We start from the raw sequence: 288,358 nt of genomic DNA, 5'->3' as shown, positions 1-288,358 counted from the left end.
TCTGACACATTCTGGAGGGCATTAGCTTAATCCACGCTACCCAACTTTTGCCTTTAATCATCCTTTGTCTAATGTGAGGTTCTTTCCTCATGTGAAAGTTGTTAAGTCCATGCAAGGTAAAAATCAGCCCAGATTTTCTTGATCTTGATGTTCCCCAATAGTCCAACTTGAAGCTGCACTAGGCCACATTCAACATGAAGGACAGCATGATGATTGTCCCCCTCTGAGAGAAATGTACTTCAAAGAAGACCTTCTCAGAGAAGAGGAATCCCCAGCTTGATTTCTAGCTATGGAGTCCTTTATACATATCACACTGCCAACCAAACATACACACACACACACACACACACACACACACTAAATACTGAACATCTAAGAAATTTTCATCTGGACCCAAGAAAATTATACCTTAAACACACAAGGAAGAAAAAAAAAGTAGGGAAGAAAATGTGTCGCACATGTATTAATATCAAGAGGATATTTCACTATTAAATTTGTTCTGTCACTATGAGCTGAATAAATTAGTCTGTAGCCTTCAGAAATGCAGTTACCAGCTAGACTGCTAAATAGCTACTGACTATAAAAGTAGGTCTTGGGAGAATGACTTAGAAATATAAAAATTCACAGTGAAGAATTTTAAATTGCTATTGTTGAAAAAAGAAAACACATAAAAATGATTAACTTGCTCATCCTTACTTCAACATCATTTTCAAGATACAGGTGGTAGTCCTTAGAGTATTAGAACTTTTGTTTTTTATCATAGTACACACCCTGTTTGAATCATACAGTATATTTAGCCATTTGACTACTGATATCCATTTTACAAAAGGTGCTCTTTTATAGGAAACTTAGGTACTATAGAAATTGGGTTGATTTCATTTAGAGCATGATGCTAGACCTCTAAATCAATTATTCTGAATTCTATAAAATAAACTGATTCAATAGTGGCAAAAAAATATAGGAAAATATACTTGATTTGTTTGATTCACAAATGTATCCCTTGAGTTAAGACCAAACTATTTAAAATGTTTTAAAATGTTATCTATTCAATATTTGTGATAACCTAGGGACTCAACAACTTTTATAATACCAACAGTCAAAAGAAATTATGAACAAATACTTAAAAAAAACAAACAGCTAGAGAGAGGATTAAGTTGTCCAAAGGAGTCAAGTCCTCATTATACATAAAATTTTTAATTAGTTGCTGGTTAATGACCCTTTTTCCCTAAAACATTAATTACATGTAAACTGTGCTTACAAAATTATGATATTATGTTACTCAAACATGAAATTCTACTGGTTTGTACCAAAGATGTTTTCCTTCCCTTGACACCCAGTAAAACACATTTGAAAGCCTTTTTTAAATAGCTAACAGTCCCCTAACATTAAATTTTGCTCTTCACATTGAGAATCCACTTCCACTGCATTCATGTGGTGTTGGGAATCTACACTCATGCACAACAGGTTAGCCATTAACCCTAGTAGTCAATAAGTAAACAGATTGTACTCTATTGGGAATCTTAAAAAGTCAGAATTTTCTATATCGCAGTTTTTTATTGTATGACTTGTGCTTCTTAATTAATGATCCTAAAATCAATAGCTGCCTGTTTCAATCTACAGTGACAAACTTTACTGATTTTCTATAGAAAAACCCAGTGCGTCATTAGAAAGATTCAAGGTAAGATTGGTACTTTGTGAAAACTACCCAGCAACAAAGTATGCCAGTTTGGTTGGCTTAGTTAGCCTTGCTTCTGGCAGAATAGAGATTTTTAATTTCATAGAAATAAAGTTGATATTAAAGCATGCCTTGTCCTATGGTTTGGAGATACAGTGTGTCCGTAAAGTCATGGTGCACTTTTGGCTGGTCACAGGAAAGCAACAAAAGATGATAGAAATGTGAAATCTGCACCAAATAAAAGGAAAACCCTCCCAGTTTCTGTAGGATGATGTGGCAGCATGTGCGCATGTGCAGATGATGATGTAACACCGTGTATACAGTGGAGCAGCCCATGGCCATGCCAGTCAAGATGCGGAAGGTACAGAGGAAAGTTCAATGTGTTCTGTGGCTCGCTAAATTTGAATTCGTGACCAAAGTGCAATGTGAATATCGGCATGTTTATAACAAAGCGCCACGACATTAATCACTTAAAACAGAGAATCATAGACGTTATTCACTCTATTACACCAGACGTCCTTACCCATGTGTGGCAAGAACTTCACTATCATTTGGGTAGGGCAACAAATGGAGCCCACATCGAACTGCACTGAATAGGTATGAAACTGGGAGAGGTTTCCTTTTATTTGGTGCAGATTTCACATTTCTATCATCTTTTGTTGCTTTCCTGTGACCATGACTTTGCAGACACACTGTATATTTTATAGATAGGCTGAACAATGTAAATTTTCCTGTCAAGTTAAAGAGACAATAAGAGAAATGATAAAATTGATTAACACAAGCCTAAGAGATGTATATGTGTGGCAAGTCTAAGTTGCTTAAACCTATATGCTTGAATCTATTTGCATAAAATAAAATTCTAATTCTAAAATAACAAGCTAAAAGTCTGATGTAGAAATGGCATTTATGCCCATTTTCAAGGTCAGTACTTCAGGAAGAAAGTTCTAAAAATATATGTTCAAGATCATTTATTACAGAATTGTTTTTAACAGGAAAGTTATGATTTATTAAGCAGTTATGTGCACTATTTGTCACATGTCTTTTTATCACTCATAGGTATAATCAATGATTTTCATCTTTAATTTATAGAGTTAATTATATCAGTAAATTTTCAAAAAATTGAAAATTGTTAAATTATTGAAATAAACTACACTGTTGAAAATCCTGTTATTTATGTGAAGAATGATTTATTTGCTAATATAATGTGACACTCAGATGATTCATAAACATCTCATTTACTTTTTTTAAATCTACATAATTTTTACTGCCTGTCTCAGGCATAGTCACCACGCCCACCGCTACGTAGTATAGAGCAGTGGTCCCCAACCTTTTTTGGGGCACGGACCAGTTTAATGTCAGAAAATATTTTCACAGACCGGCCTTTAGGGTGGGATGGATAAATGTATCACGTGACCAAGACAAGCATCAAGAGTGAGTCTTAGCCCTGGCCGGTTGGCTCAGTGGTAGAGTGTCGGCCTGGCGTGCGGAAGTCCTGGGTTCGATTCCCAGCCAGGGCACACAGGAGAGGCACCCATCTGCTTCTCCACCCCTCCCCTTCTCCTTCCTCTCTGTCTCTCTCTTCCCCTCCCACAGCTAAGGCTCCATTGGAGCAAAGTTGGCCCGTGCGCTGAGGATGGCTCTGTGGCCTCTGCCTCAGTCGTTAGAATGGCTCTGGCTGCAGCAGAGCGACGCCCCAGATGGGCAGAGCATTGACCCCTCATGGGCGTGCCAGGTGGATCCCGGTCGGGCGCATGTAGGAGTCTGTCTAACTGCCTCCCCGTTTCCAGCTTCAGAAAAATCCAAAAAAAAAAAAAAAGAGTGAGTCTTAGACGGATGTAACAGAGGGAATCTGGTCATTTTTTAAAAATAAAACATTATTCAGACTTAAATATAAATAAAACAAAAATAATATAAGTTATTTATTCTTTCTCTGCAGACTGGTACCAAATGGCCCACGGACCAGTACTGGTCTGCGGCCCAGGGTTTGGGGACCACTGATATAGAGGGCTTGGAGCCTTGCTGAGGACCAAGGCTTCGAGGAGAGCTGGTTAAGCATTAACTGCAACTCTTTCCTGTTTTCACTGAGGCACCACAGTCTGCTTCACATACTCCCTGCAGGTCTGGCTGTGGTTCTGTGTCAAACAATGGCAAAACCAAACACTACCCAGATGCACCTCAGAGCCAGGAGCAGGGCTGCCCTGTGCAGCTCATGGAACCCACACAGTTTCATCTCCCTTTCCCTGGCCCTAGCATTGTCTCAATGGGGATCTGAGGGAAAGGTCTCCCTGTCTCTGAGCTCCTCTCAGAGGTCCTCCTTTCCTCCTCTCCCTCCAAGACCCCTGACAGATTTCCTCAATAGGCCCCACTTTCAGAAGCCAGACTTGGTTTTCCAAATTGCCACAAACTTCCCCTGAGGCGAATTGGACACCTGCTCTCTCTTGCAAAGAGGTAAATGAGAAGGAGAAGAAAAATTTTAAATTTAATTAAATAAAGTATTTGAAAAAGTCTCCTCTCATACTATTTTACTTAATATACTATTATAGTATTTATAAGGTAGACTAACCTGTAATTTCCTTGATGTGACATCTTTGTATAGTTTTGGTAGCACTGTTATAAAAAAAAAGGAATTTAGAAGTATACCTACTCTCTCTGCACTCAGAGTTATTTAACTAGAATTGGAACTAAAGTTCCTGAAAGTATGCTAAAACAAACCTTTAAAACCATCTGAGCTAGGGGAAGCCAATTTTTGAAACCTAATACATTTCATTATAGATGGTCTGAACAATATTGGTAATTTTTATCTTCCCAGAAGCCTTTCCATCTCTTCCATATTTTCAAATATAAGAGGTTCAAATAAGTTAGTACCTTAAAATTATTTCAATTTCCTTTTTATCTGTAGTCATTCCTACTCTGATTTCTAATTTTGTGAATTTATATAAAAGAATGTTTTTTTGTGTGTTTTTTTTTGTGTTTTTTTTTTATTTTATAATTTTATTTTTTAAATGGGGTGACATCAATAAATCAGGATACATATATTCAAAGATAACAAGTCCAGGTTATCTTGTCTTTCAATTATGTTGCATACCCACCACCCAAAGTCAGATTGTCCTCTGTCACCTTCTATCTTGTTTTCTTTGTGCCCCTCCCACCCCCTATCCCTCTCCCATTCCCCCCTGCCCCCCGTAACCACCACACTCTTATCAATGTCTCTTAGTTTCACTATTATGTCCCACCTACGTATGGAATAATACAGTTCCTGTTTTTTTCTGATTTACTTATTTCGCTTCGTATCATGTTATCAAGATCCCACCATTTTGCTGTAAATGTTCCGATGTCATCATTTCTTATGGCTGAGTAGTATTCCATAGTGTATATGTGCCACATCTTCTTTATCCAGTCATCTATTGATGGGCTTTTTGGTTGTTTCCATGTCCTGGCCACTGTGAACAATGCTGCAATAAACATGGGGCTGCATGTGTCTTTACGTATCAATGTTTCTGAGTTTTGGGGATATATACCCAGTAGAGGGATTGCTGGGTCATAAGGTAGTTCTATTTGCAGTTTTTTGAGGAACCACCATACTTTCTTCCATAATGGTTGTACTACTTTACATTCCCACCAACAGTGTATGAGGGTTCCTTTTTCTCCACAACCTCTCCAACATTTGCTATTACCTGACTTGCTAATAACAGCTAATCGAACAGGTGTGAGGTGGTATCTCATTGCCGTTTTGATTTGCATTTCTCTAATAGCTAAAGAAGATGAGCATCTTTTCATATATCTGTTGGCCATTTGTATTTCTTCCTGGGAGAAGTGTCTATTCATATCCTCTTCCCATTTTTTTATTGGATTGTTTGTTTGTTTGTTGTTGAGTTTTATGAGTTCTTTGTATATTTTGGATATTAGGATGGCACAAAAAAAGAAAACTACAGACCAATATCTCTAATGAATACAGATGCTAAAATACTAAACAAAATACTAGCAAATCGAATACAACAACATATTAAAAAAATAATACATCATGATCAAGTGGGATTCATCCCAGAATCTCAAGGATGGTTCAACATACGTAAAACGGTCAATGTAATACACCATATCAACAAAACAAAGAACAAAAACCACATGATCTTATCAATAGACGCAGAAAAGGCTTTCAATAAAATACAACACAATTTTATGTTTAAGACTCTCAACAAAATGGGTATAGAAGGAAAATATCTCAACATGATAAAGGCCATATATGATAAACCATCAGCTAACATCATATTAAATGGCACTAAACTGAAGGCTTTCCCCCTTAAATCAGGAACAAGACAGGGTTGTCCACTCTCTCCACTCTTATTTAATGTGGTACTAGAGGTTCTAGCCAGAGCAATCAGACAAGACAAAGAAATAAAAGGCATCCATATCGGAAAAGAAGAAGTAAAGGTATCACTTTTTGCAGATGATATGATCCTATACATCGAAAACCCCAAAGAATCCACAAAAAGACTACTAGAAACAATAAGCCAATACAGTAAGGTCGCAGGATACAAAATTAACATACAGAAGTCAATAGCCTTTCTATATGCCAACAATGAAACAACTGAGAAGGAACTCAAAAGAATAATCCCCTTCACGATTGCAACAAAAAAAATAAAATACTTAGGAATAAACATAACAAAGAATGTAAAGGACTTATATAATGAAAACTATAAACCATTGTTAAGGGAAATCGAAAAAGATATAATGAGATGGAAGAATATACCTTGTTCTTGGCTAGGAAGAATAAATATAATCAAGATGGCTATATTACCCAAAGCAATATACAAATTTAATGCAATTCCCATCAAACTTCCAATGACATTTTTTAAAGAAATAGAGCAAAAAATCATCAGATTTATATGGAACTATAAAAAACCCCGAATAGCCAAAGCAATCCTAAAGAAAAAGAATGAAGCTGGGGGCATAACAATACCTGACTTCAAACTCTATTATAGGGCCACGACAATCAAAACAGCATGGTATTGGCAGAAAAATAGACACTCAGACCAATGGAACAGAATAGAAAGTCCAGAAATAAAACCACATATATATAGTCAAATAATTTTTGATAAAGGGGCCAACAACACACAATGGAGAAAAGAAAGCCTCTTCAATAAATGGTGCTGGGAATACTGGAAAGCCACATGCAAAAGAATGAAACTGGACTACAGTCTCTCTCCCTGTACAAAAATTAACTCAAAATGGATCAAAGATCTAAACATAAGACCTGAAACAATTAAGTACATAGAAGAAGACATAGGTACTCAACTCATGGACCTGGGTTTTAAAGAGCATTTTATGAATTTGACTCCAATGGCAAGAGAAGTGAAGGCAAAAATTAATGAATGGGACTACATCAGACTAAGAAGTTTTTGCTCAGCAAGAGAAACTGATAACAAAATAAACAGAAAGCCAACTAAATGGGAAATGATATTTTCAAACAACAGCTCAGAAAAGAATGTTTTTAAACAAAACAAAAAGCCTGACCTGTGGTGACGCAGTGGATAACGCGTCGACCTGGAAATGCTGAGGTCGCTGGTTTGAAACCCTGGGCTTGCCTGGTCAAGGCACATATGGGAGTTGATGCTTCTAGCTCCTCCCCCCTTCTCTCTCTCTGTCTCTCCCTCTCTCTCTCCTCTCTAAAAATGAATAAAGAAAAAAAAGAGATTAAACAAAACAAAAATAATGAATCCTTAAGTGGAACAATTTACAGGTTAAAAAAAGAAAATTTATGATCAAATCTTAGAGGAAAGTGAAGAGAAGGGCCAAATTCTGAGTTTCCTTATATGTCCCTAAATTAACACAATGGTGCAACATTGATTTTCATTTGCATGTCAACTTGAACTCAAGTTAATTTGAGTCCTCCTTAGGGAAGATTTGTTTGTTATGTGCTTAGAATGCCTCACAGTTTAATAAGTATAAAATGTTATCTGGTCACAAAGAGATATTTGCACATCCACGGTCACTGCAGCATTATACACAATAGCAAAAATGTAGAAGCAACCTAAATTTCAATCAATAAATGAATGAATAAAGAAAATATGATATATACATAAAGTAGAATATTATTTCAGCCTTTAGAAAGAAAAAAATTCTGTCATATACAACAACATAGATGGACTGTGAGGGTATTATGATATGTGAAATAAGACCACCACAAAATAACAAATATTGCATGATTCCACTTGTATGTGTTACCTAAAGTAATCAGACTCATAGAAACAGAAAGTAGAGTGGTGCTTGCCAGGGGTTCAGAGACAAAGAATTGAAAAGTTGATGCTCAATGAGTACAGATTTTCAGTTATGAAACGTAAAAATTTTTAGAGATCTATTGTACGACAATGTGCATATAGTTAACACTAAAGTACAATACATTCAAAATTGTTAAGATAGTAAATTCATGTGTTTTTCTTTACCACATTAAAAAAAGTTATCTAGATCTATTAAGGAAATTTCCCCATTTTCTTTTTTTGTGACAGAAGACAGAGAGAAAGACAGAGAGAGGATAGATAGGGACAGACAGGAAGGGAAAGACATGAGAAGCATCAATTCTTTGTTGCAGCACCTTAGTTGTTCATTGATTACTTTCTCATATGTGCCTTGATGGGGGGAAGGGGGCTACAGCAGACCAAGTGACCCCTTGCTCAAGCCACCGACCTTGGGTTCAAGCTGGTGAGCTGTGCTCAAACCATATGAGCTTGTTCTCAAGCCAGCGTTCTCGGGGTTTCGAACCTGGGTCCTCTGCATCCCAGTCTGATGCTGTAACCACTGCACCACCACCTGGTCAGGCTTCTCATTGTTTTTTACTTCATTTTTTTTCTCTGTCTCTCTCTGCCTTCCTGTCTCCTTCTGTCTTCAGTTTTAAACTTTGGTTTGCACTAACATTTTTTATGATATTTCTCTCACCAATTGTACTTCTCTGTAAAATAATAGATTTGATTTAAATTGCTTATAACTACACTTCAAACAATAAAATCATAAGACTCTGGCTATTTTCTTTTCAATAACACCTCAGCCGTTTATTCCTAAAACAGCAAACTTAGGGTTAAAGGCAAAAAGCCTTAAGAGCAGGGCTTCTCAGTGAGTCTTCATTGAATTACACAGAAGAGAGACTTTTTACCAGGTTACATAAATTATAGGCTTAGCCCAAGCATTTTAATCCTTAATCTAGGCCAGTGATTCTAACCTTGCTTAAATATTAGAATCACCTGAGGAACTTTAAAACTCTTGCTCTTAAGCCATGACTTGGACCATTAAATTAGAATCTCTGGGGTTGAGACCAAGGCATCAGTGGTTTTTTTTAAAAAACTCCCCAGGGGGGCAGTCAAAGTTGAAAACACTGATAGACGCTCATCTGATGTACAAGCCATCAAAAATTAGAAAGTTTATTCAACTCATATGCAGTCATAAATTTTATATATCAAACAAAACAACAATAAATCTTCCAGTAAGAGCTTTCATTGAATTAGGTACCAGGCAAAAATTCTAGAATATTTTGTGTAAAATGAATGTGCTATAAAAATATCCAAGTATAGAGGGAGTTGGGAAAACAGCTGTTAGGCTAGCTCGCTTGTACTTTGCATGATTAGTGCATAAGCACATGACAGAGCCATGTGTGCATAGCCTGTGTAAGGTTACAGATGCTTTGATTCAGGGTAGTTTTGTGTGGATCACTTGCCTGCCACTGTGAGGGGCTGTTCAATTGCCTGCTGCTGTAAGAAGAGGTTTTCCCCTGCCTGATTGCTCATCTGCTGTTGGGAGAATCTAATAAATGGGAATGGCCCAAATGCTTTCCTGCTCCGCTGTTCCTCTATTGTCTGTCTGAATCCAATGTGAACCTGCCTGCCCTTAGCCACTGGCATTATATCTGGAGTAGTGGGCAGCAGGATTTAGATCAGATCAGTTAAGAGCTGTTAACACCCTTGAGGGGTGGAATAGAAGAGTGGCTGTTCTTGAGCCTGTAGTTCCCTGTGGCTACCATGTTGGGGGCCATGAGCTAAGTGTCTTTTACACCCCAAAGAGCAGAAACTGAAAGCTCTGTGCAAGAGGCTGTGTGGTGTCAAGAATTTTAGTGTAAGCTTGAGACTAACACTCACAGTGGCAGAAACTGCAATAGTTGCTGGAAAAGAAGGCTGATCACTTTCAAGAGCTTCAGTGTAAAATGCAGGCTGAACACCAACAGCGCCTGGAATTGGAACAGTTTCTTGAGAAGAAAATATGGGTTTGAGAACTTCAGTTTGCCATAGAAGCAGAACACTGGCAGTAACACTTATTAGAGAAATAACTGTGGGTTCAAGAGCTCAAGTATCAGCTTCAGGCCAAGAGCCAGTAGCCACAAGAGCCAAAGCAGACACTGAAGAAGGGGTTGCATTCATGATGGCAGAGTAAATCTGAGTCAGTGGTAGCAAGTATTTCCAACTCCTCCTCTTCTGAAGAGGAAGTTCAGACTGAAACTGCCATCTGCAGACTCAGAGTCTGGACAGTGATCACCCAGAAGGTCAAAACCCAGTAGCCAAGAGTGCCTCAGATGCAGGTACAACCCCCTCCACAAGTACTTGAGCAATCTGTGGTCCAGCTCTATACCCAGACAGAGTTGATGGAGTTAGGGGGAAAATTCAGGCAGAAATCCACAAAGTCCCTGGCAGCTTGGTTGCTGCAGTTGTGGGAGATAGGGGTGGATGGCATCATGTTTTCTGGAACAGAGATGGAGAAATTGGCCACCATTACCACACACTCCTCCTTGAGTCAGCATCTTCAGAACTTTCATGACAACCCAGGAAACCATACCTTATTAGAATGGGTAATAACAGCCATTTGTATGGTCTGGCAGAATACTGGAGACCTGCTGGGGACAGTGAGTTAGTGGCAGTCATATATAGAGCTGCAGTAGGTCCTCCAGGAACTGGATATAAGGAATACTGCTTTCAATCTGAGGTCCCATGGGCCAGATAAGGAAGTATTTATGGTAGGGATGAGGGACTTTATTCTCTGTAGCACACCATCAGCCCTTTTTGGGTCACTAGTGGCTATCCTGAGCCCCTACATGGGCAGCCCATCAACTCAGTTACACAGACAGTGGCAGATTTGGGGGAGATGGAGGCAACACAGAACCATAAGGCTATGCAGGCTGCTGCCCATGCTGTTCTCGCCCCCAACCAACAAGAAAAACAGGCCTGTAAAGGTTACCCAAACACAGACGTGGGTAGATTTGATGTGGCCAGGCCAGATAGGGAGAAATTAGATGGTAAATCTAATAAAGTTCTTTTGGAGCTTTGGTGGCAACTTAAACCAGAACAGAAGTTCCAGCCACTAAAACAAACAGCCCCAGCAGCTACCAATTAAACGTTTGATGCATGGGTGGCACAGTTGCAGAATTATATGATGGAGACAGCTGAGGAAGAAAAGGATCCCCAAGGTCCATTGTCCCAGTTTGAATAAGGGGAAAGCCAAGGGACCGATCTAACAGGGATGGGCAGGGACCGGAGGACCCAGGTGGAATTGGCAATTGACTGGTCCCCTTCTAATGTACAAGCAGGTGTTGACCTTAGAAGATAATAGGTGCTATTTTGTGGCAGCAGCTAAGAAAACTGTAAGGCAACAGAGGCCTTGACTGTGTTTGACCCCACCAGGCCCTATGAGCTTCGACTTCTAAGAGGTTTGGATGGGGCTTGTGGCAACAGACAGAGTGCTTATGAAAGGCACTGAGATCCATTATCAAAGAGCTGTATTGCTAGTTGCCTGTAATGGACCTTTACCTTGGGTGATTTGCACAGACAGATGGGCTGTCTATCGTGGACAGATCATTGAGTGATGTGATGAACTCCTGAAGAAAGGACTGTGACAAGAGGGGGCATCAGCTCCCTTCCTGGCTGGACACAACAATTGTAGACAGTACTATAAGAAATCTTGATGGGGGGGGGGGGCTGCAGCAACCGTGGAGGTCCTCCTACACTGGGAACTGCTCCCATCCAATTGCAAAGATGCACTAAGGACACTTTCTTCAATAGATATGGCCCTGGACTTCATAGGCCTCCAACCTACAATGGGTGCCCTGGTTGGCATTGTGCAGTAGGGTGCTAACCTGGGCACAGTGCTCAGGGAGACATTGTAAAGGGGACTTTTGTAATTATTCAATATTTTCATTTTTTGGAATAGCTTGTGCTTTTGTAATTCTGTTGCTGTAGTCTGTACTGTTTCTCTTTATGTAATGTAACTCCTCCCACAGGGACCATTGCAGAAGATACCTGTTGCATAGATCATGAGGATGAGGTGAGCAACCCTAAAGCGGTGAATTGTTAGGAAAACAGCTGTGTTAGTCTTCCTTGCTTGCTTGCACCTTGCATTAGTGCATGAGCACATGACAGAGTCACGTGGGTGTAGCCTATGTAAGGCTTTGACTCAGAGCAGTTTTGTGGGATTGCCTACCCGCCACTGTGAGGGGCCATTTTGCTGTTTGTTTACCTGCTGCAGTGAGAAGAGGTTCTCCCCTGCCTGTGTGCTCCCCTGCCATTGGGAGACTAATAAATGGAACGGCGCGTCACTTTCTGGCTCCGCTGTTCCTCTACTGTCCGCCCGAATCCAAGTGAACCTGCTTGGCCTTGGCCACCAGCATTACAGAGGGTAAGCCAGCCAATTTCCATTTTCCTGCACATGAAATGAAAGAGCTCCCTTCCACAGACTATATTTTAGTTGATGATAAGTAGGGCTAATTGTGGTAAAGTTATAGAAGTTGTAAAGCAGTGGTCCCCAAACTTTTTTGGGCAACAGACCAGTTTAATGTCAGAAAATATTTTCTTGGACCGGCCTTTAGGGTGGAATGGATAAATGTATCACGTGACCAAGACAAGCATCAAGAGTGAGTCTTAGACAGATGTAACAGAGGGAATCTGGTCATTTTTTAAAAATAAAACATCATTCAGACTTAAATATAAGTAAAACGGAAATAATGTAAGTTATTTATTCTTTCTCTGTGGACCAGTACCAAATGGCCCACGGACCATTACCGGTCTGTGGCTCGGGGGTTGGGGACCACTGATGTAAAGGACTTCCCATCTTTGCTGTTTCTTAACTTTCCCCAAATCAATTCCTACGCTACCCTCCCATCCTACTCAACCCCAGCCCTGTTCCCTAAAATATCTGAAAAGAATTACCTTTGCCTTAAAAGAGAATCCCTTTGATGAGTTGAAGAGATGAGAGAGTACATGTATATGACAGAGCAAGCAGAAAAAAAATCAAGGTTTATTTTCCCACCCCACTCAACCCCAGCCCCAGTCCCTCTGGAATGGAACAGGTTGAATTCTGAATTTTTGTTTGTTTTCACTCTGTATCTCATTCCCATCAATATGTTGCCTAAACTGCATTTCAGGCTTTGACTTTAAATTGTGGAACTGGAGGTACAGGGGGGTTTGATGGTGAGAGGCAGTTGTGCCTCCAGCAAGGTCTCGAGTCAGGCCTGTTTTAATGGGTTTGGGAAAATGCCTAGAGAAGTAAGGGCTGAAGTTGAGGCAGGATAGTAAGAAACTAGGAAAATTCCTGGGCAAGTGGAATGGGGAAACTGAGACAGGGTAATTAAACAATCCCAAACAATGATCAATTTACAGACAGCTGGTAAATTGCAAGAGCTTATCTTCCCTAACCAAGGACACCCGAGAACAAGTAGTTTATTCCTCTTCTCCCTAACCAGAGAACAAATAGCTTAAATCACCCACCCTGGTCAGGGAGATAAAGGACAGAGACCCAATTAGTGCCATTTGTGCCAGCCAAACCCACAGACAGATGAAGTCAGGGGAACAAATAACAAACACGATTAGAGCCAGACAGACTCAAGGGAAAAGTAAACAGTAAAGCAGACCAACAAATAATTCCAAACTCCCATACACACTCATTCTGATGCATCAGCGTATTAAAAGTGCATCTGGAAAGGTAGTGAGTGTTCCACTAGGGCTGTCCCCGAAGACTCTCACCTGCAGAAGAGAGATAAAAACCCTACTGACAAAGACTCATCACAGGCTCACTCTGCCCCTTCTCGGGCATGAACTTTTTACTTCCTTTCTCCTGAACTCTAAGGAACCTCACAAGACTTGCAACCAGGTGAGCAGCAGGCAGCAGCAGCTCATCTGGGCTAACACCCTGAATCTGTCTCCAAGGCCCCCCTTTTCTCTGACTGTCCAGTGAGCTAACAGCAGCCACGTCTTGGCTCATTTCTTTCCTATAACGATTCTAGGGAGCCAAAGCAGAGCCGCCTCCTAGGCTCTCTCCTGTTGCTTCTTCTTCCCTAAGTCCTTCCTTCATTTCACTGTCCTCCGCTTTAATGAACATACTTTCAAAAGCCTACCTGCATGAAGTCAGGAACCCACACACTACCGGCTGGCCTGAGGCAGACCCACTCCTGGTTGGCCCTCATCTGATAACAAAGTGATGGTTTGGGCCAGAGGTCCCCAAACTTTTTACACAGGGGGCCAGTTCACTGTCCCTCAGACTGTTGGAGGGCCAGACTATAAAAAACCTTGTGAACAAATCCCTGTGCACACTGCACATATCTTATTTTAAAGTAAAAAAAACAAAACGGACAAATACAATATTTAAAATAAAGAACAAGTAAATTGAAATCAACAAACTGACCAGTATTTCAGTGGGAACTATGCTCCTCTCACTGACCACCAATGAAAGAGGTGCCCCTTCCAGAAGTGTGGCGGGGGCCGGACAAATGGCCTCAGGGGGCCGCATGCAGCCCACAGGCCGTAGTTTGGGGACCCCTGGTTTGGGCTTTCCTAGAGTTAAGAGGGGCTGGTTGCACTGGCTTCTTTCCCAATGCTCCTATATCAGCTGGGGCTAGGAGCATGGAAGGCCCTAGACCTCTCTTCAATTTGCTTCTGACAATCAGCTCTCTCCAAGACAAATCAGGTATAAAAACTGTAAGCTATTAAATGTAGAGAAAAGTACACAGGAAGTCTCAACTCAAGGCTGTGAATGAGAGAGGCAGGATCTCAGGGGCCTTCCGAGTTGGTGAAGGGGAATCTAGGGCTGAGTCTTTCACCCGGATTGAATGCTTTCAAGCATACCAAATTGAACCCTCCCCACAGGAAGGGGCGGCAAGTATCATTAGTCTCATTGAAAATGAGGAGGTTGACCCTCAGAAAGATTAACTGACTCTCACTCAAGGTCACAGTTATTAAGTGCTCACAGAGCTTTATTTACATTCAGAAATTTAGAACTAACGTTAAACATAAACTTTCAGATTCTATCCTAAGCACCTAATCATGGCCAAGACCAATAATCAAAAAATTTGGTACCTAGTTTCACCTGACTTCTTTCACTCAGACTTTAAAATGCAAGACAGATTAAAAAGAAGTACATTTGTTTGCAGTTTATAATGTAAGACATTAAAGAAAAGCAATAAAAAATTTTTAAATTTATCATATTGCAAATGGTTGGGAAAAGGTGTTTATTGGTTATTAAGTCTATGGCTACTTTTAAAATAAAACCTTTTTTTTTCTTTTTGCTCTGGTGTATGCATTTGCTCTCTCATCTCCTAAACCCATCAAAAGGGTTCTATTTTAAAGTAAAGCTAATTCTTTTCAGATTTGCATATTACATTCTAAATTTTAAATTCATAAAGTCCAGACACACAGACTGTGGGCTGGTATATCCCAGGTGGATGCAGTCTCAAAAGTAAGAATATATTTGCACACTAAAATATCAAGTGTACATCAGATTTTTATCCTTAAACTTTACAAACTTGTTTGCCAGGCATATGCTTTAAAATATGCATAGCTGTATACCTGTGGAGAAAAAGAATACATAGAAAAGTATGCTCTGTCCAAATAGTTTAGAAAAATAATAAGTGTGTACATGACATTTCTGACAAGGCTGTTTTGACACAGCTGTGCACTGATGCAGCTGTTTTCATGCAGGAGATTTTTAAACACAGCCCCAAAAACACACCATTAAACTTTCAGCTGTTTCTATTAACAAGTAATGTGTGAAACAGACATTTTCTTCCCATTCTGAAATCTCTCCACAGCCTTGAACTTCACCCTGTCATAGATCCCCACCCCCTGGGGATAGAAGTCAGGGATTAAGTGGGTGTCTGGAATGAGGTGGGGTCAGAGATGGGTTGAGGATGAGGGATGGGGTGAGGTTAGGCATCGTCTGGCAGACAAACTACATGTGACCAGAAGTTATATGTTTACCACACTTACTCATCTCAGAGAAGGCCATCCATCATTCTTAGCAAAGGGCTTGCTCATTCTCTGAGAATTCACTTACATTTTAAACAGTCTGTTAAATTTACAATGGGCATACTTCTTTGCATTCATGAATGAACAGGATTGTTTGTGTAAAAATGCTACTTCACCTGTTTTACATTTGAACATTTAGAGAACTTGGTTGTGGATACTGCATTTGCAGGTTTCCTAATAATCTTGACCTGATTGAATGCATATTGCACACTGAGATGAGGGGTGAATACTTGAACTACAATATGATTCCTACACAGAAAATGTCCCACCTATTTTCTAGCTATTCTCTCAATTCTCAATGATAGTTTTCTCTATTTACAAAAACAGTGCATACCTAAAGAATTTTCAGGATTAGATCAAATAAAAAAGGAAATTGGGAAGGGATCACAGCGGCTGGGGATATCTGTTGCGCTCATACAATGTAACAAGTGATCTCAGATTCCAAAGGAGAAGTGTTAACTACCACCATGTCAAAGGGGATGAGACTTCAGACCATTGAAACAAGCTATTTCAGAAAGGCTGCATAAACATGTCTGATTTGGAGAAATGCATACATATGGCCACACCTATGTCCTGTTCTCCAAAGTAACAAAGACATATCTGACATATCTTTCTCTCTTGTACCCCCTTTGGCATTCTTGATTCAATTGCTTTACTGAAGTCTCCAATGAAGCCAAATCAGTAAATTATAACCTTGCTCCAAGAAAAGCCCTTGTGGTTGATTTTAGCTATCTTACTAGAAAGAAAGGTGTATCAGTTGCCCACTCAGTTGCAAAGGAATTACCTATCAAATTAATTAGGACTACCTTGTAGACTATTACTGATTAAAGAGATAATCCTAATTTTATTAATTGCCTAATTAAAAACACTGTTAGTAGGTGAATGGGCTTTAGCTGTCATTTAGAACAGCAAAATCTCTTTGAACTACTGTAGAAGTCAATATGTATCCATTGTTCAGTACAGAAACTATTTCTCCTGAATGAAGGATTTGGTGTTTTACTTTTGAGTTCTTTATATACCATCTGGTTTCCATTTCTTCGTGGGCTTCATGTCCCAGTGAACATGTGTGTATGTTCCTGTGCTCGGGTAAAACACATATAGTACATAACTAGCCCAAACATATCACTGTGGATTCATTTATGCATGAATATACATCCACATTACTTCAAAGTAAAGCTGTTACATTCAAGTATAGAGGAATAAGGGGGAAATTGAAACCTCAAGAGACAATATATGAGGTTATAAAAATCAAGAGTGAAATACAAATTTCACATGTTAGCTTTAAAGTAGTCCCTGCAGAACTAACAAAACGGAATTTAGAAAATGAAGTTTGTGAATATATAATTAATTCGAAGCATTGTCATTTTACATGGAGCTGCTTTTCACATAAATGTATAACTTCATAAAATATCGTTGAACCCTTCCTAAATTCCAGGCACTTTCTAAGATTAGGGATACAGTAATGCACAAGATGGACCAAGCCCCTGCCCTCAGGAAGCTTACGGTCTAGCAGGATAAACAAATAATTATATAATTTCTTTAAAGAAAGCTAAAGCAAGGTAAGGAAATTCAGCATGAGTCTGGAGTGGGGGATAGAGTAATGATATCTGACGAAAGACCTGAGTAAATGAGAGAGTTAACCATACAGATGCATGAGGGGGAAATGTCGGATGAAGGAGAAAGCCAATACAGAGGATTTAAGGCAGGAAAAGCATGGGATACTCTAGAATCCGCAAGGTTAGGATCATTGGAGGAGAAGGAAAGAAAGAGAGGTAATTAAAGAAAGGAGAATCCCAGAAGAACTGGGTGCTGTGCTCTCCGCACCCAGAAGAACTAAGCAGGCAGCAGCAGCAGCAGCAAAGGAGGAGTGGCCAGCGAAGCAGGACACTGGCAGCACGGAAGCCAAGAGGAGAAAGGGTTTCCAGAGGAAGAAGTGATGCACTGTGTCACACGATGCCGAGAGACCAGTGAAGTGAGGACGGAGAACCAGCCCTAAGATCTGGCAAGCTGTAGTTCTTTCCGTGCAGGAGTGGAGGTTCTTTCCAAGAGGTTTTTTTTAATAGGAAGCAGAGAAATGGAATATTGGCTGCAGGAGACATGGGATCTAAAGAGGTATTTTTTTCTAAGATGAGGGACATTATAATGTAATACATGGCCAATGCAAGTTAAATAACAATAACAAAGGTAAAATTAGTACTGCACTGGATTAGTGAGCAAATACACACACACACACACACACACACACACACACACATTTCCCAAACATTCACTTGTGCAGCAATGTTAACTCAGATCCTCAACTTTCTATCAATAGTTTTCTTTACCCTCAAAATAAATTTAAAGTTATAAATTCAGTCACAAATTGCATATGATCATTTACTTTTATAAGTTGAGGTTCCATCAGTGCATAATCAACGGGAATATAACTTTCTTACTCTGAGCACTATTCTGGAGGAGATATGTGTCTCCTCCAAAAACATGCAAACAGATTTGAAGAGCATTGGCAGAATACAGAAATCAGCACATATATAGAGACATGTGGCCTTGTGGAAATAGTCTAGGGAAGAAACCAGACAGAAGTAGGCTGGTCTCCCAGCTCTTCAAGTTACTAGCATGAGACTCCCTGAGCCTCAGTTTCCTTATTTGTACAGTGGAGGTAATCACGTCCAGCATATAGGAACACTATAAGAAATAAATGAGAAAAAAATGTAACTAGAGTGCTTGGCATATATACAATGTGTTCAATAAATGGTAGCACTGATTTTTATTATCAATTCAATTAGGTATGTTGTGACTTATATGTATTACCATAATTGTCTCCCCGCCCTCCAATATTTTCTCATTGCATAGAAGCATAATGACATACAGTATGGCATTTGATCCTTAGGAACTAGTTCCTCACAATGAGCTGGAGCAGATGGGACCATGAGAAAGCTATTATCTCTTGGGTGAAAAGTAATCATGCCTTTAAAATGAAGGCAGAAAGGGATGTGCCCATTAAACTTTCTACTAGAGTGAATATCTGTTTGGAAAATAATTGTATAGGAAATGATCCTTGTAAAATGCTTGAAAGGCAATTGAGCAGTGGTTTTTAAACTGGTTCCCAGACTTAGGGATCTTCAAAGGAATCTCAAAGACTACAGGGGAGGCAGAACTGGAAAGGCGGTGTCTGGTAGTGAGTGGGCGTCCGCTCTGCTTTGATCAGAGAAGTTCCACTCTCATCTGTGTATACACTGGACTCTGGATGGTGTTGCATTTGAAGAAATGCTCTTGAGCTAAAAGAGGATTTGAGATTCTGTCCTCAGTGAAGAATTGAGGCTGCAGTGATTCTCTCACTACTCACTTGTCTTTTTCACTATAATTCTACAAGTCATCAAACTAGATTTAAATAATCACTAAAACCAGACAGAAAGTTAAATTACAAGCACAATGCATAACCCAAGTTGTTAAGAGTGAGGCTTAAAATTTCATGAGCAGCAATGAGAAGGAAGTTGATAGATAATGTCAAATTGTTCATTTAGGACACACCACATCATGGAAGACACAAGTGAAAACTTGCATTGTTTTACTTCTTGTACACTGTCCCATACATTAATAGGATTGTCCCCTCTTCAATAGTCCCTATGGGAATGGTGAGTTGGAAAATTGACTCTATAAATTCCCTCCTTTCAAATGCTCATAACTCACTGATCCTAGAGGGAGAAATTCTCACACATTTTCTTAGGGTCAGAGCCATGTGATTCCCATTGCAATTTATGTATTCACATTTCCATACCCAAAGCTACTGCTTTTAATTTCCTCTGGGTGGTTTTTTTTTTTTCCATTAAAATTGATGTAAGATATATATGGTGTATATTCATGAACAAGATACTCCATAGAGCCTTCCTTTTCTCTTCCCAGTGTCTGTCCAGAGCACTGCAGTTTCTTCACTCCAGTAGTCTTCCACTTAGTACAGGAAATGTGTACTAGTAAATTCATGTTTAATAGGCCTGGTCCTACTAATCATGGAGGATTATGAAATCATGTGATTTGTTATGTCCAAAACTTTTCAAATATGGAAGCCCTTTTAACTTCAAAAATATTCATATTTTAGAGCAATTGCACTTTTGGTATCTAAACACCAAGAAAACACATAATGGCAAGGAATTACAGATTATAAAGTCTGTTAATGAAGCACAGGTTCATTAATTACAAGAATAGGTTTATGTGTGTTAATCACAGCATACATCTGAAAATAGTACATACTGTATATGTGGAAAATATATTCAATCTGCAGACAAGCTTGGCACAGACATGGATTTATAGGGCCTTCCTTCTAACTCTGGGTCCCCCAGAAATCCTCACAGTACATGTTACAAACTATTGGCAGTGGAGAAAGAACATAGTCTCTGGAGTCAGAAAATCATGTAGCCTCTTACTTTTTACACAGGGGGCCAGTTCACTGTCCCTTAGACCATTGGAGGGCCGCCACATACAGTGCTCCTCTCACTGATCACCAATGAAAGAGGTGCCCCTTCCAGAAGGGCAGCAGGGGCCGGATAAATGGCCTCAGGGGGCCGCATGTGGCCTGCGGGCCGTAGTTTGGGACACCTGATACATGAACTCATCCTCTCTGATTCCCAGCTTCCTTATCCAATAATTCTAAGTTTAGAGTAAAGGCTGTGTGTGTTAAAATATATATCACTCTCACATGCAACTATAATGATGGCTAATAACTTATTGCATGTTTACTGTGCACTGTGCATTGGGATTACACTGTTTTTATATTTGTACATTTTAAAACAAATTTGTAAACAACAAATAATTCCTTGAAGTAAACTATGGTGATCAAGGGAACACATCAGAGTCCATGCCCCTGGGCTCAAATCCAGGCTCTTAGCTCTAACATCTACTAGCAGCACGACCAACAACAAGTCATTTCACTTTTCCAATATTTTATTCCCCATCTGTAAAAGGGGATAACAATAGTCCTTACTTTATAGTAATAATATTTAGTCAGTGCTTAATATAATAATAGGAACACTGTAAGTATAATATAAGTATTAGATATTATTACCAGTTTGTAGGTGAGGCAGTTGGGTTTAGCAAATTAACTTACCCAAAGTGAAGAAAGGCAGAATAGGGCTCTAATCAGGTTTCTCTCTCTAATGCTTATTTTATAGGTGTCAAGTTCTTTCAGGCAGATACTAGCTCCTCCTCCCAGGATTCCTATCTAGGTTCAGCCCTCCTGGGAAATCGAAAGGGACAAGATACTCAATCTAAGCAGGAGGCAGCTATAACGGTTCCAATTTACACAGGCACAAGGGAAATGCACTCTGTTTTTCCAAAGGAAGCCCCTTCCAGGGAACAATGAAGATAACTAGAACTTGCTAACCCTTGGTTTATTGTGTTGTTCGCAACTCAGCCATTGGTGAGACAAGCAGCAGGCACAGTTCTCAGAAGCATCTGAACACAGACCTGATATAGCCTTCAACACACAACTCAGATCTATCCCTATGATTACTCATCTTCCTCTGATACATAAACCTCTCTAAGTTGCCCCTGCCAAATTTCATCCCAGATGAGCTAACCTAATCAGTCTTTCACAATTTTCCTAAATATTAATTTATTGATTTAAGGAAGGCTTATCTCTTTGTAATATGATTAACATAAGAAAAATGCCCTCTCACCAAGCCAGCTCATATGATGCAGGCAGTTAAGTCCTGCAGATACCTGGACTTGACTCAGTTGAAACCTACGTACCCATTCACACTATTTCTATGGTACAAGTCTCCAGAAATAGGACAGAACACTTCCCCTATCTCACTGGCCAAATTTATCTTACTGCTAAAGATACTTCCACTCAAAATTCTTAGCCCAATATACTTTATTATTATGGGGTTTTTTAAGAGAGAGACAGACAGAGAGGAAAGGAGAGAGGTGAGAAACATCAACTCATAGTTGCAGCACAATAGTTGTTTATTGACTGTTTCTCATATGTGCCTTGACCAGGGGGCTCCAACTGAGCTAGTGACCCCTTGCTCAAGCCAGTGACCTTGGTCTTCAATCCAACAACCATGGGTTCATGTCTATGATCCCACATTCAAGCTGGCAACCTTGCACTCAAGCTAGTGAGCCAGTGACCTCAGGGTTTTGAACTTGGGTCCTCAGTGTACCAGGTCAACACTATCCACTGTGCCACCACCGGGTGAGGTTATTATTATTAATTCAACAAGAAACTAAAGTTAAGATCTCAGCTCTCGCCTGACCAGGTGGTGGCACAGTGGATAGAGCATCGGATGGGGATGCTGAAGACCAAAGTTTGAGACCCCAAGGTCACTAGCTTGAGCGCGGGCTCATCAGGTTTGAGCAAGACTTACCAGCTTGAACCAAAGGTCACTGGCTTGAGCAAGGGGTCATTTAGTCTGCTGTAGCCCCTGGGTAGGCACATATGAGAAAACAGTCAATGAACAACTAAGGTTCTGTAACAAATAATTGATGCTTCTTATCTCCGTCCCTCTCTGTCTGTCCCCCTCTCTGACTCTCTCTGTCACAAAATATATAAATAAATAAATCTCAGCTCTTAATGTCTTTTGTAAGAGCATCTGCCACATCCCAGTTATAATACTTGTACTTCTATTTTAACACATCTCAGTTCTGCCAACTAACCTTGATACAATTTCTCCTCTCCAATATAATCACATCTACTTCTCGTCACCATTATATGGGACTTTCTATTTGCACTTACCATCAGAAGTATCTGAAAAACTCCAAAGCACAAACTATAGTAAACCCAAGAAGTTCTCAGTGTCAGTGAACTTATGTATATTTGTATTATGCAAATACTAAACTTGGATTATACACCCTCCAAGACGTTCATAATCTGCTTTCTCTCCAAACACTCCTAATCTCAAATATTTTGAGATTTTCCTTCTCAAAATCAAAGATTCAAATTTGAGGGTTGGCCTCAAGCTCACACATACTCCCAGAGAGCCCTCATTTTTTTAGAATATCTTATAATAGACCAGGGTTTTGATCAGTACAACAAACCTCTTGACTATGTGCCTCCATTAAACAAAACTGTCACTCAAGTACAAGCGGAGTAGATTGAAATGTCCTCAGCAAATATCAGATAAGCACTGAACTGAAAGCTAGGTTCCTATTACTACTGAGATTGTCTATATAGTCTTTTTTAAAAGTTATGATTAAAATTTCCATTAGAAACACACAAAGTCTTTTTTACCAAATTGAAAAAATGACAAAACTGGAACAAAGAGAATTTCCAAGTTTTTGAAAGGTTATTATGAACAATAAGATTTCTTAAATTATTTTTTAGAAATATTTTGGCACTACCCCTTGAAACAAGTTGAAAGACAAAATAAGCTAAAATGTGAAGCCTGTAACCAGGGTACTCAGTCAGCCAGTTCCTTGCCAAAATAGTTCCAGAATTATAATTCTGTTGCATTACTGTTGCCTTTCATGTCTGAAGAATTTTCCTTTGATTAACTAAGTCTTTTACAGTGCGGGGTTCCCCAGAATTCTGAAGGCAAGCTTGGAACTAATGACAGGGCTGTTTCCCACAGGCAGGCCCACCCTCAGGGACAGGTGGACAGATTAGCTCATGTATGGCCCTCTTCTCAAGGAGCCTAAGACCTAACAATCAAAAGAATGACTAGAAATCAACAGTCAATCTGCAAGACATCCAGTCAAAGCTATTTTCTTCTCCCAACAAAAACTCCAAACAGGTGTACCACTTTTAGCTTTTCATTTTAACTCTCTGATAAATTCTCTGAACCTTTGGCTGATATACAATGACTAAATTTAACCACTAATTCAACAAAATAGTTGATAATTAAGTCAATTACTATTATTAATTGCACAATAACAATCACAGAAGAATTTAAAAGTTACTTCCATCCAGCTGGAGACCAAAGGGTCAGGAAGCCTCACACAGGCATCTTGTAGGGAAGCTCAAGGAAGGATTTTTTTTTTTTTTTTTTTTGGCCGTCTTGTAAGGAGTCAGGTTTCCAGGCAGCTCACTTTGTGAACATTCACTAAGTCAATATGTTGGCTTGCCAGTTGCATTGATATCCTTTCCTAAAGGATAAGGAAATACAGTATGAGGAATGATAATTTTTTTCAGGAGCTAGACCATGCATTGCTTTGTTAAAAGAAAAGAGAGACATACCATCATCTGAAGGAAACTGACGATTATGAGCAAAATGGCTTCCCAGGAAGTCCCTTTCTAAACAAAATCCTATTTATATTTTTAAAGTACTGAATAATCAGCCACATAACCCCCACCAACACACACATTTTTTTCAAATCACCAGCTCTCCCATTCTACCAAATAATCATCATTATCAACTATTGAGCATCAAGCTAAATTCTTTCCAAATTTTATCTCATGTAAATCTCAGTTTCCTCAGAAGGCATATATTTTCCCTTCCTTTAGTAGATGAGGAACATGGAAAATGAGTCTTAGAAGGGTTAAGCAACTAGCCCAAGTTTGCAGTTAGTAAGTCGCAGAGGTGAGATTTGAACCCAAGTGTTTCTGATTCCAAAGCCTCCTCTGTCTACAATTAGGCAGGTGTACTATAAGGAACAACTATGGAGTGAAACCTTATAACCTCATACTTCACTTTTCATAATTTCTCATCATCTCAATAATCTATCATGAAAAAGGTGCTAGCCAGAAAATGGCATTTTTAAATGTTCAAAATAAAATATAAATTAACATTCAAAACCATGAACTGTAGGTTTTAATTTGACACAAAAACTTAAAGCTCCTAATTTCTTGACCAAACAATCTTCAGGGATGTTTCTGATTTTAAGAGAAGAGATCTTATTCTCAGTGGCTGAGTCTCAGAGGCAATGGGAGGATTATTTATTTCCTTTATTTCCTTTTCTTAAAAAGGATATAAAAACTTTCTTTCTGTGATACCTAAAAGTTTGATGTGAATGACAGAGCTCATAACCTTTCCTGAAAGCACATCTTTGAGATGAAAGAGTGAACCAAGGCCCTAGAACAGTGGTTCTCAAATTTGAGTATCTGTTAGAAACACCTGCAGAACTTGTTAAACACCCACTGATGTGTGTGCGCAATGGCTGTACTCCATTACTGATTCAGCACATCTGTTATGGGGCTAGAGAATTTGCATTTCTAGAAAGTTCCTAGATGTTAATGGTGTTGTTGGTCTCAGGTCCACACTTTAAGAACTGCTACTGTAGAACAACTGAGGCAAATATAAGCAGCTTTTAACAGAAGCTGCTAAAATGCTAGTAGCTAAATAGATTTTCAAATATTAATTTGAAAAGACTACTTCTTCATCTCGAAATACTTTACGCTTCACCAGGAGTTAAATAAAAATAGAGGATGGCTCATTTAATCGAGAATGGAAAAGAACTAAAATTCAGAAGCTTGGGTTTCTCTGGGCATGAGTGTTTGGGGTTGTGCTGTGTTTACTCTTGGAAAAATGTGGCATCCCATTTTTATTCTCAAAGGGCTTTAAATGCTTATTAAAAATGTTCTTTGAAACCAAATAGCTCTTTAAAGGCTGTATTTTGATGATTTGATTGTAAATGAATGAAAAGCATATGGATTAAGTCACACATGGTTTTAAAGAATTACAGGCAAAAGTGTTTAAGGAGACACATTGAGAATTTACCAAATTCAAATGTTTGAAAGAAAAAGGCACAGGGTAGAGAAAGACAAGCTGACTATATTCTAATTGGAGGGCTAATAGGGATATATATTAATAGCTATATGTTAAGAACTTGAGGAAAACCATTTGATACCTGCATTTATTATTTCTGCCAAAGATGTAATATATTTCTTCATAGTATTACAGTTTAAGCTACCCACTCTAGTGCACAATTATAAAGAAATTGAATAATATTTTGCCTCCTATCACTGAGACTCAGCACCTAAGATCACTATTATGTTGTCATTAGTGAATCATCTATATATACAAAATATATGTGTTAAAAAATACTTTTAGATCTTAAGTAATATTTGTTCTCTTAGAGATTTACTTTTTCCCCTCCAAAGCACATTCTAGAACAACACTTTCCTGTACTTATTTCAGAGTGAAGGGATAAGGCAATGCAAAAGAAATTCAAAGGGAGGATCTTGGCTTTGTGTTTCAAAAACAATGAATTCCAGAGAAGAGAAAAAAAAGTTTGAGGTTAGGGGTTTGAACATCTGGGTTTCTATGGCTGTGGGGTAGGAAATGGAAGATATGTAAATAGTGAAGAGAGTGGTCAGGTTAAGAGGCTGGACCTAAAAGGCATAGAGACAGAAATGCAGAAGCCATTATGAAAGCAGAGCCAGCATCTGGGCTGCACTTGAGAGAATGCTAAACATGACCTCTGCTCCATATAAGCATATCATTATTCCCTCCTGTATAGCAGTTAGAGCCCTTTTGTTTTTGGTACTCTCAATAGTACTGATTTATTCCTTCTGCTTATTTCCCATGGCCAGTCTTTCCAAAAATTTGTCTATGTTATTAAAGTGTTAATAAAGTTTTCAAAGAACCAGATTTCAGTTTTATGATTATCTCTGTTGGATTTTGTCTGCTTGCTAGCTTTTTAATGTTACTTTTGTTATTTTCCTTTTTCTGCCATTTTTGTTTCTTCTATATTCTTTTCCTAATCTTATAAGCTTAACATCTAATATTTTTACATTAATTTTTTAAAGAAATACATCTAAGCTATAAATCTCCCTCTGAGTGCTACTATAGCTGCATCTCACTAATTTTCACATGCACTAATTATATTGTTATTTATTATAATTATTTCAAAATTCCAATTTCTATTTCTTAGTTAGACCTAGAATCATGTTTTCTAGATTCTAAATTGTATAGGAATTGTTTTTTAATGTTTATTGTTGATTTATAATTAAGGATATTTTGTATAGGGAATATGGTCCCTATAAAATCAGTTAGTTATACAGTTTTTGTATATGTTCCATATTGTTCTTGAGGAAAAAATATATTCTCTAATTTTTAGCTCAATTGTATCTAAATTAAGTTTGTGAATAATTTTATTATTTTTTTCTCTATATTTATTAAATTTTGCCATATCGATCTATTATATGTGATGCCCTACATATCCTATAAGTAAGCAATTTTATTAGTTTCTGCTTTATCTCTCCTATACATGTTTTCACATACAAGCAGATATATGTTTTATTTCCTCTTTCTCTTATATACACATAAAAGATAGCATGCTATATGTAAATTTTTGTGCTTTGATTTTTTTATTTAATAATATACCCTAAAGAGCACTCTATATGAGTTCATAGGTTTGCTCCTTATCTTTTTTTATAGCCACATAGTGCTTTATTGTGTAAATGTTCCATAGTTTAATCAACTTGTCACTCATGCGTGGGCATTCAGATTGGTTAAAATACTTGTATTTACAAATAATGCTTCAATGAACAATTTTGCACATGTGTATTCTCACATTTAGAAAGGCGTATCTTTAAGTTAAATTCTTAGAAGTGGAGTAGCTAGGTCAAAGAAAAAATTCATATGTAGTTTAGTTAGGCATTGCCAATTTCTTTTCATTGGATATGTACTTTTGCATTACTATCCACAATAAGTGAAAGGAGCTGTTTTCTCACAGTGCTGCCAACAGAGTATGTTGTTAAGAGTTTAAATTTTTGCCAACTTAGTATGTAAAATTTTTATCTCAATACAGTTTTAATTTGCATATTTCTTATTATGACTAAAGCTGAACATATTTTCATATGTTTAAGACCCATTTTACATCTTTTTTGTGGATTGCTAGTTCATGTTTTATGCTCATTTTTCAACTGAATAGTTGGTCTTTTTCCTCAAATATTAATTTTGTTAATGTATTAGCATTGTATATATATGTATATATATTTTAATATATATATTTAGAATATATATATATTCTAAAATAATTATGTAACATTGGGTTTACTCCTGTGAAAACTTCTCGGCCTGGTGGTTTCTTGTTTGTTAATTCCATGATAACATTATTTCTCCTATTGTTATTGGTCTACTTACACTTTTTTTTCTACAGGGATCAATTTTGAAAAATTTAATTATTTTCTATTATCAAAGTGTAATATTTGATAAGTATTCAAAAGATTTGCCTCATTGATTATGTCCCTTAGCTCTTTTATAATATATTTACCATTTTTAGTCCACTTGATCTACTTTGTATTGTGAGTAATGTATTGAAATGTCTTATTATATATTTTCTACATTGACACTTGTACTGGGATGAATTATGTCCCCCAAAAAAAGACATGTTCAAGTCCTAACTTCTTGTACATATGAAGTAGGGTCTTTATAGCTATAGTTAATCAAGGATTTCAGATGAAATTACCCTGGATTTAGGATAAGCTTTAAATCTAGTAACTAATGTCTTGATACAAGAAAGGACAAATATGGAGATACACAGAGAGACACAAAGAGAAGAAGTCTATGTGAATCCAGAAGCAGAGATTGAAATAATGCATCTATAAGCCAACAAATGCCAAGGATTGTGAAAAGTCATCAGAAGCTAGGAAGAGGCAGGAAAATGCTTCTCTACAGATCTCAAAAAGAACATGATCAGCCAATACCTTGATTTCAGATTCTGGTCCCCAGAACAATGGAGGAATACATTTCTGTTATTTTAAGCCACCAAGTTTGCAATAACTTGCTAAGGCATCTATAAAATCTAATACAGCACTTAAGTTAGAGCTCAGCAGAATAAAAAATACTTGTTTCTTATTTTCTTGTTGAGTTTCTTAAAAATGCTGCTCAATTATATTTTGATTTGTTTTGATAAATTTGATGCCCATTTAATTTTCTTATGCTTATAAATACTTTGCACCCCCAAATTTTTAATTTCTTTAGAGTCTCATAATTGTACTAGAACAAGTCACAGACTTCATTGTTTCAAATCAGTTTTCCCCGATTCACCAGGAACTTTTTCAATATTTAGATTTAGTTTTTATTTTTCTCATTTCCATAAAGTTTTCTTGGATTATAGTTTAAAATATTAGTTTTGTTTCATTGCTATGTTTTATTTTATTTTTTCAGTGACTTCAATTATACTTGATTTGAATTTTTATTGTCTTTTAATTTAATCACTGTTGTTGGCTCTTTTATTTTCTTATATTATTTTTCTTGTTTTCTTCTCTTTTAAAATGCCTCTTATTAAATTGTCATTTACATATATTCTTCATTGGGTACCTTGTAATATAATGTTCGATTCTAAGATTGTTTACTTTTTTTAAATGTTTTCCCAATTTCAAACAACCCTCATTACGTTTTTTACATTTTTTTATAATTTCTGTTCTTATTACTTATTCTATGTTGGGTTTTTTAAATAACTCCAAATGCTTGCTTGATATAAAATTTCGTGTGGAGTATTGTATTATATTTTTCTTCAACTTACTGTTTGAGTCTTTGGGAGACATTTTTAATAGTTAAAAATAGTTTTAATTTTATGTTCTATTTTTTTCAAAGTACCTTCCTTTGGAGTTTGTCCTGGTTGTCCTATGTGAAGCATTAGAATTTCTAGTTTAAAATCACTCTATTTCCATTGTGAACAATGTTGCAATGAACATGGGGCTACATGTGTCTTTACGTATCAATGTTTGAGTTTTGGGGTATATACCCAGTAGAGGGATTGCTGGGTCATAAGGTAGTTCTATTTTCAGTTTTTTGAGGAACTACCATACTTTCTTCCATAATGGTTACACTACTTTACAGTCCCACCAACAGTGAATGAGGGTTCCTTTTTCTCCACAGCCTCTCCAGCATTTGCTATTACCTGTCTTGTTGATAATAGCTAATCTAACAGGTGTGAGGTGGTATCGCATTGTAGTTTTGATTTGCATTTCTCTAATAACTAATGAAGGTGAGCATCTCTTCATATATCTGTTGGCCATCTGTATTTCTTCCTGGGAGAAGTATCTGTTCATGTCCTCTTCCCATTTTTTTTATTGGATTGTTTGTTTGTTAGTTGTTGAGTTTTATAAGTTCTTTGTAAATTTTGGATATTAGGCCCTTATCTGATCTGTTGTTTGAAAATATCATTTCCCATTTAGTTGGCTGTCTGTTTATTTTGTTGTCAGTTTCTCTTACTGAGCAAAAACTTCAATAGAAGACTGGATAAAGAAGATGTGGCACATATACACTTTGGAATACTACTCAGCCATAAGAAATGATGACATCGGATCATTACAACAAAATGGTGGGATCTTGATAACATTATACGTAATGAAATTAGTAAATCAGAAAAAACTAAGAACTACATGATTCATACATTGGTGGGACATAAAAACGAGACTAAGAGACATGGACAAGAATGTGGTGGTTACCGGGGGTGGGGGGGAGGGGGGACATGGGAGGGAAGGAGGAGAGGGGGAGGGGGAAGGGCACAAAGAAAACTAGATAAAAGGTGATGGAGGACAATCTGACTTTGGGTGATGGGTATGCAACATAAGTGAATGACAAGATAATCTGGACATGTTTTCTTTGAATATATATACCCTAATTTACTGATGTCACCCCATTAACATTAATAAAAATTTATATAAAAAAATCACTCTCTTTAGTCAGTAGAGTGAAGTGCTTTTTCTTTAATAGATGATGTTGGTTGGATAAAAAGAGAGGCATTAGCATATTTTCTTTTCTTTTTCTTTTCATTTCTGTGTGATTCTTAAGTCTTCCCTTTTATTTCCTTCTCTTCATTCTCTTCTATTTCCTTATGGATCCCTTTTCTCTAATAACCTCTTTTCCCCCAGAAGCAGAGATTTTATGAGGCTGTTATCTCCAGTGTCACTCACATTCAAGCCCCCTCTTTGTAGCTAGCTGCTGCCATGAACTAAGCCCCAGGTTTTTTCATGTTAATTTTCTAATCTTTTGTCTCTGCTACATAATATTCTCAATTAAATCTTATAATTTATTAGTTCCCCCTTCAAGTGTGTCTAGTCTCATATTTAACTCAGGCATGAAGAATTTTTTTCTCAAATTATTTTTTCAGGACTCCTGGCTTTAAAATATATATATATATATATATATATATATATATATATATATATATTTTATACTTTCTAGATTTGTACTTTGAAATATTAAGAGCTTGTACATGGTAGGTACTCATTAAAGTTTGGCTGTTTTTATTATATATTTAAGATACTCAACTCTAGCTCTTATTTTCATAGGGCCTTCAACCTAGACTTCTCTTCCTCTGGAGACATCAAAATTCCAAACCTCAACCATTTAGATTTATATCTACTTTCCATAACCCATCATCCAATTTGATTCCAGCTTCCACACACCCCTCTCACTTTGAAATGCTTTTGAATTTGAGCATGGTGTTTGGCCAAAAATACCTTTATTGTATTTTATAATAACAGAAATAATAAAAACTAACACAACAATAGCACTCTTCGTAGCCTCCATTCAAAAGCCAAGGCAATGGTCTTTTCCACCCATATCTGATAACAAGTTCCCTACAGTGACAACTCAGAATTTAACTTAAAAGCTTCCTATTGGAATTTATATCTGTCCAAACTCTGAGAATGAGTTTGGTTCCTGTCTTTTCTGTCCATTTGGTTCATCTTTCTGCAATAACCCAGAACAATCTAGGTTCCAAGGAAGAAGGTGAAGCTACATTCATGGAGAAATAGGAGAACACACCCATGTGTGTACAGGACCAGCTTAAGTACTCTGAATATATGTAGTTGCTTTATACTATAATTTTTATAACTATACAAAAAGAATTGTACTAAGAAGGAAAAGCTTCACACTAAAATTTCTCTTAGAAATTTTTTTCATTATTTCTGAAACCTGAAAGAAAATCATCTAAGCCAAGTAATAAGTAAAAACATATTGGCAGCAAATAAGAGTTAGGAGCAAAAAAAGAAATGAAGACACCAGTTCTCACATATTCCAGTGCAAGGATTAAAGAAATTTCATCAAATCTATTGTTGGTCAGCAACCTATGCTGTAAAAAATTTTCTTAAAGCCTATGGGTCAAAGTCAGTAAGGTTCCCTGCTAGAAAGAAGCCCTGCTGTGAATAATGTGGAGGAGAAACAGAAGAGTCCTCGGGGACCGAGCACAGCGCTGAGTGAACGGAGGAGGAGAGGCTGAAGCTGGAGGCCAGGCCCCTGAAGGAAGCACTCGAGCCTTATCAGGTGGTTATGAGGTGAAATGCGAAATAATACAAAAACTACCAAAAACTATGCTTGTTTCTTTTGGTGGAACCTGATAAAAAGGTTGGGTTTTGCATCAAAATTTGTATGAAGCTGGATGGAATCCCATATAGACAGAGGGAAATTCCAACATCTGGGTTATGGTAGAAATTGAGTCTTTTAAAAGGTTATAGTAGGATTTGAATCTCAATGTAATAAAAATTTTAATGTATATAGTGGGAGGAAACAATCCTTTTTTTTTTCCAAGAAAAGATGGAAAAACTGGAGAAACAACATTACAAAAGGTTGTTTAACCAGGGACTGTTTTCATAGCTCCCCTGGTGGCTTCAGTTAGGAACGCTGGCTCGGAATAATTTTGATAAGTATTGAAGGTATTGGTCCCATCTCCCAGGACCACCATCAGTAGGAATAGAATTAATACTTGCTAATCAACCCAGCATTGCATTGCCTCAAGCAGTACAGGTGGCTGCATCGAGATGAAACGCAAAAATCATGCATCCCCTCTATTTCTGTGTGTTCTTGACTAGTAATCTATAATTCTCCTGGCTATAAACTGTTCCTTCCTAGCAACAACATACATGATTTCACTGGCCATTCTTATTCATTAATACCAGCTGCTTAGCAGCGCCTGAAGGTATCAGGAGAAATATGTGTAGATGTTTTTACCATATGGTCTGTTAAAAGCTGATGAAGCCCTTTCATGTAAAGCTGGGGTTGGCCAGGCATGATGTGCGCATAGCAAAATGAAAGAAGGATCAAGGCTTCCTACAAAAGAAGAGTTCTTTTGTCACTTTTGACTTATGACCTTCTTTATACTGAGTTACCAAGATTCTCTAAAAATATCTCAGGCAGTGTCACCACTGTGAATTTTTAAAGTGCATTACAAAGATTGTTCCTTTATTGCAGCATTGAACCCAAAGGCAAGGGTTACGATAATTCTTTCAACGCAAATAAAATCTCTTGTTTCAAAGTTGTTTTAGGTTGACAGTTATTCACACTACAATTTCTTATTTGACAGTCATGCTCAACAATAAGGTTTTATCAGATGTTTCTATTATGTAGAATTTATTCAATTATTTAGTAACTGTTAAGTGCCTATTCAGATCCAGGCACTATATTATGTTTGAGGATATGATGGTGAATAAATGTGCCTAAACTGCCAGCTCTAGGGGAGAACAAGTGCAGAGTCAATGATGTGAATGCACGGAGTCTGGTGAAGAAGACAAAAGGGTGTGCACAACGGTGGACCTGTCCTGGTTTGCAGAAACAAAGAAGATATCCTAGAGGAAGTGATATTTAAACTAAGACTTACCGACACAAAAGTATTGCAGCTAGCTAGAAGAGTGAGGAGAGAAGTTGTACATGAACAGAAGTCCTAAGTATCAAAGATGATGTCTGTTCAAGTCACTTTCAACTATTTAATATGGCTGGAACTGAATGATTGCGTGAGGGATGGTGCGTGACAACCCTGGACAAGCAGACACTGCTCTGATCACAGTAAGGATAATTTATGCTAAAGGCAATGGGAAGTAATGGAAGCAGGAGGGTGACTTTATCAGATACACATTTCAAATGATCACTGTGGCTGGGAAGGGGTGGGGGAGAGGAAGAGTGGATAAGTTGCTGATGATCTGGGCTAGATGGTAGTTTGGAGGACAGAGAGAAGCTGCAATCTGAGGTATGGGGCTGACAAAGTGCTTGCATGTTAGTTCCCAGCAACTGATTTCCCCATTCTGCCAAACATCTCCAGTCCCAAAACCACACACCTTATTCATCTCATTCTCTCTGTGCTGAGAAGGCCCTGCAGCATACCAGGAGCCATGGTTTTGATAATAGAGAGGGCCAGCGCTTCAGACACAGCTGCCAGAACAGACCAACGTAAAGCCTGATGAAATAGGGTTGTGAAACTTCCGGTAGGACCAGAATGGAGGTGACAGCAAGAAAAAAGAAAAAAGTGGATAGAACAAAGAATCACCAGTCACCTCTTAATCTGACCTATAAACAGTGAGGAGAAGCACATTCCTTTGATCGCTGTTGTGTATTCCAAGGAAGTCCTGCACAGCCAGACCTCCTTCAGCAATATAGCTCTTAAAGCTTGGTTGAATTCAGTTACCTAAGAACCACTCTCTGACATGAAGATCTAAGTAACAAAAAGCAGGAAAGCAAGTGAAAGCAGTCCCCAACAGCCCCCTAGGAGGCCACCTGACTGTGTGGCAGCTGGGTATGAAAGTGATCCCGAGACTGAACTCATGGTCTTACATTAGACGGAATTGCTGACCCTCCATATGACTCAGACCTAGACCCAGGCCATCGCCCAGTGTCTTGTGAACATTATTGATTAATGCTCAAATGGCAAGCTCAAATTATTAACAGCCGTCCTGGAATGCAGTCAGCCTTCAAGGAAAAAGCAATGTTCACCTGAACATGATTTTCTTGGACAAGGCAGGTGGAAGCTGGCTGACAACAGGATATCCATGCAGATGTTTTAAAGTTGAAGAAAGTTGATGTTAAAGTGAAGAAATGTTTTGAATGCATAATGAAACATGAAGCAAATGAGCAAACTTGTCTGTGGAGCAACATGAGAGAGCCAAAGATACACCAAGCTTACACACCTACAGAGGCTGATGAGTTTTTGTTAACGTTGAATTATTAAATTTTTTAAGAAAAGAACAATTTGATGCTGAATGTGGCAGGAAAAAATATGTTTAATAAAAAGACAACCCCAACCACTAAAAACAAAAAATTAAAACAATCATTACATATTCACAGATGAAAAACAGCACTTACATGCACAGAGTATGAAGAGGACTCTTAGTCAGAATTTGGTGTTCTTTTTTGTTTGTTTGTTTTTTGTGCTTTGTTGTTGTTATTGTTGTTATTATTATTAAGTGATAGGCAGGAAGGTAGAGACAGACTGCTGCATGTGCCCTGACCAGGATCCACCCGGCAAGCCCTCTACCAGGCAATGCTCTGCCCTTCTATGCTACTGCTCTGTTGCTCAGCAACTGAGCTATTTTAGCACCTGAGACAAGGCCATGGAACCATCCTCAGTGCCTGGGGCCAACTTTTCTCAAACCATTCGAGCCATGGCTGCAGGAGGGAAAGAGAGAGAAAAAGAGATAAGGTGGGTGAGTGGGAAGAAGTAGATGGTCACTTCTCCTGTGTGCCCTTACTGGAATCAAACCTGGGACTTCCACACACTGGGCCAACACTTTACCACTGAGCCTACTGGCCAGGGCAAGAATTTGGTGTTCTTAATAATTTTAGAACCACAAAAATGACTGAAGTCTATGGTGTTTTCTCCTCACATGAAGTTAGTCCTATGTTAAAATAAAGCCACTAAGTTTCTCCTCCTACCTTAGGTCCCCAGTTCAGTTTAAACATCATCAAAAGTCCCATCAAAAGTACAAAATTCTTTGCTGTGGTCAATCTTTGACCTCAGGATAGGCAATTAACTTACTTTATTGGTCAAGTAGAGAAGAAAAGTGGAGGCATTAGCCTTCACATTTTCTACTGGGGGTACTTAGGAAAATTTGCCACTTTACAGAATAGCTGTGGATAACTAAAAATGGTCACAGTATTTTTTGCCTCCTTCCCATCCAGAGGTAGGGTCTAGGACACCTCCTCTTTGATCTCAGCAGGCTCTGTGATTGCTCTGACCAGTAGGTCATAAAAGAAGTAATGCTGGGCCAGTTTCCATACCGGAAGAACGTGGCAGCTCCTACTGGTTGTCTCTTCAAGCACTCTGGGGGAAGCCAGACACCATGTAACAAGTTCAACTTCCTGAGACTGCCATAATGTGAGAAAACTCAAGCTTGTTACTTGAAGAGGCTCCATAGAAAGAGATGTCTAGTCAGTCCCCAGCTATTGTAAACAAACCAGTCCAGGCACCCAGGTATGAAGTGAGAAGCATTCTTAAACATTGGTCCAGTTAAGCCTTCAGATGCCTTTGGCCCCACTGATATCTGACTGAACCCACATGAGAAATTCCATGTGGCCTGACCTGTGGTGGCACAGTGGGTAAAAGCATCGACCTAGAACGCTGAGGTTGCTGGGTCAAAACCCTGGGCTTCCCTGGTCAAGGCACATATGGGAGTTGATCCTTTCTGCTCCTCCCTCCCTCCTCTCTCTGTCTCTCTCTCTCTAAAATGAATAAATAAAATCTAAAAAAAAAAAAAAGAAATTTCATGTGAGTATTGTCTCACTGAGTAGTCAACCCAATGAGTCATGAGAGAATACATTGTTTTAAGGCACTAGGTTTTGGGTGGTTTGTTACAAGAATAGGATTTTGCCAAACCTCGATGCAGTTTCCAAGAGTTACATTCTATAGACCTGTGTTGTAAAAGTAGCCCATAACCATAAGTAGCTACTTAAATTTGAGTTAATGAAATTTATATAATATTTAAAATTCAGTTTCTTAGTAACACTAACCACATTTTCAACGCTTAAGAGTCACAAGTGGCTGGTGATCACTACATTGCACAGAGCAGATTATAAAACATTCCCATTATCACAGGAAGTTCTATCAGACAGCACTATTACAGAGCAACCCAGAGCCCTGTCCATGAGTCCCTGTAGAAAGATGAGGCTGAGAGGGAACATTTTAACAATGAATTCTGTTGTCTTACACATAAAACTAATTGAAAACATAGATCTAAAACCTATATTTAACTAAACTGCAGGAAAAAATGAAAAACTAGGTTCAAATAAAAAAAACAATGTTGGTAAAACTCATCCGGGTTTAATTTTTCTAAGCACTAGTCTTAAAAAAGAAAAATGAAGAAAACTTTTTGTTAATTGCATTCTTCCAGCAATAACTGGTCTCATTTTTATCACTGAATATGGGAGAGATTCTTAAAGGGAAAAATCATCTCAAGCTTAGCCTTGCGAAGCTGAGGCAAGCATGCCGTTGTAATTGAACAGGACATTATGCAGAATTCATAAAGGCTTTTGCCTGACAGAGCATCATTAAGATAAATCAACTGGAAAAGAACAAGGATCCGGTACCTTGGCATAAATCCAGAAAAAATGTTGCTTTTCATTATGAGATTCCTTTTGTTCCTTGTGGAAAATTTTGAATCTACACAGATGTATATGTATATGTCTACATGAGAGAGAGAACAGACAGTTAGGCACACAAACCAGTTACGTGTGTGTACATGCATAGGCATGGCTTTAGAAAGGGCTACTTAAAATGTCATTTTTTCAATGCCTTTGGGGCAATTTGATTTTTTTTTTTTTTTAGGAAAAAATCAAGCTACACAATATCAAAAGTGATGACTCTCTAATGACATTTAAGATGAGAATAAACTTTAATCACGTTGTAAGGTAAAGATTCAAGACATAGGAAAATGTAAGACATGGAATATTTCATTTTATTTTGTGTTGGCCCAACAGGAATTCCTGCCTGTGCTCCCCCTCATTTTTTTTTATTCTTAAGAATGCTGCCTATCCTCATACAACAATAAGCCTCAACCACCAAAGATCTCTATTAGGGCTGCATGCTGGTTTTTTATGTTTGAATGGGGAAAAGATGTACTTATAGCTTCATTTACAGATATCTTAGGACAAAAATAATATTGGCAGAGCAGTTCCAAGTTTGGCAATATGGCTCCCAAAGCTCAACCAAAGAGACAACTTTTTCAATATATCCCTCCAAATACTTAATCATCCATATTTTCAGATGAGAAGCACTTTTGGTTTTCTAACTAACATATTTGCTACATGGAGCAGGGAGAGGAGAAAAGGACAATGAAGGCCTGAACTCATAGCCTAAGAGCTTCAGAGACAAAGTATTGAGTGTAATTATCACAAGAATCAACTAAACATACCTATCTAAATGCCATTGGAATCTAACCTCTAAGAGAAATATGTCCTACAACCACTAAGGCATACCAGATAACAGTGAGCCTGCTCCAGTTATTTTAGCAAACAAGCTGAGTAAAATGACCTTACATCTAGGCAATAAAGGTCTTTTTATGGTTCTAGTTGAGCACACAAATACCATACCCATATACTCAAATCTTTCCTTTTATTCTTTCTCATGCATACATTGAATTAAAAGAGGCATATATGACAGCAAAAGGAATTGCCCTGAAACTTTAAAAGATCATTTTTCTTAAATACCTTTGAACTTAAACCAGGTATGGAAAATTTCAACCCAAAAGATTAAATTTGGAGAAAGTTACCAGCAGATGAGGACTAGAGTTATAATGGAAACCACATTGTAGACACTATTATATGAGTCATTACTAAAAATGTTGCTTTATATACATAGTGATATATATGTATATACTGTATGCTACAAATTTATTGATCAAATCTAGACATTATCTTGAAAATGTACACTATGCTTAATGTTTGCAATGCCTTTTAACCTTTATAAGAGAAAGATGCTATCCTTTCCAATAGAAGGTATCCTATACAAATTCTTGGCATTAAATTAAATTTGGATTTTATTAGATTTTGTGATAACCCTATCAGTGCAAGAATTAAGATTATCCTTCTACAAAGAAAAGCTCTGATTTCCTTAAGTAGTGCCAGCAAGATGCTAAAAGTAAGTATGGCCATATTTAATATGAAGCCAATTTTTTAATTTAATAAATAATTTGTTTGTGAATAAATACACGTTGTTAATAACAAATACCTTTAAACTACTTAAAACAGACCAACTTTCAGAGAATTTAGCCTTCAACTTTGTGTGTTTTGAAACTTAAACCCTCCTCCCCCATCTTCAGTAAGAGGATGGGCACAGAGGGGTGGAATAGAGTAAGACGTCATCAAAAAGCTCTTCATTCAGTTGGTGTTACCCATCCAAAATGACTAAGAGCCATTGAATTTAACATAAAAACACCGTTACTATAAACCAAACACAGGAAAGATAGTGTTTCACAGTGTAAGTGCCATGAACCGAGGGATTTTTGTCCATTTATTCACTGCTATGTTCTCAGCAACTATAATAGTAACTAGCGCATAACTGGTGCTTAATAAATATTTCTTGAATTCTTTTGTGAATAATTAAACCATCAGCTTTATCCTTTCACAAGGAACAGGGTAGAAGTTTTATGATAACAAATCTGCAGTTTATTTCAGGGAAAGAATACAATATAGCAAAAAATATTTAAATAAGAACATCCATTGCAAGCAAAGGCTGTCTTACAGAAAAAGCCAGATGTGGCTCTGGTTGTTCTTCCTCTATACAGACCCCCACACCACAACTTTCTCACTCAAATCAGGAACCGCCATCATGTAGACAGAACACCTCAGAACCAAGGAACCCAAAATGAAGTTTACACCCTTCTGGTCACATAGGTACATTCCCACCATATAATCAGCCTCAGGTTTACAGTTATTTTAACAGAAGAAATTTCCTTTCCTCTAGTGCTATCTGGGAACACTCAATCATGATCTCAGAAATGAGCTTGGTCCTTGGTAACTAGTGATGAAGCAGCAACAGCTCCAGCTAGAGGGGAAGCTGAACTAGAATCAGATCCACATTCCAGGAAAGACCTCCCTTAATATTTTCAAGACCTAGGGCAAAGCTGTCCAGCCAAAAACCATCAAAACGTCTGTAGTGCATTGGCATTATTGACTCATTTTAATAAGGAAGAATTTTCATCATGGGGAACTTGGGCTTTGTTAATAAGAGAGCATGAAAAGGGACTTACAGGATTTGGGTTTATGCTAAGAGATTTTGGAAAGTTTAAGAAAATGGGACTTTGTTCAGTACTGAATTCTATCAGGAAACTGATGTAATGTTACCTTTGGGATTCTTAATAATTCTTATACAGAAAATGAGAAGAAGAGATTAAAAAATAATTTGTATCAGTAAATAAGTAGTAGTCTCTCAAGATAACTGAGAGAAGGGAATGTTTGGTTATTTTTCAGTTTGGAAAATGTTGTACCCAGACATGATTCCCAAATGATTCTGTTTCTGTCTTGTTCCATCATGGTCACAGAGGGAACTTGTCCAATGCTGGTGCTCTTAAAATTGTCTATGTTCCACCAAAAACACCACTGCCTCACTGTAAGTACTGGGTCAGCTCCCCGCCACCTGAAGCCAGCTCTCGGATGTCTGGGCTGCTTTTCTCTTCTGCAGAACAGAAAAAGCTCATACATCATTTACTTGAGTATTTAAAAGTTAAAAATCATCCTAATTGTTGAAGGAAGTATGTTTCATTCTCTTTCCTTGCTTGATAAATATTGTCATAAAAACAAAACTGTGTAAAACTATAGTCTTTACATGACTGAAATTTGGCAATATATTTTAAAAGACTGAATTAACTATTATTCTGAATGCCTTATTGATAAATCAATGACATTTTATGACTAATAAAAAAAAGACCTCTGTGGTTCATAAATGGTTATTTATTTATTTCATATAATTTTCTTCCTACATTTTAGCAAAATTGCTAATTATACTGTTATAGTGAATATTTTTACATAATTTATGTTCTACCAATAATAATAATTAATAAATTTAAAATAAAACATAATAACATTCAAAATATATAAATTTTGGATATATCTTCATTAAAAATAGGAATAGGCCCTGGCTGGTGCGGAAGTCCCGGGTTCGATTCCTGGCCAGGGCACACAGAAGAGGCGCCCATCTGCTTCTCCACCCCTCCCCTTCTCCTTCCTCTCTGTCTCTCTCTTCCCCTCCCACAGCCAAGGCTCCACTGGAGCAAAAGATGGCCCGGGCGCTGGGGATGGCTCCTTGGCCTCTGCCCCAGGCGCTAGAGTGGCTCTAGTTGCGACAGAGCAACACCCCGGATGGGCAGAGCATCGCCCCCTGGCGGGCGTGCCAGGTGGATCCCGGTCGGGTACATGCGGGAGCCTGTCTGACTACCTCCCCGTTTCCAGCTTCAGAAAAATACAAAAAAAAAATAGGAATAAAGGCCCTGGCTGGTTGGCTCAGTGTTAGAGTGTCAGCCTGGCATGCAGGAGTCCCGGGTTCGATTCCCGGCCAGGGCGCATAGGAGAAGCGCCCATCTGCTTCTCCACCCTTCCTGCTCTCCTTCCTCTCCGTCTCTTCCCCTCCCGCAGCCAAGGCTCTATTGGAGCAAAAGTTGGCCCGGGCGCTGAGGATGGCTCTGTGGCCTCTGCATCAGGTGCTAGAATGGCTCTGGTTGCAATAAAGCAATGCCCCAGATGGGCAGAGCATCGCCCCCTGGTGAGCATGCCAGGTGGATCCCGGTCGGGCACATGCAGGAGTCTGTCTGACTGCCTCCCCGTTTCCAACTTCAGAAAAATTTTTTAAAAAATGTGACAGGAATTATAATATTGAAAAGCAATTTCAAGCCACCATGTACAATCACTTCTCTGCCTCTTGGCTAAGATCAGGTGTAAGCAACCATGTACGAACTGTTAGACATGCCTTGTTGATTTCATAAATATCTCTGGATCCACAAATTGAAACATGAAGTGGAAAAATGGACTCTCAAAAGAACCCTCCTCAAAATCATGAGTTAATTAATTTATCTTTTCCCTTACCTAGCATTTTTACCATTCAAGTGCTTTCTACATGCTGAAGTAGTTTACATCCCTGATAATGACAGCAGCTCTACCCACGGAGCATGCAGATATGGTCAAGAATATTTTGTTTCAAGGACAGAAGGCAAGAGATGTAGAGAAGCTCTACATTGAGCTCCAGAACTTGAGGGACAGAGATGCCCATTCGCTCCAATAAATTTACTTTGTGTGTCTAAATTTGTGATAAACAAGGTCTTCCAAAGCGGAGGGCTTATTCCAGAGTCACCATTTGCTCATACCTCATGGATCATCCTCCTCTTTTTCAAAATCAACCAGTTGTGGCCAGAGGAGAGTATCCATGAGCACCTAGCCAAAACCAAAGCCATTGAAGATGAACACATTTCCCAGAGGAAAGAAAACATCAAGATTTAAGGGCTGAAACCAGAAGGCAACAGGAAAAGCAGCAGAGATGAGAGAGTGAGAAACAGAAACAGACTCAACTTCCTGAGTTCCTCTCCCACCACCACCAGTGAGCAGAGAGCTCCACATGAGACAGGAGTGAGGACCGGGGGTGCTTCCTAACCCAGGTTGCTCTTGAATGTAAAACACTCAATCTTCTTATAATTCTTGTCAACCAATGGTTGTTGGTGCCAATTCAGTGCAAACAAGAATCCCCCAAATGGGGTGTGGTGAAGAAGAAATTTTTATTCAGTGCAAAACAGCTCAATTGAGTTACAGCATGGCTGTGAGGCAGCCATGGAGCCAAGCCCCTCTCTGGCTAGATAACCCTTCCCCTCTCCTTGCTGGTCTGCTCTGCTTTATGCTGCACTGCTCTGGTCTGGTCCGGTCTGCTCTGCTCTGCTCTGTTCTGTGCCGGTCTGCTCTGGCCTGCACCAGTCTTCCCCATTCTGCTCTGGCAAGACATCGTCAGTGTTTCAGCTGAGCCAGGAAAACACAGTCTTCAGTGAAAAGGGCAAGTAAGCTTCCCAACCCAGAGGAGAGCTGTCTTATATACACAGAAGTCCTCGCTTTTGGTCCCTGATTGGTTGATCATCATGCAAATGAGGACTCCAAATTCTGGTGATCCCTATCTCCGTAGATCTTTTAGTACTTTAATTTTTTATTGATATTAGAGAGAGATGAAAGAGAGTGAAAAAGACATCAATTTGTTGTTCTACTTTATTTATGCATTTATTTGATTTTTTTATTCATTTTTAGAGAGAGAGAGATAAGGGGGAGGAGCTGGAAGCATCAGCTCCCATATGTGCCTTGACCAGGCAAGCCCAGGGTTTTGAACTGTCGACCTCAGCGTTCCAGGTTGACGCTTTATCCACTGCGCCACCACGGGTCAGACACTATTGTTCGATTCTTATATATGCCCTGACCAGGGATCAAAACTACAACCTTGATGTGTCAGAATGATGCTCTAACCTACTGAGCTACTGAGCCAGGGCTTTATTTTGTTTTTAAAAGATTTAGAAGATAGATTCTATACACCAGGCATTGTCATAGGCATCTGAAGTTGCAAAGATGATATGACAATCTTTGGCCCCAAGGAGTTCAGCAGAATCTATCCAGAAATGCTAACTCCCTCTACATTAAAAGCACCCACACTTAAAAGTCACAGAGTTGCTCAGATCTCTGACCTTACAGAAAACAGTCTGTTTTAATCTGAAAAACAATTACATTAAGAGGAAAGGAAACTATTTTAAATCATCTTGGTGTTAACTGAATGGTTTATGAATTTGTGGGATTTATTCCTGCTTAACGGTATTTTATACTCTCGAACTAGTGGGTATATGTTGATGTTGTTTGTAGGCATTATGCCACAGACTTTCATATGCTAACCTCCAATAGCTCCCATGTTTGAGACCTTAGTTTATTATGGGTCTATGTATTAGTCAGAGTTCTCTAGAAAAGCAGAGCCAGTAGGATGTATATATAAAGAAAGAGATTTTATTATAAGAAATTGGCTTATGCAATTATGGAGACTGGCCAGTGATGCTGATGAAATCCAAAGGCAGTGTGATGGAGAATTCCCTCTTGCTTGCATATGCTGGTCTTTTTGTTCTATTCATGCCTCTAACTGATTGGACCAGGCTCATCCACATTATGGAGGAGAGTCTACTTACAGACAATTCACTGATTTAAATGGTAATCTCATGGAAAATATCCTCCATGTAGACACACAAAATTAACCATCACAGTTCATTGAGTTTTAAAATTTGACTGTGTCATTTAGTCTTTATCATCACCCTCTGAAGCAGGCACACTATTCTCTTTTAATAGATAAAAAAAATAAATCTTAAAGATTCAGCAACTTGCTAAAGGTCACACAGCTAGTAAGTGGGGAAACTGGGATTTGAAACCAGGTCTGTTTGACTCTTATTATGTGGACAAGATAGAGGACTCTGGAAATTAGGGAGAACAAAAATAGAAAAGGAACTAACTGCATTATGAAATGACACCTGCATGTCTGCAAAGTAAAATAGCTCTTCTTCAGACCACTTAATGATTGTAAACACTCAAATAATCAGTCTGTAGTCAATTAATGACTGTGCAATTAAAATAGCATCTTGGATAATCATACTCCACAGAACATTTCCCTGGCTAATGTTTTATGGTGGAACATCTTTGGCTTTCGATACCCAGCCTTCGTGGAGCATATGCATCTTTCAGCTCATGTTTTCATAGAAAGAATTTATTTTTTGTATCCCTAAAACTCATTGTGTTAGGGCTCCCCAGAGAAACAGAATGAATATGATATATACAAAATGTGTATATCCAGTGGTGGGATTCAGCCAGTTCACACCAGTTCCGCAGAACCGATACCTAACTTTTTGTTGAGTTCGGCAAACCAGTTGTTAAAATGGCACTTGTAATCAGAGTTCTCTCTGAGGTGGGTGTCTGGGCAGCCATCCAATGTGGAAATCACACATTTACATTCCTTAATGTTTTTTAACGTTAATCTGTGCAACAGCGTATTCTAAGCGCCTGTAATAATGTTCATTCTGTCCGTAGGTGAAAAAAAAATGCAGGTGAGGATGCCAATCAAGAAGCAATATGGAAATATCTCAAATGAAAGCTGATTGTGTTCAGTCTGCATCTGAAGATCTGAAGGCGAGGACCAGGAGAACCAATGATGTAAGGCCAAGTCCGTAGGCTCAAGAATCAGGAAGCCAATGGTAAAAACCCTGGCAAGGAACCAAAGGCCAGATAATCAAAAATGCTGAGGTCAGAGGGCAGGAGAAGATGAATGTCTCCACTCAGAACAAATTTGCCTTTCCTCCTCCTTTTCATTCTATCCAGAACCTCAGGGGATTAAAAGATGCTCCCCTGCATGGGTGAGGTCAATCTTCTTTACTCAGTTTACCAATTAAAATGCTAATCTATTCCAGAAACAAGCTCACAGACACACCCAAAAATAATGTTTTACCTGCTCTCTGGGAACTCTTTAGCCAAGTCAGGTTGATACATAAAATTAACATCAAACTTACTACAACATATTAAACAAAATACTGGATAGGAAGATCCTACAATTCCAAATACGAATGTTAAAGTGTCAGACTCTACACAGACTTTTTTAAAAACTGGATTCTCACAAAGGGGAAGTACAATGTGCTGCTTCATGCAAAGCAACATATTTATTAATCACTATTTTTATTTTATTATACATGAGAAATATATAAATAATTACTGTTTCAGTTCCTTTTAGGAAACTGGCGAGGAGGGAGTAATATATTGAAAGACAGCAGAACATGCCTCCCCAAAATTTGCCACTTTAGCATATTGATTATTTTGAATTAAAGTTATTTAAGAAACAGTTGGTGCAAGGACACTCTGAGCCTCCTTTGTCCGCCTGAGAACAGGAGATAAATATCCCATGTTGCAAGTTAGCCTCCCTGTGCCAAGAGGGTAGAAGTCATTCTCATCATCACAGATAGGAAATTTAAAGCCAAGAAGGGTATATAAACAAATCTTGTTACTTCATTAATTTATTATCCCAAGCCCAAACCCTCTGTCTTGCCAATTCTTCCAAACTTGTTTCTTTGTCTAAAAAGTACAAAAGCTGCCTGCTTGGTTCACTTCGTTGAGACTCACATTCTTATGAGTTCCTGCACATTCAAAATTGAATTTGTTTTTCTCCTGTTAATGTTTTATGCCAATTTAATTATTAGACAAACCAAAAAACCTAGAAGAGAAGAAGAAAAGTGTTTTCTTCCCCTATAATACCATACTTGTATATCTTATTTAAAGTAATGGGAAATGAGCTCTGAGTAGACATAAATTGGAGCTTCAGAAATGAACTTTGGATGTTAAGAAGTTCATGTGCAATTTTATTTTAATAATTCAGGTGGCAGTGAGGTTTTACTGATACCATAACCCTTTCTTAAGGAATACAGGCTGGAAATTAGCAAATTTTAATTGCTTCCTCCTTTTGGAGGACTTGAATTCATTAAAATCATGAGCATCAGTGGATAAACAAAGTCAGAAGATTGCTCATTTTTCCCTTCAGCAAGCACCATGATGGTGAGCTGGTCTTTGTAATGTTGTGAAAACTCCTATGGAAGGTTGCAGATGCTGTAAAAAAATGTTGTTCGCACAGATGTTGTCTGGCAGGACTCAGTAGCCTAGAGTTAGAACTTCCAAATATTTGCTGTGTTAGGCAAGTACTGGGATTGTATTAATTGCTTAAATACAGTTAATTAACAGAAAGCCCTGATGCCTCTTCCCTCAGAGTCAAAAATGGACACACAAACGTGGACATGTACTAGCGCAGCTTTCAGAAGTGGATGAAGCACCTGAGATAGTCTGCAAGATCTTCTGTTTCACCACAAAGATATAGTCTCCACTTTGTGAATGAGTAAATTCACTATGGTGAACTTTGAACACAAAAATGTACTCAAAGTTGCTGGGACATTGTTAGGTGACACTTTGAATTTAGACCTTGATGCTGTCAAAAATACAAAATAATCATTCTTCACAGATACAGGAGAATGATAATAGAAGGGCTGCTATTTATTTAAATCCATCATGTCTCCATTTGGAAACACATGAGCTAAAGGAAAGTGTATTTTTAAATGCATCAGTACATAAAGTTAGATCTGCTTCTATATGTAAAGGATAAGAAAGTCATCTGCTTCAAAATCTCTGTATTTTACAAATGAAAAAGTTTGTGATTCTCTATTTTTAAATCAAATGTATACAATATAATAGATTTTCATCAGTAATCTTACCTTCCATTATCTCTGTTTGTGGGGAGGACAGATTATAACTGTTAATCTCAGTTTGCAACAAAACAAAATGAATCTACTCGTCCAATCAGCACATTAAGATATCTAAATACAGAAACATTCATCACATTTTAAAAGGGGGCTGACAATTGACTCTTCAAAGCAAACATATATTTTTCTCTCCATAAGAAAAAAATACCTGACCTGTGGTGACATAGTGGATAAAGTGTCAACTTGGAAATGCTGATGTCGCTGGTTCGAAGACCTGGGCTCACCCGGTCTAGGCACATATGGGAGTTGATGCTTCCTGCTCCTCCTCCCTTCTCTCTCTCTCTCTCTCTGTCTCTCCTCTTCCTCTCAAATGAATAAATAAAATCTTTAAAAAAAAAAGAAAAAGAAAAAAAGATTACATAGATATTCAACCAAATACACACACACACACACACACACACACACACCTCTATGACCTTGTATTTTCAAACTAAAGAGCACATATTTACATATTTAGAACATAGATTACCTTCCATATGCTGTATATTAGTAGTTTCCTTCATTGACCATGCCACATGTAAAAACTAAAGCATATGCATACAACACATTCTCTTTCTTCTTCCCCAAACATTCAGATATGGGGTGTCTAAACTAAAGTAGATACTCAAATTTTTGTTTCTTTCCTTTCTTTATAAAGAAATATAAAAATATACAATCCCTTTAGGTACTGTAATGAGAAGAGACAACAGCTCATGATTGTTACAGATGGAGAGACTTTATGGCAATGGAAATTAACTTCCCAGATGCCTGTGACAATAGGAATGAGTCCCATCAACATAAAATCGAGTGTCAGAATCCAGACAAAGGAATACACACTGTGACAGCATATATATAAAGTTTTAAAAGCAGGCAAAACCAAACTCTAAGATTTAGGGATATTTGCTTCAGTGATAAAACTATAAATAAAAGCAAAAAAGTGCCTCCCCAGGAAAAGACTGTGGTTTCCTTTGTGGAGACAGGAATAAATGACTAAGAGGACATGAAGGGCACTGTTGGAACATTGGCAATGTGAGTAAACTGGTGTTTGCCGTGCAATAAATAGATGAGAAATGAACTGTGCTTGCGGGGGTGTGCACTTTTCCAAAAGTGTGTTTCCTTACATAAAAAAAGTTAGAAAAAATAATTTATGGATCCAATTACACATCAAGAACACTAAAAGAAGACTAGTGCTCAAATTCCACCTTTAGAAATCTACTTTATAGATATAATCCTTTTAAAATGCCTTATGGCTGATGACATTCACTGTAAATTTATTAACACTTTGATAATTTATACAATCTAAAATCCAACAGTAAGGAAAGTGGATGAAATAGTGTTCTCTAATTATAAAAATAGTAAAATTGTGACTATGTTTTTTAAAAATTCAACCATGGAAATAAGACTTCAATGATATACAGTGGTACTTTGAAATACAAATTTTTATTATTATTATTAAATTTAATGCAGTGGCATTGATAAATCAGGGTACATATGTTGAGAGAAAACATCTCCAGATTATTTTGACATTTGATTATGCTGCATACCCCTCACCCAAAGTCAAATTGTCTTCCCTCACCTTCTATCTGGTTTTCTTTGTGCCCCTCCCCTCCCCCCACCCCCTCACTCTCCTTCCTCGCCCCATCCCCCCCAACCCCCCACCCCATTATCATCACATTCTTGTCCATGTTTCTGAGTCTCATTTTTATGTCCCATCTATGTATGGATTCATATAGTTCTTAGTTTTTTCTGATTTACTTATTTTACTCCGTATAATGTTATCAAGGTCCATCCATGTTATTGTAAATGATCTGATGTCATCATTTCTTATGGCTGATTAGTATTCCACAGTATATATGTACCAAAGCTTTTCAATCTACTCGTCCACTGATGGACACTTGGGCTGTTTCCAGATCTTCGCTATTGTGAACGATGCTGCCGTAAACATGGGGGTGCATTTCTCCTTTTGGAACAGTTCTATGGTGTTCTTGGGGTATATTCCTAAAAGTGGGATAGCTGGGTTAAAAGGCAGTTCTATTTTTAATTTTTTGAGGAATCTCCGTACTGTTTTCCACAGTGGCTGCACCAGTCTGCATTCCCACCAGCAGTGAAGGAGGGTTCCCTTTTCTCCACATCCTCACCAGCACTTATTCTCTGTTGTTTTGTTGATGAGCGCCATTCTGACTGGTGTGAGGTGATATCTCATTGTGGTTTTAATTTGCTTTTCTCTAATGATTAGTGATGTTGAGCATTTTTTCATATGCCTATTGGCCATCTGTATGTCCTCTTTGGAGAAGTGTCTATTCATTTCTTTTGCCCATTTTTGGATTGGATTGTTTGTCTTCCTGGTATTAAGTTTTACAAGTTCTTTATAAATTTTGGTTATTAACCCCTTATCAGATGTATTGTCAAATATGTTCCCCATTGTGTAGTTTGTCTTTTTATTCTGTTCTTATTGTCTTTAGCTGTGCAAAAGCTTTTTAGTTTGATATAGTCCCATTTGTTTATCCTGTCTTTTATTTCACTTGCCCGTGGAGATAAATCAGCAAATATATTGCTCCTTGGGATACAAATTTAATTCGTTCTGTAACCAAGCTCGTAAGTCAGTCAACTTGTATATCAAACTGCCAATACTGGACCTATGTGCCAACTCAGCAACTAGCAGCAGCTTCCTGAATCACAACTTGTATCTCGGAATTTCGCTCGGATCTCAAACAAAAATATGGACCGAGTCACGGCTCATATCTTAAAAAAAAAAAAAGGGTTTGTTGGTCTGTTTGTATTTCAAGGTACCACTGTATAATAAAATGTTAAAAATGAGTTTGGGGAGTGGGGTTCTAGCAGATTTCTTCGTCATGTTTTACCTGATTTCTCTATTTTTCTCTTGTCATCCCTTATTGATTTAATTTTTTAAATAGACTGCTGCTGTCCAGTTTGGAAAGACCTTTAATAAGATTGTGATTTAAGACTTATATTTGCCTGTGCAACATGTTGTAATGTCAAAAGCCTTAATTCTTCAAAGCCTCCTATGAAATTTATAAAGAAAAATTATCATTCCTTGGTTAGTTGAAGTAGTAGAAGCACATGGTTTATAGCACACAATCAGGAAGTAGGGGATCCAGGATTTAATCCTATTTTTCTTTATTCAAAATTCTGAAATTCATCAAATTATACCATATCTCTACATAGGGTTCCGCAAACACAATTAGATATAAATAATAACAGTAACTAAATCCCTCTAAAAAATATAGCAATAATGTCCAATAGTGAGATCCCAACTCACTGGGCAGATATCCCATAACCAGTGAGTTCAACATATTGTGGGAAGGAGGCAGGTGCCTGTAAGATTCTTCTGAAAAAAAAGAAAAGAGCACACACATGTGCACACATGTGCAGTTTTATTCCATATAATTTCAGGGGGTTTATGAAATTAATGGCATCTATCCATATCCTCCTGGTTTTAAACCCTGCCTACATGAACACGAATTTCAGAAAGCAGTAGACTAGGACTGAATATCTGAATGGCTGGGGAAAGGCAGTTTAATTAGGTAGAAAGGAATTAAAACAAACTTTCTTTTCTCTTCAAGTTTCAATAAAATTCCACAGCAAAGACAGTGAAAACAGCCCCATAGTTTGACCACTTTTCCCTCCTGCCCCTTTGTATTGTAGAAAAGAGACACCAAAGACTTTCTCTGCAATTACTTCCTGTGCATAGTCCTGGATCCAGATGGGTAAAATAGGGATATAGTAAGACAAAGCTGATGAGAAAGCTCCAGGCATGGGACCAACCTCTCTTGTTCAGATCTTCCCTGGCAAGTGGATCTGAGATACTTGAAGGCAAGAGCACAAGAGACCCTCAGAGCCCTGATGTGCTCCACTCCACGCTTGCCAGGAAGCTCCCAGCGCACCACCCTGGGCCAGATCAAGGCTCATACATGTTTGGCCATATTCTCTCATCCTCGCTCCTTACCCCAAAACATACTCATTGGGTTATGACTCAAAGCCAATTTATGTTGCCCTGTACCCCACCATCTCACCCCCAAGATAGAAATACTCAATTAAAACTTGGCAATATTTAAGGTTATAAATATAAATATCTGGAATCCCACACATCACAACAAACTGACTCCCATGTGCTGTACCACAGAGTTGGGGACCAGGTTTATAGTGCTTAAACTGGTGTCTGTTTTCTCATGCAGCCATGACCTGAATCCACACTGCCCACTCCAGTGCCACATCAGAGAGGAAGAGGCTCTGACCCAAAAATATGGGAGGACCACAATAAAATACAGAATTAACATGTATGAATCTTACTATGTGCCAGCTGCTTTCAAATAGCTTACCGAACCCAAAATCTTGTGAGATCCCCATTCAGCCAACAAAACTGAGGCTCAAAGAAGTGAAGTGACTTTCCCAAGGACACACTGGCCTTGACTCTTGCCAGGAAAACAGAGCATTTGGCTCAGAGTCTGATGGAAATAAGCTGTCTAACAATTACCAGCCATCGCATGCAATCAAGGACACTGTCAGTTTATGAGCTTAAAAATCAAGATAATACTTTGATAAAATCAAGGTAATACTCAACAATACTTTGCTAATGGATCCTTCCCAGACTTATCTTCCACCTCTCTTGGGAACTTCACCATTATGACAACTGATTGCCTGACAGTCTTACCTAAGGTTTCTATGCTTCTGTTTTATATAAAATGGGGGAGGTAATATCAGACTCTTTCTTACTTCCTAAATTTATATCAATAGCAAACATAAGTTATATGGATTAATATAAGTTATAATAATATATAATAAAGCATATAATATATAAATAAAATTTATGTAGTAAAATTTATATAATAATAAAGACTAACAAAATTTTTAAACAGAATTTTTATTTCGATGTCTTTTTTGACTCAGGCACACAAAAATTGACCTGGATTATAATCTCTGACCTGATGTAGAAGCCCTGAATAGGAACATAGAACAGGAACAGAGTTCAGTGCCTTAGGCAAAGGCCACAGTGACTTTACTGACAAAAGTACTGAACACAGTACTGTGCTGAACGCAGCACAATAAGGATAGAATTAGGAATTCTGACTGATCAATAGGTGGGGACATTTGAGCTACTTCACTTGCCCTTTAATCTTCTCTGAAGAAGTTCCCCTCCCTGACCTCCTCATTCTCTTCTCTGCTTCCTGAATTCCTCATTCTTTTCCCTGCTTCTATCTTCTGTGTATCAATAAATACCATAAGGACTGAGGGTCATGGCCATCTTATGAAATCTGTATAGGGGATTGTGGAGTGGTCTCCCCTGGCCCCTCAGTTTGATACCACGTGGTCTTTAAGAAGTCATTGTCTTCATGACAAGCCAGCACAATGAGAGGATGAATAGAGCAACTTCACTTGTACAATAAATAAGAAAAGGATTTCAAGCTTATAAAACATAAATAGTTAATACAAGATATCTCTCACTCATTTTCTCATTATCCTAATTTTATTATTCAGTTATTATTTTATTATGGTTTCTCATATGAATTCTCATAATACATCTAAATTTGGCGGGGGAAATAATCAAGATTATTTTTCAAGTTGTAACAGACACTGGCTAAATGCTCATTAGTCTCTAACATTTCCTAAGAATTCAAAGAAACTACATTTCCCAGCCTTCCTCGCCATTAGTTTGGAGTCATGTGACCAATCCTTACCAATGGGATGTAGATAAGAAGCAATAAAGGCCATTTTCATGCACCCTTGCTTGATCAGCCCTGCTCTCCTCTTCCAAAGTAATCAAGGAGGAGGTTCTCTTTAAGGAGCACACCCATGCTGTGCCTTTTCCCACCCCCTTCCTCCAGGCGTGATTTCCTTGCCTATCTCTGTAACTTGTTTCCTGAGTTAACTTCTACCTCTGTGACTTTACAAATAAATGTTCTCTAATGTAAAAAAACGTGATCAAGGACTGTTTTTGTATTATTATTGAGAGTTTGAGATTATTGTTATAGCAGTTAGCATTGCTTTTTCTGATAATATGGTAAGAAAATTTTTATTGTTCTACTTTTTTAAGGCTGGCAAATAAGAGGTAGAAAAAAATAATGTTTGAAACCCTGGTAAAGACTTATACAAACTTATGGATCATTAAGTTAAGCTCATGTTTCAGTTTTTGGCTGAACCCTTACTATGATCCTCTGTTACTCATCCTGGCTCCATATATTTGGCCTTTTCTTTTCATAAGCTGACAATATTCTTTTAATATCTTGGGGGTTTTATATGGTTCAGTGGTACCTACCCTGCCAACCACACTCCCAAAAAAGATATATTTACAATCTACTCCCCAGAACCTGTAAATGTGAACTTACTTGGGAAAAAAGTCTTTGTAGATGTAATTAAATTAAAGATCTTCAGATGACAGCATCATGAATTACTCAAATGGATCCTAAGTCTGATCCATTTATGAGTATCTTGCAAGAGCTAGAAGGAAAAGAGACACAGAAATGGAGGAGAGGGTGTAAGACCTGTGGTCATGGCCATGTATGTTCCACCTTGCCACTGTGGGGCAATGCTCTGCCCATCATCCCCATGCTGGGCCAACACTCTACCACTGAGCCAACCGACTAGGGCTTAACCATTTTTTAGTGTATATTTCAATGGCATTAAGTACAGTCACAGTGTTGTGATATCATCCCCATTATACATTTCCAGAAGTTTTTCGTCATCCCAAAGAGATATTCTGTAACTATTAAGCAGTAATTCCCCATTCCCCTCAGCCCCTGGTCACTTCTATTGTGCTTGCTGTCTCTATGCATTTGCCTATTCTAGGTAACTCATATAAAAAGAATTATACAATATATGTCTTTTCATGCCTAACTTATTTTACTTAGCTTAATGTTTTCAAGGTTCACCCATGTTATAGCATGTATCAGAATTTCTCTCTGCCTCTCTGCTTCCTTGCCTCTCACTTAATATAAATAAATAAATAAATATCTGCTGTGTAGCCATTTGCCATCACTGAAAAGAATAGCAAATTTGGAACACTCATCTTTTGTTTAAAAAAAAATGAAAAATACATCTTTAAGTTAAACAACTTTTTAGAATTTGCCATGAGAAATATAGTTAAACTGTTATGGTACAAAATATTTCCATATTCTTTTCCCATCTCATTACAAAATCTCCTATTTTATTTTGTTTCTGTAACACTAAGCACATCAGTATGCTCTGTACTAGGGAAAAGGCAATACTTCAGGATAGGGTTATAGCAAATGAATGGGGGGGGGGCACCATCAGGCCCACTGCTTGGTGGGATTCCCACTTGTGACAAAGTGCAAAAATGACCACAAGATATCTTCCTCCTTCTTTTTTTACAATCCAGGGGTCCCCAAACTTTTTACACAGGGGGCCAGTTCACTGTCCCTCAGATCGTTGGAGGGCCAGACTATAAAAAAACTATGAACAAATCCCTATGCACACTGCACATATATATATATATATATTTTATTTTTTTTGTATTTTTTTCCGAAGCTGGAAACGGGGAGGCAGTCAGACTCCTGCATGCGCCCGACTGGGATCCACCAGGCATGCCCACCAGGGGGCAATGCTCTGCCCATCCGAAGCGCCACTCTGTTGTAACCAGAGCCACTCTAGCACCTGAGAGAGAGGCCATGGAGCCATCCTCAGTGCCCGGGCCAACTTTGCTCCAATGGAGCCTTGGCTGCGGGAGGGGAAGAGAGAGACAGAGAGGAAGGAGAGGGGGAAGGGTGGAGAAGCAGATGGGCGCTTCTCCTGTGTGCCCTGGCCAGGAATCAAACCCGAGACTCCTGCATGCCAGGCCGATGCTCTACCACTGAGCCCAACTGGCCAGGGCCTCACATTGCACATACTTTAAATTAAAAAGCAGGAACAAATACAATATTTAAAATAAAGAACAAGTAAATTTAAATCAACAAACTGACCACTATTTCAATGGGAACTATGCTCCTCTCACTGACCACCAATGAAAGAGGTGCCCCTTCCGGAAGTGAAGCGGGGGCTGGATAAATGGCCTTAGGGGGCCACATGTGGCCCACGGGCCATAGTTTGGGGACCCCTGACTTCACAACTTCTTCCATCAATCAATAGAAAACTACACCCACTACCCTTGAATTTGGGCCACCTTGTTACTTCTTTTTTAAGTGAGAGGAGGGGAGGCAGATAGGCTCCTGCATGCACCCCAACGAGGAACTACCCACAAGCCCCTTACAGGGTGATGTTCTGCCCATCTGGGGAACTGTTCCATTGCTCAGCAACTGAGCTATTCTTAGCAGCTGAGGCAGAGGCAATGGAGCCATCCTCACCACCCGGGGCCAACTCACTTCAATTGATCCATGGCTGTGGGAGAGGAAGAAAGAGAGAGAGAAGCAAGAGGGGAGAGGTGAAGAAGCAGATGGTTGCTTCTCCTGTGTGCCCTGACCAGGAATCAAACCCAGGACATCCACACACCAGGCCAACGCTCTATCACTGAGCCAACTGTCCAGAGCTCCTTGTTACTTCCTTTGGCCAAGGGAGTATGGCAGAATCATTATGGTTTAAGTTTAAGTCTGGCCTTCTAGACTCTGCATGCATCTGTTCTTCCTCTTGAGACTAGGCCTCTGGGTAGTCAAGCGGGGGCTTCTTTGACATACAGATCCCCAGGCTTCTCTTCCCAAACATTCTGACTCGCTGGGTCCAGGTATTTACATTTTATCCAGCATCAGAAGCAATTCTGACTCAGGAAATCTTCAGAAAATAGAAAACCCTATGAGTCTAGATTATGGAGCAGCCTCAACTCCAAGCCTATTAAAATAATCAGAAAATATACATGAACTAGTGTGCACGTATAGCGTAAAATGTGAGCCACCCTTACAGAATTCCTGAGTTTGAATCTAGTCCTGATTTTGCATTTTACTCGCTTTGCAATTTTGAATAATTTCCCTAACTTCTCTGGGCTCCAGTTTGCCTACTTATGAGAATTTTACCTAGCTCTTAAGTCTATGGCAAGAATGAAATAAGTTGTATAAAGCATTTAACACAGAACCTGGTACATACTAGACGTTCAACTAATTATTATACTTGTCTTATTATATGGTTATCTTAACGTACCTACAGTTTTCAAAGGGCTAATTTATATTTTTGAACATTTCTAAATTCCTCTGGAAAATAATTCATACATAAGCAGGCTCTGGAATCAGTCACGACTTGGGTCCTGTCCATCAATTATTGGTTTGTGACCTTAGGGCTTTATCTCAGTTTTTGCCTCTGTGAATTGGGTACAAACAGATACATCCAGTATTTGGAGCTGACCCAAGAGAAACAAATTTGGTTTTGCTGGGCTCACCCTGTCAAAGCTCCCTGTGAGTGAACAATGAAGCTTGAGCACATGCAGCCACCAAAGAACAGGTCAGGGGGATAAGGCCCAGGGAATTGTTTGGGAAGATGGTAAAGGCATTCTATTCTCTCTTCTCCACTACCTCTTTCAACCCCTAAGCCAGGTCCTCCCCACCCCCTGTCTGAAAAAGGATGGCCCTTTTACCTTGTCCCTCTTTGTCTTGCTCTTTAGTTCCCTCTCTCCACTCAACACACCATGGCCAAGGTTACCTACCTAAAATCCTGCTTGCTTCACGTCACGCTCCTGGATAAAAACCCCTGGTGGCTACTCCTACCAGGTCAAGTGTAAACGCGTCATTCTTGCTGCAGTAGGCCTTACCCCTGCACACGCATGAAATTCCTCTCATTCACAGCACGAGTAATCCCCCAGCAGCCCCTGGTGGGGAGAGGGCAGTGCTCTCCTGAACATTCTGGTAGTCCAAGGTAGATGGCTTGGAGTCGGCAAAATTTCTCCACACAGTCACACCTTACATCTAATTTCAATGCATTCTAGCCCAAATGAAACACGACTCTTCAAGTTATTTAATTTGTAATAATAATGAATCTAGTATAGCTGAACATTTTCCCATTTCTGTTTTCACCAGTTATATTTTATTCTTATTTTTTGTGACAAGATTTTCTCAAACACTTTTAAATATTTTTCATATTTAAGCTAGCTCCCAGAACCAGAAGCTCTGGTTATTATAAACAGTCACTTGCTTGGTTAGATTCTGACTCTGACCTCCCCTAATCAGGTCCTGTGGCTGGAGTGGAGGGTGGGACTCTCCACCGATGATTCTTGGCAGCGAGCTATCTCTAGTGATAAATTGATGCCTAGACTCCACAAAAGGTGACAGAGCTGCTTTGCATTCCTCTGAGCATGAGAAACAAAAACAGAAAACCGTACCGAGCATTTTTCCTGAAACTGAAGTGATTCCTCTAATACAGTACTTTATTATCATTCCATTGTGGTAGGATTGCGATGGAGAAAGAGGGGGAAATGCAGGTGAACTGGGAGACCGGCTTGGCCCTGAAGAGAAAATGCCTGTGCTGTGTCTCCAACACCTCAGCTGAGAGAGCAACAGGAAACATTGTACCACATGGGGCTACGCCACCTCATTACCTAGTGCCGTGGTCTTCCGTGGCAGGATCCACTATGAGGGACTCTGGAGATGTCTACAGACACCTCATAATGCCTGTGCACTGTCCCTTTTTTGAAGTTGAAATCTCATTTAATTGATTATAAGCCTTTCAGCTAAGAAGCCTGGACTACCTAGAGAGTGTTTGTCAGTTCCTGGAGATAGAATTGAACTGAAAACACCTGAAAAGGTAACCTAGGATCCAAAAAGAGAGACATTAAGAAACGTTCTTATCATTATTGTTAGTGGTGGTCTTGTTTTGTTCCATAAAAAGATTATATGAAACCTTAGTATTTCAGTAATCTCTGAGAATTATTAATGGGACAGTCAATATGGGTTAACATTTTAGCAAAGGAGAAAAATCTTATAAAAGCTGGTTACGGAAGGAGCATCCCTGTTTCCTCTTCGGCTCCAGCTGAGAACACGGCAGTTACTCTCAACTGAAATATTCTCAATGTGCAGAGGAGCAGAGAGCCAAATCCAAAGCTTAGTGAAGTCTTTCATTGGAATTCATATCTAAATTAAAATATATTATAACTTTTAAAGAAAACTATTCAAAAGAACTATCCATCTCAGCTGTGTTGGCACCAGATATCAAACTTCAGGGTGCATAAGAATGGCATGCAAACACAAAGTTAAAATGCATATTCCTGGCTTCAACCCAGAGATAGCAACCCAGGTGATTGTAATACAGATGGCTAAAAATCACAGTTTGTAAAACATTTTTTTAGATATTTTTCAAAAAAAAAAAAAAACTAAACTAAAAATGAATTGCTAAATACCATTCATTGTATGTCAAAGAAGCATTCTTAAGTCTGCCTACCAGACAAAAACAAAAACAAAAAGGACCTGTCATGTGGCTAGCTATGTCTCTTTTATGAGGAAAGCAAAGCCTCCACCCCGACAAAATTCCTCTTAGTCTCCTTGGCCCGAATTGGTCTAATGGCCAATGATAGCGATGATGGAGGCTGGGAAAGCTAGGAACAGACTGTCAGGGTCAGTCTAAGAGCTTCATGACCCAGCCCTAAAGACTGGCACACTGCCAGCTGCAGCACGCCTAGATCTTGTCTATAGAGAAGGTGGGAAGAAGACCAGACACAGTGCGGCCTCAGAAAGGAAGGCAGCCAACATATCCTGAATATCTGCTACATGAAAAGTTCTGGAACAAGAGTGTCATATATTTTTAAATTCTCGTTTAACCTAATACCCCCAACTGCTGAGGAAGCAGAGCTCTTTGCTTTTACCACATTACCTCTGTTTTCTTTCCGAGTCATCACAGTGGAAGTCATCACTCCAGACCCTTTTCTATAAAGATTGCCTTTTAAAGTTTCCATGTAATGTAATTTTAATCACTCAAAACTGAGTTCTCAAGTTTGTCTCTTAGCTATATACAGTAATGCCTCAGTTTTTGTTGACTTTGATTATCATAAGCTTTGGTTTTTGTCTATTTTTTCCTCAAAAAATGTGTCTCGGTTTTCATCGGTTGCGTCGGATTTTGTCAGCGTGCCCATTTGACCTCGCTGCTAATTTTGTGAAAACAAAGGGCTATCCAGGCGTTCTCCTGCTCAGTGTGGTGTTGTTTCTCGTTATATGAGCATCACCCCGTGCATCTAGCCAAACAATTCCATTGCTTTCCAGTGTTTTTTATTGATTGCAAGTGCTAATACTACAATTACATGTAAGTGATTATTGCATATACAGTGTTCGGTCTAATGTGTTTATTTTGCGTTTTTCAGTTTTAAAATGTACATAACACATGTAAGATAAAATGACATGTGCTCAAATCTCATTGTCCCTGTTAAGTGTTTCCCTTGCTAATAAGTTAACCCTTTTCTTTTAGCTCCATCATGAGACCAAAGAAAGTTTCCAGAGCCAGCAGCCCTTCGAAGAAGAAGGCCAGGAACACAATTGAGTTGAAGAAGGACATCATTGAAAAATACAAGGCAGCTTCAAGATTGCTGAAATTGGCCGAATGTATGGGAAGTCACCATCCACAATAAGTTACATTGAGGCAAAAAAGGAAGCAATAAAGGAGGCTAATGTAGCGAAAGGCATGAATGTGCTGACAAAACAGAGATCACAAACAATTGAAGATGTTGAAGTTATTATTTATTTGGATCAAAAGCAGTTAGATGGCGATTCTGTTTCAGAGGCCATCACATGTGAAAAGGCCAAATTGTTGTATGCTGATCTGATTAAGAAAATGCCTGGGACGAGTGCTAGTGTACTTAATGATTTTAAGGTCAGTAGAGGCTGGTTCAAAAAATTCAAGAGGTGCACTGGCATGCACAGTGTTACTAGGCACGGTGAAGGTGCGGGTTCGAACAAGTCTGGGGCTGAAAAAGTTGTGTCCGAATTTAAAGATTACATAGAAATTGAAGGATTTATCCCCAAACAGGTCTTCAACTATGATGAAACTGGTCTCTTCTGGAAGAAAATGCCAAAGAGGATGTTCATTACACAGGAGGAAAAGGCACTGCCAGGACATAAGCTATGAAAGATAGGCTAACTCTTGTTGTGTGGTAATGCTAGTAGTGATGGTAAAGTGAAGCCCTTACTGGTGTACCACTCAGAAACTCTTAGAGTGGTTAGCAGAAACAATATGATTAAAAGTAAATTGTGTGTGATGTGGAGGGCAAACAAGAAAGCATGGGTCACGAGGCCAATTTTCATTGAGTGGATGAATGAAGTGTTTGGCTTGAGGGTGAAAAAATAAATACCTGCAGGATAATCAGTGGCCCCTTAAGTGCCTCTGGTAATGGACCATGCTCCTGCACATCCTCCAGGTGTCTTCCTTTGGAAGACACCTTGTTGCAGGTGTCAGTTTTATCACAGTGAAGTTCTTGCCCCTAATACCACACCACTCATCCAGCCTCTGGACCAGAATGTCATCTCAAATTTCAAGAAACTATGCACAAAGGCAATGTTTCAAAGGTGCTGAGGTGACATCAGATACAGAATGGTCCTTAAGAGAGTTCTGGAGAAAACATTTCAACATTCTCAACTGCATTAGTCTCATAGATAAGGCTTGGCAGGGAGTGACATCCAGGACGATGAATTCTGCCTGGAAGAAATTATGGCCAGAGTGTGTGCGTGAGATTTTGAAGGGGTTGAGCCTTCCCCTGATGACCCTACACACGTGGTGCAGTCCACTGTTGACTTGGGGAAGTGCATGGGTTTGGAGGTGAGGGGTGAGGATGTGGAAGAGCTGGTGGATGACCACAGTGAAGAACTCACCACTGAAGAGCTGCAAGACCTTCACCCAGACGTGCAGCAGACGGCAGATGAAGAAGTTGCTCCAGATGAGGAGGAAGAGACAGGGAGAATGTGCCTTCTTCAGAGATTAAGGACATCTTCTCCGTGTGGAATAAGGTACAGGGGTTTGTGGAGAAAAATCACCCAGACAAAGCTGTTGCAGTTTGTGTCTGCAACTTGTTTAATGATAATTTCTTGCCCCATTTTAAGCAAATCTTAAAGAGGCGGCAGAAACAAACCTCTTTGGACAGCTTTCTTTTGCGACATGGGTCCACTGACTCTGATGCTGGTTCTAGTGCCAAAAGACCAAGAAGGGAAGTGACCTCAGATAGTGCCTTGATACCTAAGGTCCTTATGGAGGGTTATTTCCCTTCCAAACAATAATATCTGCACTTTTCTCATCCCTCCTTGCATTCTTCCATATGCCAAGAAGAGTCTTCAGGAAGTAAAATGCCATGTTAAATCTTCATTTATTCTTTACATTAGTCTCTTAGATCCATTTTATATTAATTTCTTATTGTTTTTAGTATTAAACACTACATTTATTCTCTATAAAATATGTTTTGGGGCCTGACCTGTGGTGGCGCAGTGGATAAAGCGTCGACCTGGAAATGCCGAGGTCGCCGGTTTGAAACCCTGGGCTTGCCTTGTCAAGACACATATGGGAGTTGATGCCTCCAGCTCCTCCCCACCTTCTCTCTCTGTCTCTCTCTCCGCTCTCTCTGTCTCTCTCTCTTCCTTTCTCTCTCCTCTCTAAAATGAATAAATAAAATAAAATAAAATAAAATAAATAAAAAAAAATATGTTTTGGGTATGTATTTTGGATTGTCTAAAAAAATTAATTGGATTTACATTGATTCATATGGAAATAATTGCCTCAGTTTTCATCGGTTTCGGATTTCACCGATTGTTTTCGGACTGATTCACTAGGGAACATTTTTTTTTTAATCTTCTGTTGCATGAGGTTTTAGAACTGTTTCTATATATTTCTGCATTGCTGATTCCAAATCTGTTTTTCTGTGCATGCTCTAGTTTTTATGCAATTTTAATTTCTTTTTGTTATGGTTAATGGCATGCATTGGTTTTTCAATTGGAGTTAAAGGGCAACGACTCTTGGATGGAACATAACCACAAGGCAATTAATGTTTTACAAACATCACTTTTACATAATTGTAGTTGTTTTTGAATGTAAAAAATTATTATCTGATAAAAACACCCTCTTATTTTAAGATTGAATCATGGCTTCTTCGAGTAGGCGTAAATATATATAAGAATAGTCCTGACACCTTCTGTTATATATGTGGCTGTTAAATACTTTAATGTCAAAGGCGCAATATTTCATCATTTGGGATACGTGCATATTGCCTATTTTCAAGTTCCCCTTGGCAATCAAGACAAGAATTGGGTTCCTCATATTGTGTGTCATAATTGTGAGGAAATGCTTCATGACTGGACAAAAGGAAAACGCAAAGAAATGTCTTTTGGTATTCCCATGGTTTGACGTGAAATCTAAGGACCACAGCAGTGACTGTTATTTCTGTCTGATCCATAAAAAGGGCATTGGCAAGAAAAAATGGCATATGATCGCATATCCTAATATTCCTTCAGCAGTACGACCTATCCCACACTCTGAGACACTCCCGGTTCCAGTTTTCAATGGGTTTATTTCTTCTAAGGACAAAGAAAGTGAACATGGTGATCAAGTGTATTTTGAGAAGATGCATGAGGCAATAAATGGTTGTAGAGTCTGAAGGGTCTTCTTCTGATGCCAAGCAGTCATTAACCCCTCAGCAGTTTAGCCAACCCAAATTGAATGACTTAGTAAGAATGACATAAAAATTGTCCTTGACCTTCTGAAGTATGAGGAGCATAACTGAATCATTTGTGTGGATCTTAAAATGGTAAATTTCCTGCTAGGACAACAGAGAGGTTTCACGAAGTATCCTTGCTTTCTGTGTTTGTGAGACAGCTGAGCTTGGGAGAAACACTGGACACAGAAGGAGTGGCCGAAACATGAAACTCTGGGCGTAGGGATGCAAAATATTGTGAATGAACCTGTAGTTAATCAAGACAGGATCATTTTCCTCCCACTTCACATCAAACTTGGCATAATGAAGGAGTTTGTTCAGGCTTTGAATAGAGAAAGTGAATGCTTTCAACATATTATTTCTGCTTTTCCTGCCTTGTCTTTTGAGATGATAAATGCAGATGGATTCAATGGACCTCAAATTCGAACCCTCATATGTGACTAAGAATTTGCCAGGAAGATGAATAAGGAGGAGAAAGCAGCATGGCAGTCTTTTGTGGCAGTTACAAAGAACTTCCTTGGCAACAAAAAAGCAGAAAACTATGAACTTCTGCTTCAAAGGATCCTGTTGGTTTTCTGTGACATTTGATGTAACATAAGCGTTAAGATTCACTTCCTGAACAGTCACCTTGATTAGTTTCCTGAAAATCTTGGAGCTGTTAGTGATGAGCAGACTACTGCTGAAGCATTAAACAAGTTTGTCCTCAACAAGTACACAAATGCAAGAGCTAAAAACACAAATTTTTGCCTGAATAGAATTTAAGGAAGTTTTATGCAAATTTTATGATTAAAATAAGTGTTTTAATATGTTCTATTTTGAAATTATAGACAAATTCTGATGTAATATCTTTTAGTGTATTAGTGTATTTACTGCATTATATAAATTATATTTTCACAAAGGTGATGCCCAAGAAGACATTCTACTTCATTATGTTAAATTAAATGTTGAAAATTTTACAATAAGATGAAAACCCAAAATCTTGAATTGCAAAAAAACTGTAGCTTATAGAGAAAATCTAATGTCAGATTTGAGATCAGCACACTCGAATTAGGTAAGAACAAGTGTTTTTGTGGATGCAACAAAAATTTTTTTCCCCAGTGTTATCAACGAAAACTGAGGCATCACTGTATTTTCTTTTCTTTACTGAGGTTCTTTGTTCTTTTGTTTATTTGTGGCAGTAAAAGAAATAATTTTATGCAAATTTGGAGCATAATATTCTGAATCCATTAGCAATATGAAAAAAAGGAACCAAATCCTCTCCTTATTATTCCAAAGATTAAATATCATAAAAATCTTACTCCTCAATGCAGCTATTTTGTAGTATATGGTAATAGCCCTGAGAGTTTGGGAAATTAAAATTTTTTTGTTCTCATTCTTTTTAAAGGTAAGTAGACAAAAGGGAAAATGTTTAATACAATGCACAGGTTACAAATTAAAGATGAAAGTCAGGAAATGTAAAGGTGAATATTCTCATAGGAACTTTAGCTAATGTACCCTGACTACATGCATGATGATCTAACAGCACTACACATTTGGTGTTTCTACTGATGAATTTGACATTCTATTGTAGTCACCAACCTTAGTGATGCTGTAATTTATTGGACACTAATTTAAATGTAGACATGAAAAACCTACTATGGAAATTATTGCTTATTAAAATTTATATTTATTTTTATTCTCTGCATTATATCTCTGGATAATTAAAATTAAAAATCTAATTATTTGTATTCACAGATTTTTACTTCCCATTACCAGAAGAAATGTTGCTGAATCAACATGATGCTAAAAACTGATCTACTTGGTAAACTGTTCAGTCAACATAGCCCAAATTCTAGTCAGAATGGATGGCTGACACTTAATTGAATCACTGGGACATCCAATTTCACTTACTTAATCGGAGGCAATTGAGTATGTGCCACCCTAAGCTTTGACTTCAAGGGGATAAATTCAGTAAAATTTCTGGGTATCTTCTCCTTTGCCATCTCCCCTTATCCTCCCCCTATCCTACAAGTCAGAGAAGGGAACAAAAGGGTGAGATAATGCAGATTAAATATTTTGTGTATTTCACGCCGGGGTGGATGACGTCAGAGTAATGGCGTGGTAGGAAATGATACCAATAAATCTCTTCTATAAACAAAGCGGAAGTTTTTATTTGGCATATAAGGTGACTATACTTTCCTCAACATTTCTCCCCCATTTTGCTTAAATATTTTTTACTTACGGGCTTTTTAAAAGATGCTATAGGAGATGACGTCAGAGTAATGGCGGGGTAGGAAGCGATACCGATAAATCTCCCCCAAAACTCAACAAGATCTTCAACCAGAAACAGAAAAACCTATCCTTGGAGCCTCCAGATGATTCGCAATACACCCAAAGGTATGATCGAGCGAAAAATTGGCTAAATATATAACCAAACCCCGAAGGAAATAGGGAGTAAGAAATGCTCCACCTTCCTCACTAACCTAAACAGGGCAGCTTTCACTGGAAACTGAGAATATAGAAACTAAGGTGGGCAAAGGGGGTGAATAGATCCAGGCTGCGGCACAAACGGCCGAACCAGGCTGTGGCATGGAGATCCAAGCCGAGGAAAAACTGTTCCTGTGACAACCCGGGCAATACAGCTAACACTCGCGCCAAACCCAGACAAAGAAAGACAAGCGGGGCAGCCATTTTACCCGATCTCCTGGTTGGCGTGCACAGATAGTGGGCAAGAGATTCCTTCCAAAGCCCCAGGAGGGTGCGCCCGTGTTACTCCACAGAGAGGCAGAGTCAGAGGCCTTTGTGTGGGCTGAAAAGCAGAATCTCGAGACCGCCCCAGCGCTCTGGAAAAGCCATGCACGAGGAGGGAGCAAGACCTAATTCCAATACTGAATCTTTTCCGTGCGGGCGTGGGTTTCACTCTGAGTGTGAGACTGCCATGCCAGCCTGATATCCTGGTCGGCGCGCACGGAGAGTGGGCAAGAGATTCCTCCGAGCGCCTTGGGAGTGGGCGCCCGTGTTATCCCACAGAGAGGCAGAGTCAGGGGCCTTTGTGTGGGCCAAAAGCGGAATCTCCAGGCCGCCCCAGCGCCCTGAAAAAGCCGTGCATAGGGAGGGAGCGAGAGCCAATTCCAACAATGGAACTTTTCCGTGCGGGCGGGGTTTCACTCAGAGTGTGAGACTTCCGGCCTGATATCCTGGTCTGAGCTCAGATAGTGAGCGAGAATTTCCTCCAAGCGCCCCAGAAGTGGGTGCCCACATGTGTTACCAGACAGAGTGGCAGAGCCAGCGGTCTTTGAGTGGGCGGAAGCCCCGCCTGATTATGCTAGCAGCTCTGACTGACTGAGCCTTACCCAGAGCCCTGTGCTGAATGGGAATAGAGTAGGGAGTGGCCAGCTCTTCGAGCCTCCAGGCAGAGGCAGCAGCAACCCCATAGCTGGATTATCAGGCTACTAATTGAGGAAGGAAAGACTAGGAGAGAGGTTCCTGGAACACGGACTTTCTCACTGTCAGAGCCTACAAATGCTAATGAGCCTTGACTGCCAACGAGACTGAAGCCCAATACATGACATTGCCATAGAGACTTATCAACTGCAAACCTCTACCTGAGCATGCCACAGGGACAGAACCCGGGGTACACAGTCACTGACTAGGAAGAGGGAGAGAAAAGAAAAAGCAAGAAGATAACCTATCAAAATCAAGAATAATCCACAGACTTTATAACCTATCCCATTTTATTATATTTGTTCATTTGTTTCTCTTATCTTCATTCTTGATTTCTTTTTCTGTTTCCCCTTCCAATTTGGTTGTTTAATTCTCTGATGGTCTTACTCTCTCCTCTCCTTGAACTACACTACCCATAAGTGTTACATCTCCCATTATCTTTTCTTTCCTCTTCCTTTCTCTCTATGAGGGTTGCACTCCAAAACCCTTAACTCTCTCTCTCCTTTTTTTCTTTTTTCTTCTTTTAGTGGTTCCCTCTTTTTTTCTTTCTCTCTTTCTTTTCTCCCTCTATATTAGTTTCTTCCTTTCTCCTTTACTTCTCCTCTCATTCAATCCTCAATAACGAACAAATTATCTTATCTGGGACTCAAACTTATGTTTGTGGCATTTTGGGGTTTTTTTACTTCACTTTTTTAACTCACTAGCAGTGCTCCCAACCCTGGATCTCCATTTTATCTAGTTCTTGTTCCACTAAATACAATAGTAATTTTTGAATTTTTTTCTCCCCACATTCCTGTTTTCCTCTTATTCCTCTTCTCACATATCTTGGTCAACCAACACCTAAAAGCAAATCATTTTATTCTTGACCCAAATTTTTTCCTTATTTGCATTTTGTGGGTCCATACCCCCTTCTTTTCCCCAACTCAGGCCCTCCACTACAGGCATTGTTTGTTCTACTTAGTACAATATAATTCACAGTTCACCACAAGATTTTCTCAAGAAAGAGGGGAGAGGAGAAGAGAGGAAAAACGGAGAGGGGGAATAATTTTTTTTTTAATTTTTAATTTAAAAAAAAACTGTTTTCTATTTTTTATTTTTATTTTTTTTATTCTTTATTAAATCTCATTAATACTATCAACAAAACCACCCTCAGATGCCAATAAGGAAGATAAAATCGAATATTATGGATACAAAAGAAAGAGAGGTAACACAGATAGATGAGGAAAAATCTATGGAGAAAAAATTTAATATATTGGAAACCTTGGAGCTAAATGACAGAGAATTTAAAATATAAATCCTAAAAATACTCAGAGATATACAAGAAAACACAGAAAGGCAATTTAGGGAGCTCAGAAAACAACTCAATGAACACAAAGAATATATTTCCAAGGAAATTGAAACTATAAAAACAAATCAAAAAGAAATGAAAAACTCAATTCACGAGCTGAAAAACGAGGTAACAAGCTTAGCTAATAGAACAGGCCAAATACAAGGTAGGATTAGTGAAATAGAAGACAAGCAACTTGAGGCACAACAGAAAGAAGAGGAAAGAGACTCAAAAATTAAAAATAAATGAGATAGAGGAAGAAGAGAGAGAAAATGGAATGGAGAACATATTCAAACAAATAATAGATAAGAACTTCCCAAGCCTGTGCAAAGAATTAAAGCCTCAAATTCAAGAAGCAAACAGAACTCCGAGTTTTCTTAACCCTAACAAACCTACTCCAAGGCACATCATACTGAAATTGGCACAAACCAACAACAAAGAAAAAATTCTCAAGGCAGCCAGGGAAAAGAAGAATATAACATATAAAGGAAGGCTCATTAGATTATCATCGAATTTCTCAACAGAAACTCTACAAGCTAGAAGAGAGTGAACCCCAATATTTAAAGTCCTGAAAGAGAGGAACTTCCAGCCAAAAATACTATAACCATCAAAGCTATCCTTCAAATACAAAGGAGAAATAAAAACATTCACAGATACAGAAAAGATAAGGGAATTTATCATCAGAAAACCCCACTCCAGGAATTACTAAGAGGGGTTTTCCAACCAGATACAAAGAACAAAACAAAACAAAACCACAAGAAAATCTCCAACAAGAAAACAATAAAACCAAATTTAAACTGTGACAACAACAAAAAAAAAAAACAAGAAGAGGATGACGTCAGAGTAATGGCGGGGTAGGAAGCGATACCGATAAATCTCCCCCAAAACTCAACAAGATCTTCAACCAGAAACAGAAAAACCTATACTGGGAGCTTCCAGATGCTTCGCAATACACCCAAAGGTATGATTGAGTGAAAAATTGGCTAAATATATAACCAAACCCCGAAGGAAATAGGGAGTAAGAAATGCTCCACCTTCCTCACTAACCTAAACAGGGTGGCTTTCTCTGGTAACTGTGAATACAGAAACTGAGGAGGGCAAAGGGGGTGAATAGATCCAGGCCGCCGCAGCACAAACAGCCGAACCAGGCTGTGGCACACAGATCCAAGCCGAGGAAAATCTGATCCTGTGGCAACCCGGGCAATACAAGCTAACACTCGCGCCAAACCCAAACAAAGAAAGACAAGCGGAGCGGCCATTTTACCCGGTCTCCTGGTCGGTGTGCAGTTAGTGGGCGAGAATTTCTTCCTAGGCCCCGAGAGTGGGTTCCCGTGTTGCCCCACGGAGAGGCAGGGTCAGAGGCCTTTCTGTGGTCCAAGGACAGAGTCTCTGGGCAGCCCCAGCACCCTGGGAAAGCCACGCACGGGAGGGAGTGAGAACTAATTCCAACGGTGGAGATTTTCCGTGCTGGAGGGTGTTTCACTCAGAGGGAACCGCGGCCGGCCTCATATCCTGGTTTGCGCGCGCAGATAAGGAGTGAGCAATTCCTCCGAGTGCCTCGGCAGTGCGCGCTCGTGTTATCGCAGAGAGGGGCAGAGTCAGGGGCCTTTGTGTGGGCCAAAGCGGAATCTCGAGCCGCCCCAGCGCCTTGCAAAAGCCGCGCACGGGGACGGAGCGAGACTCAATTCCAACGCTGCAACTTTTCCCTGCGGTTGGGGGTTTCACTCAGAGCGTGAGACTGCTGGCTGGATATCCTGGTCGCAGACAGTGAGTGAGAGTTTCCTCCAAGCGCCCCCCAGAAGTGGGCGCCCGCTTGTGTTACCAGACAGAGTGGCAGAGCCAGTGGTTTTTGAGTGGGCGGAAAGCCCGCCTGATTATGCTAGCAGCTCTGACTGACTAAGCCTTACCCAGAGCCCTGTGCTGAGTGGAAATAGAGTGGGGAGTTGCCAGCTCTTTGAGCCTCTTACTATCCAGGCAGAGGCAGCAGCAACCCCATAGCTGGATTATCAGGCTACTAATTGAGGAAGGAAAGACTAGGAGAAAGGCTCCAGGAACACGGACTCTCTCACTGTCGGAGCCTATAACTGCTAATGAGCCTCGACTCCCACGAGACTAAAGCACAATACATGACATTGCCATAGAGACTTATCAACTGCAAACCTCTACCTGAGCGTGCCAAAGGGGCAGAACCCGGGGTACAGAGTCACCGACCAGGAAGAGGGAGAGAAAAGAAAAAGCAAGAAGATAACCTCTCAAAATCAAGAATAATCTTCAGACTTTATAACCTATCACATTTTATTATATTCGTTCGTTTGTTTCTCTTATCTTCATTCTTGATACTTTTTTTTCCTCCTCCACTTTTGCCGATTAACTCTCTGCTGGTCTTACTCTCTCCTCTCCTTGAACTACACTACCCATAAGTGTTACATCTCCCATTATCTTTTCTCTTCTCTTCCTTTCTCTCTATGAGGGTTGCACTCCAAAACCCTTAACTCTCTCTCTCTCCTTTCTTTTTTCTTCTTTTAGTGGTTCCCTCTTTTTTTTCTCTCTCTCTCTTTCTTTTCTCCCTCTATATTAGTTTCTTCCTTTCTCCTTTACATCTCCTCTCATTCAAACCTCAATAACAAACAAATTATCTTATCTGGGACTCAAACCTATGTTTGTGGCATTTTGGGGGGTTTTTACTTCACCTTTTTAACTCACTAGCAGTGCTCCCATCCCTGGCTCTCCATATTATCTAGTTCTTGTTCCACTAAATACAATAGTAATTTTTTAATTTGTCCCCCCATTTTTCCGTTTTCCTCTTATTCCTCTCATCATAACTCTTAGACAACCAACACCTAAAAGCAAATCATTTTATTCTTGACCCAAATTTTTTCCTTATTTGCTTTTTGTAGGTCCATATGCTCTTTTTTTTTTTCTTTTTTCTTTTTTTTTTTTTCTTTTTTTCTTTTTTGCCTCTTTATTACTTTTCCCCAATTCAGGCCCTCAATCACAGGCATTGTTTGTTATAACTCACAGTCCACCACAAGATTTTCTCAAGAAAGAGGGGAGAGGAGAGGAGAGGAAAAAAGAGGGGGGGAATAATTTCCTTTTTTTTAAAATTTTTATTTTATTTTATTTTTCTTTATTTCATTATTAATTTTTTTAAAAAAAACAACTCTTTTCGATTTTTTATTTTTTTATTGTTATTTTTTTTAACTTTTTATTCTTTATTAAATCTCATTAATACTATCAACAAAACCACCCTCAGATGCCATTAAGGAAGAGAAAATCGAATATCATGGATACAAAAGAAAGAGAGGTAACACAGCTAGATGAGGAAAAACCTATGGAGAAAAAATTTAATATATTGGAAACCTTGGAGCTAAATGACAGAGAATTCAAGATAGAAATACTAAAAATCCTCCGAGATATACAAGAAAACACAGAAAGGCAATATAGGGAGCTCAGAAAACAACTCCATGAACACAAAGAATATATGTCCAAGGAAATTGAAACTATAAAAACAAATCAAACAGAGATGAAAAACTCAATTACGAGCTGAAAAACGAAGTACCAAGCTTAGCTAATAGAACAGGTCAGATAGAAGAGAGGATTAGTGAAATAGAAGACAAGCAACTTGAGGCACAACAGAGAGAAGAAGAAAGAGACTCAAAAATTAAAAAAAATGAGATAGCCCTACAAGAATTATCTGACTCCATCAAAAAGAATAACATAAGAATAATAGGTATATCAGAGGGAGAAGAGAGAGAAAATGGAATGGAGAACATACTCAAACAAATAATAGATGAGAACTTCCCAAGCCTGTGGAAAGAACTAAAGCCTCAAGTTCAAGAAGCAAACAGAACTCCAAGTTTTCTTAACCCCAACAAACCTACTCCAAGGCATATCATAATGAAATTGACACAAACCAACAGCAAAGAAAAAATTCTCAAGGCAGCCAGGGAAAAGAAGAATACAACATATAAAGGAAGGCCCATTAGATTATCATCAGATTTCTCAGCAGAAACTCTACAAGCTAGAAGAGAGTGGACCCCAATATTTAAAGTCCTGAAAGAGAGGAACTTTCAGCCACGAATACTATACCCATCAAAGCTATCCTTCAAATACGAAGGAGAAAAAAAAACATTCACAGATACAGAAAAGATGAGGGAATTTATCATCAGAAAACCCCCACTCCAGGAATTACTAAAGAGGGTTCTCCAATCAGATACAAAGAACAAAAAAAAACAGAGCCACAAGTAAAAGCTCCAAGAAGAACACAATAAAACCAAATTTAAACTGTGACAACAACAAAAAGAAAGAGGGGGAGAAGATGGAGATTAACAGTAGCAAAGGACGATGGAGTGCAAAAGTACTCACAAAATAGTTCGCTACAATGAACAGGGTAGGGACCCTTTTCATTACTCAAAGGTAACCACCATTGAAAAAACCACCACAGAAGCACATGAGATAAAAAAGATAGCAACAGAGGAAAGATGTATGGAATACAACCAAATAAAAACAAAAGATAGAAAAACGAAAGAGAAGGATCAAACAAGACACAAAACTAACAGAAAGCAAGATATAAAATGGCAATAGGGAACTCACAAGTATCAATAATTACACTAAATGTAAACGGATTAAACTCACCAATAAAAAGGCACAGAGTAGCAGAATGGATTAAAAAAGAAAATCCAACTGTATGCTGCCTACAGGAAACTCATCTAAGTAACAAGGATAAAAACAAATTCAAAGTGAAAGGCTGGAAAACAATACTCCAAGCAAATAACATCCAAAAAAAAGCAGGTGTAGCAATACTCATATCGGATAATGCTGACTACAAGACAGGAAAAGTACTCAGAAACAAAAATGGCCATTTCATAATGGCTAAGGGGACACTGAATCAAGAAGACATAACAATTCTTAATATATATGCACCAAACCAAGGAGCACCAAAATATATGACAGCTACTTATTGATCTTAAAACAAAAACTGACAAAAATACAATCATACTTAGAGACCTCAGTACACCACTGACGGCTCTAGATCGGTCATCCAAACAGAGAATCAACAAAGACATAGTGGCCTTAAACAAAACACTAGAGCACCTGGATATGATAGACATCTACAGGACATTTCATCCCAAAGGGACTGAGTATACATTTTTCTCCAGTGTACATGGATCATTCTCAAGAATTGACCATATGTTGGGCCACAAAAACAACATCAGCAAATTCAGAAAAATTAAAGTTGTACCAAGCATATTTTCTGATCATAAAGCCTTGAAACTAGAATTCAACTGCAAAAAAGAGGAAAAAAATCCCACAAAAATGTGGAAACTAAACAACATACTTTTAAAAAATGAATGGGTCAAAGAAGAAATAAGTGCAGAGATCAAAAGATATATACAGACTAATGAAAATGACAATACAACATATCAGAATCTATGGGATGCAGCAAAAGCAGTGATAAGAGGGAAGTTCATATCGCTTCAGGCATATATGAACAAACAAGAGAGAGCCCAAGTGAACCACTTAACTTCCCACCTTAAGGAACTAGAAAAAGAAGAACAAAGACAACCCAAAACCAGCCGAAGAAAGGAAATAATAAAAATCAGAGCAGAAATAAATGAATTAGAGAACAGAAAAACTATAGAAAAAATTAATAGAACAAGGAGCTGGTTCTTTGAAAAGATCAACAAAATTGACAAACCCTTGGCAAGACTTACCAAGGAAAAAAGAGAAAGAACTCATATAAACAAAATCCAAAATGAAAGAGGAGAAATCACCACGGACACTGTAGATATACAAAGAATTATTGTAGAATACTATGAAAAACTTTATGCCACTAAATTCAACAACCTAGAAGAAATGGATAAATTCCTAGAAAAGTACAACCTTCCTAGACTGAGTCAAGAAGAAGCAGAAAGCCTAAACAAAACTATCAGTAGAGAAGAAATAGAAAAAACCATTAAAAACCTCCCCAAAAATAAAAGTCCAGGCCCTGACGGGTATACCAGCGAATTTTATCAAACATTCAAAGAAGACTTGGTTCCTATTCTACTCAAAGTCTTCCAAAAAATTGAAGAAGAAGCAATACTTCCAAACACATTTTATGAGGCCAACATAACCCTCATACCAAAACCAGGCAAGGATGGCACAAAAAAAGAAAACTACAGACCAATATCTCTAATGAATACAGATGCTAAAATACTAAACAAAATACTAGCAAATCGAATACAACAACATATTAAAAAAATAATACATCATGATCAAGTGGGATTCATCCCAGAATCTCAAGGATGGTTCAACATACGTAAAACGGTTAATGTAATACACCATATCAACAAAACAAAGAACAAAAACCACATGATCTTATCAATAGACGCAGAAAAGGCTTTCGATATATTACAACACAATTTTATGTTTAAGACTCTCAACAAAATGGGTATAGAAGGAAAATATCTCAACATGATAAAGGCCATATATGATAAACCATCAGCTAACATCATATTAAATGGCACTAAACTGAAAGCTTTCCCCATTAAATCAGGAACAAGACAGGGTTGTCCACTCTCTCCACTCTTATTTAATGTGGTACTAGAGGTTCTCGCCACAGCAATCAGACAAGACAAAGAAATAAAAGGCATCCATATCGGAAAAGAAGAAGTAAAGGTATCACTTTTTGCAGATGATATGATCCTATACATCGCAAACCCCAAAGAATCGACAAAAAGACTACTAGAAACAATAAGCCAATACAGTAAGGTCGCAGGATACAAAATTAACATACAGAAGTCAATAGCCTTTCTATATGCCAACAATGAAACAACTGAGAAGGAACTCAAAAGAATAATCCCCTTCACGATTGCAACAAAAAAAATAAAATACTTAGGAATAAACATAACAAAGAATGTAAAGGAATTATATAATGAAAACTATAAACCATTGTTAAGGGAAATCGAAAAAGATATAATGAGATGGAAGAATATACCTTGTTCTTGGCTAGGAAGAATAAATATAATCAAGATGGCTATATTACCCAAAGCAATATACAAATTTAATGCAATTCCCATCAAAATTCCAATGACTTTTTTTAAAGAAATAGAGCAAAAAATCATCAGATTTATATGGAACTATAAAAAACCCCGAATAGCCAAAGCAATCCTAAAGAAAAAGAATGAAGCTGGGGGCATAACAATACCTGACTTCAAACTCTATTATAGGGCCACGACAATCAAAACAGCATGGTATTGGCAGAAAAATAGACACTCAGACCAATGGAACAGAATAGAAAGTCCAGAAATAAAACCACATATATATAGTCAAATAATTTTTGATAAAGGGGCCAACAACACACAATGGAGAAAAGAAAGCCTCTTCAATAAATGGTGCTGGGAAAACTGGAAAGCCACATGCAAAAGAATGAAACTGGACTACAGTCTCTCTCCCTGTACAAAAATTAACTCAAAATGGATCAAAGATCTAAACATAAGACCTGAAACAATTAAGTACATAGAAGAAGACATAGGTACTCAACTCATGGACCTGGGTTTTAAAGAGCATTTTATGAATTTGACTCCACAGGCAAGAGAAGTGAAGGCAAAAATTAATGAATGGGACTACATCAGACTAAGAAGTTTTTGCTCAGCAAGAGAAACTGATAACAAAATAAACAGAAAGCCAACTAAATAGGAAATGATATTTTCAAACAACAGCTCAGATAAGGGCCTAATATCCAAACTATACAAAGAACTCATAAAACTCAACAACAAACAAACAAACAATCCAATAAAAAAATGGGAAGAGGATATGAATAGACACTTCTCCCAGGAACAAATACAAATGGCCAACAGATATATGAAAAGATGCTCATCTTCTTTAGCTATTAGAGAAATGCAAATCAAAACGGCAATGAGATACCACCTCACACCTGTTCGATTAGCTGTTATTAGCAAGTCAGGTAATAGCAAATGTTGGAGAGGCTGTGGAGAAAAAGGAACCCTCATCCACTGTTGGTGGGAATGTAAAGTAGTACAACCATTATGGAAGAAAGTATGGTGGTTCCTCAAAAAACTGCAAAAAGAACTACCTTATGACCCAGCAATCCCTCTACTGGGTATATATCCCCAAAACTCAGAAACATTGATACGTAAAGACACATGCAGCCCCATGTTTATTGCAGCATTGTTCACAGTGGCCAGGACATGGAAACAACCAAAAAGCCCATCAATAGATGACTGGATAAAGAAGATGTGGCACATATACACTATGGAATAATACTCAGCCATAAGAAATGATGACATCGGAACATTTACAGCAAAATGGTGGGATCTTGATAACATGATACGAAGCGAAATAAGTAAATCAGAAAAAAACAGGAACTGTATTATTCTATACGTAGGTGGGATATAATACTGAAACTAAGAGACATTGACAAGAGTGTGGTGGTTACGGGGGGGAGGGGGAAATGGGAGAGGGATAGGGGGTGGGGAGGGGCACAAAGAAAACAAGATAGAAGGTGACAGAGGACAATCTGACTTTGGGTGGTGGGTATGCAACATAATTGAATGACAAGATAACCTGGACTTGTTATCTTTGAATTTATGTATCCTGATTTATTGATGTCACCCCATTAAAAAAATAAAATTATAAAAAAAAAAAAAAAAAAAAAAAAAAAAAAACAAGAAAAGGGAGAAAGGATGGAAATTAACAGTAGCAAAGGACGTTGGAGTACAGAAGTATTCACAAGATAATGCATTACAATGAACATGGTAGGAACCCTTTTCATTACTTAATGGTAACCACCCTTGAAAAAACCACCACAGAAGCACATGATTTAAAAAAGATAGCAAAGAGGAAAGAAGTATGGAATACAACCAAAAAAACCCAAAGAATAAAAAAACAAAAGAGAAGAATCAAACAAGACACAAAACTGACAGAAAGCAATGTATAAAATGGCAATAGGGAACCCACAAGTGTCAATAGTTACACTAAATGTAAATGGATTAAAATCACCAATAAAAAGGCACAGAGTAGCAGAATGGATTAAAAAAGAAAATCCAACTGTATGCTGCCTACAAGAAACTCATCTAAGCAACAAGGATAAAAACAAATTCAAAGTGAAAAGCTGGAAAACAATACTCCAAGCAAATAACATCCAAAAAAAAGCAGGCATAGCAATACTCATATCTGATAATGCTGACTACAAGACAGCAAAAGTACTCAGACACAAAAATGGTCATTTCATAATGATTAAGGGGACACTAAATCAAGAAGACATACCAATCCTTAATATATATGCACCAAACAAAGGAGCACCAAAATATATAAGACAGCTACTTATTGACCTTAAAACAAAAACTGACAAAAATACAATCATACTTAGAGACCTCAATACACCACTGATGGCTCTAGATTGGTCAACCAAACAGAGAATCAATAAAGATATATTGGCCTTAAACAAAACACTAGAGCACCTGGATATGATAGACATCTACAGGACATTTCATCCCAAAGTGACAGAGTATACATTTTTCTCCAGTGTACATGGATCATTCTCAAGAATTGACCATATGTTGGGCCACAAAAATAACATCAGCAAATTCAGAAAAATTGAAGTTGTACCAAGCATATTTTCTGATCATAAAGCCTTGAAACTAGAATTCAACTGCAAAATAAGAAAAAAAAACCCCACAAAAATGTGGAAACTAAACAGCATACTATTAAAAAATGAATGGGTCAAAGAAGAAATAAGTTCAGAGATCAAAAGATATATTCAGACAAATGAAAATGACAATACAACATATCAGAATCTATGGGATGCAGCAAAAGCAGTGATAAGAGGGAAGTTCATATCACTTCAGGTCTTTATGAACAAACAAGAGAGAGTCCAAGTTAACCACTTAACTTCACACATTAAGGAACTAGAAAAAGAAGAACAAAGATAACCCAAAACCAGCCAAAGAAAGGAGATAATAAAAATCAGAGCAGAAATAAATGAAATAGAGAACAGAAAAACTTTAGAAAAAATTAATAGAACAAGGAGCTGGTTCTTTGAAAAGATCAACAAAACGGCCTGACCTGTGGTGGCGCAGTGGATAAAAGCGTCGACCTGGAAATGCTGAGGTCACCAGTTCGAAACCCTGGGCTTACCTGGTCAAGGCACATATAGAAGTTGATGCTTCCAGCTCCTCCCCCCTTCTCTCTCTCTGTTTCTCTCTCTCCCTCTCTCTCTCTCCTCTCTAAAAAAATGAATAAATAAAATTTTAAAAAAAAATCAACAAAATTGACAAACCCTTGGCAAGACTTACCAAGGAAAAAAGAGTAAGAACTCATATAAACAAAATCCAAAATGAAAGAGGAGAAATTACCACGGATATCATAGATATACATAGAATTATTGGAGAATACTATGAAAAACTTTATGCCACTAAATTTAACAATCTAAAAGAAATGGATAAATTCCTAGAACAATATAAGCTTCCTAGACTGAGTCCAGAAGAAGCAGAAAGCCTAAACAGACCAATTAGTAGGGAAGAAATAGAAAAAACTATTAAAAACTTCCCCAAAAATAAAAGTCCAGGCCCAGACAGTTATACTAGTGAATTCTATCAAACATTCAAAGAAGACTTGGTTCCTATTCTACTCAGTCTTCCAAAAAATTGAAGAAGAAGCAATACTTCCAAACACATTTTATGAGGCCAACATAACCCTTGTACCGAAACTGGGCAAGGACAACACAATAAAAGAAAACTACAGACCAATATCTCTAATGAATACAGATGCTAAAATACTAAACAAAATACTAGCAAATCGAATACAACACATATTAAAAAATAATACATCATGATCAAGTGGGATTCATCCCAGAATCTCAAGGATGGTTCAACATACGTAAAATGGTTAACGTAATACACCATATCAACAAGACAAAAAAAAAAAACAAAAACACATGATCTTATCAATAGATGCAGAAAAGGCTTTCAATAAAACATAACCCAATTTTATGTTTAAGACTCTCAACAAAATGGGTATAGAAGGAAAATATCTCAACATGATAAAGGCCATATATGATAAACCATCAGCTAACATCATATTAAATGGCACTAAACTGAAGGCTTTCCCCCTTAAATCAGGAATAAGACAGGGTTGTCCACTCTCTCCACTCTTATTTTATGTGGTATTAGAGGTTCTAGCCAGAGCAATCAGACAAGACAAAGAAATAAAAGGCATCCATATTGGAAAAGAAGAAGTAAAGGTATCACTTTTTGCAGATGGTATGATCCTATACATCGAAAACCCCAAAGAATCCACAAAAAGACTACTAGAAACAATAAACCAATACAGTAAGGTCGCAGGATACAAAATTAACATACAGAAGTCCATAGCCTTTCTATATGCCAACAATGAAACATTTGAGAACGAACTCAAAAAAATAATCCCCTCCACGATTGCAACCAAAAAAATAAAATACCTAGGAATAAACATAACAAAATATGTAAAGGACTTATATAATGAAAACTACAAACCATTGTTAAGGGAAATCAAAAAAGATATTATGAGATGGAAGAATATTTCTTGTTCTTGGTTAGGAAGAATAAATATAATCAAGATGGCCATATTACCCAAAGCAATATACAAATTTAATGCAATTCCCATCAAAATTCAATGACATTTTTTAAAGAAATGGAGCAAAAAATCATCAGACTTATATGGAACTATAAAAAACCCCGATTAGCCAAAGCAATTTAAAAAAAAAAAAGGATGAAGCTGGGGTCATTACAATACCTGACTTCAAACTCTATTATAGGGCCACAACAATCAAAACAGCATGGTATTGGCACAAAAATATACACTCAGACCAATGGAACAGAATAGAAAGCCCAGAAATAAAACCACATATATATAGTCAAATAATTTTTGATAAAGGGGCCAACAACACACAATGGAGAAAAGAAAGCCTCTTCAACAAATGGTGCTGGGAAAACTGGAAAGCCACATGCAAAAGAATGAAACTGGACTACAGTTTGTCCCTTTGTACTAAAATTAACTCAAAATGGATCAAAGATCTAAACATAAGACCTGAAACAATAAAGTACATAGAAGAAGGCATAGGTACTAAACGCACGGACCTGGGTTTTAAAGAGCATTTTATGAATTTGACTCCAAAGACAAGGGAAGTGAAGGCAAAGATAAATTAATGGGACTACATCAGACTAAGAAGTTTTTGCTCAGCAAGAGAAACTGATAACAAAATAAACAGACAGCCAACTAAATGGGAGATGACATTTTCAAACAGCTCAGATATGGGCCTAATATCCAAAATATACAAAGAACTCATAAAACTCAACAACAAACAAACAAACAATCCAATAAAAAAATGGGAAGAGGACATGAACAGACACTTCTCCCAGGAAGAAATACAAATGGCCAACAGATATATGAAAAGATGCTCATCTTCTTTAGTTATTAGAGAAATGCAAATCAAAACTGCAGTGAGATACCACCTCACACTTGTTAGATTAGCTATTATTAACAAGACAGGTAATAGCAAATGTTGGAGAGGCTGTGGAGAAAAGGAACCCTCATTCACTGTTGGTGGGAATGTAAAGTAGTACAATCATTATGGAAGAAAGTATGGTGGTTCCTCAAAAACTGAAAATAGAACTACCTTATGACCCAGCAATCCCTCTACTGGGTATATACCCCCAAAACTTAGAAACATTGATACATAAAGACACATGCAGCCTCATGTTCATTGCAGCACTGTTCACAGTGGCCAGGACATGGAAACAACCAAAAAGCCAGTCAGTAGATGACTGGATAAAGAAGATGTGGCACATATACACTATGGAATACTACTCAGCCATAAGAAATGATGACATCAGATCATTTTCAGCAAAATGTGGCATCTTGATACCATTATACTAAGTGAAATAAATAAATCAGAAAAAAACAGGAACTGCATTATTCCATACGTAGGTGGGATATAAAAGCGAGACTAAGAGACATTGATAAGAGTGTGGTGGTTACCGGGCTGGGGGGAGAGGGAGAGAGGAAGGGGGAGGGGGAGGGGCACAAAGAAAACTAGATAGAAGGTGACAGAGGACAATCTGACTTTGGGTTATGGGTATGCAACATAATTGAATGACAAGATAACCTGGACATGTTTTCTTTGATATATGTACCCTGATTTATTGATGTCGCCCCATTAAAAAAATAAAATTAAAAAAAATATATTTTGTGTATTTCTCCATTCCCGAATCCTGTCACCTCTTTCTAGAAGTAACTCTGATGTAGAAACTCCATACTGAGGAAACCGGTGTCAGTCTAGAGCAGCAATTTTCAACCAATGTGCTGCAGGAACTTATTTTTTTATTTAGAAAATTAATTTTAACAGGGTGACACTGATCAATAAGTGTACATAAGTTTCAGGCAAATACCACTCCATCATTTGAATAGTCAATCATGTTTTATATCCATCACCTAAAGCCAAATTATTTTCTTTCACCTTATATTGATATTTGTCCTTCCTTATACCCTTCCCTTCCCCCAATCCTTTCCCCCCATCCCCCTCCCCTGGTAACCACTGGACTCTTATCTATGTCATGAGTCTCAGCTTTGCATCCCACCTATGTGTGAAATCATACAGTTTTTACCTTTTTCTGAAGATCCATCCATGTCATCATAAATGACCCTATGTAGTCATTTCTTATGGCTGAGTAGTATTCCATAGTATATATGTACCACATCTTCCTTATCCAATCCTCTATCGAGGGGCACTTTGGTTGTTTCCATGTCTTCTGCAAGAAGTTTTAAAACATGCAATACCTATTTAATCAAGGGCACTGACCTCTTTTTACTTAGATTGTCAAATAAAAAATAACAACAGCCAACACAACAATAGCTATCCAGTGTGAATAAATCAAAATTATACCTAATTTTTGTCAGATTGGCAAAAATATTTTTTTTTGGTATGCCACAGAATTTAATTATTAGTTTATGTATGTCATGAGATGAAAAAGGTTGAAAATCACTGATCCCAAGCAAGAGTCAGCACACTGTTCCTCTAAAGGGGCAGATAGTAAATATCTCAGGCCATAGGGTCTGTCTCAACAACTCAGCTCTGCTGTTGGGAACACAAAAGCAGTCGCAGACACCACGTGGACAGATGTGTGTGGCTGTGTTCCAATACAACTTACTTACAGAAACAGGCAGCAAGCCAGGTCACAGTTTGCCAGCTCCTGGTCTAAAGAATTCTGCTTATCTGATTTTTTCTTATTTTATTAAGGTTATATTCTATTTTATAGTTCAAAAACTCAATGCTGTTTATTTTTTTTAATTTTTATTTACTTTTTTTACTGTGTAACCCACTTTAGTGCCTGCAGCCTCCAGGCAGAGGGCCAGGCAGTTGTTCAAGCGCATAGTTGGCTCTGGTATGAGGCACTATGAAATACCCAGGGGGCAGGCCTGCCATAAATCCAGTGATGGGATTCAGCCAGTTCACACCAGTTCAATAGAACCGATACCTAATTTTTTCTTGTTTGGCAAACCAGTTATTAAAATCACATTTATAATCAGAGTTCTCTCTAAAGTGGACTCCTGGGCAGCCACCCAATGTGGAAATCACAAATTTAGAATCCTTACTCTTTTTTACCGTTCATCTGCGCAATAACGTATTCTAAGCACCTGTAGTAATGTTCATTTCGTCCATAGGTGAAAAAAATTGCAAGTGAGGATGTCAATCAAGAAGCAATATAGCCTGACCTGTGGTGGCGCAGTGGATAAAGCATCGACCTGGAACGCTGAGGTTGCTAGTTCTAAACCCCAGTTTTGCCTGGTCATGGCACATATGGGAGTTGATGCTTCCTGCTCCCAGCCCCCTTCTCTCTCTTTCTCTTTCCCTCTCACCTTGCTGTCTAAGCTGAATTTTTTTAAAAAAGAAGCAATATGGAAATTGTTTTTTGTCAGGTATTGTTTAATATTTTATTAATATTTTATTTTCTTAACTTTTTTGATTAATTTTAATGGGGTAGCATTGATAAATTAGGGTACATATGTTCAGAGAAAACATCTCTAGGTTATTTTGACATTTGATTATGCTACATTCCCATCCCCCAAAGTCCAATTGTCTTCCCTCACCTTCTAAGTGATTTTCTTTGTGCCCCTCCCCTCCCCCAACCCTTCCCTCTCCTCCCTCCACCCTGTAACCCCCACACTCTTGTCCATGTCTCTGAGTCTCATTTTTATGACCCACCTATGTATGGAATCATATAGTAATTAGTTTTTTCTGATTTACTTATTTTGCTCTGTATAATGGTATCAAGGTCCATCCATGTTGTTGTAAATGATTTGATGTCACCATTTCTTTTTTTTCTTTTTTTTAAAAATAATTTTATTTTTTTAATGGGGTGACATCAATAAATCAGGATACATTTATTCAAAGATAACATGTCCAGGTTATCTTGTCGTTCAATTATGTTGCATACCCATCACCCAAAGTCAGATTGTCCTCTGTCACCTTCTATCTAGTTTTCTTTGTGCCCCTCCCCTCCCCCCTTCCCTCTCCCTCTCTTCCCTCCCCACACTCTTATAAAAAATGTCAGCATTTCTTATGGCTGAGTAGTATTCCATAGTATATATATACCAAAGCTTTTTAATCCACTCATCCACTGATGGACACTTGGGCTGTTTCCAGATCTTCGCTATTGTGAACAATGATGCCATAAACATGGGGGTGAATTTCTTCTTTTCAAACAGTGCTATGGTGTTCTTGGGGTATATTCCTAACAGTCGTATAGCTGGGTCAAAAGGCAGTTTGATTTTTAATTTCTTGAGGAATCTCCATACTGTTTTCCACAGTGGCTGCACCAGTCTGCATTCCCACCAGCACTGAAAGAGGGTTCCCTTTTCTCCACATCCTCGCCAGCACTTATTCTGTGTTGTTTTGTTGATGAGTGCCATTCTGACTGGTGTGAGGTGATATCTTATTGTGGTTTTAATTTGCATTTCTCTAATGATTAGTGATGTTGAGCTTTTTTTCATATGCCTATTGGCCATCTGTATGTCCCCTTTGGAGAAGTGTCTATTCATTTCTTTTGCCCATTTTTGGATTGGATTGTTTGTCTTCCTGGTATTAAGTTTTACAAGTTCTTTATAAATTTTGGTTATTAACCCCTTATCAGATGCATTGTAAAATACATTCTCCCATTGTGTAGTTTGTCTTTTTATTCTGTTCTTATTGTCTTTAGCTGTGCAGAGCTTTTTAGTTTGATATAGTCCCATTTGTTTATCCTGTTTTTTATTTCACTTGCCCGTGGAGATAAATCAGCAAATATATTGCTCCAAGAGATGTCGGAGAGCTTACTGCCTATGTTTTCTTCTAAGATGTTTATGGTTTCACTGCTTACATTTAAGTGATTTATCCATTTTGAGTTTATTTTTGTGAATGGTGTAAGCTGGTGGTCTAGTTTCATTTTTTTGCAGGTAGCTGTCCAATTTTCCCAAACCATTTGTTGAAGAGGCTGTCTTTACTCCAATGTATGCTGTTACCTCCTTTGTCAGATATCAGTTGTCCATAAAAGTATGGGTTTATTTCTGGGTTCTCAGTTCTGTTCCATTGATCTATTTGCCTGTTCTTATGCCAGTACCAGGCAGTTTTGAGTACAATGGCCTTGTAGTATAACTTGATATACGAAAGTGTGATACCTCCCACTTTATTCTTCCTTTTTAAGATTGCTGAGGCTATTCGTGATCTCCTTTGGTTCCATATAAATTTTTGGAATATGTGTTCTATATCTTTGAAGTAAGTCATTGGTATTTTAATCGGTATTGCATTGAATTTATAAATTGCTTTGGGTAATATAGACATTTTAATGATGTTTATTCTTCCTAACCATGAGCATGGTATATGCTTCCACTTGTTTGTATCTTCCCTGATTTCTTTTATCAAAGTTTTATAATTTTCCAAGTACAAGTCTTTAATCTCCCTGGTTAAATTTATTCATAAGTACTTTATTTTTTTGGTTGCAATGGTAAAGGGGATTGATTCCTTAATTTCTCTTTCTGACAGTTCATTGTTAGTGTATAAAAACGCCTCTAATTTCCAAATATTAATTTTATATTCTGCCACCTTGCTGAATTCATTTATCAGGTCTAGTAGTTTTTTTTGACGCGACTTTAGGGTTTTCTATATACAATATCACATCATCTGCAAATAATGATAGTTTTACTTCTTCTTTTCCAATTTGGATGCCTTTTATTTCTTTTTCTTGTCTGATTACTGTGGCTAGGACTTCCAGAACTATGTTAAATAAGAGTGTTGAAAGGGGGCACCGCTGACTTGTTCCTGATTTTATGGGGATTGTTTTTAATTTTTTCTCATTGAGTATGATGTTGGCTGTGGGATTGTCATAGATGGCCTTTATCATGTTGAGGTATGTTCCCTGTATTCCCACTTTGCTGAGAGTTTTGATCATGAATGGGTGCTGGATTTTATCAAATGCTTTTTCTGAATCTATTAAAATTATCATGTGGTTTTTCTCCTTCCTTTTGTTTATGGGATGAATCACATTGATTGATTTGCAAATATTGTAGCAGGGATATTGACCTATAATTTTCTTTCTTTGTGTTGTCTTTGCCTGGTTTGGAATCAGAATTATGCTTGCCTCATAAGAAGAGCTTGGATGTCTTCCCTCCTCTTGAATTTTTTGAAATAGTTTGAGAAGGATAGGAGCTAGTTTTTCTTTGAAATTTGGTAGAATTCACTTGTGAAGCCATCAGGCACAGGACTTTTCTTTTTTGGGAGTTTTTTGATAATTGTTTCTATCTCATTTGTTGTAATTGGTCTGTTTAGGTTTTCTGATTCTTCCAGATTGAGTTTTGGAAGATTGTATGTTTCAAGGAATTTGTCCATTTCATCTAGGTTGTCTAGTTTTTTGGCGTACAGTTCTTCATAGTATTTTCTTAAAATATTTTGTATTTCTGTTGTGTCAGCTGTTATTTCTCCGCTCTTGTTTCTAATTTTATTTATTTGAGTCCGCTCTCTTTTTTTCTTGGTGAGTCTAAAGGTTCATCAATCTTGTTTACCTTTTCAAAGAACCAGCTCCTGATTTCATTGATTCTCTGTATTGTTTCTTTAGCCTCTATGTCATTTATTTCTGCTCTGATCTTCATTATTTCCTTTCTTCTACTAGCTCTGGGCTTTACTTGCTGTTCTTTTTCTAGTTCTTTTAGATGTAGGGTCAAGTGGTTTATTTGAACTCTTTCTAGTTTCTTGAGGCATGCCTATAATCCTATGAACTTCCCTCTCAGGACTGCTTTTGCTGTGTCCCATAAATTTTGGGTTGATGTATGCTCATTATCGTTCGTTTCTAGGAATTTTTTATTTTCTTCTTTGATCTCATTGTTTACCCATTCATTATTTAATAACATGCTATTTAGTTTCCAAGTGTTTGAGTATTTTTTAGTTTTTCTGTTGTGGTTGATTTCTAGTTTCATGCCATTGTGATCGGAGAAAGTGCTCGATATGATTTCAATCTTCTTAAATTTGTTGAGACCGCTTTTGTGCCCTAACATGTGGTCTATTCTAGAGAATGTACCATGAGCACTTGAAAAGAATATATATTCTGCTGTTTTAGGGTGAAAGGTTCTGAAGATATCTATTATATCGAGTTGATCTTGTATGTCCTTTAAGTCTGCTGTTTCTTTGTTAATTTTCTTTCTTGAGGTTCTATCTAGCGATGTGAGTGGGGTATTGAAATCCCCTACTATTATAGTATTGCTGTTGATCTCGCCCGTTAAATCCATCAAAGTGTGCTTTATATATTTAGGTGCTCCTATATTAGGTGCATAGATATTTATAACGGTTATATCTTCCTGTTGATTGCTCCCTCTATCATTATGTAGTGACCTTCTTTATTTATAACTATAGTCTTTGTTTTAAAGTCCATTTTGTCTGATATAAGTATTGCTACCCCAGCTTTTTTTCATTTCCATTTGCGTGAAATATTTTTTTCCATCTTTTTATCTTCAGTCTATGTGCATCTTTTGTTTTAAGGTGTGTCTCTTGTAGACAGCATGTGTATGGGTCCTGTTTTCTTATCCATGCAGCTACCTTATGTCTTTTGATCAGATCATTTAAGCCATTTACATTTAAGGTTATTATTGATATGTAACTGTTTATTGTCATTTTATTCTTTAAAGCTGTATTCCTCTTTTGCTATATTCTTTTTCTCCTTTGATCTGTTTACAACAGGCCCCCTTAGCATTTTTTCCAGCCTTGGTTTGGTTGTAGTGAATTCCTTGAGTTTTTTTTTTTTTTCTGGAAAGCTTTTTATTTCTCCTTCAATTTTAAATGATAGCCTTGCTGGATAAAGTAGTCTTGGTTGTAGGTTCTTGTTCTGCATTACTTTGAATATTTCTTGCCTTTCCCTTCTGGCCTCAAGTGTTTCTGTTGAGAAGTCAGAAGTCATCCTTATGGGGGCTCCTTTGTAGGTGATAGTTTTTTTTTTCTCTAGCAGCTTTTAATATTTTCTCTATATCACTTAGCTTTGGTATTTTAATTATGATGTGTCTTGGTGTTGATTTCTTTGGGTTTCTCTTTAATAGAGTTTTCTGTGCTTCTTGAACATGTGAGATGTTTTCCTGCCTTAATTGAGGGAAGTTTTCAGCTATGATATGCTTGAACAAAGTCTCTATCCCTTGTTCTTTCTCTTCTTCTTCAGGAACCCCTATGATGCGGATGTTATTTCTCTTCATGTTGTCACAGAGCTCTCTTAGAGTTTCCTCAGACTTTTTGAGTCTTTTTTTTTTCTGCTCTGCCTCTGTGCCTTTATTTATCGTGTCCTCCAACTCGCTGATTTAATTCACAGCTTCATCCATCCTGCTTTTAATTCCTTCCATTGTGTTCTTCATTTCTGATATTATATTTGTCATTTCTGACTGATTCCTTTTTATTATTTCAATGTCCTTTTTTATATTTGCTATTTCTTTACTTAGGTGTTTGTAATGACCATCTATTGTTATTCTAATATCTTTGATCATCCTAACAATCGTTAGTTTAAACTCTGCATCTGGTAATTTGGTTATATCTTACTCATTCAGGTCCTTTTCTGGGATTTCTCTTGATTTATTTGTGTTGTATTTCTTTGCCTTCTCATTTTCTCTGTGTAAAAGAAGGTTTTGGCCCCTGGAGTCCACTGGGTGTGGCCTGTGTTCCCTAGGTATGGTCTGTCTGCAGGCCCGCCACCCCCTCTGCTATTGCTGCCTAGGGCATTTGAGTATGGGCATTGCTGGTGCCTGCCCACTGGGGCTGTTGCTGTGGTTTCCGCCTTTCCTTCACGGGAGTGGCTGTGATCATGTGCTCGGTGTACAAGCCTTGGTGGCCTTGGCCTTTTCCCCACCCCTGTGGGTGGCAGTATGCTCGGCCCTCAGGGCAGTAGTGAGCACCTTTGCTCAGCTGCGGGTCTCTGCCTGTTTCCAGGCTTTCCCCCTGGCCCTTGCAGGAGGAGCCCGCTTGTGGGATGGCTGCAAGCCTTGGTCCCACAGGCCAGATGGACTGTGTGCCCACGTTCAGTAGCAGGACTCTGCCTGTTCTGAGTTTTTGGCTCCATCCCCGCGGGAGGAGCCAGCTCCCAAGTCAGGCCACAAGCCTCAGTTCCGCAGGTGGGGCAAGGCTGTGCTCCTGCGCCCTTGCTCAAGGGCAGGTCTCCACCCCTTCCGGGGTTCCTGCCCTTCTCCTGCAGGCTGGATTACAGGCTGCAGGCAGCTGGGCTTGACCGCTTTTGCACGCCTACTCCTTCCCAGCAGGGCAAGACTGAGCTCACACATGAGCCCAGTGGCAGCCAGCAGGCTTCCGCCCCTGCTGACAGAACCGCGCCTACGCTTCTCGCTGCCGTCCACCCTCCAGCGAGCCCTCAGCCGTGTGGGGTGCGGGTGCTGCAGCTCAGACCCTAACACTCACTACTGTAGACCCAAAAGCTCCCTCCTTCTAAATGACTCTGCTGTAAATACCGTGAGAGAGCTTGTTTGGCTGCTTCCCTTTGCTGGTATTGCTGTTTCCAGGGGAAACATTCCCTTCAGTTTTGGGGAGTGACTTTTCCCAGGGATTAGGGTGGCTCTCTCCCAAAATGTTTCTCCCTATGCTTCCTAGATTACACTCTCTTCCTGCCACTCTGGTCCTCTCCTCTCTCCCCGTCCCCCAGAGTCCTGGGTGAGTGGTTGTGAGAGGTTTTCTGTGAGGTCCCTTTAAGAAGAATCCTGGGTTTGAGAAATCAGTCTCTTTCTCACAAACAGTATCCTGACTTGTTTCCAGCTAAATACTGTCCATACGCCTCTTCTAGGCTCTGGGGCTGCAGGCTGGGGCTTTCTTCCTGGGGCTCAGGACCCTCCCCTCTCTGCTAAACTCACTTCCCGCCACACGAGTCTCTCCTGGCTGCCATTCGCTCTGGGGAGCTGGGCAGCCCTCTCCGCGTTTCCACTTTTCCTACCAGTCTCGGTGTGGCTTCTTCAGTGTTCCTTGGTTGAAGAGTCCTTTTAGTTTAGTCCAAAGTTGGTTTTTCCAGATGATAGTACTTAAAATTAGTTTGTAATCCACTTTGGTTCTGGGAAGTGGATGTTGGTATGTCCGCCTACTCCAGCGCCATCTTGTCTTCCTTTATTAATATTTTAAAACCTTTTTATACCATAATCTAGTTGTGTGTACCTCTTTTATTGTTCTTATTTAAGTATTAAATGCATAAAATGATAAACTATCTTTCAGTATATTGTTTTTTTGTACTTAAAACAATCATTAGGGCAGAGAACCAGGTGTTACATTATTTGAATCCTACCACCGCATAAATTCAAACCTATGCATACCATCATTTTAATACACACTTTCGCCTAGTTGTGTTTCCTATCTTGCCACCTATTCTAATTGATTCTAGCATTGAGCCTGCAATCATAAAGCTCCTAGATCCTACTCCAGATTCCTTTATTTCCCTTTGAGGGGCTGCTGAGTATAACTGAGTTAGGGTACATAAGCTGTAATCCCTGTATTAATTAGTTATTGCTGTACAAAAAAGCAGCCCAAAGCTCATTGATTTAAAACAACTATTTCTTTTGCATGAATTTGGATTAGCTAGTAAGTTTAGCCTCCCCTTACTTTTCTCATAATTTTCTTGCCTATTCTTGGTATTTATTATTCTAAATAAACTGATAAAATTATCTCATCCTAATCTTCCCCCTCAAACATGTCTTGAGGTTTTAACTGTCTCAACCATTTATTAATTTTAGGAAGGCTGACATTTGTATGATATCAAGTCTTTTCCCCTAGGACCATAGTACACTGTTCTATTTACTTTCAGATGTTGATTTATGTTCTTTCATAAAGTTTTATTGCTGTATTAAAGCAGATCGTTTTTTTTTTCTTCTTAATTTTGTTCCTAATTATCTTAAGGCATTACAAGGACATAACTTGGAGGTTCCCTTCCAAGAAATCTGAAGCCTGCCCTTTGTACATGGAGGGCTAAGGAAAGACCGAAGGAAGAGGCAGGCCACTGCAGACGGGTAGGAGGTGGTTTAATAAGCAAGGGGACTGACATGCAAGGCTTGTCTTGGATGCCAAAAAATAAGTAGATCTCCACACTCACTCACCATAATCTTAAAAGTTTATAAAAAAGGCCTTACAGTTGTTCAGCCACATCTACTGTCTAGATAAGCAGTTCTCAACCTGTGGGTCACACGACCAAAACACAGGGGTCACCTAAAGCCATCGGAAAATACATATTTATTATGCAATACATTTTTAAATAAAATACGTATTTCCGATGGCTTTAGGTGACCCCTGTGTTTTGGTCGTTCTACCCCCGCCGGGGTCACGACCCACAGGTTGAGAACCGCTGGAGATGGTCCGATGGTCTCAACACAGTGCTCTCACAAGACTGTGTCCTTGATATGGCTCCCACTTTGGGAACTGGGAAGGGGGAGAAGTGTGGCATGTACATTCTAAGGACCAGTGGGCTGGCAGTGAGGGAGGGGGGTTGAGGAGCCTCTGATTGCCCAGGTCCAGCTCACAGGTCAACTGGTGGTCACATCTTCTCGATGACCTTCTCTAACAGATATTTTCATTTGTAGTCAATCATTATTAATAGAGATTTTGGTTTTTGCACATTTACTTATGCCCAACCTCTTTATCAACACTAAATTTAATTTTGTCAGAGGGAAATGTGACTATAGAAGAATGGTTAGAGAAAGGCAATGTTGCTGGCTTTGGGGATGGAAAGGGGGGGGCAAGAACCAAGGAATGAGGGTGGTTTCTAAAACCAGAAAAGATATATCGACAATATTTCATCATCAATCATTATTGAACATTCTTTGAAATCACTACTAGAGAGCCACTGTTTGGTAAGAACCACATATGAACACTAACCCTGCCTGGCCTCACTTCAGAGCATCTGAGAGGATAACTGGGCCATATACACAATTCAATTAGGAAATCTTTAGTATCACCACACATCCATTCAAACGGCCAGTTCCAGAACACTGACAACTCCAAATGTTGACAGAGATATGGAGCAATAGGAACTGTCATTTATTGCTGATGGAAATGGTACAGCCACTTTAGAACAGTCTGGCAGTTTCTTATAAAATTAAACATACTGTTACCACATGATCTAGCAATTGTGCTCCTTAGTTGTTATCCAAATAAACTGAAAATGTACACACGCACACACACAAAGTTAGTTAATTTTAGTTTCTCTTCTAAAAATATCACACTCTTAATTCTTATTTCAATCCTCATTAAAATTTTCTTTTGTTTTTTTCCAAGTATAAATAAAATAACTCATGTAAAACACTTAGTACAGTGACTAGCAAATAAAATAGTAAGCACTCAGTAAATGTTTGGTATTATTAAGATTTTGATTACAGTATTTATTCAAGATAAATTTAAATTTTATGCTATTTTTTATTGATCATCCTACTCTTTGCTCTGAGGTCTTTCAACTATATAAACAGGGGGAAAAGTCCTCTGTGGAAACTCTGGGACACATTATACAGTTTTGTATTTCATATTCCTCAAACGTTAATACCTGTTATAGTCATAGAAGATACAAATAATTTGCTAGTACATGAGCACTGCTTATAGTTTCAATTAAAAAATTAAATATAGTTACTATTTTATGCTTTGATCAGTAGTATCAATATACTGAACTCAGCTTTTATATAAAAAGTGTGACACTTGTAAAATGAACAACCTCAGTGACTAAAGTAGAGCTTCCTCATTAAACTCAATGTTGAGAATAAACTATCTTTCTCATCCCTATCTTCCACTCCTCAAATTTTAAGGTATACCTTCCACTTGATTACACTTTCCCAAAGTGTTACCAGTTTTGCAGTGATTTTTCTTTTGAATTAGTCTATGCTTGTTTTAGGGAAATGCGTATATTTTTTGTGAAATTTTTTTTGTAAAAATGTACTTGTTTTTTAAATCTAGAAAGCATATTAGTTGCACACAAGGAAAAAGTGAGAGGAAAAAATTGTGGCTGAAAAGTTTGTGGCTGAATACTGTGCTTTTAAATGCCTTCAGATTTGTATGTAATATGTCTGTATTCAGTGATTTTGCTCAGTGGGCTAGAGAACGGTATTATGAAGCAGAAATTAAAAGGTCTAATCTCATAAATGTTGGCATCAGTTTTTTGCCCAAATGATTTTATCTTTAAATAATTGTAATAATACTAGAGCAGTGCTCTGCATGAATTCCTGACTATAACTTTCTTCAGATCAGGAAATCAAGGCTGCATGAAGCTTAAGCTCACACAACCAACAAGGAATCGGTCAAGTTTGATTTCAGAGCCTGTATACTTAACCTCAAAACTATACTCTCCCTTAGCTTGTGCCTCTGCTTAAGACAAAACATCTAGGTAACTAAGCTTTTAATTTATTTTTTACTCAAAATTCTTTAGTGCCTGCCCATTGGCATTTTCCCACATCTCAAAAGTCAAATTGCTACTTACGTACCTATATAAATATGCCCCTAGTTGGCACAAAATAGCACAGCCACTCAGAGATTGAAAGTCATTTATAGCAGCTGCCAGGCAGCCAGGCAGTGGACCCAGATGTCAGACATAACTCAGGATTTCATTTGAATCACTTAAACTTAGCTGTTTTTTCTTGGGGAACTAATTGTGCAGCAAGGCCTTAGCAGTGTATGCTTGCTTTTAACAGATGCCTAAGTTCTCTTGGGCAATAGTAGTTAAGCTCTTGGAAAGAACAAACACTTCTCAAGGATAAGACAGAGCTGTTGGAGGGAGAGCAGAGGGTCATCGTCCCAGTTCATTCCTGTGGAGGTGTTTTCCTTTCCTTAACAAAAGCAGATCCTATGGATGTTCAGGGCTAGCGCAGGCCCAGCAATAAGTGTCCGTGATAAAAATTTCCATGTTTCCTATTTCAGTTCCTCTGATCTAGGCCCTAAATTCTGATACCATTTTCCTTGGAAATCTGGGGAAACAAGGCGTCAGAATAAGGTTGCTTCAATCTTCACATTCCTCTACTCAGGTACAGTCCTCAAGTACATATCTTTAGTGAGGCCAGCTTTTATCTTGGTCCAGAAAAGACTAGGAGTTAGGTGGGCAAGATGTTTTTTTGCACAACTTCTATATATAGTCATTACATTCAGAACAAGACTATGTGGAGTGGGGAATGAAATCTAGCAGAAATATAACCAAAGAGGATTGTAGGCCCTCTAAGAAACATACTCCACACATAAGAGTCCCAGTGGGCAAATACTTCTTTTGTAAGCAAACTCACCCCTGGATAAAAATATACCATATGTGAGAAGCATGACTTCCGAATTTTTCCTGGTAAAAGTAATTGAATGCTGACTTCCAAGAGATAGACATAATTGCTCCGCTCTCGGATGGCAATAAAATTCAAATGTGTGGTCTTGATTATCATAGTGGAATAGAGATTTGACAGATTTAAAACATTATATTTCTGCCAAATGATTGCAGAAATCCTTTTCTCCTTCCTTCAAAAAAAAATATTTTTTTTCCATTCACTTTTCCAGCTGATGGATAGATTAAAATGACACTGAGATTTCCAAGACCACTTGGCAAGAGGGTTTTGGTGTAAGGGTTGGATGTTTTAAAGATTGGTTTAGGCTCATTATTGTGAACTAGGAAAAGGAAAAACGATTTCTGCATGTATCAGATTTGCAGATTAAAGTCACACACACCAACCAGTGGGCTGGTGGGGATAACTGGGTGCTTGCTTTGCTCTCCCATCTCTCCGGAACACTCAAATGGTGGCCAATCCCAAGGGCGCAGGGGCCTAGAATCACGTTTTCATCGTGTCGCTTTCTGGCAGGTTGGAGGCCTGGGAGCACAGTCGGAACTAAACTCAAAAAGGACAATTACATGATAAAATACAAAGTGTTTGACTGCATTTCACCCGAATGCTATTAATCTTGATTTCATGAGTATATTTTTATAGTTTTGAAAGAACATTAAATTATCTGAGTGACAAGTTTAATTTTTTTTTTATTTTCTGTATTTAAATTTTTTAATGCTGCTGGCTATAAAAATCATCATGAAATTTAGCAGTAGCATGATTTTTATGTAAAATACATTTCTTTTTCACATCCCACCAGTTATGATCAGGGTACTTGGTAGCAAACAATAGAAATTCCACGTAATTTAGATAGCAAAGGAATTAATCGGAAGGCTGTTGGCTATCTTATGGAATTGATGGAAAATGCAAGAGAATGAGGCTTAAAAAATGGTCAGGAATGAAAGGAGGCTGGTGGCAGAGGACTCGGCCAAGGTCATGACATTGTAATGTTCTAGATAAGATACTACTTCTGTACAGGAGACCCACCTGCCACAGGTGCCACCTTGACTGGATGCTCACTGTCCCCAGGATCTCGTCACTGCCACCATAAACCGTGATTTATTCTGTCTCTGCATCTTTCCATCACTTCCTACACATTCCCCATTTCAGGTGGGAGTGTGCGAATCAGTTAAGGCGCTGTTACACCTTAGCCCTCTGTGGTGGAAGAGGGAGAATCTACGGTGGCTTTCAGCCTTTGTGGACTTATATAAGAGAGTCCTTCCTACATAAAGAGCTCTCGATACTGTGGTGCCAAGAACGTAGTATCGATGATCACCTCCAATCTTTCCCATCAACATATCTGTCCATACAGCCTCTAAATCACCCACTAATATACTTTGTTCAGTACCAAAGTGAATATATCTATCCACCAGAGAATACCCACTTATAGTCTTCACTTCTTTTCTATTTATCAACTTTCTTACTAATTGGTTCCCTCTATCATTAATTTTACCTTTTTTCCTTCTATTTCTTTTCCAAGTAGTATCTTATTCCCTTCTGCCTTAATGACAATAAACTATATCCATGTATAACCTGCCATTTCTTTACAATGCTAAATTTTTAAGACCAAATCTACAAGATTATTTCATCAGAGAAAGTATGATTGCAAGTATGAATGCAAAACAATGGCATCTCAACCAAAATTGTATATCCAGCTCCTAAATAAGCATCTTCACTTAAATATTCAATGGGTATCTACAAGAGCAAATTTGGTATGTTGCCTACCCCTCCCCTAAAAATGGACTAATTGACAACCCCCTACCTCCATCATTCTTTATTTCTGTAATCACTGTCTTAGTTGTTTAGGAATATTAGAGAGATATTTGGGGAAATGGGTTCAATATTTGAATAGGCTAAGAATGCATTCTTATTTTCCCACTTAAAAATTAATTATGAAACACAGTGTTAGAAACTAATTATTAGATTCCAGTAATAAAAGATACCTGTATTTTCCCTCCTCCATTAGAAACTCCACAAAAAGAAAGAGTATGTGTAAACAAAACAATACAAGTATCATATAAATAAGAAGTCGAAAGGTTTAATTTTATTGAATAAAGAAAGTTCATTCAGGGCTTACACAGATCATAGGAATATTTTAGATTATAACAGATAATAAATCAATAGCTGATTGGAAGGAAGGAAGAAAGAAGTTTATATTTTCAGTGTAGGAAAAAAATCTAATTGCTACAGATGTCTTGTAAAATTCCCCAAACAAGGTCTAGCCAAGTTTATTGTTTAGTGGATATTTTTTTCCCACAGGAGATGAAAAATGAGATTTAATGTGTATACTACTGATTATAACTAGTATACAGCTTAAAAAGAAATCATGAGACAGAAGCATAAATATAATATAAAAAGACAAGATTTTAAAATTGTATTATAGGAATATTAACTCTAAGAAGTGGAAAAGATATGTTAAAACCAGTAGTGGGTTACACTATTCGAAACAGAACTCCTAAGGCAGACCAAAGCTGATGCTAGTTAAGGAAAACGGTCTGTTTCAGGAAGTGTGTCCAGACAGACACCAACACACAAAGAAATGCAATAGTAACTACGTGGTCCCCTCTGGTTGCTCGGTGAAGTGTAAAGGCGGACGGGTGATGAGCAGATTAAGCCTTCTCCAAGGATTTATAGTACTCCAGCAGCACAGTCCAGGCCTTGGGAGCCATGAACCCTTCAGGAGGTTTCTGGCCATCTCGAGCAAGTTTGCGCATTCGTGTTCCTGAAATAAATTCAAAGTCTTCATGGCTGAAAGAGAAAAAAAATATTTCACATTAAAAAAACCTTATAGAACAATATTAAAAAGCATTTGTTCCTTCTATATACAGTAGAAAAACTTATTTTAAAAAATGGGTAATAGGCCCTGGCTGGTTGGCTTAGTGGTAGAGCGTCGGCCTGGCGTGCGGAAGTCCCGGGTTCGATTCCCGGCCAGGGCACACAGGAGAAGCGCCCATCTGCTTCTCCACCCCTCCCCCTCTCCTTCCTCTCTGTCTCTCTCTTCCCCTCCCGCAGCCAAGGCTCCATTGGAGCAAAGATGGCCCGGGCACTGGGGATGGCTCCATGGCCTCTGCCTCAGGCCCTAGAGTGGCTCTGGCTGCAACAGAGTGACGCCCCAGATGGGCAGAGCATCGCGCCCTGGTGGGCGTGCTGGGTGGATCCCGGTCGGGCGCATGCGGGAGTCTGTCTGACTGCCTCCCCGTTTCCAGCTTCAGAAAAATACAAAAAAAAAAAAAAAGGGTAATAGTAAAAGCTTATTTTAAAAATCTCTATCCAAAGCAATTTGAATATAATTTTATATAATGTAAGCATTGTATATTAATATATATAAGTTTATGTAGCATAACCTTTAATTAACCTGAAACCTCAATCAATCATTTGGGAACATCACCCCAATGAGAACAGATAAACAAGATGCTACTGTAGCATTATGCTTGCTTTTCTGGCCCCAAAGGCATGGTGACAGCTATTCACTCCCACTTAACTGACAGACACTAGCAGTCCTTGTACACTCCCTTTTTTTTTAAGTCTGGATTATTCGCACTAGATATTTCTGCATGTCCTTCGTGATCTCTCCAATAAGCATCTTCAGACTGCCTTCTTTCCGACCTCGCACACCTCCACTAGTCAGGGGACCCGCACACCCTTTTCCTAACCTGGCTCACTGAGTCTGTCTGTGAGCTCTTGGGCTGTCCACTCAGGAAGTCTGGGCTCCAGACCAAGAAAATAAGTACTGTGAGTTCCTCATGACCCAGAGTGCATGCCAGCTTCTGTCCCTCTGGCTTTTCTGATTTTAGTTGCCTGTGTGTTCAATAACCTGCCTGTTCACTGGGCTTCTGAACCTTGGACCTGGGTGCTACACCTGGCCAGCCCCCACGCCTGACACTGCTGTCAGTCCTACCTTAACTCCTGGTACTGGATCTAGCTCTGCCTCTTAGATTTGCTGCTCATAATTCTGGCCTTTCCAACTTCCCAGTGATGTACACAGACTTTACAGAATGTCCCAGCCCCCTCTGAAAAATATCTCAGAGTTTTATTCTAGAATGCTATACATATAGGATATGAATGTAAAGTCCTCTGACTCATTTAACCAGTCACTAGAATATCCATGTTAATAATGTTGATGATTATCAAGCAGAAGGCATGACTTCTTTAATTCAGATATGTGACATCTTCTTCCACTCACCCTGTTCGCTCTTCCCCGTATCTGTACTACCAGGAAATCAAGAAGATATATCTGTACATTCAACTCAGTATTTCTTTTTTTTTTTTAGCTTAGATTTCGTGTCTTTTTTCATTTTTAAAATTTTTTTATTAATTTTAATTTATTGTGTTAACATGGATTCAAGTGTCCCATTCAATATAACACCCTCACCCCAAACTCCCATGTCCCCCATTATACCACCTTTATTCCCCTCCCCCTAACTCCCTCCCGCTTTCCCTCTGGGATTTGCTGTCCTGTTATCTGTATCTATGTGTTATTATATACAATTTCACTAATCCCTTCACATTCTCTGTTCCCATCCCCTCATCCCCCTTTTCTCTGACAGCTGTCCCTCTGCTCCCTGTGACCTGGCTTCTGCCTCTATTCTGTTCCTCAGTTCACTTTGTTCATTAGATTCCACATATAAATGAGATCACATGATATTTCTTTTCCTCTGCCTGGCTTATTTCACTTAGCATTATAATCTCCAGGTCCATCCATGCCATTGCAAAAGGAAAGATTTCCTCTTTCACGGCTGTGTAGTATTCCTCTGTGTATATGTACCACAGCTTTTTAATCCACTCATCCACTGACGGACATTTGGGCTGTTTCCAGATCTTGGCTATTATAAACAATGCTGCAATAAACATGGGAATGCATATCTTCTTTTAAATCAGTGATTTGATATTCTTAGGATATGTTTCTAAAAGTGGGATAGCTGGGTCAAAAGGCAGTTCCATTTTTAATTTTTTGAGAAAACTCCATATTGTTTTCCACAGTGGCTGTACCAGTCTGCATTCCCACCAGCAGTGCAGAAGGGTTCCCTTTTCTCCATATCCTCGCCAGCACTCATTGTCTATTGATTTGTTAATGAGCGCCATGAGGTGGTATCTCATTGTGGTTTTAATTTGCATTTTTCTGATGATTAGTGACATTGAACATTTTTTCATATGCCTATTGGCCATCTGTATGTCCTCTTTGGAGAAGTGTCTATTCAGTTCTTTTGCCCATTTTTTAATTGGATTGTTTTACCTTCCTGGTGTTGTGTTTTAGACGTTCTTTATAAATTTTGGTTATTAACCCCTTATCAGATGTATTGGTGAATGTGTTCTCCCATTGTGTGGGTTGTCTTTTTATTTTGTTAATGGTGTCTTTTGCTGTGCAAAAGACTCTTAGTCTGATATAGTCCCATCTGTTTATCTTGTCCTTTATTTCACTTGCCCTTATTAGCAGCAAACCGAATCCAGCAATACATTAAAAAAATCATACATCATGATCAAGTGGAATTTATTCCCAGGAGGCAAGTCTGGTACAACATTTGCAAATCAATAAATGTGATTCATCACATAAACAAAAGGAAGAATAAAAATCACATTATTTTATCAACAAATGCAGAAAAAGCATTTTATAAAATCCAGCACCCATTTATGATCAAAACTCTCAGCAAAGTGAGAATACAGGGAACATACCTCAACTCAGTATTTTAACAGCTCTCATCTTCTTAGGTAAAACATCTTTCAAGTGACTAAGCAAATTTTCAAACATGATTGATGAAAAAGAAAAGAACAGATAATGATTCAAAGCAGGCTGGATTCGAACAGTTTAAATCTAGAGGGTATCTCCCACATCTATCATCTGTTCAATATGCAAGAAAAGTCAGAGCTACATTACTATACTGGCCTGTGAAGATGAGCTAGTTCCCTCAGCTGATTCAGGAAGTCAGTGATCCTTTCTCCTGCATGAATGATGAAATAAACAACTACAACTTGTAGTGAGAAAAAGAAACTGACTACATGTGAGACAGGCCTAGCAAAGAAATAAAACTATGAGAGATTCAAAAAAGTTCAGACAAGTTTGGGGTTAGTAAATAACATAACTAGTAAATTTATAACACTAAAATGAGAACTGAGAGTGAGAAAACAGATAAGCTCAGCAAAAGAGAAGGTTATTTGTCCAAGGATAGGAAGAAAACCAAGGTGAAAGTCGTGGAGGAAGAGAAATTAAAATTCTTTAAGAATTAAAGAATTAGGGCTAAGGAAGATGACCATGAAGAAGGGGGATAAAACCCAACACCCAATTTACAAACCAGAATTTAAATTTTCTTTAATCTAAGAGGTTTAGTGGATGATGAAGAAAACAGAGGAAGTGGTAAAGTGGCAGAGACACACAGTGGAGAAAAATGTGATTTTTCCTTTTCAGGAAAAAGGAGGTCTTAGTAAGTGTAGGCAGAAGAAAATACTGTATTTTTCACTCCATACGTATTTTTTCCACCCAAAAGTGGAGGGGAAAATGCCTGTGCATCTTATGGAGTGAAAAATACGGTATTTTATTAATTATTTTAACACGCCATTTGGTTCAGAGTATTTTTTTTCTTATTGTCCTCCTTAAAACCCTACGTGTGTCTTATGGTCAGGTGCACCTTACGGAGTGAGAAATATGGCAAATGGCAAGAATGAGAAAGGGAGGAGGATGAAAGCCAGGAGAGGGGAAACAGGAGAGAAATGAAAGATGGAAGAGAAGGTCTGCAAGAAAGAACACAGGGAAGGGAGCTTTGACAAGGAGGAGGGTCAAGAATGAAGAAAAGAAAAAAGAGTGATGATCTGAAGTCAGAAGAAGGCGAGGCGGTGAATATTTCAATAGACATATGGTTGACTTAAGACGGTTACAAGAAGCTGTGTGAGAATGAACTGATAACAGGATCCATCAGCACAGTCAACTTCTGACCCGGCCGGACAGGTTACACCTGAGAGGGTTAGCAAAGCTGAGCCTCAACTCAGGAGGCCCAGGGAGCCGAGGGGTCCCCATCACCTTCCAACAGGATCTCAAAATCCTTGCTCCCTTCTCATGTAAAACTGGTTACTGAGCTCAGAATCATTGGACAGAACACCGACGGAATGTTTCAGTGCCTTAGGACATTCACTTACCAGCTTCCTAAATAAGCTTCACTGAGGAAATTATGATCCTGGAGTTTTCCGGCCATGCAAATTTTAAATTTTGATTTCAAAAAAGAAAACCTGTGTCACAGGCATAAAGTGCTTTTACTGATGGCAATCAGAAAGACACCAAGCAGAGCAGCTGCTGGATGATTCTGTCTTGACTTTTTGATTAAAGGAAAAAGCCAGACCAATTAAAGTCTTTTCTTTCCCTGAAATGCCAAGCTGTCTGAAACCCCGAGGTTTGCTTGCATTCCTTCTGAAATTGCATTTTAAAACCAAGGTCCCTGGGTCCCTCTTTTCCTGACGCTATTTCACACTCCATCTGCCCTGCATGCCACAGGCGTTTCTTCATCACATGAAACTGGGAGTTCGTGCTTCCACATGGTGGTAGTTCCACACTCCACCCTGACGACGAAAAACACATTTGTACTGCCAGTGGCCACAAGAGCCAAAGCAGTCGCTGAAGGAGGAGGAGGTTTGGGCTGAAGCAGCTGTCAGCCGGCTCAGAGCCCGGCAGGTCACCCAGAAGGTAAAAACCCAGCAGCCAGAAGTGCCTCAGGGGCAGGCACAGTCCCCTCTGCAAATACTGAGCACTCTGGGTCCCACCCTACACCCAGACAGAGCTGGTGGAGTTAGGGGAGAAATTCAGGCAGAAACCTACCCAGTCCCTGGCAGCTCGGCTGCTGTGGTTGTGGAACATAAGGGGTGGTGGCATCATGTTCTCCGTAACAAAGATGGAGAAATTGGCTGTCATTACCATGCACTCCTTCTTGAGGCAATGTCTTCAGAACTTCCATGGCAACCCAGGAAACCACTCCCTATTACAGTAGATGATGGCTGCCATTTGTATGGTCTGGCCGAATGCTGGGGACTTGCCAGGGCAGTGAGTTGGTGGCAGTTGTATACTGAGCTGTAGCAGGTCCTCCAGGAATTAGGTATGAAGAATGCTGTTTTCAACCTGAGGTCCCATGGGCCAGATGAGGACGTTATTTACAGCCGGGATGAAGAACCTTATTCTCTGTACCTTGCCAACCCTTTTTGGGTCACTAGTGGCTACCTTGAACCCCTGTGTGGGGCAGCCCATCAACAGCATTACACAGACAGTGACAGATTTAGGGGAGGTGGAGGCAGTATGGAACCATAAGGCTACAGGTGCGTGCCCTCAGGGCAGATTGTTTGCCCACCACCGAGAGGAACTATTTTGCTGTCTGTTAGCTGCAGCTGTGAGAAGCAGTATTCCCCTGCCCGCCTGCTTGTCCGCCAATGCGAGAATCTACTCAAGAGGAATGGCCCACAGCTTTCAGGCTCCACACTTCCTCTATCATCTGCCCAAATCCAATGGGAACCTGCCTGGTCTCAGCCACTGGCATTATGTTTATTTTCCTCTACCTCATAACTGTACTTCTATTTCTCACATAAGCATCCTACTTTTTATCAGAAGTCAGGTTCAAAGACTTGACACAAGAGCCACTACCTGTAATCAAATCATAGTGTTTACAATTATATATTTAAATGATCATTTTACAGAAATAATTAAATCAAGGAAAAACAGACACATTCCAGGAATGATCTAAAATTAGCTCTGAACTTTACCTGTGAGGACTCAGGAATCTGCTGGAAGCAAATAAGGCTACTGAATAAAGGATGTTAGGCTTTGACTACAAAGCAATTCTAATTAGGCCATCTAATTTTATCAATACTAGTTAACCAAACTCCTATGGCACTTGAAAAAAAATCCATGTATGTTTTGTTCTTTTCCTTCTCAAAACCACTCAGTCATAGATTCTTACAATCCACAGCTGACAATGCCTGCTTTTAAAAAGGGGAGAGGGAGGGAGTTAGGAGGGGGGTCATGTGCAGGAAGGGAAATAACCAAACCACCTAGCAGAAAATGTGGGACCCTGTGAGACCAGCATCTTCTCCCATGTGGAACACACTAACCCCATGTGGCCAGCAACTTGATTAACTCCAACATACAGTAACTCTTGGCCTCCTGCTGGAAATTTTAAATCTTTACAACCTGCTGTCCTTCAGTCCACATATGAGGTTATCAGCCGAAGCTGTTCACATTGAGAAGAGCTGGGATCAGCTGATAGCTCTTTAAGTGTATTTTCTGATGGTTCATATTCAACTAGGCCAGCTTTAAAATAAAATTGCTAACTAGATGATAAACAATCAGAGAAGCAAAGGAGAATTTCTTCTGTAATATAACTATTGATACAAATAGCCTGACCAGGTGATGGAACAGTGGATAGAGCATTGGACTGGGACACAGAAGATCCAGGTTCAAGACCCCCAGGACACCAGCTTAGCGTGGGATCATAGACATGACCCCATGGTTGCTAGCTTGAGCAAGGGGTCACTCACTCTGCTGTAGCCCCCTGGTCAAGGCCCATATGAGAAAGCAATCAATGAATAACTGAGATGCCGCAACGAAGAACTGATGCTTCTCATCTGTCTCCCTTCCTGTCTGTCTGTCCCTATCTGTCCCTCTCTGTCTCTCTCTATGTCTCTGTCAAAAAAAAAAAAATATATATATATATGTACAAATAATATGGTAACTTGTTAGTAAATCTAATGGACTATTTGGGGTCTATTTAACTTTTCACCCAATTTGAAAGAAACTTATATATAATACACTGTACATCAAAAACCAAAGAACTCTTAGGAATGAGGTTAAAAAAAAATCACCTTTCAAAACCAGATAAATAGCTATATATGGCTTTCTGTCCAGGAACTTTTTTAAAGCATTGGTTGACAACATGCATGACAAATTCAATGACTTTTATTTCCAAACCAAAAACCATCTGAAACACACAAAACATTTAATTACTAGAAACTAACCCAAATCCTTAATTCATCATGTTTTTCTCCCAGCACCCAGTCTTGTAAATAAAAGTTAGAGAATAGCTTCTATCAGATATTCAATCAAGTATTGAATTGCCAGGGTTTCCTGAAGTCCTTGCCATCAACTCAACTTTCTTTACCATAAAGTGTCATGACTCTGGGTCAATCTCAGCACCATTTGGTTGTTCCGCTACGGCCCACCATGAAAGTTGGAATGCCCATTAGTGGGTGGTAGGGACCAGGTTGATCAGCACTACAAAGTGGGCAGTTTTTATAAAAAGGTTGACTACCCCCAGAAGAACAGGGTTTTTAGTTTGTTTGCTTACTTTTTTTGTTTGAGGTGTATTTAACATATTATATTAGTTTCAGGTGTACAACATAATGATTTGACAATTGTATTGATTGGGAAATGGTCACCACAATACGTCTAGTTATAACACCTGTCATCACATTCGATTACCGCAAAACAAAATTTTTGTCTTGTGATGAGAACTTTTAAGATCTACTTGCTTAGCACATTTCCAATATGCAATACAGTATTATTAGCTGTAATTACCACACTGTACATTACATCCCCCCGACTTATTTTACAACTAGAAGTCTGTACCTTTTCACTAATTTCACCCATTCCCCTGCCTCTGGTAAGCACCAGTCTGCTCTCTGTACCTCTGAGCTTAAGAACAGTGGTTTTTAACTGAGTGCCAATGGGCAAAACTGTGGGTTTCTGTGCTTTCAACTAAAAAAGATGAATCATTTTTCATCTGTTCTTACAGAAGCCTCTGCTTAGTAAAGAATGGATCTCAATTTTCAGGAAACTAATCCTAGAAGTTCCCAGATGCCCATCACCAAACAAAACTGTCTGGGGTGAGGCACATGGCTGAGCTCTCAGTAGACTGCCCTGGACTACTGTGAGCAGCAACTGACATCCATGGATGCTGCTTCCCCTAGAAGGCCTGCAACTATGACAGTTATAGAGACAGAAATCATACATTTTCAAAGGGTCTTTAAAAAGTGGTAGCTCATTGGTTCCTGAGATTAACATTAGAACAGAGAGCAGAGAAGAGAGCAGAGAAAGGCCACGTGGAGGAAGCCAGGAGAAGCAGCCAAGATGGCAGAACGCTGAGTGAGAAGCCAGTTTATGCAGAGTTTGTGCAGGGAGAAGGAAGGAGATGGGGAACAGAGGTGAATAAAGTCTGGTGAGCTAGAAACCTTTGATTCTAGGAAACTCGGATAAGTCAGTAACTTTGTGAGCACTGAATGAGTGGGTTTTGGAGCCCAGTGTGTGCTGTACTTGCCCGCCGGGTGCAAGCTAGAATTAAAGATGATGGCCCACCAGTTTTTGGCTCCGTTGTTTCTTTACTAACTGTCCAATCCAATGCGAACCTGCATGGGCAGCTGTGATGGTGGCCATGGCTAACGGCTTTACATTGGCCAAGGCAAGGGAGGGAGCAGGGCCGAAGGCTGTCCCGGAGCAGGTGGTGGCGCAGTGGATAGAGCATCAAACTGGAATGCGGAGGACCCAGGTTCAAGACCTCGAAGTCACCAGCTTGAGCGCAGGCTCATCTGGTTTGAGCAAAGCTCACCAGCTTGAACCCAAGGTTGCTGGCTTGAGCAAGGGGTTACTCAGCCTGCTGTAGCCCCACAGTCAAGGCACATATGAGAAAGCAATCAATGAACAACTAACGTGCCACGACGAAAAACTGATGATTGATGCTTCTCATCTCTTTGCGTTCCTGTCTGTCTGTCCCTATCTATCCCTCTCTCTGACTCTCGCTCTGTCTCTGTAAAAAAAAATATTTCTTAAAAAAAGTGGTAGCTCAGGCCTTGGCCAGTTGGCTCAGTGGTAGAGCATTGGACCAGTGTGTGGAAGTCCTAGGTTTGACTTCCGGTCAGGGCACACAGGAAAAGTGACCATCTGCTTCTCCATCCCTTCCTTTATCCCTCTCCCTGCCCTGCCTCCTTCTCTCCCCCACAGCTATGACTCAAATGAGCAAGATGGCCCCAGGCACTGAGGATGGCTCCATGGCCTCACTTCAGGTGCTGAAGTAGCTCAGTTGCCAAGCAACAGAGCAGTGGCCCCAGATGGGCAGAGTGTCACCCTGTAGGGGGCTTGCTGAGTGGATCCCGGTGGGGGGCACATGCAGGAATCTGTCTCTCTGCCTCTGTCTCCCCGCCTTTCACTTAATACTAAAAAAAAAAAAAAAAAAAAAGTTGTAGCTCATATAGTTTAATTTATAAGTTTATCAGAAAAACTGAGTGCATTTTCGGTAACAAAGACATTCATCTAACTATATTAAACAATTTCCTTTATATTTGTCACCAAGATTTCTTTGTTATTTGCTTTCTACTTTTGTGACACATGAGAAATCAGGATTTCTAGTACTCTCAAATGTATTGATCAGCTCCAAATATGAAAGCAAAAAGAAGTCTGGGGGGGGGAAGGAATGCCTATTTTTGATTTGTCAATAATAATGAAACAATTAAGAGAACAAGGTATCCAAATATATCAGTATTGTTACAACACTGATTCTCAACAGAAGTGACTTTGCTACCTTATCTCCCCCTCCCCAGGGCCAACGTCCTACAATAAACAGGACAGGACCTGACACTTGTGGATGCAAATGTCAATAGAGCCAAGGTTGAAAAAGCCTGCTAATTGGTATAACAGAAGGGGGTAAAAATCAATGCATGATACATACAACTTACAGCTACTTCCTCCTCACTCTGCAGTAGGCAAGATCATTGACTAAATACCGCACGGCTCTATAGTCAGGGGACATCATAGCCAGGTCTCAGCAGTGCAACCTTTGAGGGTACAGCTATAGAAAAACGGTACCCATGTTTACAAGGGAAAGGGGTGGGAAGGGGTGTGAAGAGGTGGAACTGGATGGGAGAGGCAGGTGCCACCCGCCCTCAGTGACACCTAAGGACATGACTGAAAGCCTTTCTAGCCAGTCTCATTCTGGAGCACAAAGGGCACCTTCACAAGTGTCATTCATCTGCATGTTGTACACACCCCATCAGGACTCGTAGCACAGTGTAGTGCCACGAGTGACAATTAGGAGCCAATAAAATGTGAACAGAAAACTTCTAACAGTATGGGAAGATGCTCATGAAAAGTCAATAATAAAAAGCAAGAGACAAAATATTACCATATTATACACTCAATTATGTTAAATGAATGCATAGAAAAAAAAGCAAAGCATACAAAAATGATGGGATGTGTGCTATTTTTCTCCTTTTAAATGCTTTCATAATTTTTTTAAAACTTTTTTTTACTGTTAAACTGGAAGAATTCATTCCATTCATCTTTTATTCACCAAGAATACGTCAAATCAGGGTATCCCACTCACTCACAAAGAAGGAACTTCCTAGGAACAGGGTTTTCAGAGGGCGAGCACACAGGACAAAGACCTGTTTTCCTCCCACCAGCTGGAGTATTAGCACCTTGTATGCTCGACTGGGAGACTCAGACCACTCCACCCTGAGCACTAAGGGAAACATTTCCCTGAGAACTGTCTCATTTGCTTCTTCTACTTTTCCTTTCGTGCTGATAAGTGTATCCATTCACCCCACAAGAGCAGTCAAACCTGGTCAGGGTTTGGGGATAGAAATAAGGAGCAGACCACTGACCTCTGGTTCCAGGCTACACTGGCTTCTCTGGCATTAAAACGATCAATCTTCCATGTACTACTCTATGACAGCTCGCTAGAGTTCTAATTGGGAGCCTTACTCAGTGCATGCCCCCCCACTTTCTCTCATATATCATATTATGACTGATTAAAAGCAGCACATGGCTATTGCTGGGTTTTATACTGGAAATACCACAACATCTCCTTAGGATGTCCTATCATTCATTCCTAATGTCAACCATCAGAGAAAAAAGTTTACTTTTACTTTATTTCTAGAAAACATAAGCTTCTCGCCTTTCTAGAATGTTTTGCAAACAGGGGTCTAGGAAAGGATAAAGACAGATAAGGTCCATTTCCATGTCATCTATTTCACTACTGATCAAAGGAAGTGATCACTGTCTACTGGTTGATAAATGACTCTCAATTAAGGGAGCAAAATACAGAAAATCTTTTGTTCATGAAATTTTATAAATTGCAAATTCAGAATCTTGCCATCAGAACCCTTTCAGAATCAAAATATTTGTTGTTACAGAAAGCTTAAAATGTACCTTGCATACAATAATGATGTTACTAGAAACATAATCACTATACTAATTCCATTGTACTTTTATACCTACCAATTTTTTCCATTAAAACCCCCTGCCTGTTACCTCTGGAATTCCAGAGAACGCTGAACTATTCAATAAAAATGTTTTGTTGTTTGATTTGAAATATAGGGGTGAGGGGGACATGAGGGAAGATATTAGATTTATATATTTAGTAAGAAAATAAATCAGCCTTTATTTAATATAGCAATTATATCTTAAGTCCTAATCGGTGTGTCTCCTAAAGATGTTTTGAGGCAATCCCACTGTCAAAACCTACGCAAACCTAAGCTACCATCAGCGCCTGCCTGCACTAACACCACTTCACACTGAGTTTCACAGCACAGTGTTGTGACCAAATAGCTGGACCCTCTTCCCGATTTGGTCTTTGGCTCTGTTTGTGTGACTGAACAGCTTTGCAGTGTGGACTCTTTGACAAACTTGCAGTTTGAACTCCATGGCAAACCGCACTCCCTGTATTGACTGCTTAACCATTACTTATTCTACAAATTTGTTTTGCAAACTCCAAGGGAAACCCAGGTAGTGGCCAGTGTCTTGTGACACCCTCTACTGACCTTATGAAACCAACCCTTGACCATAGCTCATGACCCTACATGCTGATCCTATATTAGCAAATATTGGAAAGCCCGGTTACTCTAACCAACCTGTTAGCAACCAATCCTCTTAAAGGTTAGCTTCCTGTGGCTTTTGCCCCTAAATACCCTGGTCCTACCCTCTCCCTCTTCAGAACTACAGACCTTGATTGTACTGGAAGCTGTGTCTCCCTGGCTTACAACCCAAGTTTTTGAGAATAAACCTCTCAATTGAAATTCTAGGATCTTGGAAATTTCTTAACAACACTGACCACCCCTCCCATCCTTTTCTTTTCTATATTGCTAAGTTATTTCTGTATGTTTATGTGCCATGTAATTTCAAACTTATCTTTGTTTTTATAAACACTGGAAGCTAAAAGAAATATGTCTGGTAATTTCCTACATGAAGTCTGCACAGGTCTGCTACTGCTGACTGTAGCTCCTCTCTGGCTTTGGTGCTCTATTTCTTTGTACTTTATCATTTTTGGCTGCAATTCTTCATCAAGCTTGGGTAATTATTTACTGGAATAAGTTGAGGCCCAAGAAAAAAGAGTAGCCCTCCAGAAGGATTTTCTGTTTGCTTCTGCTAAATACTTTCAGGCACGCCTAGTCAAGAACCACCTAAAATTCACTGTAGGGCAGGAGGACTTTTTATGTTTTGTTTTGATACCACATAGGTCGTATGTGTTTAGTCCACTGGAGCAGAGTTTTGAGCTTAAAGCTCAGCGTTCTGCTCACGTTCTCCTGGGGTAGGGGAGTAGGCTCGGTTCCTCCTTACAGTTAGGTGGGAAGAAGTCCCAGCTCAAGAGGATTGTCGGACTCCCACCTAAGTCGGGGCCATGAAAGTCAACACTCAGGTCTGTTAGGTCCACCCAGGCAAAAAGCAGCTTCGGTGCTCAGCTTACCTGAAATCTAGCTTTCACTTAATAGTTTGGCTTTACAGTTTTTTTCTCTTTTTTTAAGTGAGAGGAGGGGAGATAGTGAGACTCCCACATGCTGCTGAATCCTGATCCACCAGGCAACCCTCACCTGGGGCTAATGCACAAACCAATTGAGGTATTTCTAGCACCTGAGGCAGATGCGCTAGGACCAACCAACCAAGCTATTCTCAGTGCCTGGGGCAAAGCTCAAACCACTAGAGCCACCAGCTGCGGGATGGGTAGGGGGATGGAAGGAAGAGAGGGAGCTGGGAGAGAAGTTGATGGTCCTTCCCGTGTGTGCCCTGACTGGATGGGACCCAGAGCATCCATACTCCAGGCCAACACTCTATCCACTGAGCAAACCAGCCAAGGCCAGACTTGATGATGCTTATCATCTTATCAGCACCACAATAATTTTATGAAAACGTTTTCTTTTAGCTAGCATTTTTAGTTAATTTCTCAAGAGATTCAATCTGTATAGTCTAACTTACCTATTTACCAAAACCCTGAACTTCCTAATATCTAATGCACACTGTAACAATACTACCTTTTTAAAAATCAATATTATAGTAATTATGTACAGTGTCATGTGGGCACTGGAAATACAGGGAGAACACTTTGTAAAGTATGTGATTATCTAACAACTGATTAGTACACCTGAAACTAATACAAAATAATATTGAATGTAAACTTAATTGGAAAAAAAATGTTTTTAAATAAAAATCTATTCTAGTTCCTACCTTTCAAAGAACTACTTTATCTGGTCCCTGTCTATGTCATCATCCTCCTGTCACTCTGTTCTACCCCACCCCAGCCTTCTCTCCAAACACTCCATGCGTCTTCTCACCTCAGTACCTTCCAGAACGCTATTACCTCCTCCTTTATCAAGGAAATGCCTAGTAGTAATTTTTTGGAGCTCAGCCCAAATGTCATTTGCTCCAGAAACCTACCCCTGATAGCCCAGAGGCGGTCAGACAAGTGCTAGCAGAGCCAGTCTTCCGCAAAGCACTGACCACCCTTAAATCACTGTGTGGTTAGTGGTTTCTTATCTGTCTTCTTCTCTAGAACATAAGTCTAAGGAAAACAACAATACCTGCCTACTTCTAACTACTGTGCCCACACTAACAGCTGCATGCACATAGTCAAGACTCTCAATAAATAGTTAATAAATGAATAAAGCCCAGCAAAGTAGAAAGTTTTGTACTAATTTCAATATAACTGTTGACTTTAAAAGACATATAAAATTATAATATATAATTTTATTCTCAAAGATATACATGAGTACATCCTTAGTTAAAAATTCAAAGGTATAGTAAAACAAAGAAGACAGACGATAGATTACAAATTAAATCTTATCTATTAACTGTCATGCAGTAACTCTCCTTGGTAAAATATGTGTAAAATCTACAAACATAGGCTGAGACTCAGTAAAGTTATGCAATTACAGTCAAAACTTCTACAAGTTTTCAGAAGAAACATCAAAATTAATGAAAACAAAGTATTTTACAAATTAATGGAGAAGCAAGTTCCCTGGTACTCTAACAAAAATCCTTGTATACCAAAAAGACTATAATGGCAAGGAAGAGAAGGAGAAGAATTCACACAAGAAGAATTTTTCAGTGGTCAGCATGGCAAGACTTGGGTGTGAAGAGTGAGATGAAAGAATAAGAGACTCCCAAGATTCTACATAACGGGAGGAGCAAGTAACCAAGGATATTAAGGATTTGAGGATAGATGGACAGAGAGGTAAAGTTGCTGCTGGGCATTTAAAGTAATATCAAAAAGTCTAAGCAGAAATGCCCATTAGTGGGGTCGGCAGAATTTTAAGATAGCGTTCATGACCTTCACCCCATAGCATTACTACCGTGATATGTCATCATATATAGCAATAGGAATGTGCAGACACAGTTAGTTACTAATGTATTGACTAAAAATAGTGAAACTGAGTGGGTTTAACCTAATTATTCAAGCCCTTTAAAAGTGAAGAATTTTCTTGGCTGACAGCAGAGGGGAAGCCAGGGAGATTTGAAGCATGAGAAGCATTGGCCACGAGGAAGGTTCTAGGCTGAGAGGGAGGGGCTCACGGGGAAAGACTTCAAAGTGGCTTCTAGGAGCAGATAACAATCCTCAGCCAACAGTCAGTAAGAAGACAAGGGCCTAAATTCTAAAACCATAAGAAACTGAATTCTGCAAATAAGAGTCATCTTGAAAGTGAATTCTCTACTGGCGTCCCCAAACTACTGCCCGCGGGCCGCATGTGGCCCCCTGAGGCCATTTATCCAGCCCCCCACCGCACTCCCAGAAGGGTCACCTCTTTCATTGGTGGTCAGTGAGAGGAGCACTTTATGTGGCGGCCCTCCAACAGTCTGAGGGACAGTGAACTGGCCCCCTGTGTAAAAGTTTGGGGACCTCTGCTCTAGAACCTTCAGATAAGAGCCCAGCCTGGCCATAATCTAGTATAGCCCCCCACACCCCTCTGACTTCTGACCTACCTAAAGAACTGTGAGGTAATAAATGAATATTACTCTAAAGCTGCTAAATTTCTGGCAATTGGTTAGAAAGCTAACACAATTACCAACCTGGAAACAATGAAGTGTATATAGCTTTAAGAGTCCTGTACAGAAACCGCTTGAACAGATGAGCTCTCCTGTGGAAAGTACATAAAAGAAGGGAAGAATATATGAAAAGGCCTTGAAGGATACCTACAATTCGATTTTTTTAAAATGGTGCTACTAGCACATGATTTCAGGTATACTCCAGCATTAAAACATGTAAGAACTACTCTGTGGATAATGTGAAATAACTGAACAGCAAACACTTGCATCCACCTGACCTTCATTTACCATTTCCACACGGCACTGTCACTCACGTGTGCTCTCTTTCGGTTAGTTGCTATTTCAATCATGTGAATCATAATCTTACAACTAGCCAAATACAAAAAAAAAAAAAAAATCACTGCATAAAATAAAAAATTACAAAATAGTCTCTTTTAAACTTTGTAAAATCTGAAAGAATGGGCTTTAATCTTATAGTCTTAAAATTACTAAATTTCTGAGTCACTATTAAAGCTAATATGAATCCACTTAACTTCCTAACTGTAAACAGATGGATGTTATCATAATTCCTATCAATAATATCTTGCCTGAAATCTTTATGAAGTTGGTTTTTTCTCCTTAAGCCTTGTCTTACACTAGTATTTAGTCAAATCAAAAGCTATAAAATCATTAATTACATATAAGTTGGCATGGAATAACATCTATTAATCAAACTTACGACAACCTCACATGTACATAATTATAATTGTTTTCGCACTACATCAAAGACTATTGCCTTTTCATAAAATTTTAATCACTACCCAACATATTCCCATCAACTTAATTATATTTGAACGCAATATAAAAATTTAAAAAACTAAGGCAGTTTTAAAGCTTTGCAAGTTACAATTTATTAAGACTCACTAACTCAAAAAAATTCCAAGAAAATGAGCCACTCATGCAACTAATATAGAATTCATCATTGGAAAATCTTATGAGAACTGATGTAATTATTTAGCTTTTGAATGATTAAAAGAGAGACTTAAAGCAATACTACACAGAAAACATGAAAGTTATCAAGGGCCTTCCAGCACATCAGTCAACTAAGTACAGACAGATGGTTCTAGAGTCCTGCATGTGATTAAATCAGCTGACCATGCAAACAAGCCACAGTAATGAAACGTTTCGGCAGAAGGAACATAGTCAAGAAAAGTTCCAATTGTTTAGTTTTGTCTCCTTAACTCATAATAATGGAAACTCACCTAGGTTTTAAGTATTTGGCCACTAGTGGAATAATTTTTTCTCTCCTCACGCTGTAAGTGATTGATCATTACTTTCAAAGCATCTTGTACACAATTAAACAAATAAATTGCATGCTGGGTGCAAAGCAAAATGTTGGCTGGCCCAGCATTCCATCTCTGACACTATCTGTGTTATAAACTTGTAGAAAGGTGATGCTGGGGAGCTTTCAAAAGAATTCCAAAGTAGGCTTCTCCCCAGACTAAGCTGAGTAGTCCCCCTTTTTATGAGGGGTAGACATTCCAAGACCCCCCCCAGTGGATGCCTGGAACCTCAAGAGTACCAAACCCTATATATACCATGTTTTCCCCTATATATACATACCTGTGATAAAGTTTAATTTATAAATTAGGCACAGTAAAAGGCTAACAACAATAACTAAAAACAGAACTAAAACAATATACTGTAATAAAAGTTGTGAAAATGTGATCTCTCAAATTATATTATTGTACTGCACTCATGTTTTCACTCAAAGCTTCTCTTTGGCATATACGAATCACCAGCATCACTACTTTTGCACGTGAGGGCCATTATTAAGTAAAATAAGGCTGGCTTGAACACAAGCATTGTGATACCTCGACAATCTGATAACTGAAAGGGCTACTAAGAGATCCACAGACAAGGAACACAGCACAGGTACGCTGGGCAAGGGGATGATTCAAGTTGGGTGGACGGATGACAGATGAGATCGTGTGAGACTTCATCACGCTACTCAGAATGACCCGCAATTTAAAACTTGTCAATTGTTTATTTCTTCAAAACTTGTCAACTGTTACATTTAATATTTTCAGACCAGAGTAGACAGAGGGGTAACTGAAACCCCAGCAAGCAAAACTGCAGTTAAAGGGGGACTATACTAAGTTAGTATCTCTGTTGGTGACCCTTCATAATTTCAACCACAAAAGGAAAGAATTATATTCAAAACATATCTACTTTTCTCCACATTTAATTTATATTTTCACTGTCAACCTCACCTTTTGTGGTAATATAATTCAAGGTTTACTATAATTGCTTTTATTTTTCTTAAAATTCCGTTTTTAAGCTTCTAAGGCATCTCTCTGGTAGGAATAGTTTATTATAACTCAGCACACCACTTTGATAGCTGCATATCATTTTGACAGTGAAATTACAGTGTGCGCATGTTTACATGTAAGCACAGACAGACGGGGGGCAAAAGGAGGTTTACAGTTTACAGCCGTGAGGACACAAAACAGTTTATTCCTGCATTATTATTTATTAATTACTGTATTATTTCCTACACAAATAACTGTAAACATACTTTTGCCCTACCCTGTATCTACACTTATACATACGTGTGTGTGTGTGTGTGTGTGTGTATACACTGACACACATTTTTAGGCTAAAACAAATCAAATCATGTCACAATTCAGAACTGTTTCTAGGTGTTGGCAAACCCAAATTTTGTACTAGGGTAAAAAAATGTTCTGCTTTATTGCAAATTCTCTCATTGAGTGCTTCAGAAGTATACTGGAATCTGGGCCATATTTCAGATGTTCAGAAAAGAACAGTCTAGAACTGCTCTGGTCTTAAATTCCATAGGGCACACATAGCTGGTTTTTGCTTGCCCGCACCAGGTAAATAAGCCTTTTCTCCTCACTGACTCAAGATTCTCCTGTATTTTAGGTACAGTTCATCACTCAGAAAAGCCTATCATCTAAAATTGTGCATTTTCTCCAGAATTATTTATGCCACTAAATGAGAAGCCAACAAATTCCTCTGATAATAGTCTTTCTTTATCCAGACAGCTTATCATTTATTCCAAAGAATTTAAATGACACATTTATATCCCTTTTAGGGAAGAAAATGTTTTAATTTTTAAAAAGGTTTCCTTTTCTTTCTTGCCCCCACCAATACAAAACAGGCCGCATCAAATGAAGACACAGGGTCAGGGTTCGGTCAAGATCCTGAACATCAAGTCAGTTGTGCTCTACCATGGGAGAGAGAATGAGAGCCTTCAGAGTGAAGGTTATTATGGTCCATTTTCAATTAGCACCTGGCAGTAAAGGAGACACTGATAAAACTTGAGAAAAAAATAATTATCAGTTTTATTTGCTGAACATGAATTGTAATTTGTACTAAAAAAGCAGGTGTACTCAATTAGCAGATGTAATTATACTAAAAAAGCATCAGTCAAGAAAACAAGTCTTAGGTACAAGTGGCCACTAACACATAAAAATAACTAGGTGCTACAGACCATGGAAAGAACTCCAGATTTCGAGCTAGGAGGGAATCACCTTGTCCATGGCCACCATTACGGAGACGAAGATACAAAGCCGGAGGTCACATCAGCCTCTCAAGTCACACAGCAAGGCTGGGCCAGAACCCCCGATCTCTGATTCTAAAGTCTCACCCTGCCACTCTAAATTACCGAGTGCAGTATCTCTGATATCATCTACAGATAGAAATTAATACAAGTTCATCAAAGGGAGATAAATCCATTCATAACACTACTACCCATAATTTATACTAAAAACCTGTTGGTTTGTGGCTCCTCCTAGGACCCTTGAAGAAAGAAGCTACACTCTCAGTGGTCAGGAGCACTGGCTGTGAGGCCACCATGCTTGGGTTCCGCTGCTGGGCTGCCGTTTACTGGCTTTTATAATTATTTGACCTTTGTATGCCTCAGCTTACTGCTAATCTATATAACGGGAATCATCTCAGCACTTACCTCATAAGAGTGTTGTAGGGAATAATTAACTTAGTATCTGTAAAATATACATAATTAGGATGGTGCAGGCCACACAGTGATTGCAAGAATATGAAACTCTTTCCCACTACCTAGATGCTGTGGGCTTAGCAGAGTAATAATTAATAATCATCACTAAGTCCCTGGACCACTTCTGTATGCTCTGTAAGATAAGTAGATAAGGCAGACATAGAAATGTCAATACTGCCCTTAAGTCCTTCACAACAAAATCCCTGTAATCATGAACCATGAACCCAGTTTCAACTGTTATTTCTAACTTCTAGGATATCGAGAAATTAGTTTGCTCAGTTTGTCTTTCCCTGAAATAGGTACGACAAAGCTCGTCATCAGCCAAGTTGTTATAAAGATGAGACAACGCATTAGAGCCCTGGGAGCAGCTCAGAACACAAGGTATTTCACAGATTCGTGCAGAGAATGTAAGACTTACTGTTCAGAGTCATAGTAGTCCATACGCTTCTTCTTTTTGTTGTAAGCTGCAACTCGAAAGGGAACTATTTCCAGAGTGATTAGGCCGGGGGCCATGGTCAGCACTTTGGCACCGTGGGTTGGCTCATACAGATCCTTCCCTGTTTCGGGATGGGGCATGCCAGCGGGGTCTCGTCCAACAATGTAAAAATTGGCTCCTGCAACCATCCGTGCTCTGCAATGCCATTGGACCTAGAATAAAAGTTTTTATATTAGATAACTATGCTTTTATTACCAGTCTAGAAGTTAATATTAGATAACTATACTTTTACGACCAGCCCTTTCATATTAGATAACTATGCTTTTATGACCAGTCCTTAGAAGTTTTACCATTAGATAACAATGCTTTTATGACCAGTCCTTAGAAGTAGTAAATAATAAATGAACATGCTTTTTATGTAATCCACATCTATCAATAGGAAATCTCAACAAATTTAAAGGTATAATCTTGGAAAGCCAGAAAGAGAACTGGCAAGCCACCCTCCCCCCCAAATGAAATCTAAAAGTATAACTGTGTATGGGTGTTTATGCATACATATTTATATGTTTTTACTTAAAGAAAATATGTGAGTATGTATGTGCCTCCATGTATCATTTTTCAAAACTATTAGATGTCATTTACATGTATATATAGTTCAAAATCTAATCCAGAAGGCTAGAAGTCAAGACAGTGGTTGATCTTTGCAGGAGGCATCTGGAAGGAGCTTCTGGGATAATAGTAATAGTAATGTTCCACTGGGTTTGTTTTTTTGGGTTTTTTTGTAGTTTTTTGACAGATAAATTGACAAAATTGTATATATTTAAAGTATACAACATGATGACTTGATATAGGTATATACTGCAAAATATTTACCACAAATTAATTCACACATCTATCACCTTTCTGTATGTGGTGAAAACACTTAAGATCTACCCTCCTAGCAAATTTCAAGTATATAACCCAGAACTATTTATAAACTATAGTCACCCTACTATATACATTAGATCTTCAGAATTTATCCATCTTATAACTGAAAGTCTGTACCCTCTGACCAATTTTGGGAATAGGAGATAGTCCCTAATTCACTTTGATGTCAATTCTAGGAGTCCCTAGTAATGTTGTTTCTTGATCCAGGAGCTGAGTGTTGGCAACCAGAATGTGCTCATTGTGAAAGTTCATTAAACTGAATGTACACTGTGACTTACATACTTTTCTTATGTTACATTGTAATTGGTTAAAAAAAACAATTAAGATGAAAATGATTTAAATGTTTTTAATACTGCTATAAAATGGTACTGAGAAAATCATGTAGCTAAGTGACTATGACCCAAGATACTAGGTAAGAATTAAGGCATTTCCTGCATCCAAAACGAGCTTTGAAGCTTATACTTTCACATTAAGCCATCATTTAAAAACAAAAACTAGTCTAACTACTAGAATTTAGAAGTTAAAGTAACTGTAAAAGATTATCATCCTCATTAAAATGTGAAGAAAGTAAACCCAAGTATAAGTGAGTTGGCCGATAAAGTGTAGGAAAAAAAACAGTTTTAGAGATCTGTTTTTAGCTACTTCTCTCTCCATTACTTAGTGATTTTTACAAAACCACCTCCGTTCTATGTGAAAATAAGGTATTCGTAATGAACACTACACATCATTTTCATTTTCTCTCTCATGACCGTTTCTCACAGGTACTTGCACACTTATCGACATGTTTAGAAAGGGCAACAGCATGAGGGGCAGTCTCACCACACACCTGAACTGGTCGGCCTGAGCAGTCTGTTTTCTTCAGTTGTTTCTACTGACACCGACTCTTTATTTCCAAATGACATTCATATCCTGCCATGTCTCAACTGTTTAATTTTAGATACTATAAAATGTAGCCATAATTTTCCACATTATCTTTCCTACTATAAAAGATAACATTTGGCTTTCACTCCACCCTCATTCCCTACCCCATTTATTCAATAAATACAGTGATCTCTACACGTTTGGTGAAATCAACATTCACCTATAAAAATAAAAGTTATGAGTTACAAATATATGAAACATGTGAGGACTTAGAACAATAGCTGGTACAGAATAAGTAGACAATAAATGTTAGCTATTATTATCATCTTTATTTTATTCCCCTCCTTGTACAACTATTTGTTTTTCCTAAAGTTAATAATTGTCTTGTGTGTTTTTTTTCACTCAGTTTTCTGCATACCTATGTACCTTGTTGTAATGCTGGTAGCCGAGACCAGGCAGGTCCACATTGGATGTGGGCAGACGGTAGAGGAACTGTGGGGCTGGAAAGCAATGGACCATTCCCATTTAATAGAATCTTGCAAGGGCAGTCAAGCAAACAGGCAGGAAAAACCGCTTCTCGGGAAAATAAATAAAACAACCTCTCACAGTGGCAGGCAGGCAAGCTGCCATCTACTATGCAAGGGCAAGCACACATAGCCTCACATAGACTATACATAGCATGGCCACGTGCTCATGCACTAATCAGGCAATGCTTGTAGCTGGTAAACCAGAGAGCAAGCCTAACATAGCTGTTTTCCCAGCACTGTACTATCCTTTTTCCTGAGCACACAGTTTAAGGCAATTCCCAGCCTCCCTTGCAGTGTGACCATGTGGCTGAGTTCTGGCTAAAGGGATGAGAGCTAAGTGATATGTACCACTTCTAACTGCGTATCTTAGTTCTTCTCTCCCCATTTGCCAGCTGAATAGAGAGGACCTCAAGGTCCTATAACTACACCATTTTCTGCTACAGGATTCATTCTGTGTGCATTGAGCTGTAATAGTTCTGTCTGAATAAAACAGCAAAGCATGATGCTTAGACCTCCCTTCCCCACATACATCATTTCTTTCTCCACCCACCCTCAGATTCAGCTCTTCATGAAAATTCTGCTCAGTCCCCTCTGCCCCTCCATGGTAGTCACACAAAAGACCATTCCTAGTTCATCAGGCAAAAGGTCAGAATTTCATTGTGAATTAACCCACTCTGAAATTCTACTTAAATGAAAAATCTTTTATGCTGCATGCAAATTAATGGCTGCTTACACAGCGTTCAACTAAAAGAGGAGTCTAAGCTCTCTGAATTCAGGTGAACTTACTTTGCTCATTAAGTATGTATGTCCAAACAGTTAAATATTCAAGTACCAGAATGTCCCCATAAACTGGGGATGTATGGCTTAATTTTAATATTTAAGGAAGTTCAGATCATTTCATCTATCTCCATCCTCTTCAAACAAGAGGAAACTGCCTGACCAGGTGGTGGAAGAGTGGAGAGTATCAAACTGGGACATGGATGACCCAGGTTCGAAACCCCAAGTCCCCGGCTTGAGCGCAGGCTCATCTAGTTTGAGCAAGGCTCACCAGCTTGAGCCCAAGGTTGCTGGCTTGATAAGGGGTCACTCGGTCTGCTGCAGCCCCACCACCACCTGGTCAAGGCACATATGAGAAAGCAATCAATGAACAACTAAAGTACAGCAACGAAGTATTGATGCTTCTCATCTCTCTCTCTTCCTGTCTGTCTGTCCTTATCTTTCCCTCTCTTTTTTTCTCTCTGTCAAAAATAAATAAAACAACAAAAAAAAGGAAACCAAAGTCAAGAAAAATTCGCACCTTATAGGGTCACAGTGTATGTGATTAGTGGCAGTGGCCAGTTCTAATTTTGTCTTGTAAAATTACCAGTTAAATTGCTCTTAGACTTCTAAAGATTACATGAGTAAATTAAAGGTAAGCACGCCAAACAAGGAGTCAACAGGTGACCTGAATTATTTCAATTTACATTTTCATGAGTGGCTTCCCTAATAGAATACTTTTAAAACTGTAACAGACGTGAATAAGCAAAACACATGTAACTCTTCCAAGAATACCGGATGTGAGTTAACTTAGAATGTACTGAAAAGGTAATATGCTTTAATCAAGAGAGTACAAGTCAGTCCAGAGCCATTGCTGTATTCGGTTAAGCACACAGGCTTTAGAGTCAGGCTGTCCTAGATTTGCACTCTGACTTCGCCCTTTACTAACTAAATGCCCTCAGGCAATTTCCTTATATAAGCCTCAGTTTCTGAATTTATAAAAATGAGGATACTGATGGATGGAGACTTGACTTGGGGTGGGTGAACACACAAAACCATGTACAGATAGATGTATTATAGAATTGTGCACCTGAAACCTGGTTAATTTTGTTAAACAGTGTCACCTCAATAAAATCAATTTAAAAATTAAGGTATAAGATAAACAGAAGATTTGACAGCACTCAGAACAGCACCTGGCTCTCAATAAAGGACGAACAGTGCTGCTGTTACTATTATTCTGTAAAACACTCCCTAACAATCCCATTTGAATTAATTGCTTCCTAACCAGAGCTTCTAGAGAAAATCATTTGCTCTGTGAAAAAAGATGACACACTGCCTAGAAGATAGTAAAAAAAACCAAACAGTTGGAGCTGCCTGTTTCTCCAGCAGACTGAAGTCAAAATGCCCAGGGGCAAGCGTGATGTCTGAACTCCAGTATGCATCCTGAAGAAATACAAGGGGGTAAAGGTTTTGTGCCAGGCCCTAGCTTTCCTGGTCTCCCCTGCTGTGCAGCCCATAGAGCCCATACTGCCCACACAGTGTGGGCACCTCAGAGCAAATGGTGTGGCTCTTGGGAAGTCTATTGGCAGAATTCTAAAAAGCTTTCCTTCCCTAGTAAAATTCTCAACTCTCATTAATCTGAAATGTACTTACTTTACCTTTATTTTTGCTGGAAAACAAAATTTTAGAATAACAGGCTTCTTTGCTAATATTTGGCTTGTTTTTCTTAGTGATGCTAATTCACTGCTCGCAGTTCCCACTGCCGAGAGGTCAGACATTCTTCCTGTCGTCCCCTATCGTCCCCTCTCCACCCCTCCCTCCCCATCACTGTGCTGCTGAAGTTCCTCTTTACGTCGTTAATATTCAGCAGCCTGACCACTATGGGCTTAAGTGTGGTTTCCTTCGAATTGATTTTTTCTAAGATTGTGGCCTTCTTGAACTTATAGGTTGGTTTTTCACCAAATTCAGAAACTTTCAACCATCATTTTTTCAAAGACTTTTTCTGCCACATTTCTCTCTCCTCCTTTCAGAACTGTATTATATATTTATTATACATGTTAGATGGCTTGATATTATTCACAGTCTCTGAGGCTCTGCTCATTTTTTCCATTGATCCCTCCCCCCCCAAATATCCATTAAGCCGACTTTCAGCTCACAGACCTTTTCTTTGGCTAACTCTAATCTGATCTTAAGTCCATCCAATACATGTTTTCACTTAAGATACTATTTAGTCCTGGACTTTCCACTTGATTTTTCTTATTTTCCATTTTTTCTGAGATTTCCCCATCCAGAGACCATATTTTCCTTTAAAAAGCTTTAAGGCTCTTATTTGCTAATTCTAACAACAGCAGCATCTCAAGGTATGTTTCTAGTGACAATTTTTATTCTGCATTATAAATCACATCTTCCTATTTCTTCATATTTCCAATAAATTGTTATATATGCTGGACTTTTGGATGATTTGTTAGAAGGAGTCTGGATTGTGTTTTTTCCTTTAGAGTGCTAAAAGCTTCATTCTAACAGGCAGGTGATTTACTGACACCTCTTCTTATCTTTCTGTGCCTTGGTTGTATGCCTTGTTGGGCGGGTCCAGTCCAGCTTTTTATGCCAGCTATCAACCTATTGGCTCTCAATTCCAAATTCACCCTTCAGTAATTGAGACAACGGAATGCACTCTTGAAGCATTTCTCTTAAACAGCAAGCACAACGTTAAGTTTTATCAGCAGAGGGCTGCATAGGGACACTGGAGAAGGAAGAAGCCATCAGTGGTGTCTGTGAATGGGGATAACTGGTGGTGTTCTGGTCCATGAATAAGCGATTAAGCCCCAAGTGCACAGTTCCTCACAACTTCAAAGCCCTAGCCTGAACCTAGTGATCAGCTTGCTACAGCCCTCCCTTCTAATATAGACACGGGTACACTCAGCCCTCCCACCAGAAGGGCCTCCCTGACTCCCTTCTGTTCCCCACCCACCAGCCTGGGCTCCCCTGTGCCCAGAGAACTGTTCCCTGCATCCCTCTCAACACAGGTATCACACACTGTGCACCACTCTGGCAGCAAGTGGGCTCCCAGACACCCTGACCCACTCCGGGCACCAGGCATTCAGCCTCAGCCTGGGCACCAGAGTGTTGTTCATGTTTTCTGGCTTCTGTGAACCAGTTGTGGTCCAAGCAATCCACTGAATTTCTCCATCACCCACTGAGATAAAACCATCCCTTTTTCATTAAGTTCTGGAGCCCACCCTTTCATAAGTCTGTCCTTCCTTTGATAACATCTCTCAACCCCAGGGTACCCTTTAGAGTTCACATTACATTTTTACAATTACTCCCCAACTGAAGTTTAATGATTCCTTTTTTAAAAATTTTATTTAGACAATTAATTTTAACAGGATGACACTGGTCAACTAGAATACATAGATTCTGGGCAAACATCACATCATTTGGACAGTTGATTATGTTGTATATTCATCACCCAAAGTCAAATCATCCTCTGTCACCTCATATTTGTCCCTCTTTATGTCCCTCCTCTGTCCTCCATCCCCTCCCTTGTCCCCTTCCCCTAGTAACACTACACTCCTATTTCTGTCCATGAGTCTTAATTTTGTGTCCTACTTATGTATAGAATCACACAGTTCTTAGCGTTTTCTAATTTACTTCTTTCACTCAGTATAATGTTATCAAGGTCCATCCATGTTGTTGTAAATGATCCGATGTCATCATTTCTTATGGCTGAGTAGTATTCCATAGTATATATGTACCACATCTTCTTTATCCAATCCTCTATTGAAGGGCACTTTGGTTGTTTCCACATCTTGGCCACTGCGAGTAATCTTGCGATGAACATGGGGGTGCATGTGTCTTTACGTACCCAAGTTTTCAAGTTTTGGGGTATATACCCAGTAGAGGGATTGCTGGGTCATATGGTAGTTCTATTCTTAATTTTTTAAGGAACCACCATACTTTCTTCCACACTGGTTTTACCAATTTGAATTCCCACCAGCAGTGAATAAGGGTTTTCTTTTCTCCACAGCCTCTCCAACATTTGTTATTACCTGTCTTGTTGATAATAGCTAATCTAACAGGTGTGAGGTGGTATCTCATTGTAGTTTTGATTTGCATTTCTCTAATAGCTAATGAAGATGAGCATCTTTTCATATATCTGTTGGCCATTTGTATTTTTTCCTGGGAGAAGTGTCTGTCCATGTCCTCTTCCCATTTTTTTTATTGGATTGTTGCATTTTGTGAGTTCTTTGTATATTTTGGATATTAGGCCCTTATCTGGGCTGTTGTTTGAAAATATCTCCCATTTAGTTGGCTGTCTGTTTGTTTTGTTGTCAGTTTCTCTTGCTGTGCAAAAGCTTCTTAGTCTGATGTGGTCCCATTCATTTATCTTTGCCTTCACTTCACTTGCCTTTGGAGTCAAATTCATAAAGTGCTCTTTATAATCAAGGTCCATGAGTTTAGCACTTATGTTTTCTTCTATGTAATTTATTGTTTCAGGTCTTATATTTAGGTTTTGACTCATTTTGAATTAATTTTGGTGCAAGGAGACAAACTGTAATTGAGTTTATTCTTTTGCATGTTGCTCTCCAGTTTTCCCAGCACCATTTATTGAAGAGGCTTTCTTTTCTTCATTGTATGTTTTTGGTTCCTTTATCAAAGATTACACTGGGGAATAATTTTTTTTCATTTTCTGTTGCATGAGATTTTAGAACTGTTTCTATGTATCTCTGCATCACTGATTCCAAATCTGAAATCTGTTTTTGGTGCATGCTCTAGTTTTTATGCAATTTTAATTTCTTTTTGTTACAGTTAATGGCATGCATTGGTTTTTCAATTGGAGTTAAAGGGCAACGACTCTTGGATTGAACATAACCACAAGGCAATTAATGTTTTACAAACATCACTTTTACATAATTGTAGTTGTTTTTAAATGTAAAAAATTATTATCTCATAAAAATCCTCTTATTTTGTTTTAAGATTGAATCATGGCTTCTTCAAGTAGGCATAAATGTAAGAATAGTCCTGACACCTTCTGTTATATATGTGGCTGTTACACACTTCAACGTCAAAGGCGCAATATTTCATCATTTGGGACACATGAATATATTGCCTATTTTCAAGTTCCCCTTGGTGATCAAGACAAGAATTGGGCTCCTCATATGGTGTGTCATAATTGTGAGGAAAATGCTTTGTGACTGGACAAAAGGAAAATGCAAAGGAATGCCTTTTGGTATTCTCATGGTTTGGCGTGAAACCTAAGGACCACAGCAGTGACTGTTATTTCTGTCTGATCCATACAAAGGGCATTGGCAAGAAAAAAACGACATATGATCACATATCCTAATATTCCTTCAGCAATACGACCTATCCCACACTCTGAGACACTCCCAGTTCCAGTTTTCAATTATTTTATTTCTTCTAAGGACGAAGAAAGTGAACGTGGTGATCAAGTGTATTTTGAGAAGATGCATGAGGAAATGGTTATAGAATCTGAAGGGTCTTCTTCTGATGCCAAGCAGTCATTAACCCCTCAGCAGTTTAGCCAACCCAAATTGAATGACTTAGTAAGAATGACACAAAAATTGTCATCGACTTTCTGAAGTATGAGGAGCATAACTGGATCATTTGTGTGAATCTTAAAATGGTAAATTTCCTGCTAGGACAACAGAGAGGTTTCATAAAGTATCCTTGCTTTCTGCGTTTGTGGGACAGCTGAGCTCGGGAGAAACACTGGACACAGAAGGAGTGGCCGAAACGTGAAGCTCTGGAAGTAGGGATGCAAAATATTGTGAATGAACCTGTAGTTAATTGAGACAGGATCATTTTCCCCCCACTTCACATCAAACTTGGCTTAATGAAGCAGTTTGCTCTGGCTTTGAATAGAGAAAGTAAATGTCTTCAACATATTATGTCTGCTTTTCCTGCCTTGTCTTTCGAGAAGATAAAAAAAGGTATATTCGACCTTTCATGGGTTCCATATATTCACAGTGAGTGAGAAAGCAGACATTTAGTTGTACAGTGATCATCTACTAAAATATTACACTACCTTATTCTTATATAAATGAAAACTGGTATAAAATTTCTGAAAGGCATGTTGATCAAGGTCAAAAACCTAAAAAATTCCAATTCCAGATGGGATTGGTACAAAAACCTGGGAGACAAAGTTATGCTTCTCAGGTCAGAGGTAATTCACAGCTGTTCACTCAATAATTTTCAAAAATAACATACACACACATACACATACACATACACATACACACAAACACAACAAAACACACACACACATATACAAAAACACAACTTATGGCCCTGGCTGGATAGGTCATTTGGTTAGAGCATCATACCAATATGTTAAGGTTGCAGGTTAGATCCCAGGTCAGGGCACACATAAGAATCAACCAATGAATGAATAAATAAGTGGAACTAATCGATGTTTCTCTTTCTCTCTCCCTTCATCTCTCTAAAATCAATCAATATATAAAAACTTTTAAAAACCTCATGGACTGGCTCTAGCTGGTTGGCTCAGTGGTAGAGTGTTGGCCCGGCATGTGGACGTCTCAGGATCGATTCCCAGTCAGAGCACACAGGAGAAGCGCCCATCTGCTTCTCCACCCTTCCCTCTCTCCTTCCTATTTCTCTCTTCCCCTCCTGCAGCCAAAGCTCCATTGGAGCAAAGCTGCCCCAGCACTGAGGACAGCTCTATGGCCTCCGCCTCAGGTGCTAGAATGGCTCTGGCCGCAAAGGAACAAAGCCCCAGATGGGCAGAGGTTGCCGAGCAATTGAGCAGCAGCCCTAGAGGGAAACGCATCATCCAGTAGAGGACTTGCCGGGTGGATCCCAGTCGGGGCACCTCATGGATCAATGATGACAGTGTACCATATACCACAAATTATGATTAATCTAATTCTGAGCATCTAAGGTCCATGCAAGATTGTTTTACAAAGCAATATTAATTTCTTTTCCAACCATGTTTTACTTTTTCAAAGTAAGTGATGAAAAACTTTAAGTTTCCTATTTCCCAACAAAATTAAGTAGATAGGGTTTCTACACATTATTTAAAATAAACCTAAAAAAACAACAAGGAAACCATTTCTTAAAATGTAGCTTAAATTTTATCTAAATCTAGCCCTGGCCAGTTTGCTCAGCAGTAGAGCGTGGGCCCAGTGTGTGGAAGTCCTGGCTCAATTCCCAGTCAGGGCACACAGGAGAAAGCCCATTGCTTCTCCACCCCTCCCCCTCCCTCTCTCTACCCCCCTCCTCTTGCAGCCATGGCTTGAATGGTTCAAGCAAGTTGGCCCTGGGCCCTGAGGGTGACTCTATGACCTTGCCTCAGGTCCTAAAATAGCTTGGTTGCCGAGCAATGGAGCAGCAGCCCTAGAGGGCAATGCATCATCCGGTAGAGGCCTTGCCGGGTGGATCCCAGTCGGGGCACATGTGGGAGTCTGTCTCTACATCCCTGCCTCTCACTTAATAAAAAAATAAAAGAAAAAGAAAATTTTTTTATCTAATCTCTTTCATTGGGTTTCTACCTCACACTGCTTAAATGTGTTTCAAATTACACAAACCACAGATTTTGTATTCATTACCCAAGCTGGAAGAAAATTAAAGGATGTCTAAACTTTACAAAAATATTCACAAGAGTTAATAAAGAGCTAATATTTCTATAACACTCTTGATTATATTTTTAAGGTTTTGCTTAAACTGTGTTATTTTTTTCTTTCCTTTTATAGTTTATTGTCCTTAACTAAAACAAGAATACTCCTCTATAACAGAAGACTTATAAATTAGTTTCTTGACTAAGGAAACCCACTCATTGTCTTGAAAAGATAATATGTTCCCTAAAAAATGACTGTCAAAAACAAAGAGTGGGGGAAAAAAAACAGATGCACTGAAATTATTCTTTTTGCCATTACACAAAAGGCAAGAAGATCCTCATACGATACCTGAAATCAGTGACTTCTTCAAAGTCGCATGGAAAAGTAGGCTAATCAAAGGAAACAGCTGGAAGGAAAAAAAGACCATTTCCCTCTACCTATTTCGCACTTTCTGGAAACTGTTTTTGAGCCAAACTAAAAGAAAACAAGAACCAATCAGAAGTGACCAAAAGACCAGAAAGAAAGGGGACTAGAGGGAGGTAGCAAACGGTGAAGGAAGAATAAATGGTGATGGCAGGAGACTTGACTTGAGGTGGTGAACACACATGCAATGTACTGAGGAGGGAGCAAGCCTCTCTTCTCCCTTGAGAGGGAAGAGACCAGATGAATACAAGGGAAAGGAGCCAACAAGGATAACCGAGTCAGCCAGTTATAACTTAACTACATCCCATAGTTTTCTAAATGGTTGCTTGGAGTTGCTTGCAACACAAGCAAGAAAAGTAGGATCTGTATGTAGCTATAACCAGTGATTCGGAAACCCCTTCCTCCTTGCTGACCCCACCAAAACTCCCCCTCCCCTCTCCTTGAGTCCTGGGAAACCCTAAACAAAGGAATCACAAGCCCACTGCTTGGCTACTGTAAAGGTATATAACTTGTAAGAAAACCTAATTCGGGGAGCTAATGCTTTGGTGCTACAAGCCCCATGTGCTCTGCTGGCTACTAATAAATTCTCCTTCCTCCATTAATTAAATTGTCTGAGTGTCTCCTCTGTCAGAGTCATTTTCCTGCAACAATACAGATGATGTGTTATAGAACTGTACAACTGAAACCTATATAATTTTGTTAACCAATGTCACCCCAATAAATTCAGCTAAAAAAAAAAGAAGTCACAATGGTTAACATTTTAAGAATAATCAAAACCACTAACAAAAATTTATATACTGGAAGTAACTCAACCCTATTGAAAGGGAGATCTATATACTGAGATAATAAAACCAAGAATTTATGTAAAAATATTATTTTATATAACAAAACATTAAAACACTCTTATCATCCAAAATAGTACAATTCTTGAGTGGTTTGGAAACTGTGGTATTCTAGGACTTAAAGACATAGGTTCAACTTCTGGTCAAGATAGTGGTATTGGTAAATGCAGGACTCAAATCCTACGACAACCACATCAAAATTACAACTAGACTACAGAACAACTATTCTCAGAACCACCTGGGATCAAGCTAAATAAATAGAGGTCCGACAAACTAGGATTTAAAGAAGCCACATTGAGACTGATAGTAGCAGCAGAGACAGGGAAGGGCTGGTCCCACACCTACATGTGGCGGTTTAAAATTGGGAGGGATAACTTGGCTGTAGAGGTTCCTGCTGAGGGGAAAGGGGTCCCAGAGCCAGGAAAATAAGTCCCGTAAACAGCTGTCGGAGAGAAAAGGAAGGAGGGGACGGGATCAAAGACCGTGAAAGGATTAACCAAATTATATATACATAACATAGATACAGACACCAGGGCAGCGATTCCCAGAGGGAAAGGGGGGTAGAGGTAGGGCGAGGGGGTAAAGGGGTAAAACAGGGTAGAAAGAGACTGTGCACGGGGCAGGGGGGCACCAGGCTGTGGGTAGAGGGTGTTATATTGAGTGGGACACTGGAAAACATGTCAACACAATAAACTAAAAATAAAAATAAAAAGTCCCAAAAGTTCTGGCTGTGAGACCCAGCAGGGTTTTAAGGGGAGGGAACTGGAGGACTGCTGGGGTCCCTGGCACTCCTCCGAAAGGGACCCACTCCCTGAGCTCCAGCACTGGGCAGCAGCTTGAAAGGAACCAGGGACTCACAGGGAGGAACTGGACTGCCTGGTATCACGGCAAGCACTGGTGGGGGGCGGGGGCAGCTCTCTGCCAGACAGAAGTGCTAGACTAGCACGGCCATTGCTCCTTTTCTGAGACCCTGCCCACCCCCAGCAGTACCAGCAGGCAGGCCGCATATCTAAGTTTCCATCAACCTGGCTCACCCAGGAGATTCCCTGAGACCCCACCTCACACAACCTGCAGGCCCACTCAAGCCCTTTCCAGTGGCTTTTACATACAATGGTCTCGCTTGCCTCATGCATCAAACTTTCCTAAAATCTCTCAAACAAGCATCATCTGGCCTCTGCACACACTATACCTCTTGCTAATGGTCCCAGGACTGGTACTAGAGGCACCAACTTTGGTAGACAGCTTGTGGGCACCTCCAAGCCCAGCACAAGTAGCAGCCATCTGCACATTGCTCTGTTGCTTGTGCCGGGTGTCCCCAGGCAGGGCACAGGTAGTGGCTGACCCTGCACCTCCCAGGAGGCCCCAGAGCCAGTGTACCCGGTGGACAGCTGCAGACCACACCAGACTACAACCCTACCACCTCCACAAGCGACACACTCGAGTGGAAGACTTGGTGAGCGCCAAAGCCCTAGTGAAGCAAGTCTTGCTCAGTAAGTTCGATGCTTGCACAGCAGCTCCACCACTGTAGTCATAGCTGCTACTTGCAGACAATTGAACTGGAAGGGAGGGGGGTCAACGCTTTCCAGTAATGCCAACAGCAAACAAGGCTCAACCACAAGAAGACAGTGCACACAGCCCACACTGGGTGCACCTGGAGTGCCCAGCTCAAGTGACAAGCCTTACAGGACATCTACTACACAAGGGCACTCTACCAAGTCTGGGAGACATAGTAAGTAGCTCTACCTAATACATAGAAATAAACACAGGAAAACATCCAAAACGCAGAGACAAAGAAACATGTCCCAGATGAAAAAACAGGAGAAATCCCCAGAAAAAGAACTAAATGAAATGGAGACAAGCAAACAACCAGATACAGAGTTCAAAACAAAGTTTATAAGAATGCTAAAGGAACTTAGCGAGAACTTCAACAGCATGAAAAGGACATAGAAACCAGAAGAAAAAAACCAGTCAGAAATGACAGATACACTAACTGAAGTAAATAATTTACAGGGTATCAAAAGTAGAGTAGATGAAGCCAAGAATCAAATAAGTGATTTGGAATACAGGGAAGCAAAAAACACCCAATCAGAACAGCAAAAAGAAAAGGAAATTAAAAAATATATACTGTAAGGAGCCTCTGAGACAACTGGAAGCGCACCAATAGTCACATCATGGGGTGCCAAAAGGAGAAGAGAGCAAGAATTTGAAATCCTACTTCAAAAATTAGTAACAGGGCCCTGGCCGGTTGGCTCAGCGGTAGAGCGTCGGCCTAGCATGCGGAGGACCCGGGTTCGATTCCCGGCCAGGGCACATAGGAGAAGCGCCCATTTGCTTCTCCACCCCTCCGCCGCGCCTTCCTCTCTGTCTCTCTCTTCCCCTCCCGCAGCCAAGGCTCCATTGGAGCAAAGATGGCCCGGGCGCTGGGGATGGCTCTGTGGCCTCTGCCCCAGGCGCTAGAGTGGCTCTGGTCGCAACATGGCGACACCCAGGAGGGTCGCAACATGGCGACGCCCAGGATGGGCAGAGCATCGCCCCCTGGTGGGCAGAGCGTCGCCCCCTGGTGGGCGTGCCGGGTGGATCCCGGTCGGGCGCATGCGGGAGTCTGTCTGACTGTCTCTCCCTGTTTCCAGCTTCAGAAAAATGCAAAAAAAAAAAAAAAAAAAATTAGTAACAGAAAACTTCCCTAACCTTGTAAAGGGAGAAGACATACAAGTCCAGGAAGTGAAGAGTCCCAAATAAGATGAACCCAAAGAAGCCCACACCAAAACACAACATAATTAAAATGTAAAAGGCTAAAGACAAAGAGAGAATCTTAAAAGCACCAAGAGAAAAGCAGTTAGCTCCCTACAAGGAAGCTCCCATAAGACTGTCAACTGATTTCTTGACAGAATCTTTGCAGGCCAGAAGGGAGGGGAAGAAATATATAAAATTATGAAAAGCAAGGACCTAGTACCCTACTCTACCCAGCAAAACTATCATTTAGAATGGAAGGATATATAAAGAGCTTTCCAGACAAGAAAAAATTAAAGGAGTTCATCACCAACAAACCAGTATTACAAGAAATGTTAAAGGTCTTATTTAAGAAGAAAATATATATATAAAAAATATGAACAATGAAATGGTAATAAATATATATCTGTTGGCCCTGGCCGGTTGGCTCAGCGGTAGAGCATCGGCCTGGCGTGCGGGGGACCCAGGTTCAATTCCCGGCCAGGGCACATAGGAGAAGCGCCCATTTGCTTCTCCACCCCCCCCCCTTCCTCTCTGTCTCTCTCTTCCCCTCCCACAGCCAAGGCTCCATTGGAGCAAAGATGGCCTGGGCGCTGGGGATGGCTCCTTGGCCTCTGCCCCAGGCACTAGAGTGGCTCTGGTCGCGGCAGAGCGACGCCCCAGAGGGGCAGAGCATTGACCCCTGGTGGGCAGAGCGTCGCCCCTGGTGGGCGTGCTGGGTTGATCCCGGTTGGGCGCATGCAGGAGTCTGTCTGACTGTCTCTCCCCGTTTCCAGCTTCAGAAAAATACAAAATAAATAAATATATATATATATATATATATATATATATATATATATCTGTTGACAACTGAATCTAAAAAAACAAAATAAATAAACAAGCAGAACACAAACAGATTCACAGATACAGAGAACGTTTTGGTGGTTGTAGATGGGAGGGGGAGTGGGGGGATGTGTGAAAAAGGTGAAGTGATAAAGTACAGATTGGTTGTTACCAGAACAGCCATGGGGATGTAAAGGGTAGTCTGGGGAATACAGTTGGTAATATTCTAATAACTATGTATATGGTGTCAGGTAAGTACAAGGCTTATGAGGATGATCACTTAGGAAGTTATATAATGTATAATCACTGGGTTGTAAACCTGAAACTAATATAATATTGTATGTCAACTGTAGTTGAAAATAAAGAATGATTTTAAAAAATGGCATAGGTTCACAAATAAAAAACCTGGCTCAATAAATATGCCTCCCGCCCGACCAGGTGGTGGCACAGTGGATAGAGCATCGAACTGGGACGTAGAGGGCCCAGGTTCGAAACCCTGAAGTCACCAGCTTGAACGTGGGCTCATCTGGTATGAGCAAGACTTACCAGCTTGAGACCAAGGTTGCTGACTTGATAAGGGGTCATTCGGTCTGCTGTAGCCCCTTACCCCTGCCCCAGCAAGGCACATATGAGAAAGCAATCAATGAACAACTAAGGTATGCAATGAAGAATTGATGCTTTTCATCTCTCTCCCTTCTAGTCTGTCTGTCCCTATCTGACCCTCTCTCTGTCTCTGTCACACACACACACACACACACACACACAAAATAAATAAATATGCCTCCCTGTTTATCATGTCAGTCACAAAGAACTACAATGGGCTCCAGAGATTCAAACTCAGTGATGAAACAGTTAAGTGCATAGTAATCACCTGCCTAATTATTATACTCACTTAAAACTGGTATAAAATTTCTGAAAGGTGTGTTGATAACATAGCAAACACCAAAGCAATTCCAGATATTATCTTGAGACCTGCAAAAATGTTCATTTTAGGATTCATTGCAGGGTTATTAATAATAAAAGACAGGAAACAACCCAAATATCCTTCAATGGGATGTTGATGTTGATTAAATTAATTTTCTAACACTATAAAACTGTGCAGTGATTAAAAAATAAAGTAAGACCCTGGCCAGTTGGCTCAGCAGTAGAGCATCGGCCCAGCGTGTATAAGTCCTGGGCCCAATTCCTGGCCAGGGCACACAGGAGAGGTGCCCATCTGCTTCTCCATCCTTCCCCCTCTCCTTTCTCTCTCTCTCTTCCCCTGCCGCAGCCAAGGCTCCACTAGAGCAAAGTTGGCCTGGGCACTGAGGATAGCTCTATGGCCTTCCCCTCAGGCACTAGAATGGCTCTAGTTACAGCAGAGCAATGCCCCAGATGGGCAGAGCATTGCTCCCTAGTGGGCATGCCAGATGGATCCTGGTCGGGTGCTTGTAGGAGTCTGTCTGCCTTCCTGCTTCTCACTTCAGAATAATACAAAAAAATAAAAATAAAGTAAAATCAGTATTTAAATTTACATGGAATGATATTTATAATATATAATGTTTAAGAAGTATTTTTATAAAACAAAATACAAAATGCATAATAGAAATAAAGGCTTTTCTCTCTATCACCGGCGTGTGCATTCTACAGAGCTAGATCTTGGAAAATTGTTCTTTGAATTGTGAATTCAATGTTATTAGTGAAATGACGGCAAAAGCATGCAACTCAAAACAAAGCAGGGATCTGACTTAGGAGTCTGAATTCCAAACGGCCAAAGAGGGTCCCAGCAAAGCAGGGAGGGTTTACACTCCCGAGACAGAATAATGAAAGCCCAGGCGTGGACCTGATTCACAGTGTGGCACAGAATTTCCACACTGCCTGCTCTGAGGGAAAAAAGGTGAAGTGGACGAGAGGGAGTAATAGGAGGACCTAATACAAATGCCAAGTGCTGAGGCTCAACAACTATCTCATTCACTTTCAATTAAGACTTGAGAATTGTCTTTTCAAATTAAGTATATATTTTTATTTTTTCTTAATCAAAAATACTGAGGATAAGGTATAGAGCTATTTTTTAATTGATTTCAGACACAGAGACAGAGAGAGGGAAGCATTCATTTGTTGTTCCACTTAGTTGTGCATTCACTGGCTGCTTCCCATTCGTGCCCTGACTGGAATGAAACCTGCAAATTTGGTGTTTGGGATGACACTCGGATGGACTGAGCTAACTGCCAGCGCTGTGGATAGAACATTTTTTTTTTTTGTATTTTTCCGAAGCTGGAAATGGGGAGAAACACTCAGACAGTCTCCTGCATGCGCCCGACCGGGATCCACCCAGCACGCCCACCAGGGGGCGACGCTCTGCTCACCAAGGGGCGATGCTCTGCCCCTCAGGGGTATTGCTCTGCTGCGACCAGAGCCACTCTAGGCCCTGGGGCAGAGGCCAAGGAGCCATCCCCAGCGCCCAGGCCATCTTTGCTCCAATGGAGCCTCGCTGCGGGAGGGGAAGAGAGAGACAGAGAGGAAGGAGAGGGGGAGGGGTGGAGAAGCAAATGGGCGCTTCTCCTGTGTGCCCTGGCCGGGAATCGAACCCAGGACTTCTGCACGCCAGGCCGACACTCTACCACTGAGCCAACCGGCCAGTGCCTGGATAGAACAATTTTTAAGCCCAGCTAAACTGACCATATTTCTCTATGTATTCACACCAAAATTTGGTTTTAAGTGCAATAAATTTATTAAAGTAAATAATCCATAAGACAAAACTCATACTCAACTGGTTTATAAAAGAACTTCAGGCACAGAGATTTTTTTTTACATAATTTGTACATTTTCTTTTCCAAATTATCAAAACTGTATTTATTTTAACACTACTAAACCTCTTTAGAAAGTCATGTCCATTACCTATTTTTGTTGGGTAAAAAAAATCAATACTTCCATTAATCTCATGAATTCCATGTTAAAATCCCCTTCTCATTATTACATCACTCTAGTATTAATCTTGAAATTTCCAGATCATAACAGCCTGCCTTTTGATTTCTCAGCAGTCGGAATCATTTTAAACTCTTGAAGCTGGCTGGGAAAATCTGAAGAGACAAATTAAAGAGGAGGCTCATCCTCCCCATCACATAGATTCTGGGTACTGATGGCTTTCCATCTTCTTTGTTTTTTGTTGTTTTTTTTTATTTTTCTGAAGCTGGAAACGGGGAGAGACAGTCCGACAGACTCCCGCATGCGCCCGACCGGGATCCACCCGGCACGCCCACCAGGGGGCGATGCTCTGCCCCTCTGGGGCGTCGCTCTATTGCAACCAGAGCCACTCCAGTGCCCGGGCAGAGGCCAAGGAGCCATCCCCAGTGCCCGGGCCATCTTTGCTCCAATGGAGCCTTGGCTGCGGGAGGGGAAGAGAGAGACAGAGAGGAAGGAGAGGGGAGGGGTGGAGAAGCAGATGGGCGCTTCTCCTGTGTGCCCTGGTCGGGAATCGAACCCAGGACTTCTGCACGCCAGGCCGACGCTCTACCACTGAGCCAACCGGCCAGGGCGGCTTTCCATCTTCTTTGTACAACTGGTATTCCAAATGGTTCTGCCAATTTCTTTTACTTTGTATAGGCACTGAACAGTATTCAGTCTGCCCAAGGGTCATACTTCTGATTTGCAATGCAAAAGTTATGAAACCTATTTAGATGTTTCATTCTCCAGCTTGAAAATGAGAACTAGACACATCTTATAATTACTCTCATCATATAATCTTAAGAGTTGAAAGGCAGTTTTAGATGGTGAATCCAAATTCTTCATTCTGCAAATCAAGACACTGACTCATGCAAAGATTTCCTTACCTTCAAGCAATTCAGTCTTCAAAATCACATAACTCAAATGTAAAAGATGTATTTGCTCTCAACCCATCAGCAACCAAACTAATTTTTCCTTATATATATTACCTTGCCCTGGCTTAGCCCAACCTGGCCGAGCGAGTGAAAGCAAGTCCACTGTGGCCCAGCCTCCCCTCCTGCTCCTGCCTGCTAAGCTCAAGAGCCCCCAAATTTGTTTCTAATTAAAGCCCAAAGGGCTTGATTTTCTTCTCCCTCTCTACCCTCTCACTGATCATTATTTTAATAAACCTAGAAAAGCAACCACGGTGGTAAGGCATTAGAAAACATTTCATGAAACACTTTACTGGGGTGAGAGAACATAAAAATAGGTACCAATTATATCGAGCTCTTCCTAACATGCCAGTCAGGGTATAAAGGTGTCTTATAAATAGTATCTCATTTAATGTTTACAGCAAATCAATAAGAAAGTTACTATTTCTGTTTTACAAATAAGAAAAATAAGACTTTAGTATTTCAATAACATAACCAAGGCTGCAAGATGAACAACTGAGAGATCCAGTATTATTCCTGGGTCTCTCCAATCCCAAAGGTCATGTACACCTGTTCTGCGCTGGAGAGAAAATATAAGTCAGTGTATTTAGGGAAGAAACAATATAGATTACTTAACTACAGGAAAATTGGAAAAAACAGCCTAACAGAAAATATTAAAACTTGATGCTGCTTTAAGAAGAAACAAAAACAGATTCTGAGCTGAAAATCTATAGAAAAATTAGAAGAAAAAGGACATTCTTCCCCCATAAAAAGAAAAAAACCTAAAATACCTGTAAAATCTAATGTCTAAATTAGTCATTTCCATTCTCAAGACATATACAAGCTAAAAGTATATAAAATATCAGACTACACAAATCCCAATAATTACTTTCAAAATAAATCAGCAAATCTAAAACGTCTTAGTGGTAACTGACCCAAAATTGCTTATCCAAAAATCTGAAATCCAATCTTTTCCAGTTTTATTGAGATATAATTAACATAAAACATTCTATAAGCTTAAGGTATGAAATATGGTTTGATATATTTTTGTGAAATGAGTACCATAATAAGATTATATAACATCCATCTGAAATTCAAAAACTAGTTTTTAAACTAATTTAATAGTAAAACCTGATCAAAACTGAGATGAAGTTATTTATAGGTTTTACTGATCCCACTTAGTGTGAGAAATCACTCACTCTGCTACAGTAATTACTGTGTTCTCTATGTCCCACACCCACCAGTAGAATTAATACATGACCCCAAAGATTTTAGATAACAGATTGTGAATGTGTTGCACTACTCCAGAAAAATGAACACAATAAATGAGTACAAGACAAAAATTATCAAAGGCTGCTTGGCTGGTTGGCTCAGTGGTAGAGCGCCGGCCTGGCGTGCAGGAGTCCCGGGTTCGATTCCCAGCCAGGGCACACAGGAGAAGCGCCCATCTGCTTTTCCACCCTTCCCCCTCTCCTTCCTCTCTGTCTCTCTCTTCCCCTCCCACAGCCAAGGCTCCACTGGAGCAAAGCTGGCCCGGGCACTGAGGATGGCTCTATGGCCTCTGCCTCAGGCACTAGAATGGCTCTGGTTGCAACAGAGTGATGCCCAGATGGGCAGAGCATCTCCCCTGGTGGGCGTGCCGGGTGGATCCCGGTTGGGCGCATGCGGGAGTCTGTCTGACTGCCTCCCCGTTTCCAAGTTCAGAAAAATACAAAAAAAAAAAATTATCAAAGATCCCGGAAGGGGTCAAAGGTTACAATTACAAATTGGGAGTCCATGGCTCCCATAATTAGGCTTGGATCTCAAGAAATACGGTCCCTTTAGGTTATCAGAACTCTTGCAAGTGTTTATAGGAACAGATTTATATCCTAACAGACATTCTATTTACTGTCCAGACAGATAATGCTACAATGCATTGACTAATTAAATGAGTATACTGGCATCCCCCATCCCCAAGCCATGTTATCTGCAGCTTTGTTTCTGTGGTTTCAGTTACTTACAGTCAACAATGGTATATTAAATGGAAAATTCCAGAAATAAACAATTCAGTACTCTATTCCATTCTGACCAGCATAAGATCTCATGCTCTCCCACTCCGTCCCCCCCGGGACAGAAATCCCTTTGTCCAGATCTCCATGTTGCACAGGCCCCCATCTCAGTTACCAGATCCACTGTCTTGGTATCACAGTGCTAGTGTTCAAATAACTAAGTAAAATAAGTATTTTAGTTAATGATGGCCCCAAAAGCCTAAGAATAGTGATGCTGGCAAGTCCGATAAGCCAAAGGGAAGGTGCTTCCTTTAAGTGAGAAGGTTATGTATGTATAGGAAAAAACATAGTATATATAGGGCTCCGTACTATTCATGGTTTCAGGCATCCCCTGGAGGCCTTGGAACATGTCCCCTAACGATAAAGGGGACTACTGTATGTTCCTACCATCCCTGTGTAAGAACATCTGCTCACTTACACAGAACCAGTCTCTATTAAGGGGTCACTTATCAATGCATACACAACTTTCAAGGCAAAGAAAGATTCCTACCTCCAACAACGTGCATTCTCCAAAACTGAACTGCCAATTCTCATTTGAATATCTTAAAATAAGGTACAGCTGTTAGCTATACATATATATACACATTCCAAAATATATTTACCTTCTAAGACATACAGGTCTTAGAAAGCATTATCTGTCCTTTAGAAAAACGAATTTAGTATTCTGTAAGAAGGGACAAACACAACTTCTACAGTCAATTAATAATTCACAAAAATATAAGTGTACACATGTAACACCTTTTTAGCATTAGAAAGCAACTCTCCCTCCACATGCTGCTCCCTACCCACCCAATTCCTAAAATGGAACCTAGGAGTCAAGCCACTAAATCTTTACACACTGGAAAATCAGGGACGTCCTGCTGATAACTGAAGAGGCTTGACAGCTGCTCACTGTTCTGAAAAGCATGTGTGCTAGGGAAACAAATCTGGTACTAATGCCTTCTAAATGACCTACAGAAAATGATTAAAGGAAAATGTTTTTATTTTATTATTATTAGTTGGCAAATAAGCATTACTGGCAGATATTTTACTGATGTCACTGGAAAAGCTACAAAAATTAATTACAAAAAAAAAGTATTCACTTAAGGCTGTGAATAAGCCAAAGAAGTCAAACAAGCGAGGCTCTTGAGAAAGAGAAATGGACAGTTTTCATAAGCCACTTGGATTTCAGAGTTTAAATCCCACCAGGTCATAAATATTAAAACACTTAATGGTTTAAAATATGAAGATGTTTACTGAAGTTTCTAAAGTCTGTTCTTTCAAAGTTCAGAAGTTAAATAATGCCTTTTGCTCATGCACCAGATCTGATGCTTCTCAACAAGAACCACACCTCTAAGCTCATAATTAACACTCCAGACAGAGGTCAATAGATAGACTGTTATAACTTTAAGGTACCTTTGTATCTCTCAAAAACCTGGGCGTGGTATGTAGGCACCCATATTCTTTGCCCTTACAACACATCCCAAGGCACAGACCCCTTAGAGGCTTCCAGAGAGCAAGGAGCACTGGTAAAAATAACACAAGGCCTGAGTTCCCACCCCACCTCTGTGTCATGCTGTTGTAGGATCTGATTGACTCTCGCCTTGACCTACCTCTTGGAAGCCCTCTAGGCCTCAACCTTCAGTATGTACCCTTGCAGGGCCCAGACATACTGCCCAGCTGTAGCTTGCTAAGTCAGTTTACTGAGAATTCCCCATCCTCCATCTCTGATCCAATTCTTCATCCCCTACCATCCCCCAAGTGATATTTGATCAGACTGGCCTGCTTTTAGTAAGATACTGCTAGGTCTATTTAACCAGAATCCTCCCTCGACTGTTATTTCTGATGCTTCCTCTTAGTAGTTTTCCATCCATAACCCCTAGCCCCCTCCTCAGGTATAATTCCCCCACTAGTCTGTCCATACCAAATTCAGAATTGAGCTCAATTCTATGCTGAGATCTCTTTTCCTCTATTGCAATAGTTTCAGGATAAAATCTACTTTTAACATTCTAACTAGTGACTTGCTCTAATTTTCTCTAGCAGACCAGTTACTTGGCCTCTCTGAGCTTCACTAATCTGATCTGTAAATTGGAATAAAACCTATTATAATATATAGTAAAATAAAAATATTGTGTGAAAGTTAAATACATGGCTCTGAGACCAGACTATCTATGACTACTATGTGACCTTGAACAACTATTTTAACCTCTCTATCTCAGCTTTCTCGCCTTTGAGCATAATGGTACCTTTCCTCAGTGTCGTTGTAAGGATTCAGTTAGCTAATACATGTAAAGCACTTGCAATACACCTGGAAAATACAGTTAGTGCAATAAAAATGGGCCCTGAATCACCATTTACTGAGCACTTAACATAGCCCAGAGATGTCTAAGCAAACATCACAACCCACCTGATGGCACACCAGGCCCCCATCCGTGCCTGGCCTCCTTGACAACAGTCCTCTAATGTTTTATAGACTATGCTCTCGTGGACAACGGGAGCCAAATCTGGAGCCTCCTGCAACCAGCCTACCGACTAGTGAGCTTTGCCTTGCAAGGAGACAGGCTCTAAGGGAAGTCAACATGCAAGCACCCACGAGGTTCCTTTACATGCTCCACGTCTGAGTCTTCTTCTAGAAACATAACCTGCTCTAAAATCAGAAGACAAAACAGCAAGCTGGACCCTTTGTAGTGTTATTTCAAGAAAGGATTATCTTTTTTATTATAGCAGGCTATATTTATTGTTTATCTATTCCCCTCATTCCCATCTTTTAAAAAGCAGTTTTTAGTTTACTTAGTTAATAAAATGTACTATCTTTTCCCCTTTTAGATAGAGAATAAGAAACACAAAGAGGACAAATAAATTGTTCACTTTCCTACCTGGCTCTTAATAAGGTTATTGATCACATACCCATTTCTGATGCTAAACTCACTGGGTCATTTCCCCTTTGAAAACCATTCATCTTGTAATTCTGGAGACCTCCAGACCAAAAGGTTCCCTGATTGTGATGAAGATGATGATGATGATGATGATGACGACAGAGAGCACATCAAAAGAAAAGCTGGGAAACTACTGTAACAAAATTGTTACTTTATTTCCAAAACAATTTAGTTCCTCTTTGTGATGTAAAAACTCAAGGTCATGACAATCTTTAGGAAACTCAAAGGTCTATCACTACCCAATTCTTACAAACATTTTTAACCAGTGAAGAGGGAAGAATATGAGGAATTTTACCTGCATTAGTTAGACTGGATCCAAGAGAATTGTAAAATATATTTTAATCACTCAGCTTGCTGTGGTCGTATTTTTTGTTTGCCTGTTTTTCGTGGAAAGAGGTAAGAGAATATACAACCCCATAACTCCCCTCTAATAAAATTTTTTAGGCTTGATCTCAAAGAAGAGCCAAACATGCTTGGATTTCCTTCCAGATAAATCTAAGTAAACTTATCTCCCTTCAAGGTGGAAATGAAAAAGAATGCAATAACAATGTGCCTTCCAGCCCTGGCCAGATAGCTGGCGCATCGTCCCAGAGCAGAGAGGTTGCCAGTTCGATTCCCCAGTTAGGGCTCACTCAGGAGCGGGTAGATGTTCCGATCTCTCTCTCTCTCTCTTTGCCTCTCACTCTCAAAAATAAATATAAAAATAAATAAATAAATAAAAAGATTGTATTTTTAAAAAATGTGCCATCCATTCTTTATCGTCAGTATTCAACAAGAAGTTGGTAAGGAATTCCCCATACTGTTTTTTTAGGTCATTCATTGATTTACTAATTCATTCAACAAATATTTTTTGAAAGCCTACTCTGCTTTGAAGCAAAAACCTAATTAAGTCCTCTTTATATAGAGTTATAAAAGACCTCAAAACGCCCCTTCGGACCTCTACACAGAACTCCAGAGCCCTCTCCCACCCAGTATCAAGAAGCAATTTTACTTCCTGACACAGAAGAACAGATGAAGAATGTCCCTTGAATGTCTTTAAGATACCATGCCTTTCCTCCTACTGAAATACCTTTGGCCCTTCCGAAATTCAGAAGAAGTAAAAATTAGACCAAATCTGCTTCCTGGGAAGAGTGGCTTAGGACCTCTGTTAAAGGTAGGTCGGTGCTGTCAGAGCTGTGTCTGTAACACGGCCAGCAGTCACAAGAGGCGCCTGTGTCACATCTTTCCAAGCTCGCCACGCCCTCCGTCTACAAGAACTTACACCACAACTGGGACCGACAACTGCAATAAAATCAAGAGAAGCATGCCCCTGCCTGCCTGCCCTCTCCCAAGAAGGCTGCCCATCGGAGACCACCCCTAGAGAACAACCCTGAAAGCACAGGAGAGCACTGTGGACACACCTATGTTTGCAACAGACCTAGAGATAAGGTCTATTTGCCAACACCAGCTGAGTTAGTAAGTGCTGCAGCGAAAATCTGAAAAGCAGTCTACCTCGGTTGGTCCTGCATACATCATAGGAGATGGGAAGATGGCCACCACTGTGGTTTCAGGATTCAGCACGCCTTCTTCCAGCACTGCAGCATGCTGCTTCATCCGCCACATCAAAGGAACATCATCATCCTTGGTCCAGCCCCCGAGAGGGTGAAGGAGGAGGACAGGGCGCCGGTAGCCCCTCTCCAGAAGTTGTTTGTGCGTATCCTGCATTAACAGAGCGTGTCCATTGTGCACTGGGTTGCGCAACTGAAATGCAAAGACAGCATCTGAAAAGAGAATTTCCGGAGTTAAGAGCAGCATGTTTCTAACAGATTACCTTGCAAAGGATAAACAATTCTTGAAGGCTGAGCTTAGGATTAAGTAAATATGCATTCTCAGAATCAGAAGCTGGTGAAAACCATATACTTTTTTTTTTTTTTTTAAGCAAGAGACAGGAAGGGATGCTGGGAGGGTGGAAGGGAGAGAATGAAAAGCGCCAACTTGTAGTTGCTTTAGTTTTCCTTCTTTATTTTTTATTTTTAACTAATTGCTTCTCTGATGTGCCTTGACTGGGGAGGGGGATATTCAAGCCAAGCCAGCGACCTTGGGCTCAAGCTAGCCACCTTGGGATGATGTTAATGATCTCACCCTCAAACCTACACTCAAGCTGATGAGCCTGCTCTCTAGCCAGCAACCTTGGGGTTTTGAAGCAGGGACCTCAGTCCTGGGTTGACGCTCTATCCACTGCATCACTACCAGTCAAGCAACATGCACTGTTTTGACCATGCCAACATGATCTGTACTTCTACTACATTTTTACTTTACAAATCTGACATGCTTGAGGATGTGTAATATAACAGTGATGGATTTATAACAAATACTTTCTCCATTCATAGGAAACTTGGGAATAACTATTAGACTTCTGGGTCCCAACATCCTGGTTCTGCTGCTTCATGAATATAAATTCTTGGTCTATGTCTTAACTTCCCATCAGGTCAATCTTCCATAGGATCTAAGACACTTCTTTATTAAAAGAAGACAGTAAGGTAGAGAAATTCATAATTCAAAAAATATACTTGCTATCCAAATATACTCATTTATACTGATTACTTTGACTGGAACTCTATCTGGCTTTGTGATACCAGGTTGAGATTCTGGTTAGAGTTCAGTAACACCAATATCCCTTGCAAGGGCCACTGCTATTACCCAAGTGATGGAAATTACTAGATTTATTAGACTGATTAACCATGCATTTCCAGTTTACAACCCTGGCTTCACTCCTACATGGGCTGGCTGCTAGGAGACCTTTCTTAGAAGGCATGGTTCTTGAAGTCACAAGAAAATGTCACAGAACAGAGCAACAACCTAATTAGCAGAGCTCAGAATTATACTGCCTTCACAACACCTGGTACAGCATCACGCCATGTTATCCCAAGCGTGACTCAGAGAGACGAGCATCTTCCCCTCCTTTAATAATTTTAAGTCAAACCGTACAATGACTTCTCCAATCTGTTCTCAAGTCTAACCCTTTTCTATCCTGTGACAAAAGGCTGAGGAGGAAAACTATGTCACCCCACTTGACCAGGGAGTTTTGGTTGCGACCTCTGATATTCCAAGATCTACAGCATTATACTTCAAAGTTCCTCAAGTTACCTTTTCTTTATGAACAACATGGTTTTCACCCAAGAAATAACTGATGTGACATAAGGTACAAAGAACAAGAAAATCTTGATACAAATATATGAGCACTTAAAATTACTCTGCTTTAAGAAGATGGGAGGAGGGATAGAGACCTGTAAGTGTTTCTCTCCTGAATTCACTTCAAATTTTGTTTTCTGTATCATATAAAAAGACCATCAAGGAGAACTGCAGAACTCTGCCCCCCCAAGACCAAGAAGCAATTTTACTTTGTGACTCTACTATACTTTTGTTCTTCAAAAAATAACAGAAGAATGCCATTCTCCTGACATTAACATGAATATTAATGTCCCTCCATTAGAGGATCACCGCCTGAACTAACCTGCCGTACTCACGCTGCCCACTCCTTACAGACTGCGTTCCTGAGTCTGATGAGCATAACAGTATGGTGACAAAGGAGACCGTCCATCTTTTTAGGAAATATTAAGGGATAATGAGGTCTCATGTCTTCAACTTTCAAACAGAATGAAAAAGCAAATAAAATACAATATCAGTAATTACAGAATCTGGGTTAAGAATAGATAGTAATTTTGGTACTATTCTTGCAAGTTTTCTTAAAATTTAAAGTTATTTCAAAATAAAAGGTATAATAAAAGTAAAAAATTATGACATGAGACATATGAAACAATTATAGATCTTATTTAGATCCTGATTCAAACAAACTGTAAAAAGATGTGATTATAAAATTAGAAATTTGAACACTGACTGGTTATTGGATAATATTAAGAAACTATTATTCTAGCGTGCGGAGGACCCGGGTTCAATTCCCGGCCAGCGCACACAGGAGAAGCGTCCATTTGCTTCTCCACTCCTCCGCCGTGCTTTCCTCTCTCTCTCTTCCCCTCTCGCAGCCAAGGCTCCATTGGAGCAAAGATGGCCCAGGCGCTGGGGATGGCTCTGTGGCCTCTGCCTCAGGCGCTAGAGTGGCTCTGGTCGCAACATGGTGACGCCCAGGATGGGCAGAGCATCGCCCCCTGGTGGGCAGAGCTTCGCCCCATGGTGGGCAGAGCATCGCCCCCTGGTGGGCAGAGCGTCGCCCCTGGTGGGCGTGCCGGGTGGATCCCGGTAGGGCACATGCGGGAGTCTGTCTGACTGTCTCTCCCTGTTTCCAGCTTCAGAAAAATGGAAAGAAAAAAAAAAAAAAAAAGAAACTATTATTATGTAGGTGCAACAGTGATATCATGGCTGTGCGTTTTTATCTTTACCTGTAAGAAGTATATACTGAAATATTTAGATGAAATGATATGGGGTTTGAGATCTGCTTCAAAATAACATGCAGGTGGGGTAGCAGTACAGATGAAACCTGCAGCCAAGAGCTGATAAAAAATGACACTGGCTTTGAAATGCAGAGGAATTCAATATACCGTTCTCTCTATTTATAAATACTATTATTTATCTGCAGTTTTCCATAATAAGTTTTAAAAGAGAAGATATTTGTAGGGTACCAGAAGAAGCATTGCTTTGGAAAAGAATATTTATGGGTTCAAATCATAGGACTACCAGTTGCCATCTTCACTTTCTACATCTTTGTAATGAGGATGATACTAAGGCTATTGTTATGAAGATAAAATAATATAAAGTACACAGCATGGTTGAGATGTGCAGTGCAGTCACTCAATAAATCCAAGTTCCTTAAAACCATTCTTTAGGCCCTGGCCAGTTGGCTCAGCGGTAGAGCGTCAGCCTGGCATGCGGGGAACCCGGGTTCGATTCCCGGCCAGGGCACATAGGAGAAGCGTCAATTTGCTTCTCCACCCCTCCGCTGTGCTTTCCTCTCTGTCTCTCTCTTCCCCTCCCGCAGCCAAGGCTCCATTGGAGCAAAGATGGCCCGGGCACTGGGGATGGCTCTGTGGCCTCTGCCCCAGGCGCTAGAGTGGCTCTGGTCGCAACATGGCGACGCCCAGGATGGGCAGAGCATTGCCCCCTGGTGGGCAGAGCTTCGCCCCTGGTGGGCGTGCCGGGTGGATCCCGGTCGGGCGCATGCGGGAGTCTGTCTGACTGTCTCTCCCCGTTTCCAGCTTCAGAAAAATACAAAAAATAAAAAAACAAACAAACAAAAAACATCCTTTAAAACACACACACACACACACACACACACACACACACCCCTAAAAATTCCTGGCAGGAAACTGAATCCACTGTCCCACTGGTGGTTCAAGGTCCATTTCAGTACAAACCATACTCCCAGGGAGTGTGTCCAAGGTGAGGGTGTGTTAGCTCTGTGCTGGATACAAAGCCTGTGTCTTCTTTAATCAGGTACAAGAGTCTATCTCTGAATATAACCGTTGGTTAATACATTTCAGGTGTGTGATGAGTACATTCACAGACTTCAATCAGGTCAAATCTGATTTTGTAAAATCGCCATTTAGCAGAATTATGTATGACAGGATGTGCAAAAGGAAACAAATAAATTCTGTCTCAAGCGTACATATTTCACAGATTCTAATAATTTATCTACCTAGGCTTTCTTTCCAAAAAGAATTAATCTAGCTCCACACTGGACATTTAACAGATAAAGTTAAGATGGATGACTTATTAAAAGTTCACATTAGAAACATTTATAAAGGACTTTACTGCCAAAATTTCCTCCAGGTAGAATTCTTCCTTACTATCAGTTCTACCCAGCAACGCAATGACCATTTGATCTGTCTGCCCAGTTTTTTCTTGCCAACAGAACCAGATCTTTCTCAAATTTCTAGTCTTTTCAATTCCTTATAACTATTTATCAATGAATTACACAAATGGCTTTGACTGTCTGTATTTTCAGGCTGTCGTTTCATCCTTACCATCTGGTTCCTCCACTAGAGAATTTCCGTGAATGAACTGTAATAGGAGTACCTGACCCATTGGGAGCCACATTCCCAGGTACTGTCCCAACAAACCTAACCCAATAAGCATCACTACTCAAGTTTCTCCCATCCATCTTCCATCAAGAATAAAGAATGATGAGCCACTAGGAACCTGGGGCCACTGATATTTACAACTTTCACTAATGTCTCACATTCTCATCCCCATTTTCTAAAGAGCAGTGATTTCCCCCATTGTCACGCTGTAGTCAGTGTAAAGCATTTGCCTCTTCACTTATAATTCCTTACAGCTTAGTTTAAGCTCGCTTTACCTACGATCATGGTTTCATCTGTGTTTGAAAAAAGGAGAAAATCTACAGGACACTGAAATGTAATATTAATACTGATGATTTCCATTTCTTTTCAGCCCTCCATAACCCTGTTTCTGGGAAAGAACCAGGTATTTCATAATCCTGACTTACAGAAAGTATACTGCAAAACTGCTGAGACCATGAATGAAAGCAAACCTTTTCCTTAAGTAGCCAGAGTGAAGACTTGAGGCTTTGCATGCTATGGGGTTCATGCAGCAACTATCCAACCTGCTATAGTAGTGCATAGTCAGCTACAGACAACGCATAAACAAGTGAAAGTAGCAGTTTTCCATAAAACTCTATCTACAAAACTAATTACGGGCCAGATTTGGCCTTCAGGGTATAGTTTGCTGACCTCTGAAAGACAAATGAAATGTGGCTGATTGATAGAGGCAAAATCAGCATTCCAACCATGCCAGACCAGCAGGTGTGTGCAAAAGGGAGGACGCAGAAAAGCAGAGATGCGTCTGAGGAACACAGGACCACCCATTCTGTCAGACGGATATAAAACCTGGAACGAGATGTTCATGTAGAATAGCAAACGCCAGGTTAGGCAGGACACCGCGTACCCAACGGGGGGTGAGCTCATCAGTAGTGTCTTACAGAAAACTCGTCTAACAGGAATGTGCAGGGCTGACGTGGGAGAGAGAAGAGAGCAAGTGTGTAGAATGGAGACAGCAAAACGAGAAGACTATTACTGAGGAGCCGGTCCCCACATTTCCATATAAAATAAAACTCCCCCCAACTCTCCCATTCTCTCCTTCCACTTAGTCCATTCCTTCCCCAGCATACAGAGTCCCACCAGACAGACCACAACCTACACACCGGTGAGTGGGGCCGCACTGTGACAACCGGGCAGGCAGGCACCGCCCTCTTCCTCAGCACTCCCCCACCCTGCTCCCAGCAGCCTGGGGTGACCATAAATCTGCAGCTGCTGACCAAAACCCTCCCCTACGCTCCAGACTGTCTCCCCAACGGCCTCTTCGTGCTCCGTGGACCCCTCAGGTGGGACCCTCCCAGCCCCCCGGGAGCATCGCTGGCCTGCCCCTCCCCCTCTGGGAGCACAGCACCAAGACTCATCCCCGAGTCTTAGTTCCTTCCCTCGCCCCCGCCCCGCCCCCGCCCGCCACAGGCCACGACTCCCGACTCCCGTGCTCCCTAGCTCTCACCAGCCGCTCTCTCTTCCCTCCACCCTGCCCTTCACCACCTGCTCACAAGACATATCCACTAACTGGTCTTCCCCCCACGTCCAGCCCCCGTACTGCACCACAGCAGGCAGGGACACAGGAGAAACCAGTCTGGGGCAAGAGGAAAATTCCATTTTAGATATGTTGTCCCGTGGCAACAGTGAAACTGGTCCTGCCCCAGGAGCTTACAACCTTGTCAGAGGAGAAGCCTCCGTTCACTAACCAGAAAATAAATGCAAGTGCAAAGGAACACTATACAGGCAGTTCCTGGGTTACAAACGAGATAGGTTCTACGGGTTTGAAAACGTTTCAGTATTTATATGCACAGAAAGGTAAAAGTAAGTACTAAATTAAGACAAACATCTAAGTTGCATCTAATAGGTAAATGTACCTGCTTTAACTTACATACAAATTCAACTTAAGAACAAACCTACAGAATGCGGGGACCATCTGCTCTTCAACTGCATGCAACAGGACAGAATTAGATCTCTGCTTTCAGAAGGTAAGTCGGGCAACAGTGTGAAGGATAAAATGATAGAAGAAAAAACTGGGACTGGATTCATTCGTTCGACCAACTCCTTCCTGCTCCGTCACATAGTATGAAACGCCTGCCAAATACAAAAGGCACTTTCCTGTTCTAAATGTTCCTAACCTCTCTACTGCTTCTGACATTTAAAACAAAACAAAACAAGCCCACGTTCCTCAAGGCCTGCTAACCATGACACAAACCTTTTCTATTCCATCTGCTTCTTTTTTCTTTCTTTTTTTAAAGTAAAAACCATGAAACACTGAAGGAAATTTGGGATGAAAACATCACCCACAATGCACTATCCTACTCAGCTGGCTTTTTCATTTGGGGGGGGGTATTTTGCATAGTCTTGTTCTCCTTATGCATACATTTTTACACAGTTCTAATCACAGATGCGTATGACATTTTACATTCTGCTTGGCCATTCTGGTGTAATCACCTGTTTCTGACATCTTAGAGGCTCTCTCAAAGCAACAGGGTTCATTGCTGGGTCCAGTGACATTCTTTCTCTACACACTCATTCCGGAAATTTACCCTCCACCTGGATCCAATTACTCTGTGCATACAGATGGCTTCTGTTAGGTTCATCTCTAAGTCCTGACCTTCCAATTCAGCAGTTTAAGAAAAGCATTACTGAAAACATTTCAATATATATTGCTAATCACTGCACCTCGTCCCCTCATTTCTTCTACCTCCGGTATTATTGCCACATCTCAAGCCAAACACAGGTCTAACCCCCAAACCCAGTCCTTTTGCTGTATTTCATGCTCTCCTAAAGGAAGAGCCAGTAGTAAAGTTCCTGCCCTTTTCCTCTGGATTGGACACCATCTAGACCAGGAGCCAACACATTAGGAAGCAAGCAGTCTGACCCTTTCTTTCCTTCCAGCAGTTGGAAGGGGAAGAGGAACGTGGAGAAGGTTCTTCTGAGCAAGTGTTGCTCTGTAACAGGGCAAGTAAACAGCAGCCCCTAGCACTTCCTAGTGGGGGGCAGAGGGAGAGCACTCACTCCCTGGATAGTGTGGGACACGGGGCGCCCAATCTAATAACAGCATCAAACACTGGAGCACCGAGCAAAGAACCTGGTCTGGACCCTGCTCTGCAATTTCTCCGCTGAGTGCTCCTGGCAGGACTGTTCTGAGTAACAACTAAGGCGATGATCAAGGGCTCCTAAGCCCAGTCCCCTTTCTCCCAGCGTTTGAGAGTGTGCTGAGCTCCCCAGCCCACAGGCACCGCCCTGGCACGCATCCCAACCACTAAACCCAGAATTACATCTCCCAGCTTCCCCGCTTTCAACTCCTTCTCTTTAAAACTGTCCTACGTACAGCAGTAATTAATAAGTCTCCTTGTTCCAGTCTGACTCAAGCTCTAATATCTGCCACATTCTGTACTCCAAAGCTCTAAAAACAGGCACTTCTGCTTTCCCTAAATCAATATAGTAGCTAAACAAGAGAGTACTGACAATACTTCTAGAGTTGTTGGGGAGGGAGGGGGTGTGTGTGAGCACATGCACACGTAATGTTTGTTTCTGTGGGAGTTTTCTGAAGACAACTGGAAGAAAGGCTTTGATCTCCCTGCCTCTCTCTGGACTGTCTTAAATAACCTGTATTTCTTTTACTTAAACTGCTTATGAGGGAAAACTTTCAGTAAGACCTTGGCCACTTGCGTAAATATAAACATATTAATTAGAATTCTTCACAAACAGGTACTCTTAAACCTCAAAGTATGCAGCAATAATGTTTTTCATTCTTACGACTATAAAAGATTTCAAATTAAATTAAAAAAAATAATGTGGACTATAGGCTTTTTGCCAACTGCACTGTGCTGTTCCCCATCCGCTCTCTGTCTCGGGCCTGCGAACACACTGTGGTGCATGCGGGAGGTGGGTCACTGGTCCTGCCTCTCCCACGGGAGACCACAGCAGCAACCAGACGCGGGAGACACGCCTGCAGGCGCTCCTGCCCCACACCACACGCTGTCTCGGTGCCGTGACTCTGGCTGCGTCTGCAGCCTGCAGCGCGCTCTGCCCCACACCACACGCTGTCTCGGTGCCGTGACTCTGGCTGCGTCCGCAACCTGCAGCGCGCTCTGCCCCACACCACACGCTGTCTCGGTGCTGTGACTCTGGCTGCGTCCGCAACCTGCAGCACGCTCTGCCCCACACCACACGCTGTCTCGGTGCCGTGACTCTGGCTGCGTCCGCAGCCTGCAGCGCGCTCTGCCCCACACCACACGCTGTCTCGGTGCCGTGGCTCTGGCTGAGTCCGCAGCCTGCAGCGCGCTCTGCCCCACACCACACGCTGTCTCGGTGCCGTGGCTCTGGCTGCGTCCGCAACCTGCAGCGCGCTCTGCCCCACACCACACGCTGTCTCGGTGCCGTGGCTCTGGCTGCGTCCGCAACCTGCAGCGCGCTCTGCCCCACACCACACGCTGTCTCGGTGCCGTGGCTCTGGCTGCGTCCGCAACCTGCAGCGCGCTCTGCCCCACACCACACGCTGTCTCGGTGCCGTGGCTCTGGCTGCGTCCGCAACCTGCAGCGCGCTCTGCCCCACACCACACGCTGTCTCGGTGCCGTGGCTCTGGCTGCGTCCGCAACCTGCAGCGCGCTCTGCCCCACACCACACGCTGTCTCGGTGCCGTGGCTCTGGCTGCGTCCGCAACCTGCAGCACGCTCTGCCCCACACCACACGCTGTCTCGGTGCCGTGACTCTGGCTGCGTCCGCAACCTGCAGCGCGCTCTGCCCCACACCACACGCTGTCTCGGTGCCGTGGCTCTGGCTGCGTCCGCAGCCTGCAGCGCGCTCTGCCCCACACCACACGCTGTCTCGGTGCCGTGACTCTGGCTGCGTCTACAACCTGCAGCGCGCTCTGCCCCACACCACACGCTGTCTCGGTGCCGTGACTCTGGCTGCGTCCGCAGCCTGCAGCGCGCTCTGCCCCACACCACACGCTGTCTCGGTGCCGTGGCTCTGGCTGCGTCCGCAGCCTGCAGCGCGCTCTGCCCCACACCACACGCTGTCTCGGTGCCGTGGCTCTGGCTGCGTCCGCAGCCTGCAGCGCGCTCTGCCCCACACCACACGCTGTCTCGGTGCCGTGGCTCTGGCTGCGTCCGCAACCTGCAGCGCGCTCTGCCCCACACCACACGCTGTCTCGGTGCCGTGGCTCTGGCTGCGTCCGCAACCTGCAGCGCGCTCTGCCCCACACCACACGCTGTCTCGGTGCCGTGGCTCTGGCTGCGTCCGCAACCTGCAGCGCGCTCTGCCCCACACCACACGCTGTCTCGGTGCCGTGGCTCTGGCTGCGTCCGCAACCTGCAGCGCGCTCTGCCCCACACCACACGCTGTCTCGGTGCCGTGACTCTGGCTGCGTCCGCAACCTGCAGCGCGCTCTGCCCCACACCACACGCTGTCTCGGTGCCGTCCGCAACCTGCAGCGCGCTCTGCCCCACACCACACGCTGTCTCGGTGCCGTGACTCTGGCTGCGTCTGCAACCTGCAGGCGCTCCTGCCCCACACCACACGCTGTCTCAGTGCCGTGACTCTGGCTGCGTCTACAACCTGCAGCGCGCTCTGCCCCACACCACACGCTGTCTCGGTGCCGTGGCTCTGGCTGCGTCCGCAACCTGCAGCACGCTCTGCCCCACACCACACGCTGTCTCGGTGCCGTGACTCTGGCTGCGTCCGCAGCCTGCAGCGCGCTCTGCCCCACACCACACGCTGTCTCGGTGCCGTGACTCTGGCTGCGTCCGCAGCCTGCAGCGCGCTCTGCCCCACACCACACGCTGTCTCGGTGCCGTGACTCTGGCTGCGTCTACAACCTGCAGCGCGCTCTGCCCCACACCACACGCTGTCTCGGTGCCGTGACTCTGGCTGCGTCCGCAACCTGCAGCGCGCTCTGCCCCACACCACACGCTGTCTCGGTGCCGTGGCTCTGGCTGCGTCCGCAACCTGCAGCGCGCTCTGCCCCACACCACACGCTGTCTCGGTGCCGTGACTCTGGCTGCGTCCGCAACCTGCAGCGCGCTCTGCCCCACACCACACGCTGTCTCGGTGCCGTGACTCTGGCTGCGTCCGCAACCTGCAGCGCGCTCTGCCCCACACCACACGCTGTCTCGGTGCCATGACTCTGGCTGCGTCTACAACCTGCAGCGCGCTCTGCCCCACACCACACGCTGTCTCGGTGCCGTGACTCTGGCTGCGTCTGCAGCCTGCAGCGCGCTCTGCCCCACACCACGGCCCCTTCTCACGGCTCCTGCTCCTTTGCCCAGGCTTCAGAACAGTTTCCTGCCCGTGCCCTTTCTAGAGTAGGAGCACTATCCAAAACTGCTAGGCCCTGGCCACAACACTCCTGTGGGTTCCCTTAAACTGACCACCTTTCCTTAGACACTCACTTTGTTAAAATCATGTTCAGAGACTCACTGGAGTATGCTCTGATATGACTGACAATCTCTCTTCCCCCAACCCCAGATCACACTATCTTCAGCTCAGCACCATTTATGGTCAACACAGCCCAGTGCCTTCATAGACAACCTACCTGCGTCAGCCTCAGCTTTCTCATGTACCGTTCCCAGCTTTGCCTAAGACATCCATCTAATGTCTCTAGCCATTCACTTTTAAACATACCTTTTAATTCAACAGCTCTACAAAGTTTTCTTAGATTTGTTCAGCACTGTGCTACCACATACTACCTTGAAAGAAATTATGTCAACGTTTTCCTTTGTAACCTGGACACCAGTGTTCTGTGTGGAATAAATACTAACTGGCCCTTACTTGGCTTAAATGAAATTCACTCTTTCTTTCCAAGATAAGTGGTCAACCACCAGTGATTCAAAGAACCTGCCATCCATAACCATGTCACCTTGCAGCCACTGATGTGGGTATTAAAGCCCTCTCACTCCATCCAGCTACAGAATGGTTGGAACAGCAAAACTGATCACATCAATATGCACAAGACAACGGCCCACAAGTTCTTCCAACACTAGGGAAGAAGAAAGGTTAAAAACAAAAACAAAAAAACCCTAGGTAAAAATAAATAAATATTCCCTGTTTCCTCTCCCCTGAACTGTTTCAGACACATCAGCAGATGACTTATTACTGGTTTCCTAAGAGTGAACAAGAACTACAAAGGAAACTCCTCAGTCTGTTGCTTATTTGCCTGAGTCTAAAATGGAAAAGTAAGCAAAATAACACTCCACAATCTTTCTTTCCCCCCCCCCCACAATCTTTCTTGGCTAATATAAGGCTAATAACTGGCTCTCAGCTACTTTAAACAAAGTTGCAACCATTCATTATGCAAAAAATTTTCTAACTGAACTAAAGAAGAGTATAATCCAGATGTAATATTAAAGTCTCTAATTATGAATGATAATTCCCTGTTAACTCCTTAACAGTGCCAACAATTAATATACTGGCATGATTTTAAATGTGAATTCCAATTTTAGCAAAAAATTAAAGTAAATAAGGTTGTCTCAGCAAGTCCTCCATTAAATATGTTTCTATTCACTAGAAAAAAAAGAGAAATCTACAAGTTAAAAAAAAAAAAAGAAAAGAAAACCCTATCAGATGCTTCTGGTTGCAAATAAAAGACCCAACTAGAAATGCCATAAGTAATTCAAGCATGAATTAGGTCTCTGAGTATAAAATCCATAGATAGAGGAGTCCAAGGTTGGATCAGAAACTCAAGCAGTGTAAGGTTCTCATGGATTCTCGTGAATACAAAGTGACTTCCACACTTGGAACCCTGTACTTCACATGACAGCATCCGGAGCACTTCCTCCTTGAAGAGGACTGAATAATGGCTTTTTGTCCTAAGCCAGTTTGTTGGGAAAGAAATGCCATCACCGACTACCTAAAGAGTGGTCGAGGCCCTGGCCGGTTGGCTCAGCGGTAGAGCGTCGGCCTGGCGTGCGGGGGACCCGGGTTTGATTCCCGGCCAGGGCACACAGGAGAAGCGCCCATTTGCTTCTCCACCCCCATTCCCCCTCCTTCCTCTCTGTCTCTCTCTTCCCCTCCCGCAGCTGAGGCTCCATTGGAGCAAGGATGGCCCAGGCGCTGGGGATGGCTCCTTGGCCTCTGCCCCAGGCGCTAGAGTGGCTCTGGTCGCGGCAGAGCGACGCCCCGGAGGGGCAGAGCATCGCCCCCTGGTGGGCAGAGCATCGCCCCCGGTGGGCGTGCCGGGTGGATCCCGGTCGGGCGCATGCGGGAGTCTGTCTGACTGTCTCTCCCCGTTTCCAGCTTCAGGAAAAAAAAAAAAGAGTGGTCAATTACCATGACTGGGCCCAGAAAATGTTAGCAAGAAACAAGATAAATAAGCTGTGATATAGGTAAATTCCTGCACACAGAGTTTAAGCCAAATATTTGCTTCAAATTCAGAGGAAAGGAGTCAAGTTTGGAAGGGTCTGAGGTGAGAAATTCTACACCCAGAGACCCCACAGGGCCCCAGCAGGAACCACGGCTGAAGCAGGCAGGCCAGTGGGAGCTCTGGGGCTCGGAAGAGTGTATGGCCTCCAGTTCCTGATCTTATTTTTAATATCAGAAAACTACAGTAAAGCTTACAAAGAAACAGATACTCTCTTACTAACTTGCACACAAATGCAGGTAAGACCAGCTTCATATTCACATAACAGCAACTAGGACCTTACCCTCTCATTTCACTTTTTAAAACAAAATCCTGTGCATTACTGCACCGTCCCTCACTTTTACAATGGAAGGAACTGAGCCTGAGAAACGAAAGTAATATCCCAGAACCACATAAGTGCTCGGTGGTGAAGCAGGGACGCTGTGCACAGGACCCCAAACGACTGCCGGCATCTGGGTTCACAGAAGCTGAACACGACTGAAGAAACGGCTGCTCTTGCTCCGATTGCCAGAGTCACTTGGGAGGGAAGCTTCTGGTTAACAAATACAGCATGGTGCCAGCTAGTTCCTTAAAAAGCAACCACATTCACCTGACTTTTCTCAGCCATCTCTGCCTGATTTCTACACTGAAAATATATATATATATATATTTTTTTTTTTAAAGCAGCACTAAAACCCTCTTGCTTAAACATTTCTATAGAAAGTGAGAATTAATTAGCACCATGATTGTAAGATGCTTCAAATTCTTCAGATCTTAAAAAAGCCTCCCCAAATCTACAATGAATGCTATTCCCTCACACAGCACCTTGAACTTGTGTTAGCGAGAGAAAGAGAGAGAGAGAGAGAGTGGGTATACCAGTGTAAACGCGTCACTTACCCACCTCCATGTGAAAGACCTGCGAATAGCAGATACCTAATATAAGAAGCCTGCCCTGTAGTACTTTATAATATGTAATATTATAAAGAACAGTATCTATAGACTCTCTGCTCTTACACTCCCATTTCAGCCTACTCCAGAAATTTAAAATCATTATTAATTTACTCTCCAACAACCTTTTCTGCTATCTGTTTAATGTCTCGTTTCCGCCATAAGCTCCTGCCTTATTTATTAGGGATCTCAGCACTTGGTACTCTGGCTTTTAAAGATGAATAACAAACATCTGTTGAATGAATAGCAACCATGATAAAAGTTCTGTTGTCCTATTATGTTCTATAGTGAGGCATTCCACTCATATACTATGACATTTGGAGACATAAAGCAGCACACTGATATGAGTGAGCACGTGAAAAAAAGTTCTCTTCAGCTTTAACGAGTTCTATAATAAGTAACAGGCCAATCTGTTATTAGCATCTATCTTCAACGTAGTATACAAAATAATGTATAACATAGTATACAAAATAATGTTAGATCAAATTATACCTTTCCTTACATATTCCAATTTCTACCTTTACATTTACTCACCATTCTGTTCTACATAATTAAGTGTTGGGGGAAAAATCTTCTAGAACTTTCCCCATTAAGTAGAAACCCCAAATAGTCCCATATTAGATAATTAGGTCCATGTCGTACCAGCATTCATATCTTTAAACTTCTGCTTTAACTCAGCAGGAGTAAGACGATACTGATCAAGACCATCATTCCAGTAAATTCGGTCCAAGACTTGAAGATCTCCTCCAATTAGCCAATCTCCTTGTTCCATGACCATCTAATGGGAAGAAAAAGAAGATAATTGTTTTCAACAGAAACCAAGAGAAAATAAGGAAGAACATTTCCCTCCTACAAGCTAACTACAGATGTAAACCTCTACTTTCATCTCATGCTCAATGGTAAATCTGTTTAGTTTACAACTGAACTGGGATTGGAAATACTATAGAACTAGAATATATTTTATCATTTCTCAAAGGACTTGTGAAACAACTATTACATTTACTAGCAAAAGGCAAACAAAACCAAGAGAATAATTACGACTTTTTAAGTAACAAAAACATTCTTTTCATTGTTGTTGTATGTTAATTAACAGAGAAATTTGTAACCCTGGGTTGCCCCCTATTTTGTGCTCTCCAATCCTAAACTTTTGAGGAATTAAATTAATAGAGTTGAACACAAAGTCACACCTTCCAATCTCACCACCTCAAATTTCTTACAGTTTCTTTCATCCTTGTTCCCTGCATCTGGGAAGAGGACATGATTTTCTAGGGTAGGGGTCCCCAAACTACGGCCCGCGGGCCACATGCGGCCCCCTGAGGCCATTTATCCGGCCCTCGCAGCACTTCTGGAAGGGGCATCTCTTTCATTGGTGGTCAGTGAGAGGAGCATAGTTCCCATTGAAATACTGGTCAGTTTGTTGATTGAAATTTACTTGTTCTTTATTTTAAATATTGTATTTGTTCCCGTTTTGTTTTTTACTTTAAAATAAGATATGTGCAGTGTGCATAGGGATTCGTTCATAGTTTTTTTTATAGTCCGGCCCTCCAACGGTCTGAGGGACAGTGAACTGGCCCCCTGTGTAAAAAGTTTGGGGACCCCTGTTCTAGGACATGTCTGCTCTCAGTAGCTCAAGCTCACCTTGCTTCCACGACTGCTTTGGCTCGTGTGCTAACAATGTACCTAATCACTGCAGTCACCTCCTTCCTGGTCTTCCACTAGATGGTCTATCCCCATCCATCAAACCACTCATTCAATAAATATTTACTGAGTAACTGGTAGTATGTGCCAGAGCCTACACCAGGCATGGGAAATGCAGCCGAAAACGAGGGAGAAAGAACTTCCTCTAACGGAGCTTCCATAACCATGACGGAGACAGGAGACACCAGAGAAACACCAGCTGGAACCGAACGTTACAGAGAAAATAAACAGGGCCATAGAATCTTGAACCTAGCATCCAGGCATACAGGAGCATTTAGGCAAATGGAGGCAGTGAAGGCCTCTCTGAGGATGGTGACATTTAACCTGAGATGATGAAAAGCAACCAGTCATGGAGGGAAAGTATTTTAGGCAGAGGGGCAGCAAGACAAAGTCCTGGAGCAGCAACAGGCTTTGTCTTTGAAGAACAGGAAGAAGACTAATGTAGCTAGAAAGTCAGAAAAGGTAAAAGCAAGCACAGGAACAGAGGCAGAGTAAGAGAGATTGGGAGTAAGAAGACCATGGCTGGCCTGACCAGGCAGTGGCACAGTGGATGGAGCATCGGACTGGGACGCAGAAGACTCAGGTTCAAAACCCTGAGGTCACGAGAGTGGGCTTATCTGGTTTGAGCAAGATTCATCAGCTTGAGCCCAAGGTCGCTGGCTTGAGCAAGGGGTCACTCCATCTGCTGTAGCCCCCAGGCCAAGGCACATATGAGAAAGCAGTCAATGAACAACTAAGGTGCCACAATGAAGAACTGACACTTCTCATTTCTCTCCCTTCCTGCCTGTCTGTCCTTCTGTGCCTTTCTCTGTCTCTGTCACCAAAAAAAAAAAAAAAAAAAAAGACTACAGCTGGATCACGTAAAGCCAGCCAAGCACTTGGGTTTATTCTAATTCCAATAAGCAGTTTACTGGAGAGTTTTAAAGAGTAGAGTGATATTCCTCAGGTCTGTATTTTTAGAAGACTCAGTTTGATTGCTCTGAGGAGAATGGAGAGAAGGGGGTATAAGAAGAAGCATGATTCCAGCCAGGAGACAATCAACAGCCTAGCACGGAAACTGGATAACCTGGATGGTACTGGTGGGAGCAGAGGTGGAGCGTGGACCTCCAGCACAAGATGTCCAGGCTAAGGTCCCCAAAGCACTACTTGGTGATCCTCTCATGCTTCCAACCTGCCTGTGATGACCTCTTCGTTCCTAGAAAGACGCAGTATAGTAAAACAGAACACGAAGACCACGGACAGACTTGAAACCTGACTCCTAACTGGTGTCTCTGCAGCTCTGGGCAAGGGGAACCCACTCTAAGATTCTCCAGGACAAAGAAAAACAGCATCTCTACCTCTAAGCTTCACTGTAAGGACCAAAAAAAAATAGAAGTAGGGTTGAAACATATAAATAACATACATAAAAATTGTTATTATGACCAAATGTCTTAAATTTGAGGGTACAACAGTAAGCCCTCCATCTTTCCAAGGTCCTCAGTCCCACTCGACAACCAGCTATTTCTCAAAGGCGCTGACTGCTCCTCAGGGCTATTTCTCAAAGGCGCTGACTGCTCCTCCTGTGCCCTGAGCCTGGAGGCCCAGTTCCCCAGCTCCCGCCTGTCCAGATTCTTCCTGCTCCTCAAGGTTGCAGACTGGGTACCAACAGCACTAACAAGTCTGAGAGATCACTCTTCAAAACAATGGTACAAAACACAAACAGCATGCACATTTATTGAGTGATTAAAAAATAAAGGTCTCTTCCACCGAATTCACGTGAAAAGTACCCTCTAGTGACACATGTTGTGGACCATAAATGGCAAAAAGCCATTGTAGATTCGAGGCTTAGTAAAAGGCTAAAGCTCTCCCCCCACCACCTCCATATTGGCTATGATGCTGAGTATTTGCACCCACTTCACTTGCTTGCTTAAGTTGCTGGTAGCAATTTACATGCCCTTCCTCTCACCCTTTGTTTGTTCAAATGTTGGTTAATTTCACTTATGCATGGTAGGGAGATTCCTGTTTATGCTTTGGGAGAGTTCCTGTTTTAGCCTCTGATGTGTAACTTTGTATCAAGGACTTCCTTGATTTGCATATGGCTATATAATAAAGCAACTGGGGCTATGGGGCACTCGGATTTTAGGATATTACCATCCGCATTGAAGAGTCCTCCCGATCCTATCCTTTCTTCTTAATGAATCTGTTTTCTTAATTCTGCATCGTTCTCACTCAAAACCCAGAATTAGGAGTCACGCTGGTCCGCGGCAGACACAGGCTACACAATATGTGAAGCTCCACATATACCAATCATTGCCGTCTTTTATGATTATGGGAGATGGCTTTGATGCCCACAGCAACTTGGGTTAAAATCAGACCCTCATCCAACCTATTAACTGCTTTGGTCTGGTTGAAACATCCCCTCTAAGTCCCACTTTCTCCCTGTGTACAATGGACACGCCATCCATCCTTCAGGTTTACTATGGGGCTCCAAGAATTGACATGAGCGTGTTTTGGAAACTATGTTACTTGTTACTAATAACTAGAATTTTTGTGTTGAAGGAGTACCTGACACCATCACTAGTTCAATCTCTTTATTTTCTAAGAAAATGCATCTCCTGGTTTAAAAAGGTTATCACTTCTTTGTCCTCCACGAGACAATAAAATGAGATTTAGCAGATTGCCATGATCTAAGCCAGGGGTCCCCAAACTTTTTACACAGGGGGCAAGTTCACTGTCCCTCAGACTGTTGAAGAGCCGGACTATAAAAATAACTATGAACAAATCCCCATGCACACTGCACGTATCTTATTTTAAAGTAAAAAAACAAAACGGGAACAAATACAATATTTAAAATAAAGAACAAGTAAATTTCAATCAACAAACTGACCAGTATTTCAATGGGAACTATGGGCCTGCTTTTGGCTAATGAGATGGTCAATGTCCGGCTCCATATTTGTCACTGCTAGCCATAACAAGTGATATGACATGCTTCCAGAGCCCTGATGCATGCATCCCGCATCACCGGAAGTAGTACTATACGTGAGCGACACTGTGCTTTGCATCCGCATCCTGTGCTCCTCTCTCACTGACCACCAATGAAAGAGGTGCCCCTTCCGGCAGTGTGGCGGGGGCAGATAAATGGCCTCAGGGGGCCACATGCGGCCCGCAGACCATAGTTTGGGGACCCCTGATCTAAACAGAAATTTTCTAGGCCTGACCTGTGGTGGCACAGCAGATAAAGCGTCACCCTGGAACACTGAGATCGCCAGTTCAAAACGCGGGGATTGCCTGGTCAAGGCACATATAGGAAGCAACTACTATCAGTTGATGCTTCCTGATTCTTTCTCTCTCTCTCTCTCTCTCTTCTCTCTAAAAAGTCAATAAATAAAAAATCTAAACAGAAATTTTATAAATAACCTACTATACAATTTCTTTTAATGCCCAAAATGTACTCTAAAACACTTAACAACTGACAGAGATTTAACTTCAATGGTAACATTTCACAAATAACATACAAAATACGTGAGGCACTTTGGGGAGACTAATTATATCTCACCGCTTTCATACTGGAAACACAATGTTCCATTAAAAACCCAGACTAGCCTGACCAGACGGTGGCGCAGTGGATAGAGCATCGGACTGGGATGTGGAGGACCCAGGTTCAAGACCCCGAGGTTGCCAGTTTGAGTGGGGGTTCATCTCGTTTGAGCAAGGCTCACCAGCTTGAGCCCAAGGTTGCTGGCTCGAGTAGGGGTCACTTAGTCTTCTGTAGCCCCCCTGGTCAAGGCACATATGAGAAATCAATCAATGAACAACTAAGGAACCGCAACAAAGAATTGATGTTTCTCATCTCTCTCCCTTCCTGTCTGTCTGTCCCTATCTGACCCTCTCTCTGACTCTGTCTCTGCCACGCAAAAATGAAAACAAAAAAAACAAAAAAAACCCAGACTAGATAAACCCATCCTGCCGTGGGCTCCCACAGCACCCTGACCTCACGTCCTACCAACAAGAACATGACTGACGTCTCCTACACCATCAAAGGTCAGAGCTTCAAGTGTATGAAGACTGCTTGCCGTGTCCGTCAGCCCTGTAGTCCTAGCACCAGCACCTCGCTCAGTGCCTACTGCACAGCAGATGCTTAAATAGTTGAACAAATATTCATCTGGCCAAATGATAAAACCATAATCTCATCACACTAATCTATGACACAGTCTTGATTCAGCAAAATATTAACAGTTCCAATGTAGTAGCCGATATGCAGGTAATGTTCACATTTTTGGCGCAAACATTTGTAAATCAAGGTAACATGCAGGAATGTCTGTACAAGACCTTGATGTAGGGGTGGTTCTTGCATGCCGTTCCCCACTGTCGGGCACAACGCTCCTCCTTCCTGTGCTCAAAAAACTCCGGATTGCGCAGAATAGCCACACGGCGGCCCTCATACATCAGAGCAAAAGCTGTACAGCCATCCAGCCTTTCTTTATCTTCGTGAGAAGCCGACAGAACTATAGGCACCGACAAGTTAATGACACCCCCTGCAGAGCACAAAAAAGCACACAGCTTGGATTACTCAACAGGTCTTCATGTCCACCTTCCAGTCAGTGAACACCGACAGTGCCCCGCTGGTGCCTGGCCCGGAAAACCAGGAGACAGGACAAGCAACAGAGGTTAAAAAAAGAAAGAAAGAAATAGCAAAAATTGAGAACATCAACAATGTGTGTAGCAATATTCAAAAATACTCCTGAAACTGTCTTTTGGGGAAAAAAATATGGTATGTAATCACAGAAGTAAAAAACAAACAAAACTGTTTAATACGGAAAAAGTCAACTGGTTAAGTCTAACATCACCTAAAATACAGTGAACATCTCTAATTTAAGAATAAGATAAAGAACTATCGCTCAGGGCCTCTTCAAGGAAAAACTTAAATCCTTGTTGATAACTAACCTTTTGAGTGGCAAGATGGTTAAATATACTTGAGTATATTGGAGCATTCTTGAGACAGGAAGACAAAAACACCCAGAAGGCTTTTCTGTTTTTTGGTTTTTAATCAGAATTGAACCGATGTCACTATCATTGGCCAAGAAACAAAAGCTGTAAGGAAATCAGTTTTCCACGAAACCAATATATGTTCCACTGAGGCTAAAGGTACATTCTCAGTTCCCAACCTTTCAAGCTCTAACAGTTGTTTTCTTCTACTCATTGTGTGCAGATTACAGAAGTAAAATGCACTCTCAAATTCTTCTATAAACCTTATTTACATACCAAATAGAAACCATACTTTTTTGGGGAATCATGGCATGACTTCTTTGATAGCTGCTTGGCTGTTTTAAAATTACCACCACTAAGTAAAATTCAAAATACAAAATTAGTAAGTAGATCTGCACCAAACCCAAGACTAAATCATTAGTCTGGACACAATCCACAAAGACTTTACCATTAGTCCAAAAGAAGAAAATCAAAAAGCAATATTTAATCCTTATGTTCTTGTGGATAAAATTTTCCGAGAAGATTAGAAATGACATTTTCTAATATTCATTTCACTTCCCCAGTTAAAAAAAAAAAAATCATAATACAGAGGATATGGTAGCAATTTAGTAGGGTTCTGTGACATTTAACAGTATTTTCTTTAAGGTAACAAATTAATCTTACCAACAGTATGCAAAGGTTAAAGATAGCTGGATTGTAATTACTATATAATGAACATCAGTTTCTTTGGCATTTTTGTTTTTTTTTAGTGTTTTAAAAGAATAGGCAGCATCCTTTTAACCACTTATTTCAGGATTCCTTCAACTTGGAACCCCTGGCACCTCATTAGACTGCTTGGCTTAAGTAAGCACAGGCTTCAGTATAGCAAACCTAAGTATGTGCACTTTTCAGGGAGATGAACATGATCAGGTGGACATGTCACAAGGAAACTATTTGCTTTTGAATTCATTTTCACCCCTAAACTTCAGGTTCTCCTCCTCCTCCTGCAATAAATCATAGCCAGGAAAACAAAAAACAAAAAATGAAAAGAGATCTCACTATCCACTTAAATGTCCAGTACTGATATAATTTAAGTCTTATCATAGTACCTTCTTTAAATGGTACCACAATCCCTGCAGCTGTGCGATCTCTCTTCCACACACAATGTGCTAGTGATGTAAAAGGTCTTACCATCCAGAAGACAATCAAAATGAAGACACTGCAAGTACTCCCTCTCTCTCATGAAGCCGTTCAGGGGGGTGGCCCAACCTTCGGCCAAAACCTGCACCCACTGCATATCCACCTGTCAATGAGAAAGGAACACTGTCTATCTCATACACTTAAAATCAAAAGCACTAATGGCCTTTAGGAAATTAATTTAGAAAGTGACGGAAACAAGTATCTCAAGAATGCTTACAGATTATACAAGTCTAATAAATAAGGGCAGTAGAAAAATACACATTGCTCCTAGTAAGTCCAGATAGCACTAGGCTTGCAAGCATTCCCAGTAAGGACAGCATCTCCTAAACCAGAGGTTTTCAAACAGTAATATGTATAAGAAAGTACTAGAAGCTTGTTAAAATGAAGACTGCGCACCCCCCTCCATTTCTGATTCAGTCATTTTGCTGTAGAGCCCAAGAATTTGTATTTTTAACAAGTCCCCAGAAAATGCTAACAATGATGTTTGAAAACAATACTTTGACAACCACTGTCCTAAACGAAAACTTCAGATAAAAATACCAAAAATAGCCCCTCCCCAATGACAGAGTACCCTGCATTTTGCAAAGACTGTATCTGAACTTTAAGATTTATAGTATATCCCATTTGAATGTTAAAGAAATGATCAACATTTGTTCATGTAAGCTGAATATGCTAATTTTTAGCTGGGTATGATCCATACCTAACAGGGCATTCTCAAATGAGAAAAGATGAAGCATCCGGCCAAGTATTATGTAGTAAAATGTTGCTTACTATTTATATCCAAAGTAGGCTGGCCAATGTGTTCCACTGAAAAATCAAACTCTTCTTCAATTCACAAGAAAAATTATAGATATATTCACACACCTAGTTGTTTTCATCTTATTAGTTATTTCCTACACCTTTGATCATGGCCACTATTTCTCTATATTAGATTCCAATTCTAGATGGTATCTATTATGGACTAAATACTGGTGTCCCCCTGAAAATCACAGGACAAAGTCCTAACTCCCAATGTGAGTGTATTTGGAGATGGAGCCCATGAGGAAGTGATAACACTGGGGAACAATTTTTTTTTTTCATCTTCTGTTGCAAGAGGTTTTAGAACTATTTCTATATATTTATGCATCGTTGATTCCAAATCTGAAATCCGTTTTTTGGTGCATGCTCTAGTTTTTATGCAATTTTAATTTCTTTTTGTTACAGTTAATGGCATGCATTGGTTTTTCAATTGGAGTTAAAGGGTAACGACTCTTGGATTGAATATAACCACAAGGCAATTAATGGTTTACAAACATCACTTTTACATAATTGTAGTTGTTTTTAAATGTAAAAAATTACTATCTGATAAAAACACCCTATTTTGTTTTAAGATTGAATCATAGCTTCTTCGAGTAGGCGTCAATGTATTAATAAGAATAATCCTGGCCCTGGCCGGTTGGCTCAGCGGTAGAGCGTCGGCCTAGCGTGCGGAGGACCCGGGTTCGATTCCCGGCCAGGGCACACAGGAGAAGCGCCCATTTGCTTCTCCACCCCTCCGCCGCGCCTTCCTCTCTGTCTCTCTCTTCCCCTCCCGCAGCCAAGGCTCCATTGGAGCAAAGATGGCCCGGGCGCTGGGGATGGCTCTGTGGCCTCTGCCTCAGGTGCTAGAGTGGCTCTGGTCGCAACATGGCGACGCCCAGGATGGGCAGAGCATCGCCCCCTGGTGGGCATGCCGGGTGGATCCCGGTCAGGCGCATGCGGGAGTCTGTCTGACTGTCTCTCCCTGTTTCCAGCTTCAGAAAAATGAAAAAGAAAAAAAAAAAAAAGAATAATCCTGACACCTTCTGTTATATATGTGGCTGTTATACACTTCAATGTCAAAGATGCAATATTTCATTATTTGTGACACGTGCATATATTGCCTATTTTCAGCGGCTCCAACTGGTTAGTCAACTCATCTGCGAGAAGATTATAACGACATAAAAATTGTCCTCAACTTTCTGAAGTATGAGGAGCATAACTGGATCATTTGTGTGGATCTTAAAATGGTAAATTTCCTGCTAGGACAACAGAGAGGTTTCACGAAGTATCCTTGCTTTCTGTGTTTGTGGGACAGCCGAACTCAGGAGAAACACTGGACACAGAAGAAGTGGCTGAAACATGAAGTTCTGGACGTAGGGATGCAAAATATTGTGAATGAATCTGTAGTTAATCGAGATAGGATTATTTTTCCCCCACTTCACATCAAACTTGGCTTAATGAAGCAGTTTGTTCAGGCTTTTTTTTTTTTTTTTGGCAGAGACAGAGAGAGAAACAGATAGGGACAGACAGACAGGAAGGGAGAGAGATGAAAAACATCAATTCTTTGTTGCGGTTCCTTAGTTGTTCATTGATTGATTTCTCATATGTGCCTTGACCACCGGGGCTACAGCAGACCGAGTGACCCCCTGCTCGAGCCAGCGACCTTCGGCTCAAGCTGGTGAGCCTTGCTCAAACCAGATGAGCCTGCATTCAAGCTGCTGACCTCGGGGTCTCGAACCTGGGTCTTTCCGCATTCCAGTTCGACGCTCTATCCACTGCGCCACCGCCTGGTCAGGCTCTTCAGGCTTTGAATAGAGAAAGTGAATGTTATCAACATATTATTTCTGCTTTTCCTGCCTTGTCTTTTGAGAAGATAAAAGCAGGTTTATTTGATGGACCTCAAATTTGAACCCTCATACATGATGAAGAATTTGCCAGGAAGATGAATAAGGAGGAGAAAGCAGCATGGCAGTTCTTTACAAAGAACTTCCTTGGCAACAAAAAAGCAGAAAACTATCAACTTCTGGTTCAAAGGATGCTGTTGGCTTTCTGTGACATTTGATGTAAGATGAACATTAAGATTCACTTCCTGAACAGTCACCTTGATAAGTTTCCTGAAAATCTTGGAGCTGTTAGTGATGAGCAGACTACTGCTGGAGCATCAAATGAGATTGTCCTCAATAAGTACACAAACGCAAGAGCTACAAACGCAAATTTTTGCCTGAATAGAATTTAAAGAAGTTTTGCACAAATTTTATGATTAAAATAAGTGTTTTAATATGTTCTATTTTAAAATTGTAGACAAATTCTGATGCAATCATATCTTTTAGTGTATTAGTGCATTTACTGCATTATATAAATTATTATATTTTTCACTAAGATGATGCCCAAGAAGACATTCTACTTCATTATGTTAAAATAAATGTTGAAAATTTTACAATAACATGAAAACCTAAAATCTTGAATTGCAAAACAACTGTAGCTTACAGAGAAAAACTAATGTCAGATTTGAGATCAGCCCACTTGAATTAGGTAAAAACAAGTGTTTTTGTGGATGCAACAAAAATTTTGTTCCCCAGTGTAATGGTTAAATGAGATCATAAAGGTGTCTTAATCCAACAGGTCTCTGCCCTAGAAGAAGAGCAAGAGACACTGGACCCCCCTCTCCTACCCTGTGAGGATATGATGAGAAGGAAGATGTCCTCAAGCCAGGAAGAGTCTCACCAGGGACCAAATCAGCCAGCACCTAGATCTTGGACTTTCCAACCTTCAGACTGTGATAAACTAAATTTCTGCTGTTTAAGCCGTACAGTAGGATATTTATTATGGCAACCTAAGCTAATACATTATCTGACTTAGCATGAAGCTTTTAATTAATTATTTTTCATACTTCTGTGCAAAGAATCAAATACTGTATTGAAAAAAAGTTCACAGTTAGAAAAGGCCTGACGAGCCTGGATTCATATTCATTCATTGTCATTCTTCTTCTGCGTGTGTATGTGTGCAAGCGTTCATTCCACGCAAAGTCACCAGTGAAGAAACCCGTTGTTCCTTCGCAGCACTCAGCCTCCTGAGCGGCTCCCCGACTCCCAATGTCTGTCCTCCCAGCATGCCTTGGCTTCTGGTCAGAGACCCAATCATGGACAGCAGATAGGATCATCTACTCCTATCAGAGATTTGGAAAACTACCTGAAAATTCTTTCTCCAAGCCCAGAAGTTTTGGGGTTTTTTCCTCTTTCTCTTACTTTCAGATTCGGCACTTTGCTGGATGTTACGGATTTTTACTATACTGAAGAAAGACTGGGCAGTTCTGCTCCCAGTCCAGGCTCTTCTGCTTTAATCTCTGTTTAGAATACACCTAATGATAGGATTTGAAATCCTCTAAGATTTCAAACTGGTGAATTATCATCTCTGTTGTCATCATATTCACATCATATCTACAGAGAGTTTTTCTTATTGGGAAAATAGCTGACGATATCATTACAGCTAATATAAACAATTATTCTTAACAATATAAGGGAGAGTGAGGACTTTGGTAGGAGATTAGAAAAAATGTTTCTTAAAAAGTTCATTTTTAAAATTAATTTTCAATTAATTATTACAGGTTAATATTTCTTAATCTTTTAGAACTCAAGTCTTTTGGTAAGCCTAAAAATCTTACACAATCTTTGCACTGTAATATATAAAAATAAGCCTGATCTGTGGTGTCGCATTGGATAAAGCGTCGACCTGGAATACTGAGGTCACCAGTTCGAAACCCCAGGCTTGCCTGGTCAACACACATATGGGAGTTGATGCTTCCAGCTCCTCCCCCTGTTCTCTCTAAATTTTTCTCTCTCTCTCTAAATTTCTCTCTCTATCTCTTTCTCTCTAATAAAAATGAATAAAATCTAAAAACAATTAAAAATAAGATATATATAAAAATAAGTATTATGGCTAAAAAGAAAAAAATCAAAGCCCAGTATGGGAATATGGTTTTTACACATTTCCTGCCCTGGAAATTGTGATAAATACAACAACCAGCCATGCCCTCAAACACAACTATAAAAACACAAATTTTACAGACTACTAACAGTACATAAGGCTAAATTACTTGGTATAAAAACAACAAAGCACTTACTTTACTAATTTTCAATGCTGGTAATGTTTCTGCATCTGTTTTTGCCAAATGAAGTTTATTTTCTGGCACATACAGTTCTTTTACTTCATAAGAGGCATCTACAGGTACAATATCCTATACCAAAAAAAAAAGTACAATTAAATATCTGATTTAACAATTCAGAGTTCTACAAAGAATATCTTAATAAAGAAAATTAAAATTTCAAAATAAGACTTTATAAAGTAAGTATAAAAAAGGGCTTTGAATGCTGTCCCTCCCCATTCAACTTTCCAAATGCCTGTTGGTCTATTCTGAAGCAGATAAAATCCCCCATGATAGAAGTCATCATGCCCCATTATCTAGTGAGAAAGCAATTCCTAGAATGTACCACATATGTCAAAATCAAGCAACTACAGAGAAAGTGTGACCTCAAAGATGCAATGAAAAAAAATAATTTGGGACACTGGTTGGTTGGCTCAGTGGTAGAGCATTTGCTTGGCATGTGAATGTCCCAGGTTCGATTCCCAGTCAAGGCACACAGGAGAAGCAACCATCGCTTCTCCACCCCTCCCTCTGTCCCTTCTCTCCCTATCTCTTCTCCTCCTGCAGCCATGGCTCAGCCAGTTTGAGTGCATCGGCCCTGGGTGCTGAGAATGGCTCTGTTAAGTTTCAGCCTGAGATGCTAAAAATTAGCTCAGTTGCGAACATGGCTCCAGATGGTGGTTGCTGGGTGGAACCAGGCCAGGGCACATGAGGGAGTCTGTCTCTCTATCTATCCTTCTCTCACGTGGAAAAGAAGAAAAACAAATAATTTGCAAACAACAAAAGAAAATACTCTAAACATAATGATTGTTTAACACGTCATGAAACCATGTCACTAAAGCCATCTTTTCAGGATGCAGCACAGTACTCCAGAGTATGCCTGCCTTGCTCCCAGCACTGCTGGTTTGAGAAACAGCACTTTTGATCCCATATGAAATGTCGTCTGGAAATTTTATGTAAACTCCAAACATTCATTTGTATAACACTGGGACAGTCCTTATCCTTATTAATCCTACAAGAATATATTTGTAATTACAACATAACCACTCACACACTGCTTATCAGGTTATCATTACAAGGCTTGTTCACATTTGTCATACTCCTAGGAATAATGACTAAATGTATTTACTTAAAAATATTTAAGCCAAGGTCCTGGCTAGGTGGCTCAGTAAACAAAGCTCAACCCGGCATACCAGAGGTTGTGGGTTTGACCCCCCAAATCAGGGCACGTGAGAAAAGCAATCAATGAGCACAAAACTAAATGGAACTAAGTGAAACGAGTTGATACCTCTCTCTCTCTCTCTCTCTCCCTCTCTCTCAAATCAACGGAAAAAAATTTTTAAGCAAAATTTATCAAGTAACTTCGATAAGCATGTAAAACTGTCACTGATTAAAAGCTTTTCATACATGTATCTCATCCAAGCAATACCTGATTATTCAAAATAAAGTAATTCTCAAGAAAATGAGAAAACAAGCCATTGACTAGGAGCAAGTATTTGCAAAATGTTACTCAAAGTATAAAACTAACTCTTAAAACTTAACAAGAAAACCCATTAAAAAATGAGCCAAAGATCAGAATAGATACCTCACCAAAGAAGATATACTGATAACAAGTAAGCATATGAAATAATCCTCTACATCAGGGATTATTGGTTGAGAGAGCCATGAACGCCACATATTTTAAAATGTAATTCCATGAGAGCCATACAACGACCCCTTGTACATTACACATTATCCAATAAAAATTTGGTGCTGTCCTGGAGGACAGCTGTGATTGGCTCCAGCCACCCGCAATCATGAACATGAGCAGTAGGAAATGAATGGATTGTAATACATGAGAATGTTTTATATTTTTAACATTTTTTTTATTAAAGATTTGTCTGCGAGCCAGATGCAGCCATCAAAAGAGCCACATTTGGCTTGTGAGCCATAGGCTCCCAACCCCTGCTCTACATCATATGTCATCAGGAAATTGCAATTTAAAACAACAATGAGGTACCCTACAGACCTATTAGAATGGCCAAAATCCAAAACACTGATGAGAATATAGAGCAACAGAAAATCTCACTCATTGCTGGTGGGAATGCAAAATAGCTCAGACACTTTGGAAGACAGTTTGGTCATTCCTACAAAACTAAACATACTCTTACCATACAATATAGCAATCATGTTCCCCGGTATTTATCAAAGTTAAGTTCAGAACCTACGTCTACATAAAAGAGCTGCACACAGATGTTGACAGCAGCCTTATTCAAAATTGTCAAAACCTGAAACAACCAAACAGTCCTTCAGCAGATGAATAAATAAGCTCTGGTGCATCCAGACAATGATATTATTCAGCACGAAGAAGAAATGAGCTAGGACATGTTGGAATGAAAGGCATGGCGGAAACTTAAAAATGCATATTATTAAGCAAAAGATACCAATGTGAAAAGGCTACATACTGTACATTTCTAACTATGTGACATTCTGGAAAGGGCAAAACTATGGAGACAGTAAAAATGGACAGTGGCCGCCAGGGCTGGGGCGGGTGAAGGGAGAAACACCCAGGCAGGGCACCGCGGATTCCTAGGGCAGTGAAACTAATCCGCACGGCACTACACTGGTGGATAATACACTGTCAAAACCCACAGAACGCACAACCCTAACGTGAACTATAAACTATGGGTGACAATGATGTGCTGACGACATTAATCACCTGCAACAAATGCACCACTCGGAAAGGGGTGCCGCCCCGTGGGAGGAGCGCGAAGGGGAGCACGGCGGAGGCACAGGCGGATTCACTCCCGTACTGCCTACTCAGTTTCGCTGTGAACCTAAAACTGCTCTATACAGTCCACTTAAAAATAAATAACAAAAAAAGTTACTCAAAATAAATGTTAATTGAAGAACCAGGTTTTTAAAGACACTCCCTACTATGTATTTTTCTTGAGGACTGAGTCTGGGAAGAAACTTCAACTTACATTTAGACTTACATTAATATCTTCAGTAAAAGAAAAAACAGAGTCAGATATGCATACCAAAACTAGATGATCTCAAGAAAGGTCTGGGTGCCAAGGCCCAAGCAGTCCCTGTGGGTTAGGAGAATCTAGAAACAACCATTGCACATTTCCCCAACACTCTGTTCCCTCAAAGACAGAACAAAAGAGAGAGAGTTCAGCACCGGCTACATCATGTGCCCAAATCAGGCTTCCCTAGCAGGTAAATTCAAGGTCTCTGATGTTTCTCATCATAAACCCAAGAATAAAGAAGAAGAAACATGAAGGAAAAGAAACAGAAAATAATAAAAGTAAAAGAAATCAGGACACTGCTTGCCGCCACATCAAGCCCAGCCAGCTGGAGTGCCCCTGGAGTGCAGACACCAAGTCACTTTCTGGAGGCCCCTGACTCGAGCGTCCGCCCCACCTCCCGCAAAGGCCAGTGGAAAAGCACGTGTTTGAAGCACAAGCACTGCACAGCACAGGACAGGGCACTTGGTAAACCTTCCAGACGTCTTTTGCAATTAAGTGTCTGGCAGGCGCCCAGAGCTGAAAGTATTTATTGTCTTCACTGATGGTAAAGACTCCGTCAGGGCACTTTAAAGAACAATGGCAAAGGAAGAAAGACTGCTTCCACCAGCCACCTCTGTCTTCTCTTTGTATGTATAAATACTGCACAACTTTGTATGAATGAGAGATTGTTTCCAATGAACCTATGCTAGAGGACATCTTAAATTTTGCTGAGAGGGTCTAAGAAGTAATAAGTAAACACATTTATACATAATACTTGATTTCACTCTACTCCTGAAAAGAAAATCAGAAATAGAAAAGCTTCTTCATATCTAACAAGAAAAATAGATTAATTTAACACAGTCCATTCTGGAATTATTTTAATATATGTATCTTCATGCATTTAATACATTTTTAAAGTATAAAATAGCAGCAAAGAGAATTTGGAAATGAGAAAAACAAACCACCCTGTATATGGTTATCATTACCATTTTTGTATATTCCCTTCCAACTGTTTTTTGCCCATAGGCACATCACAGGGCAATCAGTACAAAGCCTATTACTTCATCAACAAGAAAATAAGAATTCAGGATCAAATTTCCTGGAAGAATAATGTAACATGCACTAAGTGCACTGCACACACCCTATATATTCAATTAGCTTCTTGGATCTGTACAACTGTCAGAGATATCTTGAGACATACACATTTTCCCAGCTGTAAAATAAAGAATCAAAATCCTCCAGACTAAGAACAAATGCTAAAACTTAGTTATGTTACACAAAAACTCTGACATTCATTAAGACTTTTGTGAGGAAGGATATGACAAAACAGACTTAAACTTAAATATTTACATTAATCACAAAACATTAGGGACACACCACCTTCAAAACCTTTTAAAAAGAAATACAAGAAAGCAACAGGGCTCTACAGAAAGGTTATTTCTGCGGTTTGTATTTGAGATCTGAGTTCAGATCCTAACAGTGCAACCTGAACAGGCTACCTAATGTTTCTGAACCTATCTCCTCGGTTGTTTATAAAATTTTTATTGATTTACTTATTTCAGGGCCATTGTGACAACTCAAAGACGAAAGTATCTGAACTGCAGGAGTAATATTTACTGGATGTGGTCTATGATACCAGAGTCATCCTAAGAGCTTCACATGAACTAATCTTCATGCAATTCTACCGATGAAGGAAGAAACTACTGCTCTCCTCCTTTTACAGATGAGGACGTTGAGGCTTAGGAGAAAGGAGACTAACTAACTTGTCCCCAAGTCCCTGTTATACTGTCTTCCACAAAATAAACACACAATAAATAGTAATGACAGTTTGCTTGCTACATGCCTGGAACAGTTCTAAGCACTCGACACATTAACTCAGAGTCATCAGTACAATCCTAAGGCAGACAGGTACTATTATTGTTTCCCGTTTCACAGAAGAGAGAACTGAAGCCACAGAAGGTAGGTTATTTTCTGAAGTGTACAGTTAACTAGTAAGTGTAGATTCCAATACTACCTTCCTCCAAAAACAAACAAAAACCTTTACTGTTTCCCTCATGAAAACTAAGTCCTAAAACATTGGATCACACAAGTTGTTTTTAGTTTATTTTCATGACTTTATTAAACATGTATAATTCCCAGGGTTTCTGGTTCAGCATGTGGTATTTCTGTGTCTATAAAGGTCATAACAAAAAGTAACGATACTCAACATTTCAATCACTCCTACATATATCCCTGTGAACGATTTTCAACCAGCTTTTTCAAATCCCATCTCTGTAAATAAAATGAAAATGAAAACCTCCATTTCCACCACTCTAGATCCTTTAGAAATTTGAAACCAGAACCCAGTCTAGGAACAAATGACATAAAGATTCCAGGAAAGAGAAGAATTTCACTCTCAACTTCAAGGACACAACTCTGAGTAAAGCTTTCTTTGCCGTCTGAGAACCCTGTGTCACTGGAAGGAGGGAAGACCAGTTTTAGGTTGTGCTGGGACTACTCTCCACCTCCCCAACATTCACCACTGATAACTGTCAACAAACTTGGAGGGTCAGGGCTGGATGCAACAGGGCATGTTTAGCTAGTTTCTTAAACCAGCATCACGAGATTCGCTCCACAAATGGTACTGCTGAAGAGCAGCAGAGAGTGCTCACGGCGACGCCCCACAGGGCTGGGTCTGTGCTCCCCACCTCCACCCCGGAGACCCCCTCTCCAGAAGGCCACGATGCGGGAGGCTACACTCAGGTATGTGCGGCCATTCCCTCTGAAGAGATGTCCAAAGTAGGAACTGAGAACTAACAAACATTTCTACACATTACATCTAAAGTTTCCTTCCAACCATACCCACAGTTAAAACACAAATGTATAAATAATTTGTGAGCAAATCTAAGTTTCCAAGAGAATTACTTTGAACCTGAAAGGGTAACATCTATACCATCAGCCTAACCAAGTTATTTTTTAATGTTTTGTACACTAATAAAACCACAGCATTTTTAGTAATGACCTGCTTTACATGTATGAACATAGATGCTATAATCAGTTTTGAAGAAAGAAAAAATTTTCCATGAGTCAAAATATTTTCATTACAAGCATTTCACACAATTCTTCCCTTTTCAAAATTCACATCCAACAATACTTTTAAATGATTTTTAGCCTCACAACTGAGATACAAAATTCTTCTGATGACTAGCCAATGTCAAAATAAACGTTCAAATGGCTGCTATTGTTTCCCTTGTCTAAAAAGATTCATAAAGTGAATATTTTTGCAATTAACACAAACATAACAACATGAATCAAGATGAACATGTACCATTTGCTCCGAGGAAGCGAGTCTAAAGTAGATTCTAAGTGTAAAGAGAACAGAACTACCAGGAATACAAAAATATTTCTTAAATGTAGACACAGCCAGTTTCTAGCACATTCTAGTGACGACACATCTGTTTAGTTTCCAAAACCACGACTAAACTTTTAAAGAGGAACAAAACCACCTCAGAGTAGGACAAGGTACCCAGAAAACAGAATGTGACGTCTCTGCCACACAAGCTTTCCATTTATTTGGGATTCATCAGGATTTCCAGAGATACAGTCAGCTATTAGCAAACAATGTATTCTTCAAACTATACATATAAAACCCTTTATTTGCTTTAAACCAGAAACAGCTCATCAGCCAGGCCAGGAATCTGGGTTTACATACCTAACCCCTCATCTAAACTTCAGAGCGCCACAGTCACCTACCAGCTCAGGGTGAAGGGAATTCAGGGATCCCCCTGCCTAGGGCACCAGGACACAATTCACATGCTACCAGTGAGGTAGGTTTAAATGTTATGAGTGTTTAAATATTAATTTTAAAATGTAACATGAATACTCAAGACATTTTTTGCTTGGCTGACTAAATGCAATCTAAGATCTAACATATGCTGTATCCACCTTTGTTCAGAGACAATTGTTCATTTTTTATCTGGAAACTGGAAGGCAGAAAAATAATATTGACTATATTCACAACCTGGAAATACATAGGAACTCTTGCCTTCCCTTTTTAATCTTCCTAAAGAACTTTGAACATGTTAATAAACATAGTGAATCCATATTTTAAGATTTTCCTTTCTGTATTTTCTATACTTTTTTCTTGAGCTAAATCTGCTCAAAAGATCAGAACATAAAAATTCATTCATATTTTTGTGTAACTACTAAATTCCTACTATCTAAACTACATGCATCCAAAGCATAAGCACCAAAAAACACGCTAGCAATACCTTAAAATTGAGCTGCAAAGTCTGGTTTTTATGTGCAGTATAAAATCCATTTAGAGCACTAAACCACCATTTCATAAAAAGACACACATTTAAATAATTTATAGCACTAGTAAATCTAGAGTTCCTAGTAGATTTAAAAACAGTATTTAAAATATCACTTTAGATTAACTCCAGCAGCAAGAAGCCTACTTCCTCATGTTGTAACACACCAACTTAAAATGTAATACCAGCAGGCCATCTAGTGACCATTCAAGGATTAGGGGGAAATGTTTCATTCAAAACCCTCAATATTTTTCAGTGTCTTTTGTTTTCTTGAACAAATATATGTTACCTGAAGCACATTAAGAAATAAACATGCTCTGACAAATACTGAGAAATGCAGTCTTCATATGAACGACCACATTAACCTATCCGGTTACTTACATAGGCCAGAATGAAAGACAAAAAGACAATCCAGAGATGACGGGATATTAACCTAATGAAAACATCCACTACCCTAAAATATTCATCATACAACACACTAAAAATATTTTTCTTGGACATTGAAACCAATGCCATTTCTTAGTAAAGATGATTAATGAAACAATTCCTGATAGAACTCATTTCAGAAGAGTCGCTCCAAAGTAATACTAAAACCACATAGGAAAATTTGCTCTTATTACCACGGAGACAGCACTTTTCAAACACCTGCATTCTCCAGAAGCCCCCAAACATACTACTCTCCTTGCTATTATAAAAAAAAAAAACTGTAGTACAAAGGGAATATATATGATATTTGGTCTTTGTACCCATTTCCTAGCACCAAGTTCTTAAACCCCTGGAATCTACTGAATGGTAAGAGCCTTTAGTATGATGATGAAATGGCTCCAGGCCAGCAATCTTCAACCAGTGTGCCATAAGAATTTTTAAAACACGCAATACCTGACTGTGTAGTTAGACACACTGAACTCTTTTCCCTTAGATTGCCAAATTAAAAAATGACAACAGCCAATACAATAGCCATCTGGTATAAATGAATCAAAATTACACCTGTTTTTTTCTTTTCTTTTTTGTCAGATCAGGAAAAAATACATTATTTGGTCTGCCACAAAATTTTAGTCATTACTTTATGTGTGCCATTAGATGAAACAGGTTGAAAATCGCTGCATTAGACGATTGGAACTTTCAGCTCCACCCCGAAATGATTGTGGGTGGAGGACTGGAGATTGCATTTAATTACCAATGGCTAAAGATTTAATCGATCATTCATGCATGCTAAAACCTCCATAAAAGCCTGAAGGACAGGTGCAAAGGGCTGGTTGGGGAACACATCAAGGGCAGCATGCTCAGAGAGAGCACTGAAGCGCTGTGCCTCTCCCTGGCCCCTGCCCTTGCCCCGTGCATTTCTTCAATTCGGTTGTTTCTGAGTTGTACCCATTATAATAATCTGGTAATAGTAAGCAAAGGGCTTTCCAAACTTCCATGAGTGGAATTACTGAAGCCAGGAGTGGGCATCATAAGAACCCTCAAATCTGCAGTCAGGTGGGCAGAAAGGGAGGTAGCCTGGGCACCCTGTCTGCAGCTGGCACCTGAAGCTGAGGCAGTCTTGTGAGATAGCCCTTGACCCGTGGGGTCTGCGCGAACTTTGGACAGTGTCAGAATTGAAGTAAATTGTTGGGCACCCAATTTGTGTCAGAGAAACAGAGATCTGGTTGGTGTGAGAAAAACCCTCAAAGGATAACAAACTGGAGAGATAAAATTTCATTAACTTGACTGTTTTAGAAATAAAATTTTTGTTATATATGACATAAAACCCAAATAAACTCATTTATCAGTTAGATTTGGGTTTTAAGACCTAAGGAAATCATAATTCACCTGGCAAAATGTGCCTCAGCTTACAAATACTTTTCTTATTTCACACTACAGATCAAACATTCCACACTAACCAAGGACAGGTGTGGCAGTTTATTTATTCACACAATAAAAATTCTTTCCAGCCCAGATAGTGTTGTCTTTGATCTGCTCTGAGGTATTTTAAAAGTATTCTAAAAATATTAAATCAATGAAATGCCCATTCTCCTCAATTTCTTAATCCCAACTACACTTAGGGAACAAATGGCCGAAGAATGTAAAAGTGAGTTAAAGAAAAGATTCAGGCCCCAGCCGGTTGCCTCAGTGGTACAGCATTGGCCCAGCATATGGATGTCCTAGGTTCGATTCCTGGTCAGGGCACACAGGAGAATAGCCATCTGCTTCTCCACCCCTCCCCATCTTGCTCCCCTCTCCAAAGCCATGGCTTGATTAGAACAAGTTGGCTCTGGGTGCTGAGGATGGCTCCACGGCCTTTGCCTCAGGCGCTAAGAAGAGTTCAGTTGCTGAGCAATGGAGCAACTCCCCACATGAGCAGAGCATCGCCCCCTAGTGGGCTTGCCAGGTGGATCTCAGTAGAGCACATGCAGGAGTCTGTCCCATCCTCTCAAATAAGGGGAAAAAAGAAAGAAAATATTCATATTTCATAAATAAACTGGAAACTGAAAGCATCTAGATAATAGGAAAGGCAATGTAATGGAAAGACAAGGGTGGGCTGCTGAATCCAACAAACTAAGTTTAAATCCTACTGAACCTGGCTGAAACTACCCCGGGGCCAAACAACTTCACCTCCCAGAATCTGCTTCCTTATCAGTAAAATGAGAATAAACATAACTATTCCCAGACTTTTAAAACAAATGAAACACAATACTACTATTCAAGTACCTAACACAGGGCCTTATACATTGTAAGAATTCAACTAATGGGAGTTACTGTTGATGGTCCATCTCTGCTGATGATATCTGCTTCTAGCACACAAAATTATATTCTTACAACCACGGGTAATGTAGAAGCTCAGATCTTCACATCCACATTCAAAACAGAACTATAAAGCTATGATGATTTGGTTATTCTTCCTTGCTCTAAAACACTACTGCACTCTACCTCCCAATCTACAGTGTGTCCATAAAGTCATGGTGCACTTTTGACCAGTCACAGGAAAGCAACAAAAGACGACAGAAATGTGAAATCTGCACCAAATAAAAGAAAACCCTCCCAGTTTCTGTAGGATGATGTGGCAGCATGTGCGCATGCGCAGATGATGACGTAACACCGTGAATACAGCAGAGCAGCCCACGGCCATGCCAGTCAAGATGTGGACGGTACAGAGGAAAGTTCAGTGTGTTCTGTGGCTCACTATATTCGAATCCATGACCAAAGTGCAACGTGAATATCGGTGTGTTTATAACGAAGCACCACCACATAGGAATAACATTACTCGGTGGGATAAGCAGTTGAAGGAAACTGGCAGTTTAGTGGAGAAGCCCCATTCTGGTAGGCCATCAGTCAGTGACGAGTCTGTAGAGGCTATACGGGATAGCTACCTAAAGCGCCCTAAAAATTTTGTGCGTGAGCCCACATCGAACTGCACTGAATAGGTATGAAACTGGGAGAGTTTTTCTTTTATTTGGTGCAGATTTCACATTTCTATCATCTTTTGTTGCTTTCCTGTGACCGGTCAAAAGTGCAGCATGACTCTACGGACACACTGTACATCTGAACTCTATGATGTGAGCTCACATAACTCACCATCAGAAAACCCAACAAATGCCTCTGTAATGACAATGAAGCTGAACTGCCCTTGCCCTTGCCACCCCTGGGATCACCAGGAGAAGAAGTATGTTATGCAAAGTGCACATAATATCAAGTCACCTCACAATAAGGGTGCAGCAGGCAAATGTATTCCTTGATCACCAACTAGCCATAAACTCCGCGCTGGACGTCAGGCATTCACAGGTTTGCCTTGTGCCCTAACACTCATTTAAGGTTCAACTTTGTTGAGAAAAATCAATGGAAGATCCATTCCAGAACAGAAGCAGTCATGTATGTGTGCGTATGTGCAGTCTTCCTTCAACAGTATTTTAAAATTCCACATCATGTTATAAAAGGAAAAAAAATTAATGCCTTTTATATTGCCATTCTCATCTATAACTATAAATGATGGTGGTAAAGACCAAAAATTAAGCGCTATTGCAAAGGAATTTTACAGTTTAATTCACTACCACATCCCCAGTGTTTATAGTAATGCCCAGTGTGCATGGCACTAAATATATATGAAATTAACTAATAGTATTAGCCATGTGCAATATAGACATGCATGCTTTCAATGAGCAGAGAGGATTTTTACTTAGGAAAGCACATAATACAGTATAAATAAATAAAAACTATCAACAACCCCAACAGCAAAAGGTAGAATATGCTGAAAAGGAAACAGATTCTGCAACAAAATATCACATAACAAGAGGAAAGGCCAGCAAATCTGTGAAATCATAAACTTCCTTGAGCCCATTACAGAGCTGAGGTCCTAAAGCAGTGACGTAAATGGATTCTAAAAAGTGACAAGTCCCACCAAGAAAAGACAAGACACGTGAACTACTCCCTTTAGTACAGCATGGGAGGAAGAGGAAGCTGCAATAAATGTAGAAAGGGAGAAACAGCTGAAATGTTTTTAAACTCTGAAAGGCTGAGCAAGGTAGTGTGACTGGTTAGTTAGTCTAAGTGGGAGCCCAGGCACAAAGCGTTCTGCCCTCACTCACAGTCAGGCCTAGAACTCAGAGAAAGGTCAGGAACAGGTCTGGAGGAGCTCTCCTCAGTGGGGCACAGGCATCCAACTCTCCCATCTCCCTGTATCCTTGGCTCACTTAACAAAAGCCTTAAGCTGACAGAGAAGGGCAGGAAAGCCTCCCAGGGTCCGCTTTCCCTGGGGGAGGGGTAGAAGCAAGTAAGGTCTGCCAAAGGGAAGGGGTGGAGGAAACTCGTGGCTCAGGATCCTGGCCTGATGCAAACCAGAGATCTGCTAACGCGTGTGAGGATGCAGAAAGCCCCCCAAACCCTCCCAGGCTCAAAGTAGAGATGGCTCCCATGGTACTAGCTATGTACCCTAACTGAAGAGTAAAGAAAAAATGTAATAATGCCAAGTTGTAAAGCTGACTGAATCAAGGATGAATTTCCTCTGTTAGGTACTGTGTGGTAAAATTACTGGTAAAATAAAAAATTATTGACTCTCAAGCCTCCTGTGGGTTACACTGATGAGGATATTTCCTTCGTTGTACATACACAGTGCCCCCCCCCCCCAACACCTAACACAGCGATGTACACATACAGGACACTGTTAAAGAATTTACAATACAGATAGTCCTCCGTACCACCACCACCTATTTTTCGGAAGATGTGGTTATGCAATGGACAGAATTATTCTCTGCTGATTCCCTCTTTGGCCTTCTCTTACCCGTTCTTGCAGAAGCTCCACAACTTGCTGCACACAGTCATTGACATCACAGGAGTCTGTTTTCAGCACCAACTCAGGGGCCTCTGGTTTCTCATATTCAGAATCAATCCCAGTGAAACCTGCAACAGGCACCAGATATAAAGGAGGGTGGAAATTAAAAATAATTTACACTTGTTTCATCAGCACCAGTCTCTGCTATGTTGAAGTTAATATTTATGCTGCTACAGGTTTAGAGTATGAAACGCCCTTGGGAGAAGATTTCTAATTAAACTTTGTTTCTTCTTGAACATCTACAGTTGAATGTCATTATGCACAGTAATTGTCTTTAGGGAAGTTGCTATAAACACTAAATTAGTGAATACTGAAGCACTGTTTGGGAGAATATGGAGTTAGGTTCCTATGAGCCTTTGGCAACAAAACCTTTGTCAACTGATTAATCTATAACTCTGTTTTACATGTGTTTCTGTTTAATGCAGCTTATTTAATATATATTGTTCATTCATGAACACTGAACTCATGGCCAACAGCAGTCTAACTCATGCTTAAAGAAAAGAGTGTATGTGATCCATATTTCTCCGTGGGACACATGGCAGCGTTCCTGCACTTAGGGAACATTAGACCTCATATTTCAGCACTATGGCTGAGGGCCATCTTTAACAGCAAAATCGTCAACAACAACAAAAAAGCACAAAAAATGCAAAAACCATGGCACTAAATAAGCCACAAAAGGATATTTCTTTACAGTACAACAAGGGAAACACAAAGGTCAAATGTCACCTTGTTCGACTCCAGTTAGGAATACATGGCTCGTGTGACCACAACTGACTGCCAAATGCCCTAAGTACGCATGTGAGGTTACCAATAAATGGTAGGGAAAGCCGCTCTACAAACAGGCGTCTTTCATTAATGAGGACCAACTACATTTCTGGTCACCTCTTTTTTTCTTTTTAAATGCCTAACCTGCCTGTGGAGACAGAGGAATCGAATCCAAGTGATCCGGAGCACCTCATTTCTCCGCAGGAATACAGAATACATTACCTGAGCCCTGGGCATAAAACTAAAATTGACAAGCTTTTTTCTTCTCAATGCAGAAACCAACATGCAGGCTTCTTTCATCACCAGATTAAGTGTTCAGGCAAGACAATTTAATTACTATTTAGCTTAAGCAAAGTACAAATCAGGAAGGTAAACGTGTTATATCACAAAACATACTTCACAATCAAATGCAATCAACTGAGTTATCAACAACTATTTAGGTTTTCTCATTGCTAAGAAAAGAAACAATATATGATGTTTCCCTAGAATGGGCGAGCTGAGCTGAGGTATGCTTTCCTGTCTTACACTCTGACACCACCCATGCGCAAGTCATTCAAGGCCTGTCGGCTTTGGAATGCTTAGGTCAATTTAAAATAATTAAGAGCTGCAGTTCTCAAGAGAGGTCTCAAATATACACTACGAGTCTACAGCCCTCTTATTTCATTTTTTTCTATTTCGTATTTCTAAGTATCACATGTAGTCCTGGAACCAGGATATTCAGCTCATGCTCCGGTCACTACAAACCCAGTATGCAGAGACAGGAACTGAACCTCTTTGAGCATCTTTCCCCAACAAAAACCATCTTAACAGCTCGTCTTCATCAGCCTTTTCATGTGAAGGAAATAAAAGACAGTGAGGGTACTGGAATTCAAGGGAAAACGTTAATTGCTCTCTGATTCTTCTGGAGCCAGGATCCAAGAGCATTCACTGCTTTGCTTGGTGGTGTCAGTACAGTCCCGTGTTTTACAGATACCACTTTTGATGGACTGCCGTCCTCCCAAGAAAGGGCTTGTTTAGTTCACTGTTTGCAGCTCCTGAAAGGACAGCCTTCTACACAGACTAATCACTAAGCCTACTAACTACACAGAACTAAAGCTACATACACCTTCTGAACTTAGAAGTTCCTCTATCACGTGCAAGCTTCCTGAAACAACTACATGCGTTAATTTCTAAGCCCATCAGTTGAGACCTAAAGCTTAAGAATTAAAAACTAAGCCTGTTGACTACAACTAAAGTAAAGCAGTCCTAAATCTGCTTTACCAGTATTCCCAGCAGTATTTAGTACTGAGTCACAATGACTGGGGAAAATAATTCTGGTTTAAACACTTGGTAAGGTCTGATTCTCAATTCTCATATGTACTTAGACACTGGAATCACTGGTCCCATTCCAACGAGATTCTGATTTCATTGGTTTAGGAACAAACAGCCTTGCCACTTTTATAAGAAAAAGTTTATTTAGAAAATTATAGCCTGACCAGGTGGTGGCACAGTGGATAGAGCGTCGGAATGGGACGGAGAGGACCCAGGTTCGAAACCCCAAGGTCACCGTCTTTCATCTGGTTTGAGCACAGCTCACCAGCTTGAACCCAAGGTCGCTGGCTTGAGCAAGGGGTCACTCAGTCTGCTGTAGCCCCCAGTCAAGGCACGTATGAGAAAGCAATCAATGAACAACCAAGGTGCCGCAACGAAGAATTGATGCTTCTCATCTCTCTCCCTTCCTATGTGTCCCTCTCTCTGTCTCTGTAACAGAAAAAAAGAAAATTACATATAGAAGAAGAGATTTATAGAAGAAATCAGCTTTAGGAAACAAGCTACAGAGGCAAAAGAAGGGCCCTGAGAGCTCAGTAGAGAGAAGTGTAAAGGTAACACAACTTTGGGGGTGGAGAGGGAAGACTAGAGGAAAGCTCAGCACAGGATTTCTTTCCCTTTTTTCTTTTTTTTCTTTTTTTTTTTTTTTAGTGAGAGACAGACAGAGAGAGAGATGAGAAGCATCAACTCATAGCTGCATCATTTTAGTTGTTCAGTGACTGCTTTCTCATATGTGCCTTGACCATGAGGCTCCCGCTGAGCCAGTGACCGCTTGCTCAAGCGTCAGGCACAGGATTTTCAAAAGTTCCCCAGGTAATGCTAATGTGCAGCAAAGTTTGACAATCAGTATGTTAGAAAACTTGGGCCTGACCTTGGTGGCGCAGTGGATAAAGTGTCAACCTGGAACCCTGAGGTCACCGGTTCAAAACCCTGGGCTTGCCTGGTCAAGGCACATATGGGAGTTGATGCTTCCTGCTCCCCCCCCCTTCTCTTTCTTTCTCTCTCTTCTCTAAAATGAATAAAGTCTTAAAAAATTCTTTTAAATAATAATAAAATTTTCTAAAAAAAAGAAAACAGCTTAACAGTTTAAAAGTTGAGGAATTCTCTTCCTACGCAAATTTATTCCTTAAGTTATTATAATACACATCCAATGTAAGAAAAACATTTATATTTAAGTAGTTAATAATGACTTGAGCAGTAATCATGATGATCTAGGTACTGAATAGCTGACAGAGGGATACATTTACAGTTCAGTAAATGCCAAACAACCTGTAAAACCCTGAGCTCTGCCGAATGCACGCACTTTCTCCTGTCCATGAATGTTTATCATCATGCTCAGAAGCAGCAATGATAGGGAACTTCTGAAGCACCGTGTAAGGAGTAATTATTACAAACAACTCTACAATCAGGAACTCGAGCACTATGGCAAACCTAAAATAAATGTGCGTACACACGCATACCCACGTACATATTTGAACCTGAGGAACATTTTATCAATGTCTACACAGGAACTGAAAAGCACTCGGGAAATTAAACAAGTAACACATAGAAAAATACACTAATACACACACACTGTAATTATATATAGAATGCAAACTGTAAGTGACTCAAAGTATTTTGGATGCAGTCTTATTCATCTTTGCATCCCAAGCACCAAATAAATACCTTGCAAATAGAAGGCATGATAAGTGTGTGCTGAGTATCCGCTTTCCACTCCCCATTCTAATCCATCCATCAAGCATTTACTAAGTGTTTGCCAGGTATTACACTTGGGGCCAAGCACTGTGCTAACTTCTAACAATATAAAAAAATTCAAGGGCAGACAAATCTACCTCCCTCAATGATTCATCTTTGCAAAAACAACAAAAACCACAATTAAAATAAGTAAAAGATTTAGACTTCAGGATCCTGGACACATCATTTTGCTTCTGTTTGTCAAAACTCTATTACAATAAACTGAAGTAAAAACTGGTCATCCACAGAGAGAGAGTGATATAGTAGTTAAAGGGTAAAACTGGTTTCTCTCTCATTGTCATAAATTATTCAGGCCAGACAGCCTGTGCTTTCTGAGTCAAGAAAATGCCAGTTTAATAGGCGAAACTGGGTCTCCAGGGTGGCACGACTGGATAATGGCCTTGAGCAAAGACCCAGATTTCCCACAGCAGGTGGATTTTGACCCAACCACTAAAGTCTGCCCATGTCCAAAACACAGAAGAGCCCAAAATAGCAAGTATTTTTCTTTCATTCCACCTTTTCCTTTTCAGGGCTAGGAGCTGAATGCCAAAAATCTATAACTCACAAGCTCCTGGAACTCCCAAAGCAGTCTCGGGCTATCGCACTCCCTGTGGGGAAGGTAAACAAAAGTTACCTGCAAGAATCACTGACTCCTAAACCAGGCTGACTGAGTCATCTATCTCTGATTTTTTTAACACTGCCATGTCCTCCATTTCTGTTAACAACAGAACAAGACTAATGTCAAAGGATGTCTAGAAGGTAAATAATATGATTGGTATCAAAGGCTGCAGCTAACAGGTTCTAATGTCTCCCTCTACATCCATACGCTCATCACAGCTGGAACGCTTGGAGCAGACCATAAAACCTAAAGAGCAAAATGTATATGTTTTGATGGAATCAGTGATATATTAATTCAATCTAATCCAACAATTGTGCACAGAATGAATAAGCAATCATTCCAACCACCATAATATTAATAAGAACAAGACATTGTCCTTGCTCTCAAGATGCTTATAATTCAGGCATTTTCCTCCCTGGCTCTGAACTTCCCTACATTATCAATGGAAGTAAGAGTTGAAGTGGCAGTAGCTAGCCATTGATATTCCTCTAATGCAGGGGTCCCCAAACTTTTTACACAGGGGGCCAGTTCACTGTCCCTCAGACCATTGGAGGGCCAGACTATAAAAAAAAACTATGAACAAATCCCTATGCACACTGCACATATCTTATTTTAAAGTAAAAAAAAAAATGAGAACAAATACAATATTTAAAATAAAGAACAAGTAAATTTAAATCAACAAACTGACCAGTAAGTATTTCAATGGGCACTATGCTCCTCTCACTGACCACCAGTGAAAGAGGTGCCCCTTCCGGAAGTGTGGTGGGGGCCGGATAAATGGCCTCAGGGGGCCGCATGTGGCCCGTGGGCCGTAGTTTGGGGACCCCTGCTCTAATGCTAGGCACCTAATGACATCAAGTAGGTTTCCACCAGCCCCCAAAATGCCAACCCTCTAAAATTCTGTCTTCTGATTAGCAACAACCCGATCAGCAGCAGTCACTATGCGCATACAGTGCCAGGCACCGCTGCCAGGCCTGAGAGCTGCAACAGCAGGAGACCGATTTCTCTTTAAGGGGCTCCGAGTCGTTGGAATACTCCCAATCTCTTAGAAAAGATCAGTCTCAGACATAGTAAGACAAAATACCGAAGCAAAGAGAAACTGGGGAAAAAAACATTACTCACCTTTAATTTCTCCAGCCCGTGCTTTTTTATAGAGTCCTTTGACATCCCTCTGTTCACAAACATGCAGAGGGGCATCAACAAATACTTCAAAGAAAGGCAAACTGGCGCCCTCATGGATCTGCCTTGCATTGTTGCGATCCTTAGGAAAAAAACAGGTACAGAAACATTAAAAAGTGCTCATACAAATGAAAGGTACTACGTGAATACCGCGGATGAGTAAAATAATATATTAGATAAAATTTATATTTCTAAAATTTAAACAAAAAAGTCCATGAGGTTATTAGGTTAACATTTCTATTCTTCATAACAACTTAAAAGGGCATACTAGTCTTAAAAGTAGAGCTATTGGGGGAATTGCAGGAGGGAAAACAATGGATGCTTAATCAAGACTTTCCCTTTAATTTTATGAGGAATCTGAGCCAGAGCCCAGCTCAAACGCAGGTGTCATCGGGCCTCTCCCTAATACCGTTCAACCTCAGCCTGAGCAGGCATGAGAGCAACTTCACTATTCAAAACTCTGAGGCCAGTTTATGCCTTTGCCAGATGCAAACCCTCATCTCTACCTGGATGTCTGGGTTTAAGCCTTTGCCATCTCACCGGAAGACACACCCCTACTCTTCTAGCCAAGGCAAGGTGCTCCCGCACAACACACCTCCAAGGGGACATGCTCCAGGAGCCTTCCATGCATGCCCAGTCTGTGGGCCCTTGCTTCCCCTGGCTTCCCAGAGTCCCCACCATGTACCTCTGTCATAGATCTTATTCTGATATATTAAAATAATTTCATTAGCTTTATAACCACAGTGTCTGGTAGAGTGACTATTAAATTATGACCTTACTTCTCCAGCTGTCTGTTTAAGTGAAGGTGTTCCTGAGTTTCTGTCAATGACTCTTCTCTCATTCTATATACTCTTCTGTATACTCAGCTTTATCTAGGTTTCAACTATGGAAGTTAATGATTCCTAAACTGTATCTCAATTCTACTTTCCTGAGCTCCAGACCCAGTGACCATCTCCACTTAGACATCCCATTAGCACTTCAAATCTAATCCACCTAAAATGAAATACTCCACTTCTCCCTTCCTCCCCTGTATTTTCTAACTCAATCATACCATCTTTATTCAGAAAGCAATAATCAACCAGGCACCAAGTCCTTGCTGCTACTACTGGTTCAACAGCCCTTCAATATGTCCCCATCTTTTCTATTCCCGTGGCTAGTGCTCAAATTTACTCCAAAAGCCTCCTAACTAGCCTCCTACCGCTAGGCCATTCTCATTCCGGGCTTCAAGGATGATCTCCCTAAGACGCAAACTCCATGAGACTACTACCCAGTATAACCTCAAACTGTTACCTACCCGCGGGTACAATCCTGCACCGTCCAGAGTTCATCAGAAGACCTCTACGAATCAGTTACCCTTACATTTACCCTACATAGCAATTTTACCAAACTACCAAGAGTCCCCCAAAGACCAAACACCCTCACATTTTCATGCTTTTGTAAACACTGTACTGTCTCCTCCGTCTGAAACAGCTTCCTCCCTCCAGTCTAACTGGTATACTGATTCACCCTTCGTAACTCATTTCAAGCTCCTCCTCTATGAATCTTCCTTAGCACCTTTTATGTACATTTACCTAATCATTTCCTCAAGATATTATAACTGTTCGCATCTGTGTGTTCCTACAAGACTACCTACCATACCAACTACTTAAGCATAGGAATAATCGAGTTTATTTTAGAACCAAGGTGCTCAAGTTCAGTGGTGACATGCAAAAATACACATATCCTATATTATATGATTCAATCCAAACAGTGTCATAGATTCTTTTTTTTTTTTTTTTTTTTTTTTTTGCATTTTTCTGAAGCTAGAAACAGGGAGAGACAGTCAGACAGACTCCCGCATGCACCCGACCGGGATCCACCCGGCACACACACCAGGGGCGACGCTCTGTCCACCAGGGGGCGATGCTCTGCCCATCCTGGGCGTCGCCATGTTGCGACCCTCCTGGGTGTTGCCATGTTGCGACCAGAGCCACTCTAGCGCCTGGGGCAGAGGCCACAGAGCCATCCCCAGCGCCCGGGCCATCTTTGCTCCAATGGAGCCCTGGCTGCGGGAGGGGAAGAGAGAGACAGAGAGGAAGGCGCGGCGGAGGGGTGGAGAAGCAAATGGGCGCTTCTCCTATGTGCCCTGGCCGGGAATCGAACCCGGGTCCTCCACACGCTAGGCCGATGCTCTACCGCTGAGCCAACCGGCCAGGGCCCATAGATTCTGATATGCCCTAAGCACAGTCCAAACTCTATTCTTAAAGCTCTGAGAGATGATTTCAACAAAAGTTTTGCTCCACACTATAGAAACAAGGGGGCCGAAAAGCAGATCACCAAACACTGCCATACACCCTGCTCTCCAAATCAGGTGTTACTGATTTCTCCTTTTCCAACAGTTGCAAAGATTCCCAGAAGGTAAAAGAATACTACAGTTATTTCATAACTATAAAACTCATTTATACCCAAGGATTCAGGAACTCTAAACACCTCACATTCTGCTTATACACTTCATTATCAACATACTTTAAAATTATATATTGACACAGATATCAACACTTCAGGAAGAAAAGAAGCTACTCCCACACAAACTTTTTAGAACTCCTGCCATGATTCAATTTACTGATTAACACTCAACCTGATACTATCTATAAATCTTACAGCTCAAATTTTGTTTTGTTTTTATTTATTAAGGTCTAAGTCACCATCCAAATTTATTCATGATAGTACTAGTATTGTGTGATTACTTATTACACATACTGAATATTTAGTACACACCAGCCACTATGCTGAGAGCTTTGAATGTAATCTTCAGAGCAACCCAATGAGGCAAGCATTCGTAAACTGGCTTAGGAAGGTTAAGTGAACTAGCCACGGTCATAACAGTAACGGGCAGAGCTGAGAGTTCAGCCCGCCGTGTCTGACCTGTCTGTTCTTTGATGCACTGGCTTCCTAAGGGGCTATGCTAGCATTTAACAAACATTAAATATCTACTGAGTTCCAGGAGCAGGGCTTGGCATCAAGATTACAAAGAGAGGCCCTGGCCGGTTGGCTCAGCGGTAGAGCATCGGCCTAGCGTGCAGAGGACCCGGGTTCGATTCCCGACCAGGGCACACAGGAGAAGCGCCCATTTGCTTCTCCACCCCTCCGCCGCGCTTTCCTCTCTGTCTCTCTCTTCCCCTCCCGCAGCCAAGGCTCCATTGGAGCAAAGATGGCCCGGGCGCTGGGGATGGCTCTGTGGCCTCTGCCTCAGGCGCTAGAGTGGCTCTGGTCGCAACATGGCGATGCCCAGGATGGGCAGAGCATCGCCCCCTGGTGGGCAGAGCGTGGCCCCTGGTGGGCGTGCCAGGTGGATCCCGGTCGGGCGCATGCGGGAGTCTGTCTGGCTGTCTCTCCCTGTTTCCAGCTTCAGAAAAATGAAAAAAAAAAAAAAAAAAAAGATTACAAAGAGAAATAAGATGCAGTCCAAGTCCTCAAGGAGCAGCAAAGGACAGCAGGCAAGAGCACAGGTTCCAGGGACACTGTCCAGGTGCAAATCCTGTTCTACCACATACAGTGTGTGGCTTTGGTAATTCACACCCTTTCCTCACCTCTGCCTTCCTCATTGGGTAATGGAAACTAAATGAGTTAATTCACATAAAAGTACTTTAAAACAGTTACCAGTACAAAGTGTTTGATAAATGTTAGCTACTGTCATCGCTATTATTTTTGCTGCTGCTGCCGCCATTACCACCACCAACCAAAGAACTGGTATTTATAACAGAACAATGTGTTAAGGTACAAAAACAGTGACATCAAAAGGAGGTACCCAACAAAGCCTGAGGTTTCGAGAAGGGAAGGTATTTAGGAGGAGGAGCTACCCGAGTCTCAAACCATGAACAGGACTGAATGATGCTGAGAAGAGGGGACAGCAGGAAGGAGACGAGTGCATTTCAAGAGGGGAAACAAAACTCTTGCAGTAAGAAACGTGATTTTTTCACTTGGCCTGTGGTGGCACAGTGGGTAAAGCATCAAGCTAGAATGCTGAGATCACCAAATCAAAACCCTGGGCTTACCGGGTCAAGGGACATACAACAAGCAATCAATGAACTAAAGTGAAACAACTAGCAGTTGATGTGGCTTGCTCCTCACCTCCTCTCTGTAAAATCAATAAATAAAATCTTAAGAAAATAAATGTGAGTTAAAAAAATTTTTTTTCAGAGAAACACAAAAAAGTGCATCAGTGCTGCTATGGTCTCTCAGATAAGAGGAATATGATGAGATGAGACTCAAGAATTCTGGTAGGACACATGTTAAGAAAAATGATTTTCCCTGGTGGTGTCTGATACCTGCTGAATATTTTCTACAGACGTACTGAATTGAAGAGTCAGATTGAAACGATTTGGTCATTGACTTAAAACCAACAATTTTGGTTACACTTTGGGGTATGGGGGAGGTTTTATTAAAAATGAGTTTACTCAGAAAATCACAGCACAAAAATGTTGTAGGTTAATTAATTTAGATTTAGCCTCATAGAATGTGTTACTATTTAAACTACATATTTGCTTTCCTAATAACATATTCCTAATAAATGTAATTAGCACAAATCACAAACCTGAGTATAAGGCGATATAAAACTTGTGATGCATACTAAGCCAGCATCTGCAAACAGCTTAGCAACCTCCGCAATGCGTCGGACATTCTCTTCTCTGTCTTCAGGACTAAAGCCGAGATTTTTATTGAGACCTTGACGAATGTTGTCGCCATCTAAAGTATAGCATGGAATACCATGGCAAACCAAGTACTCCTCCAAAGCCATGCTCACAGTGGTCTTCCCTGCTCCAGATAAGCCTGAAATTATACAGTTCACACAGATTCCATACATAAAAGTTAGAAGGATAACTACTTACTACTAATAAAGAAGTTTAATACAGGTTTAATTACATTCATTATTCACAGCAGTCTCTCAGTAACAATCATATAGGTATTTCTCCATAAGATTTACCCCTAAGCTAGAAAAACATCTATAGTTTAAATATAAGCATGTATGTTTTTAATAACTTTTATCAAAGGTATGTAAGAAATCATGGATGAACTTCAAAGAGCTTAACCAATTTTATTATGAGGCAAGGTTGGGTAGATACTTGCTTTGTCTTCTTGTTACCACTATTCTAAAGCTGCATGCCTATTTTAAAACAAAGTTATATGTCCAAATTATTTCTAACAAGAAAAAGAAAGGACAAAAGTAAGTGAAATATTATTAAGTTACATGTATTATTCCAGGATTATCACCTTTCACAGATAAAAGTATCTGGGAATCCAATTTATAATTAACCTTGAAAGAGTATCTTCATTTCAACTCACTTTCCTCCACCAATGATGCTGATTCACTAAACAATGAGAAGGAAAGGAGAAGGAAGGCGAGAGCACATTTATGCGCTAATACTCGCCACCCTGGTGAATGTGTAATTACAGAATTCAGAACTAAGGCAGCTCTGAGGCAAGAGCTGTATTCTGAAGTCTAACTTACTGCTGCTCTTGAAGAAAGTCATGGTAATATGGAAGGCTAACTGAGAAAAAAAATAGAAAAGAGTATGTTGAGAGGATCAATACAGTTACCTGTTTTATACATGAAAAACCTGTATTAATATGAGTATATGTTGGAGACTGCAAGCTGACAGGGTCCTTGCGATTTAGATTTTCGGGGGACAGAGGTGTGGGGGACTGGCAGTAAGCTGACAGTCTGCCCAACCCCCCACCTCACTTGCTTACGTTGCTAAGGTTAAGTTCTCCTCCACATCTCCATGTTAGCTGTGTTTCTAATCATCCTATCCCCCATGTCCCTCAGAGAGAATGGAGGCAGTTTTCTTTTTATCCTTTGTTTTGTGAAGTTAAGATGTTATGTATGGTGGGGCTTTTCTGCACTGGGAAGAATTCTTAGGTTGCCTTGGAAATGTGACTTTGTATCAGAGATCTCTTTGATTTGCTAATGACTTTACTCTGCCCTATAAATAAAGCGATTTAGAGGTAGAGATTCACACTCTTGCAAGCTATCGGCATTGCAGAGACCTCCCGATTCCATCCTTTTTCTGAGTTTATTTCTTCATTCGCACGGTTCTCACCCAGGACCTGGACAACTACTAGCTGCGTTGGTCTGCAGCAAGTATAGCAGATTATATTTCCAAAGATGGCCACAACAGATATTCTCATCCTGCAAGGTCTTCTACAAAGTGATGTTGCCAATTAAGGTATAGCTTCAATCCCTGCCATTGAATCTGGGCTGTCTTTATTTATGCCTTACTTTTGGGCAAAAAATGTAGTAAAACAATGAGATATCTCCTCAAACCTATCAGAAAGGCTGTTTCAACTAAATGAGCTTTAAACTAAACAAAACAGACTCATAGGTATACAGTGTGTCTTTAAAGTCATGGTGCACTTTTGATCGGTCACAGGAAAGCAGCAAAGGATGATAGAAATGTGAAATCTGCACCAAATAAAAGAAAACCCTCCCAGTTTCTGTAGGATGATGTGGCAGCAGTGCACATGCGCAGATGATGACGTAACACCATGTATACAGCGGAGCAGCCCACGGCCATGCCAGTCGAGATGTGGACGGTACAGAGGAAAGTTCAGTGTGTTCTATGGCTTGCTAAATTCAAATCCGTGACCAAAATGCAATGTGAATATCGGCGCGTTTATAATGAAGCGCCACCACATAGGAATAACATTACTCGGTGGGATAAGCAGTTGAAGGAAACTGGCAGTTTGGTGGAGAAACCCCGTTCTGGTAGCCATCAGTCAGTGACGAGTCTGTAGAGGCTATACGGGATAGCTACCTAAGGAGCCCTAAAAAATCTGTGCGTGAGCCCACATCAAACTGCACTGAATAGGTATGAAACTGGGAGAGTTTTCCTTTTATTTGGTGCAGATTTCACATTTCTATCATCTTTTGTTGCTTTCCTGTGACCGGTCAAAAGTACAACCATGACTTTACAGACACACTGTAAAGAACAAACTGAGTGTTGCCAGAGGGTTGGGTGATAGGTGAAGGGGATTAAGAGGTACAATGACATAAAAAAGTCATGAAGATGTAAAGTACAGCATAGAAAATACAGTAAATATCACAATAACTTTGTACAGTCACAGATGGTTACTAGCCTTCTCATGGTGATCACTTTCTGTCAAATCCATGTTGCATACCTGAAACAAATGTCATATTGTATGTCAACTACACCTCAATAAAAAAGAGCTTTACATTCCATAATGAAAAAAAAAAGAGTATACTAAAACGACAATGTGTGACTTCCAAGGTAGAATCAGAAAGGACTATGCAGTTCTCTTCAGACGCTTAAATTGGGAGAAGCCAGCTATGAAATACCCTGAGATCTCAAGTAGGTATTCCAAGTCATTGTCCCAGCCAGCTAAAATCCCAGCTGACAAGCGCCATCCACTGAGTCACCACACCTTGCCCAGCTGAGCCCTCAGAGGACTGCAGCCCACACCTGCACAAGTGAAAACCACCCTGCTGAGCCCGTCTGAATTCCTTACCCACAAAATGGTAAGCAAATTAAAATGGTTGTTTTATACCACTCGGTTTTGAGTATTTTGACAGCAGCAATCCTGAAACAGAGACAGAGGCTGTGGATGAGTCTCAGTTTTTTTTGCAGTTTTTTTTTTTTAACTACCAGTTGAGCAACAAGTATAAAAGGCAAAACTGAAACCTGAAAATTTAAACTTGTTACAGAATAAAGACAACCTAAATTACAATAAAAGTGTCTACTTTTACACTCATGTATTTATATTTTTTGTGTATACATTTAATTTTTAAAAAACACAAGAATTGACACTGCTGAAAATTGAATTACTGACACAGAAGGTTTTTTTTGTTTTGTTTTGTTTTTTGTATTTTTCTGAAGTTGGAAATGGGGAGGCAGACAGACTCCCGCATGTGCCCAACCAGGATCCACTGGGCATGCCCACCAGGGGGCGATGCTCTGCCCATCTGGGGCATTGCTCTGTTGCAACCAGGGCCATTCTAGCGCCTGAGGCAGAGGCCATGGAGCCATCCTCAGCACCCGGGCCAACTTTGCTCCAATGGAGCCTTGGCTTTGGGAGGGGAAGAGAGAGACAGAGAGGAAGGAGAGGGGGAGGGGTGGAGAAGCAGATGGGCGCTTCTCCTGTGTGCCCTGGCCGGGAATCAAACCCAGGACTCCTGCACGCCAGGCCAACGCTCTACCACTGAGCCAACAGGCCAGGGCTCTGACACAGAAGGTTTTAATGAAATGATTACAGTGAATGAACATGGACAAAAATGTGAAGAAAGTAAAGCAGTTACAGAAAAACAATAGATAAAATAAGAGACAATCCAAAACTAAGGTATGATAAGAAACCAACCATATGGCTTGAATAAGGTCCTCCCAAAATTAAAGACTACATGGAACCTCAGAATGTAACCTGATTTGGAAATAGGGTCTTTGTGGATATAACCTAATTAAAATTAAGTCACACAGGATTAGGATAGACCCTCAATCCAATAATTTATGTCCTTATAAGACAGCTACAAAAGAGAGAAGAAGGTGTGTGAAGCCAGGCAGAGATTAAAATAATGCACCTACCAGCCAAGGACCCCCAGGACTGCCAGCAGCCTCTACAAGCAAGGAGAGGCACGGGCAGGTTCTCTCTCAGCACGTTCAGAAGGAACCAGCCCTGTCCACACCTTGACCTCAGACTTTTGGCCTCCAGAACAAGGAGAGGATAAAATTCTGTTGTTTGAAACCACCCACTTTGGTCCTGGCTGGTTTGCTCAGTGGTAGAGCATCAGCCTGGCACATGGATGTCCCGGGTTCAATTTCCTGTCAGGGCACACAGGAGAAGCGCCCATCTACTTCTCCAACTCACTTCTCTCTCTCTCTCTCTCTCTCTCTCTCTCTCTCTCTTTCTTCCTCTCCTGCAGCCATGGCTTGATTGGAGCAAATTGGCCCCAGGTGCTGAAGATGGCTCATGGCCTCCGCTTTAGGCACTAAGAAAAGCTCAGTTGACCAGATGGGCAGAGCATCACCCCCTAGTGGGCTAGACAGGTGGATCCCAGTCAGGGCTCATGTGGGAGTCTATCTCTGCCTCCCCTCCTCTCACTGAATAAACAAACAAACAAAAAAAGAAACCACCCACTTTGTAGTGATTTGCTTCAGCGGTCCTGGGATACTATTAACAGAGGAATTGACAAGCACTCCAGTGGAACGGGTCAGAGAACCCATGAACAGGTGCACAGGTAACCAATGTAAAAATACAAAAGAAGAAAATTTGCCGGAAATAATATCTGAGAAAAAGCAAACCATGCTCCAGGAGAATGGCATACACACCACCTACTACCTAAACAGATCCCAGTCAAGATACCCAATTGCAAGAAAAGAAAGAAATTTGACTTCCATTTCCAACATCATCAAAAAAAATCAATGAAGGCCATAGAAGATTTAACAACATAACTAAAAAGCCTGATCAAATGAACACACACAGAATATTGCACACATCAGAGAAACATACGTTCTTTTTTAATATACACTTATGAAAACTGAATACAAAACACAGGTCCATAAAGCAAGTACCAAAAAAAAAAACCAAAAACTGATAAACTATTTATATGCATCATTAGTGGTATAATAAATGGAATTATATCACGTTCAGGAAAAGGAGTACCCAATATCCAATATTCTAAAGATCAATTTTCCACCAAATTTTTAAAAGATTTTATTTATTGATTTAGAGAGGAAAGGAGGGGAGGGAGGGAAAGAGATAGGGATAGAGATAGAGAGATAGAGAGAGGAGCAGGAAGCATCAACAGGTAGTAGTAGCTTCTCGTATGTGCCTTGACCAGGCAAGCCCAGGGTTTCGGACCGGTGACCTCGGCATTCCAGGTCAGTGCTTTATCCACTGCGCCACCCCAGGTCAGGCAATTTTCCACCAAATTGAGCTTTATATATAATATAATCCCAAACTAAATCCCAACAGCATTTTGGTAAAATTGGTTAAACTTGTTAAAAATTTTATAGTATGCAGAGATAAAAAAAAAAAAGTCTTATTCCTGATGAAGAATAAAGTAAAAGGACTTTACTCCACCTGATTTCAAGATTTATAAAAACATAGTAAGTAAGACAGTGTGGTATTAACAGAGGAACTGACAAGCACTGCAGTGGAACGGGTCAGAGAACCCAGGAACAGGTGCCCAGGTAGGAGGAAACCTGAGGACAGCTGGTGCTGCCGGTCAGCCCAGGGACAGCCCAGGGACAGCCCAGGGACAGCCCAGGGACAGCCCAGGGACAGCCCAGGGACCCCGCGGCCACAGGTGCTCTCAGAACAGCTGATGATCCGCAAGGAGAAACAAATGGGTCCTTCCCTCACACCACACACAAAGATCAACCGCAGAAGGATAAAGGGCCAAATGGGAAAGGTAAAACCTCTAAAAGAAATACATAGAGAAAAAGAAACAATTCTTCAGGCATCAATATGAAAAAAGAAAGCTCCTAAAAATAAAAGGAAAAGATCATTTTAGTCTCACAGATTTCATACTGGAAGACAATGGAATGATGTTTTAAGAATTCCAGACAAAGAGAGTGTGAACCAAATATATATTTTATTAGACAAGCTGTCATAACAGACAGTCTCGAAAATAATTCAGAACCCAGCGGAAAACCATCTTACCCAAACTTAACAAATGAAACACAGAAAATTAAAACTTGACTCAAGAAAGAGGTCATGAGTGGGCATGCCCTAATAAAAGAACTGGTGGTGAGGTAAGTTTTGAATCAATTTACTTTTAGAAGTCAAATACTAATGACTATAGAAATTTAAGATCTGAGAACAGTATGTTGAGTATTACAAACCTGGATAATGAAAAAGGAGCAATTTAATAACAATCTGGTCTGCAGAATGAGGAGATGGGAAGATGTGAGAGTGCTATCTTCTTTCATACAGAAACAAAGAGAGCTGTCTAATATTGAAACCAAAGTGGAAATGCTTTTAACATCCAGCAAAAATTGTAAGGGCTGGTAGTACCTAATGTTGTCAGAGACAACAGCAAGTGAATCCTCTTCCCACACTATTGGTGGGAGAGTAAAAAGGTATAAAATTTAAGTAGGCAATCTGGTAATCTGTATCTAAATTTTAAATACACATTTATTGAATATTTCTAGGAGTAAAAGTATCCATCATTTTTAAATCTACCTTGAAAATCTGCATGAATTTACCCTGTCCCCAGCCCGCTATGACTAAGCCCAAAAACTCTGGGAAAACCAACACAATTCTTTCTCTCTCTCTCTCTCTCTCTCTCTCTCTCTCTCTCTCTCTCTCTTCCTCTTTCAGTGAAATCAATAAGCAAATTTAAAAAAGAAAAAGAAAGTGTTTGTCCTGGCAGATGGCTCGGCTGGTCTGAGCGTCATCCTGAAGCCCAGAGGTTGCTGGTCTGACCCCCGGTCAGGGCAAATGCAGGAACGGCTACATGTTCTGTCTGTCTGTCTGTCTGTCTCTCCCTCTCTCTCCCTCTCCCTTTACTCTTTCACTGAAATTAATAAGTAAACATTTTTTTTTAAAAGGAAAGAAAAAAACCAACATAAGAACCAATCAGAGACAAAAGCCGAATGATAGGAACAGAGTATCTCTATTGCTCACTCTTTCTCTTCATATGGTTTCACAATTATAGCTGCTTAAAGGCAGAATCCAGACCTTTCACGCAGAAGTCTAAGGAATGTAAAGTAGTTATCAACTAGAAGGTAGTTTCAGGATGCATCCCTTTCTTTCAACAGCAATTCTATAAAGAACAATAGCAATTACCAAAAGGAAATACATTATTAAGCAACTCTGTCAGTTATATGTTATGACACTCCAGTTACAAGACTGAAGCTCAAAATTTAAATATGCTGACCTATAGTTCAAGGCTGTTTATAATACTGTTTCTGAAATAAACTAGTTGACCTCTTTTTGACTGTACCTGTTAGCCAAACTGTGCAACCACGAAAGCCACCTCTGGTCCCCACCACTTGACCTCTCTTGTTCCTGCTGACATGATGAGCTTGATAGGTGACATTAGTTGCTCTCTGCATCCCCTGAAAAAAAGAAGACAAAAAGAATTCTCGTTCACTTGAATCTTTTAAAAGGTAAACACATATTCCTTGCATGCATGTAGTCATTACTCTATGCAACAACCAAAAGCAAAGAAAAAGACTAAAACAGCTGGTTTTTCTTTGGAGTACCTGGCAGTGTATAATGCTTTATATTCACAATTAATTTAATCCTAATAGACACCTCAGGGTACAGAAACTCTTACTATTGAGATGTTGCAGATGAAGATGTTAAACCTGAAAAAAGTAAAATAACTTGCCCAAGTTTCCATAACTAGTAATTAGTCAACTATAGAGCCCATTTTTTACTCATTCATTCGGTCAGTCATTCAAACTGTATTTACAAGGCTCTACTAATACCTGAAGTGAACAAAATAGGGTCCCTACATTCACTGAGCTTACAGTCCACTATGGGAGACAACTAGTAAAAATTCTATCAGATAGTGAAAAGAACACTGTAGAAATACAAAACAGGGTAAGACTAGAAAAAAGCAGGGGATGGTAATCCCTCTTCAGACAGGTATGTAAGAAAGGACTCTGAGAAGGAGGCATCTGAGTGGCCTCCTGGAACACACTTGGCAGCGGTGTTTGCAGGTATTATGAAATGCATAATGAAAAAAAAAATGAAACACTTCTCCCTCTCTTTCTCTCTCTAGTATTTGTAGTTATTCCACAAAAAAATAGGTGGAATGTAATTGTTGTTCTCCCAAATTTTCTTACTGGGATCCATCCAGCAAGCCCAATAGGGGGCAATGCTCTGCCCATCTGGGGTATCTGCTCTGTTACTCAGCAACTGAGCTCTTAGCACCTGAGGCAGCTGGGGCCAACTCACTCCAACCGAGCCATGGCTGCAGGACAGGAAGAGACAGACAAACAGACACACACACACACACACACACACACGCACACACGCACACAAGCAAGAGGGGGAGGGGTGGAGAAGCAGATACATGCTTCTCCTTTGTGTCCTGACTGGGAATTGAATCCAGGACATCCACACGCCGGCTGATGCTATACCACTGAGCCAGCCAGCTTGGAAAGACAATTCTTATCTTCAGTCGCACTTACTATTTATTGTCTGTCCTTTTGAGTCTAGTTATTCTATTGGATGTGTAGTGGTATCTCATTGTGGTTTTGATTATATTTCTCTGTTGACTAATGGTGTTGAACATCTATTAGTGTGCTTATTTGTTATTTGTATTTTTTCTTTTTAGAAATGTCTATTCAGATCCTTTGAGGCCTATGTAATTTTGGGGGTTTTTTTGTTCAGCCAAAACATATCCATCAATAGATAATTAGATAAGTAAAAAACAAACAAAACTGTATGATATATCCACACAATGGAATAGTATATGGCATTAAGAAGGAATGAAGTATTGATACATGCCACAACATGGATGAACTTCAAAAACATTATGCGAAGTGAAAGAAGTCAGTCACAAAGACCATATTTTGTAATTCCATTCATATAAGTTTTCCAAACTAGGCAAATCTATAGAGATAGAAAAGAGATTAGCGGTTGTTTCAGGCTGGGAGACTGGGACAGAGGGGGATTAAGAGTCACTGCCAATGGGTTCTTTTAGGAGGTGACTAATATGCTCTAAAATTGATTGTGGTGATTATTGCACAACTGTAAATATAGTAGAAACCACTGAATTGTACATTTTAAGGAGGTGAATTAAATGGTAGGCAAATTATATTTAACTAGAGTTATTTTCCTAAAAACAAATTACACAGCCTCCACTGTCTTCTTCCAATGGAGCAAAAATATAGCTCTTTGCAACAACTTATATCTTTATAAAATAGGTGTCAGCATTCTTTTAATAGGGTATTTGCATTTGATATTACTTATAGCTTGTATTTTTTAAAAATTATATTCATTATTTTAAAAATATTTACTAAATATATACATGTCTACATTCTTCCAGGTGCTGATGAAACAGAGCGATAGACTCAGTGTCCTCCTGGAGCTTTCTAGTCATCCTTCCTGGTCACTAGGAACGCAAAGTCAAAGTGCAGCCCTTGACTGGCATCTTCAGCATCTCCTGGGAACTGAGAGAAATGCACATTCCTAGGTCTTGCCCTAGGTCGACTAGGGCAGAAACTGGGCAAGGACCCAACAATCTGAGTTTTATAACCCACTAGCTGGCGTCCCCAAACTGCGGCCCCCTGAGGCCATTTATCCGGCCCCGCCGCACTTCTGGAAGGGGCACCTCTTTCACCGGTGGTCAGTGAGAGGAGCACTGTTTGTGGCGGACCTCCAACGGTCTGAGGGACAGTGAACTGGCCCCCTGTGTAAAGAGTTTGGGGACCCCTGCACTAGGGCATTCAGATGCAAGTTCAAGTTTGAGAACCAATGGACTAACGGGAGAGACGGGGGAAAAAACCACCAAGATAAGTTAAGTAAGTTAAACAGGGCCACATATCAAAGAGGGAAAGAAATAAATAGAGAAAAAGATGTAAAGAAAGATCAGAGAAGGAGTGATGCTGAGACAGGGTGGACAGAGAAAGCTGCACCAAAAGGACATTTAATGAATGTAGTACTCACCTCCTCCCACCACCACATCAAAATTACAACTAAATAACAGCAAAACCATCATTCAGAACCACCTGAAATCTAGCTGAACAGAAGTCCTTCAACTAAGGATATAAAGAAGCCACGTCAAGGCTGGTAGGAGGGGCAGAGACGCAGAATGGGCTGGTCCCACACCCATGTGTGGTGGTTAAAATGAGGCTGCTAGAGTCCTGGCACTCCTCTTAAAGGGCCGCATACAGACCTACTCGGTCAGACTCCCTCACTCTGAGATCCAGGGCTAGGGCAGCAGCTTGAAAGGGACCACAGATAGACAGGAACTGAGTTGTCTGGCAGCAGGCAAAAGCTGGTGAGACAGCTTTCTCACAGACAGAACTGCTGGCAGAAGCCACTGATTCTTTGCTGAGCCCTACTTCCAATGAAGCTGGCAGGTGGGTACCATATAGGATCTCCATCAACCTGGCTCTCACTGTTCTCCTGGCCCTGGTGATTCCCTGAGACCCCACCCAACCCAACTTACAGTCCCAACCAAGCTGTTTCTAATGGCTTTTCCATATTAACGGTCTGTCTTGGCTCATACTTAAGACATTAGTAAAATCTCTCAAACAAGCAGCATCTGGCCTCACTATGCCCCACTCCTCTCACCTAGTGGCCCCAGGCCCAGCATTGGCAGTAGCCAGCCTTGGTTTGCAGGTTGGCCTCTCCTAAATATCTCCAAGCCCAGCACAAGGAGCAGCCATTTGTAGCTCACGGTGAGTGGCCCTGGGTGGAACACAGGCAGCAGATGACCTTGCCTGCACCTCCCAGGAGGACCAAGAGCTGTCCTGGTGGACAGCTTCAGACCACATCAAAGCAATACCCAACCATCTCTACAAGCAACACACTCAAGGGGTGGACTCAGGGAACACCAGAACCCTGCTGAAGTCAGTCCTGCTCTATGAAGCAGGCCCCTGCACAGCTGATACAGAGCTTCGTAGACAAGAAAAAGCTAACGTAGTTCATCACCACCAAACCAGTATTACATGAAATGTTAAAGTGTCTTCTTTAAGAAAAAAAAAAGATTAAAAAATCTTAATAAAATGACAATAAACACAAATCTATCAATAATTGAACTTTAAAAATATATAAATTAATAAATGAGCAAGCAGAACAGAGAGAGACTCACAGATACATAGAGTATTTTAGCAGTGGCCAGATAGGGATGGGAGGGGGGAGAATGGGGGAAAAGAGAGGTACAAATTGGTAATTGCAGAACAGCTGCAGGGATGTAGAGTGCAGAATTGGGAGTATAATTGTATTGTGCTAGCTGTGTCTGGTGTCAGATGGGAATGAGATTTATGGAGATAATCATCTAGTGAGTTATATAGTATCTGGTCACTGAGTTGTACACCTGAAACTGGTGTAATGTTTTATGTCAACTGCAATTAAAAAATAAAAAAATGCCTGACCTGTGGTGGCGCAGTGGATAAAGCGTCAACCTGGAAATGCTGAGGTTGCCGGTTCAAAACCCTAGGCTTGCCTAGTCAAGGCACATATGGGAGTTGATGCTTCCTGCTCCTCCCCCCCTTCTCTCTCTCTCTCTCTCTCTCTCCCCTCTCTATAATGAATAAATAAAATCTTTAAAAAAATAAATAAATAAAATAAAAAAATAAAAACATATTTAAAGTAAAAAATAAAAAATACATAAAATAAAAATGGTAAGAAACAACAACAAAGTGCTCTAACCCCTTCACAATTTGAGGACACAAGGAAAAAACAGTCATCTACAAGCCACCGAGGACACCCTCACTAGACACCAAATCTGCAGACACCTGATCTTGAACATTGCAGTCTTCAGAACTATGAGAAATTTCTATTGTGTATAAATAAGCCAACTGGTCTATGGGAATTTGCCAAAGCAATTCAAACGGACTAAGACAACCATTATGGGAACAACCCAAATCATTATCTTAATTGGTGATCAGCACAGAGAAGCAAAGTTTCATTACTGCATATGTTCATTTCTTAAGCCCTATATGAGCACTGATTTCTTCAGATTTCATAACGGAGCCAAGTAATAGGAGAATCCCTGGTAGCATTATTATATATGGGTTTTTGCTACTTTTACTTTAATTTCTTTAAGTAGTTCATTTATCTTCTAATTATAGATGGCATACAATATCATTGATTTCGGGTGTGCAGCATAGAGATTAAACATTTGTGGTATCCATCTGACACCATACACAGTTGGTGCAATATTGTTGACTGTATTTCCTGAGTGGTGCTTTGCATCCCCATAACTTTTTTTTTTAAGTGAGAGGCGGGGAGATAGACTGCTGCATGCACCCTGACCCGGATCCACCCAGCAACCCCACCCCCCACCCCCACCCCTCCCCGTCTGGGGCCAATGTTGGAATAGCAACCTCAGGAGCTATCCTAATCTCCTGAGGCCCACGCTCAGACCAACCAAGCTATTCTCAGCTCCCAGGGCCTATGCTCAAAACAGTAAGGCCAATGGCTGCAAGAGGGGAAGACAGAGAGAAGGGGGAGGCAGGGGAAGAGAAGCAGATGGTCACTTCTCGTGTGTGCTCTGAGGATTGAACCCAGATGTCCACACACTGAGCCTTCGCTCTATCCACTGAGCAAACCGGCCAGGGCCCCATGACTACTATAATAACTAGAAATTTTTACTTCTTTATCCCTTTCACTGTTTTCGCCAACTCCTCCAACCCCCTTCCACCTGGCAACCGTCAATTTGTTTGCTGTACTTATGGGTTTGTTTCTGTTTTGTTTGTTCATTTTTTAGATTCCACATTTAGGTGAGATCGTGTGGTGTGTCTTTAACTATCTGGCTTATTTTGCTCAGCGTGATACCCTCTAAAACCCAGCCATATTGTCACAAACAGCAGGATTTCATTCTTCTTTGTGGCTAAGTCAGTGGTTCTCAAACTTTTTGAAGTCGGGGCACATTTAAAATCCTACAAATAATCATAGGCGCACTATATACAAATTTCTGAGAAATATGTTATAATAATTAAGTCAAATATTAAAGAAAAAATATAAAGTTCAAGCGTGCTTTTATGGTAATTAAACAAAATAAATACAACAAAATTAAATTTATTCTCACATTAAAAACTTTCATGTTACATTTTTTGAGTTATGCTTTTTAGAATTCGTAAAAAAAGGGTTAAAAATTTAAAAATGACAAAAAGTTATCTTTTTATATATATAGATACATTCTTAGTAAGATTTAGTGGATTTGGCAGGTCCCGGAGTAAATATGTTAAATTTTTTCATTCTTGTGTTTATGAGAAACATAAGCCTGATGTGTCCTAGCGATTTCTTCAATGTTTGGGCATATATTTGAAAGGCAAACTCTCATTTCCTTGTCAATACAATGAAGAATTCCTCTCTTTTTACTCTTAATTGTGTTGAGGGTAGAAAATCCTAATTCACATAAATAGGATGTTGAAAATTGTAGTAAAATAAATGTTCAAAGCTTTTTTAAATATTGCCACATATTCTTCTTTTATAGAAATCCAAAAGGCTTCAAGAGACAATTCCTTATGTCTAATCATCAATCCACTATTAGTGGACATAGCTGCCAGTTCTTCTTCTTCTGTTAATGTTAAACCAAAATCACTTGAAGCTCCCATGAATGGGTCTCTAATCCAGTCGTATTGTTCAGTGTTAAGTGATGGAAAATGCTATAAATTAAATTCTACCCATCAACCTTCAAGTCCTATTTTATTTACACTTAACTTTTGCTCACTTCCAGAATTGGATTCTTCAATATCATGCTTTTGTAAGGTCGGTGGGCAATGGGGGAAGGTCACGTGAGGAACCAGACCCGGGAACTTTAGATGGAACGGCTCACACCCATGCGTGCCAAAAGAAACTTCCCAGGGTCCTTTAGAAAATAGCAACTGTCTGTCAGCCAGTGAAATTCGCCATGTCATATTACCTCGACCGCCCTAAATGATCCCTTTAAATTTCCCCCACACGGTTTCCTCCATGCGACTTCTCTGGCCCGTCCCCCAGACCAGAGAACCTGTCGGGCGGGATGCACTATACTAAATAAAGCTTTTGCTATTCCGCACTTCGTGGCTACGCCCTTCCTTATTCCTCAGCGGGGAAAAATACCTTACATTTGGTGCCAAAACCCGGGAGGAGTTGAAGCCCGCTGGGGCTGCTACTCTCCCCTTCCCTTCCGAAAAAGAACCAGGATCTCTGACTTCCCACCCACTTCAGTACACAGTGCAGTAAGTCCCCTGCCTCCAGCTTCCACTCAGTTCTTTCCGCCAAGACACCCTGTCCGTAATTGCAGCTGCATCAGGGACCTCTTTTCGTTCCAAGTGTGTGTGTGCCCGTGGAGATGTCCTGGTCACTTCCACTCTACTTAACCATCCAGTGGCCAGAGCTTGGGTTGTGGGACACCAATTCTTATCTCTGACCACTCCGAGAACTAAGGGTGGCCATGGAAGGCATAAGAATCTAAACCTGACTCAAAAACACTCCTGAAGTTGCCTTATCCAGAATCTCTTCCTCCCTAAAGAAGAAGAAACTGTTCTTCTTCTCTGCTGTGGCCAGGCCACAGAACCCACTGGATAACTGAACCAGGTGACCATCTGAAGGGACTTTCAATTTTAACATCCTCACCAATTTAACTATCGCCAAAAGAACTGGGAACTGGTTGGAGATCCCTTACATTCAAGGCTTCTAGTATTTGCACTCCCATCCTAATCTCTGTGCTGCCTGCTACACGGCACAGGCCCTTTTTGGCCAGAGAAACCTCCACTCCTGATCTTTCCTCCTTAGCCGACCCCCAACTCTCTTCCCCTCCTGCACGGCTCCCTCCGTCCTATTGGACTCCTCCCTTCCCGGAATCCTGTTTCTCATGCACCTGCAAATACCAGTCCCTCTTTCTCCTCCCCTGCTGGCCAGGGGCCCCTCCCTTCTCCACTGTGTTCTTAAGCCCCTCCTCCGTCAGCCCACCCTCTGCTCAGCCATTGGCCCTCACAGCGATTTGCAGGGCTCCTGACCCCATGGCCCAACCTCGGTCTTCTTGCAGGAAGGCCTGACTCTGTCCTGCCTCTGGCTCCAGCGTTTCTGGCTGGATCTGGGTGCCGGGCTCCCCAGGAGCCCCCCTACTCTTATTCTCACCCCCAAACCCATATCCATATCTGAGACCTGTGAACATGGCATTTAAAGTTTTTAATGGTCGGCCCTGGCCGGTTGGCTCAGTGGTAGAGTGTTGGCCTGGCGTGCAGGAGTCCCGGGTTCGATTCCCAGCCAGGGCACACAGGAGAAGCACCCATCTGTTTCTCCACCCTTCCCCTTCTCCTTCCTCTCTGTCTCTCTCTTCCCCTCCCGCAGCCAAGGCCCCACTGGAGCAAAGTTTGCCCGGGCGCTGAGGATGGCTCTGTGGCCTCTGCCTCAGGCGCTAGAATGGCTCTGATTGCAACAGAGCGATGCCCCAAGATGGGCAGAGCATCGCCCCCTGGTGGGCATGCCGAGTGGATCCCGGTTGGGCGCATGCGGGAGTCTGTCTGCCTCCCGTTTCCAGCTTCGGAAAAATACAAAATATATATATATATATATATATTTTAAAGTTTTTAATGGTCACGGCTAGTAGAAAAAGGCCGAGGCTACTAACCAGGCCCGCATGCAGCAGAAGGTAACGCTCCAAATCCACATTCTTGTGGCAGCCCTGAGGCCAGCAGAGCAACAGGGGCAAGGCACAGGAGGCGCCCAACCCAAGTCCAAGCCGCAAAGTGGAACCCCACCAGGAGCTTGCTTTAAATGCAGCAAGGAGAGCTACTGGTCCCAACAGTGCCCCTGCCCGCGGCTGCCCCGAGCCTTGCCCTGACTGCAAGCAGCCCAATCACTGGCAGAGCGATTGCCCCTTTTGGGTAACAGGCCCTTTCTCAGCGCCTCCACACAGAGGATGAGCCACCCAAATGAGAGGCCAAGCCAGCCAGGCGGGCCCACTGCTTGAACTTCTTGGTCTCATGGATGACTGACATGGCCCAGACTCGAAGACCCCCATCACTCTTGCCAACCCCCGGATAATGCTGCAGGTAGAGGGTAAGTCCATCTCATTTCTTGTGGACACGGGGGCTACCTTCTCTGTTTTGCCATCACATTCTGGACCTCTAGTTCCCACAGGTCTCAGTTATGGGAATGGATGGGACCCCTTCTTTTCCTCTTCACACACCACCCCTAACATGCAGTTCGGACGGAATCCCCTTTTCGCATTCGTTCTTAGTTATGCCATCATGCCCTGTACCCCTCCTGGGTCAGGACATTCTACAAAGTCTCGGAGCCACTATCCAGCTGACAACATCTTCCCACTTACTCCTACCATTCCTCACTACCAAGGGCTTTCCCCATAATCAATACTACCCTCATTTCTAACCATGTCTCTCGCCTCAAGCATGCCCCCATGCAGGACTGCTGGCAGTCAGAACCACTGGGCCCTACCCGTCTCTGGCTCACCAAAAGGTTGGGCCCCGCAGACCCTCCTGTTGCTCCTGTCCCTCCCACCGGGAACCTGCATCCAGAGTGAGCTAAAGCAGGGAGTAATGCTGTTCAATGAGACTGGCCCAATGGAAGAATGCATCAATGTCCTCAACCGTCTGCAAGAGAAACTGAGCAAGAATCTCTCCTCCTACAACCCACTTATTCCCTGATGGCAGCCACCCATCCTCACCTGGACTGCCTCTATCCTAGGGCCTCTTCTAATTATCAGCATATTACTCATATTTGCTCCTCTTTTTTTTAATTCTTACAGGACCACATCCATGAAGTTTCTTGAGTCACGGTCAAACAGATGTTCCTACACCCATATACACGACTCTCCTCAAAGCCACCACTTTCTGACCTCCCCTCCCCATGGCACCCCTAACCAGCAGGAAGTAGCCAGATGAATAGCAGCACCTCTATCTAACATAAAAGGTCGGAATGTAAGGTCGGTGTGCAATGGGGGAAGGTCACGTGAGGAACCAGACCCAGAAACTTCAGCTGGAACCACCTACACCCATGCACGCCAAAAGAAACTTCCCAGGAGTCCTTTGAAAAAGAGCGACCATCTGTCAGCCAGTGAAATTTCGACCACCCTAAACGATCATATTACCTCGACCACCCTAAACGATCCCTTTAAATTTCCCCCACATGGTTTCCTCTATGTGACTTCTCTGGCTCCTGTCCCCTGGATCAGAGAACCTCGTCAGATGGGATGTGCTGTACTAAATAAAGTTTTTGCTATTCTACATTTCGTGGCTACGCCCTTCCTTCTTCCTCGGTGGGCAAAAATACCTTACAGCTTCTTTTTGAGAAATCTATCCATTTTATTTCAGTGTATTTATCTAAAAATAATACAATAATGTGTTCATAATAAATATAATAATGATGTGTTAACAAAAAGAGCGGTATTTCCATAATGAAATGGTATAATAGAGTAACTATATTTATTTTTATATCTGGGCACATGCCACAAACCAGTGCAGCTAGTAATTCCAGGTCCCAAGTGGGAACAGTGCGGAATTAAGAAAATATAGGGTCAGGAGGGCCTTGTAATTGCTGCTGGCAAGAACAAAGCACACCCAAAACCCACATCTTGCTTTATTTATAAGACAAAGTGAGGCCATTGGCAAATCTTAACTTTACACCAAACAAAGGATAGAAGAAACTTGCCTCCAGTCTTTCCGGGGAACATGGGGGGTAGTGTAAACAATCCAGCACCACAGCTTAACAGCCTTTTGCAACCTAATCAGGCAAGTGAGGTGGAGGGTTGGGCAGACTGTCAGCTTACAGCCAATTCCCCACATCTCTGTTCTCCAAAAATCTAAACTCCAAAAACCCTCTTGGGTTTTTGGTCCCTAACAGGCACATATTTCTCTGGAATACCATAGGGCACACCTGGAAATCTTCTAGGGTGCACCAGTGCACCCTGGCGCACACTTTGAGAACCACTGGGCTAAGTGGTGTTTCATTGTGTGTATGTACCACATCTTTTTTGTCCACTCGTCTATTAATGGACATTTGGGTTGCTTCCATATCTTGGCTGTTGTGGATGATGCTGCAATGAGCATAGGTGCACATGTATCTTTTTAAATTGGTTTTTAGATTTCTTTGCCTGGATACCCAGAGGTGGAATTCTTGGGTCACACAATAGTTCTATTTTGAAGTTTCTGGGGATCTGCATTCTGTTTTCCATGGTGGCTACCCCAGTCGGCATTGCCACCAGCAATGCACGGGGGTTCCCTTTTCTCCTCATTCTCACCAACTCTAGTTGTTTATTGATTTAATGATAGCCATCCTGACAAGTGTGGGTGGTATCCCACTGTAGTTTTGATTTGTGTTTCCCTGATAAGGTGAGGTTGAGCATCTTTTCATGTGTCTGATGGCAATCTGAGTGCTCTCTTTGGAGAGTTGTCTATTCGGGTCCTCTGCCCATTATTTTATCTTCTTATGTCAAGTTGTGTGAGTTCCTTGTATATGTTGGATATGGACCCTTACTGGAAGTATCATTGGGGGGCATCTTCTCCCATTCAGTAGTTGTCTTTTCCTTTTGTTGACTGTTTCCTTTGCTGTGCAAAAACTTTAGTTTGATGTGGTCCCATTTGTTTATTTTTTTTCTTTTGCTTCCCTTACCGAGGAGATAGATGTATCAAAAAAATATCGCTAGGAGCAACACCACAGGAGAGTATGCTGCCTATGTTTTCTTCTAGCAGTTTTAATGGTTTTAGGTCTTATATTTGGGTCTTTGATTCATTTTGGGTTTGTTTTTGTGTGTGGTGTGAGTGGATGATTTGTTTTTTGTTGTGTTTTGTTTTATGTATCTGTCCTGTCTTCCCAACGGTTTTTTTAACATAGTTTGTTAAAGACACTGTCTTTGCCCCATTGTATAAAAAAAAGGAAAGAGCCCCATGGGAAGCACCATCCAGAGGGACCATTAAACACAAAGTAGAAAAGTGACTAGGGAATCCGGAATGACTGGGCAGCCTGAAGCGCTCATGTGACGTCAATGACCATAAATTTAAAGCAAGATCAGTCACTGTGACCATGTTTTCAACAGCCACAGGTTCAGGCAGGTAACAGAAATGAATCCACCCAAGGCTAGAGTTTGGCCCAAAGGTCTTCACAGTGAGGAACAAACACACTTGCAGGGATGTAAGCATAGGCTCTGTAAAAGAAAATACTTCCATCCAGCTCTTCAACTTCCAGAGGTAGTCTTTTCTCAGAGTCTGCTTGAGAGGTGTATAAGGTTCAGCATCTCTTTCTATACTTCCCCCACTATGTGCCGGAAAAAAGTGTCTTTCACTGCCCTCAGTGGAAAATCCTCTGGGACCAAAAGAACAATTGAACAATTCTTTTAATAAGCATAGCACAAAAGCCACTACACCCACCCCAATAATCATCTCATTAACAGATGTATTTCAAAAAAAGTGATATAGCCCTGGCCGGTTGGCTCAGTGGTAGAGCGTCGGCCTGGCGTGCAGGGGTCCCGGGTTCGATTACCGGCAGGGCACACAGGAGAAGCGCCCATCTGCTTCTCCACCCCTCCCCCTCTCCTTCCTCTCTGTCTCTCTCTTCCCCTCCCGCAGTGAAGCTCCATTGGAGCAAAGATGGCCCGGGCACTGGGGATGGCTCCTCGGCCTCTGCCCCGGAGGGGCAGAGCATCGCCCCCTGGTGGGCAGAGCGTCGCCCCCTGGTGGGCGTGCCCGGTGGATCCCAGTCAGGCGCATGCGGGAGTCTGTCTGTCTCTCCCCGCTTCCAGCTTCAGAAAAATACAAAAAAAAAAAAAGTGATATATTCATTTGTTCAATAATCACTTCTGAAAGTTATGTAAAGGGTCTCCTGATCATTTCTTTGCAATAAGCTGATGCAACAAACATAACTTTCTAGCTCTGCACTTCCAATATCTTGAACAAAAAACAAGGTTTCAAATATAGACACCTGCATCTCTTGGGAAACAGCGACATCTCATCTTGTTTTGCTCCCAGCCAGGCTGCCCAGGAAGGGAGCTGAGGAAGAGATATGTGGAAGCACCAGGAGGTTGCTTACAAGTCAGTTCCCTTCACTTGCACAACAGGTTTGACTGGGTCGTTTTCTTTGGGGACTTTTTCTCCAAGTTACTATGCTTGGGGCGAGAAGAAGCATGTACCTGATGAACTTTGATTCATTTTAGCCTTCTATGATTCTTCTGCTTGCCCTAGTAAATTGAGTAGAATGTATAAAAATTATCTGACAAGCTATAAACTACTGAGGATATGGCTGAAAGAAAATATAAACAAGCATAGTTCTTTTGTTTTAATCACTATAAAAAAAAATGCCCCTACAAAAATTTCTGGCAGCAAATATGGCAGTCTGGGCATAAGAAGGCATATTGTTTAAATATGTTTGATATTTTTCAAATAAAAAAATAAACTTTTTAAAAAAGCATGTGTCACATTCTTCTCCCTCCCATTTGATTTTTAGAGTAAATCAAAAAGCACTTTTTAAAACTAGTGGAACTGCAAGGGGGTGGGAATATGCCTGAACTTTTCATGAAGCATCAAAAGGTCACTTCCATATGCAATCTTCCTCCCCTTCCCCTTTCATTCCTTTCCACCCTTTCTAGACAAATCCTTACTATAACTCTGCCAGGAAAATATAGCATGAATGACTCACTAAGGAGCAAGAAGGAGTTACTATATTTCCCAATGTATAAGACAACTTTATGTAATACATCTTTTTTCAAATTTCGGGCCCCAAAATTAAGGTGCATTTTATACATGGGAGCGTTTTATACATGGGGAAATATGGTAAGTTAGTATTCCCTTCTGACTCTACATTCCTATTCTCAGTCTTCACTGGCTTAGTTACATGTTATAGACCCTGCAACATTTAGTGCCCATATCATTTGTTATTTATGGACTGTCTTAAACTTTCAGGTGTCTTTTTGTGCATATATATTTTGATTTGCTTGGAAGGCAAGTCAAGCACTCTGAGTTACAGTTCTTTGTTATTTCCAATGCCCACACTTTCTTCTTGTGCCTAGCCAGTACTCACAAAAAGTTAGATACAAGGCATTCATTTTAAAGTATGATTTATGTTCTCCATATAACGTAAATGAAATGATGACTGACATTCAGAAACCTTAAGTCTACCAGAAATGGGATAATTCACTTCAAAAGACTTTACTCCTGCCTGACCAAGCAATGGCACAGTAGACAGAGTGTCAACCTGGGACACTGAAGACCCAGGTTCAAAATCCCAAGGTCATTAGCTTGAGCGTAGCATCATAGACATGACCCGATGGTGGCCACTGGCTTGAGCCCAAGGTTGTTGGCTCAGCTGGAGCTGCCCCCACATCAAGATGTATATGGGAAAGCAATCAATGAGCCTAGCCTGTGGTGGTGCACTGGATAAAGCATCAACCTGGAACTCTGAGGTCACCGGTTCAAAACCCTGGGCTTTCCTGGTCAAGGCACATATGAGTTGATGTTTCCTGCTCCTCCCCCTTCTCTCTCTCTCTCTCTCTCTCTCTCCCCTCTCTAAAATGAATTTTTTTTTAAAAAAGCATTCAATGAATAACTAAAGTGTCACAACTACAATTGATACATCTCATCTCTCTCTTCCTGTCTGTCCCTTTCTCTTTCTTGCTTAAAAAAAAAAAAGAAAGAAAGAAAGAATTCACTCACTCCACATTTGGGACTGATTTCAGTCCTGTTGCTAGGCCAAAGTCACATAGTCTCTGATATTCATGCTGTACCTTTTCTACAGATTTTACAAAACTCTGCCCTCATCACCCACACAAAGCGGACCTGTGCTCCTTTTTGACCCACTTTAATTTCCACATGAGCTGTTTTATTATTTAGCACTTCCCTGTGGAGCAAATTAACTTTTCCTATGATGCCATTTAGAGAATTTCATGCTTTGTGACAATTTTGACTTTATAAAGAACTCAGCATTTTTAAGTGAAATTTGTAAAGACACAGAGCATACACCAAATACCGAGCATTATTCTGGACTTTCACTTCTATCAACCATCCCACGATCTACTTCAAACTGACTGCTAAACAGCGTCTCCCTCCAAAGAAAACCCCTGAAATGGTAATGGGCACATTACTTTCATGTCCCAAGACGTAACTTGGATAAAACTGAAGAGATGGTAATATACAATGAGAAGAAACCCTTAGTTCAGAGTTATTGATAACTGAAACCTTTGTTTACTGATCATTGAAATCAGTATTTTGAACATTAGCAAGCCAAACAGCAAAAGTGAAAATCATACATTCCCAGAGGTTGAGAAGGCTGCACTCAAACCTGTGACCACAGCCTGAGGAAGCAAATCTCGGGCCCTACTCCAAACCTCCTGAATCGGAACTAAGTCACCAGCATGCTTACCTGAGCGCCATCAACTGTCATGCGTGCTTTGCAATTATATTTTGTCTCCACAACTATTTTATTTTAAAGATTAAAAATATATTTAAATATTTACTTAATAAAATTTTTTTAATATGAATACCTTCAATAGAAGGGCCTTGGACAGCCTCCGGGGGGAAGCCTAGCCCTAAGAGATTCCCAGAAGTCAGAAATGTGTCTGGAACTACCTGTTCATTCACTTACTCAGTACTGTTAACTGATCCCTTCTAGATAAAAGAAGAAAATGGTTCACCAACTACAAAGATAAAGAAATCATTACAGCCTGACCAGGTGGTGGCACAGTGGATAGAGCATCAAACTGGGACGTGCAGGACCCAGGTTCGAAACCCCGAGGTTGCCGGCTTGAGCAAGGCTCACCAGCTTGAGCCCATGATAACTGGCTTGAGCAAGGGGTCACTCGCTCTGCTGTAACGCCTAAGGTGCCACAACGAAGAATTGATGCTTCTTATTTCTCTCCCTTCCTGTCTGTCCCTATCTTTCCCTCTATCTCTGTCACAAAAAAAAAAAAAGAAAAGAAAAGAAAGAAATAAAGAGATCATTACACTGTGACAGACCCATGCCTCCACCATAGTGACAGCAGGGCAGTCCCCACACATGAAGGGACTTCAGAGGCTAGGCATCCAAAAATACACAAATGTCTACCTCAAAAGTTGAAATTAACTATTATAAGCATGACAGCACACAGAAACACTTGCACACAAATGTTCACAGAAGCATTATTTTTAATAGCCAAAGAGTAGAAACAGCTCAAATGCCTGTCAACTGAGGAATGAACAAAAAGTGGTATATCCACACAATGGAATATTAATCAACTCTATAAAGAGATGAAATACTGAGACATGCTACAACAGGAACTAACCTTGAAAACAGAGAGTATATTATCTGCTGTCGGGGGCTGCAGGTGAGGAAGCAGGAAGACAGGGAAAGACTGCTCATGGGTACAGGGTTTCCATTGGGGGTGAGGAAAATGTTCGCAAACTAAATACTGGTGATGGTTGCGCAACTCTGTGAATACACAAAAACATACTGAATTGTACATTTAACACAAAAGAGAGAAACACAAAGGAAGAGGATGAAACAGCAAAGAAACTAGTGAGAAGAATAAAAGAAAGGAACCTGAATAATGGCTGCATTCATCTAAAGTTAGAAAATGGACTTTTATACAATAATGTCTAATATTTCCACTATTGTTACTCACTTAAAACTTATTTGGGCCAGTTAGCTCAGTTTTCTAGAGTGCCATCCTGATATGATAAGGTTGTGGGTCCAATCCCCAATCAGGACACATACAAGTATCAACCAATGAATGCAAAAATAAATGGAACATTAAATCAATATTTATCTTTCTCTCTTTCCCCCCTCCCCCCCCCCTCTTTCTCTTTTAAATCAGTAAATTAAAGTTTTTTTTAAAAAACGTCTTTGGAGCCTGACCAGGTGGTAGCACAGTAGATAGAGCATTGGCCTGGTACACAGAGGACCCAGGTTTGAAACCCCAAGGTCGGCAGCTTGAGCACTGGCTCAGCCAGCTTGAACAAAGGCTCACCAGCTTGAGTGCAGGGTCATGGCTTGAGCCCAAGGTCACTGGCTTGAGCAAGGGGTCAATGGCTCGGCTGCAGTCCCCAGTCAAGGCACATGAAAAAGCAATCAAACAACTAAGGTTCCACAACTATGAGATGATGCTTCTTATCTCTTTCCCTTCCTGTCTGGCTCCCTATCTGTCTGTCTCTCTCTCGACAAAAAAAAAAAAAAAAAAAAAATTCGTAAAGAGCCGTGTTCTTAGGAAAGGATATTTCACATAAACTGATTACCATTTAAGTAAACACCCAAAAAAAAAAAAATTCTATTATCAACTGGATTTTATTTTTTATTTATTTATTTAGCTGCAAGTAAAGGACAAATTTATTGGCCATGCAGGAGGAAAGTCAAAGAAAAGGGGCTTAGTCCAGGACAAGCTGCCGCTGCCCACTGCTCCCCGGCTGCAAGTCTCAGAGGGTCCCTTAGACTAGAGCTCAGAAGAAAAAAGAGGCAAGGAAAACACACGTGGGGGAGAAAAAGAGGAGGAAGGGGAAGGTGCAGGCATGCTCCCAGAAGGAAGAGCACTGTATTTTATTTTAAATTACTACTTTTGCATATCAAATTTCCATAACTTTTCTCCATTTTTCTAACTAAAAGCCAAGAGCAGAACAGGATTTCTCAACTTCAGAAACAAGAACTTTCCGGCCCAGATAATCTGTGTGGGGCTGCCTGGCACACTGCAGGATGATTAGCGGCATCCTTGGCCTCTGCCCACTACGTGCCTGAAGCACACCCCTCCAGTCTCCACCCCCCCACACACACACCTGTAATAACCAAAAAAGTCTTCAGATCCTGCACAAGGCCATGGAGTGGGGGGGCAACATTTTACCGAGTTGAGAACCACTGGAATATAGAACTACTCAAAAGTCAATGTCAACAAAGCCAGGCTGGGGAGGCTTTCCTATTTCAAATAGAGGGGAGCAACTATACCAGACGCTAACACTGATGGGTACCCTGCCAGAAGCCAGGGCTAGGAAATGCCTAAAACTGTGATAGTAGCCACTACCTCTTGACATTTCCTTGCCCTGGGAAGAAAGTATAAATAAAATATAAATACAAAATACATAGATGAATAGAAAAAATGTTGACATCCATCCCAAAGTGACTATCTAAACCTGCTCTGTCCAACAGAATCATTCTGAGATCCTGAAAATGACCTGTACCACATGGTGCAATATAGTGGCCACTAGCCACAAGAGGCAATGCAGCACTCAAAAGGTGGCTAGTGAAACTATGGAAAAGAATTTTTCAATTTTATTTAATTTTAACTAAATTTTAGTTGCCACAGGTGGCTAGTCGCTACCAGATTGGACAACGCAGATCTAGACCTTACTATCACTGTAACTACTGTTACTAGTCAACATTGAGAGTCCTTTCTTAGTAAAAGTCCAGTTTTCCTCTTTGGGCAATTATTCCAGCAGCATCTTCCTGGCTCCTAGGGTAGGAAGATCAATCAGTAGATGTCCCTGACAACAGTCAGATCAATGTTCCAAAGAAGAGATTGGACTTTTGCTTGGCCTTGGCAACATGCTGTGTCCAGTATAAGGAGCAAATTGTTCAGAAAAGATAAAACTGGTAAAAGGGAAAATTATGTCATTCATTTATTTGTTTGTTTATATCCATGAGAGCAAAACACATTTTTGTGTTTTTACCACTGCATCCCAACACGTGGAACAAAGGCATGTGCCAGCCATGCTTCCAATTGTTACAGCCATACATCAGAAATATTGCAGGTTCGGGTCCAGACCACTGCAACAGAGCAAGTCACAGAAATTTTTGGTCTTCCAGTCCACAAAAAAAAAATTTTTTTTATTTTTGTATTTTTCTGAAGTTAGAAGCAGGGAGGCAGTCAGACAGAGTCCCGCATGAGCCTGATCAAGATCCACCTGGCATGCCCAGCAGGGGGCGATGCTCTGCTCATATGCAGTGTAGCTCCATTGGGGCCGGAGCCATTCTAGCCCCTGAGGCAAAGGCCATGGAGCCATCCTCAGCACCCTGGCCAACTTTGCTCCAATGGGGCCTTGGCTATTGCGGGAGGGGAAGAGAGAGAGAGAGAGAGAGAGGAAAGAGAGGGGGAGGGGTGGAGAAGCAGATGGGTGCTTCTCCTGTGTGCCCTGACTGGGAATCGAATCCGGGGCTTCCACATACCGGGTCGACTTTCTACCGCTGAGTCAATCGGCCAGGGCACACAAAAAAAATTATTTTTACACTATACCATAGTCTATTAGTGTGCACTAGCATTATGTCTAAAAAAAAATTACACACCTTAATTTTTTAAAAAAACCTTCTTGCTAATAATGGTAACCATCAGCTGAGCCATGTTGATGAAAGCACAATAATCTGTGAAGCACAATAAAATGCAGTATGCCTATAATTTATTTAAACCTCACTATAACCCTGTCTGTTTTCCAGGGCTTCCACATCTGGAACAATATCTAATTGTCCAGCAACCAGTCTTCCTGGAACACCAGTTTTATCATGAACTGGGAACATTAAAGGTGTATGGCTTCTCCACATTTGTTGTCTATCCATTGATGTAATAAGTAACAGGGAAACATGGTGGGTGTTCCCTACTGGGGCAAAGAAAGGCTAACAAAGTCCAGAAAATTAAAAATTCTAGCCCCATCAAAAATCTCCCACAGAGCCCTGGCCGGTTGGCTCAGTGGTAGAGCATCGGCCTGGTGTGCAGAAGTCCCGGGTTCGATTCCCGGCCAGGGAACACAGGAGAAGCGCCCATCTGCTTCTCCACCCCTCCCCCTCTCCTTCCTCTCGGTCTCTCTCTTCCCCTCCCGCAGCCAAGGCTCCATTGGAGCAAAGATGGCCCGGGCGCTGGGGAAGGCTCCTTGGCCTCTGCCCCAGGCGCTAGAGTGGCTCTGGTCGCGACAGAGCGATGCCCCGGAGGGGCAGAGCATCGCTCCCTGGTGAGCAGAGTGTCGCCCCTGGTGGGCGTGCCGGGTGGATCCCGGTCAGGCGCATGCGGGAGTCTGTCTGACCGTCTCTCCCTGTTTCCAGCTTCAGAAAAATACAAAAAAAAAAAAAAAAAATCTCCCACAGAACCTGAAGGTGGTAGTGCAACACTTAAGAGCATCAACCTGGGATGCTGAGGACCCAGGTTTGAAACCTCGAGGTCTCTGACTTGAGTGTGTGTTTATCCAGTTTGAGCACAGGCTCACCAGCTTGAGCACTGGGATCATGGACACTATACCATGGTCACTAGCTTTAGCCCAAAGTTCACTGGCTTGAGCAAGGTGTCATTGGCTTGGCTAGAGCCGCCAATGCATGTATGAGAAGCAATCAATGAACAATGAAAGTGATGCAACTAGAAATTGATGCTTCTCATCTTCTTCCCTTCCTGTCTCTGTCTCTCCCTCTTCCTCTCTCTCTGTTAAAAAAAAAAAAAAATCTCCCACAGAATCAAGTCTTAACTCTGAGGCAAACATTAACAATTGCATAACCTAGCCCCACCCTATGGAATTTATCTCTACTCCTCAACAAAAACTCTCCAGAGAAAACTCTAAGCTGATCCTGGAATAAAAAAACAATTATTCTTATTCCCAGCCCTTATTCCCTCAGCTCAGAAGTCTGAGCACATTTCTCCTCCATAAATGCTCCCAAAACACCCAAGTTAAATTAACCCCTCCTTCAAACTGGAAGGAAAAAAAAAAACCTTACACCACTCGCTGTGGTCATAATGGCAAACTCATCACTAGGCAAAGTTATTTACAACCCCAATCAGGCCGTGAGCAACAGAATGCAAACACTTAATCCCTCATTTTTCATCTTTTCCATTTCTGGTACAGATTCCTACAAGAATACACGTTTATTTGGCAAATGGAATGGTAAATAAATCAGCAACAGACAGTGTAATTGAAATTACCTTTAAATACCTTAATTTAGCCCCTTATTTTCCTAACCAGGAAATACTCAGGGTAACAACAGCAATAGTTTCATGGCAGTGGCTTCATTGCACTTTCAAATTCATTATCTTCTTTACTCCTCAAATAACCTTGTGAACTATTTTACCCTTCTTTAGTCAGCTGACATTTAAAAGAAGTAAAGTTATTTTCCTCAAGATCATACACTAGTAAACGGCAAAGCTGGTACCAGAGACCAGGCCAGAAGTGCCTTGTTCTTTCCAATGTTCTAATTCAACTTTACTTTTCTCCCCTTAAAACCTAAAGAAGAGATAATAACTAAAAGGAGAAAAGAACCAGATAAGAATCCTTAGCTACAGGTATTGTAAATGAATGACTGCAAATAAACATTTGCTTGAAATGGCTTTTTTTCCCCTTGACTCACCAAGGGTAATGATTTGCAAGGTTGCATTTAAGCCCCCTGCGTTTGTTTTACTGTGAAATAAAAATGTCCACCTAAAGCTAAAGCCAGCACCTTTCCAGACTGCCAAGTTCGACACTACCTCCCCACTCCCCCACCTCAAGGGCACTGACGATCTTAGATTAAGACTGCCTCATATCAAAGAATAAGGAAGGAAACAACCCAAATGAGGACACACCACCTATCATTGCCAAATGGGAGTCGTTGCTAAACGTTATAAACCATTAGTCTTCCCACTCTTTTCTGCCTCCAGGAATCGAGTCTTAAAACTCCATGTCATGTGTTGGACATTCCAATTTAACACTGAGCCACAAAGAAGCTCAGTTCAGGGCTGCCTCAACTCATGAATAGCGACATTGTTGGGTACTCTCCCTTCACACTGAAACTCAGCAATGGAAAGGCTTGGAAATGGACCCAAACCTGGGGTAACTACACTGGCAGAGCCAAGAAAAACCAGCAACACACTGAAGACACCCGCCTTGGCCCCGCTGCAGACCTTCACGCCACTCCAGGGGATGCAGACAGCAAACCCGTCCAGGGTGCAGGTTTCAGCAGCCTCCAGCTCTCTCCGGAACGACTAACTCGAGGTCTCATCTGAGCCGAGGAACCGGAGAAGGGGCGTTCTTCCCAATAAGGTGGGTCGGACCGCACGCACAGCTCGGCCCCAGACCCCCGCCGCACCACTCCTCCGGGCACCACCCATCACCCCAACTGCAAGGCGCCGCGGCCTCGGGTACCCATTCCCGGCGCATAAGGAAGATGCAGAGGCGGCGGAAGGGAGGCACCGGCTCCGGAACCAGCTGCAGTCGGGGTCTTCCAGCCCACTCTGGCCCCACTCACCCAGTTCTGCGCGTCGTTGCTCAGCTTGACTTTCTTGCACAGGCTCCCGGGCACCTCCATGGCCGCAGAGCGCGCGGGGACACAGGCGCTAAGCGCCGGGAGGCCAGCAGGAGGAGGGAGCCGGGGGGCGGGGCGCGCGGGAGGCGGGGCCTCTGGCGCCGGGGCGGGGCGCGCTGACGTACGCTCGTGCTCGCGACTCCGTCGCTGTCGTGTTGGTCGTGTTTCTCAAACAGGTCGCGAGCAGAGGTATGCGGGGAAGGACGAAGCAGAAGGCAAGAGACTGGGGACGACTGAGGGCGGAACTTACAGTGTCCACGACGCTCCTCCCTCTTAATTCTGAAGAACGGACAGGACCTGGGAAGATAAAGGTGGAACACCCAGGCCTCTCTGGGTCAGCTGCTCTGCACCACGCATGCGCGGGAGAGTGGCTCCTGGTGTTTTCAGCCAATGCTTCTTAAAAGACATTGATGTGGACTCTCATCTCACCCTTCTGGTTTTGTTATTATTTTTATTTATTATTATTATTAGAATTATTAGAGAGTGTTGTTCCAGTCCTTTATGTATTCACTCGTTGATTCATGTGTCCTGACCCAGCGTCCAGCTGCCACCTTGGCATATCCCCAGCAGATTCTAACCAACTGGGCTACCCAGACAGGGCCCGCCCTTCTGGCTTTTACTCCATAAACCCAGCCAACAGCCTCGTGTCCATCCAGTCTGTGCCCCTGTTATCTGGGCCACATTTAATAACGGATTCTCCAGACTTGCAAAAGGGAGAATGCTTCCCTGGACTTATTTTCCACGAGTTCCTCTTCACTTTAAAATTCTGCTCTATGCCTAATTTTTTTTTTTTACGAAGTCATTGCCCCGTCTCTGGACATCAATAATTAATATCTCTTCGGGGCTTAGTGGTTATTTGCAAAGTCCCTCCTTCCCCATGATAATGGAGGAAATATAGTGAAATAAGCATTGCTAAGATAGGCACTTAATATAGGTACCTATTAAGGAGCTGGAGCATATAACACCTCGTGCCTCAGTCCTCAGAGCTGCTATTATGTCACTCACCTATTGCTAAACTCTGCTCAACGCTGAGCCCTAAACATTCTAGAACAACTGCTGCATGGAAATGTATTAACTTTGCTTCCTTCTTGTAGCTGTTCCCTCCCTCATTTGCATATTGGAAATAGAACTGACCAATACCTGTTAACCTATCCTTCATTTGCATGGAAGAATTATAATGTGCTTTTTGCCTTTATAAACCCTGATTTTCTTTGTTAAAATCTTTAGAGCAATTGGGTTACCACTTGAATCTGAGTCTCAGATTGCAATCCTTTTGCTCAAATAAACACATTTTTTGCTTTTATTACAGCTTGAACCTCTTCTTTGCTTAACACCCACTTGGAAACCTCTCTTCTCATCAGATTTCTGTCCCTGTACTTCTCACCACTAGGCTGAAAAGGAGCCTCTGTATTATTAGTTCCTTGGGAAATCCTTAGAGGACAGAAATTTAGGTTTAAGAGGGTGGCTGGTTACCATAGGGTAGAATGCTCACCTGTGGAGGAAATTTTCAAATTCACCCCATCTTTCCAGGGCTAGATCATAGGAGGATGAATTGGAGAGTATGGGGGAGCTTTCTTTATAAGTTACCTTCTCTTCCATGGCTGTCAGTACTCTGAGTGCTTCTCCACAGCTTGTCTCTGGCACCAAGATAGTTGTTGGAAGCTCTGCTCATCCATAACCCAACACCCTCTCCCCTCAATACATACTCACCAATCTCTAAGACCTGAAGCTGCTGTCTCTTACTTGCTAGTAAATAAGTCCCCTGTTTATTTACTACTGTCTCAAATTAGGCCTTTCCCACTCCAACCTGAATCACAAGCCCCTTAACTGAACATTCTCCCACCTGCACAACTGTCCTCTACACACTTGCCTCCCATAATGTTCTTGAAACTTGTCACAGTGATATTCTAAAATTGAAATTTGATCTTATTGTTAAACCATTTAAAATGTCAGTGGTTCCCTATAGCTTTTTCTAGAGGATTTTAACCAGGGGTCTGTATACAGAATTGAATCTCGGTATAATTCTTAATTCTGCCAATGACGGGAAGAAGCTTGGAAGAGCATTCCAAGCTTCAGATGAGAACACAGCACCACAATTGAAACCAGCCATTTTCCCAAGGAGTCCTGGTTCTTGTTAGAGCGAAATGGTATTTAGGTGTCCTATACTCTAGGAGTGCTCAGTGCCTATGAGTTAGTCCATATTTATAAACTTTTTAATGTAAGACTATTTTTAAGGCAAATTATATCTATAAGTTTATACTGGTATCAATTCAAATTCATGATTTCAGACATGAGTCAGGTAGACGAGCCTGAAACATCTTGTCAAACCACAAACAAGGAAATTATCAAACAGTACTAAAATATGTCAAAAGGACTTAGGAGCCAACTTGAAGAAGCTTCCCTGGCCCTGGCCGGTTGGCTCAGCGGTAGAGCGTCGGCCTGGCATGCGGAGGACCCGGGTTCGATTCCCGGCCAGGGCACACAGGAGAAGCGCCCATTTGCTTCTCCACCCCTCCTCCGCGCTTTCCTCTCTGTCTCTCTCTTCCCCTCCCGCAGCTGAGGCTCTATTGGAGCAAAGATGGCCCGGGCGCTGGGGATGGCTCTGTGGCCTCTGCCTCAGGCGCTAGAGTGGCTCTGGTCGCAACATGGCGACGCCCAGGATGGGCAGAGCATCGCCCCTGGTGGGTGTGCCGGGTGGATCCCGGTCGGGCGCATGCGGGAGTCTGTCTGACTGTCTCTCCCTGTTTCCAGCTTCAGAAAAATGAAAAAAAAAAAAAAAAAAAGAAGCTTCCCTGCCTTGGCCAGGTTGCTCAGTGTCATCCTGATATACCAAGGTTGCCATTTCAAACCCTGGTCAGGGAACATATAAGATTCAACCAATGAGCCTGACCAGGCGGTGGTGCAGTGGATAGAGCGTCAGACTGGGATGCGGAGGACCCAGGTTCGAGACCCCCAAGGTCGCCAGCTTGAGCGAGGGCTCATTTGGTATGAGCGAAGCTCACCAGCTTGGACCCAAGGTTGCTGGCTTAAGCAGGGGGTTACTCTGTCTGCTGAAGGCCCACGGTCAAGGAACATACGAGAAAACAATCAATGAACAACTAAGGTGTAGCAACGAAAAACTAATGATTGATGCTTTTCATCTCTCTCCATTCCTGTCTGTCTGTCCCTATCTATCCCTCTCTCTGACTCTCTGTGAAAAAAAAAAAAAATTAACCAATGAATGCATAAATAAGTGGAACAACAAATCAATGCTTCTTTCTGTCTCTCTTTTCCTTTTTCTCTCTAAAATCAATAAATTAATAGAATAAATGAATAAAGACATTTGCTCATAAAAATAAAAATAAAAAACCTCTCCCATGTCAAAGACAGTACAATTAGAGCACTGAGTAATAACAGGTATTAAAGCAAATCAAGGCCCTGACCAGTTGGCTCAGTGTTAAAGCATCAGCCCAGCATGTGGCTGTCCTGGGTTCAGTTCTCAGTCGGGGCACATAGGAGAAGCAACCATCTGCTTCTCCACCCCTCCCACTCCCCCTTCTCTTTCTCTCTTTCTCTCTCTCTTCCCTTCCTGCAGCCACGGCTCCATTGGTTCTAGTGCATCTGCCCTAGGCACTGAGGAGGGCTCATAGAGCCTCTCCCTCAGGCACTAAAAATAGCTCAATTGTGAACTTAGCCCAGGATGGGCAGAACATTGGGGGTTGCCGGGTGGATCTCATCGAGGTGCATGGAGGAGTCTGTCTCTCTGTCTCCCCCTCCTCTCACTTGGAAAAGAAGGAAAATAAATAAATAAATAATAAAACAAATCGAGTATTTTAAATCTAGGTTGTCATAATAATGATAATTTAAAAAGAACTCATTCTCACATTTGAATGTTGGTGAACTTACTCATTATTTTGAAAACATAAATAAAGGGAAATGGTTAAGCACTTACTCTGCATTCCCTATATGAACTGTATGTCAGGAAATGAAAAAGTTGGTAAGGGAAAATTTCTCTTTGGAGAAGTATAGCTACAATAAATAAGGAAAGTTAGAATTTTACAATGTCTAATGAAATAATGGATAAAAACTGATCCTTAATGGCTGCTTATATGAAAATAAAGAACATCAAAACTTTTTCTTCCTGATGAAGTAGTAATGCCAAATATATATATGTGTGTGTATGTGTATATATACATATATATATATAATCTTATTTTAATCAAGCTTTCAGATCTAATCAGAGAGGAAAAAGAAGGATGTAAAATCACCAGAAATGCAATCAGCCAAGTCCAAACTATGGAAATTGCTACATCATAAATTATCTGATTCTTCAATAATTTAATGACAAGAAAAAAATAAATGAAGAAAAACTAAAGATTAAAATAAAATTAGAACATTAAGGACTTGAAATACACAGACTTTATTTGAACACTGGATCAAACAAAAAAAACTTTAAAAATGTATATAGCATTTGGAAAATTTTGAAGAATCTCTAGATTCTTGATATTAAAGTCTTACTTTTTTGATGTGATAATGGAATTGTTATATTTTTAAAGGAGTACATTTAGAGATAACATACTAAAAGATTTATCAGCAAAATGGCAAGACCATATTATTCAAGAAACTCTTGGAAGTTAAAAGCAAGATAACAAGAATGGTGGGGTGTGGGGGAAGGGGGTGGATTGAAGCTATATCCCAGAATGCAGAGTAAAAATCCCAAAAGAGTAAAAAAATTAAAAAAAAAAAAGACGGAATATTTTAAAAGAACAGTCTAAGAAATTCAACATTCAAATGTTAGCAATTCCAAAAAGAGAAAACTCACAGGATGAAGTTACCAAAGAAATTATCCCCCAAAATTTCCTAGCACTGAAGGATTTGAGTCCTTCCCTGAATGTCCAGCTCAACAAATAAAAATTAAACACACGAAGAATAGACCTATAAAATTTTACAACACTGTTCTCCAGTGTCCTGAAATTGAGAATGCTACAAGCTTCCAAGGAGAAGGCGAGTTCACAAAGAATTATAAATAAAAAATAAATAAAGAAAGAATTAAAGCTCTCCATAAAAACACTGAGAGCTAGACGACATTAAATGGAAAAATATCTTCATACACCTTTTAGCACCATTAGTATACAACTTTTCTCAAGGAAATGTTGGAAGTTTTGCTCCCCAAATTAGAAAGAGAAAGATGGCATCGAGAAAACAGGAGCCTGCCCACAGGAGATAGCCAAAGGGATTTCCCAGACTAATGGAGAAGGGAGATCCCAGGATGACTGCTATATACCAGGCCTAGGAAATTATTAGATGTCTTTCCAAGAGGTTGGAAGGCTCTTAGAAGGCCTTGTTTAAGAAGATGGATTTGATGAGCATCTGATGGGAATGAGCATATTGAAAATGATTCTGACAACTGACAGAGTTTGAGGTTAAATTAATGATAACTACTTAGAAAAATAAGTTATCCAAAAGGATGCATTTATAGCCCTGGCAAGGTAGCTTAGTTGGTTAGAGTGTCGTCCCCCTATACCAAGGTTGTGGGTTCAATCCCCCATTAAGGCAGTTATAAGAATCAACCAGCCTTGGCCAGGTAGCTTGGTTGGTTAGAGCAGTGGTCCCCAACCCCCGGGCTGCAGACCGGTACCGATCCGTGGCTCATTTGGTACCGGTCCACAGAGAAAGAATAAATAACATTATTTCCGTTTTATTTATATTTAAGTCTGAACAATGTTTTATTTTTTAAAAATGACCAGATTCCCTCTGTTACATCCATCTAAGACTCACTCTTGACGCTTGTCTCGATCACATGATACATTTATTCGTCCCACCCTAAAGGCCGGTCCGTGAAAATATTTTCTGACATTAAACCGGTCCGTGGCCCAAAAAAGGTTGGGGACCACTGGGTTAGACCATCATACCAAAGCACAGAGCTTGCTGATTCAATTTCCCAGTCAGGGCACATACAGAAATAGATGTCCCTGTTCCTCTCTTGCTCTCTCCCTTTCTCTCTCTAAAATCAATAAAATAAACATTTTAAAAAAAGAATCAGCCAATGTATGAATAAATGAGACAACAAATCGATGATTCTCTTTCCCTTCCTCTCTCACTAAAATCAATAAATATAAAATAAAATATTGGACACATTTATTGTAACCTTTCTGAACAAACTATATTCAGGGATCAAGTAGTTTAGTGTTAGAGTTTTAGGTTAATGAATGCATAAAGAATATTGGTATTTAAGAATCACCCTTTTCAACGCCTGATGTGGTCATTGGTATAGGCAATAATCATTAGTAGCTGCTAAAAGTACCAGGTGAAAGATAGTATGATGGTTAATTTCATGTGTTAACTTGGCCAAGCTACAGAGTTCCTGGGTACTTGGTTAAAAATTATTCTGGGTGTGTCTGTGAGGATGTTTCTGTATAAGATTAGCATTTAAATGAGTAGACTGAATAAATAGATTGTCCTCCCTAGTGTGGGTGCTCCTCATCAACTGAACACCTGAAAACAAAAAGATGACTCTTCTGCAAGCAAGAAGAAACTCCTGCCCTCCTGACTTGAGCTGAGACATTGGTCTTTTCTTGCCTTCAGACTCAAACTGAAACATTGATTCTTTGGTCTTGAGCCTGTTGGCTTTCAATTTAGAACTTCAACCATTAGCCCTCCTGGTTCTCAGGCCTTGGATGCAGAATGGAAGTGCACCATAAGCTTTTCTGGGTCTCCAGTTTGCTGACTACAGCTCTTATGACTTCTCAACCTTCATAATCATGTGATCCAATTCATTATAATAAATCTCTATACTCTTGTTTCTATTTCTCTTGAGAACCCTAACTAATAAAGGTAGAAAAGGGGATTTTATAATGGAGGGATCAGACTGATACCACCTGCAGCACTGATCAATTGTAGCTTCTCTAAGACTGGGACACCAGATATCATGTACCTTCAAATGTGATGTAATAAGAAAAACTCAGCACTAAATGTCTTAGTTTGGGTTGTTCAAGAAGCAGGCTTGGAATAAGGATTGAAGAACAAGTCATTTATTTTGGAGGTGATCCCAGGAAGTACCATTAGTGGAGTGTGAAAGCAATACAGGAACAGGAAGAAGTCAATAAAGAGTGTGCTATCAAGCAGCATTGTGGGCAACTGGAGCTTAATCCTGCCGGGGAACTCTTAAGAAAATGATGAACATGTGCTTCAGAATATATGACCTGAGAGGACAGAGCTGGGATATTTATACAACTCCCTTCAGTCATTATTTAAGGACTACTCCCAGGGGTGTTTACCCCCTGGTACTTTGGATGGCAATGCACATGGGTAGAGAGGACACCAGTCCCAGAGAAAGTGGGGGAGGTCTACTCACAGGTGAAAGAACGGCACAGGAGAAAAAAAAAAAGCAAAAGCAAACAAGTAAACAAAAAAAAAGAGAGAGAAAGAGAATGAAAGTCAGAATGGCATGTTCCACAATAGTAAGGGCTAAGGGGATATGAATGGGGCACAAGAAGTGTTTGCTATATTCATTTATGAAATATTTTTTAGAATATAAAAAGCAGTTGTGTGCCCTGGCCAGGTAGTGCAGTTGATTATAGCATCCTCCTGATACACCAAGGTTGCGGGTTCAATCACCAGTCAAGGCACATACAAGAATCAAACAATGAATGAAAAAAATCACTAAAAAATTTTTTTTTTTTTTTTTTTTTTTTTTTTTTTTTTTTTTTTTTTTTTTCATTTTTCTGAAGCTAGAAACAGGGAGAGATAGTCAGACAGACTCCCGCATGCGCCCGACCGGGATCCACCCGGCACGCCCACCAGGGGCGATGCTCTGCCCACCAGGGGGCGATGCTCTGCCCATCCTGGGCGTCGCCATGTTGCGACCCTCCTGGGTGTCGCCATGTTGCGACCAGAGCCACTCTAGCGCCTGGGGCAGAGACCACAGAGCCATCCCCAGCGCCCGGGCCATCTTTGCTCCAATGGAGCCCTGGCTGCGGGAGGGGAAGAGAGAGACAGAGAGGAAGGCGCGGCGGAGGGGTGGAGAAGCAAATGGGCGCTTCTCCTATGTGCCCTGGCCGGGAATCGAACCCGGGTCCTCCGCACGCTAGGCCGACGCTCTACCGCTGAGCCAACCGGCCAGGGCTAAAAAATTTTTTAATCAAATCAATTAATTAAAAATATTAAAAAGCAATGGTATATCTCCCCCTCCCCTTGGTAACCACTGCACTCTTATTTATGTCCATGAGTCTCAATTTTGTATCCCACCTATGGGTGGAATCATACAATTTTTGGCTTTTTCTGATTTACTTATTTCACTCAGTATAATGTTATCAAGGTTCATCCATGTTGTCGTAAATGTCATTATGTCATTGTTTCTTATGGTTGAGTAGTATTCCATAGTGTATATGTACCACATCTTTATCCAGTCCTCTATTGAAGGGCACTTTGGTTGTTTCCATGTCTTGGCCACTGTTAATAATGCTGCAATGAACATGGGGGTGCATGTGTCCTTATGTACCAATGTTTTTGAGTTTTGGGGGTATATATCCAATAGAGGAATTGCTGAGTCATATAGTAGTTCTATTCTTAATTTTTTGAGGAACCACCATATTTTCTTCTATAGTGGTTGTACTAATTTACATTCCCACCAACAGTGAATGAGGGTTCCTTTTTCTCCACAGCCTCTCCAACACTTGTTATGACCAAACAGTACTTCTTTTTAAGAAGAGAAAAAACAATAGAGAATGCCACAAAGAAAATCACAACAAACACATGAAAGAAAGAAGAAAGAAAGAAAGAAAGAAAGAAAGAAAGAAAGAAAAAAAGAAAGAAAGAAAAAAAGAAAGAAAGAAAAAAAGAAAGAAAGAAAAAGAAAGAAAGAAAGCTACCTCCAGAGGATAACTGTCATTGCTGGAAAGGAAGGATAATAATAGTTTTACTATATGGATTGGCTCTAAATCACAGATACTTAGTCATAACACTATAAACTCTGAATATAAACCATAACAACATTGTAGTATGACTAGATGGAGAGGTTGAGGGAATCAAAGTGTGTGTGTGTGTGTGTGTGTGTGTGAGTGTGTGTGTGTGTGTTTCATAATGAAAAACCAACAGATATTGTCTAAAACATAAAGACCAAAAATAGTAATACATCCATTATTTCAAGATATGGAAATATATATCAAGCAAATTAGCTAAAAGACTTAAAAGTGGTTGCGTCTAGGGTAGGAAAATTGGGGCAAAAGGGGAAGATGACCAGGGCTTTACTCTTTGTTTTAAAATTACTTGCCTCTGAACTATTTGGATGCAAAAAAAAAAAAACTTAAAAAAAATTTTTCTAGAGAGAAAGAGACAAACAGGAAGGAAAAGAGATGAGAAACATCAAGCAGTAGCTGTGTCACTTTAGCTGCTCATTGATTGCTTCTTATACATGCCTTGACCAGGGGTGTCTGGCGTAGCTGGACATTCAGGCCGATGATCCCATGTTCAAGCTGGTGAGCCTGCATTCAAGCCAGTGACTTCGGGGTTTTGAACCTGGGTTCTCAGTGTCTCAGGTTGATGCTCTAACCACTATGCAACCACCTGATCACTTCCAAAAACCTTTTTTTAAAGAGGGAATTAGAGGTCAAAGAAGTGAGCAATCGAGAACAAACCTTAAAATAACATTTAGGGCTTCAAAATGGAGCAGAGAAATGAGACATAGCTGCAGGGAAATACAGAATCAAGATAGGGTACTTAGAAAGGCAGAGGAGGAGTAACCAGAACAAACTGTTTGACGATGAGAATAATCCAACAGTGAGCAAGAAAGTAATACAGGGTGTCCTCGGGTTCTGACACAGTTCCATTGCTACAACAGTGATGTCACCCGAATTGTAGTGTAAGTCAAAGCACACCCTAGGCCAAGTCACTTACCTATCCTACACAGTTGTAAAACCAAAATCTAGAACATAAAAACACAACTAAGCCACAGAGAAAGAATACTGCATATTCTTTCACCACTCAGAACCAGACTAGTTCACTCACATAGTCCATAAGAATGACACTAATGGTGTAAGTCGAAACACATCTCAAATTTTTAAAGTTTTTATGGGAGTGAGCGTCCAAAGCACAAGTGAAGATGGAACTTTGAAAAGAAGGTAATTCTTGCAAAATAAAGTAAAAGAAGATGGGTGCAGATATCAGCCCATTTGTATAGGTGGTGCAAGGTTGAGGGAATTTCCATTGAGGATTTTTACTTTCTCATTTAAGCATGAGGCAAAGCCATTAGTGAGAGACAGCTATATTTTCATAGATGAAATATATGCATTCCTACAGATGTATAACTAAGTAAAGTTAGGCACTGAGATACTATTTCCTCATAATTTAACTGTATATTTCAAAAGTCATCACAATTAAATATTTTAAGCTAAACTGAGGAGGTATATAAGTTAGGAAACCCAGAGAAGAGTGTATTTTAACACTTCAGGTACACAGGAATTCTCAGTAACATAGTAATAGTTAAGTAAATAAGCTTGAAAATATTGTAAGTCGCTCACCTTGGTAATATTGGAGCATCTGTCTCAGATGTTAGCCTGGGACAATCAGAATTTTCAGAAATGACACATAAGCCAGGAGTATATGGTCATTAGGGTCTCATACCCCCTCCATATTCCCTGTTGTTAAATCCCCACCAGTAGAGAAAGGGCTGATTCTAGGATTAGCAAAAAAGTGTACAAGATGAGCCTAGAACATCTTGGAGTGTCAGAAAGTAAGGAAGCATAAAAAATAAAAACAAGCGAGTACAAAAATTAAAATCAAACAAAATAATAAAAAACCAAACCATAAAAACAACAAAACACCACATTCATGTGGATCTGTCAAAGAAACTAGGAGCCAAATGAAAAAGCTCCCAATAGCCAAAGCTGGAACAAATTGAGCAACAAAATAAATAAAATAGTATTGGATTATCACAAAAATAAAGTAGGCCCTGAATGGTTGGCTCAGTGACTAGAGTATTGGCCTGGCTTGCGACGTCCCCGATTCCATCCCCAGTCGGGGCACACAAGAGAAGCAACCATCAGCCTCTTCTCCCCTCCCTTCCCCCTTCTCTTCCTTTTCCCTTCTTGCAGCCAGTGGCCCGACTGGTCCGAGCGTGGGCCAGGGCTGCTGAGGATAGTTCGGTTGGTTTGCACATCAGCCCCAGATGGGGTTGCCGGGTAGATCCTGGTCGGGGCACATACGAGAGTCTTTCTCACTATCTCCCCTTTCACTTAAAAAAAAAAATAGATGAATAAATAATTAAATAAAATGTCTGAGTCTATATCAGTATAAATAAATGATTGAATAAAATAAATAAATGGGAAGAAGAGACAATCTCCCATGCAAAAGAATTTAAATAATTTATGTAGGTACTCGACACTCAAGGAAGGGGGTCATAAATCTCCACTTTTCAAAAAGTGACAGTGCACACTTTCTTCCAAATAGTGTCATGGAAACGGAGAGTTAAAGAGTAACTTCACAGTGAAGAAACTTGAAAACATGACCTCAGCCAGGTAATCATGATCAAGGTTGACAGTGATGATAAATCATATTGAGAATATGTAGTCTTGATGTGACGTGATGAGAATGACTCTTTACCACCCTGGCCGGTTAGCTCAGTCAGTTCTGTCGTCCTGAAACAACAAGGTTAAGGGTTCAATCACCCAGCAGGGCACACACAGGAAGCATCCAGTAAGTGCAGGACTGAGTGCAACAACAATTGAGTGCTTCTCTTCCCCACCCCTCTCTCTCCCTCCCTCTCTCTGTTTATAACAATAAATTAAAAAATCAAGCCCTGGCCAGATAGCATGGCTGGTTGGAGGGTAGTTCCAGAGTGCAGAGGTTGCCGGTTGGATTCCCTGGTCAGGGCACATAGAGAAGCAGCTTGATGTTCCTGTCTCTCTCTCACTCTCTTAAAAAAAAAAAAAAAAAAAAAGAAAGAAAAAGAAAAAATTTAAAGAAAAGAAAAAGAAAATGATATTTTACCTCTGTGATCTTCCTTCAGATGCCCATAACCCCAGGTGAATCGTGGTAACAAATCTAGTAGAGGGATAACCCACAAAATACCTGACCAGTACTCCCCAAAACTGTCAAGGTTGTCAAAAACAAGGAAAATCTAAGAAACTATCACAGCCAAGAGGAGCCTAAAGAGACATGACAACTAAATGTAATGTATCTTAGATGGAACCTGGAACACATACAGGAGTTAGGTAAAAACTAATGAAATCTGAATAAACTGTGAACTTTAATTAATACTATAGTAAGGTATCAGTATTGGTTCATTAAATATCACAATGTCCCATACTAAGGAAAAACATTAAAAATAGGGAAGCCCTGGCCAGTTGGCTCAGCAGTAGAGCATCAGCACGGCATGTGGAAGTCCCAGGTTCGATTCCCAGTCAGGGCACGCAAGAGAAGTGCCCATCCCTTACCCCTCTCCTTCCTCTCTTTCTCTCTCTTCCCCTCCCACAGCCCAGGCTCCACTGGAGCAAAGTTGACCCGGGTGCTGAGGATGGATCCATGACCTCTGCCTCAGGCACTAGAAAGGCTCTGGGCTACAACAGAGCGATGCCCCAGTTGGGCAGAGCATCGCCCCCTGGTGGGCATGCCGGGTGAATCCCAGGAGACTGTCTGACTGCCTCCCCACTTCTAACTTTGGAAAAATACAAAATACCAACAACAACAACAACAACAAAAAGAATAGGAAAACTGAATGTGGTGGTGTTTGGGAACTCACTGTACCATCTTAAAGTTCCTCTGTTCCTGCTCAATTTTTCTGTGCATATAAACCTGTTCTAAAAAATAAACACTATTTAAAAAAAAAAAAAAGAATCCTGACACCCAAACGCAAACAGGTTTCTTTCTTGTGATAAATCCCCAAACGCTCAGCCTGCAGTGAGGCTGTCTAGACAACAGTAGGCAAGTTCTTTTTGTTCCTGGTATCTCAACTTCATTTCTTCTGCCTCGTGAAGTTTGCAGCTGTATCCACTGATTAACTTGGTGTTTGGATGTCAGTATTCTGTCTCTTCTCACTGACATTCTAGATCTGGCATTTCTGTGGACTTAAACTAAACTTACTGGCTGCTGTTCCCCATTCCTAAAACTGTCTCCTAATAAATACCCTAGAGAGTGATGCTGCTTTGACGCCCCCGTAGGCTTAGACTAGTGGCCTGAACACCTTTCTCCTGGTTTTCCGTGGCTTCCTAGACCAACTCTGCTCTAGTTATTGGCTAAATCTGGCACAACATTTTCAGCTTCACTGCTCTCCATATACTCGCTCCTTCTACCTGTCACCTTTCTTTCTTCAATTAACTTTCTCCTTATTCCTTTCTGGTAGTCAATGGGGAAAATTAACATGCCCGGAACTAGAACTTTCAGCATATATTTCTGAGATTTTTTTGAAGAAAAATTCTCACCTATAGCCAATTTCTTCTGCAGCTATTAACCAAAGAGCTTCCTACAACAGTTGAAAACAACACCTGAGCCACTGGTTTGACAGCCTACCCTCCCCTGCCCTACCTGTTGTTGAGCCCCTGGTAGGAATTGCCACTGGCTTTGCACGCCTGGGAAATGACAGAGGGTAGTGGAACTTCCTCCCTGACAAGACAGGTGAATAGAGTGTTTTTGCACTTTGGATAAGAGAGCATAGGCCTCTCTTCCTGATGTCATCTAGTAATTAGACTTTTTCAGATAGTAAGAAATAGAGACATAGATGGGCCACCTCAGTGAAGGGGTTTTCTTCTAAAGGTGGGAGAAGAACCGGAAAGAGGAAGTGTTTTCAGCAGCCAGGCACCAGGATAGTGAAGAAGTGGCCCCCAGGGCTCCCTGCGATGGAAATTCATTCTCTGCTTCTGCTGCAGCATCTTCCCTACCAACTACCTGATGGCTTCCTCACATTCTGACTACCCACATGGCAGGCTCTGATTTGGTCTGCCTATCCCAATCCAATTTAGGCTATCCCTAAAAGCTCTTGTGCCAGATTAACTTTTAATTTGCTGGCCAGCCTACAGTTCCTTCGGGTCACATGCCCATGTGGAGTCTATTCACCACAACCAGGAAAAGGGGTCATATAATCTAAAGTACAAAAATTAATTCATTAGGAAGCACCTAGATGTGGGTGGTAGGTCAGGAAGAAACCAGAATTACATACCCCCCTCTTGCAGAATAGACCTGTTTTTCCCAAAGTTCCTTCTATAGGAAACATCAATTTTTTGTAATGTCAATGGGTGTTTGTGAAAAACTGGTCCTGTGATAAATTTCATTCAACAAATATTTACAAAGGAAGTGCCAGGCACAGTTCTGTGCACTTAAATGTTTAGGAAATGCTGGACCAGGTAAACAGATTTTTATACTGCAAAATCCTTACTGTGTTTAACTCAAGAGAAAGGTTATAGTTTGCACTGTCTCCCAAATTTATTAAACCAGTGCTCTTTTCCTGAAAAGTATCTCTTAAGCCTTAGGTTACACAAAAGATATATGGTATCCTGAGAAACACTGGATTTTACAATTTAGGATCCAAGAAGTGAAGTTGTCAAGAGACATATACCAGCCTGACCAGGAAGCGGGGGTGCAATGGATAGAGCATCGAACTGGGACGCAGAAGACTCAGGTTCGAAACCCTGAGGTCACAGGCTGGAGCATGAGCTCACCAGCTTGAGTATGGGGTTGCTGGCTTGAGCATGGAATCATAGACATAACCTCAGGGTCACTGGCTTGAGCCCAAAGGTCACTGGCTTGAAGCTCAAGGTCATGGGCTTAAGCCAAAGATTGCTGGCTTGAGCAAGGTATCACTCACTCTGCTGTAGCCCCCGGTCGGGGCACATATGAGAAAGCAATCAATGTACAACTAAGGTGCCGCAACGAAGAATTGATGCTTCTCATCTCTCTCCCTTCCTGTCTGTTTGTCCCTATCTGTCCCTCTCTCTGTCTCTCTCACTGTCTCTGTCACAAAAAAGAAAAAGAAAAAGAAAGACATATACCATAGAAGCTGGTCTCCACAGGTACCTCTTCTGCCCTGATGAACCACTCCTCCTGGTATTCCCACACTTATGTAGTCCTTGCCACACTGAATCCAGGCTGACACTGTGACTTACTTTAGCTAACAGAATGTGGCGAAAGCACTGTGTGTCCATTCCAGACTTAAGAATGACAACGTAAGAAGTATGGCTTTCTTGTCAAAAGAACTAACTACATGGAGAAGCCACATGGAGACAGAGAGGCTCTGATACTACATGAAAAAGACTAAAGAAACCAACCTACAGTGAGAACTAAAGCTCCAAATATCTGACCACAGAAGCATTGTTTCAGCCAGACCCTGTTACCAGAGGTGCTGGCTGCAAAAAAAAAATGGTACCACCTGACCTGTGATGGCACAGTGGATAAAGTGTCGACCTGGAAATGCTGAGGTTGCCGGTTCAAAACCCTGGGCTTGCCTGTCAAGGCACATATGGGAGTTGATGCTTCCTGCTCCTCCCCTCTTCTCTCTCTCTCTCTCTGTCTCTCTCTCTCTCTCTCTCTTTCACTCTCTCTCCTCTCTAAAAATTAATAAAAGAAAAATTTAAAAAAAAATTTTTAAAATGGTACCTTGGCTCTTGAGTTCAGCAAAGAAAGAATTCAGAGCCAAGAACACAAGAGAAAGTTTATTTCATAAAGTTACAGAGGAAGTAAAAGTGAGCTGTAGAAAAAAAATGGGCTCGGGAAACAAGTTACAGAAGCAAAAGAAGGGCCCTTAGAGCTTAGGAAAGAGAAAGGCAAAGGTAAAGCCTGGGGGAAAGAAAAGAGGGGAAGGAAAGGTGCCCACATGCTTCTGAGAGGGAGAGCGCATGCTGGGTCCTTCACCTTGAGGATTTTAAAGGCTGGGAGTTTAGGGGAGGTCTCAGGGGAAGACCTTAATGGATTATTCATAAGCTTTACGCTGATGTGCCAAAATAAGATTTATCCCCTGGCTTCATCTGTCTGTTTTTGAGTGTGGTTGATACAAATGGCACTAATTGGACTTTTGTTACCTATATCCCTGAGTAGGGTGATTAAGCTGTTTACCCTCTGGCTGGGGAGAAGTATATTGTAAACCATCTACTCTTAGGTATCCTTGGTATGGGAAGATAGGATTTTGTGGTATACTAGATGGCTATAAACTGCTCTGCTATTTAACTATCTATCTCAATTTTCCTATTCCACTTGTCCCTGCTTAACTAACCCGTCTCAACTCCATTATTCAATCCATCCTAGCTAAAGTGGCAAGAATTATGAGTAAAGAACCATCTTGAACATCATTCCAGTCCCAGGAGTAAAATAAACAAGCCTTACCCAAATCCCAATCTGCAGAATTAGGAGGCATAATAAAATGGTGGTTATTTTAAATCAGTAAGTTTTCAAGTAGTTTTTTAGGCATCAATGAGTAATCAAAAAATATATGAACTGGTCCTAGCCTGGTAGCTCAGTTGGTTAGAGCATTGTCCCAATACACCAAGGTTGTAGATTTGATCCCTGATCAGGGCACATACAAAAATCAATTAATGAATGCATAAATAAATGGAACAACAAATCAACATTTCTCTCTCTCTCTCTTATTTTAAAATATCAATTAATTAAATATATATATCAACTGTTTTATAAAAAATTATGGCATAAACTTAATATATTGTGCCTAAATTATATTTATAAATACATGTGTGTTTCAGAAATTACCCACATTAGAGGCTATAGATATAAGAAATGTCCAAACATGTAAAGTATTTTTATAAGATTTTATTTAAGCTAGACTGATGATACGCCTGAAAACAAGACTGGAACAGACTGAGAAAAATGCTCCTCAGAATGGCAGGTCATGGTCCTGGCCGGTTGGCTCAGTGGTAGAGCGTGCGGGGGACCCGGGTTCGACTCCTGGCCAGGGCACATAGGAGAAGCGCCCATTTGCTTCTCCACCCCCACCCCCTCCTTCCTCTCTGTCTCTCTCTTCCCCTCCCGCAGCCAAGGCTCCATTGGAGCAAAGATGGCCCGGGCGCTGGGGATGGCTCCTTGGCCTCTGCCCCAGGCGCTAGAGTGGCTCTGGTCGCAGCAGAGCGACCCCCCGGAGGGGCAGAGCATCGCCCCCTGGTGGATAGAGCATCGCCCCTGGTGGGCGTGCCGGATGGATCCCGGTCGGGCGCATGCGGGAGTCTGTCTGACTGTCTCTCCCCGTTTCCAGCTTCAGAAAAATGCAAAAAAAAAAAAAAGAAAAGAAAAGAAAAGAAAAAAGAATGGCAGGTCACTGTTTCTTTTGTGCATTTGGAGTTAAGGAGGGAACATAAGGAAGATTACATGTGTGGGAGAAAGCAAGGGTGGGGCAGATGGACGACAGGACAGTTAACAAGGCCATGTGCTCTATGGAGGGTTGTTAGGCCTCTGAAAAGAGATGTTTCAAAGATGCGTGAACCTAGATGCACAGAAACAATGGACAGGGCTTGCTTAAGACAAAAGAAACTTTTTACCAAAAAGGTTATATGCCTAGGGCGTGACTTCCCACCATGACCTGTCCAGTAAGGAATTTCTGATCAGATCACCTTATGATCTACTTACCATAGAACCCCCTTTTCATCCACAAATATTTATTTACAAATAGTTAAATAATTTCACTGTTTACTACAATCATTTGCCTTTATTTACTTTTAAAAATAAGTACTTTGTCAGTGAAAATTAAAAATCAAATAAAGTTATAAAACATTTAATCACAGAGAAGCCAATTTAATTGTGCATATGTCTTGCAGTAAAAAAATTTTAAATATTTTCATACAATAAACAACTAAGAAAAAACTGGATTGAACTTGAGACATCCATTTGTTTATAATAGGCAAATCTAATTTAAAAGCACATCTGCTCATTTCAGTTGCAATAGATATCAATAGCAATTAGGAAATTATAAATTACTAACATAAAAACAAGTGCCTAATTTCAATAAGGGAATATTATCCTGTTATTTAGAAACTTGGATATACTAATTATTTGACTCATCGAAAATAAAATGTTACCACAATTCTCTCTCTCCTCTTCCACCTTTCTCCTTACCTCTGCCCAGCCTTCCCCTCATCCTAAATCCTTTTCTCTCTGTATGTCCAGAGTATTAAGAAGGTCACACTGGTGTGAGATTTTGTGAGGTAGGATTCTGAGAAATCTATGCATTCAATTCAAACAAGCAAATCGGAAGTCCAGATGTTGTGTTACTAGGTTGTAATAATGAGAAATCTTGCCTATTTTAGGAGTTCCCCATTTCTAGTTTGAGTATTCTAGCAACATAAGATACACAGAATGCTAAATCACAGCTCTTCACTACTTACTCTTGATTAACTTTATTGGACATGACTTCCAGATATTCACTGGGAAGTTATTCCATATAGAAATTTTAGTAAATTAAACTCATTAAAGCAGAGATGTAGAATAAATATCTAAAAGTAAGTTATTATTTTGGAATCATGGGAGTACATGTCAAGACAATATGAAAAGATACTTTAAATAACATTATGTCCAAGAAACTACAAAGTTAATGTTTTTAAATGAAAAACTAAAAGAAAGGATGGCATTGTGGAATATTAGAAACAAAGCTTCTATTCTTCACTCCAATGCGTCATGGTACTTGCTATGTTTTAAATGTTTATGTGATAGCACTGGCTGAGTAGCATCGTTGGTTAGAGCGTTGTTTTGATACACCAAGGTTGCAGGTTTGATCCCCGGTCAGGGTACATACAAGAATCAACCAATGAATACATAAATAAGTGCAACAACAAGTTGATTTCTCTCTCTCTCTGTGTCTCTCTCTCTCCTGCCCTTCCTCTCACCCTTCTCTCTCTTAAAAAAAAATCAGTAAATTGGAGGTTTATGTCCTCTCCAAAACCCATATGTTGAATTCTAACCCCCAAAGTTGATGATATAGTATTTGGAGGTAAGGTCTTGGGAAGTGACCTAGTCATAAGGGTAAAGTCCTTATTAATGGGATTAGTGCCCTTATAAAAGAGATGCCACAGAGATTTCCGGTCCCTTCTACTACATGAGAGCACAATGAGAAGGCACCGGCTATGAACCAGGAAGATAGCCCTCAGCAGAAGATAACCATGCTGGTGTCCTTATCTTAGACCTCCCAACTGCCAGAACTGAGAGAAATGAATCTGTTGTTACAAGCTACCCAGTCTGTGATATTTTGTTATAACACCTGAACAAACTAAGACAGTACTTATGTGTATAGTTGTCCCCAGGGTACTCATTTATGTCTCAATCAGTTTGTAATTTATGCAGAAACACTTGAGAAGTAGATTCTTGATATATTCAGGTATAGTACCTTTAATGAAATATTTCCTCCAGAAGAGATTTAGATTTAAGTTTGTGATAGTGATATGTTTCCTTTGATGTGACAGTTGCTCTTAAGATCCATATAGTTGGGGGGAAAAGAGTAGGGTCTGATTTATAATGAGAAGACAAAAGGACAGTTAAAACTGGACACTACAGGCAAAAATGATGAAATGCAATGAAGCAGGATACTGTTGTTACTCATAAAAACTTACAGAAGACAAGAAAGTACAGGTCAGCCTGAAATTATAATACTTCTCTATTTTTTTTTATTTTTTTTTATTTTTTATTTTTATTTTTTTTACAGAGACAGAGAGTCAGAGAGAGGGATAGACAGATAGGAATGGAGAGATGAGAAGCATCAATCATTAGTTTTTCATTGAACGTTGCTACTCCTTAGTTGTTCATTGATTGCTTTCTCATATGTGCCTTGACCGTGGGCTTTCAGCAGACTGAGTAACCCCTTGCTGGAGCCAGCGACCCTGTGTCAAAGCTGGTGAGCTTTTTGCTCAAACCAGATGAGCCTGCGCTCAAGCTGGCGACCTCGGGGTCTCGAACCTGGGTCCTTCCACATCCCAGTCCAATGCTCTATCCACTGCGCTACCACCTGGTCAGGCACTTCTCTATTAAATATGTGTTTATACTCCAGCAATTAACCAGGAACAGTCAGATGTAAGAAGGTCAAACCTGGCCCTGGCCGGTTGGCTCAGTGGTAGAGCGTCAGCCTGGCATGCAGGAGTCCCAGGTTCGATTCCTGGCCAGGGCACACAGGAGAAGCGCCCATCTGCTTCTCCACCCCACCCCTTCTCTTTCCTTTCTGTCTCTTTCTTCCCCTCCCGCAGCTGAGGCTCCACTGGAGCAAAAGGTGGCCCAGGCACTGGGGATGGCTCCGTGGCCTCTGCCCCAGGCGCTAGAGTGGCTCTGGTCGCAACAGAGCGACGCCCCAAGATGGGCAGAGCATCGCCCCCTGGTGGGCATGCCAGGTGGATCCCGGTCGGGCACATGTGGGAGTCTGACTGCCTCCCGGTTTCCAACTTCAGAAAAATACAAAAAAAAAAAAAAAAAAAAAAAAGTCAAACCTGAAGAGAGTGAAGCCACACATGTTAAAAAGAACAAAATATAATATATGCAGTAACCCCCTATGCTAACCCCCAAGTACTTGGACACAAGAAACAGCAAAATAATACTCTTATATTCAAGAATAAACCTAGATAAAACAAAAAATATGGAGTATATCCAAATATGTTTTATTGCTCATCAGATCCTAATAAGATGAATTTATCTAAAGAGAAAAACCAAGATGAACAAAATCTTTGATATTTTTACTCTGTGTGCGTGCATGTGGTATATATATATATATAAATAAGCCCAAGGTTTTTTTCTTCTTTTTTTGAACTCCAAGTACAAACTTTATTTTTATTACAAGGCTGCTAGTAATTATAATAATAGTAAACTGAGAAGAGGGAGATGGGTGCTCTGATACTTGGTTTTCAGAGCAAGTCACAGAACTGAGGCCTCAGTCCGGATCGCAGCAGAACTTGGGAAAGTTGTTATCAGGGAGTATCAGTTTGGGCAGCAGCAGCTGGAGGATTACACCCAAGCCTAGCAACCACAGCAGAAAGAGAGAGGCCAGAGAGATGCAAGTCTGTCGTGGAAGGAGGTGTCCTGCACTGAGTCTTAGTAAGTCCTGGACAGTGTGCCTACCTATCCTAGAGCTAATCACAGGGCTGGGAAAGCAGGACAGCGTGCGAATGTTCTAACTGGCCAAAGGAACCGTAAGTCTGGAACTTGGGCAGGAGCAGCAGAGTAGAGGCTATTACCCACACACAAACCAGAGGGAAAGGCAGAGAGAAAGGATGATTTACTGAGAAAACTCTGCCAGCATAAGGAGGAATAAATACTTGGCAAGCAACATCTCCTTAGTAAGCAGCTTAATTTCTTCCTTAGAAAGGTACACAATAAGTTGGGGGAGGGGTCCAACTATTTGTTCTTGATAGTTATTTGAATTCTAGACAAGGAGAGTTTTAGCCATTGAAAATGAAAACAGAGTCATGAGAAGCTGGGCCTATGGAAATGACAACTAGGTCACAGAAAAATGGACCATCAGAGGAGCGAGTCAGAGAATCATACTGTTATGGTACTACCACCCTCTGAGCACCCTTTCCCTATCTAGGCAATTTCCTGTCTTCTTAAAATATTGATTTGAGGGAGAAAGATATTGACTTGTTGTAGCACTTATTTATGCACTCATGGGTTGATTCTTGTATTTGCCCTAACTGGGAATCAAACCTGAAACCTTGGTGTATCGGTACAATGCTCCAAACCACTGAACTACCTGTCCAGGGCCCAATGTCCTGCGTTTTGACCCACCTGCCCATAGCAGAAGCCAGAAAATTCACTCTCCCATCCCAGTAACAGCTAATTCTGTAAGCATGGAATCTAGGCTTCCCCGATCACACACCCATGTGAGACATCAAACCAGAGATGAGCTACACGACAAGGCAGGAGCTGCAGAAAATCCATTTTATTGATTGAGTGATTACAAATGCAGCAGCTGAAACATAATCTGTCACAGTTAGAGGTTGGAAGTCCTGGCATCTTATGTCCACAGTGAGGAGAAGTGTGCGCTATAGTGTCTGGCTCCACTGGAGCTTTTACTGGCCCAGTCTCACAACACGGTTGCTGACTTCACAGCCTCCTAACCTGGCTCTCTGGTCCTCCAAAGATTCTCTGAGCTGTCTAATATTCTTTAAGAAGTGTCATTTTCCTGCTTAAGCTAGAAAGAATGGGATTCTTTTGTTTTGGTTCAGTTTTTTTTGTAAACTAAGACCCTAATTGATGCTGTGATTGTATTAGTTTTCTAAGGCTGCCAAAAGTGAAGTAATACTGACTGGCTAACTTAAACAACAGAAATTTATTTTATCACAGTTATGGAAGCTAGAAATGTGAGATGGGGGTGTCCGGCAGGGATGGTTTCTTCTGGGGCTTCTCTCCTTGGCTCATAGATGGCTGTATTTCCCAATATCTTCACACAGTCTTCCCTCTGGAACCATGTCAAATTTTCTCTTCTTATAAGGGCATACCCCAATGACTTCATTTTAACTTAATTACCTCTTTGAGGACCTTACCTCCAAATATAGTCACATGCTGAGGTACTGGGTCTTAGGACTGCAATACATGAGGTTGAGGGGGAGGGCATACAAGTCAACCCATAATAGTGACCACAGTTGTACTGGTGATCAGAGAGAGGACCAAGAGTTGAGGAGAAGAAATGTATGTACCATTACTACTAACGAAGCAGTTAATATGCATACTCTATAAATGAAATTTATGTACTGTAATATTTTTATAGAAAGATATATTGAGTACTAGAACTTATCAAAAATATAGTACAGATGTAAAAGGAAAATTAAACAATTGTTGGATGAATTTATCAGTGCAAACACCAGATGCAGATAATAAAAATAATAAAATTTGATCAAAATTATTTGTATAATTGACTAAACTTTTTATCTAATGTTACATATCCAACCTAAGTTCTGTACTTAATTTAGAAGAAAGTATTTTCTTAATTTTAAATGGGGATAACTAACAGAATGACTATAGAAGTCAAATATATATTATAAGAAAAGCATCTAACACTCACTAAATACCCGACAAATGGTAGTTTTTATTATCTAAAACAAATATCCCTCAAAAGTTGTAAATGTTTAATACATGATATTTTTAAAATTTCCCATGTAATACATTTCAATGACCAATTGCACTGTTTTCCTACCACTTCAAACAGTCAGCCTTCCCCTCACGGTTTTTATTCACAGTAAAGGATCCTGTGGATTTACTGTTTTCTCTCTCTGCTGTCTGCCCTCATTCGTTGCTGTTCCCACGTGTACATACACATTCAGTGTTAGTAGCCTCCTCCTTTCATGTTTTTTTAAAATTTTATTTATTGATGGATTGATTTGGGGCGGCAGAAACATAGAGTGTTGTTCCACTTATTTATGCATGTATTGGTTGATGCTCGTATGTGCCTGACAGGAGATGGAACCCGCAACCTCGGCCCATCCACAAGATGTTCTAACCAACTGGGCTACACGACCAGAGCAGTAGCCTCCTCCTCTTTTTCCTTAATTTAATTTAATTTTTTTCTTTATTTCTTTAATTTTAAAAAGGCTCAGTTACCTTCGAAAACTCTCTCTTGAACTCTGGTTCCAATTTCAAGGAGTCATGATCTTAACCTTTTCAAATAATCTGTTTAAATTACATTAATTTTATGGGCCAGTTCTAAAGGAGACCACTAGGTGGCAACATTACTAAATTGTGCCGTTTTCCTAAAACTTGGTTTGATCATCATAACAATTGCTGAGACGTCAAAATGGAAGTGTATGATTCTTCAGTTTCTTGAATTTTTACTTAGTGTTAAATATCAGATAATTGTTTGGATCTCTTCATAAAGGAACTCTATAATGGGCCATTCTTAAAAATAAAATATACTTTTTATACTTTGCATGATCACTAATCTTTACCTTAAAAAATTGTTTTGTACTTTTGTTTCCATAAAAAGCATTAAATATAAATTGTGTTTATAAATTATGTAAAATTCTGTTTGTGGCATTTTAAATAGACTTAGTTCTTTGGTATAACCAATTAACTTTTATTAAAAAATTTTAATGTAATTTCACACATATCCAGAAATGATATTTTTATGTAATATACATATCAGAAAGATACATTCATTTATTTTCTTTCTTCATATGTTTTCCAAATTTCCACATGGAAATTTGGTCTCAGGGACTAGAAAATAATAGCTTAGACTTTACTGATAGTAAATATGAGGAAGAGCAGAGGTATATTTTCTTTGAAAAGGGAATTATAAATCTTCTGTCTAATTTTCCTTAGAAAACTAAAATGTTAACTGTAATTTCATTGTAGGTAAAGTGTTAAGCTTTATTAAATAAAAATACATTTTATTGTACTTAAAGCATAAAGCTTTTAATACAAAAGATTATTTAGGACTCCAAGGCAAAAATAGACAAAAGACATAAATAATAAACTAAAGAAAAAATGCAAAAGTCGCATGAATAACATTGAAAATCACTAACATTTAAAAAACTAAAAATAGCTTGGCTGAGTAGCTCAGTTGGTTTTGTTAGAGCATTGTCATGATATGCCAAGGTTGTAGGTTCAATCCCAGTCAGGGCACATACAAGAAGCAACCAATGACTGCACAAATAAGTGGAAAAATAAATCAATGTTTCTCTCTCTCTCTCTCTCTCTTCCTTTCTCTCTAAAATTAATCAATTGATAAATTTAAAATGTTTTTAAAAGTTAATGTCTGGCCTGTGGAGGTGCAGTGGATAAAGCATTGACCTGGAACGCTGAGGTTGCCGGTTCAAAACCTTGGGCTTGTCTGGTCAAGGCACATACAGAAGTTGATGCTTCCTGTTCCTCCCACCTTCTCTCTCTCCTCTCTAAAATAAATAAGTAAAATCTTTTTAAAAACTAATAAAAATAAAAATCAAAAATAAAATTCTCTTTTGCCAAAAACAATATTTGGTTCCTTAACCCCCAGATCCCCTAGTAATACTGAGTATTAGAGAAAGTGCAGTAACAGGTTGACTTCAAATCCCAACTCAGAAATCTACCTAATTGTGTGAACTTGGTCAAATATTTTTACCTTCCATTGCTACAGTTTCCTAATTTGTAAATGGGGTTAATTAGTAAAATGAAGATTAAATGAGTTAATACAAATAAAGTTCCTAAAGAGTTCCCCCATTGAAATGATAATACTTTGATATACAGTACTGAGTTAAATAAAATATATTATTAATTTCTTTTAAAAGAGTGCTTGGCAGCCTGACCAGTGGTGGCACGGTAGTTAGAGCACTGAGCTGGGACGCTGAGGTCCCAGGTTAGAAACCCCAAGGTTGAGCACAGGGTCTAGGCTTGAGTGTGGGATCGTGGATATGACCCCATAGTCACTGGCTTGAGCCCAAAATTCACTGGCCTGAAACCCAAGTCACTGGCTTGAGCAAGGGGTCACTAGCTCAGCTGGAGCCCCTTGGTCAATGCATGTATGAGAAACAATCAATGAACAGTTAAAGTGCCACAGCTATGCACTGATGCTTCTTTCCTTTCCTGTCTTTCTCTCTCTCTCGCAAAATAATAATGATAATAAATAAATAAATAAATAAATAAATAAATAAAAAGAGTGCCTGACACACACGTGCTTAATTTAGTAACAGTTATGTTAGCACTATATAAATGTTATGTAGGCCCTAGCCAGGTAGATCAGTTGGTTAGAGCATCCTCCCAATATGCCAAGGTTGTTGATTTCTTGTCAGGGCACATACAAGAATCAACCAAAGAACACATAAATAAGTAGAATAACAAGTCAATGTTTCTTTCTCACTCTGTTTCTCTCACTTCCTCTGTCTTTCTCAAATCAATAAATAAAAATTAAAATGAATAAATAAATAAATGTTACCTAGCATAACTATTATAACTTTACCATAGAATGGAGAATTAGGAATAGAATATTTATGGAAATAAACAATAGAATTATTCAGATTACAATGGAATTAAAGATAAGCAGGAAGAACAAGACTAACAGGAATAATCTTATTGAAAAAGAAGTAGGGTTTTCTAGGAATGTAAAAATGTTAAAAACTTTTTAAGAAATCAATAACCAGATTAAACAGATTTTAAAGATATATAGAAATAAATTTGACACATAAACATAAATTAACTAAATATACCAACTAAATGACCGATTGTGCAATTGCATTTTTTATTTAGTGAGAGGTGGGGAGGCAGACTGACTCTCACACATACCCTGACCAGGATCCATTCATCAAGCCCACTAGGGGGTGATGTTCTACTCGGCTGAGGCATTGCTCCGTTGCTCAGCAGCTAGGCTCTTCTTAGCACCTGAGGTGGAGGCCATGGAACCATTCTCAGTGCCAGGGGCCAACTTGCTCTGATCAAGTCATGGCTGCAGGAAAGGAAGAGAGGAAGAGAGGAAGAGAGGAAGAGAGAGAGAGAGAGAGAGAGAGAGAGAAACAAGAGGGGGAGGGGTGGAGAAGCAGATGAGTGCTTTTCCTATGTGTCCTAACCAAGAATCCAACCTGGGACATTGACACTCTGGGCACTCTACTACTGAGCCAACTGTCACAGGGCCAATTGTGTTTTAAAAATCCACTTAAATACTATTTAGAAGAGAGGAAATAAAACCAAAGGACATATGGACATATAAAGGTTGAAAATAGAAGCAAAAAAATATACTTGGAAGATATTAACCGAATGAAAGCTTGGTGGCATGCTAATACTAAAATCGGTAGCATGACCAAACAAAAAACGAACAACAGACACAAAATAGTGCTATGAGAGATGAAGTTCATCAAGAGACTCTAACAACCTTAATTTTATATGCATCTGATATAAAGCCTTAAATATATAAAGCAAAAGTTGATAGAATTACAGGAAGACATTAACAAATATGCTATATAAAGGAAGATTTTAATATTGATTTACTCATTTTATTCAATAAATATTTTTTAGTGTTCTCATACTAGGAATTTTTCTACTCATTGGCTTTGAATGAAACAAAAATCCTTAAGCTTTTGAAGGTTATGTTATAAAGAAAGAATATATATATATATATATATATATATATATATATATATTACAGTGAAAATACACTCAGGATAGCATGCATTCTGAGATTATAGAATGGATGATTTACTCTCATCTACCACCCATCCCCACAAATGGAGCAGAGGAAGAAAGGATAAAGCTCTTATCTTCTGAAATTGGGTAATAAAATAGGACACTGGGCATAGGGAGGTAGAATACACAGAACCAGAGGGGAGGTGGTGTTTAAATCCTATTTGCTCAGTAACCTCCCAATTCAATATTCTCAAAACTGGGCCAACAAAACTGGTGCTGTCTAGCTAGGAATTTCCTGGAATAAATGAAGTCCAATCAGCTACAGACCCTGAATTTTTCCCATAAAATGTAAACTAGAGTAGACAGTTACCACCAGATGGTGCCAAACTCTAATAGGGACCAAGATGAGTTTGCATAGTGAACCAGCAGCCCCATAGACAGTGAAGCAGCAGCCCCACGACTGTGCGGCTCTCCTGTTCAATTTATTAATCTCATACTGAAAGATAAGAAAAATAAATCAAAGGCAAAGTTTGGAAAGGAGGACAAAGGACTTCATTATTTCACAAACAATGGTGGTCTATAAAAAAAATCTAAAAGATGATATACTAAAAATAGTTGAATTTACTATCAGATCAATCTCCAGAATTCAGCTGCATTTCTATAAAATCCAATAAGTACTCCATAAACATTTCTGTAACAATAAACACATAGAAAACATATTTTTAAAGGAGATTTAATTTAAATAGCTCAAAAATAAGATATGTAAAATTAAATTTAATAAAAGGTGGAGAAGGTCATATAGAAAAACTATTACAGTATTAAACGATACTCAAGAGATCTAAGTAAATGGAGAATAGGCTATGTTTGTGGAAATGAAGGCTCTATTTACTTTTACTTTTTATTTTTTTATTTATTGATTTTAGAGAGAGAAAGGAAGAGGGAGAGAGAGAAAGAGAGAGCAAGAGAAATATTCATTTATTGTTCCCCATAGTTGTGCATTCATTGGTTGCTTCTTATATGTACCCTACCGGAGATCAACCCACAACCTTGGTATATCAGAACAATACTGTACTCTAACCAACTGAGTTACACATCCAGGGCCAAAAAAAGCTCAGTTTAAAAAAAAGTGAATTCTCCCCAAATTGACTTACAGAGCTAATGTCACTCCAATCAAAATATTAACAAAGGTTTTGTGACAGCCGATTCCGTTACTTTTATGGAAAAGCAAGACTATCCAAGGAACTCCTCCAAAAAAGAGAGAAGTTGGCCAACCAGACATTGAAAATAATATGAAGCCATAATAATTGAAATAGCGTTGTTTTGACACAAAGAAGGCCAAATGACCAATTGAATGAGATAGCCCAGAAAGACACAAGAACATATAGAAGTTTGATATATGACAGAGGTGGTAATGCTGATCAGTAAGGAAAGTTCATAGAGAGATTAAATAAATAGATGAGTGTCTACTAATAAGTAAATAAATAGAGAAGAAAGAAAAGTTCTTTCTTACCATAGAATTCCACATAGAAGAAATGATAGAGGTAAAATATCACCATTTGGCAACCATCATAATAATAGTTGAATCAGGCAAAATTGTCAATGGATGCAAAAATTTTGGGGTTAAAATTTTATGAAGAACAACATAGTTCCATAGTCTCAAAGCATCTCTCTACAAATTACTTTTTAATTACAAGGGGAAAATAGTACTTTTAGAATGGATAAAAGTGGAAGACATCACCTTAACCAAGTAATCAAAGTTGACATCAACAAAAATGGAGAAAACTGACGTAATATGTTTCTTGAGTGTTGCAGTAGAAAGAACACAATTTTACTTACTGTATATAATATTTTTATCAAAAATTCATAACCTAAACCTAATTATGAAGAAGCATCCACAAAGGAAATCATAAAATCACATTGAGGGAAATGCTACAAAATAATTGGCCTGAAATGTTAAAAACTGTCAAGGTCAAGAAACACAATGATAAACTGAGAAACTGTTCCAGACTAAGGGAGACTGCAGAGACAACTAAATGTAACATGTGATCCTGGATTAGATCTTGCAGGGTGTTGGAAGGTGGGGTGTGAAGGGATGCAGTAAGATGGCTAGAAAGGATATTTTATTAGGACAACTGGTGAAATTTGAAGATGAACTATATTAGGTATAACAATGTATCAGTGTTAAATTTTCTGATTCTGATAATTGAATGTCCTTGTTTTTAGAAAATTTACACTCATGTATGTAGAGGCAAAGGGGCATGATATCTAAACTTATTCTCAAATGGTTCAGAAATAACAACATGAGTAGAGGGAAAAAATGAGAAAATAACAGTGGCAAAATGATAACAATTGTTGAATCTGCTGAAAGGTACATAGGAATTCTTTTGTAATATTCCTTAAGCATTAAAATGTTTTGAAATAAAAAACAAAAAATATTAAGGGGATGATAAATACAAAACTGAAACAGTAGTTACCTCTGGGAGGAAGGGGAGGCTGGAGGGTGGGAGAGGGAAGAAGAGATAGTACTGATTATGTTCTAGTTCCTACATTAGATGATGTGATGTGGACATTCATTTTATCACTTAGCTTTAACAATTATGTGTACATTATATGCATATTTTGTACATATCAAATATTATATTTTAAATAAATGGAAAAGCAAAGGAAAAAGATAATAAGGCATGTATCAGGTGTATCTGGTGAGCTCTGTGTATGTATGAGCTGTGTGCCCGTGAGCACGCTTTTTTTCCTCTCTGAGGTTCACTTTCTTCACCTACAAAAGGGAAATAGAAGATCTACTGTGTAGTTTTGCTGTCAAGTGCTTGGCAATAGTGCTCATGAAGTGGCAGTTTCTGTTGTTATTTTCTCTAACAGGGCAGAGGTAAGGGGGGTACACCTTCAGTGATATGGTTGATAAAAGTGATAGAAGTTCAAAATAGTCTTTGTGGTCAGTTGGTAGGAAAGTTTTCTAGGGAGTAAAATTGAGTTAGTGTTGGAAATCATCAACTAGATATAGATACAATGGACTTTGTATATTGTTTCCAAGCTACATTCCAGTTTGAAAATAAGACTTGGGAAAAAGGTGGATAATTATGTTGAAACATCTAGAGGAAGCTCAATGAAGCAGAAAGGGTTGTTAAGCGTGGTCAAGGAATCCTGCCTACATAGCAAGTTTTCTCTTATCTAAATTTTTGAGAAAGAAAACAGTTTGGGGGAAGTGGAAGATATAAAGTGAGCAGATACTTTGCTAGATTGACTAGAGTCTGAGTGTAAAAGCACACCTACTAGAGTAATGATTTTCCAATACTGAATAAGGGAATCCTTTCCTATCTTCTTTGCAGCAAATAAAACCCAAAATTCTTACATGATATATGTATACCTAGTTTGAACAAATTCATCTATCATTTAATTAATTTTTATATAGCAAAAGCCTTAAGCAAATTGCAAAATAAAACACAAAAAAAACAATAAATCTACAATAACAAAAAAAATAAGCAAATATGTATTGAGCAGCAACTTCATTCAGGAAAGCTCTGCTGTGGCCCCGGTGGGGGAGCTCAATTGATGCAAGCTTTGTCCCAATATGCCAAGGTTGCAGGTTCAATTCCTGGTTAGGGCACTTACAAGAATCAACCAATGAATGCATGGATAAGTGGAGCAACAAATCAGTGTTCTCTCTCTCCCCCCCCCCTTCCTTTTTCTCCCTCTCTAAAATCAATAAATAAATTTTAAAAAAGAATAGTTCTGCTATAAGTGATATAGAGGAGCTGTTATAAGCCAATCTATGATTGATTAAACTTTAATTTTTCAGTGTTAACTGCTATATTAGTATATACACACACAGCTAATTTAAACACATCATACATGAAACTAAACTCAGAAAGAATGAACAGTAGAACAAATTTTATGATACTTATACTAACAGTCAAATTCAGTGAAGAAAATAAATAGTATCAATTGTTTGGCATCTCAAACTCCAAATGTTTTTTACTTAAAATTTATTTTTATTTATTGATTTTAGAAAGGGAGATGAAGGGAGGGAAAAAGAGAAAGATAGAAACATCAAATTGTTCGACTTTGTAAAGCCAGTATTCGCGGCTACCATCACAGCCACCTGGCCCATGCAGGTTCGCATTTGATTTGGACAGATGATAATGAAACAACAGAGCCAAGAACTGGTGGGCCATTACCTTTTTAATTCTAGCTCACACCCAGTGGGCGAGAAAACATACACAGTGGGAAAACACTTCCCTTTCCATTCAGGGCTCCCAAAGCCACTGACTCATCCAAGTTTTTCTAGAATCAAAGATTTCTACCTCGCCAGCCTTATTCACCTCTGTTCCCCATCTCCTTCTCTCTGCACAAACTGGCTTCTCCTTCAGCACTCCATCATCTTGGCTGCTTCTCCTTGCAATGCTAATTTCAGGAAATGAGGGAGAGTGAGCCCCCGGTCTGCCTCATTTTATAGTGTAGAAATCAAAATCTTTAAGCCAATATACAAATAAGGAAGTCTCTGATACAAAGTCACTTATCTGAGGCATAAATGGGATTCCTCATAAGAGTGCACCACCCCACATCATGCAACAGTCAAGGGGGTGGGGAAAAGCTTAGCTTTGAAAAGAGCTTAATATTAAAAGGACAGGAAAGGCTTAGTCTTAAAACTAAGCCTTAGGCTATAACAGGGGTCGGGAACCTTTGGCTCACGAGCCAGATGTGGCTTTTTTGATGGCTGCATCTGGTTCGCAGACAAATCTTTAATAAAAAAAAATAACATTAAAAATATAAAACATTCTCATGTATTACAATCCATTCATTTCCTACCGCTCATGTTCATGGTTGTGGGTGGCTGGAGCCAATCACAGCTGTCCTCTGGCACAACTCCAAATTTTTATTGGATAATGCATAACGTACACAGGTTGTTGTGTGGCTCTTACAGAATTACATTTTAAAATATGTGGCGTTCATGGCTCTCTCAGCCAAAAAGGTTCCCAACCCCTGAATTAGAGAATCATTTGAAAGTCTCCATAAGAGACAGACCTCAAAGAGCTGGTGACATTCCCTCCTGAATTCTCAGATTTGGGATTGATCCCTTGTAAACATGAATCAAAAAGATCGTGGGCTTCAGAACAACAGCAGGTACAGGCCCTGACGGATTGGCTCAGTGGTAGAGCCTTGGCCTCACATGTGGAAGTCCTGGATTCGATTCCCAGCAAGGGCACACAGAAGTGCCCATCTGTTTTCCCACTCTTCCATCTCTCCTTTCTCTCTATCTCTCTCTTCCCCTCCTAAGGTACTGGAGCAAAGCTGGCCCGGGTGCTGAGGATGGCTCCATGGCCTCTGCCTCAGGTGCTAGAATGGCTCTGGTTGCAACAGAGCAACAGCCCAGATGAGCAGAGCATTGCCCCCTAGTGGGCATGAGGGGTGGATCCTGATCGGGTGCATGCAGAAGTCTGTCTCTCCACCTCCCCATTTCTCTCTTCAGAAAAAAAAAGGCAAATACAGAAAAGCTCAAGAGCAGCTGATGGGCACACCCCCCACTCTTCATCAACTCTCTTTCTCTATCCAAGTCCCCAAGCACCTACCTGCAGATACACATAAAACTTGTGTCTTTCTGTGTAGAAACTGAATGACTCCTGAGAATACCCTACAGATTCAAAGCCATTTTCAGGCATGCAAAGGTTCAAACTGGCAGAAAACCAGTGAAGAAAAAAACCAATTCAGGAAACAAGAAATCCAACAAAGAGAGAGAGCGGGAATTTCCCAGGATAATAGCAAAGCAGGCGACAGAATGACAAATCATCATATGGAACTAGAAAGTAACCAGTCAAGATAGGATCAGGAAAGCAAAGGTTTCTAGAAATAAATTCAAAATGTAACTCAGATTATCTGGCAAGTATGGGTCATATGAAAATGTATTTAGAAGACTACTAAATAAATAATAGACACAATTATTAATTCTGAGAAAAGAGAAAGGAAGCATAGTCAGGGTGCACTACTAAATTCAGCAAGAAAATATATGTAGACAGTCAAAATCATGTAAAAATACAGAATAAAACTTAGACAAATCTATGATTTAATTATATTGGAAAGTTGGAAGAAGGGAAGCAGGGTGATTGTATCACACAGCTAAATCCTCACTGACCAATGTGGAAAGTCAAGAGGTCGTATATAAAATGGCTATATCAAGATATAGTAGCATAAATACATAATTCTTATGTATAGAGATAAATACCAGAAGACACGGGGAAAGGGTTAGAAATTGAGGGGTGAGAGTAGGTACAGGAAAAGGTGTGTCATTTTTAAAAATCATAACTGTTCCATTATATCCGATTATTTTAATTAAACTGTAGTGAAAAGTAGTAATACATGAGCTTGTACTCTGTTTCGCAACAATTTTTAATCCATTATTGCATTTGATAAACAAAACCAAAATAATTTTCTATGTATTCTTTTAATATTATTTGAAGATGGAGATAAAGCAAACTTTGTGACTGAAAAAATAATTAAAGCAATGAGACAAAATGCTGTTTTGTTTTCAAACTGAACATGCCCCTTATTCTCCTCACCCCAGAATTAGATGAGAACACACCTCCTCATCCTGCTGAAGATAACAACTGTTCACTTTTTCCCAATTTTTGGCTGCAAATCTTAGAGTGTATCCAGATTTCAATCAATCCAATCTAATGTATTGATTGATTCCAATCAATCCAAATTATTTTCTGCCTGGCTTTCAGATGCCTTCCCCTCTCTCCCTGCTCTCTGCCTACCTAACCTTAATTTCCATTGTGTTACAACCACACTCTCTCTTCAAGTTAGATGGATCTCTTAGAACTGCACATACCTTGGGCCACGGCTAGCTTTTTCTTTTGGGTCAAGCTATCTGGACCCATCTCCTCTGTTCCTGGCCAAGGCCTTCTTGTCCTTCTTGTCCGTCTTGACCAGTGGTGGCACAGTAGACAGAGTCAAACTGGGATGCTGAGGTCCCCGGATCAAAGTCCAGAGGTCGTTGGCTTAAGCGTGGGCTCACCAGCTTGAGTGTGGGATCATCAGCATGACGCCATGGTTGCTAGCTGAAGCCCAAAGGTCTCTCTGGCTTGATGCCCAAAGTCTCTGACTTGAGCAAGGGGCTCAAGTGAAAAGTAGTAATACATGAGCTTGTACTCTGTTTCTCAACAATTTTTAATCCATTATTGCATTTGATAAACAAAACCAAAATATTTTGGCAGGCTAAACAATTCTATATGCCTTATAGAATTGTTTCAGGATTGGAAAAGGTATTTCTTTTCTTTTTCTTTTTTAATTTTTATTTGTTTATTTTATAGAGAGAGGAAAAGAGAGAGAGAGAGATGTAGATTTGTTATTTCACTTACTTGTACATCATTGGTTGATTTTTGTGTGTGCACTGACCGGGTATCAACCCGCAACCTTGGTGTACCAGGGACAAGGCTCAAACCAACTGAGCTACCTGGCCAGAGCAGCAAAGATGTTTCTTATCATATTTTATTTTATTATCTTTGGAACTATTTTCATTATTAAAACTTAAAATACTACTTAAGGAGGAAAAATATGAATGAAAGACTCCCTTTATAACATTCTGAGGCAAAAGAAAAGTTTAAACATATGAACATTTGTTCAAAATCAAGAGACTGTACTAAATCTACAGGGTCGGCATCATACCAGTCATTTTCACTATGTGACATGCCAGGGATTTTTTTCAGCACATGACATTCTCTATTGAAGAAATTTCATCTTTTTTTTTTTTTTCTGCACATGCGTGTGAGAGAGGAAGAGAGAGAGCTGAGAAGCATCAACTTATAGGTGTAGCATTTTAGTTGTTCATTGATTGCTTCTCATACATGCCTTAATGAGGGGCTCCAGCCGAGCTGGAGGCCCCTTGCTCAAGTCAGAGACTTTGGGCGTCAAGCCAGAGAGATCTTTGGGCTTCAGCTAGCAACCATGGCGTCATGCTGATGATCCCACACTCAAGCTGGTGAGCCCACGCTTAAGCCAACGACCTCTGGACTTTGATCCGGGGACCTCAGCATCCCAGTTTGACTCTGTCTACTGTGCCACCACTGGTCAAGCAGAAGGTTTGTCTTTTTAAAGCACTTAGTCCCAATATGAACACACATGAAATTTGTCATTGTCTACTTAATGGATAAATAGCAATTCCAGGCTAGACTGAGACAAGCCAATAAATCTGATATTTATTTTTATACTGATCTTTCCTGTTTATTATTTAAAGGTTACCATTTTATTGTATTTATTGCATAAACAATATAATAGTACTACCAGAAAACAAAACAAAAATAAAAACCAAAAAAAGTTATTTCGCCCTGGCCGGTTGGCTCAGCAGTAGAGCGTCGGCCTGGCGTGCGGGGGACCCGGCTTTGATTCCCGGCCAGGGCACATAGGAGAGGCGCCCATTTGCTTCTCCACCCCCCCCCTTCCTCTCTGTCTCTCTCTTCCCCTCCCGCAGCCAAGGCTCCATTGGAGCAAAGATGGCCCGGGCGCTGGGGATGGCTCCTTGGCCTCTGCCCCAGGCGCTAGAGTGGCTCTGGTCGCGGCAGAGCGACTCCCCGGAGGGGCAGAGCATCGCCCCCTGGTGGGCAGAGCGTCGCCCCCTGGTGGGCGTGCCGGGTGGATCCCGGTCAGGCGCATGCAGGAGTCTGTCTGACTGTCTCTCCCCGTTTCCAGCTTCAGAAAAATACAAAAAAAAAAAAAAAAGTTATTTCTACATCTACCACCCAAACTGTTCTCACTTTTTCACATACTATTATATTTCTCATCCCTGTACATAAATAAGCATTCTACTTTATATTGTTGGTAATATGCTATAAATATTTCATGTTGTAAAATTTCCTTTATACTTAACATTTTAGTATTATACAGTAGCTATCTATTAATATCTGTATAATAATTCATCTACTGCAGTACCATTAGTCATTTATAATTCTTTCTAAATTTTTTTTAGTGGGCTGTGGGCAAACAGGCACTCTTATGTAGTGACAATACTTATCAAATTTAAAATTTACATATCCTTGGTCCTAGCAAAGTAGCTCAGTGGATAGAGCATCATCCTGGCATGCTGAGGTAATAGGTTTCATCCCTAGTCGGAGCATATATGGGAAGCAATCAAAGAGTGCATAACTAAATGAAACAACTAAATGAAATAAGTTGATGCTCTTTCTCTCTCCTTTATCTTCTCTTTCTCCTCCTTGTTTTCTCTCTCTTTTTTAAATCAATGGAAAAATTAAAAGAAATAAATACAGTAAATAAATAAAATGCACATACCCTCTGACCTAGCAAATTTATTTCTTAGTATCTATCTTTGAGAGGTAATTATAGAAATGTGTAAACATATATATACTATTTGCTGTATTATCTAACAGTAAAAATAAGAGCTTCCATAAATTATCAACAGTAGGGTAATATTGGTATAGAGGTACTTATATATACTATATGATAATGAGTTAGGTCAGTTTGGGTTAGCTTGAATGATAGCCATGATAAACCAATGACTCACTGGTAGAGGTGGCAAAATAAGTTTTAGATAAATAGAGCTCATTGTTGTGGGAAAAATACTATATGTGTGTGTTTACAATAAATATATACATAGGTATTTATACCTACATAAGAAACAGATCTGGAAGGCTTCATAACAAACTGTTAGTAGACATTATTCTTAGGAAGTAGGATTAGTCCAGGCAGTAAGAGAAAGTGTTTTTCCTCATATCCTTCAGTATTATTTGAATTACCATAAACATCTATTACTTTTGTTATTTTTGAAAAACCAAAAATATAAAGGATCTAAAGAGAACTCATTAGGGACTTGTTACTTTAGCTTCAGAGAGGGCCCACTCTGGCAGCTTTTACAACTGCTCCAGAGGAACAGGCAGCTCAGCCAGGCTGGCCAGCCCTCACTCCCTCAGGGGACATGAGGGAGGTCCAGGTTTCTCTAGAACTGAACTCATTCTGAATCACCAGTGTGTTCTCTTATAGTCAGCTTTGTATTTTGATTTGTTGTTATTTTAAGTAACAGAGGAGCCTAATCAAATTGATGAAAAAATAGGAACCTGGAAAATTTACTTAAACTCTTTGTTCCTACACGTCTTTATTCCTAAAATGTACTATGATAGGATTAAGTGCCTATCATACAACTAGTGTGAGGATTAAATAGATTTAGGTAAAATGCTTAGAACAGTATTTTGCATAAATGTTGTCATTTGTGATCATCCTTGCCATCTTTTATGAAAATATAATATTTATAGACTATCTTTGGAAAAGTTTATAAGAAAACTGGTGATGGCCCTGGCCGGATGGCTCAGCAGTAGAGCGTCAGCCTGGCGTGCGGGGGACCCGGGTTCGATTCCCGGCCAGGGCACATAGGAGAAGTGCCCATTTTGCTTCTCCACCCCCACCCCTCTTCCTCTCTGTCTCTCTCTTCCCCTCCCGCAGCCAAGGCTCCATTGGAGCAAAGATGGCCCGGGCGCTGGAGATGACTCCTTGGCCTCTGCCCCAGGCGCTAGAATGGCTCTGGTCGCGGCAGAGCGACTCCCCGGAGGGGCAGAGCATCGCCCCCTGGTGGGCAGAGCATCGCCACTGGTGGGCAGAGCACCGTCCCTGGTGGACATGCCGGGTGGATCCCGGTCGGGCGCATGCGGGAGTCTGTCTGACTGTCTCCCTGTTTCCAGCTTCAGAAAAATACAAAAAAAAAAAAAAAGAAAACTGGTGACAGTGGTTTCCACTGGGCAAAGATATGATTAGGGGCTCAGGGAAAACATAATTTACACTAGACGCTCTTTGGAAATTTTGAATTAAAAAGATAATTTAGTTTTAAAAGGTTATATAAGCATATGTTGAACTCCTATCATATTTTTTAAACAGATAGATTAAACTTCTGAGTAGCCATGTTTCATCTGCTGCTAAAATAATAAAAATTTGGCCCTGGCCGGTTGGCTCAGCGGTAGAGCGTCGGCCTGGCGTGCGGGGGACCCGGGTTCGATTCCCGGCCAGGGCACATAGGAGAGGCGCCCATTTGCTTCTCCACTCCCTCCCCTCCTTCCTCTCTGTCTCTCTCTTCCCCTTCCGCAGCCAAGGCTCCATTGGAGTAAAGATGGCCCGGGCGCTGGGGATGGCTCCTTGGCCTCTGCCCCAGGCGCTAGAGTGGCTCTGGTCGCGGCAGAGCGACGCCCTGGAGAGGCAGAGCATCGCCCCCTGGTGGGCAGAGCATTGCCCCTGGTGGGCGTGCCGGGTGGATCCCGGTCGGACACATGCGGGAGTCTGTCTGACTGTCTCTCCCTGTTTCCGGCTTCAGAAAAATACAAAAAAAAAATAAAAAAAATAAAAATAAAAAAATAAATAAAAATTTGGTTGTCAGTAGATTACCAAGTAATATCAAAATGGTGCCTTTTTATTTTATTCCTGGGGGTAGGAGAAAAAAACAAAGAAGCTTCATTCATTTCCAGTCACTTCAGCATAATTACAACTTTATCTGACCTTATTGGTTAAACATTTCATTTTATAGTGAATTTAAAGTTCCCAGAAAGAGGAGGACCAAGTATTAGATTCTTCAAAATAATGTATGACCTTACAATGTGATTTTGTACCTACAATTCAATATAAGTATGTCTCAGCAGCATTAATGTCTGTACTAAAAAAAAAATCACTCTAACAGTGGAGAGGCAATAAAGTGAATCTAGTAAGTAATGGCAGCAGTTTATTAGAATATGTAGTTTTAACAGTGGCAAGAATGCATTTATTTGAAAATGTATACAACTGAAAGCCCCCTGCAGTGAAATATGACAGAAAGCCAACTATTAAAAGAGAATAGGTACTGTTGGTGAGAATAAAGATTGGTGCAACCCCCATAGAAAGCGCCATGAAGTTACCTTAAAAAATTCAAAATGGAACTGAATTTCATCCAGAGATTCCACTTCTGGAAATAAACCTGAAGAAACCCAGAACACTAATTCAAAAGAATATATGTACTCTTATGTTCATTGCAGCACTATTTACAATAGTGAAGATTTGGAAGCAGCCCAAGTGTCCGTCAGTCGATGAGTGAATAAAATGACTGTGGTACGTTTACACAATGGAATTATTAGTCAGCCATAAAATGATGGAAACCTTACCCTTTGTAACTGCTTAGATGGACCTGGAGATCATTATGTTAAGTGAAATAAGCCAGTCAAAGACATATAAATACCATATAACTTCACTTATATGTAGAATCTAATGAAAAAAATAAACTAACAAAATAGAAACAAACTTAGAGATACAATGAAGAGACTGACAGCTGTCAGAGAGGAGGGAAGTTGTAGGACTGGGTGGAAAAGGTGAAAGAATTAGGAAAAAAAACCTTATAGACACGTGCAACAGTATGTTGATTACCATAAAGAAAGGGTGTGGGAAGGAGGTAGAAGAGGATAAAGGGGGAGCGGAATAAAAATTGTCTTGGTGTGGTGCATACACAATACATATATAGATGATGTATTATGGAACTGTATACCTGAAACCTTTTCTTCTTCTTTTTTTTTTTTTTTTTTTTAGAGATGAGAAGCATTAACTCGTAGTTGTGGCACTAAAATTGTTCATTGATTGCGTCTCATACGTGTCTTGACCAGGGGGCTCCAGTTGAGCCAGTGACCCCTTGCTCAAGCCAGCGACCTTGGGCTTCAAGCCAGCAACCATGGCGACTCTGAGCTCAAGCTGGTGAGCCTGCTCTTAAGCTGGCAACCGTAGGGTTTCAATCTGGGACTTCAGAGTCCCAGGTTGAGTTTCTTCCAACTGTACCACCACTAGTCAGGCTGAAACCTATATAATTTTATTCACCAATGTCACCCCAATAAATTCAATAAATTAAAAAAGAGGATAATAGGAAGATAACCTAGATTTCTAGTATAGCATGTAAGGAGCTTAGAAGTCAGTACTTTGTCCTAGCAGCAAGTTAGAAGCTGAACAAACAGAAAAAGCAACAACTCTTCTTAGGTTCTTCAGAGAACTGAAGTCACAGGGTAAACCACTTCTCCAAAAGATGGAGAGACAGACAAGCAGATACAAAGAATCACCATTTTCTATATAAGAACCTCCATGGGAAACAGTGCTGGGATGACATGGTTATCTATGTAAAAGGTCTGAAAGAATGAAAAAAAAAATCCTGGTACTAATAAGCAGTTACAGCAAGGTTGTAGGATACAAGGTTAATATGCAAAAGTCAATTGCTGTCTTATATACAGCAATGAACAAGTGGAATTTAAAATTAAATATATATTAACATTTATTAACTAAAAAATTAACTACATATACATCTAACAAAATATGTACAAGATCTATATAAGGAAAACTACAAAATTCTGATTAAAAATATCAAAAAATTACTGAATAAGTGGAGAGATATTTCATGTTCATACATAAGAAGTCTCTATATTATCAATAAAGGCAACTGATCTTTGACAAGCCAAGATTGTTTTCAACAAATGATGCTGGACAACTAGTCATCCACATGCAAAAATGAATCACAGACCTTATACCCTTCACAAAAATCAACTAGAAATAGATCATAGGTTTAAATGTAAAATGCAAAACTATACAACTTCTAGAAGATAACATAAGATAAAACCTAATTGACCATGGGATATAAATGACTTTTTAGTACAACACCAAAGACACAGCTCGTGGAAGAAATAATTGAAAGCTGAACTTCATGAAAATTAAAAACTTGTACTCAAGTTTTTAAGAAAGGCAGTTTCAAGAGAATGAGAAGACAAGTTATAGATTGGGAGAAAAATATTTGCAGAAGACACGTCTGATATAAGATAGGTCTTCAAAATGTACAAAGAGGCCCTGGCCGGTTGGCTCAGTGGTAGAGCGTCGACCTGGCGTGCAGAAGTACCAGGTTCGATTTCCGGCCAGGGCACACAGGAGAAGCGCCCATCTGCTTCTCCACCCCTCCCCCTCTCCTTCCTCTCTGTCTCTCTCTTCCCCTCCCGCAGCGAGGCTCCATTGGAGCAAAGATGCCCGGGCGCTGGGGATGGCTCCTTGGCCTCTGCCTCAGGCGCTAGAGTGGCTCTGGTCTCAACAGAGCGACGCCCCGGAGGGGCAGAGCATCGCCCCTGGTGGGCAGAGCGTCGCCCCTGGTGGGCGTGCCGGGTGGATCCCGGTCAGGCGCATGCGGGAGTCTGTCTGACTGTCTCTCCCCGTTTCTAGCTTCAGAAAAATACAAAAAAAAAAAAAAATGTACAAAGAATTCCCTTTTTCCCCCCCTCTAGGGTTTTTATATTTATATGAGAAAAAACTTAGAAACCATTTGATACATCTGTAACACACACACAGAGCAAGTGAAGTATCTATTTTTAGAATCTGAAATCTGATCTATTGGATAAGGCGATAGCTATAGATAGCATATCAGTTTCTAAACTGAAAGATTCTCTTAGTTATTTCAAAATTAGAGTGGGAAAGTCTAGTTGTACAATATTAACCATCTCTCCTAAGAGATCACTTGACCAATGCAGAGACATGACATTTATCTTCACTATACACATATCTTTTGACAAACCTATTTGAAATGTCATTCATTTGGAAGGTTTGGTTAATCAATCTCATTTGTAGCCAAGACAACTTCCAGTCCTGCAGTCAAAATTTGGAGCATAATTTTCAATCCAAACTGGATTCCATATGTAAAAAAAATAACGATGAACTAAACCTTAGTAAAACAACCCATAGTAACCACATAGTAACCACTGCTCAGTTAAGTTAAAATTATATTTATATAAGAAGCACAGAAAAAAACTTTTCTTTTATTTTTACGGCCAAAACAAACCAACTAGACTGTTTAATTTCCTTCTTTCTCTTCAATTAGAGAAATTCTCTAGTTTGTGGGACAGTTTGGTGGTTGAGACTACAAGTTCTGGAGTCAGACTTCCTGCATTTGAATTACACTTCCCATCACTTACTGCTCTGCCTCCCCCCTCCCCCCAAGTTATATAACTTTCTCAGGGCCTCAGTTACATTTTTTGTGGAAGAGCAATACTAGTTTCATAGGGTTGTTGTTAGTATTAATTAGAAAATACAAGTAAAATGTTTAGAACAATATCAATAGGTAGTAAACATTTGCTAGTTATTATTTTTATTATTTAATACTATTGTAATTCCTCATTTAATTTCCCAATTATTCACCTAAATCTTGCAATTTAGAATATAAATTGCTTTTAAGAAGGGATTAGGTCTGTCATGATCATGTCCCCAGACCTAGCACAATACTCAGTGCATAGCATCAACTCGCTACATGTTTTATGGAAAAAGAAAGGGAATAAAGGAAAGAGAAGAGAAGGAGGGAGGAAGGCAAAGGAGAGAAGAGGGGAGGAGAGGAGATGAGCCAAGGAAAGGAAAGAAAAGGAATAAAACTGAAAATTTATAGTCAGAAAGAGAAAGCCAGTAATAATATATAATAATAATAGAACTGCCCTATTAATTTCATAGGTCATGTGATTGTTCTTTTTCTAAATCTACTTATTCATACTTTTGATATATACTGACAACATTTTTTTTTTTTTTTGTATTTTTCTGAAGCTGGAAACGGGGACAGTCAGACAGACTCCCGCATGCGCCCGTCCGGGATCCACCCGGCACGCCCACCAGGGGCGACGCTCTGCCCACCAGGGGGCGATGCTCTGCCCCTCCGGGGCATCGCTCTGTTGCGACCAGGGCCACTTTAGCGCCTGGGGCAGAGGCCAAGGAGCCATCCCCAGCGCCGGGGCCATCTTTGCTCCAATGGAGCCTTGGCTTGTGGGAGGGGAAGAGAGAAACAGAGAGGAAGGAGAGGGGGAGGGGTGGAGAAGCAAATGGGCGCTTCTCCTGTGTGCCCTGGCCGGGAATCGAACCCGGGACTTCTGCACGCCAGGCCGATGCTCTACCACTGAGCCAACCCACCAGGGCTACTGACTACATTTTGAATACATTACAGACATGCTTTCTGGTTAACCTCCCCCAAATTTTAAAGCATTTAGTTCATTTAGTTCACACACAAACACTGAAAGTACTGTAAAAGGGAAAACATAGAATGAAACAAAGATTCATTTACACAAGCTAATTCAAAGTTCAGTTTTTAGATTTATTTCAAAGCACTGCCATGGGTAGGTATTGACCATTCAATTAAGTAGTTTAATTTATTAATTTAAAAGTTTTATAATTTTAACAAGAAATAAGACTTGCTTTATTTAAGATATACTCTTTTTTTAAGCGAGAGAGAGAGAAAGAGAGAGAGGAAGAAAGACAGATGAGAAGCAACACATAGTTGCACCACTTTAACTGTCTATTGATTGCATCTCCTATGTGGTTTGACTGGGAGACTGCAGTCAAGCCAGTGACCCCTTGCTCAAGCCAGTGATCTTGGGCTCAAGTCAGTGATCTTGGGCTCCAGCCAGTGACCATGGGATCATGTCCCAAGCTCAAGTCAGTAACCCGGTGCTCAAGCTTTGGAGCCTTCACTGAACCCAAATGAGCCTCCAATCAAGCCAGTGACCTCAGGGTTTCAAACCTGGGACCTCAACATCTCAGGTCGATCCTCTAGCCATTGCACAACCAATGGTCAGGCTATTTAAGATATATCAATACTTTTGGCCCTGGCCGGTTGGCTCAGTGGTAGAGCGTTGGCCTGGCGTGCAGGGGATCCGGGTTCGATTCTCGACCAGGGCACATAGGAGAAGCGCCCATTTGCTTCTCCACCCCCCCTCCTTCCTCTCTGTCTCTCTCTTCCTCTCCCGCAGCCAAGGCTCTATTGGAGCAAAGATGGCCCGGGCGCTGGGGATGGCTCCTTGGCCTCTGCCCCAGGGGCTAGAGTGGCTCTGGTCGAGGCAGAGCGATGCCCTGGAGGGGCAGAGCATCGCCCCCTGGTGGGCAGAGCATTGCCCCTGGTGGGTGTGCCGGGTGGATCCCGGTCGGGCACATGCGGGAGTCTGACTGTCTCTCCCCATTTCCAGCTTCAGAAAAATACAAAAAAAAAAAAGATATACTTTTAAATTTTGGAATTGATTATTTACTGGATAGTGCAATTATAACTGTACACAGTAATAAAAAGAAAGATAATATAATAAAATGTGGAAGTAAATTTAAAACTGGAAATTACTGTGCTAACTTAACTAAATCCAATTAGAAAAGTGTGGGTGGTCTAAATGATCTACTTTGACTGATTTGATTTTCCCTTAGTAAAATAGTCAGTTTTTCTATTCATCTTGTATCTGATAAACTTTTTACAAAGGTATTTGTTTATAATTTGAAGTGAGATATTTTTCATGATTTTACAGTAATGCTAATTTCTATGGAACAAATACTTTCTAAAAATATCTTTCAAATATTTTCTCAAAATCTTGTGTGTTCTACTGATAGAGTATTTTTCTTCACATTAAATTAACATTAACATTGTCTTAAATTAACATTGTCTTGTTTTTATTCTTGTGTGGCATAGTTCTTTTTAAAACCACTCTAATTATCCATCTATTTATCTTACAAGTGGGATCATAATTTTTGTAGCTGTTTAATTTACTATGAGAAGAATGCAGTGTTTTACTACAAAAGGACACTAAAAGGGCCTGTAATTCTGGTAGTTCTTACTCATAAATCATAAAAAGCAGGCTAGGATTATGGAAGAAACAAAGATTAGAAGGCAGTGTTTATAATCTTAGGGAAAACTATACCCTAAACTAGTTGCAAAGTATGTCATTTTAAAAACATCACATTCAGAACTATGATTCTAAACCCCTTAATTTAACTTTGCTTTGCCTTTGAAGGCAAAAAGTCCTTGAACTTTAAAAAGCTTTTAAAATTTAACTCTACTCTCTCATTGAATTTTTCAAGTCCCAAAGCCACGTTGTTGGATTACAAACAACATTTGTAGGAGAGGCCCCTCACCATGTGCGTGTACTTGCCAACTACCACTTCCAGAGCTAATTTTCATACTAGTGACCAAAGGGTAAGGTTATAATAAACCCAGTGGGTAGAACAAAGGCTAAGAGAGCAAAACTCCATTACCTTCAAGATCTCTATCTTTCTCATGTTGACTTTTAAAAGGTACTAAATAAAAGAGGAAAGGAAGAGAATGTAGAGAAATTTTGTGGAGGGGGAGAGGCTTATAAAAGAGTGGGCAAATGCATATATTATGTCTCATAGGAAGCCTAGGTTATTAGATAGTATGTCTGTAAAATGAAAAAAAAAATGTAATCAGGTAAAAATTAAAAGAAATTTCAAAAAAAATAACGTAGTTGCCGGTAGAGCGTTGGCCTAGCGTGCGGAGGACCCGGGTTCGATTCTCGGCCAGGGCACACAGGAGAAGCGCCCATTTGCTTCTCCACCCCTCCGCCGCGCCTTCCTCTCTGTCTCTCTCTTCCTCTCCCGCAGCCAAGGCTCCATTGGAGCAAAGATGGCCGGGGTGCTGGGCATGGCTCTGTGGCCTCTGCCCCAGGCACTAGAGTGGCTCTGGTCGCAACATGGCGAAGCCCAGGATGGGCAGAGCATTGCCTCCTGGTGGGCAGAGTGTCGTCCCATGGTGGGCGTGCCAGGTGGATCCCGGTCGGGCGCATGCGGGAGTCTGTCTGTCTCTCCCTGTTTCCAGCTTCAGAAAAATGCAAAAAATAAATAAATAAATAAATAAAATAACGTAATTGCATAAGTGGTTCTCAGCCCCAGTACATATTAGAATGATCTGGAAAACTTTTTAAAAAATTTATTGATTGATTTTAGAGAGAGAGAGAGAGAGAAGAAAGGAGAGAGAAACAGACACAGAGAAAGAAACATTAATCTGCTCCTGTAGGAACCCTGACCTGGAATCAAATCCACAACTTTTGTGTATCAGCAAGATGCTCTAACATTCTAACCTACTGAGCTATCCAGCCAGAGCTGGAAAACTTGTAAATAATATGAAATACTTGGGCCTCATCACCCTGAGACCCTGACTTATGTGACTTGTTGTGTAGCCTGAGCATTTTTCAAAATCACTAAGGTGGTTTTAATGTGCAGGAGGGCTAATAAAAAAAAGTAACTTTTTATTTAATAAAAATTTTACACCATTTTATGCATTGTCAATCAAAACCACAAATCTTTTAAATGTTTATAAACTACTTCAAAATAGATTTTTAAAAGACTAACAGAGCCTGACCAGGCGGTGGCACAGTGGATAGAGCATCAAACTGGGATGCGGAGAACCCAGGTTTGAGACCCCGAGGTCGCCAGTTTGAGCGCAGGCTCATTCGATTTGAGCAAAGCTCACCAGCTTGGACCCAAGGTCGCTGGCTTGAGCAAGGGGTTACTCGGTCTGCTGTAGCAAGGGGTCACGGTCAAGGCACATATGAGAAAGCAATCAATGAACAACTAAGGTGTTGCAGCGAAAAACTGATGATTGATGCTTCTCATCTCTCTCTGTCCCTGTCTGTCTGACCCTATCTATCCCTCTCTCTGACTCTCTCTCTGTCTCTAAAAAAAAAAAAAAGACTAACAGAATATCTTGTTTTTTATATCTACAGTCTTACATATATTTTGGTTTTCAGTGATACTCAAATATGAATATCTTTAATTCTCTAAAAATCTACATAGAAAAATGTTCACTATAACATTACTGAATACAGCAAAAAAATGCAACACATAAGAGAATATTTTCTGAGACTATTTACAAACATGAAGAAATTCTCATTATATAATTAAGTCAAAAGATTATTTTTCAATACAATCATAAATTTATTTGAAAAGTATATATATGTGTATGCATATATCATTTTTTACATGTTAACAAATTTTAAAAATTTTATTTATTGATTTTAGAGAGAGGAGAGAGAGAGAAGGAGAGGGAAGAGCAAGAAGAAGTTGCTTCTCATGTGTGCCTTGACTGGGCAAGCCCAGGGCTTCAAACCTGTGACCTCAGCATCCCAGGTAAACGTTTTATCCACTGTGCCACCACATGTCAGGCTATGTATCATTTTTAAAGGACTAGAAAGAAAAATACAACATGAACACTATTCACATATCCACATCAATTTTTAATTAAAAGTCCTTAGAGTAACAATGTCCATCACTTAACTATGAATAGGGCCAGAGATCTCTCTCAACACAAAGGAGGTGATAATCCCAAATAGTAGCTAGAAAGCAGAAAAATGCAAAGAAACCAGTTCAGGCTAGAGCTTTGTGACAGTCAGAGAAGAAAGGCTGCTTCCCACCAGCAAGATTTTGAACAATTAATATTAAGGAAAATTCCCCATCCTCCTCACCTAGATATTTAATATGGTTTTATACCTCTTGATATATGAATTCTAATGAATCATAACAGTCCCTATTCAGTTGTGAAAACAAAAACATACTCCAAAGTTAAGTGAAATTATCTGTAGATTATTAATAAATGAATTTAAAAACCTTAATTTGATCCATAAAAGGGCCCTTTTCACAAAAAGTGAGAGACTGACTTTTTAAAAAGCACAAATAGCCTGACCTGTGGTGGTGCAGTGGATAAAGCGTCGACCTGGAAATGCTGAGGTCGCTGGTTCGAAACCCTGGGCTTGCCTGGTCAAGGCACATATGGGAGTTGATGCTTCCAGCTCCTCCCCCCTGTCTCTCTCTCTGTCTCTCTCTCTCTCTCCCTCTCTCCTCTCTAAAATGAATAAATAAAAAAATAAATAAAAAAATAAAAAAAATAAAAAAGCACAAATAATATCTTGGACTTTATTTAAGTACCCAAATTATAAACATTAGTGATAGCATTATGACCAGCAGTAAAAAGGCTTAGCTCTGAAGAATAACTGTTGAAGCATTTTCCGTGTATTTCCTTCCTATCTTTTTGCTTGCCTTTTATACCAGTGCCTGTGATCTTTTAAGTCTTTTAATTTATTGACTTGAGAGAGAGAGAGATAGAAACACTGATTTGTTGTTCCACTTATTTATGTATTTATTTGTTGACTTTTATATGTGCCCTGACCAGGCGTCAGTCGGGGGAGGCGGGGGGAGGGTGGGGGAGGAGGGGAGCACAATTTGCTGTAATCAGACAATTTTCTAATCTAACCAACTGCACGACCTGACTAGGGTCGGTGTCTGTGATCTTGAGTACCAACCTCCATGACTTCTCCCTGTTTCCTTCTATATGTATTCAAACCTGCCCTTTTAGAGATTCCTGGGTCATTCTATGTCCTCCACATCTGTGCTTTAATGCAGAGGTCCCCAGCCTTTTTTGGGCCACAGACCGGTTTAATGTCAGAAAATATTTTCACCGACCGGCCTTTAGGGTGTGATGGATAAATGTATCACATGACCGAGATAAGCATCAAGAGTGAGTCTTAGACGGATGTAACAGATGGAATCTGGTCATTTTTAAAAAATAAAACATCGTTCAGACTTAAATATAAATAAAATGGAAATAATGTAAGTTATTTATTCTTTCTCTGCGGACCAGTACCAAATGGCCCACGGACCGGTACCGGTCTGCAGCCCGGGGGTTGAGGACCACTGCTTTAATGCACAAGAAACTGCACCTCCCTTCCTACATCCCCATGGTTGTCATTCCTTCCTTCCCATTTCTCCCTTATCGAAAACTGGCAAAAGGAAAGAAGCAAAACCCAAATGACCAGACAGAAGTTATATATCAAGAGAAATAAAGCCATATTCTTCAAAACATACCAAAGCATATAATAAATCACTGGGAGACAACGTTTTAGGTCGCAAAGAATAGAGATAGAAGTTGTCATCAACCTAGAGAAAGGAAAATATTGCATGATTTCACTTCTGTATAGAACTTCTTAAAAATCAAACAGAAAAAACAAAGCAAAACAAAAACAGACTCATAGAAACAAAGAACAAACTGATAGTTGCCAGAGGGTGGAGAAGAGGGACGAGTGAAAGGGTGAAGGAGAATATAGTCAATAATGGTGTGATAACTTTGCATGGTGACAGGTGGATACTAGACTTAGTGGGCTGTTCACATCATAAGATATATAAATGTTGAACTGCTACATTGTACACCTGAAATTAATATTAGATGCCAACTATAATTTTTTAAAACTTGTCATCAACCTATGTCTCTGGAGAATAGATAGTATGCAAAATGGAGTCTTTAGTGTTCAATAGGAACCTATTGAAGTATACTTTAATTTCTAACAACAAACGGCTTATAATTGTCTTAGTGATTTTCTTCATGAGTCAATATTCCTGAAACACAAATTTCAGAAAGTGTGTATTGCTGTGACTTCTTTGAATGGCATTTTGGAAATAACTAGGAATGTAAACTATACCTATGCTTTAATCAGGAGTTTCATTTTCAGAAACATTTTCTTCAGACCTACTCAAATAAGTACACAAAAAGTATGTACAATAATATTAGTAAATCATTGTTTCTAATTGAGCAAAATTAGAAATCACAGACATGTCCATCGATTAGGGGCTGCTGCAGGTGCTGGAGACACAGAAAGGTGTCCTCCCTCGTGGAGTATCATTCCAGCGGCTGGCTGACTTATCCTACAGTAGCTGTCTGAGTCTAAAGCACACTCGGAGAATGCATCCTGGAACTGCTTCGTCGTCACTTCAGATAGTATCACTGAGAGGACATAAAATCAGCTTTTGTTTTTTAACAAGTTTATACTCACAGGTCCTGGAGGAGGTACACAACACACCCGAGGAGCCCACATGGGGAGGTCAAGGTAGGGAGTTGCTAGAGGACAGCAGGACCTGGGACACAGACCTTCATTAGGACCAATGAGTGTAGTGCATTTTGAGGTTCCTGGGTTAGGTTGGATTGGTCAATTTATATTATACTAGTCATACACATATATAAGCACATATTTGTTGAGCATATACTATATGCCAAGCCCAAAGTAGGTGGCTTCTGGTTTATTCTGAAAAGAAAACCTTCACAAGGAAGTTCTCCCAAAACAGTCCATTCCTTCTTGGGCAGCTCTAACAATTAGACCTGAACTAGCAACAACGCATCCTCTGAAACTTGCTGTGTTTGCTATTGACCTTTCTATTGCAGAAATCAATACCCTGTCTTTAATTTATATTGCTTGCACTATGTGGAGCATTTGACACTAATGACAACACCTTTTTTTGAACCTCTAATTTCATTTCTTTCCCTTAAATTAGATCAGGTCCCCTAGTTAAAACCTATTATAGCACCCTTTATGTTTCCTTCAGAACATGTAGAGAATTTTGTAAATAAATGCTTATGAGCATGGACCTTGACACCAGACTGCCTGGATCCCAGTCTTGCTCTAACACACACTAACTGTGTGACTGCGGGCAAGTTTTCTTTATTCTCGGTTTTCTTATTGATAAAACAAGAATAATAATAGTACCTATCTGATAGATTGTTATAAGTATTAAATAAGACAATATTTATAAAGTGCTAGAACAATGTAGCAAAGTATTGAGAAATATGTATTTATAAGTTAAACTTAAATTGATGATTTGATTAAAAATGGTGGTCTCGAGCAATTTTAATCAAATCATGAGAAAATCCCATGAGTATAAAATGAAATCGTGTCTCTTCTGCTTACCATGTTATGTCTACTGCTTGGTTCTGTCTTTCACGTCAAAGTGTTTATGGAGTAAGTGAAAGAATAAATGTACAAGTGAAGGAAGAATCAGTTTAAGTGAGATAGATTTATTGTCTCATAGGAAGAGTACACCCTCCCAAGGATCATCCCACAGCTGCCCCATACTGGTCACTGGCAAACACCTATTCGAGACAATTGCTCTGAAATGTTCTCTCCTTGACCACACTCATCTACTGCCCTTGGTCTCTTCTCCTGACTTTCACATTTCTGGTTATATAAGCTGAGCTTTGAGAAATGCTTGTGGCCTCTCAGTCTTGGCAACCTGATAGATACCAAGGTCTGAATAGTGAATAGGCCCTCACTGTAGCCTTCAATTTCGCTCACTCTCTTGAGTTTGGTGTTTCTCCGAAGCCTTAGGCACAGCTGGTATGTGCTTAAACTGACACTGGAACACAGGTCCTCTGACTCATGATATATGATGTCATTTAAATTCTAGAAAGTTGCAGCTCTTGGATAAAGAGTTAAGAAGCTTGGAAATCTACTACCCAGAGTATTATTTACTCTCCTCTTTATTTCTCTGTGTTAGGATCTTTCTACTTTGGCCAGATCTAAATGTGTAGCTCCTATTCAAAGTTTGCCTACTATACACTTGATAAAGGCAGCTTTGAATCTGCAAGTTTACTATGTTTTGTTCTTACCGCTGTTGAGTTCTCTGTCATCTTTTAAAGGGAGCATTTTATAGCATTTAGATTCTGCAAAACACTTGCACCATGCTAGAAATTATTTGGCAAAAGAGAAGAGTATGGGGTAATAAAATCAGTATTGCTATTAAATAGTGACAAACATCTTCATAGTATCTAGGTTTAACGATGTTAATAGGATGTGGGAGGAAAGGCATAACAACAAGTAGACTTTGTCTAAAATTTCTTTGAGCAGTTTTCTCATGTAATATTTAGTGATTGGGTTGTGAGTATGAGCCTTTTGTAAAATACTTAGTCAAGGAAACAAAATTTGAAAGCTACTACATAACAAATTCATGGGTATCAAATGAGACTACCTTTCCATATTCATTTCCTTCAGGGAGAATTATTAGTAAAGCTTGGTTGAAAAAGTAAACAGACCTCTTGGCCCTTGAAAGTTAAGACAATTAATATAACAAAACCAGAGGTGGATTTAACAGTGGGTGTACCAGGCGTGCGCCCTGGGCCCCAAGTTCTGAAAGGCCCCGCAAAACTCCAACTTCACACATTTTTCTAATGACACCAAGTTTGGTTTCATATGTGCAATTTCAACATTAATAGTACATAATATTTTTTATTTATTTAAAAATATGGTTAACATGTATTTTTATTTTCCCTGTCTCTCTCTTTTTTTTAAAGGGCTCAATATTTTCTTCTGTGCCCGGGGCCTCTACTGACCTTAATCCGCCTCTGAACAAAACCATAGCAAAACTGAAGTCAAAGGTCAAAAAGGACTCTTCAAATACATTATTTCTCACTACCTCAATTTCCCCTTTGGATAGTTCTCAAGAAAATAAAGCTACAAGTGTTTATTAGGTATATATAAGCAGACTCTATTTACCCAGTAACTAGTCCCTCTCTAACGCTAAGACCAGAAAAGTGGTAGTCAAGTCAACTTCAAATTATGTGAGGTCTTTTATTTATTAACTTTAGAGAGAGGAAGGGGAGGGAGAGAGAGAGAGAGAGAAAATGCATGAAACAGGAACATCAATCTGTTCCTGTATGTGCCCTGATGAGGGATCAAACCAGCAACCTGTGCACTTCCAGATGATGCTCTAACCCAGTGGTAGTCAACCTGGTCCCTACTGCCCACTAGTGGGTGTTCCAGCTTTCATGGTGGGCAGTAGCAGAGCAACCAAAGTATAAATATAAATAAAAAGATAGATTTAACTATAGTAAATAAATTGTTTTATAAAGATTTATTCTGCCAAACTTAGCGAAAATCCGACATAAAGCACTTGGTAAGTAATTACTATTATACGCTTTAACTTGCTGTAACTCTGCTTTATAAATTTTATAAAGTAAAGTTACTTCCCTACTTTATAAATCACCATTACTGTGGAACCGGTGGGTGGTTGAAAATTTTACTACTAACAGAGATACAAAAGTGGGCAGTAGGTATAAAAAGGTTGACTACCCCTGCTCTAACCAATTGAGCTATCCAGGCAGGGCTAAATTATGTCTTTTTTTTTTAATTATTAAAATATTCCAACTCTTCCAAACACATACATAAGCATACACATATACATCATATCACACTTCTAAGTTAGTATTTGAGAATTTCTTATAAATGTTAATTTTTTTGTCATTGATACTATTTGCCATTTACTTGGTGTTAGGGTAAAAGTTTAAAATTTTGTATCAAAGGAACAACAACACTTCAGTGGAGTGAAAATAATGATGCCTCTTTTTCTCCCATGTAATAGTCCCACAGGGACACATTTATTCAGGGGTCTGAGTTCCCTTCATCTTTATAACTTACTTCACTTGCCTTTCAGGACATCACACTTCCCTGGTGTACCCCTTGGATTTCTGCCATTGCTCAGAGAGGGCTAGTTCTCTCTCATCTATGCCACCTATAAAGGTTAGGAAACGGTTCAGTTCTTGGATTGTTTCTTTTCTCTGTATCACTCATTCTCTGATCTTACCCAGTCTGTGGTGTTAAATAACATTCACATTGGTGACCTCTAAATGAATACTTTTAGTCTGAATTTCTCTTCTGACCTTCAGACCCATGTTTTTACTGCTCATAGTTGGAATGTAATAGGCATCACAACCTTGTCCAAACCTGGAATTACAGATATTTCCCCCCAGACCCTCCTATAGTATACCCAATCTAAATTAAAAGCAACCCATTTTTTTTTTCAAATTTTTTAAGCCAAAATCATGGTGTTTTCCTTGACTCTTTTTTTCTCCTCTCTCATGTCCCATATCTAGTCTCTCTGCAAATCCTCTTGGTTCTCCACTTTCAACATACACCCAGAATGCAACAACTCCTTCTTCCATAACTTTGTCTAGACTGTTATTTGATCTCATTTAGTTTCCTGTAATGGCTTAATACCCAATTAACATTTCCAATTTCCCTTCCTGGGCTTATTTTTTTCCTTAGCATGTATTTCTAACAAACTATATATTATACTTATTTACCATTTTTATTGTTCATCTGAGCTCAAAAGGACAGGGATTTTGGTCTCTCTATTCAGTGATGTATCCCCAGCATTTAGAATGTTGCTAGCATGGAGTCGACTCTCGGTTAATACTAATTGCAAGAATGAATGAATATGGTTTCTCCTCTATTTATCTAGGGTGTTGTTTTTTTTACCTACGTGGTTGAGACTTGGTCCCAGGATGGTACACATTTAACACCTAGAAATGGGAAAAAGCATGAAGGACTGTACATGTACTGTTTCAGGGTTTGAACCTGGAAATGGTACACATCACTTCCATTGATATTCTATTAAGGAGAACTTAGAAACCTGGCCATACACAGTTGTAAGGGGTTGGCAAATGACACTGCCAGCTTGTAAGCCATGGGCCCACCTTCAGTGTTATAATTTAGAAAAAAGATGGAACAGAATTTGGTAAACAGCTAGCAGTGTCCACCCTACTTACTATTTACACAGCTTATTTTGTCCAGAATGACGGCTCAACCCACTTTGAAGTCCCAGAAGTAAATTACAGGCAGAAGACAGACCTGTTCAAAAGTGTGAAAACCCAAGAGTGTTTTATAAACCATTGGTACCAGTTTGTTCATTAAAGCATGTCTGAGGCAAACCCCATTTGAAGGCTCTGCCAAGTCCTAGATATTTTTACTAATTGCGTTAGACAGACACTCCCCGGAACATGTGGACCATATTTTTACACTTTTATTATTTTATTGCTTAGTGTAACCTGCAAAAGTTGTGCAGAAATACTGTAATATTGAGAATGAAGGAAACAAAAGAAGTATATGTGAAAATTCCTGAAATTGTAAAATAAACTTCTTATTGTTTCTATTCTTAGCTCCTCAATTACTAGAACTCTTGAAATAAGACAATGAATTACCTTCCCTCCTCTTAATAGAAACTTGCAATCTATGAAATGACTTCCAGAGAACTGAATGATGTAGAAGTATGGGGTGTGGAAAATCTACGGTCCAAAGTCCAAGCATAGAGCTTTGCAGGAAACATAATCTCAGGTACTAAAATCAATCAATAGACCAGAAATCACATTACTGTGCTTTATCTAAAGTTTAAAAAAAAAAACAACTTAAATCCTTTTAAATTTTTTAAAATTAATGAATTAAAGTTGATTTCTACAGTTGGCAAATAGTTGTACTTCAGGATATAAACTTAACACACAAAAAAGCATTTTTAATGAGGCCTAATCTTTCAGCAAATAAAATGTATTAAGTACCTGAAAACAACCATGGTTTATATCAGGGGTCCCCAAACTTTTTACACAGGGGGCCAGTTCACTGTCCCTCAGACCACTGGAGGGCCGGACTATAAAAAAAAACTATGAACAAATCCCTATGCACCCTGCACATATCTTATTTTAAAGTAAAAAAAAAAACAAAACGGGAACAAATACAATATTTAAAATAAAGAACAAGTAAATTTAAATCAACAAACTGACCAGTATTTAAATGGGAACTATGCTCCTCTCACTGACCACCAATGAAAGAGGTGCCCCTTCCAGAAATGCGACAGGGGCCGGATAAATGGCCTCAGGGGGCCGCATGTGGCCCGCAGGCCGTAGTAGTTTGGGGACCCCTGGTTTATATCAAAAAAGTTTACTATTGCTTCCTTGAGAGAACTTACACCATTTTAAGCAGTGAGTTTGTTCCTCTGCCAAAGAATTCAAGGACACAATCGCAAGTCCATATCCTTTCCCCACTTTTCACTGTGTCACAAAGGGTGTTCAAATAAAGGCAGCTGGTGGGAACACGCCATTTTCACAGCTGAGAAGTGCTCATCTTCTTTGTACCCTGGGATAGAATCATCTGGACTTTTAAAATAGGACTCAGTAGGCAGTCAAGAATCAATAATAATAATGAAGTATTAATGTAACAGTGAGTCTATAGCGGTTTTGTTTATGTAACACTTTATGACTAAACTGTCTAGTCTGTGAGCTATATCCATATTCCATGGTCCAGGTCTATAGCTCAGGGATAAGAATGGTCAGTCTATGCTGTCTAGAAGCCAATTTCACAATCCTGTGGCAAACAGAAATTGAGAAATATTTAACCCTCATACTGTTCCGTTCTGTAGATCGAGGCCTATCTGCCAATGACTTTAGAATCATTTTTCTTCATGGTCATACTTCTAGCTGTCAAACAAGTTATTATTATTTTTCCACTTTACCTAAGATATGCAAATGAGACAGAGGGAATTACTATTCTATGAAATAAAGCACATAACAGGAAAAGTATTATTTCAGATTTACTGCCTTAGGACAGGAGTCTGTTGGTCATCTGGTGAGCAGTATACAGAATTCATGTTATTTCCAGCCTATTTCTGTTTTCATTTTCAGTCTTCTGAAACAATTATTCCATTGCCTCTTCAACCCATTCAGATTCATTCTGTAGCAGTCATGGCTGTGATCTGTACTATATACTCAAAGCAAATAATTCATTATTCTTCTGACCTAATACATCTATAAATAATAGATCATATAATCCATCTGGTAGTCTATAGAAACAATGCTTTTAGCCAACAACTTTCCGTTTTAACTATTTGATAGTTAAAACTCATAAAAACATAACTTGAAACTGTAGCCTTTTCTCTACTGATCCATAAGGTTTCCTCTGGTTCATTGGCATTGCAGGTTTTGACACATAATTGTACATATGCTTCCCATATATCATATTTAAAAGAAAAAAAACTATTTCCTAGAAGAAATACAACCCATATTGAATTTCATACTTCCAAGAAGAATCTTAAAAGGTATATTCTCCTTGAGATTATTATTAGGATTTTAATAATAATAAAAATCCCTACCCCAGGATTTGCAAATGTGGGCATCTTTGCTTGGAATGTTAAAGATTTTTACTGCTTGGTATTTCTTGGTGACTGTTTCTAAAAAACGTTCAGAGAAAAAGATTTTTCTTTAATTTTTTAGAAAGGTCTTATGTATTGTTTTAATGAAATTAGAGGAGGGAAAGGAGCAGGAAGCATCAACTCGTAGTAGTAGTTGCTTCTTGTATGGGCCTTGACTGGGCTTCCCTGGGATTTTGAACCGACAACCTCAGTGCTCCAGGTCGACGCCTTATCCATTGCACCACCACAGGTCAGGCAGGGAGAAAAAAAAATTAAGCTTAAGAGAGGGGTCCAGTAAGCAAATTATTTAAAGTTCCCTGCTGTATCTTGAGCTGAGGTGTAGGAGGGAACAGCTTACCAGGGGATGTTCTAGTAGGGCAGAACATTTGCTTTCGGATTCCATTTTCAGCAGGGACCCTCTCTGTTCCCTGGCTCTGCCTCCATGGATGTTTGCACATGTGATCATGGCATTTGAGGCTTGGGAATGCTCCAATCAACATTAAGCATTTTTCTGCATGATTGCATATCTTTCTCACAATTGTGATAAAACGCTATCGCTACCATTGATAACCTACAAAATGAGTTATGAAATGTGACTCCATTTCTCTGGCATTGCACCCAAGGTCACATTCCAATCCCTGTTTACTTTGAAGAATCACTGCTGAGAAACTCTGTCATTTGGGTCAGCAGCTGGGGTATGTGCTCTAATCCATCAATTTTTGAAAAAGACCAGGATGTGCCTTTTTTCATTTTCACAGAGCTAGCTCATGTCCAGAGATTGCTAACCAGCCCTGGTCACTCAACCACCCTGCAGATGGACAACTAGCTCATTCCCTGCCTGGCTCTGGCAGGAGAAGTGTCAGTGCAGGTGCCACAAAGTCACTGTGCATGATAACCAGAAGCTATGTATATGCTTCCCTATGTTCTCCACACAGACTGCCCACTTTTCTCACTTTCTTTTGGACATCTTCCTCCACTTGCACAGTTAGAGGCATGAAAGCACTCCCGATAACTGTTTCCATGTCTTCAAATGTTGTTAGGTGGAGTTAAGGAATGTTATCTTTTGCAGTGCCTCAAATCAGATTGCCCATATCAGTTAGCCTGAACTCCAAGGACACCACATTATGTAAGTGCTAAGTCCAATCCTTTATCTATGGAGTTCTCTAACTAGGACAACTTAATGTGCATGTTACTACTTGGTGGCAGGATAGCTGTTGGCTCAAGACCATTTCTGCAACTATGGGACAAAGCATTGTTGAAGCATATTCCAATATGAAGTGTCACTGGCCCTGATACTGAACAACATACAATCCCTCATGCTCTCCTGTCATTTCTGTCCCTGTAATGGCATGAGGAGAATGCCGCTCAGTTAAAAAGGACACAGTCTCATGAGAGGAACTCGGTGACCCTCTGTGGTCAGCCATCTGTCCACATAGTCCTGGAGCCACTTGCAATAATAACTTCTAGTGCTAAGTACCGAGTCATGTGTGCCCTCTCCAAAGCTGGCAGCTGACCTGTAGCTGTAGCATCCTCCACGGCCGTGAACATGACTAGTAGCAGTTACAAATAAATTATTGTTAGAAATTCTTGCTCTAAGCCAGCTGACTTTACAGTTCTTAGGCCATTTGTTTTAAGTGTGGTTCCTTTGCAGTTTCTAATAGGTCTTCATCATACATAATTTATGGCTTCTATTTTTAAGAAGTTCCGTCAGAAATCAATAAGAATATAAACACACCCACCCTTATAAATGTCCTAACGGCAACGGTCATCCCATGCTGTGCTATTCTTTTCACAGAGACAACTAGAACAATTGATGTCCTTTTCATGTCGGTTGTTTTGCTCAGGTTGAGACACAACTGAATAAAATATTGGCTAGTATTAAGAAAAAACACTCTACCCTGAGATTTTCCACTTAGGATGAATCACTTAAAGCATAGTTAGAACTCAGCAAGCAGCACTGTAACACAGTTGATGTTTCAATATATTTAAGAATGTATGCTGAATAGATTATGTTGGGAAATTTTGGCAACCAGGAAATCTAGCTAAATTACTACCATGCAAGTCAACTCTTTGGTATTCATCAAAGTCTTTGACTATATTATATGTATTTTATAGTTTAACAGTGCAATGTGATAATTACTTAATTAACATATGACTAATAATTTCATTAAGTCATTCAATAAACATTTATTAACTGACTACTATGTGCCAGTCACCATGCCAGGTATTGGTGCTACCATAAGTAATAAGACCCTACTTCTGCACTTATGGTGTGTTTAGTCTACTTCATGTCCATGTTAAAACTCTTCCCTAACTCTGAAGAATGGGCATAGGCCTCATTCATCTGTATATTCTCAGTGTCCTACTGAGCCCTGGCACACAATAGATACACAATAAATGCCTGTTAAATAAATTAACAAATGAATAAATAAATAAATAGAAGCCACTGACCAAATATTTAAAGATATAGGGCTGCCCAGAGACCAACCACCAGACCAAGAAGCAGCAACCATTTTAGAAAAGAGAAGAAACATACTTTTTGCCACCATGTCTACCATTTGGCTCCCACGCAGCCTCTAACAACTATTTTCCCATGAACAGTTTATTTCCCCTTGCTCTTTCATTTGTTCTATATGAAAAATAAATTGTCTAGCACAGGGGTCGGGAACCTATGGCTCACAAGCCAGATGTGGCTCTTTTGATGGCTGCATCTGGCTCGCAGACAAATCTTTAATAAAAAAATAATAACATTAAAAATATAAAACATTCTCATGTATTACAATCCATTCATTTCCTACCGCTCATGTTCATGGTTGCGGGTGGCTGGAGCCAATCACAGCTGTCCTCCGGGACAACACCAAATTTTTATTGGATAATATATAACATACATGGGTCGTTGTATGGCTCTCATGGAATTACATTTTATAATATGTGGCGTTCATGGCTCTCTCAGCCAAAAAGGTTCCCGAACTCTGGTCTAGCATAGCATAAGGACCAGAATGTTTGGTTTAATAAGCAGCTATTTGGCTGGAGCTCCCTTCCCTTTCACTTCCCAAAGCAAGTCACAAGTCAGTTACCAATAGATTATTTTTTTATTGATTTTAATTTTTGTGTTTACATAGATTTCCACATGTCCATCTTGACCTATGTCTGAGAGGCTTGACTCAAATGGGGGAAGTAAGTGAGGCAGAGAGCTAGTAGTTCATATTAACAAATCCATTAGCAAACCTCCTTCTCTAAACAGCTTTTGTTGGTAGCAAAACCAATAATTTGGTCACTATCTTATTTCCCAATTATTTCTGTATTTGTAGTAGGGAGAGAGGCCTGATGTTCTGACCTAAATTCCAAATCTAGTCTAGACACATAGTGTACATGTATTAACTCATTTAACCTTTCTGTCATCCCTATAATGGTATGTCCTGTTATTATGCCCATGTCATGGATGAGAAAGCTTAGGCATGAAGAGGTCAAATAACTTACTCACGGACAGTGAATACTGAGGATCAGGGGTCAGAGTCTGTTTTTGCTGCCTCTGCAAAGCAAGCCATTAAAAAGCAAGCCATTAAATGGTCCTATTAAAAAAGATCCCATGGTCAAATGAATAAAGAGAAACTTCGGTAAAACAAAACAAAAGGTAAATTTTAATCTCTTCTGACCTTTTCGGGGCCTTTACAATACCAGGGTGCCTTGTGACTCTATCAAGATATGGAGTGCAGCATTTGACTGAATAACACTTTTTTAGGGAGCGTCTCTCAGGACTAATGTTCTAAGGAACATCAGTTTGGAAAACATGGAGAGAACACTTTGGGTGGGAGATACTCTTTTGTTTGGATGTCGTTCTAAGATTTTTAAAATAATGTCTATGTACCTATCAAAATACTCAGAAATTTCTTCATTTAAATATTGTAGAGTTCTATAGGTATGTGTAGGTAAGGCTGGGCCTTGTGACCCAGCAGCTGAAGCTGACACCTATCCCAGCCATTGCAATACGAAACAATGCAACTGCTGTAACATAGCAAGGTCAGCAGAAGGTAGCGCTCAGTCTCAGAGGAGAAAAAAAGATTTGTGGAGGAGCTGGGGTCTGAGCAGGTCCAGAAGGATAGGTGGGACTTCAGGCAGTCATTTTGAGTTAACTATTTTTGGACTAAATTTGTTCTGCTCTAGGATGGGGTCAAAAACCCTGAAGACCCTAGAGGTCAGTTATAATCCCAGAGTTAATAGATATTATTTCTACAGCCAAGATGAGATCACAGATTGGTAGCTAGCTCCTAAGAAGGATGTGGCTAGCAGACTTTTATTCGGCCAGCACGGTGTGGCTCGTGTGTGTGTGTATGTGTGTGTGTGTGTGTGTGTGTAATGTAGGTTTAATTTCATGCATGCACTCTTGGGTCCCACCATCACTCCCAGTTTACTGCCTGCCTGGTCCCTGAGGGCATCTGAGTTTCTCTCTTCTGGGTGGCTGTAACCCCATGGCCCAGCTAAAAGTTATGGGGGCTTCACTTTCCTATCAACATTTTAGTATGATGGCAGAAAGTATCATGGGAAACAGGGAGTTAGGTCCCTGATGGTGAAGACTTATAAAATATCCCTCTGGAAATTGTTGGATGATTTGCCCCAAGTTAGTTACCATGACTTCCCTCCAAAATGAATTCCTACTCCAGGGCAGCGGCATGTATTTGTGCACTAGCTCTGCTCAGTGGTGGGATTCAAGTAATTTAACAACCAGTCCTCTGCCCTAATGACCGTTTTAAGTATTAAAAAAATGATATACCAAAAAGTAGTTTATTATTTTATGCATTTAATACTTAAATAAGAACAATAAAAGTACACAAAACTAGATTATTAGAGTTTTAAAATATTAATGAAAAAATATTAAATAATACCTGACCAAAAAAATCTGTTATTTAATAAAATATGGAAATAACTGCTGTTTCCATATTGCTTCTTGATTGGCACCCTCACTTGCAATCTTTTCACCTATAGACAGAATCAGCATTACTGTGAGTGCTTAGAATATACCCTGTTGCACAGATTAATGTTAAAAAAGAGTGAGAAATGTAAATTTGTGATTTCCACATCGGGTGGCCGCCCAGGCACCCACCTTAGAGAGAACCCTGATTACAGGTGCCATTTTAACAACTGGTTCTCCAAACTCAACAAAAAATTAGGTATTAGTTCTGCCGAATCGGTGCCAATCAGCTGAATCCCATCACTGGCCCTGTCTATAGCATTCAAATTCAGTAATGTTTATAATGGATTATATTACTTCAAATTCAGCAGATCTGTCATTCTCTTAAATATGCTGGGAAAAGGAAAAGGATAGGATACCAAGTAATTTAAAATGTAATCTTTAGCCTGACCAGGTGGTGGCGCAGTGGATAGAGCATCGGACTGGGATACCGAGGACCCAGGTTCAAGACACCGAGGTCGCCAGCTTGAGCGCGGGCTCATCTGGTTTGAGCAAAAGCTCACCAGCCTGGACCCAAGGAGGCCCGCAGTCATTGATTGAGAAAGCAATCAATGAACAACTAAGGTGTCTCAATGCACAACAAAAAACTAATGATTGATGCTTCTCATCTCTCCGTTCCTGTCTGTCTATCCCTCTCTCTATCTTTCTGTCTCTGTTAAAAAAAAAAAAAGTAATCTTTAAAAAAAAGTAATCTTTAAATAATGATATGCAAGCCAGTTAAGTCATTTTCCTCAGAAGCTTTTTAGGTTTGCTTTGAACTTTTTCATCGTTTTAGTTGGTTTTTGTACTAACTAATATGGTTGTTTCATCAATGTCCAGCAAGTGAACACTGTAGGTTTACTTTCAAAGTACATTTACAATACATCATTGCTGCTATATGCAATTGGGTGCAATAAAATGCATCCCTACTTACAGAACTCTCAATAGAAGTGTGAGCACAGAACCATTCTTGCCTCTTTATAATTATGGTGACACAGGGTCTGGACAAAGACATCAACAGGAAGCTTTTGTGAGCCTCCTCTCACCTTTTCTTCTCAAGCTGTGCAAAGGTAGAAAATCACTCTTTACTCCCCCAGCTGAATTCAGGCCTCACAGCTTTAAGCTGCGCAGCAAATACAACTGGTGCTTTGTTGTTGTTATTTTTACCTCTTGGCACAAGCATTTTTCCAAGCACAGTGAGAACACTGTGATTCTGAGAGATCATAGGCTTCTGCAGAGTAGGGCCACAGAAATGCCCTAATTGTAGCCTTCCAGCATCCCATCTGGGCAGTCCTCCCTTTGCAAGGGCTGCTGGTGGAAAGACCTGGGCCAACAATGTGCCGGTCAGAGGGCTAACTTACAAGAAAGTGCAACATCCCTCTCCCTCTGCAGAATCTCATCTGTGCTCTCCTCTCTCGGGCAGGAAACTGTGCTCCTCCTGTCCTCCGGGGGAGATGTCAGACCTCTAAATGTGTATAGTTGAATGAAAAGGCATGAGTTGGAATGGGCAGGGCAGGACATCTTGTTTTTCATTATAAACCCAGCACTGTTTGATCTGCTAACTAGGTGTTATTAATTTAATTTTTAAAAAGTTTAAATCTACCCTCGAGTGTTTGGGCTGCTGCCCCCTCCCTGCTGTAGGCAAAGATTTCCTGAAGGAGCTATCCACATTTCCTGCCTTTCTTTCTTCACCCCCTGTATGATATATTTGAACAAGGTATAATGTGTAACGACTTTTACTGCATGTGCATGTAATAGTGTTTTAATGCTCCACTAGTACTAACAGGCTTCAGTGAGAACTAGCACTCCCCTGCCCAGTCAGCACTCCCTCTCCTGGGGAAACCACTTTCAACTTCTACGCGGTATCTACTAGTAATTATTTACACATTTTAAAATTATGAACTTATACTGCTATTTCTTCAACTATTTCAAACATTTTCTACACACCCCTTATTATAAAATTTAAAGTATATCATCACCACACACACAACTTCTCTTTCTTTATCCTCTCAATATAGCTGTGAGGGCACAAAAAATAACTTCTTTCTCACTTTTGTAAGTTCTTCTGGCTGGGATAATAATCCAATAAAAAGACAGGTCAACAAGAGAAAATGTCTAAAATGTATTGTGGATGTACACACAGGGATGTCATATTCCAGAAGAATATGAGGCCCAAAGAGACACTGGGCAGTGGAGGCTGCTAATATGCCATTCCAGACAAAAGAAACATAGGCAGGGGTCTGGCATTCAAAGAGAAGGAAGGCAATTTATAGGCAACTGAGAAAGAGCAAGCATGTGGTAAACAAGTTTTTGCCTGGGCCACCCAAAGACCGTGGAGCACAGAGGGCACACTGGCTTTGCTAGATCTCTCTGTCTGCCCCGTTTAGTTTATATTCTGATGCTAGGGTGAGGGTCCCTTCCTTTAAGCAGGTTTTTCTACCTGAATTCCTTTGGGCTGCTAAGGGGGGAAGGATCAAAGGGTCTTTCTGAATTTTTTTTTATTAATAACCAGCTTAAAATCAACATCACAAATGATATTGTTGTCAGGGTGGCAAAAACTTTGGTCCCCTTCACAGCTTTGTTTTAATTTTGGCTAAGTCAGCAGTCACTTACCTTACTATGACCAGTGAATATTCACTGTTCAACCCACGTTGCATGTTACGAATATTTCCTCTTCATACAATGTTTTACTTTTCCTGGAACTGAAATGACCTTTGCTCAGCTTCCTATGTGTCTACCACTTATTTTTTCCCACATGTTCCAATAAATCTGCTGAAACTTTACCTGTCATTTTCCCCAGATGTTTAAACATATCAGCTGTCTTCCAGGTAGAGAGGCTGGTTGCCCTCTAGAGAGGCCTGGGGCATGGCTTTCTCATCACTACCCTCCTCTACGGGATCCCCTTGTATTTATATTAATCAGGGTGGGATAACTGCCATTGTAAACAGATCCCCAAATGTGTAAAAAGTCACACTGATGATGTTTATTTCTTGTTCACTGCTATGGATTGAATTGTGTCTCCCAGAAATTCACACCTTGAAGCGCTAACCCCAATGTAACCGTATTAGGAGATAGGGCTTTAGGAGGTAATTAATATTAAATGAGGTCATAAGGGTGGGTCCTAATACTGCAGGATTAAAGGCCCAAGGGGAAGAGAAAGAGAGAGAGAGATGTCCCTCTCTATCATGTGAGGACACAACAAAAAGAGAGCTGTCTGCAAGTCAGGAAGAGGACCATCGTCAGACAGCATACCTTTCAGCACCTTGATCTTACACTTCCCAGCCTTCAGAACTGTGAATAAGAAATGTCTGCTATATTGTCTATGGTGTTTTGTTACAGCAGCCTCAGCACACTAAGATAGTACTTTTTTTATTGGACGATTCTGACTATATCAATATCTGTCAGTCTTTTCTCACAGTTACTTTAGATTCTCCAGGGAAGACCGCTCCTATCTACTATCTAGTCTTTTCACAGAATTCCAGGAGTGCAGCAGGGAAAGAGAGTCTAAGGACTGAAATTCAGTATGAAAATTTTTACCTAATCCCCACATTTCTGACTCCATGCCCTGTACTGTATTCTCCTTGTGCTGGACCTCGTGTCTAAAAGTCAAGAATCTCTCTCTAATCCAATCTCTCCAGAGACTAAAACTTGGGCAGGTACATGGAGATGTAGTCCTCTGGCTGGATCATGTGAGAAAGGGGCAATGAGCTCCACCATTCTATAAAAGTTTTCAGCCACCATCCCTGTTTTTATCCAGGCACCTCACCTTCACCATCTGTAAAACCTGCTGAATCCAAGTGCAGAATGTCACAAACTGACTTATTTCTCATTAAAATCCCTCACCCCTGCCGCTGCCCCAGGTACAGAGGTGTATATCCCCCTGCCCTGTAAATTAAATCAGCTTCAACTTCTCCACATGCTTTCCATCTTCCAAAAATGTATTGACACTGCTTACCATCCTCTGCCTCCTTTTCTATTAGTTTTTTTTTTTTCTTTTCTATTAGTTTTGACTTTGTGATTTTTTGTTTGTTTGTTTCAGAGGGTTTTTGGGAGGGGTTGTTTTGTTTGTTTGTTTGTTTGTTTGTTTTGAGAGAGAGAGAGAAGCATCAACTTGTTGCTCCACTTAGTTGTACATTGATTTCTTCTTTGTGCATTAACACATCTTCACCGGGAATCAAACCAGCAACCCCAGGCTCAAGTTGGCAACCTTGGGCTCAAGTCAGTGATCTCAGGATTGTGTTGATGACCTCAGGATTGTCTCAATGACCTCAGGATTGTGTCAATGACCCTGGGGTTGAGCTAGCAACCTCAATATTGAGCTGGTGACCCCAGGCTCAGGCCGACAACCTGAAATAAAGCTGGCGACCTTGACATTCTAGGTTGACACTCTATCCAATGCACATCGCCACTCAGGCTTGACCTGGTGAGTTGTTATCTCTTATATCCCTTTGTTCTTATTTAGTGAAGATATTAATGAGCAGACCCCCCAATATGTCTTCAAGGCATTTTGGCAAACTTCACCTCAATTTCCATTTCCCCAGAAACTGTTTTTATGAAGGGTGGCAAAGATCTCCATTGTTGCCAGTATAAATGGAGGCTTTTCTACTCCTCTCCAGGCATCTCTTGGTTTTCACATACATTATTAGTTCCAATTATCTGAATCCTTTATTGGTTTCTCCATTTCTACCTGATGTTGAAATGTTGGTGTTTCCCAAGTCTTAATAGTGAAACTTCTCTTTTCTAGTCATGTTTTTTCCTTGGTGTTGTCATCTATTCTCATAGGTTTAAGTACTATCCACTTCCAGATTAATGTCTCCATACCATACCTCTCCTCTGAGCTTCAGACTTATCTATTCAACCATCTGTTTGACATCTTTTAGACATCAGATAATTATTTTTACTCTTCAACCAATATTTATTGGGGATTTACTATGTGCCATGAAATATTCTAGGTACGAGGGATATATTAGTATCAAATCTCTCTCTCCATGATGCTCATATTCCTGTGAGAGGAGACAGAAATGAACAATTAACCATATAAAACAGTCATAGAATAATGTAAGGTGATAAAATAGAAGCACTACAAAATAAAAAAAGAAACAGAAAGTAAAGTGCTGGGGATGGAAGAGCAGTTTGGATTTTAAGGGTGGTCGGTACAACTTCAGTGAAATGCTGAAATCTGGGCAAAGTTTTGAAGAAGGCAAGGTCAGGAAGATACCTAAGATATCTATAGGAAGAGCATTCCAGGAAAAAGAAAGAAACACTATAAAGATCCTGAGGTTGATGTGTATCTGGCGTGTTCAAGGGACAGCAGGGAGGCCAGTGCAATTAGAACAGAATGAGCAAGGGGAGTGTACAAATAAGGTGTTGACTTTGGCTTTTACTCGGAGTTAAATGTGGAGTCACTGGATGACTTTGAGTTACAATTTAAAAAATCCTTTTGTTGTTGCATTGTGAATAGATACTATAATAAATGAGTAAAACAAGAGAGACCAGGTGGAACCCAAGTGCAGAAATTTCAAACTTAGCATGTACACATTGAATTTTCAAATTTTCTCCCCTTAACCTATTCCTTCCCCAAAGACTTCCCTATTGCAATAATTGGCTCGACCCAGAAGCTAAGGTCAGACAACTACGAATTTCCTTCTTTCCTACCACCTGCTTCTCCCTAAATCCAATAACAAATCCCATCCTTAATCTGTGTGCTCCTCCCCATCTTCACCCATCATTCCTGGTCAACAACTGTTGTCTTTTGTCTCTAACAAAAGGCAGCAGCCAACCAAGTCAAAAAAGCTTCTGGCATTTGTGATAATTATTGGGGTCTTCTACACTGGAGCCATCAAAGCTACAGGAAAATATCTTTCGGTGATTGAGGGAGTGTCGCCCACTCACTGAGAGATCCTTTTCCTTCACGTCCCCCAAGTCATCATCCTCCATCTATCCTACAAAAATTAAAAAATTTTCCCATTAATTATTCAAATTTCTTCTATTTTATAAAATATAAAGGAAAAAAAATGCTGAGAGAATATTTTAAAACAACTCATTGTGGAAGAAACCACCAGAACAGTGCAGAAATCAGAAGAAGTAGCAATTTCCATTTTGGGAAAGGAGAAAAACACAACTATGAAAGCATTCCTTCGCTTTTTTCCTCTCTGCCACCCAAGCTCTATTTGTACTTGACAAAGCCAAACTAAACTTCTTTGCCTTGTTTGGAACCGCAAGGATTTTTCCATTCTTCTGTTTTTCCCAGACCACAGCAGTCCTCTAATAGAGCTGGTTTTCTCCAACTTTTCACCATAATCCCTTTGGATTTCTCTCCCCATGTTCTCTACAGAATGTGATTTGAATATACATTTCAGTGCCAAAAAGGAAATTTTAGCTGAATTTTTTAAATCACTGATTACTATCAGTGAAGTTGGAACCCTCCCAGATTAAAAATAAAAAGATTCAGACATGTTTTCATTTGGCAGAAACTATGCATCTATCCTTCCGTCACGCGTCCTGTGGAAGAGTTCATGGGAGTCAGTCTAAAAGACTAACAAATTGCCTTATTAAATGGTGATCTCAATTTGCTTTACTTTATTGACAGTTTTATTTGTTTCCTTAACATTCCTGCCATCTAAAGAGGTTTTGTTCATGCAGGGAAGAACAGTACAGCCGTTAAGAGTGCCGTAGCTCTGCAGCCAGCTGCTTAGGTTAAAATCCCAACCTGGCTACTTCTTAGTTATGTGATTATTAGGTCACTTAACTTTTATCTTCCAGTTTCCCCATCCTA

At 40.3% G+C, this 288,358-nt stretch overlaps 1 protein-coding gene across 2 annotated transcripts; it reads right to left on the bottom strand.

Annotated features, from left to right (window-relative positions):
• Positions 1–95,040: 95,040 nt before the first annotated feature.
• On the bottom strand, positions 95,041–220,201 carry PAPSS1 (3'-phosphoadenosine 5'-phosphosulfate synthase 1). 2 transcript variants are annotated; one of them, XM_066280942.1, is made up of 13 exons: positions 220,059–220,201; positions 214,168–214,313; positions 198,235–198,349; positions 190,870–191,105; positions 186,240–186,378; positions 180,641–180,759; positions 168,084–168,197; positions 163,175–163,286; positions 161,348–161,553; positions 155,984–156,119; positions 141,508–141,776; positions 115,720–115,949; positions 95,041–95,766 (listed from the first exon to the last, which is right to left on the bottom strand). In XM_066280942.1, the coding sequence occupies exons 3-13, from the start codon at positions 198,344–198,346 to the stop codon at positions 95,628–95,630; spliced, it is 1,812 nt and encodes a 603-aa protein (XP_066137039.1). In that variant the 5' UTR covers positions 198,347–198,349; positions 214,168–214,313; positions 220,059–220,201; the 3' UTR covers positions 95,041–95,627. The 2 variants fall into 2 exon arrangements, with proteins under 2 accessions (XP_066137039.1, XP_066137038.1); XM_066280941.1 differs by lacking the exon at positions 214,168–214,313.
• Between the last annotated feature and the right edge of the window lie 68,157 nt (positions 220,202–288,358).

The sequence above is a fragment of the Saccopteryx bilineata genome, chromosome 5, assembly GCF_036850765.1.
Source record: "Saccopteryx bilineata isolate mSacBil1 chromosome 5, mSacBil1_pri_phased_curated, whole genome shotgun sequence".
Taxonomy (NCBI): domain Eukaryota; kingdom Metazoa; phylum Chordata; class Mammalia; order Chiroptera; family Emballonuridae; genus Saccopteryx; species Saccopteryx bilineata.
Note: the sequence above shows the minus strand (reverse complement) of the source record. Positions and strands in the feature narration are given on the sequence as shown.

What these genes read in the sequence shown, in the direction of transcription:
- PAPSS1 (XM_066280941.1), bottom strand. Translation starts at nt 220,118, where the DNA reads ATGGAGGTGCCCGGGAGCCTGTGCAAGAAAGTCAAGCTGAGCAACGAC. An exon ending in CAGCATTGAAAATTAGTAAA is followed by an intron (nt 163,287 to 168,083) that starts GTAAGTGCTTTG and finishes TCTCATTGACAG; the next exon opens with GTGGATATGCAGTGGGTGCA. An exon ending in GACTACTATGACTCTGAACA is followed by an intron (nt 95,767 to 115,719) that starts GTAAGTCTTACA and finishes TTTCTCTTTCAG; the next exon opens with CCATGAAGACTTTGAATTTA.